Source organism: Anomaloglossus baeobatrachus, chromosome 6, assembly GCF_048569485.1.
Source record: "Anomaloglossus baeobatrachus isolate aAnoBae1 chromosome 6, aAnoBae1.hap1, whole genome shotgun sequence".
Lineage (NCBI taxonomy): Eukaryota > Metazoa > Chordata > Amphibia > Anura > Aromobatidae > Anomaloglossus > Anomaloglossus baeobatrachus.
In genome coordinates, this window is record NC_134358.1 from 50,489,486 (window position 1) to 50,777,843 (window position 288,358).

General features: G+C 47.0%; 2 protein-coding genes across 3 annotated transcripts in view; both read left to right on the forward strand.

Moving 5' to 3' along the window:
• The first annotated feature begins 85,030 nt into the window (after positions 1-85,030).
• COLEC10 (collectin subfamily member 10) lies at positions 85,031-205,120 on the forward strand. 2 transcript variants are annotated; one of them, XM_075316207.1, is made up of 7 exons: positions 85,031-85,100; positions 108,881-109,049; positions 133,652-133,723; positions 143,627-143,698; positions 186,189-186,242; positions 191,380-191,475; positions 204,638-205,120. In XM_075316207.1, exons 2-7 carry the CDS (start codon positions 108,917-108,919, stop codon positions 205,027-205,029), a joined length of 819 nt encoding a protein of 272 aa, XP_075172322.1. In that variant the 5' UTR covers positions 85,031-85,100; positions 108,881-108,916; the 3' UTR covers positions 205,030-205,120. The 2 variants fall into 2 exon arrangements, with proteins under 2 accessions (XP_075172322.1, XP_075172321.1); XM_075316206.1 differs by lacking the exon at positions 85,031-85,100 and adding an exon at positions 100,983-101,062.
• A 42,695-nt stretch (positions 205,121-247,815) lies between these two features.
• The window catches only part of MAL2 (mal, T cell differentiation protein 2), a 112,739-nt gene continuing 72,196 nt past the window's right edge, over positions 247,816-288,358 (forward strand). The window contains exon 1 of the mRNA XM_075352914.1: positions 247,816-247,999. Coding sequence (XP_075209029.1) covers positions 247,871-247,999 — 129 coding nt within the window. The 5' untranslated portion in view covers positions 247,816-247,870. The remainder of the gene's footprint in view (positions 248,000-288,358) is intronic.

Below are 288,358 nucleotides of genomic sequence, written 5' to 3' on the forward strand. Positions count from 1 at the left end.
TGGATCCGCAGCCATAGACTTTGACTCTTTATTACCAATACTGCTGCTCCGAGCCGCCATTACTACTCGCCTCATCATCCTCCCCAGGGCCCGCTCCACCTGTGGACAGCGATACCACCCATAGCTGCTACCACCACCTGCCCCGGAGGACACCGACAGCTGCGGGGGCCCATTCCCTGGCCGCATACCACAGGTAGCGTCACGACAAACACCTCACTACTACCCCCAACATCTCTCCCCTGCCATCTTCTGTACGCCTCGGGGGAACGGAGCCGGGCTAGGCTGCCCGTGACTACGACAGATGATGACCCTGCGATGAGTTGGTTAATACACTTGCCCCGTGGGGCGCTACATATTTACTTTCATTGATGAGAACATTGAATTCTAAACCTAAATTTTAAGAGCCTGAAATCATGGTCTCTATCTGAGTGCGCTATAATACAGTCTATGGAAGCCAATTCCAAAAGTAAAATATATCTTTGTACCGTGTTAGCCAGTAGAGATAAAAAAATTGCTTAACCCCTTCAGCCCCCGGGCACTTTCCGTTTTTGCGTTTTTGTTTTTTGCTCCCCTTCTTCCAAGAGCCGTAACTTTTTTTTTTTTCCGTCAATCTTGCCATATGAGGGCTTGTTTTTTGCGGGACGAGTTGTACTTTTAAATGAAACCATAGGTTTTACCATATATTGTACTGGAAAACAGCAAAAAAATTCCAAGTGTGGAAAAACTGCAAAAAAAGTGTGATCGCACAATAGTTTTTGGGATGTTTTATTCACCGTGTTCACTATATGATAAAACTGATGTATCTATGTGATGCCTCAGGTCGGTGCGAGTTTGTAGACACCAAACATGTATAGGTTTACTTATAAGGGGTTAAAAAAAATTCACACGTTTGTCCAATAAAAGTGGCGCACGTTTTGCGCCATTTTCCAAAACACGTAGCGTTCTTATTTTTTGGGATCTATGGCTCAGTGATGGCTTATTTTTTGCGTCTCGATCTGACGTTTATAATGGTACAATTTTTGCGCAGATGCTACTTTTTGATCGCCTGTTATTGCATTTTGCGTAAAACTTGCGACGACCAAAAAACGTAATTTTGGCGTTTGGAATTTTTTTGCCACTACGCCGTTTACCAATCAGATTAATTGATTTTATATTTTGATAGATCGGGCATTTCTGAACGCGGAAATACCAAATATGTGTATATTTATTTATTTTTTAACCCTTTAATTTTCAATGGGGGGAAAGGGGGGTGATTTGAACTTTTAGGTTTTTGTTTTTTTTTTATTTTTTAAAACTTTTTTTTTACTTTTTTTTATTTTACTAGTCCCCCTAGGGGGCTATAGCGATCAGCAATCCGATCGCTATTATCTATCTGCTGATCAGAGCAATACAGCTGTAAAAAGCAGATTCAGTCACTTTGTTTTTCCCTCTGCTCTCGGCCGAGGGAAAACGAAAGTGAAACATCATAGCAGCAGGCGTCATCACATGACCCTGTGCTATGATGGCAACCACCGATAGTCACGTGATAACACACGTGACTTGCGGTGGGGGCGGCGGTAAGTAAAAAACATGGCCGCGCGCATTTAAATCTTGCTGCCAGACTTTGGCAGCAAGATTTAAGGGGTTAATGGCAGCGGGTGGAAGCGATTCCACCCGCGGCTAGCAGGCACACATGTCAGCTGTTGAAAACAGCTGATATATGTGCCGATCCACGCCGCCTGCCCGCGGCAGGGGGCGGGGCTTAACGGGACACGATCCTGGACGGATAGATCCGTCCAAGGTCGTGAAGGGGTTAAAAGAACTGAAGTCCTCAGTGGTTGATACCTTTTAATGGCTAACTGAAAAGATGGTAATAATAGCAGCTTTCGAGACTACTCAGGTCTCTTCATCAGGCATGGTATAACACAAAATCTGAAGAGTCACATATTTATACACAACAGGACTTAGAATAGTGCAGTAAAAAAAAAAACAAACAAGGTGTTGCAAACAAATGTTGAAAACCCTGCAGACTCCATTTGGGTTTTCAATACCGATTTTAATCATTCCGTGTCATATCTTGTGTCCGACAAAAGAAGATTCGGTGAATAAGTATTGCCAGATAGCCTCGCCGCTAATCTGCTAATAGACGTAGTAGCAGTATTCCCGGAGCTTCACTCTACCTATCATGGAAGAAAGGACAATTATAAGGGCTAGCTTGAATTCAAATACTGTAGTTATTTTCATCCATGCAGTCTATGAAAAAGGGGGTCACAAAACGTCAAGGCCTCTATCGTGTCAAATCAGTGGATTACTAAGAGGCATTGCTCATATGGGCGATGTACATAGAGGTAGTAAAGATTCTCCTGGAGTTAACAAGGTGCCTTTTATAATCATTGTGAGTTTTTGTCCGTTTCAAGGAATGGACACATTTGTTTTGTTGTTCTGCTAGAATTGTATTCAATTAAATAAATGAAATATATCTTCTGTTCTAAGTAAAGAAAAATCTGTTGCACAGTTAAAAAAAAAAAAAAAAAAAAAAATTTCTTTTTTTTTTTTACTGCACTATTCTATGTCCTGTTGTGTATAAATATGTGACCCTTCAGAATTTGTGTTATACCATGCCTGATGAAGAGACCTGTGTAGTCTTGAAAGCTGCTATTATTACCATCTTTTCAGTTAGCCATTAAAAGGTATCAACCACTGAGGACTTCAGTTCTTTTAAACAACTCCAAAAGTGACACCAATAATCCTTTCCTTACCCCAATATAATGTGTTGCGGGGTAGTAGTGGGTGAGGTCTGCTTCTCTGGCTCCAAGGCACATTACACGATAGAAGAGGTCCTGGGTGGGTGTGTGGACTTGGACTATGGAAAGCGGTATGATTTTGCAGGCCGCATGATACTGATGACTTGAGCGGGCAATGACCAAATGTTCAATGAAAGAGGCCACCATTTCCTATTTCATTGTACAACCTGATGATGTATGTGATTGAGAAAAATCATCTATACACGAATGTATAACGAATTACGTGAGTATTTGGTGAGTTTTGCACATCAGTATTTGTAAACAAAAGGAGTGGGTGCGAAATACAGAAGGGGTTTCTATTATACTGTTCCACTCCTGATTTTGGCTACAAATCCCGAAGTCAAATACTGACCTAGAGGTGTAACCCCTTTGTTTTCTGCAGAATTTCCACAAGTTTTTTTGTTTCTATTATTGTAGCATACTGGACAATTGGTGGTCAATGAGGAAATTTTTAGTTATATACAATAAGAATAATTATCTTTAAAGTTTTGCTAAAAAAAAAATTAGGGACCTTTCGAAACTTTGTTACCTTTCTTTGAAATATTAGACAATGGTAATATTAGAAGGCACTATAGCAGAAGCTGGGGAATTAAGGGTTTAACATTTCAAGTAATTATGGTGCAAGAGATGAGAAAGTCTTGGATTGGATTGGAACAGTACATGTAGTGCAGGTATCAATCAGTAATAGTACACGTAGTGCAGGTAGCAATCAGTAATAGTACATATAGCACAGGCAGATAGTGGAATACATGTAGTAGGGAGCAGTGATGAGCGAGCACTAAAAAGCTCCAGTGCTCGGTACTCAAATCGAGTAGTCAGAAGCTTGGACAAGCTCAACTCGTTTCGAAGCGTAATGGAAGTCATTGGGAAATTCAAGCTTTTTTCTGGTAGACCCTAACAGGAGGTCTCGAGGGGCATGAAAATCGGTGAAATGGATGGAAACAGAGCTCAAATGGAATGAGAACAGCATGGTGAAGACACCTGCACACATCTCTGACCCCCAGGTCGCTGCTGGGAATAATATTGTCAGAGTATTGGGATATGTACCTACGTTGAGTTTTTCGATGCAGAAATTTCTGCACTATTTCTGCACCTCTAGGCGGAAAAAACGCAGTGGCACAAATGCACTTTTTGCCGCATTTTTGCAGGCATTTTTTTTTAGCTTTTTAGGACACAAATGATTGTTATAGACATAATAGATAGAAATAGATAGATAGGAAAAGACAGATATAGATATACAGACATATAGACAGTCAGACAGACAGACATATAGACATAATTGCACAACCGCCTGACCTATAATAAAATTGCACCCTGTGGAGCTTATCAGAGAGCTTTTTATGAATAAATTCATGAAAAAAATGACTTGGGATTGCCCCTATTTTTCATACCCAGCAAAGGTAAAGCAGACAGCTGTAGGCTGATATTATCAGGCTGGGAAGGTCCATGGTTATTGGGTTCTTCCCAGACTAAATGTACCAGCCCACAGCCACCCCAAAGTGGTTCATCACATTAGATGCTCCAGTTCTGGCACTTTGTCCTGGCTCATCCCGAATGTCCTGGTGTGGTGGCAATCGGCGTAATGGCTTATGATGTTGATGTCAGCTGTGTAGTGTCAGCTGGGTATTTTTTAATCTATGTACTCTAATAAAGGATGATTTTATGGAGATGCTGTTTCCTGGATACCTCCCTGCTTTCAATTTACTCTCCTGATTGCACCTTCAGAATCCACTGTAATGGATCTTCACGGAAATGTGATGAGCTGCCACAATCTTACTTTTAGAAAAAGGAATGAGGTCTACTAAAAAAAGAAAAGAACACTATACCTACAGTCACATATGGTGGAAGCTGAGAAATGTTTGAGGGTTGTATTTCTGCCTCTGACATCGTGAAATCTGAAGATTATCAAATGATTTTGGGTGGCAATGAAGTGCCCAGTGTCAGAAAGCTGGGTTTGCGTCATAGGTCATTGGTCTTCCAGCAGGTCAATGACCCCAATTATGCTTCAAGAAGCCTCAAAAATGGATGGAAACAAAGAGATGGAGAATTCTAAAGTGTCCAGAAATGAATCCAGATCTAAAGGCCCTGTCACACACAGAGATAAATCTGTGGCAGATCTGTGGCAGATCTGTGGCAGATCTGTGGCAGATCTGTGGCAGATCTGTGGTTGCAGTGAAATTGTGGACAATCAGTGCCAGGTTTGTGGCTGTGTAGAAATGGAACAATATGTCCATAATTTCACTGCAACCACAGATCTGCCAAAGATTTACCTCTGTGTGTGACGGGGCCTTAAATCCTATTGACACCTGTGGAGAGATCTCAAACTTGCTCTTGAAAGAAGATGCCTTCAAATATGAGAGACCTGGAGCAGTTTGCAAAAGTAATACAAGTAATACAAGCAGAAAAGCCATCAGGAAAAAGGAAAGACTGATGGGATGGATCTCTTAAATACGGTGTTCTCATAGCCTTTCAATACTGCTACATGAAATGCTCAGGAAAGTAAGAAAATAAAGAAACTAAATATGTTTATTCCTGTGGTTATTTATTTGAGTCCACTTTATATTTTCTATGACTGCACTAGGACTCGTTGCTCTCCTTTTATGTGGGTTTTCTTAATGGGTCCATTCACTATAAGATCCTTTAATATTTTTGTAAACATTACAGAAAATATATAAATACCGATCAAAGAATACAAAAATCTTTCAAGCAGAATTCCTGTATTTTTTCTATATATTTTTTTAGCTGCCCACTTAACCCTAAACTCCCTTTAATTTCTTGTGAATTTCTTGTTTTCACTTTTCCTGTATGGTTGATAATGTTTTCTAAACACATCAGTTGGAAATTCCAGCGTGACGATCCGTGCTGGATTGTACTAATGTATGTTTTCCTCTCTATGTCATGACCTAAGATTGTACATCCGTTTTCCCCATTACTAGTGAAACTGAAAATTCCTTATCTGACTTTCAATAAAAGCAACATCAGCTAAAGGCATAACAGTAATAAAAATAGTCAGGTTTAATTTAATGAATCAATAAAATAATAAAATGTTGCAAAATACCGTATTTTTCGCTTTATAAGACGCACCGGATTATAAGACGCTTCCCAAATTTAGAGATAAAAAAAGGTAAAAAAAAATAAAAATGGCATCCGTCTTATACTCCAGTGTTGTCTTACCACCCCTCATTTTCCTCCCAAATTTTTTGGGAGGAAAAGTGCATCTTAAAATCCGAAAAATACAGTAAGCGGTAACGACATGAAAGAGCACCCAAAACAATCCAGAAACCACTCATAGCAACCTTAAAATATTAGATACCAGCACTGCGTATACAGATATTATGGCAAAGAAGTTTTCTAACTCAACAATCCGACGGGTGTACACACTATTTTTACAGTTCCTTCAATTCATTAGTAGTACGACCTTGGTTGATCCAATCCATTTTGCTTTTAGGTGGATGAAGCTTCCCAAACGAACTACAGAAATTCGACCACAGGTCATTGCAACATCAATCTCTTTTTATTGGGATTCCCATTTAGAGTTTTGCCAAAAGGCCCCATACTTTTTTATTTGCGCCTTTGTGAACTTTCCATATATATCTTTGGATACTTTTGTCATGATGTGAATGATGGTTTCATGCCTGTCATAGGAGGTCACTCGGTGAGCGGCACAACACAGCAGCAACACCAGGCTAAGAGTCACGCTGGGGAAGGGGAAGACCCCCGGTGAGTGACGCAACACATAGGGTACACCAGGAAAACAATACAACAGTGGGCTATCATGCTAGGGAGAGGGGGGTGGGGTGATCTTCTAGCACTCACCTGCACTCCCTAACATCCCTAGATGGTTTCTTCCACTTGTGTGCCAATCATGTGCCTAGGCTCTTTCTGACTCTAAACTTACCTTGGCAAGTGTAAGCTAGCAAGACGCTAGTCTTGCCATTACAATAACACAACATGAGGTAGGTAGCACAAATGGGTGGGGAACAATACAATAAAAGTACTTCTAGGTTTCTGCAGTAGGGTGCTTCGCAGCTGCAATAGAATCGACACCACAGCTATCTCCAGAGACTGGCTCCTTCAACATGGTCAGCATAAGTATGAGGTATAGCCGACATAGGGAGGATTAAGGAGCGGATGTTTAAAGCAGAAGATAGTGGCTGCAGCTGAGGTTACAACTACCTTTTAGGTCACTGAAGAATAGAAATTAACCTTAACCCCTTCGGTGCCGAATGGAATGAAATATGCTTCAACGCTTGGTAAATGGCGAGGGGGCACTAAAGCAGATATGCAGTCCACAATGCGTTGTGACGCTCTGATCCCAGATCCCCCTGAAATCATATCAGGCCATGACCCACTCATGATACTTTAGTTCAAAATGATAGTGATTAATGGACAATACTGAAAAAAGTTGGCAGAATTGTTATCTTTGTTCTGAATTTCCCAAGTATTTAACCAAGTAACTTGTTTGTATCCTAAAATTATGCCATTAAACTGTGCAGGGAATAAAAAAAGTTCTGGACCGTAAGGCCAAGATTCACCACAAACTTGACGAACATGTTTTTTAAACATCAAGTCTTTCCAGAACTGCTGCCACAAAGTTGGAAAACCCAAAATTCTCCAGAACTTCTTTGTAATAAAATGAAGACGATTAATAGCTGAGTTTCAAAACCCAAACCATGAAAAACAACCCCAAACCATTTATCTGCCGCAAGACGAGGTGGACTACACAGGTCTTCAATCGTCTGCCAAACCCATGTACATTTTTTTTAAAGCAAACTCACAAATAACATCAATGTGTAAATTCACATTTATAATCTATAATAAAAAATACTGTTATCTAGAATTTTTTAAAACAAAAATGTCCACAAAGCAGAGAATAAGATCAAATAATAAAAAAAACCTATAATTTACCTGTGAAATGCCCCATCCCTATCACCCTAGCGCCACCGATATGTTGGTACCGCTGTCCCACTGTAATGATGTCCCTACAATTGCTGTAGGCAGTCACAGCCCTCAGATTGGTTTAAAGGGAACCTGTCAACAGGATATTCCCTGATGAGCTGTGGGTACCACCAGTGAGCCCTTTTATATAGCATTCCAGAATACTGTATATAAAAGCCCAGGCCGCTTTGTTTAACATAAAAAACAACTTTATAATACCTAGATGGGTGTCGCTGCTTTCAGTCAGCGCCTCCTCCATCTTGTGCAATCACCATCCTTATGCCCAGCCCCGTGTGCACGATGCGTCCTGCCTCATTCACACAGAGGCCTCCATTGCGCTCCTGCGCATGCACACTTTGATCTGCCCGGCTGAGGGCAAAATAAAGTATTGTATTGTGCACATGCGCAGGTGGTCTTTGTTCTTTTCTCACGCATGCACATTACAGTACTTTGCTTTGCCCTCATCTGGGCAGATCAAAGTGCGCATGCGCAGGAGCATGCGCGAGGGAAGCCTCTGTGTGAATGACTCAGGACATGTCATGCAGTCGGGGCTGGGAAGGAGGATGGAGGAGGCGCTGGACCAAGAGCAGCAACACCCATCAGACCAGACTGCCCTTTAGGTGAGTATTATCAAGGTGTTTTTTATGTTCTACAGAGTGGGCTTGACTCTTTTATACAGTATCCTGGAATGTTGTATATAGAAGCTCACTGGTGGTGACCACAGCTCATAAGAGAAGAACCTGGTGACAGGTTCCCTTTAATCAGTTTGTCGATACATCTTTACTGCGGGACACTGGAGAGACCAACAAAGCTGTGGTGTTAAAGTGGTGGCAGATTTTTCAGGTAGGTATTAGTGAATGGTTATTTTATCTCACTCCTTGCTTCATAGCCATTTTATTAAATCTCAGGACACCCCCTTTAAGTAACAGGTGTCCAACCCTATAAGAAAGAGAGAGTATGTAGCATTGGGACTGATTACAGTAGGCAGTCCCTCCTCCCCTGTTCTGTCTCTCTCTTTCTGCAGTTGAGTGTGCCATAGGGAGGAGAAAATGTAATGTGAGCTCCCAGGGTTGTAGAAAAAGTGACCAGAGCCAGTTAGCAGTGGTCATGCATCTGGTTTCGAATCCTTGAGTCTGTCCTCTGTGGTCGGCTTCTCTGTCCACCCAGCCACAGCAGATACACCTTTTCTTCTAGCGTTTAGTTTCTGTTATCTGTGCTTTAGTTCTGTTAGGTTAACAGTTGTATTTATTTACTTGTTTGTCTGCCCAGTCACCTTTTGGGTGTCACTTTACTTAATTTCACTTTGCTGGTATTTCCTGCTGGTGATATTCTCATTTTGATGTCCAGCATGCCATTTGTTTCTGCCAGTCAGTGGAAGACCAGCTAGGGATCATCTCTCTGTTATTTATGTTCTTTACTCTGCACTTACCCCTTGTTTGTTGTTAGACAGTGGGCTGCATATTCTTTAAGCAGTATATACCTTATCTTGTATTTTGTTGTTTGTTTTACTCACTCTGGGATCACTATCTATCTCAGCACACCTCTTCTTTAGGTAAGTTGCCCTCTGCTCTGCTCTATGGTTCTTTAGGAGGAACATGAAGTGCTCAATGGCTGATCAGGCAGAATAGGTCTGAGCTGCCATCAATTACTCTGTTATCAGAGCTATCCCAGCTCCCGCTGGAACCATTAGGGACTGTGGAAGCAGAATCTCTAGTCTGTTCAGGAATCAGCAGAGCCGGTTGCAGTTTTTGGTGTGTTACCTATATCCCTTGTGAGTTGTTATGTGACCATAAACAGCAGCTCCACTGTGTCTGGAACATGACAGACAGCAAGAACAACTTCTTTTAAAACTACATTCACACATCTGTGTCAATTTTTACATCCCTTAGAAACTAAAAGTTTTTCACACGTGCGGAATCCATTTGTTTCTCGTGCTTTTTTAAAAAAAAAAAACCAAAACATGAAACACTTAACAATGGATCAGTGAAAAGTGAAAGAAAATTGGGCACATCTTTAAAGTGCTCAATCCTTCAAGGGTATGTTCCCACATTGCAGATTTTCTGCACCAAAAACTGCATCTCTTGGCAGGAAAAACGATGGTTTGGTACAGTTTTTTTTTCAGCCCCAAAATCTGCAAGGAAAAAGTATGCAACGTGTGCATAGCACTTCAGGATTCTTATAGACTTGGGATTATTATTATTATTATTATTTATTATTATAGCGTCATTTATTCCATGGCGCTTTACAAGTGAAAGAGGGTATACGTACAACAATCATTAACAGTACAAAACAGACTGGTATAGGAGGAGAGAGGACCCTGCCCGCGAGGGATCACAGTCTACAGGGAATGGGTGATGGTACAATAGGTGGGGACAGAGCTGGTTGCACAGTGGTCTACTGGACTGAGGGCTATTGTAGGTTGTTGGCTTGTTGGAAGAGGTGGGTCTTGAGGTTCCTCTTGAAGCTTTCCACGGTAGGGGAGAGTCTGATGTGCTGAGGTAGAGCGTTCCAGATTAAAATCTGCAAGAAAAAAATGCAAAAAAAATGCAGCATGTGCACACAGCCTAATTGATAGAGAGAGACTGCAGCACTGGGACTGATTAAAGGTGGCAGTCTCTCCTCCTCTCCTACTCTCTCTCTCTGTCTCCAGTGTGAGTGTGCCAGAGGAAGGTGAAGGTGTAATTGCAGATTGGTAGACAAAGTGACCGGGACTAGTCTGCACCTACACTGTGTCTGTAACATGGCGGACAGCAATAACAACTTATGATAAGTGATAAGGCTACATTCACATGCCGCGCCCCGGGGCAGCCGGGCTGCTCTGATCCAGGCAGTCCGTGGCTCAAGGAGTCCCGGACCCGGGGGCACCGTCAACTAGTTTTAAATAAAAGGAAAAATAATAAAAATGGTCTGACTACGCCACTCGCGGTGCGCGTCCAGGGGTGGTATGGCCGCCGCTGCCGGTCATCTCTGGGGATGATGGATGGGGCAGCGTGGATGGTGAAGCCCTCCGCGAGTAGGGCTTTTCCCCAGGGGTAGGTGAGGGTTAACGTGGAGGCGCAGGGAAATAACTCAGTCCAGACAGGGGAGTGCAGTTTGGTCGCTTTACTTACAGCTGGGTTCACACCCTGGAGACATGCTGGATCCCAGGTGCGTCGAGTCCTGTGACCCTGTGCCAGCTGACCTGGGGTCACTCGCCCACCGATGCACTCTAGTGTATGTGGGTCTTCCCTGGCGTGGATGTGGCGCCCCTGACCTGGTCAGGCACCACTGAGTACTGCACCCATGCTGGGGACAGTACAATACAGGTAATCCAGAAGGCTGACCGAGGTGTGACTACACAGGCGCATAGTGATCAGGTCTCACACATGTACCTTTGAGAGGACCCCTGGGGATCCCAGGAGGGGGCAAAGCCTTCACCTCCACTGGAATAGTGGAGGGGGTAAAACGCCTCCATCTCCACTCAAGGGGTGTGGTGGAGAGCCTGGTTGCTAGGTGGCGTAGGCAAGAACAGGAGAGGAGGAGCAGTGAGCCGGTTGAGGGCAGAGTCCAGGGAGCTCCGAGAGGAGCTGACCCCTACCCCTGGGGCTGTTGCAGTCTGACAGCGCCCGCGCAGTGGCTACCGACGGGGGAGAACGGTCACCTAGGAGTGCTACCCGAAACCCGTCTCCAGCTAAAGAGAGAGCACAGAGTGGGAAGTAAGGAGACTGCTAGGGAGTACCAGGCCCAAACGGGCGGCAGATCCCGGAGCGGGGATAGATCCACCTTTCCTTGCTAAACCTGCCGGTGTGGGGCCCTCAAAGCCCACACCACAACACCCAAAAGCCGCAGCCACGTAGCCACAGTTAGGGCCCATAGTTCACAGGAGGCAAGCAGCTGGAGTGATCTGGTCCAGGCAACAAGCAAACGGCAAACGAAGGGGAGAGAGGCTTCAGCAACTTCCCTGGGTGACCCCCATAGGGACTAAAAGTCGGGGTTACCCCAAACCACCAAGGGCTAAGGAAGGCGAGTTGGTAGTCACCATCAGAAGTCAGCCTGAAGGATACCTGGTTCCAGCCTGGTTCATCCCAGCTACGCCCGGGTTACTCACCCTGCCATCAACTGTGAGTAAAACCCCTGAAAGACATCCTGCTTGTGTGGAGTTATTCTGCGCCTTGTGGTTCTACACACCTATACAGGGCCCTGGGGCTTGCCTCACTCTCAGGAGGCTATCCCAACTGACTGCACACACCATCAGCCCCAGGCGACCCTCAACCTGCAGTGGCGGTCACCACTGACCGCAATTCTGAGAGTGGCGTCACGACAAATAGAAGATTTCCTACCTGTGACAGGATTCAGCAGAGTGGAGTTCCTGAAGGTAATGCACCGACACAGCGTTCTCGGGGCTTCACATCTGGCGTCACGAACAGGATAAGGACTAGACCTGTTCAGACAGGTGACCATGTGCCTGGGCGGTCCGCTTGAAAAATTGGAAGCGCCGCCATATTGCCACCATGAAGAGCGCGCTGAAAAACAACAGCAGCCCGCGCTGGGAGAAGTTACCGCCCACGAAGAGGTGTGGCTACCCAGAGATCCCCTGCAGAGCTCTGACCTCGCTTGTGAAGAGAGCGGAAGCGTCCAGAGACGGCGGAACGGAAAAGAAGCCAGCAGCTTGTTGTTAGAGAAAATGGCGTCTGAATGCAGAGACCCAGAGCCAGGCTCCGCTGCCTGGTGGTGTCGGGAGCTCGCCGAGTTCTGCGATCAACTGGAGGCCAGGGTCGGAAGGCTGATCAGAGAGGGACGTGCGGAGTTCCTGGGAATGACCGCGGCGGTTCAGGCCTACGAAGAGAGAGCCGCGCGCCGAGTGCCAGACCGGGCGGTGACGACTCAGACCCCGATGCTGCCACCGATGGGTGAGTCCAGTGATGCCCCTGCCAGCGCGAGTGCCCCGACCCCTGCTGCCACGTCCGCGGTCCCTGAAGAGGCGTCCGGCGCGGCGACGCTGAAGCAGGCCGCAGCCACGCCAGGTGCAGCCCGCCAAGCTCAGGCCGCCGCAGCGATGCCCTGCTCGGCCCACCAAGACCCGGTCCCTGCAGCGACGCCCAGTCTGGCCCGCAGAGACCCTACCGCAGCCGCAACGCTCGTCCGCGCCGCAAGTGAGGTGCTGAACCAGGCCGCAGCCCCGTCAGGTGCGGCCCGCCAAGCCCAGATCGCTGCAGCGACGCCCAGCCCAGCCTGCAAAGCCCCCATCGCAGCTGCGACGCCGATCCAAGCTGCGCCAGAAACGCCCATCCAGGCCGCCGCCATGCCAGGCGCGGCCCGCCAAGACCAGGCCGCCGCCATATCGGGCGCGGCCCGCCAAGAAAAGACAGACGTACCGTTGTTTACCCCGGCCTGCAAGGCCAGAGCAGACACCGCTCCCCAGTCTAAGGAAGTCCCTGCTAGGAAGTCCCTGGTAGGTGAGGACCCCGCATACTGGCAGCTGAAGGCTGACCTGGAGGCCAAGTTCCCACAGGAGATGGTGGACCGGTACATGCTCCCTCCGCATACCCCCAAGGCGACTTCTGCAGCAACCATGCCAAAGAGATCCCCGCCTGGGCCGGCTGAAGAGCACCCATCCCCAGCACTGCCACCACCGGAGTGCTCAGAAGAACTAAGGGGGAGGGGAGGCCAGGAAGCTGAGGAGCTGACTCAGGAGCCACCAGCAGTGGATCCATGCCCAGAGCCGGAGATGTTGCCATATTCCCGCTGGGATGAGGAAGACCTAACACCGTCTGCTGAAGAAGATCTGCCCAAAAGCCTCACCTGGGAGCTTGTAAGCTGTACCTCGCAGAATCCAGCCCGCAAGACACGGCGCCGTAACAGAACCCAGTCTTTCCCTGCACCGCAGTCCCCAGAGCAGAGAGATGACATAACGGCCAGAGACCTAGAGGAGAAACAGTTCCTGAGAAGAGCCAAAGCCCAGGTCAGAGGACCCCTTTGTCGAGGAGTAGTGGAAGATTTTAGCCTAAAATCAGGATACGGCTTCATAGTTGCACCTGGTATGAAAGAAGGCATTTTTGTCAACAGAAGAGACGTTAGAGCTCATTTGCCCAGAGGACATCCTGGAAGGAACCTAAGGATGGGAGACACAGTGCAGTTTACCATGCATCAAGGCGAAAGAGGCTGGTATGCGCTAGATGTTACGCCATGTCCTAAAGAAAAAGAAACAGACACAGAGGAAGAAAGAAAAGACAGAGATAGAGAAAGAACAGACAAAGAACCCACTGATGAGACCACTACGGACGATGAAAGAGATCGAGAAACCAACAGGTGCCGCAGCCCTACAGGCCCAAGCCCTGGTATGGAGGAGTAGAGGAAAGTAAAGTAAGAAGAGAAGTTACTGTTTGACCAGTTTGAAGTTTTGCAACGTTACTGTTTAAGAGATGTGCCCACATAAACTAATGTGAGAAATGAACCTTAAGGCTATGAACTGGCTATAGCCACAAACTCTCGCAGTGTAAATAGTTACACCAGAGGGTACCACCACCAGAGCCAGCCCGTTTATGGGGCTTGGCTCACCTGCAACCAGGGAGCACGTCCGTTTATGGGGCCTTGGCTCGCCTGCAACCAGGGAGCATGCCTGTTTATGGGGCCTGGCTCTCCACCACAAAGAGGGTACCTGGTCAGCACCAACTGTGGAGGCCGCCTCTACATCCTGCCAGAAGAGGCTGAAGGCGCGGCTCCACCAGGCCAGGTATACCCTGAAACCACCAGCCCATGAAAGCCGCCTCTACATCCTGCCAGAAGTGGCTGAAGGCGCGGCCAACGGGAGAGGCAGATTGGAGGAAAGGTCTGGGGAAGTAGATGGCCCAGATCTGGTTACCAAAAGGACCGGTGACCTGCCTCCTGAAAGGGTTTGGGTGGGTTAACGGACTTGTGGGTGGAGGGTGGTGATGTATGGTACCTGGTGGTTTTAAATGTTTTACCATGTTTTACTGTTTTATGCATTTTAAAATGTTGTCTTGCAGCCCGAGGACGTGCTGGTGATAACTAAGGGGGAATGTGGCGCCCCTGACCTGGTCAGGCACCACTGAGTACTGCACCCATGCTGGGGACAGTACAATACAGGTAATCCAGAAGGCTGACCGAGGTGTGACTACACAGGCGCATAGTGATCAGGTCTCACACATGTACCTTTGAGAGGACCCCTGGGGATCCCAGGAGGGGGCAAAGCCTTCACCTCCACTGGAATAGTGGAGGGGGTAAAACGCCTCCATCTCCACTCAAGGGGTGTGGTGGAGAGCCTGGTTGCTAGGTGGCGTAGGCAAGAACAGGAGAGGAGGAGCAGTGAGCCGGTTGAGGGCAGAGTCCAGGGAGCTCCGAGAGGAGCTGACCCCTACCCCTGGGGCTGTTGCAGTCTGACAGCGCCCGCGCAGTGGCTACCGACGGGGGAGAACGGTCACCTAGGAGTGCTACCCGAAACCCGTCTCCAGCTAAAGAGAGAGCACAGAGTGGGAAGTAAGGAGACTGCTAGGGAGTACCAGGCCCAAACGGGCGGCAGATCCCGGAGCGGGGATAGATCCACCTTTCCTTGCTAAACCTGCCGGTGTGGGGCCCTCAAAGCCCACACCACAACACCCAAAAGCCGCAGCCACGTAGCCACAGTTAGGGCCCATAGTTCACAGGAGGCAAGCAGCTGGAGTGATCTGGTCCAGGCAACAAGCAAACGGCAAACGAAGGGGAGAGAGGCTTCAGCAACTTCCCTGGGTGACCCCCATAGGGACTAAAAGTCGGGGTTACCCCAAACCACCAAGGGCTAAGGAAGGCGAGTTGGTAGTCACCATCAGAAGTCAGCCTGAAGGATACCTGGTTCCAGCCTGGTTCATCCCAGCTACGCCCGGGTTACTCACCCTGCCATCAACTGTGAGTAAAACCCCTGAAAGACATCCTGCTTGTGTGGAATTATTCTGCGCCTTGTGGTTCTACACACCTATACAGGGCCCTGGGGCTTGCCTCACTCTCAGGAGGCTATCCCAACTGACTGCACACACCATCAGCCCCAGGCGACCCTCAACCTGCAGTGGCGGTCACCACTGACCGCAATTCTGAGAGTGGCGTCACGACAAATAGAAGATTTCCTACCTGTGACAGGATTCAGCAGAGTGGAGTCCCTGAAGGTAATGCACCGACACAGCGTTCTCGGGGCTTCACATGGACACTTGGAGGTCCGCCTGGTGTCTGGGTCCTGCCGCAGGCAGCTTGGACTATTTAAGGGAATATGTCCCGGTCCTCCCTTTGCTGCTAATGCCTCAGACAATAGTGGTTGTAGGGGAGTCCTGGAAACCCACCCGCCTGGCAGAGTTAACAGATGGTTTGAAGTGCTTGGTGCATGCAAAGTACTGGGAGCCCTGAATTTCTACTCCCACAGGATTCCACTGTCCCTGGAGCTTCATCTCTCACTCTCCAGCTACTTTCTCCTCTGAGTGGCTGATGTTTCTCCTCAGGTCCTGGCGGTGTCTTTACTACTACTCCACCGGCTTTCTTACTCCTCACTTTTCTTTTCAGTTTCCTTCCATTTTCTCTGTGTTTCAAGATTCCTTTGTCTAGCTCTCTCCTTCTTACTACTGCTTATGTGATGCCCTGACAAAATCAGGGCATCACAGATTACCTCACCCCTCTTCTAGGTGCAGGAGTCCCTCCTTCTTGACCCTCCATCACAACCCCCATCTAGGTACACAACACTAGCCATCAAACCCTAGTCACCCCCCATTACAATAGGGACACATGAGTGGGCGGGGCCAAGTGGATGGCGATGCCCACCTAGGGGTTCTGAGGTGTTATGGGAGGGGCCAGTTTCAGTCAGTCAGACAGACAGTCAGAGAGTGGAAAGAGGGAGTTGGAGTTGAGAGGAGAGGTGGTGAACAGGGTAGCCAGGAGTTGGAGCTCCTGGGCTACCAGAGAACTGGACAACTGACTAGGTGGCAGTCGGTAGACAGGGCCACAGGCGACAGAGATCCGATCGCGGGAGACCTTAAGTGGACCGGGGCAGGGTTGTAGCCCACCGGTATCGACATTGGGAATCCGGTCCCGGAGGCCATGCAGAGACAGGGTACCTGGACCCTAGGGCGAGGAGCTGCTTTAAGCCCCTTTCTAATTAACCAGCCGGAGATAGGATTTCAGGTCTTGACCCCCAGGAGGCCCAGATAGAGCGAGATGGAAGCCCAACGAGGGGGATAGGGCTCCGCAATTGCCTGCTAAGATCCCACGGGTCAGTTCTCGCGGGCCACAGCTCCCACGGACAAACACACTGGGAGTGGACTTCCCCGTTTCAAGAGGAGTACACAAAGACACAAACCTAAAATGCAGGAGGAAGGGTCCCTGTTCTGCTGTACCAGGGTGTGGGACCCGAACACACTCCTATGGAGGCTACTGGTTGCCGGCAGTTTGGTTTACCATCTGGACTCTGTGTCAAGTTATTTTAGAACTGTGAGTACACCAACACCACCCAGTCAAACCCTGCAGATTGCACCTTCCCACCTGTATTGGGGACCCAGGACAACACCTTCCCTACCCATGGAGGGGATAACATCCAGCTGCCCCACTCCCATCAGTCCCGGGCATCACCTCCAGCGGCAGCGGCGGTGCCACCAGAATAGCTGCACACCACGGGTGGCGTCACTGACAAACCTCCCCTAATAAATCCTTTTTTTTTTCACTTGCGGGCGACAGACGGGTGCTCAGGCCCGGGTCCGGCTTCCCCTCGAGCCACCGCAACGACCCCGGATCCGAGCATCTCGAGCAGTTCCCCCTGCCTAGGTCTATCCCCTGCCCGCAATTCTTACTTCAATAACTAATGCCCTACTCCTCTCGCCTTTACTTTCACCAATTCCCTTCAGGCTCCTCACTCCTCCCCCCAGGTCTGGTCTCTCCCTCCCCAGTTGGTTGCCTGTTAGCTCACAGTGCCCAGCCCTGTCACCTGGTTCTAAGGGGGTCTCCTACCCTGGTTTTGAGTGTAAGTGTCCTGGTGTGTTGGTGTGTGTACTGACTGGCAGTTATGTAGGACCCGAGCTGTTACAGTGATGTTACCTTGTTTTGTGACACCTGCTTACCGCAAGGGCATCACACACACATCTATTTCATCAAATTTTTCAATCCATGAGAAGCATAGTTTTTCATCCACAAGTAATCCATTTCTTCTCATGTGTTTAAAAAAAAAAGATGATGACATTTAACAATGGATAATTGATAAACAGAGTAAACTTAGATGGAACTTTCAAGTACAAAGTTTGTCCTCTGTCTTAAATACCGTATTTTTCATTTTGTAAGACGCACTGGATTATAAGACGTACCCCAACTTTAGAAAACAAAAAAGGAAAAAAAAAATGGTGTCCATCTTCTATTCTGGTGATGTCTTACTGGGGGGGCTGCATCGGTAGTGGAGCAGGAGTCACAGGAGGCAGGGGCGGTTGTGGAGCAGGATGATGATACAGGCTGTGCGGCAGGTGTCCCAGATGTTCTGCGGCGCTATGAGGCAGAGAAAACATCAGGAACTGTCGGCGGTGCAGGCTTCAAAGAAATGGTGCCCAGGGTCGGCGTGTGTGCTGATTGAGTTATTGGCTCAACGACGAGCCAAAACCTCATCTGTGCACGTACCACCTCTGGGTGCCATTTTCCTTAAGTCCGCTGCTGGGACATCAATGGGCTGTAGGCGGCGCATGTGCAGAGGAGATCTTGAGCCGTGAGCTCCATTTGCGCATGCGCCGACTCCGTGCGCCATTATTAGAAGTCTGCACCACCGATGTCTTCAGGATGGCCCCTGTCTCACCACCTGCAGCACAGAGCAGCGCCGCCCGCAACACAGAGCAGCGCCGCCCACCACACAGCCCCAGCAGCACAGCGGGCACCACACAGCCCCAGCAGCACAGCACCTGCAACAAACAACCTGCAGCATTACCCCTGCCTTCTGTCATTATCCACCAACCCCCGGTAAGGTACATTCGGAATTTAAGAAGCCCCCCTCATTTCCCTCCCACATTTTTGGGAGGAAAAGTGCATCTTATAATTTAAAATGTATGGTACATGTTTAATAGATCCTTATAGACGTTAACGGATGATTCTGATCCACAAAACAGAAGAGAATAGGACTGGCTCTGGGAAACAAGACAGAACACAGATGTCTTCAACTTATGTGTGAATGAAGCCTTAAGGCTACTTTACACACTGCGAAATCGGTCCCGATATCGCTAGTGTGGGTACCCGCCCCCATCTGTTGCGCGACACGGGCATATCGCTGCCCGTGCCGCACAACATCGCCCAGAGCCGTCACACATACTTACCTGTCCGGCGACGTCGCTGTGACGGGCGAACCGCCTCCTTTCTAAGGGGGCGGTCCATGCGGCGTCACAGCGACGTCACTGAAACGTCACTGAACCACCGCCCAATCGCAGCGGAGGGGCGGAGATGAGCGGGACGTAACATCCCGCCCACCTCCTTCCTTCCGCATAGCGGCCGGGAGGCAGGTAGGGAGAGCTTCCTCGCTCCTGCGGCGTCACACGCAGCGATGTGTGCTGCCGCAGGAACGAGGAACAACCTCGTTACTGCTGAAGTAACGATAATTGGGAATGGACCCCCGTGTCGCCGATTAGCGATTTTTCACTGTTTTGCAACGATGCAAAATCGCTAATCGATGTCACATGCAACGGCATCGCTAATGCGGCCGGATGTGCGTCACGAATTCCGTGACCCCAACGACTCCGCATTAGCGATGTCGTAGCGTGTAAAGCCCGCTTTAGTCAAATCAGAAAAACAAAATATCAGGGCCACGAATGTCTGAACTCTAAAGGGAAACTTTTGTTAACTGTATGTGATTATTTCGGGTCTGACCTGTCTGAATTTTTCTACATCTACGCAGCAATGTCATGCAAAACGTTTAAGGAAAGAGGATTACGACATTGACTTAAGGAGAAACCAGATGACTACGGTATTTCCCACCATTGTATGAAACTACAGAGACAAGATCTAGTCAGCATTTAGTCAGATACAAATCTTATGGCATCACTTAGATGGAATAATTAGGAAATCTGCTATTACCGAGAAAAAGCATGTTTTATTCATTATGTATTTGTTAAACATGTGCAGTCAGTTTTACAAAATAAGGAAAGTAACATTTGTTTTTGACTAAATAGACTGGTTGTGAAGAAGCGGATAAGGACATATCGTCAATTGCATTATCTACCTTTGGGAATAGAACTTTTTTTTTTAAACATAAATGCATATATTTGGGGCAAAAAAAAAAATTTGCAATTAGGTTTCATGAAAAATTTTGCAGTTTGTCTTCCAGGCTCTATTTCTCTGCTCAGTCAACTTTGTTGTGGTCTGTGGTCATAAATCAGAGGAGAGTAGGTGAGAAAAAGTCAGATAAAGTTGCAAAGTGCCTGTCAGACCATCGAGGCCGATTGATTCTCAGATTGTAATGCACACGTAGTGATGGGATGATCTGACTGCAGGCCATAAACACAGTATGCCAAACATACTTTGTGCTAGCCGTCACGCCACCTACACCCTTGAGGGCCGAGGTACTTTTCTCCCGCCTTCCGGTACTGGAAGGCAGGCCTTTGGCAGAGCCGTGGCTGGGCACACAGGCCAAAGTCAGATTAAATGCACCAAAACCAGTAAGGAAAGTAGAAACCATTTTCCAGGTATAAGGAGAGCTTGAAGACAAAACCAAAACCAAAAGATCACAGCAGAGAGCAAACTAGTAGCAACACAAACTAACCTTCCTACCCAAGTGTAAAGGGCCGGAGAGGGGCAGTCGTGGGTGAGGGTCATGACGGACATTAACCCACCCCTCCACAGTACAGACACGGGGGGCAGTGGGGAATAGGTGTTATGTGGTGTAGAGTTGGTACCTGCTGACTTCCGTGCTTCCCGTTCACTCCGATGGGCTTCGTGCCTCACACGCTCAGTAAGCAGACGACTACCAGGTAAAATTTGAATGATTTTACTGAACAGATGCTTTCCATTTGCATAGGACAGAGACGTCATCTTCATCATCTCTCATACACATGAACTTCTGTAACCAGCTTTCCTCCGCAGGGACAGCCATAATGGGGTGACTTATCCTTCCGCTTCGGACCCACTCCCCCAGAATGGTGGTGGATCATTCAGCTTGGCTCCCAGACAGATGGACCCACTTGCCCTCCCGCAGCAAGTGCTTTCCCACAGGTACCGGCAGATGCCAGTGACACGCCCGCATCGGGGCTGTGGGGCACTGGTTACCCGGCTAGTTCTGTTCTGGGCTGGATGTCGAAGCGGCCAGGCCCGGTTCTGTGACCCCGGCGGTGTTGTTTATAAATGGGTATGGTGGATTATTTACAGAAGATAATGATAGTTTGTGACGCCACCTGTGGTACTCGGCCAGAGATAGCCGACGCTGCAGGAGGGAGACCGCTGGGGCAGATGGTGACGCAGCTGAGTTGGAATAGCTCTCCACAGATAGAGCTGAGCCCCAGGGCTGTTGGGAGTAGTAGTCTTTCTAATGGTGGGGGTGCAGGGCCGGAGGCGCAGACGAATAACGGAGCGACACAGGGATGCAGTCTCAAAGTTTTTACTCACTGTGACAGGTTCCAGGTTAACACGACTAGTCAGTGACCGCTCAAGGAGTGCTGAGTTCCACAGTGATGGGCCCAAGCTGATCCCGGGGAGTTCGGAGGCCAAGACCAATGCACCAGTCTATGTTCCTTCCCTGGTCATCTTACTGCACTGGCCTCTGCCACCTGTCCCACGCCTACGCACAGAGTGCCCTGAGCCGGTGTCCGCGAACCCTAAAGGGTGGCCTGAAGCTCTGTCCCTTGGCCCTATATGGTCACCTTCCAGCGGATTCATTTGCGGTGTTGGCTTTGGTACTTGCATTATACCTAGCCTCCAGTTTCACTAGTTGAGCACGTTGGTTATCCTCCTCTAGTCTAGGGACCCGGTTCCCGTTGGTGGCCAAGTCCCTCCACTCCGATATGTCATATGTGGAACGAAACCACGGGTGTATGGCACACTTCTCATCGGCTCTAGGACCCCTTCTCATCTTTGCCTGGGCCAAGCTGCACCTGCTCCACTGCAAAGGTGGTCAACTCCTTATTATTAAAAGGGTTATCCATAGGATAGGCAATTAATGCCTAATCGCTGGGGACTTAGAAATGGGTCCCAAGCCCCCTTGTTTTAGACACGTTACAACAGAACAAAGGTCAAATATATGCCTGTGCCATTTTTCAGACTATAAGACACACCAGACCATAAGACTTTCCTAGGTTTTAGAGAAGGAAAATATTTAAAACCATTTTGAAGCAAAAAATGTGGTCATGACTGCTGCTGACACTGTTATGACGGTAATGTCCCCTAATTATGTACTAATATCCCCCATTCTAGGCCCCTTCCAAGTATATATGTCCTCTATTCTGGTATAAATCCATCCAGGTAAACTGCTGGCAACAAAAGTGACTACACCTCAAAGTGATAATGGCCGAATAGTGACCAGTTAGCCATTTTTCATCCCCGGTGTCATGTGACTCATTAGTGTTACAAGATCTCAGGTGTGAATGGGGGGCAGGGGTGTGACATTTGGTGCTATCGCTCACACACTCTCATACTGGTCACTGGAAGCTCAGCATGGCTCCTCATCGCAAAGAATTCTCCGAGGATCTGAAAAAAAGAATTGTTGCGCTACATAAAGATGGCTGAGGCTATAAGAAGATGGCCAACACCCTGGAGTTGCAGCATGGTAGCCAAGACCGTACAGAGGTATAACAAGACAGGATTCAGTCAGAACAGGCCTCGCCATGGTCGACCAAAGAAGCTGCGTGCAAGTGATCAGCGGCATATCCAGAGGTCGTCTTTTCAAATTAGACGTATGAGTCCTGCCAGCATTGCTGCAGAGGTTACAGGGGTGGGGGGTCAGCCTGTCAGTGCTCAGTCCGTACACCGCACACTGCATCACAGTGGTCTTCATGGCTGTTGTACCGCCCCAGGAGCGGTCGAACCGCTTGGACCCAGGATGCCACTGCTCATGGCTCGAGGGTCTTCGGACCTGGGGTCTAAAGGGTCACACCCGAATGAAGAAGGGGGGTATTTACAGGGGAGATATAGATAGTTTGTGATGCCACCCGTGGTGTGCGGTAATAGGGAGTACCGCCGCTGGGAGAACCCGGGGTGATGGAGTGGGGCAGCTAGATGACGTTACCCTCCACGGGTAGGGAAAGGCCCCGGGACCCCGGATGATGAGATGAGGGTGCAGGGGGAGCGCAGGCTTGCTGGAAGCAGGGGTTAATCAGGTACTTAATCAGCAAGAAAGCAGACGCTGACAACGTAGTAAACCAAGTCTCTGGGTGCCGCTGCCCTCTTGGGGAGCTCGTCCAGGTCCTGTCCCCTGCAGTACTGTCTGGTGGTCTGTGGCCTAACTCCTGGCACCGTATTTTAGCGTGTCCTTTGCAGCCCATCAGCTTGGAGCTTTCTGGGCCCCGCTCTCTGCTGTGGCTAGAAAGAGGAGCTTGCTCTCAGGAGCTCACGCTTGGGATTTCAGTGGGCTGCTTTGTTTGGAAAGCCCTATCTTCTCATTGCCCTAGTGCCCCTGATCCCTGAGCTTGGTAGGAACAGTCCATATAGGCCCTGTCCTCCGCAGGTTAATTGCCGGGTTGTTTGACGCCTCTCCCCGACCTAGGGTCCGTGTACCCGACGTGCCTTCGGTCCCAGCCCGGCTGTTGAACTGTGGCTGCTGGCTATCCTTTGAGATTAGACCAGCACCCAGTCACAACCTCCCGCGACCGGGTCTCCGACTCCTCCGGGTCCAGACCACTGTCTGCGACCTAGTCTCCCTCCCCCTGGGAGCTCCAACTCCCAGCTTCCTCGAGCTCCTCACTGTTCGAGGGCTACCACAGACTGACTTGTCACCTCCCTGCCTGACCCTTAGGTGGGCGGCCCTATTCCACCTTAAGCAGCCCACTGGTGTGCCTGACAGGGTGTGGTGCAAAGTGTCACTAGGATTTGTGAATGCTGGTGTAGGCAGTACTGCAAGATGGGTACCCAGAACTATGGGGTTTTGAGCCCTGCACGGGGAGAGAAAGATTGTGCAGAACCCTGTGACGACCTGACTAGTCCAGGGCGTCATACTGTCGTCCCAGAAGAAAGCGTATTCTAAAAAATTATGTCCAAGACAGCCTGCAGTTTGCTGCCGATTAAGGCCATGGATTACTGGAACCATGTACTGTGGTCTGATGAGACCAAGATAAATTTATTTGGATGATGTCAAACGTGTGTAGTGGCAACCAGGTGAGGAGGACAAAAACAAGTGTATCTTGCCCACATTCGTAATGCCACTCTGGCCAATGGAGTTGTTACAAAATGCCAAAATAACATCAACAAGTCACTTTATCCAGGGTGTTTAGATTTAGGGCTTCAATAGCAAACTAAATCTTTGACTTGGATGCAACTACAACCCTGAAAGAACCCACAAGCCTATTTTACATTTTTAGCATGAAACATTAAAAGAACCAAAAGAGATTAAACTATTGTGCTACGTTCGCTCCAAACAATTTGGTTGTTTTCTGAATCTTCCTTTGTCGTGGAATAGGAAGGGGGATACGGGGAAATAGATTTGATGACTTTGACTCACTTTCCGGCTGCGCCCTAAATCTTCCCACGTTAACAACAAAGTCATTCTTCAGTGATGGGAACCTATAATTGAAGTCTATGGCACAAAGACACAAAGCCAAATCACTTAGCCAAAAAAAAGCTGAAAATCAAACATTACGTAAATCCACCTACTGGAGCTTCTGTGTTAGAACATTTCGCACATCTACGCCTCGCCTTTTTCAGTCTCAGATGTTTTACTCATTACCGGGAATCTGTCATAGGTCCAGTCTTGTACCAAACTGAAATAGCAGGTAGGAAATGAACACCGCGGGCAAGGAGAAAGGGTAAAAATAGCCGATGATGGGCGTATAATTCTTTTAATTAACAGGGAAGGCCACATTAGAGAAGACGCAAAAAGATAATTAAAAGCTAACCTTTCAAACGAAGAGCTGAGTAATGACAACATTAATAAGAGGACCACTTCCTTTTCTAAAAATTAAAAAGATCAAAATTAGTTTTATGATTTTCTTTTTAGTTTACTGGAACCAAACTCTAAAGAATATAATTTCTGCGTCCTGTAAATTCACAGATTTTTGCTTCATTTTTTCAATCTTTTTGCTTCTGTGACTATCAAGCTCATCGCCTCCAAGTCTGCAAAACCTTCTTGATCAGTTGCTGGTGTCCATTTATACTCTTTTTGCAATTCTAGGTAGAGAAACTCCTGCCATCAAGGGTCAATGTATCATCCTTACTATTTAAAGGAGCACAATATACCCCCGTGTATGCTCTTTACAAATAGACAAAGTCGTGAGAGTTAAGCCGTACCCCCAGGACCATTTGATACTGCCCCAGAGGATCCTGGAACATGAATTTTGGGTAAGGTTCCCAAGGCTGTGATCCTTTTTCAGTCTCCATTCTTGAGACAGATTGTTGGAATAGATGTCCATGTTTTCGATTTCTAAATCACTCACAACTGAAAAAATGGTGCCATGGGACACAGTATTATTGAGCATTTTATCCAAAGAAAGCAAATTGAGTGCCCATAGCTCCAAAGCCAATAGAAATTAGTAAATTGATCCATGGAGGATAGTCATATTTCCTGAAATGTGCAGTTTTACGCAAATTTAAACATTCTGAAAGTTGAGTCTCGGTTCCTCCAATAATGCCATGCAGCTCTGACATCTAGCAGAATATCATCCCTTGTACAGTGGTGGTCTGCATCTGGGTCATCTCAGACCAGTGGTTCCCAGTATAGCACAGGTTGTATGGCAGAGGTATTTTCCATAAGACTCTTCTGTACATTACATAAATGCTGTGGCCAGAAAGCGCAATAGGGTCTTACCCAAATAACATGCGAAAAGTAGTAAGGGCTATGTGCTCACCTTGTAGGGTTGTGTGACACACAACCAGTAGTAAAAACGTAACACAGTTGCTGCAGAATCCACAAGCACTAAGGCAGGCGTAATAACAGGAACCAAAATAAAGTTGTGGAACAAGTCTGCGCTGCTGGGAAGAAACGAAGGTCCAAAGAGCTGAGATGTTTAACAAAGGTGATTTAATTCTGCGTTGCTGTGAATATCCTTACTTCTTCCTCTCCGGATGAAGAAGTGAGCGTATACTTCAAAACGAGGAGAATTAAACCACCTTTGTTAAACTACTCAGCTCTTTGGACCTTAGTTTCTTCCCAGCAGCGCAGACTTATTCCACAACTTTATTTTAGTTCCTGTTATTACACCTGTCTTCTGTAAATTGTAAGCTCTTATTATCAGCAAGGTCCTCTCTCTCTCCTGTAGAGTGTAAGCTATTATGGTCCATGGAGTCCTCTCTCTCCAATAGAGTGTAAACTCTTATTGGCAGCGGTCTTGTGGTCAGTGGGGGACTCTCTCCCTTGCAGAGTATAAATTTTTATCATCCGCGGGGTCCTCCCTCTCCTGTAGAGTGTAAGCTATTATAGTCCATGGAGTCCTCTCTATCCTGTAGAGTGTAAACTCTTATTGGCAGCGGTCTTATGGTCAGTGTTGTCCTCTCTCTCTCTCCTGTAGAGTGTAAGCTCTTATGGTCAACTGGGTTCTCTGTCTCCTGTAGAGTGTAAACTCTAATGGCCAGTAGGGTCCTCTCTCGCTTATGTACAGTATGAGCTCCTATGGTTAACAGGGTTCTCTCTCTCTCCTGTAGAGTGTAAGTTCTTATGGTCAGCTGGGTCCTCTCTCTCTGCTGTAGAGTGTAAGCGCTTATGGCCAGTGGGGTCGTCTCACTCTCCCTCTCTCTCTTGTATAGTGTAAACTCTTATGGTCAGCAGGCTCCTCTCTACCATACAGTATGAGCTCTTATGGTCCGTGGGGTCATCTCTCTACTGTAGAGTGTAAGCTCTAATGGCCAGTAGGGTCCTCTCTCTCTCCTGTACAGTATGAGCTCCTATGGTTAACAGGGTTCTCTCTATCTCCTGTAGAGTGTAAGTTCTTATGGTCAGCGGGGTCCTCTCTCTCTCCTGTAGAGTGTAAGCGCGTATGGCCAGTGGGGTCGTCTCCCTCTCCCTCTCTCTCTTGTATAGTGTAAGCTCTTATGGTCAGCAGGGTCCTCTCTACCATACAGTATGAGCTCTTATGGTCAGTGGGGTCCTCTCTCTCTCTTCTGTAGAGTGTAAGCTCTTATGGTTAGCGGGTTCTTTTTTCCCTCTGTGCTGTACAGTATGAGCTCTTATGGTCAGCCAGGTTCTCTCTCTTTTCTCTCCTGTAGAGTGTAAGCTCTTATGGTCAGTAGGGTCTTTGCTCTCTCTTTCTCTCCTGTAGATTGTCAGCTCTTATGGTCAGCCAGGTTCTCTCTTTCTCTTTCTCTCCAGTAAAGTTTAACCAGTTATGGTCAGTGGGGTCCTCTTTCTCTCCTGTAGAGTGTAAGCTCTTATGGTCAGACAGGTTCTCTTTTTCTCTTCCCCAAGTGTATTTTCTGATCAATTTCAAGCTCTCCAGTATTGGTATTTGTGCAAACTTATTACAAATCAACTCTTTTGCGATATTTGTAGAAGTTGGCAAATTTGAAGTTCAAAAGATCCGCTCATCTCTTGCAGCCACTGTAACTTCATGTGCTACCACACAAACCGATTGCTCGGCTACAAAAGTATCATTTTCTATTGGGGGGGTCTCTGCAGTTCGAGCCAAACCAATCTAATTCTTATCCCCTATCCTGAAGTACTTTCTTTAATGATATGTAGTCTTCTAACAATGCAGGATTTGTACACTTTTGTAAGCAACAGTATTTTTGAAACTAAAGGCCCAGTCACACATAACGACTTACCAGCGATCCCGACTACGATACAACCTGATAAGGATCGCTGGTAAGTCACTTGGAGGTCGCTGGTGAGTAGAGATGAGCCGCCCCTTGGCGTTCGAGTTCGGTTCGGTTCGTCGAACGGAGGCCTCGTTCGACGAACGTTCGACGAACCGTTCAACAAACCACTCGAACCCCGTTGAAAACAATGGGAGGCAAACACAAACACATAAAAACACATTATACATGTACACATACAGTTAATAAACATTGCCATAACACTTACAGGTCCCCGCGACGCGTCCTGCACTCTGTCTCCCACCGCTTTTCCTTCCGATAACTGCTGCGTCCTCCCGGTAACCAGCACTGATGATAGGACCTATCGTGATGTCAAAATAGCATGTGACCAGTCATGTGTGTATTATCTCATTGGCTACAGACTGGTCACATGGCTATGACGTCATTGCTAGGTCCTGTCAGTGCATCTCTCCAGTACGCGGTGCTCGTTTGAGTCTTTACAGAGTCAGCCAACATGCAGGGACTAGCTGTCACAGCTGGTAAATAGCGGCACCGGGAATCACGTGATCGGAGCACCATTGCTATGGTAACCTGCCTGTCAGCGGTGACATCACCGCTTACAGCACGCAGCTTCTGCTCACTGACTGAGTGAATAGACTGCACGGGAAGTAGCAGCGTCTTCCTCCCATGCTGTGCTGTCTGATGTAGCAGAGCTGCATTGGTTGAAGGAGAAAGAAGACAAGACCAGGATCGTGGAGGGATGAGAGGGAGTAATAAACATGGAGTCTCTAAGTGTGTCTGTGTATTTATTCCTATTAAAGTATTTTTTCTCTGTGTGGTGTCTTTTTTTTAACCCTTTATTGGAGATTCTTAATGGCCAGGTCAAACTTGCCTGACATTAAGAATCTCTGGCTTAATACTAGCTAATAAAACAAAGCTACCGTAGTATTAACTCATTATTACCAAGCAAGCCACCCGGCTTCAGGGCTGCTGAAAGAGTTGGATACAGCGCCAGTTGATGGCGCTTCTATGAAAGTGCCATTTTCTGGGGCGGCTGCGGACTGGAATTCGCAGCAGAGGGGCCCAGAAAGCTAGGGTTAACCTGTGTTGCGGATTCCAATCCACAGCTGCCTAGTTGTACCTGGCTGACACAAAAATGGTGCGAAGCCCACGTCGTGTTTTTTTTTAATTATTTCATGAAATTCATGAAATAATTAAAAAAAGGGCTTCCCTATATTTTTAGTTCCCAGCCAGGTACAAATAGGCAGCTGGGGGTTGGGGGCAGCCGTACCTGCCTGCTGTACCTAGCTAGCACACAAAAATATGGCAAAGCTCACGTCATTTTTTTTTTTAGTTTTTTGGCAAAAAAAATAAAAAATGCTTCCCTGGATTTTCCGTTGCCAGTGAAGGTAACACCAAGCAGTGGGGGTTAGCAGCCAGTAGCTGCTTGGATTACCCTTAGCTAGCAATACAAAAAATGCAGCGGGAGCCCATATATTTTTTTTAATTATTTATTTAAATAACTAAAAAAAAATGGGCTTCCCTGTATTTTGATTGCCTGACATCACAGTACTGTAAAAATAAATCATTAAAAAAATGACGTAGCGATCCGCGGTATTTTTGATTCTCAGCGCTGATAAAGCAGACAGCTACGGGTTGCCACCCCCATCTGACTGGCGTTACCTTGGCTGTGAATCAAAATACAGGGAAGCCCATTAATCTTTTTTATTTAAAAAAATAGTTTAAAAAAAAAATGACGTGGGTCCCCCCATTTTCGATAGCCAGCTAGGGTAAAGCAGACGGCTGTAGCCTGAAAACCACAGCTGGCAGCTTTACCGTGGTTTGGGATCCAATGTGGAGGTCACCTCAGGCTCTTTTTTTATAATTATTTTGTAAATAATAATAATTAAAAAAAAAAAGTAGGGTCCCCCCCAAATTGGATCACCAGTCAAGGTAAAGCGGATAGCTGTGGTTATGTTATTCTCAGGGTGGTAAGGTCCATAGTTATTGGTCCTTCACAGCCTAAAAATAGCAGACCGCAGGCGCCCCAGAAGTGGCGCATCCACTAGATGCGCCAATCCTGGCGCTTCACCCCAGTTCATCCCGTGCCCTGGTGCAGTGGAAAACGGGGGAAATAAGTGGGGTTGATACTAGCTGTAAGGTCACCTGACATCAAGCCCAGCAGTTTGTGATGTCATGGCGTCTATCAGATACCCAACATCACAAACTGTCAGTACTAACAAAAAAAAATAGACAAAAAAAATTATTTGAAAAAGCACTCCCCAAAACATTCCCTCTTTCACCAATTTATTGTAAGGAAAAAAAAATAAGGGGTCCCACAACGACTCTGGACCGTCTAGAATATTGGAGGACACACTCAGGGAACGTATCCCCAATTTTCTAGGAGTACAGACCCTCCATGTGAGGAGTGTGGGTGCAATGAATCTGCACCCACTCTCCCCGGGTCCACAGCAGCAGAGTCCATGTCGTAACTGTTGCTACCAAAGCTGCAATGCCCTGCTCATGAGGTAAGGGCATGCCTAATCAGGAGAACTATTCTACATTTCCAAATATTGGTATTTGCTGATATTATTGCTATTCCACCTACTTTATAATGGGAAGAGGATCTTGGAGATGGAATACCCCTTTAAGTCCAGTTATCCTGCTGAATGAATACTAAACAACAGAGCTCGCTATTTAGACATGTTTTCTTGTGGCTTATAATGGACTCTCATGTTTTGTAGTCGTTCAGCAGGGAAACTATAAAAGCAAATCCCTCCATTTGGAAATGTAGTATAGCTCTCCTGATCAACTATGTTCCTTACCTCATGAGCAGGGCATTGCAGTAGCTTACAGATGCATGGTTACCGCCACTCACTGTGTCTGAACACAGGAAGCTGAGCTGACAGCCGCTCTGTGCATGCGGCAGCGTCTATTGTGAAAGAGGGGGCCCCGGGGGATCAACGCTGCACAGATACCGTGCGATACCGGGGAACACCGGTGGGGCTATAGGGGGTGACCTGGCAGGGCCTGGGGAGGAGTTTTTTGTCGCATGTGTCATGGCACATGCGACAGAAATCAGAGGAGTAGGGTGAATGCGGCCGGCGCGCTGTTGTGCACGCGGCCATCTTGGATTTCCGGGGGAGGGTTAGGGGGGGGCACTTTGGCGACACCGGGGGACCGGAGGGGATTGGGGAGGAGATTTATCTCCCATCTGACATGTTTGTTCATGCCAGATGGGAGATAAATAATTTTTTAACGGCACTATTATTTACTGTAACGTGATCATCGGTATACGTTGTATACCAGTGATCACGTGAGCGGGGACTGGAAAAACCGGCCTGAATCATGATCTCCAGGGTCTCAGCTACCCCCTGAAACCCCGGAGATTTTCTGACGCTGGGGGGCACTATTCACTTATTTCTGCCTGCTGTTTATAAACGGCAGATCAGAATAAGGCTACATTCACATGACCGATCCGTTTTTGCGGTCCGCAAAAAACGGTCCGTTATTTTAACGGATGCATTCGTGTGAAATCCGTTTCCGTTCCGTAGACGGTCCGTATGTCATCTGTTTGTCATCCGTGTGCCTTTCATTTTTTTGCATAGTGCAAAAAAACTGAAGGAGGGAAAATACATAAATTTACCCAGGATCCATAGCTTCAACCTACATGAGGCGGTCACATGTTCACTCCAGTGCCATTTTCTACTGCTTTTCACAGCGTAGAGCGCTCTGGTGATTTTCTTGTGCTTGTACACTTCATATCAGTCCTTTCTGTCATTATAATGGCAGAAAGACACATAATGTCCCACTCTCCTGCATTTTGTAATTTTGCACCCTTTGGTGCCTTTCATGTGGCACTAAGGGGTGCTTAGCCTTGTATTTAGCCAAAAAATAAATAAATTTAAAAAGAAATGACGTGGAGTTCCCCCTATTTTTGGTAGCCAGCTAGGGTAAAGCAGACGGCTGCAGCCTGCAGACCACAGCTGGCAGCTTCACCTTGGCTGGTAATCCAAAACTGAGGGCACCCCACGCTGTGATTTTAAATTAAATAAGTAATTAAAAAAAAAAAACATGTGGGGAGCCCCCCAAAATTGGATCACCAGCCAAGGTAAAGCGGACAGCTGGGGTCTGATAGTCTCAGACTAGGCAGGTCCATGGTTATTGGACTCTCCCCAGCCTAAAAATAGCAGGCCGCAGCCGCTCCAGAAGTGGCGCATCCATTAGATGCGCCAATCCTGGTGCTTCGCTCCAGCTCACCCCTTTGCCCTGGTGCGGTGGCAAATGGGGTAATATATGGAGTTAATACCAGATGTGTAATGTCACCTGGCATCAAGCCCTGGGGTTCATGATGTCAGGCGTCTATCAGATACCCGACATCACCAACCCAGTCAGTAATAAAAAAAAATAGACGACAAACACATTTTTATTTGAAAAAACACTCCTCAACACATTCCTTCTTTCACCAATTTATTAGAAAGAAAAACAAATCCAGGCCTGGTGTAATCCAAGGGGGTCCCATGACGATCCATACCATAGTCAATGTCCCAGTCAATGAAGAACAGAATGTTCCATATTGGCTGGGAGAGCAATGCAGTGACCTGAGCTAACATCAATAGGTCAGCCCAGGTCACTGCAGGGGATGACGAGTGCTGCTGTCAGGAGGATAGCGAGGTACATTACCTGCGGTGATCACTGCACTCCTGATAGCAGAGCTGTCACTGAGTTCAACGACCACCGCCTTCACAACCAAGTATTGCAGGTGCCTGTGACGTCACCGCTAGTGACAGTCTCGGGTCAGCAGCGAGAGGAGATGGGACAAGTGGCGGCCTTGAAGGGCAGTGACAGCGCTGATGTTGGGAGGGCAGGACTTCACCACCGCAGGTATGGAACTTCACTAAACTCCTTGCGGCAGCACTTGTCATCCCCGCGGCTGCTGTCACTGCAGTGTGGGCAGCTGCGGACACCGTACAGTGCGGGCACCTGTGGACACTGCTGAGCGGGCAGCCGCGGGGCTGGGGCTGGAGCGAGACACAGACTGCAGCGGCATCCGACGGAAGTCACACAGAAGTGCTTCTGTGTGGCTTTCGGGGATTTTTGCACACGTAGCCAGAGTAAACATCGGGTTACTAAGCAAAGCGCTTTGCTTGGATACCCGATATTTACCGTTTACCAGCTTACCGCAGGCTGCCAGAGATGGCTCCCTACACACGTAGCTGTAAAAAGCCACGCTTTTGGTGATCGAACCGTTCTCGAACGTAACTTGAACTGCCGAACTTTTAGCAAATCGTTCGAGTTCGTCGAACGACTCGAAAACCCCCCAAAATCACTCGAACATGAAATTGGCGAACATCGGACTTCGAACATCGCTCATCTCTACTGGTGATATGTCACACAGTCAGACCTTACCAACGACGCAGTAATGATGAGCGACTTATATAAAGATCACGGCGGCGGTGGGACCCTGTTAGGAGGTCGTTGGTAGGCGTCAAACACAGCGATGCGTCCTGCCCAGCAGGACATCACCTTTGAAGAAAATGGACCATTCGGCAACGACTAGCGATCTCAAAGCAGGGGCCTCCTCGCTGGTAGGTGTCACACATAACGAGATCGCTGCTGTGTCACAGAAACTGTGATTCAGCAACAATCTCGTTAGCGATCTCGTTGGGTATAACCGGGCCTTAAGAAAGCAACACAGCTAGACTAGAAGCATGCACCACGCGATGCCAACGAGGAAAGGGAAATCTTTACATAGGAGGAGATCAGTACTTGTGCACAGACAGACCTAGACTATTAAACTTAGTAGTTGGTGGCCCAGTGTTAAAATGGACAATGGTTAAAACTCAGTGAAAGGAAAAAGGAAAAATAGGCAATTATGCAAATATTTGTTTGATGTCCACAGCTCCTATGCATCTCCATAGTAACAGACTACAAACAACCACTGTGTAGTCTGATCTTGCAGTTGTACTCACATCTATCCATCTGTCTTCTACTTGTGGTAAATGTTTCAAATGTATGGTAATAAAAAGTAGTGAACAGATGTGGAGGAGCACAACTGCAGGATCGGATTACCGTATTTTCCGGACCATAAGGCGCACCGGATTATAAGCCGCATTAGCAGTGAGCGCCGGCTAAGGCGCCTAGGTTCATATATAAGGCGCATCGGATTATAAGCCGCGGCGCATTAAAGTGAACCTTTCACCAGTTTTATGGCCCCTAAGCTGCGGCCACCACCAGTGGGCTCTTATATACAGCATTCTAACATGCTGTATATAAGAGCGCAGGCCGCGCTGTACAGCATAAACATCACTTTATAATACGGTACTCACCGAAACCGGTCACTCCAGTGCTGCTTGTCCAGATGGGCGGCGCTGTTCTCCGAGACCGGCGCCTCCTCTTTCGGCCATCTTGCTCCTCTGTCTTCTGAAGCCTGTGTGCATGACGCGTCCACGTCATACACACTCGCCGGCACTGAGGTCCTGCGCAGGCGCAGGACTTCAGTGCCGGCGAGTGTGTATGACGTGGACGCGTCATGCACACAGGCTTCAGAAGACAGAGGAGCAAGATGGCCGAAAGAGGAGGCGCCGGTCTCGGAGAACAGCGCCGCCCATCTGGACAAGCAGCACTGGAGTGACCGGTTTCGGTGAGTACCGTATTATAAAGTGATGTTTATGCTGTACAGCGCGGCCTGCGCTCTTATATACAGCATGTTAGAATGCTGTATATAAGAGCCCACTGGTGGTGGCCGCAGCTTAGGGGCCATAAAACTGGTGAAAGGTTCACTTTACCGTAAATGAAAAAGCTCAGACTGTACTGTAGGTCAAAATTTATTTACGGTAACTCTTTCACAATACGTACGGTAACTCTCAACTTGTTCAGTTGTACAGTAACTGCAAATCAATACATTTTCAGTTCATTCTTCCTCCACAAATCCATCAAATTCTTCATCTTCAGTGTCGGAGTTTAACAGTTGGGCGATTGTATCAAGCATTCTCGGGTCCCCCTCATCATTATCTGAGTCGGTCTCATTGCAGCTGCTTAGCTCTTCAGTGATGATTCCAGCCTTCCTGAAAGCTCGGATTACACTGGAGTCTGATACCTTTTTCCAGGCATCCACGATCCACTGGCACATAGTGGCATAACTTGCCCGGCGTTGCCTCCCTGTGTTGGTGAATGTGTGGTCACCTTCTGTCATCCAATGCTCCCACGCAGCTCGCAATTTAACTTTAAATGACCTGTTGATGCCGATATCTAGTGGCTGGAGCACTTTAGTTAATCCACCCGGAATTACGGCAAACTCTGAATTAGTTTTCTTCACTTGAGCTTTGACATTATCAGTCACATGGGCGCGCATGGAGTCACAAACCAATAGGGATGGGGATTTGTGAAAGAAACCATCCGGTCTCTTGACGTAGACCTCCCTCAGCCACTCAATCATCTTCTCCTCGTCCATCCAGCCCTTTGGGTTAGCTTTGATGATGACACCAGCAGGAAACTTTTCTTTGGGTAAAGTCTTTCTCTTGAAAATGACCATGGGTGGTAGTTTCTGGCCATTAGCCTGACAGGCGAGAACTACAGTGAAAGAGGACTTCTCGTTTCCTGTGGTGCGTATAGATACCGTACTGGTCCCTGTTTTCTCAACAGTACGATTTACGGGGATATCGAAAGTGAGGGGGACCTCATCCATGTTAGTGATGTGTTCTGGCTTGATGTTCTTTTCATTTATCTTGGTTGTGCAGTAGGTGCGGAAAATGGCCAGCTTCTCTTCATAATCCTTTGGCAGTTGTTGACAGACAGTAGTTCTGGTGCGGATGGAGAGATTACGTCTTTTCATAAAACGAAAGCACCATGAAGGACCTCCTCGAAATTCTGTGATCTCCATGTCGCGTGCTAACGCTGTGGCTTTCAGTCGAATAGAGACAGTGGAGACGCTTCTACCAGCGGTTCTCTGTTTGATAACCCACTGTTCTATTTTGTCCTCCAACTGTGGCCATCTTGCTTTGTTACCTCGGAAACTCAGTTTGGTCTTCTTTACCTGGCGCAGTGCATCTTCTTGTTTCCTCCAATTACGCACCATAGATTCATTTATGTTAAATTCTCTTGCAGCTGCTCTATTTCCATGCTCTACTGCATGATTTATAGCTTTAATCTTAAAATCTGCAGCATAAGCATGTCGCTTAACAGGAGGCATTTTTGGGGCACAGATAACCCGCGCTGCTCCCGCGCACAGATTTGTACATATCACCGCACTCAGTGAGGCTCCTGACTACGGTGGCCGTAATGCTCAATCCATGTACTGTACTGTATCCATATATAAAGCGCACCGGGTTATAAGCCGCACTATCGATTTCTGAGAAAATCATAGGCTTTTATGTGCGCCTTATGGTCCGGAAAATACGGTACACATCGAGATTTTTATAGTTTTTTATTTTACCTTATTTGACACATTGTTCTGAATGGGAGCTGCAGATACAAAATGAAAGGATAGATGCACTGGAACAGTAAAATACAAATTAGGCTGCAATAGTGGATAGAACCTACACATTTGTACCTACACAATAATGCATGAAAAACAACACATAAATAATGCAATTAAATAATGCTTAAAATGCAATAATAAACTAATAATGCATACAAAATAACAAATAAATAATGCAATTAAATAGTGCTTAAAATACAATAATAAACTAATAATGCATAAAAAAACAAATAAATAATGCAGTTAAATAATGCTTAAAATACAATAATAATTGAAAATGCATAAAAAATTCAAATAAATAATGCAATTAAATAATGTTTAAAATACAAAAATAAACTAATAATACATAAAAAAAACAAATAAGTAATGCAATTAAATAATTATTACAATGCAATCATAAACCAATAGTGCATAAAAATAACAAATAAATAATGCAATTAATGCTTAAACTACAATAATAAACTAATAATGAATACAAAATAACAAATAAATAATGTTTAAAATACAATAATAAACTAATAATGCATAAACAATAACAAATAAATAATGGTTAAAATACAATAATAAACTAATAATGAATAAAACAATAATAAATAATGCAATATAATAATGCTTAAAATGCAAGAATAAACTAATAATGCATAAAAATAAATAAATAATGCTTAAAATACAATAATAAACTAATACCGAATAAAAAATAACAAATAAATAATGTTTAAAATACATTAATAAACTTATAATGCATAAAAAATAATAAATAATGCAATATAATAATGATTAAAATTCAATAATAAACTAATAATGCATAAAAATAACAAACAAATAATACAATTAAATAATACTTAAAATACAAATAATAAACTAATAATGCATAAAAAATAACAAATAAATAAATAATACAATTAAATAATGCTTAACATGCAATAACAAACTAATATTGCATAAAAAATAACAAATAATGCAATTAAATAATGCTTAAAATACAAAATAAACTAATAATGCATAAAAAATAATTAATAATGCAATAGAATCATGCTTAAAATGCAATAATAAACTAATAATGCATAAAAAATAGCAAATAAATAATACAATTAAATAATGCTTAAAATGCAATAATAAACTAATAATGCATAAAAAATAGCAAACACATAATACAATTAAATAATGCAACAAATATATAATGCAATAAAATAATGTTTATAATGCAATAATAAACTAATAATGCAATAAAATAATAAATAAATAATTCCTATAATGCAATAATAAACTAATAATGCAATCAAAAAATAAATAAATAATGCAATTAAATAATGCTTGCAATGCAATAATAAACTAATAATGTATAAAAAAATAACAAATAAATAATGCAATTAAATTACGTTAACATACAATAATAAACTAATAATGAATATAAAATAACCAATAATGAAATTTAATAATGCATAAAAATGAAACAATGCAGAAAAACAACATATCAATACAATTTATAACATCACCAAAACAGAAAAAAATAACTCATAGTTTCTTATACTTTGCTTATTTAGCTAAAGAGCAGTTTCCGCTTTTCTAATAAACATAAACCACTTCACCTCATTTCGTCAGCCCTGATATTTTACCATATCACAGATGAGGGTGATCAGTGGAAGGTGACATTGCAATTTTTGCCCTACGTAACTGGAAACATATAGCAGTCATTTTACTAGTAGTTTAGAACATGGCGAGGATGGTTTCCCGTACTCTGCACTCATCAAACAACAGTCTAAACCACAGGGTTCTTGGAATGAGAAATAACACAGTTTTAATTCATAACTAAAAGTAGAAGATGTTATATTGAGTCATTTCGAGGTCCGTCTATAAATTGTGTATCACAGTGAACGGTCAGTCTACAGGTGGATGCAATGATTCATATTCGGAAAAACCCAAAGTGATTTCTCCATAAATGACATATTGTATATGTACACTACAAAACCACCTAGAATAACAGATATACAACTAGAATGGTATGATAATTATCTGCCTCTTAGAGATAAGGTGCAGGCATGTATGCAACAACGTTATTGAAGGTGCTCTCCGCTTTGGACAATATCTTATTGGTAAAAGAGTCCTATGACAAAAGACAGATCATAATTTGTTCCCAAGCCGAGACCCCTAGTGATCATCTGATCTTGCTGACCCCCAGCGATCCCATAATTGGATCTTTAGAACCTCGCACAGTCCTATCCTGAATTGCGCGAAGGTGCGCATACGTAGTATCTGCTCCACCCAATGTCTGTGGGACTGTTAGAGAAAGCCGAGGGCTGCACTCATCAATCCCATAGACAATAAGTGGCGCGAAGGTGTGCATGTGTAGTCTCCGCTCCACCTATTATTTGTGGGACTATTAAAGAAAGTCCCAAATACAATAAATGGCACATAGGCGGCAGATGCACAACTCCACACCATTCGGATCGGGGTTGCACTGCTGTTCACCATTATATATGGGTCTCTGTATGTCCAGTACAGCATTTTCTCTATGATGGTTTCCTTATGGTCTCTCTTCTCCCAGGTATTGTCTCAGTGGGACTCCTATAGAGCCTTGAATATGACTGTTTTGTACTGATGTTTGAAACCATTCCTAACTTCAGTTAAATTGTATGTTATATCTTACACTTTAACCATTGGAAACTACTTGCTGCTATTATTTTGATCCAGGACATAGGAGACTTACGTGGCACATATGAAATGGTTATTTGATATGAACTATATACCGTAGTTTACTTTCTCACTATTTTTGATTGAATATTGCACTTGTGTGTAATCTTGAGGATTATTAGATACTAGAAGGTGGCCCGATTCTACGCATCAGGTATTCTAGAATTTACGTATTGTGTAGTTAATGTATGATTTTTGTTATATATATATATATATATATATATATATAGATGTTGTTGTGTGTAGTTACCAAGTGTTTGTGTAGGGCGCTGTACATGCTCTGGGTGTTGTCTGGGTGTGGCGGGGGTGTGAGCGGTGTTGTTTGTGTGTTGCGTTGTGTGTGTTGCATTGTTTGTGGAGCACTGTGTGTCTGTAGCGTTGTGTGTGTGTGTGTTGCGCGGTTTGTGTGGGTGTGGGGTGTGTGTGTTTTGGTGGGAGGTATGTTTTGTGCAATGTGTGTGTTGTGCGGTATGTGCGTATATTTGTGTGTGCCGCGGTGTTTGTGTGTTCGGCGTTGTCTGTGTGTGTGGGTGTCTGTGTAGGGCGGTGTTTGTGGTTCCCAGTGTGTGTGTGGTGTGTTGTGCAGTGCGTGTGTGGCGGTGTGTGTGTTTTGGGGGGAGGTGTGCACCCCCCATCGTGCTCCATCCCCCTGCTGCGCACCCCCCATCGTGCTCCATCCCCCATGCTGCGCACCCCCCATCGTGCTCCATCCCCCATGCTGCGCACCCCCCATCGTGCTCCATCCCCCATGCTGCGCACCCCCCATCGTGCTCCATCCCCCTGCTGCGCACCCCCCATCGTGCTCCATCCCCCATGCTGCGCACCCCCCATCGTGCTCCATCCCCCATGCTGCGCACCCCCCATCGTGCTACATCCCCCATGCTGCGCACCCCCCATCGTGCTACATCACCCATGCTGCACACCCCCCATCGTGCTCCATCCCCCATGCTGCACACTCCTCATCATGCTCCATCCCCCATGCTGCGCACTCCCCATCGTGCTCCATCCCCCATGCTGCGCACTCCCCATCGTGCTCCATCCCCCATGCTGCGCACCCCCCATCATGCTCCATCCCCCATGCTGCGCACCCCCCATCGTGCTCCATCCCCATGCTGCGCACTCCCCATCGTGCCCCATCCCCCATGCTGCGCACTCCCCATCGTGCACCATCCCCCATGCTGTGCATTCCCCATCGTGCTCCATCCCCCATGCTGCGCACTCCCCATCGTGCTCCATCCCCCATGCTGCGCACTCATCGATAAGAAGGGGGGAGGGCACCACCTGACGGATCTTAATGATCCATTAATAGAAACAAACAGGGATCACCTTAACACACCCAAATTAGACATGGAGCTAAAAGAATGGAAGATGGAGCACGATGGGGAGTGCACAGCATGGGGGATGGAGCACGATGGGGAGTGCACAGCATGGGGGATGGAGCACGATGGGGGGTGCGCAGCATGGGGGATGGAGCATGATGGGGGGTACGCAGCATGGGGGATGGAGCACGATGGGGTGTGTGCAGCATGAGGGATGGAGCACGATGGGGTGTGCGCAGCATGGGGGATGGAGCACGATGGGGAGTGCGCAGCATGGGGGATGGAGCACGATGGGGAGTGCGCAGCATGGAGCTAAGAGAAAAGACGGTGTGCAAAAAGCCAGGGATACACCTGTATAATTGTGCAAAAGGTCTTTATTTATAAAGCAAACATTATGTGGACACAAACATGTTAAAACCACTTAAAAAGGCATATGGAGCCTATATAAACCGTGTTTATCCCCTGTAAGGGATAAAACATCCCCCTGGCACAATAAAAGGTCACAAGGTTAACCTAGTAGGGCTGCATGCAATACATAAGAGATCCTAGTGGTAAAGCATTATAGTTGATATAAGCATATTGGATTAAATAACAAATACATTTGCACAAGGTAGAACAGCCGCCAGATCAACATGAACCATAGTATCAGTATAAAGTATCAGCATAGGTAGCAGCCAAAGTAATACAAGGGACCCTAGGATCACCAATTTACCAGCCCATACTGGAGACACCAAGAATCAGAGTCCAAATAATATCCAGGGTGGGGTAGGAAAGTCCCCATGCGTATCGCTGTCACCTGGGACAGCTTCGTCAGGGGTAGGATGTGCCCACATAGAGGGCTGGGGTTTAAATAACCCAACAAATTATCGTGACAGCTGTTTGAAAGCCCACCTGATAGTTGAAAACGCCGCGTTCAGCATGTCCCCGGCGTCCCGGAAGTCACATGCACGCCAGCGTCCAATCAGGAAGAGGGAAGGGATTATTGGGTGTTTTCGGGTACCGCGCATGCGCGGGACTCCGAAAACATGGCGGCCGCCATGTAAGGAGACAGAAGAGCTTATAGGCTCCGTTTTTTGGAGAAGAGGATGTTTTGTATCAGAAATACATAGTGAGTAGGTCCCCTTTCAAAATATCAGATATGTGTAGAGTAAAGTCACCACAAAATACATGAAACAAGAAATACAGATAATTTTGAATGGTGTCTATATCGTTCCCATTTACAATTCTCTCTAATCTGGGCCCATGTAATCCAGAATGTATAAGAAATTGCCAGAAAGATCTATCTATATATATAGTGGGATCACCAGGGAAAGGTGAACACCCCTAGTTGGTGGGATAGGGACCCCCCCACATATAGTTTACATGCAAAAATACATTCTTTTTCTTTTTCTTTTCTTTTCTTTTCAAGGCCCAGACCAAAGGAATATCCGGAATATGACTAACTATGGAAGACACGTTTACAGGTGGTTTAGATATCTGGATGATGTCTTGATGCTGTGGACTGGGTCGTGGGGGGATTGTGAGGAGTTTATTACGGAACTGAACAATAACTCACTTAATATTTTTCTCACATCCCATCTATCACTTATCACAGTTGATTTTCTGGATTTGAAAATTTCCTCGCTGAATTCAAGAATTGTAATGGATCTTTTCCGGAAACCGACCTCAACAAATAGTCTTTTGCACTATTCAAGTTTTCACCCAGTGCACCAACGTAAAGGAATCCCGAAGGGCCAATTCCTTCGTCTCCGAAGGAATTGCAGCAGGGAGGAAGATTTCTACACACAATCCCAAGATTTGACTAAAAGATTTTTGGCAAGAGGATATCCCAAAAAGGTAATTTCTCAGGCCTTTCAACACTCTGCCTCTAGGGAAAGGAGAGATGTACTGGCTAAACAAGATCAAAATAGAGCAGAATATAAGACTAGTATCATTACTGTCTATAATAATCAGTGGTCAGAGCTACGCCGTATATTGCAGAAAAATTGGGGGATCTTGCAAAGTGAACAAGCCCTAACTAAACATATCTCTGATGTGCCGGGCATGGTGGCTAGGAGAACACCAATAGTTAGAGGACAAAATCCATACCACATAAGATTCATGAATATAGGGATACGTATAAAGTCAATACTAGAACATAATCAAAATGTGGGGATATAGGATCAAATAGGACCATTCGGATTAATATATATTATTATTAAACCAAAAAAGAAAAACCGAACTACAAGGTCTTAGAATAAATTAAATCTTTATTAACATGATTAAAAATGTACATAAAACACACACACACACGGCTGTTAACTGGAAAAGGCGTCAAACAGACCTGCATAGTATATAGGGTAAATAGCAATCGGAATGCAATAGTACAGCAATTGGGATAGTGTGTGGGATTCAGGGACGAAATTGATAAAATACTACCAAATGCTTGCAGGCACTAAAAAGGTGTAGCTAGAAATAGTGCCACATGGATAGAAATATAGTTAGCAAAAAATACAGCTGGTGGCAGGAAAAATAAATTGTTCCTGAATACCACAAACTCTAATCCGACAGCCTCAGAGAAGCAGGTTAGGTATAGAGGAAGAGACACTCAGCTCAAGAAATTTTGAACCAGTGGAGGAAAAGTCATAGTTGTAAATGATCTATGGGAGTTGTCAGAATCGGCACACTCCAATCACCAAATAGTGATATATTCACCTGGAATTATAGAGCACAGCCTCCTCACAGTATACAGCGCCTGCCCCAGGCACCACCAAAAACCTTCAGGCACTATAGGGGTGGCTAGATTAGTGCCACATTAATAGATACAGCAGATGGCAGACAATATAAATAAGTAAGTGAGTAAATATCATTCCTGAATACCACTAGTACTAAACCGACAGCCTCAAAAAAGCAGGTAGAATGTAGAGAGAGAGTGTGAGACTGGCTCAAAAGGATTTTTGACCAGTGAGGGAAAAGACATAGATGTAAATAATCATAATCTTAAAGAGGTGTCAGAATCGGCACACTCCAATCACTAAATAGTGATATATTCACCTGAGGTTATAGAGCACAGCCTCCTCTCAGTGTACGGCGCCTGCCCCGACGCGCGCACGTTTCGTAGCGACTTCTTCAGGGGGGTGGAGTCATTAGGGATTGCCTCAGATTAAATGTAGACTAACGACCAATCAGCACAAGGAAATGAACGCATGCGCTGTTAAGCGCTTATGTCATTAATCACGTGATAGCGCTGTTGAGCGCACACGTCACAAGTCACGTGATAGCAGTGTCATACCGCATCATAAGTGAATCAGGCAAATGGACGTAAGAATGGAACATGACAGCAAATCAGCACAAAGACTGTGCGCATGTCAACTGACGATCCATCAGCCCATAATATGAGCGCACGCGTAGTCAAACCTTATACGTAGTAAATCACATGACAAGAGTGTCACACCGCGTCACAGATAAATCAAGAAGATGGACGTAAATTTAAGATATAACGACAAATAAGCACAGGGTCAGTGTGCATGCGTTATTGATCGTATACATAGGGAATCACATGGGGAAAGTATCAAAAACTGTCATAAACAAATCGCTAGATCACTGCACAAAGCAGGAAAATAAATATAGAGATAGGGTATAGAATAACAATTTCACATACTGTTGCATGGAAACATACTAAATCTAATATACATCGGAGAGAAATCAATTAGGGTAATACCGAGGGGAAACGAATAAACAAGTGACATAGGACCAAATGACCAATCCAGTAAAAGAAATATATAAATTTCTACCGGACAATAACCAGATGGATTACTAAGTAGGTGGGAAGGAATTACTTAATACTGTGTAATGAAAGTGTTATATCTCCATATAAGGAGGGAAATTAGAAAAATAAATTAAATAAATGTGCGGTTAAATAGTGTATAGCCAATCATATAATATAAAATAAAATAAATATAATATAAAATATTAAAGGATGATTATAAAATATATATATATATTGAATAAAAAATTATGAAAATATGAAAAATATTATTAAACTGTCTATTCGTTATGTTGTGGGGGGGGGGGGAGAAGGAGGGGGGGGAAAGAGGAGGGGAAGGGGAAGGGGGGGAGAGGGTCTTTAAAATAGTAATTGCAAAATCACTGTGAAGAACATGATATACATATACATACATATAAGTCATATACAAATCACCATCAATATAACATTAAAATACCAACACTTTAATCATAAATTCATATATTCATATGTGGTGCCCTCCCCTTAAGACCATGGAACAATCACGCCCAACCATATGGGGTAATGTGAGACAGTGAGGAAGGGAAGTGACAACCTGAGGAAGTGAAGAAGGGCGTATATTAAACCATGGCCAAAGACAGGACCGCACCAGACATGAAAGTACAGAGTGTAATTGATTTAGGCAAAATTTCATAAATACACATGCATATACACAATTAAATTATACAAATTTATATATGTGCCTGCATGTTCAATATCACGCAGACACATAAGTACAAATATGAGTTACACAAAACCATGCAGGATTACAAAAGAGAGAGATCCCAGTATGTATATAGAGAGAGACAAATGTCATGAATATATATAAAGTAACTGGATATATTATATTTAGTTCATTCCAGAGATGGTTCAAACACAGCATTATGATTCAATCCAAAATTTCCCCAAGGATGTATATATGTATGTAGCAATCCACGATATTTTCCATCATATATAGTCAATCAAACTAAAAGGGAAAAATATAAAATAAAAGCATGATTAAAAACATGAATTAAAATGAATAAAAACAATATAATATGATATGATGGAAAATCAATATTATATGACTCACAAGTGGTCACAAAAAGGGAACAAAGCTGAGATTCTCATTCAGTCCCAAAGGGGACACCGTATTCAGAGTCCATATCCACTTAGCCTCAAGTCTTGCTAACTGTTTCTTGATATTTCCACCTCGTATATGAGGGCGGATATGATCAATCCCTCTCACCAAAAACAGTGAAGCATCACAGTTATGGTGAAGTTTGAAGTGTTTTGGGATGGTCTTCAAAATAGACATATCAGTGATGTCCTTAGCAGCCACAATCCCATTGACATGTTCACGTGTCCTAACTTTAAGCTGTCGGGAAGTGAGGCCGACGTATATCAAACCACAAGGGCAAGTGGCGTAATATACAACAGCCTTAGTGGTACAGGTAATAGGGTGTGTAATATTGAAAATCCTACTAGCTTTAGAGTCCGTAAATGTCTTTGTTTTAATAATGTTAGAACATGCCACGCAATTACCACATGGGGAACAACCCCAGGGTTGGCGATGCTGATCAAGAAAGGTAGTAGGTTTGTTACTATAGTGGCTTTGGACTAATCTGTCGCGTAGGTTTGTCGACCTCCTAAACGTGATACTCGGTCTATTATTGAGGTATTTGGAAAATACTGGATCAGCAGTTAGTATTGGCCAAAATCTCTCAAGGCAAGAATACATAAAAGAGTGCTGTGAGTTGAATTTCGTAATAAACCTCACCTGATTGGTTTTGATCTTACATCGTTCAGAATTGTATAAAAGATTCTGTCTTGAAGTAGATTTGGCTCTATTCAATGCCCTTTTGATCAATCTACGGCTGTAGCCCCTTTCATGAAACCTTTCACTAAGCTCAACAGCTCGTCTATTAAAGTCTATATCACTCGAACAAATCCTGCGCAAGCGCAAGAATTGTCCGGCGGGAATGGCCTTAATCAGGGCTGGGGGGTGTGAAGAACTAGCGTGTAGTAAAGAGTTAGTTGCAGTTTTTTTACGAAAAAGATCTGTATGAAGATAGTTAGACTTGTCACGCTTCACAATGACATCAAGGAATTCAACAGAATTTCGATCAGCTTGGTAGGTAAGATGTATATTACAATCATTTTTATTTAAAGCTCTCATGAAAAGATTCAGTTCCTCCTCAGTGTCCTGCCAGATCATAAAGACATCATCAATGTACCGCGTCCAAAAGAGGACGCGGTCCATTGAGAGTTCCTGATCTGACAGGAAGAGGTCCCGTTCCCACAGACCCAGGAACAGATTTGAATATGAGGGCGCAAAAGCCGCCCCCATAGCTGTTCCCTGGGTCTGTAGGAAGAAGGACCCCTTAAATGTGAAAAAATTATGTGATAACGTAAATTCCAAAAGTTGCGAAATAGATTTCTGCATAACTGGTGAGATTGAGGAAGAACTCATAAAAAAACGAGTAGCTTTAATTCCATCAGTGTGTTTTATATTCGTATAAAGGGACTCCACATCGCATGTGACCAAAAGTGATTGGTCATCAATATGGAGTCCCTCAATTTTCTTTAGGAAGTCACTGGTATCTCGAGTATGGGAGGGGAGACATTCCACCAAAGGTTGAAGCTTGGCGTCAATAAATTTATTGACGTGATCAAGATAATTGTTATTACCAGAAATAATCGGACGACCTGGGGGAACCTTGCTATTTTTGTGTATTTTCGGTAATAAATAGAATGTTGGTATTGTAGGTTCACTTACCTGTAATGCCAAAAATAAATCCTTGGTAATAATATTCTCCTCCCTTGCCAATTTCAAAATGACGAACAACTCAACCTGAAATTTAATTAAGGGATTGAAGGTCATTTTTTTGTAACAGACTGGGTTGTTCAACTGCTTAAATGCTTCAGTCTCATACATGGCCTTAGGCCAGATCACAACGTTTCCACCTTTGTCAGCAGGTTTAATTACTACATCAGATAATTTTTCAAGTTTTTGTATACTTTTAGTCTCTATTTGGTTGAGGTTGTTATTCTTAATATAGCCGGGAATTCTGTCAAATTCAAGACTGACGGCTTTTACAAAAAGGTCAAGATTCGGATATGCTGACAAAGGTGGAAACTTCGTTGATCTGGCCCTAATGCTACTCGGGATCTTACCTCCCTCTGTTGTATTATGTTCATGAGCCAGTTCCTCCAGTACACCTAACGCCGCCTGTTCTGTCTCTGTAGGAAAAAGAATTGACGTAGAGTCATTATGGAAATGTTTTTTGAACATCAAGGACCTAGCAAAAATATGCAGGTCCTTGATGGCCGTAAATTTATCAAACCTTTCTGAGGGACAAAAAGAAAGACCTCTACTAAGTATGGAAAAATCAGAACTGGACAGAACATGTGAGCTTAAATTAATTACCTTATGAAAGTTTCTTTTATATTCCGGTGAATGTCCAAACATTCTCTTAGGTGAATAGGTAGAGTTGGATCTGTTAGTATTATACCTATTATCACGTTTCCTCTTAGGTGTTAGAGTGTTAGACATAGGAGGTGCCTGATTGGAGATTTCTGAAACAGCACTCGTAGATGTACTTGATGTAATTGATACAACAGAGGGAGTACGTTCCTTATTGATGTTGCGAACTAAAGGTTTTCTCCACATGTAGACATTATTATTAGCAAAATCACGTGTATCCCTTGCGTATTTATTGGCATGGTTGGATCTAATATCTTTAACCCAGGAATCCAAATATTTATCCATTTGATCATTGAGCGTAGAATATTGCTCAGGAGATAGTTCAGTCTGTGCAGTAGTATATATTTCGTTTAACATTTTATCAATGTCAGCAAGCTTCTTAGTATTTAAGCTGATCAATAATTCCATGAATTTCCGAGATGTATCTGAGCAAATGCTTTCCCAAGTTTTTTTGAAGACCTCATCATTCACCTCGAAGGATGGTATGACTCTGACACGGAGCCCCCTTGGGATAATTTGTTTGAGTATATAATTCTCAAGGAATGCTTTGTTCCACCAAATTTTGGTCTTTTTTAAAAGAAGATCTTTAAGATCATGTGCAATAGTGTCGACCTGTGTACCACTAGATCCAGCAACAGCAGTGTCATTAAAAACTTGATTGATCTGATTAAGCCAGCTGGTCTCCCTGGCTTTAAGATCCATTTCCTCAACGGAACCTGTGCAAAACACAGCATAAATGAGAACACCAATAGTTAGAGGACAAAATCCATACCACATAAGATTCATGAATATAGGGATACGTATAAAGTCAATACTAGAACATAATCAAAATGTGGGGATATAGGATCAAATAGGACCATTCGGATTAATATATATTATTATTAAACCAAAAAAGAAAAACCGAACTACAAGGTCTTAGAATAAATTAAATCTTTATTAACATGATTAAAAATGTACATAAAACACACACACACACGGCTGTTAACTGGAAAAGGCGTCAAACAGACCTGCATAGTATATAGGGTAAATAGCAATCGGAATGCAATAGTACAGCAATTGGGATAGTGTGTGGGATTCAGGGACGAAATTGATAAAATACTACCAAATGCTTGCAGGCACTAAAAAGGTGTAGCTAGAAATAGTGCCACATGGATAGAAATATAGTTAGCAAAAAATACAGCTGGTGGCAGGAAAAATAAATTGTTCCTGAATACCACAAACTCTAATCCGACAGCCTCAGAGAAGCAGGTTAGGTATAGAGGAAGAGACACTCAGCTCAAGAAATTTTGAACCAGTGGAGGAAAAGTCATAGTTGTAAATGATCTATGGGAGTTGTCAGAATCGGCACACTCCAATCACCAAATAGTGATATATTCACCTGGAATTATAGAGCACAGCCTCCTCACAGTATACAGCGCCTGCCCCAGGCACCACCAAAAACCTTCAGGCACTATAGGGGTGGCTAGATTAGTGCCACATTAATAGATACAGCAGATGGCAGACAATATAAATAAGTAAGTGAGTAAATATCATTCCTGAATACCACTAGTACTAAACCGACAGCCTCAAAAAAGCAGGTAGAATGTAGAGAGAGAGTGTGAGACTGGCTCAAAAGGATTTTTGACCAGTGAGGGAAAAGACATAGATGTAAATAATCATAATCTTAAAGAGGTGTCAGAATCGGCACACTCCAATCACTAAATAGTGATATATTCACCTGAGGTTATAGAGCACAGCCTCCTCTCAGTGTACGGCGCCTGCCCCGACGCGCGCACGTTTCGTAGCGACTTCTTCAGGGGGGTGGAGTCATTAGGGATTGCCTCAGATTAAATGTAGACTAACGACCAATCAGCACAAGGAAATGAACGCATGCGCTGTTAAGCGCTTATGTCATTAATCACGTGATAGCGCTGTTGAGCGCACACGTCACAAGTCACGTGATAGCAGTGTCATACCGCATCATAAGTGAATCAGGCAAATGGACGTAAGAATGGAACATGACAGCAAATCAGCACAAAGACTGTGCGCATGTCAACTGACGATCCATCAGCCCATAATATGAGCGCACGCGTAGTCAAACCTTATACGTAGTAAATCACATGACAAGAGTGTCACACCGCGTCACAGATAAATCAAGAAGATGGACGTAAATTTAAGATATAACGACAAATAAGCACAGGGTCAGTGTGCATGCGTTATTGATCGTATACATAGGGAATCACATGGGGAAAGTATCAAAAACCGTCATAAACAAATCGCTAGATCACTGCACAAAGCAGGAAAATAAATATAGAGATAGGGTATAGAATAACAATTTCACATACTGTTGCATGGAAACATACTAAATCTAATATACATCGGAGAGAAATCAATTAGGTTAATACCGAGGGGAAACGAATAAACAAGTGACATAGGACCAAATCATCCTTTAATATTTTATATTATATTTATTTTATTTTATATTATATGATTGGCTATACACTATTTAACCGCACATTTATTTAATTTATTTTTCTAATTTCCCTCCTTATATGGAGATATAACACTTTCATTACACAGTATTAAGTAATTCCTTCCCACCTGCTTAGTAATCCATCTGGTTATTGTCCGGTAGAAATTTATATATTTCTTTTACTGGATTGGTCATTTGGTCCTATGTCACTTGTTTATTCGTTTCCCCTCGGTATTACCCTAATTGATTTCTGCGCTCATATTATGGGCTGATGGATCGTCAGTTGACATGCGCACAGTCTTTGTGCTGATTTGCTGTCATGTTCCATTCTTACGTCCATTTGCCTGATTCACTTATGATGCGGTATGACACTGCTATCACGTGACTTGTGACGTGTGCGCTCAACAGCGCTATCACGTGATTAATGACATAAGTGCTTAACAGCGCATGCGTTCATTTCCTTGTGCTGATTGGTCGTTAGTCTACATTTAATCTGAGGCAATCCCTAATGACTCCACCCCCCTGAAGAAGTCGCTACGAAACGTGCGCGCGTCGGGGCAGGCGCCGTACACTGAGAGGAGGCTGTGCTCTATAACCTCAGGTGAATATATCACTATTTAGTGATTGGAGTGTGCCGATTCTGACACCTCTTTAAGATTATGATTATTTACATCTATGTCTTTTCCCTCACTGGTCAAAAATCCTTTTGAGCCAGTCTCACACTCTCTCTCTACATTCTACCTGCTTTTTTGAGGCTGTCGGTTTAGTACTAGTGGTATTCAGGAATGATATTTACTCACTTACTTATTTATATTGTCTGCCATCTGCTGTATCTATTAATGTGGCACTAATCTAGCCACCCCTATAGTGCCTGAAGGTTTTTGGTGGTGCCTGGGGCAGGCGCTGTATACTGTGAGGAGGCTGTGCTCTATAATTCCAGGTGAATATATCACTATTTGGTGATTGGAGTGTGCCGATTCTGACAACTCCCATAGATCATTTACAACTATGACTTTTCCTCCACTGGTTCAAAATTTCTTGAGCTGAGTGTCTCTTCCTCTATACCTAACCTGCTTCTCTGAGGCTGTCGGATTAGAGTTTGTGGTATTCAGGAACAATTTATTTTTCCTGCCACCAGCTGTATTTTTTGCTAACTATATTTCTATCCATGTGGCACTATTTCTAGCTACACCTTTTTAGTGCCTGCAAGCTTTTGGTAGTATTTTATCAATTTCGTCCCTGAATCCCACACACTATCCCAATTGCTGTACTATTGCATTCCGATTGCTATTTACCCTATATACTATGCAGGTCTGTTTGACGCCTTTTCCAGTTAACAGCCGTGTGTGTGTGTGTTTTATGTACATTTTTAATCATGTTAAAGATTTAATTTATTCTAAGACCTTGTAGTTCGGTTTTTCTTTTTTGGTTTAATAATGGTGGCTAGGAGGGCTAGAAATCTTAAGGACTGCCTTACAGCTAGTCATTTTTGCAGACCCACAAAAAGAACGGATGGGGGTTTTTCTGTTGAAGGTTCCTATCCATGCGGAAATTGCAGTATTTGCCCCCTCATGCTAGCTAGAGATCTAATTTTTTGTACCATGTTTCCATCCTTACAGAGACCTCGGGGCTTTTTCAATTGTAGGACAAGGAATTTGGTCTATGGACTGATTTGCGGATGTCCCAAAATATATGTCGGACAAACGGGACAAGAGCTCCGAAAACGGGCACAGCAGCATCTATCTACTATTGGAACAGCAAAAACGGATCTGGAAAAAGGAAAAACGATATCATCAGTGGCTATGCATTTTCTAAAGGAACATGGCGGGCGGACATCTAATATAAGGATCCTTGGACTGGAAAAAATTAAAATCAACATCAGAGGTGGTAATACCACCTTGGATCTTCTTAGACGCGAATCGGCCTGGATTTTTCAACTGAATTGTCTTGCCCTACATGGTATTAATGAGGACCTTCTTTTTACGGGGTTCTATAAACAGAGGTGATGTTGTTCCCTCTCCTCAGGACTCTGGGTGACCTCAGATGGTGTTGGGAATATTGATAAATTCCACAAATGTCTCTATTTTACAGTTATAACTTCCTTTGGTCTGGACCTTGAAAAGAAAAGAAAAAGAAAAAGAATGTATTTTTGCATGTAAACTATATGTGGGGGGGTCCCTATCCCACCAACTAGGGGTGTTCACCTTTCCCTGGTGATCCCACTATATATATATATAGATAGATCTTTCTGGCAATTTCTTATACATTCTGGATTACATGGGCCCAGATTGGAGAGAATTGTAAATGGGAAAGATATAGACACCATTCAAAATTATCTGTATTTCTTGTTTCATGTATTTTGTGGTGACTTTACTCTACACATATCTGATATTTTGAAAGGGGACCTACTCACTATGTATTTCTGATACAAAACATCCTCTTCTCCAAAAAACGGAACCTATAAGCTCTTCTGTCTCCTTACATGGCGGCCGCCATATTTTCGGAGTCCCGCGCATGCGCGGTACCCGAAAACACCCAATAATCCCTTCCCTCTTCCTGATTGGACGCTGGCGTGCATGTGACTTCCGGGACGCCGGGGACATGCTCAACGCGGCGTTTTCAACTATCAGGTGGGCTTTCAAACAGCTGTCACGATAATTTGTTGGGTTATTTAAACCCCAGCCCTCTATGTGGGCACATCCTACCCCTGACGAAGCTGTCCCAGGTGACAGCGATACGCGTGAGGACTTTCCTACCCCACCCTGGCTATTATTTGGACTCTGATTCTTGGTGTCTCCAGTATGGGCTGGTAAATTGGTGATCCTAGGGTCCCTTGTATTACTTTGGCTGCTACCTATGCTGATACTTTGTACTGATACTATGGTTCATGTTGATCTGGCGGCTGTTCTACCTTGTGCAAATGTATTTGTTATTTAATCCAATATGCTTATATCAACTATAATGCTTTACCACTAGGATCTCTTATGTATTGCATGCAGCCCTACTAGGTTAACCTTGTGACCTTTTATTGTGCCAGGGGGATGTTTTATCCCTTACAGGGGATAAACACGGTTTATATAGGCTCCATATGCCTTTTTAAGTGGTTTTAACATGTTTGTGTCCACATAATGTTTGCTTTATAAATAAAGACCTTTTGCACAATTATACAGGTGTATCCCTGGCTTTTTGCACACCGTCTTTTCTCTTAGCTCCATGCTGCGCACTCCCCATCGTGCTCCATCCCCCATGCTGCGCACTCCCCATCGTGCTCCATCCCCCATGCTGCGCACACCCCATCGTGCTCCATCCCCCATGCTGCGCACACCCCATCGTACTCCATCCCCCATGCTGCGCACCCCCCCATCATGCTCCATCCCCCATGCTGCGCACCCCCCCATCGTGCTCCATGCCCCATGCTGTGCACTCCCCATCGTGCTCCATCCCCCATGCTGCGCACTCCCCATCGTGCTCCATCCCCCATGCTGCGCATTCCCCATCGTGCTCCATCCCCCATGCTGCGCACTCCCAAACGTGCTCCATCCCCTTTGCTGCGCACTCCCCATCGTGCTCCATCCCCCATGCTGCGCACTCCCAAACGTGCTCCATCCCTTATGCTGTGCACTCCCCATCGTGCTCCATCCCCCATGCTGCGCACCCCCCATCGTGCTCCATCCCCCATGCTGCGTACTCCCCATCGTGCTCCATCCCCCATGCTGCGCACCCCCATCGTGCTCCATCCCCCATGCTGCGCACTCCCCATCATGCTCCATCCCCCATGCTGTGCAGCCCCCATCGTGCTCCACAGTCACACATCAGACAGTATACACGCACACAACTGATCGCATACACTCACATACACACCCCACTTCTCCCTGTGCCCACCGGTGGGCGGTCTCAGCAGCTGTGCTGCACGCCGTGCTCCTCTGCCGACACTCACAGATCCGATCGCATACACTCACACACACACACACTCACACATCAGAACACACTCACACACATCCGATCGCATACACTCACACACACACACACTGACGATATCGCACATACGCGCTCACACAATCACAACATCCGGAGATACCACATGCTTCCGGCCATGTGATCCTCCGGCAGGTCCAGGAAGGTCACCGAGAAGCAAGCGATATCACGGGATGTTGTGAGTGTGTGGATGCGATCTGATGTGTGTGTGAGGTGTGTGTGAGAGTGAGTGTGATCTGATGTGTGTGTGTCTGTTGTTATGTGTGTGCGTGTGTGTGTGTTCCGCCGCTGCAGGACGTGGATGCGATCTGATGTGTGTGTGAGGTGTGTGTGAGAGTGAGTGTGATCTGATGTGTGTGTGTGTGTGTCTGTTGTTATGTGTGTGCGTGTGTGTTCCGCTGCTGCAGGACCTTGATGCGCTCACCTGGCCAATCCGGTGTTTGGGGCGAGCGTCCAATGCGTGAGGGGGCGGGTCCATGCCGAGCGGCAAATCCGTGTGGGGGGACAGGGCCATGCCGAGCCCAGCGGCCAATACGCTGTTTGGGGCGAGCGTCCAATGCGTGAGGGGGCGGGTCCATGCCGAGCGGCTAATCCGTGTGTGGGGGCGGGGCCATGCCGAGCCCAGCGGCCAATCCGCTGTTTGGGGCGAGCGTCCAATGCGTGAGGGGGTGGGTCCAGGCCGAGCGGCCAATCCGTGTGGGGGGGCGGGGCCATGGCGAGCCCAGCGGCCAATCCTCTGTTTGTCACCGTAAGGACACAATTTTTGAGCAAGACAGACAGACAGACAGAATAAGGCAATTATATATATAGATGATTGTGTCATGAAACCATGTTCTATATTTGATGTGATAGTGTTGTCTTTTGGTTTTAACGGTTTTTAGTGGCTAAAAATCAATAAAATTTGTATTTTTATATATACCTTGTGAGTTGAGTGCTTATCTGGTCCATGCTTGTTCTACCTCCTTAAATACAATAAATGGCACACTAGCGGCACATGCACAACTCCACACCATTCGGATCGGGGCTGCACTGCCGAGTTCTCAGATTTATAAAGCCCCACTCTTGGCATTGTTGGAGTTCCAACAGTTGGAACAGCAGCGATCAGCAAATTGGCTGGTTATCAAAAATGGGGGTTACTCCATGCTTTTTTTTGTTATTTAATTTCTTATTTGCCAGCAGCAACCTGAGAATCAGGGATGCGCCCAGGCTTCTTCCAATTAATTTTTCAAACCTCCCCAGCCCTTTTATGGGATCTGCTGGAAAATTACTCCAGTTCCTCGTAGACTTCCATTATACTCGTTACTCAAATTAATCGGGTCTGAGTGTCGGACCTGCTTGATTCAAGTAATGAGCACTCATCACCACCTATGAACCCCAGAAGCCCACTAGAACATTAGCATTCCGGCTGTTTATTACCCAATACTATCTAGGATGTTACCATTAAAGGGGTTGTCTATCGTCTAAAAGAAAACATTACATTTCAGGAAATATTGTAATAAATAGTGATGAGCGAGTACTAAAAAGCTCGGGTGCTCGAAGCTCGGGCCGAGCATCCCAAGATACTCGTGTACTCGGGCCGAGCAACGAGCCCAATGTTATCCTATGGGAGACCCGAGTATTTTTGTGAAATGACCCCCCGGCAGCATGGAGAAACCCTGAAAATGTCACAAAAGTCTCAGAAGAGTGCTCAAATGACATGGCAACAGCATGGGGAAGACCCCTTGAAGCATTTATCACTCAAAAGTCACAGCTGTGAACAATTTTGTCCGCGTTTCACGCCATTTTTACGGACTCACCAGAAAACCTTCCAAAATGACCCCAAAATGATTTTTCATGGCAGAAATGTTAAGGGCACATACCCAATAGTGAGATAGAGCTGGTGTATGTTACTTTTTGAGATTAATACATGAAAGATTTTACGTGAAAACATTGTGTGGCACTCCGATGTCCCTGAGAAGAGACGTACATGAAGGCCTCTTGAGTCTAATGTGCCCATTTTGAGGAAGTGAGTCTTTGTAGTATTTTCCTTTGCCAGGGCAGTCCAAAATTGTGAGGTTCACCAATGCCCCTGCATAGAGACGTGCATGAGGGCCTGTAAACCTGAAGTGCCCATTGTAAGGAAGTGGGTGTATTATAGTATAGCCCTTTGGCAGGGCAGCCAAAAATTGAGAGGCTCCACATTGTCCCTGGATAGAGACGTGCATGAGGGCCTGTAAACTTGAAGTGCCCATTGTAAGGAAGTGGGTCTATTGTAGTATAGCCCTTTGGCAGGGCAGGCAAAAATTGAGAGGCTCCACATTGTCCCTGGATAGAGACGTGCATGAGGGCCTGTAAACTTGAAGTGCCCATTGTAAGGAAGTGGGTCTATTGTAGTATAGCCCTTTGGCAGGGCAGCCAAAAATTGAGAGGCTCCACATTGTCCCTGGATAGAGACGTGCATGAGGGCCTGTAAACTTGAAGTGCCCATTGTAAGGAAGTGGGTGTATTATAGTATAGCCCTTTGGCAGGGCAGCCAAAAATTGGGAGGCTCCACGTTGTCCCTGGGTAGAGACGTGCATGAGGGCCTGTAAACTTGAAGTGCCCATTGTAAGGAAGTGGGTCTATTGTAGTATAGCCCTTTGGCAGGGCAGGCAAAAATTGGGAGGCTCCACGTTGTCCCTGGATAGAGACGTGCATGAGGGCCTGGAAACCTGAAGTGCCCATTGTAAGGAAGTGGGTCTATTGTAGTATAGCCCTTTGGCAGGGCAGCCAAAAATTGGGAGGCTCCACGTTGTCCCTGGATAGAGACGTGCATGAGGGCCTGGAAACCTGAAGTGCCCATTGTAAGGAAGTGGGTCTATTGTAGTCTAGCCCTTAGGCAGGGCAGCCAAAAATTGGGAGGCTCCACGTTGTCCCTGGATAGAGACGTGCATGAGGGCCTGTAAACCTGAAGTGCCCATTGGAAGGAAGTGGGTCTATTGTAGTATAGCCCTTTGGCAGGGCAGCCAAAAATTGGGAGGCTCCACATTGTCCCTGGATAGAGACGTGCATGAGGGCCTGTAAACCTGAAGTGCCCATTGTAAGGAAGTGGGTCTATTGTAGTATAGCCCTTAGGCAGGGCAGCCAAAAATTGGGAGGCTCCACGTTGTCCCTGGATAGAGACGTGCATGAGGGCCTGTAAACCTGAAGTGCCCATTGGAAGGAAGTGGGTCTATTGTAGTATAGCCCTTTGGCAGGGCAGCCAAAAATTGGGAGGCTCCACGTTGTCCCTGGATAGAGACGTGCATGAGGGCCTGTAAACCTGAAGTGCCCATTGTAAGGAAGTGGGTCTATTGTAGTATAGCCCTTAGGCAGGGCAGCCAAAAATTGGGAGGCTCCACGTTGTCCCTGGATAGAGACGTGCATGAGGGCCTGTAAACCTGAAGTGCCCATTGGAAGGAAGTGGGTCTATTGTAGTATAGCCCTTTGGCAGGGCAGCCAAAAATTGGGAGGCTCCACGTTGTCCCTGGATAGAGACGTGCATGAGGGCCTGTAAACCTGAAGTGCCCATTGTAAGGAAGTGGGTCTATTGTAGTATAGCCCTTAGGCAGGGCAGCCAAAAATTGGGAGGCTCCATGTTGTCCCTGGATAGAGACCTGTTAGGTTCTTAGTGCCTCCGTGCTTGCATTTAAAAACCGCACGTGTGTGCCTGTTGGTGGCAGCTTTCCGCTGCACTTGTGTGCATTTTGCAAAAACTTGGATATAACGCACAAGTCTAGTGAATACACATCAGCACAGCATTGCAAAATGCGCAAGGGCGTTGTCAACGAACAAGGAAGTGGACGTGATGGTGGTGCAGGCAGAGACCGAGGTCGTGTGCAAGCTCTAATTTCGCCACAACAAAGGGCCACATCTACTCGCTCGCACGTCCTGTCCCAAATTCTTGGGGACCGCAGCAGTACACCGCTCTTGAACCAAGACCAGTGTTAACAGGTTGTTAGTTGGATAGCGGATAATGCTTCCAGTCAGATTGGCACCACCACAAACACTCTGTCTTCCACACGGTCAAGTGTCAGTAGCCGTGATACTGCACCGCACATTTTGAAACCTGATCCTCCTTCCTACCACCAGGCCGAGTACATGTCCACGGACATTACTGATCCCACACTTGGACACTCGGAAGAGCTGTTCGTTCACGTTTCCATTCACACATTCTGGCCTCTCGCCAGCTCCTGTTGAAGTGGGTCATGAGGAGATCGTATGTACAGATGCCCAAATATTTCAGCAGCCATTTTCTCACGAAGTTGGCAACGTGTCTCAACAACGGGTGGACGATGATGAGACACAATTGTCAGGAAGTCAGGAGGAGCAGGGTGCGGAAGACGAAGACGACGTGGTGGCTGATCCAGTAACTGACCCAACCTGGCAGGAGGATATGCAGAGCGAGGACAGCAGTGCACAGGGGGAGGGAGGCGTAGCATCCCAACAGGCAGTAAGAAGCAGGGTGGTGGCCCCAGGCAGACGTCAGGCAACTGTTCCCCGGAACAACACGACACAAGGTGCCTGTACAAATGTTAGGTCTTCCCGAGTCTGGCAGTTTTTAAGTTGGCTCCAGATGATTCTAAAAAGGCCATTTGCAACACCTGCCGTGCCAGCATCAGCAGGGGTACCAAAACTAGCAGCCTGACCACCACCAGAATGATCAGGCACATGTCAGCCAAGCACCCGACTTTGTGGGATGTACAACAGAGTCGAGGAGCAGTGCTTGCTGATGTCACTGCTACATCTTCGCTTGTTGTGCATGCGAGCCAATCCCCTGTCCATGCTGCCCGCGAACAAGCCTCCTCCGGCCCTGCACCTCTGCGTTGCCCACGCAGAAATAACACCATCATCAAGCACGTCCTTGTCCCAGCGCAGCGTTCAGTTATTCATTCAGCAAACCTTTGAACGCAGGCGCAAATACACTGACAACGCCCCACATGCCACACTTCTAAATGCTAACATTTCGCGACTGCTTGCGCTGGAAATGTTGCCTTTTAGGCTGGTTGAGACAGAAGCATTCCGCGACCTGATGGTGGCAGCTGTCCCACGTTACTCGGTCCCCAGCCGCCACTATTTCTCCCGGTGTGCCGTCCCCGCATTGCATAACCACGTGTCACAAAACATCACACGTGCCCTGAACAACGCTGTTTCACCCAAAGTCCACTTAACCACAGGCACGTGGACAAGTGCATGTGGGCAAGGCCGCTACATCTCGTTGACGTCACACTGGGTTAATATTGTGGAAGCTGGGACCCAGTCTGAGCGAGGGACGTAACACGTCCTTCCCACACCAAGGTTTGCAGGCCCTACCTCAGTCAGTGTTTCACCCACACTCTACAGCTCCGGAATGTCATGCTCCTCAGCCTCCTCCTCCTCCTGCGCATCCTCATCCACTTTACCCTCCACACCAGTCCCAAGCTGGAAGTGTCGCGGGCGGAGGAGGGGACGCTGCGCTCTCCCACTGCTCGGGTCCGGCTGCCGCTGCTCTATGGCTGCTGCTGCTCGGTGGCTCGAGCGATGGCCGGATCCCGGAGGCTCGAGCGGCGCTCCTCGCCCGTGAGTGAAAAGGGGTGGTTTGGGTTTTGGGGATATTGTCCGTGACGCCACCCACGGTTGTGGTGATTGTGTGGACACCACCGCTGCTCTGGACGGGTATCGCGGGAGCCTGTGACAGGGAGCAGCTTTGTTGTTATTTCTCCCCTCCGTGAGTAGGGGGGTTGGTTGTCCCGGGGCCCGGTGATGGGGTAGAGATGGATGACAGGCGGGTAGCGGGGCCTGATGAGGTGCAGGGTCACAGGGGCAGCGCTGTGCCGCACGGCACGGAGGTACTCACTCAGCCCAATGATGATGACACAGTTCACGGTAAAACAAGTGGCTGGATGGACGGGTCCCTCGGACGGCTGCGGTTGTTCCTCCCTGCAGGTTAGTGATGACTGTCTCTCCCTGCACCTAAGTTCAGTGTTGGTAGTGATGGTTTCCCACCGGTAACCCGCTCCCCGACCTGGATATGGGCCGGAGGAGACCCTTTTGCCCACAGGCGCTGGCCCTGGGAGACGGTTGCCCTTGGCGGTGGCGGTGTCTCCCCTTCACGGTTGGACGGTTGCCTTCTATCGTGACTTGGCTGTTTGGAAACCCTGAGGTCCCCTTCACTAACGGATTTGGCAAATTCACGGCGACACCAAGCCTTGCCGGGATCCGAAAGGCCCCTGCCAATGGTGCTGGCTTCTCTTTGTATACCGGTCCGGTACGGCCGGGTCACCACCCGTCCACGGTCCTTACGGCAGACTCCAATCGGCCTCCACTGCAGACGGTCACCACATCCTGCCAACCTTGCTGTCCTGTCCGGGCCACACACCCGGACCAACTTCAGGCTCTTTGCTGTCACTTTTCTCCTCTCTACTACTTTCCTCCTTCCACTTCCTTAGCTTAACTCTCACTGCCTGTGTTTTCCCTCCTCCTTGGTGAGTGGAGACCAACCGCCTGGCTCCACCCCCTGGTGTGGACAACAGCCCCTGGGGAAGGCAACAAGGATTTTGTGTTTTGACTATGATATGCCTGCAGGGAGTGTGGGGTGTGTAAGTGTTGTGCTCTGTGGCCCCTGGCTTGTCCAGGGCGACACAGAAGCACTGCAGCACTGCCTCGGCGAAGCGGCAACAGGCTGTGCTGAAGCTAATCTGCATAGGTGACAAACCCCACAATGCAGAAGAGGTGTGTACAGCTCTGAAACAGCAGGCAGATCACTGGCTCACACCTCTGAACCTAAAGCCAGGAAAGGTTGTGTGTGACAATGGCCGGAACCTGGTGGCGGCTTTGAGGCGAGGCCAGCTGACACATGTTCCATGCGTGGCCCATGTGCTCAACCTCGTGGTTCAGCGGTTTCTAAAGTCATACCCAGAGCTGTCTGATCTGCTGGTAAAAGTTCGCCGCCTGTCTGTACATTTTCGAAAGTCACCTACTGCTTCAGCCGGCCTTGCCGGCTTTCAGCGCCTTTTGCATCTTCCGGCTCACAGACTGGTGTGTGATGTCCCCACGCGTTGGAATTCAACTCTGCACATGTTGGTCAGGATATGTGAGCAGAAGAGGGCAGTTGTTGAGTACCTGCATCACCTAAGCCGTAGGGAAATGGGTCAAACTCCACACATAACACCTGATTAGTGGAGATGGATGTCCGACCTATGTACCATCCGCCAAAACTTTGAGGACTCCACCAAGATGGTGAGCGGCGATGACGACATTATTAGCGTCACCATACCGCTCCTCTGCCTTCTAAAATGGTCTCTGCTCAAAAAACAACCATGATGCATTTCAGGCGGAGCGCGATGAGTTTGAGCAAGAAACAGTAGTGGGTGTGGGTGATAACACACAGTCCAGCCTCGTCTCATCACAACGTGCAGTGGAGGACTATGACGAGGAGGAGGATGAAGACATGGAGCAACTCTCTGGCCAAATTGAGGATATGACATGCAGTCATATCCTCGGTTCAGCGTGGCTGGCCAGAGGACAGGGTAGATGAGGAGGAGGAGGAGGAGGAGGAGGAGGAGGAGGACAGCATGTTCAGTCATCGTGTTGGTCAGGATACTGAAGTGATGGCTGTTAAGAGTCTGGCACACATGGCTGACTTTATGGTAAGCTGCCTGTCTCGTGACCCTCGCGTTAAGAACATCTTTGCCGACAATCATTACTGGTTGGTAACACTGTTACACCCACGCTACAAGGAGAACTTTATGTCTCTTATTCCCGAGGCGAAGAGGTCAGGCAAAATGCAGCAGTTCCAGAAGGCCATAGTCACGGAACTAGGCAAAGCATTCCCCTCACAAAACGCTAGCGGCATAGGTCAGGAATCAGTGGACAACCAAGGCGTACAGCCGAGAGGGGCACAAGTCCAATACGCCAGAGGTAGGGGAACAGTCTTTAAGATGTGGGACAGTTTTCTCAGGCCCTCACATACCACAGCCCCTGAGGTGCGGGGTAGTGCCACAAAAAATCCTAAGTTTGCCCAGATGCTCAAGGAGTACCTTGCAGATCAAACAACTGTACTCCGACATTCCTCTGTGCCTTACAATTAATGGGTATCCAAGCTGGACACGTGGCATGAATTGGCTCTCTACGCCTTCGAAGTCCTGGCCTGCCCTGCTGCTAGCGTTTTGTCAGAGCGTGTTTTTAGTGCCGCAGGTGGAATCATTACAGATAAACGCACCTGCCTGTCAACTGTAAATGTTGACAGGCTGACTCTGATCAAGATGAACATGGGTTGGATTGGGCCAGACTTCACCACACCACCAGCAAATGAGAGCGGAATTTAAAGTTTGCCATGTACCTCCACTCACCCATGGGTACACACTTCTGGACTTTGGCTAATCGCTGGACTGCTCCTCCTTCTCCTCATGCGCCATCATGATGACCGTTACAATAGTTAGGCCGTTGTTTCAGGTATACCCCCAGTGGTAAATTTTTTCGACCATTCTTTCAGAATGGACATTACAACGACAGGCGACCCGCTCCTTTGCAATGGGAACAATGTTTTGAGGCCCTTATGCACATCTCTATCCAGGGACAATGTGGAGCCTGACGCTGCCACCGACTGCAACACACACGTGCGGTTTTTAAATGCAAGCACGGACGCAATAAGAACCTAACAGGTTTTTAGGAGCGACAATTACTGAGAAGTCTAACACTATCAGCCACTGCTGACTGACGTGTATTATACACTAGACTTGTGCGTTATATAATAGTTTGTGCAAAACGTGCACCTGTACGCTGCCACCGACAGACACACACGTGCTGTTTTTAAATGCAAGCACGGACGCAATAAGAACCTAACTGGTTTTTAGGAGCGACAATTACTGAGAAGTCTGACACTATCAGCCACTGCTGACTGACGTGTATTATTCACTAGACTTGTGCGTTATATAATAGTTTGTGAAAAATGCACACAAGTGCACCTGTACGCTGCCACCGACAGACACACACGTGCTGTTTTTAAATGCAAGCACGGACGCAATAAGAACCTAACTGGTTTTTAGGAGCGACAATTACTGAGAAGTCTGACACTATCAGCCACTGCTGACTGACGTGTATTATACACTAGACTTGTGCGTTATATAATAGTTTGTGCAAAACGTGCACCTGTACGCTGCCACCGACAGACACACACGTGCTGTTTTTAAATGCAAGCACGGACGCAATAAGAACCTAACTGGTTTTTAGGAGCGACAATTACTGAGAAGTCTGACACTATCTGGACTGTTTTAGACTGTGTACACCAGCCCCAGATATGATGAAGGCTGGTATACGGTCACCACTAGGAATGGCTATATACCCTGCCTGCCTGCCTGCCTGTATACTGCTACAATAGTCCTGACAAGGACTCTTCTGGTCACTAGCCTGTATTCCGACCTGGCTATACCCTGCCTGTATATAGCAACAATAGTCCTGAGAAGGACTCTGCTACTGTACTCCGACCTGGCTATACCCTGCCTGCCTGTATACAACTAGAATAGTCCTGAGAAGGACTTTTGGTCACACTGTTTGCAGCCCTGCAACTGAAAAAGCTATAAAGGGCCGCAAAGCTTTCCCTGAATCAGCGACACTCTCCCTGCACTGACTGTCTGGATGGCTGTAAGCAGAGCACAGCGCGCCGGCCGGTATAAAGGCTCGGTCACGCTGTGCAGGCCGGCCAATCACTGCAATTCCACAACTAACAGGGCTGTGGCATTGCAGTGGTCTGCCAGCCAATCCCTGCATGAGGGCTGGCTCTCAAAAGAGCGCCAACATGCAGGGATGAAGACCACGAGTACAGCACGAGTATCGCGAGATTACTCGGTCCCCGCCGAGCAGCCCGAGTACAGCGATACTCGTGCGAGTACCGAGTAGTTACAAGCATGCTCGCTCATCACTAGTAATAAACCAAGATATATTCACCTGCTCTTACCCCTATGGGCCCAGCACTGGCTACTAAACCCCTTTAAAACACATGGACTATCAACATTGATTATATAAACCCCACCCAGACCAGTAGAGATTTTGCTTCTAAAGGCCGCTTTACACGCTACGACATCGCTAAAGCGATGTCGGTGGGGTCACGGATTTTGTGACGCACATCCGGCCGCGTTAGCGATGTTGCGTGTGACAGCTATTAGCGATTTTGAATCGTTGCAAAAACAGTCAAAATCGCTAATCGTTTACATGCCCCCCTATTCTCAATTATCGTTGCTGCTGCAGCAGCGATGTAGTTTGTCGTTCCTGCGGCAGCACACATCGCTGTGTGTGACACCGCAGGAACGAGGAACCTCACCTTACCTGCGTCCCACCAGCAATGCGGAAGGAAGTTGGTGGGAAAGATGTTTGTCCCGCTCATCTCCGCCCCTCCGCTTTGATTGGGCGGCCGCTTAGTGACGTCACTATGACGCCGAACGCACCGCCCCCTTAGAAAGGAGGCGGTACGCCGGTCACAGCAACGTCGCTATGCAGGTAAGTATGTGTGACGGGTCCGCACGATTTTGTGCGCCATGGGCAGCGATATGCCCGTGTCGCACAAACGAGGGGGACGGGTACGCACGCTAGCGATATCGGTACCGATATTGCAGCGTGTAAATCGGCCTTTACACCAGGATTATTACTTTTTTCTCTTTTTACTACCCTTATTAACCTCTGCACCAATCTATTATTTTTAAACCTTCAGGTATAAAAAAAATAAGTAGATAAAAGGGATTTTTGTACATTTGGAATTGTACTCATGGTATTCAGAAATATCAGTGGAGGAGGGAAGTCCCAAAACTGGACCAACACTAATGTACTAATTTGCCTCCTCTGGTGTGACCTGCTGTGCTGACATGATAAAACTCAAAATGGAAATTACCTTTAAGACCAAGTAATAAAAAATAAAGAAAAAATTCCATTTTGCTCTAACAGCAATTTGCTGATTCTTTTTTTATGAATCATGGGTGCGCTGTTTTGTAGTTTTACATAATAGTGAAGCGTAATAATGAGTTTTGCAATTATAGGATCTGATAAAAAGTGTATATATATATAAAATCTTTTTTTTTTTTTTTAATTTTTTTTTTTTTTTTATCTAATGTCTGTTTGTGTAACCAAAAAGTTTGTCACAGAGACATATATGAAAGATGTAAGGATTCAGCATTTTTTGGAAAAAGAAATTGATCAAACAAATGCGTGTTATTCCCTAATAGGACTAATACGTTTTGAAAAAATGTAGGTGGAAAAAATATTCAACTAACCAAAATACAAATGTAGCACCCCAGGGGGTCGGGGGAAAATACTCGTCACCAGGCCGGTGAGGATCAGGGGAGGTCACGAGTGGTCCTACCCGGTTTCGTGACCCCGAGGTGTACATGAAGGGAGAGAGAGAATAAGGATGATGGTGGAGGTTGATTTTGTGACACCACCTGCGGTACGTGGCCAGGGAATTAGCCGCTGCTGCTTTTGCTGTCCTCCGGGGTGGATGGTAGTAGCAGCTAAGGTGTTTCTGCTCCACACAGGTGCAGCGGGCCCCCGGGAAGGATGAAGAGGGGAGTAGTGATGGCGGGCGCCGAGGCAGACACAGTCTTTGTGGGTTCCAGGTGTTTTACTCATACAGTCATATGAAAAAGTTTGGGCACCCCTATTAATGATAACCTTTTTTCTTTATAACAATTTGGGTTTTTGCAGCAGCTATTTCAGTTTCATATATCTAATAACTGATGGACTGAGTAATATTTTTGGATTGAAATAATGTTTATTGTACTAACAGAAAATGTACAATCCGCATTTAAACAAAATTTGACCGGTGCAAAAGTATGGGCACCTTAACATAAAAGTGACATTAATATTTTGTAGATCCTCCTTTTGCAAAAATCACAGCCTCTAGTCGCTTTCTGTAGCTTTTAATGAGTTCCTGGATCCTGGATGAAGGTATATTTGACCATTCCTGTTTACAAAACAATTCCAGTTCAGTTAAGTTTGATGGTCGCCGAGCATGGACAGCACACTTCACATCATCCCACAGATTTTCAATGATATTCAGGTCTGGGGACTGGGATGGCCATTTCAGAACATTGTAATTGTTCCTCTGCATGAATGCCTGAGTAGATTTGGAGCGGTGTTTTGGATCATTGTCTTGCTGAAAAATCCATCCCCTGCGTAACTTCAACTTCGTCACTGATTCTTGTACATTATTATCAAGAATCTGCTGATACTGAGTTGAATCCATGCAACCCTCAACTTTAACAAGATTCCCGGTGTCGGCATTGGCCACACAGCCCCAAAGCATCATGGAACCTCCACCAAATTTTACTGTGGGTAGCAAGTGCTTTTCTTGGAATGCCATGTTTTTTTGCCTCCATGCATAACGCCTTTTTGTATGACCAAACAACTCAATCTTTGTTTCATCAGTCCACAGGACCTTCTTCCAAAATGTAACTGGCTTGTCCAAATGTGCTTTTGCATACCTCAGGCGACTCTGTTTGTGGTGTGCTTGCAGAAACGGCTTCTTTCGCATCACACTCCCATACAGCTTCTCCTTGTGCAACGTGCGCTGTACTGTTGACCGATGCACATTGACACCATCTGCAGCAAGATGAAGCTGCAGGTCTTTGGAGATGGTCTGTGGATTGTCCTTGACTGTTCTCACCATTCTTCTTCTCTGCCTTTCTGATATTTTTCTTGGCCTGCCACTTCTGGGCTTAACAAGAACTGTACCTGTGTTCTTCCATTTCCTTAGGCTATGTGCGCACGTTGCGTACTAGCCCTGCAGAAATTTCTGCAGCGATCTGAAGAGCACACGTGCGCTTCAAATCGCTGCAGAAAATGTCCGTAGAGAAAAAAAAAAGCCGATTCCATGCGCTCTGCCTGCAGCTCCTGCCATAGACAGAGCAGGAGCTGCCGGCAAAGCGCACGGAAGAAGTGACATGTCACTTCTTAGAACGCAGCGCTTCGGGCAGCAGCCGAAGCGCTGCGCTCTAAGACGCCACGTGCGCACAGCCCCTGCACAATCTCCATAGACTGTGCAGGGGACGCAGGACGCATGCAGTTACGCTGCGCTACAAAGCGCAGCGTAACTGCATGTATTTACGCAACGTGCGCACATAGCCTTACTATGTTCCTCACAGTGCTAACTGACAGTTTAAATCTCTGAGACAACTTTTTGTATCCTTCCCCAGAACAACTATGTTGGAAAATCTTTGTTTTCAGATCATTTGAGAGTTGTTTTGAGGAGCCCATGATGCCACTCTTCATAGGAGATTCAAATAGGAGAACAACTTGCAAGTGGCCACCTTAAATACCTTTTCTCATGATTGGATACACCTGCCTATGAAGTTCAAAGCTCAATGAGGTTACAAAACCAATTTAGTGCTTTAGTAAGTCAGTAAAAAGTAGTTAGGAGTGTTCAAATCAAGAAATTGATAAGGGTGGCCATACTTTTGCACAGGTCAAATTTTGTTTAAATGCGGATTGCACATTTTCTGTTAGTACAATAAACCTCATTTCAATCCAGAAATATTACTGAGTCCATCAGTTATTAGATATATGAAACTGAAATAGCTGTTACAAAAACCCAAATTGTTATAAAGAAAAAAGGTTAACATTAATAGGGGTGCCCAAACTTTTTCATATGACTGTAGTTCTTTTAAGTAACCCGTTTGTCGATTCCGAAGCACTGGCCACCACTGTGATGGGCCCAGCCGATCCCGAGCAATTAAAGGTCACTGCCGGTGTTCCCACTGTGAGTCCTTTCTGGTCAGGGTCCCTACAATCCCGGTGTATGTGGAATATGAAACAAGTCGCTGGTGTTTCCTGCACTCACCGCAGACCCTGCAATCCCGTGTAGCTATAGAGAAGCTGGGCTGAGCTGGATGCTCCAAGCCACGGGTCCTATGGCTCTCTAAGAAGTGTGAGGTAGAGGAGATTGGACCGAGGTCCCAGTGTGCGTCTCATCCCACGCTGTGACCGGGGCTAACTGACTATGTGTGAAGATGCTCCTTCCCTTTTCCCCAAGTGGTGCCCGCCCCCCAGGTGGCTGGCTCAGTGACCGGGAAAGTCCCATACTTCGTGATGGCCACCCCCCTATCTACCCCAGGCCATTCCCCCAGTGGGAAAGCATCTAATTGTTTGTGGTGTGAATGTGAGAATCACCAGCCATTAACGTCTCCTTACCCGGGATGAGTACTACATCTCAAAAGAGATGCTGTACCCTGTGGCGACTGAAGCCTCAGGGGCGCCACACAAACATGTATAATCTTAACAATACCTACAATTATAACTACCGTGTTTCCCCGAAAATAAGACAAAAAAATGAGCTAGGGCTTATTTTCAGAGTAGGGCTTATTTTTGGACTAGGCCTTATTTTTGGGCTAGGGCTTATTTTTGGCTAGGGCTTATTTTCGGGCTAAGGCTTATTTTCAGAGTAGGGCTTATTTTTGGACTAGGCCTTATTTTTGGGCTAGGGCTTATTTTTGGCTAGGGCTTATTTTCGGGCTCTGGCTTATTTTCAGAGTAGGGATTATTTTTTGTGTAGGGCTTATTTTTTGTGTAGGGCTTAGTTTCACAGTAGGGCTTATTTTGGGCTAGGGCTTATTTTCAGAGTGAGGCTTATTTTTGGACTAGGGCTTTTTTGGGCTAGGGCTTATTTTCGGGCTAGGGCTTATTTTCAGAGAAGGGCTTATTTTCACAGTAGAGCTTACTTTCAGGCTAGGGCTTATTTTTAGAGTAGGGCTTATTTTTGGACTAGGCCTTATTTTTGGGCTAGGGCTTATTTTTGGCTAGGGCTTATTTTCGGGCTCTGGCTTATTTTCAGAGTAGGGATTATTTTTTGTGTAGGGCTTATTTTTTGTGTAGGGCTTAGTTTCACAGTAAGGCTTATTTTGGGATAGGGCTTATTTTCAGAGTGAGGCTTATTTTTGGACTAGGGCTTTTTTGGGCTAGGGCTTATTTTCAGGCTAGGGCTTATTTTCAGAGTAGGGCTTATTTTCACAGTAGAGCTTACTTTCAGGCTAGGGCTTATTTTCAGAGTACAGCTTATTTTTAGGCTAGGGCATATTTTTGGGCTAAGGCTTGTTTTCAGAGTAGGGTTTTTTTGGGCTAGGGCTTATTTTCAGAGTAGGGCTTATTTTCAGGCTAGAGCTTATTTTCAGAGTAGGGCTTATTTTGGGCTAGGGCTTATTTTCAGAGTAGGGCTTATTTTTGGGCTAGGGCTTATTTTCAGAGTAGGGTTTACTTTCGGGAAAACACGTTACTTCTTACCCTTCTTCTGCGCTGCATTCTGCCTGGCTGCAGACTGTAGGGGATATACAAAATGGGACCTTTATGGTAAAGGTGAGTTCACGTTTATTCTGTTTTTAATGGTACAGATAGGTAATGGAAGAAATGTAATGGGGGCACTAGTGTTGTAGGGGGGCACAAATGAGAGACATTACCATGTGGGTGCAATATGATTAATATATGGGGACACAAATGGTGGACAGTACTGTGTGGAGCGTAATATTGTGGGGCTCAAAGAGGATTTCTTATCACTGTGTGGGCACCATTACATTACATGGGAGTAACAGAAGGTACTCTTTTACTGTTTGGGAGCACTATTACTGTAGGGGAGGATACTGTTACTGGGAGATTTTTCTTTAATCAGAGATTGATCCCTGTGTTATCTGTAGTGTTACATGGGACTGCAGGTGACGTCTACTACATTATCAGTACTCAGGGAGTTATCACTGTGTTATCCATGGTGTTACATAGGATTGCAGGTAACATCTACTACATTATCTCTACTCAGAGATTGATCACCCTGTTATCTATGTGTTACATAGGACTGCAGGTGACATCCACTACATTATCTGTCCTCAAATATATCACTGTGCTGTTATCTGTGGTGTTACATAGGACTATCTGAGACATCTACTACATTATCAGGACTCCGAGAGATATCACTGTTATCTGTGGGGTTACATAGGACTGCAGATGACATCTACTATATTATCTGCACTCAGAGAGTTATCACTGGGTTGTTTGTGATCTTACATAAGACTACAGGGGACATCTACTACATTATTTGTACTCAGATATTGGTCACTGCATTATCTGTGGTGTTACATAGGACTGCAAGAGACATCTACTATATTATCAGGACTCCGAGAGATATCACTGTTATCTATGGGGTTACATAGGACTGCATGTGACATCTACTATATTACCTGCACTAAGAGAGTTATCACTGTTATGTGTGATCTTACATAGGACTGCAGGTGACATCTACTACATTATTTGTATTCAGATATTGGTCACTGTGTTATCTGTGGTGTTACATAGGACTGCAAGAGACATCTACTATATTACCTGCACTCAGAGAGATATCACTGTTATCTATGGGGTTACATAGGACTGCAGGTGACATCTACTATATTACCTGCACTCAGAGAGTTATCACTGTGTTGTTTGTGATCTTACATAGGACTGCAGCTGACATCTACTACATTATTTGTACTCAGAGATTGATCACTGTGTTATCTGTGGTGCTACAGAGGACTCCAGGCAACATCTACTATATTATATGTACTCAGTGAGTTATCTATGTCTGTTATCTGTGGTGTTACACAGGACTGCAAGTAATATCTATTCCATTGTGTGTACTGAAAGTGTTCTGAAGTTTGGCTGGAATGTTGAATCTCCCTGCAAGCAGTTTCCAAAGTTAGCAAGAATGTGTTTGTGTAACTCTGAATGAATGAATAAATAAATGTAATCTTATAGCTTAGAAAAATTCATTGCTTTACTTTTCCTGTCCTGATCTTCAGTATTAACAAGATATAATACGTAGGATGATAAACCTACACTCCCTGACAAAGGTTCTGTTGCTTATCCATGTTATGTAAATAAAAGCTTAGAACCTGACTTTAAATTCATCCATTGGTTTTATAAATTACTCTTTTGAAAGCTGAAACCCTCACAATTTGGTTTAGGTTATGAAAATAAAATTGCTGCAAAGCTGAAATATTGATCATTTAATGAACACAGAAAGATCAGATTTTGGCAAGACAAAAGTTTTGTCTCCCACAGAAAGTAATGTGAAATTAAAACAAATAATTAACTTCTAATACAAATATATGTTGCATAACATTGGTAAATGAAGTTGTGGTGCTATTAGAGCCATATTTAATATTTTGTGTGACTTCCATGAGCTTGAAGGACTGCATCCATGCGGTTCAACAATGAGTCATACAATTTATTGATGAAGTCATCAGGAATAGCAAAGAATGCAGTCTTACATGCCTCCCAGAGTTCATCTAGATTCTTTGGTTTTGTCTTCCAAGCTTCCTCTTTCATCCTACCCCAAACATGCTCAATGATGTTCATGTCTGGTGACTGGGCTGGCCAGTCCTTGAGCACCTTGATCTTCTTTGCCAGGAGGAACTTTGTTGTAGAGATGGATGTATGAGATGGAGCACCATCCTGCTGCAGAATTTGACCCCTTTTATGATTGGGAATGTAAGAGGTAGCTAATACTTCTTGATATTTTAGGCTATTGATATTTCCATCCACCTTGCAAATGTTTTGCACACCTCCATACTGAATGTAACCCCAGACCATGATCTTTCCACCACCAAACTTAACTGCTTTCTGGATCCATATGGGTTCCAGTATGTCTCCTGTAGTATTTGCGGCGGCTGTGGTGTAATTCAACTGAAGATTCATCCGAGAAATCCACCTTCTGCCACTTTTCCAGCGTCCATCTGTTTAGCAGGCTGTGGGACTTGGCTAATGCCACACCATTTTTTAATTGCCTGTTGTTTAGTGCTGGCTTCTGGGCACTGATTCGACAATGGAGGACATTTCGAGACAGAATCCTACAAACTGTTCTAGTTGACACAGGGACTTGAGGTGACCAGGCCCTTTGGAGCTCTGCTGCAGTGGAAGAGGGTCTGGCTTTGGATTTTCTAACCAACAAACATTCCTCCTGAGCAGTTTTCTTGCAGGGTCTGCCGGACCTGGGCTTGTCAAAAACATCTCCAGTCTCTTCAAATCTTTTTTTTTATTCTTTTTACTTGACACTGAGACACATTAAAGGTGCCAGCCACCTCTGCAGTGGATCTGTTCTTCAGCCTCTTGAGAATCAAGGCTTTGGTCGCAGGGTAGATTTTTGGCATGTTGTCAGAGGTCAAGTTGCAGTTCAAGTGAAGGTCTGGGGTGCTGGGTTTCTTTTTATACACACCCACTAATTAACCAATCATTTAGTGAGCACAGGTGAGGATGTAAACTAGGATTGGGTGCATTATATGACAAGGCGACAAAACTTTTGTCTTGCCAAAATTTCACCTTTCTGTGTTCATTAAATGATCAATATTTCAGCTTTGCAGCAACTTTATTTTCATAACCTAAACCAAATTTGGGAGGGTTTCAGCTTTCAAAAGAGTAATTTATGAAACCAATGGATGATTTTAAAGTCAGGTTATAAGCTTTTATTTATATAACATGGATAAGCGACAGAACTTTTGTCATGGACTGTATGTCCAGTATGCAGGGGCATAACTAAAGGTGGGCATGCTGGGACATTTGAGTTGGGAAAGCTACCAGCGGGCGCCGTTGGGCTGCCGAGCATGCAGGTTTCAGGTGTCTCCTAACTAATGCCCTGACATCATTCCTGCACCACAAAGGAGGAGGTAGTCGATAAGGAAAGTGGAAGTAAACAGTATGGAGAGGAAAACTGTTAATCAAACAATTTGGGTGAGAAAAATGTAAGGGTACATTATGGGGTAAAATGTGTGAACAGATAGTATAGGTGGAAAAAAGTATGAAGGGGAGAAAAGTGTGAAGGAACAATAGGTGGGGGAGAAAACTGTGGGGGCACAGTATGGGGGGAGTGTAAGAGGACAGTAGGGGGAGAAAAATGTAAAATGACAGTATAGTGTGAACAGACATTATGGAGAGGAAAAGTGTAAGGGAACATTATGGGAGGAAAGTGTGAGGGGACAGTATGCAGTAAGTGTGGAGATGCAGCTTGGAGGGGAATATTGTGAGGAGACAATATGGTGGTATGAACAGTATCGTGAGGTGTAAGGGTACAGTATGGGGGAGAAAACAGTGAGGGAATGGGGTAGAATGGGGACAATTTGAGGGGATAGCACTGAGGGAGAAAAATGTGAGGGGACAGTTTGGAGAGGATAAAGTGGTAGGGCATAGTATTGGAAAAGTCTGAAGGGACATTACGGGGTCAAAAGTGTGAAGGGATCTTAAGAGGGGAACGTGTGAGGGGACAATATGGGGAGAAAAATGTGAAAGAACAGTATGTGGGGAAAGTATGAGCGGACAGTATTACACCATTACCGTTATACTTATAGAGTCTCCCACAACGCTGTTACACTGCTTCCGGGTTCGCTCATTAACCCTAATACATATTCACTGCTTCCTACGACCACTGCTAGTCCTGGCATCTTTGATTGGTTGCAGTTAGACTATGGTTGGAATCACATACGCTGTCTGCGTCCATATAGTGGTTTTAAAATAAATTAATAAATTGATGTAGAGTCTCCTCATATTGTGATACCCAGCGCAAATAACGCATATGACTACAGACTGCAGCCCCTAGCTGTGTTCTTACTTGGCTGTGTATCAAAACAAGAGATACACCATGCACCTTTTTTAAAACTGATTTGAATAAATAACTGAAAAAAACGGCCATGATAAAGCTGACAGCTGGGGGCTGCTATTCTCAGGCCATGGAGACCCATGGTTATTGGGCCCCCCAGCCTAAAAATAGCAGCCTGCAGCCTCCCAGAATTGTTGCATTCATTAGATGTAACAATTCCAGTACTTTACCTGGCTCATCGCAATTGCTCTGGTGAGGTGGCAATTAGTGTAATATAAGGTGTTAATGACAGTTCACAGCTGCCACTAAGCCCTAGATTACTAATACTGTAAGTGAAAAGAAATAAACAAAAATACCGCACACCGTTTTTTAAAAATGATTTGTTAAAATCATTCTTAAAAATCTGCATGCGGTTCCTCTTATTTTGATACACAGCCAAGATAAGTGCACAGCTGTGGGCTCATCATACTAGATGGTGGTTATCATACTTTGTGAGGGGCATCATACTTGTGTGGGGAGCTGAGCATCATCATACTGTGTGGCACTGCATATGTGCTGCAACATTATAGGACCATCTCTGTTGTAAGGTATGCCCTTCTGTGGATGCGCCTATGCATCGTGATCCCGCTTACGCTACTAATTTTGCTTTTGATACGGGGCCCCTTGATTTTTATGTACACCCCTGACCATGGTGGTACATTTATCCCTCTATATGAATGAGACCCTCTTTCCGTCTAAAAACACTTACAATCTGGGATTTTAATGCCACCTTATGGTATAAAAGTAAACTGCAAAGGATCTTTGCAAGAGGATTAAAAATGACTGTCCTTCACCCCTCTTAAAAGATATTGAGAGGTCACATTGAGATTGTCGGATCGTCACACTAATGGGGTTTTCTGTTTGTCTTTTCTGTGTTAGTTCTGTTAGGCATATCACCCAGTAATAGCACTCATTGTATATGTGATGCTTTTGGCAAAACTCCACTGTGGAGATGGATAGATTGACAGGTAAGCATGGATAGCGCCAAGCCATCTGGCTCCGGTATTTCTAAGTGGGTATTGATTGTTGTTGTGGGTGGTGTCCAAATGGTGCGAAAAATGTCAAGTAGATTGGAGTTGTAAGTATTGGAGAAAGTGACTCAAAGGGTGGGGATAGACTTGCAGATAAACATCTTCCAGTATGACCAAGTACATAAACTGTTTTGTTTCCTGTCACCCACAGTCATTCGCGGATGTTTGAGCAGTGGATGAGTGCCCCACAACAAAAACCAGCCTCCATCTTGTAAATGGGGTACAAGTAGTAACAATGTGGTCCTCATTCTACATCACTGGACGGATGGTTGCCTTAATGAGTGTCCCAGAGGTTGAAGACCACCATTAGAATAACTGGGAGTGTTCGTTTAACTAATGTTACAGAAAAGTGTTTGTCAGCAGCGCCAATTGAGCAGGCTCGATTGATTGCAAGACCAGAAGAGAGGCTGTTGTCAGAGAGACTGCTGTGTGAACAGGTGTGAGAGGAACTCTTGAGGTTGTAAAGAGTTGAAGGTGTGGTTTTGACCAGGCCCATGATAAAGCAGGTCCAATGGAGTGTATCAAGTGGGAGATATGTGAGTGAATCCAGTGAGACCTGGCGAGGTCTTAGTAAAAGACTGAGAGGGCCGTGTCAGAAGACGGGATGACACCAGCCCAAGCGCAACCAGGAGTGTAAAAGAGAGCGTGAAGAGTAAAAAGTACTGCTAACAACTTGTATAAAATTGATGTAACATTCGAAGATCGTACCTCTATTCTAGCCAAAACTGTGTTTCCTGTGTTGTGACTTCTGGTCAGTGCACCTATTTAGCTAACTGCCTATAAAATTACAAAAAAAAGAGACAGTTTGCACTCTGAAATTTAAACCCAGAGAGAGGCTTCAATATAGTGTAGGTTCCCAGTATACAAGATATGCCATGACGTGGTGACTGGGCACATATAGAAATGGCCATTTTTGGATGCTAAATATCTCCTTTTTCTTTGATTTTCAGTAGTAATAATCCATGTCTATATTCTTACATTCATGGTTTTCATGCTTTTGCATTTCAGAGTGTTTATAAACTGTCTCTTCTTTTTTGTAATTTTATGTCGTGTTCAGTTATGCACTTGTTCACATTGCAGTTTGGTGAGTGCCGTCAGTCTTATTGTCTAGATTAATGGGGGGGGGGTCATACCTTCTGACTGTGCACTCCTCCCCCACTATCCACAGGTGATTTTATTATATATATCAAGTTTCTACTTGCCCAGACAAATGAAGGTTTTTAAATTCAATATAGAGTAGGTACCCAGTTTCGAGATATGCCGTGATGTGGCAACTGGGAAGATATAAACATGGCCATTTTTGTATAAAAAAACTGCCTCATCCACACAAAGGTGTTATAGATGTCACGCTAGGTACGGGGAAGTACCAAGCAAATGGTGTGGTCAGGGCACACTGTTTCCTCCTTCCCTAGACAAAGGGTTTCCCTTCCCTTTTGTCGATTGCTTGGTACTTCCCCATACCTAGCGTAACATTATCACCAGCCAAATGCTGGGACCTTCTATTGCCAGAAACCACTTGACAGTCTGTCACCCGTGACAATAGATCATCACCGTTTTATGAGAGAATCATAAGGGCAGCTTATACACAGAGTTCATATTGATAGGTTATATAGACTCCTATTCTGTAGGCCCCATTTAGAACTTTAGTTAGTCTGCATCTCCTCATACTTAACCGACCGAACTTTCAGCATCTCCCACTCTCACACCACTTCCTCATCTCGCTCCCTTTCTGTCGGGGTCCCCCAAGGTTCAGTTCTAGGACCCCTGCTGTTCTCAATGTACACCTTCGGCCTGGGACAACTCATAGAGTCCCATGGCTTTCAATATCACCTTTATGCTGATGATACACAGATCTACCTCTCTGGACCTGACATCACCTCCCTACTAACCAATATCCCACAATATCTGTCTGCTATTTCATCTTTTTTCTCTGCTCGATTCCTAAAATTGAACATGGACAAAACAGAATTCATTGTCTTTCCTCCTCCTCACTCAACCCCTCCCACCTGACATATCCATCTATGTCAATGGCTGCTCACTTTCCCCAGTGCCACGTGCTCGCTGCCTGGGAGTAACCCTAGACTCTGATCTCTCTTTCAAGCCACACATCCAAGCCCACTCCACCTTCCGCCACCTCCCACTCAAAAATATTTCCCGGATCTGTGCATTCCTTTCCCAAGAAGCTGCAAAAACCTAGTGCATGCCCTTATTATCTCCCACCTGGATTATTGCAGCCTCCTGCTTTGCGGCCTCTCTTCTAACAGTCTCGCATCCCTACAATCTATTCTAAACTATGCTACCCGACTAATCCACCTGTCCCCCCGCTATTTCCAGACCTCTCCTCTCTGCCAATCCCTTCACTGGCTTCCTATTGCCCAATGAATCCAGTTCAAAACCCTAACCATGAGCTACAAAGCCATCCACAACCTGTCTCCTCCCTACATCTGTGACTTAGTCTCCCGGTACTTACCTGCACGTAACCTTCGATCCTCACAAGATCTCCTTTTCTACTCCCCTCTCATCTCCTCTTCCCACAATCGCATACAAGATTTCTCGTGTGCCTCCCCATACTCTGGAATGCTCTGCCACAGCAAATCATACTCTCTCCTACCGTGAAAAGCTTCAAGAGGAACCTGAAGACCCACCTCTTCCGACAAGCCTAAAACCTGCTGTAACCCTCAGTCTGATACAGCGCCACATGACCATCTCTACCCTCACCTACTGTATCTTCACCCATCCCTTGTAGACTGTGAGACCTCGCGGGCAGGGTCTTCTCCTCCTCTACCTGTCTATGCCTTGTATTGTTTATGATTATTGTACTTGTCCCTATTATGTATACCCCTTTCACATGTAAAGCACCATAGAATAAATGGCGCTATAATATTAAATAATAATAATAATATTCAAATATAAAAATTATTTCCAATGACATATGGTGCCCATGCAGTGAATATATATATACTGTATACATTATTTATTTGTCACTGAGATTTATGTAGTTTTAATTGAATTAAAATAAATTGGCCAAATTTTTGCAAATTTTTCTCATTAGGCCCATCTTTTTAGAGCAATAGAAATGTTGCGCAAGAGGTAGAGGTGAACCACATCTAAAGGACCGAAATTTCCCCTTTAAAATAGAATTTCTTTATACATATTTTAAAAAACTTTGAGAAATTTCCTAGGTCAGTAATTTTATTTAAAAAACTTGAGGATGCTAATTTTGGGACTTGAAACAGCAGAAAATCAATTACAAAGTCTGCCAAATAGGTTTATAAACACAAATTACACGCACAGAATTACATCGCTGTCACATAAAATTATTATGGTGCTGTTATTTCTTCAGGGTCCAGATTTTTTGGCAGCCAAAACATCCATCACTTTGCAATTTTTTTTCACATTGCTGTTTCACAAGAAGTATGTGTAACGAATTGCAGCATGGTTTATATCAGGAGACGATGCCAAGCGTGACCACTAAATTCCTTACTAGAAAGCATATAGGAGTGAAGAAAACCTGTCGGATCTTATTCCTCTTTTCTCTATACTAAAGGATCCATCATGATTGCTTCTTAATTGGCCTCCCTGTCTTGTCAAGACCTTGATGGAGAATCTTATAAAAAAACTTTTACCACTACTTTGTTGTCTCATTTTTTGAACTATTGCTTGAGTATTTTTGTATAATCGTGTGGTACTGCAGGTCAACTCCTTTTCTTTTCAATAGTAGAGTTGCAGCAGCCACTAAATAGTGAAAGGCGCTGAGGTGTTCCTCTACATATTACATCCCAACGCCGCCCAGAAGTTATATTTTCCATTGATGATCTTCTAAGTATTATGATCTCAATAAGCTGGAGCATTGTCATCCGTGAAGATGTAATTAGGCCGGTGTTGTTCCTGCAGAGGCACAATGACTTGATTAGTGATGATATTTCAGTAGTAGGGGCTGTCACTGCACCATTCACACAGTGTAGGGCAGCTCTGCATTGACTAAACACATACTGTAAAGGGGGCTTTACACGCTACGATATCGTTAATGTTTTGTCGTCGGGGTCAAGTTGTTAGTGATGCACATCCGGCGTCATTAACGATATTGCAGCGTGTGACACTGACCAGCGACCTTAAGCGACCTCAAAAATGGTGAAAATCGTTCACCATGGAGAGGTCGTCCCAAACTCAAAAATCGGTAAGGGTTGTTTATCCAGGTGGTTCATCGCTCATGCGGCAGCACATATCGCTATGTGTGACACCGCAGGAGCGAGGAACGTCTCCTTACCTGCCGCCGGCCACAATGCGGAAGGAAGGAGGTGGGCGGGATGTTACGTCCTGCTCATCTCCGCCCCTCCGCTTTGATTGGCCGGCCACTTAGTGACGTTGCGGTGACGTCGCTGTGATGCCGAACGTCCCTCCCCCTTGAAGGAGGGATTGTTCGGCAGTCACAGCGACGACGCCGACCAGGTAAGTATGTGTGACGCTGCCGTAGCGATAATGTTCGCTACGGCAGCGATCACAAACAATCGCATGCGCGACGGGGGCGGGTACTTACACGCTCGCTATCGCTACAAATTGCTAGCGATATCGCTACCGTGTAAAGCCCCCTTAACACCTTCTCATCTGGTGACACCATTGGCTGATGCATAGCGCTCTTCTTGCCGTCTTCAACATGGTTGGCGGCCATCATTTCTATTCAGCGTGATTCGACTTTCATCTGTGAACACCACTGAGCCCACTTGCCCCTATTCCAACGTAAATGATGCCTGCAGTTGGTGGTGTAGGCTAGTACCCTTGCAGGTTGTCTAGCATGCAGACCACGCTGAGGTAAACTGTTTGAAATGGTCTGACATGACACTTGGAGGCCTCTCACCTCCCTTACATGTGCCTGGAGTGGAGTGACATTCATCCTCTAGTTCCATAGGGCATTGTTCACAATGAAGTGGTCATCAGTGTGGGATGTGGCCACAGGATGTCCACTTCTCCACCATTCTGTGACTCTTCCAGTCTCTCCGTCTCTCTGCTGCAACCTGTTGGTGACACTTTAAGCACAGGGGCCATTTTCATCTGAAAACATCCTGCTCAAAGCCTCACAATGGAGCTGTACTGCTGATCAATTGTTAGGTGTCACCTTAGTCTCATGATGTCAAAATATGAACAGCACGATGAGGAAGATGGTTTAACACCAATTCTAATTTAACCCAGAAATTTTCTGGGTGATTCATGGAGCAAACACCTGATGTAAATGTTGCTATTAAGCTCCTTGTTAGAGAACAACAGGTTGTGCAAAAAGTCCTGAAACATTGAACAATTGGACGTGAGCATCCAAAAGATTAGAGAAGGTCACATTAATTTCACTTGAAAAAATTAGAGTTCATTATAAGATCATCCCGAAATTTCACCCAAAAGGCAAATTTGTTTATCTTTTTGTGAGTAGTATAGTGTATGTTTTAAAAAATATCTTGAAAGAAAATTTTCAGCAAAAATGACGTCAATTTATTTTCTTGTCATTTTTACGACAATAATAAAATGCCATAAAAATGTAAATACCATACAGCCATGACTTATGTTAGATCTTTCCTTTTAGCAATAGGAGCTGTCATTTCTTTAGGTGCCAGTTTGACTTCTGCATAAATAAGTTTTATCTTTTTATTAGTAGATGCAAAAAATGCAAATTAGGAAAGAATAAAAAAGTGCTAACAAAAAAGTAAAATAGAATGAGCATACGCACAAAAATATCAAAATCACCTCCGGTACATACAGTCCATTTTTTGTAACATCTTTCAACTGTTTCAGGCTTCAAAACCCATAAAGCGGCTTAAAGAATTGACCGTTCCTTTTCTCTGACGTTTTCCGCTATGTTAGTAATGGAATTTAAAAAAATGGTGGCAAAAGACAGAAAAAAAGACAGAAAAAAATCTTCAGGGCATACTTTGTTGGTGTCTTTGCTACATGGTGTCTGATGTAAGACTATGTAACCATAAAGATCATTGCCTTCTGTAAGACTGTTGAAAATATAAGGGCTTGGTGCTTCATGTAGGACTGTACAACAATCACGCTTTTTGCCTTCTGCAAAACTGTTGAAACCATCAAGTTCGGTTCCTTGTGTAAACTTGTGTAACTATCAAGCTCATTGCTTTCTGTAAGACTATTGATCCCAACAAGCTTGGTGCTTCATATAAGACTGTGTAACCATCATGCTCATTGCCTTCTGCAAAACTATTGAAACCATCAAGCTTGGTATCTTATATATGACTGTGTAACCATCAAGCTCATTGCCTTCTGTAAGATTGTAGAAACTATAAGGCTTAGTGTTTAATGTATGATTTTGCAGAAAACATGCTCTTTTCCTTCTGCAAGGCTCTTGTTGAAACCATCAAGCTTGGTGCTTTGTTTTAAAATTATGTACCATCAAGCTCACTACCTACTGTAAAACCATGAAGCTTGGTGTCTCATGTAAGACTGTGTAACCATCAAGCTCAATAGCTTCTGTAAGACTATTAAAATGACAAGGCTTGGTGCCTTATGTATGACTGTGCAACAATCATGCTCTTTGCCTTCTGTAAGACTATTGAAACCATCAAGCTTGGTGCATCTTGTAAGACTGCTTAACCATCATGCTCTTTGCCTTCTGTAAAACTTTTTAAACCATCAATTTTGGTACCTCCTAGTAAGTAAACTTCTTTAACTGACAATGTACAGTAGAGACCAAACGTTTGGACACACCTTCTCATTCAAAGAGTTTTCTTTATTTTCATGACTCTGAAAATTGTAGATTCACATTGAAGACATCAAAACTATGAATTAACACATGTGGAATGAAATACTTAAGAAAAAAGTGTGAAACAACTGAAAATATGTCTTATATTCTAGGTTCTTCAAAGTAGCCACCTTTTGCTTTGATTACTGCTTTGCACACTCTTGGCATTCTCTTGATGAGCTTCAAGAGGTAGTCACCGGAAATGGTCTTCCAACAGTCTTGAAGGAGTTCTCAGAGATGCTTAGCACTTGTTGGCCCTTTTGCCTTCACTCTGTGGTCCAGCTCACCCCAAACCATCTCGATTGGGTTCAGGTCTGGTGACTGTGGAGGCCAGGTCATCTGGCATAGCACCCCATCACTCTCCTTCTTAGTCAAATAGTCCTTACACAGCCTGGAGGTGTGTTTGGGGTCATTGTCCTGTTGAAAAATAAATGATAGTCCAACTAAACGCAAACCGGATGTAATAGCATGCCGCTGCAAGATGCTGTGGTAGCCATGCTGGTTCAGTATGCCTTCAATTTTGAATAAATACCCAACAGTGTCATCAGTAAAGCACCCCCACACCATCACACCTCCTCCTCCATGCTTCACGGTGGGAACCAGGCATGTAGAGTCCATCCGTTCACCTTTTCTGCGTCGTACAAAAGACACGGTGGTTGGATCCAAAGATCTCAAATTTGGACTCATCAGAGCAAAGCACAGATTTCCACTGGTCTAATATCCATTTCTTGTGTTCTTTAGCCCAAACAAGTCTCTTCTGCTTGTTGCCTGTCCTTAGCAGTGGTTTCCTAGCAGCTATTTTACCATGAAGGCCTGCTGCACAAAGTCTCCTCTTAACAGTTGTTCTTGAGATTTGTCTGCTGCTAGAACTCTGTGTGGCATTGTCCTGGTCTCTAATCTGAGCTGCTGTTAACCTGCGATTTCTGAAGCTGGTGACTTGGATAAACTTATCCTCCACAGCAAACGTGACTCTTGGTCTTCCTTTCCAGGGGCAGTCCTCATGTGAGCCAGTTTCTTTGTAGCATTTGATGGTTTTTGCCACTGCACTTGGGGACACTTTCAAAGTTTTACCAATTTTTTGTACTGACTGACCTTCATTTCTTAAAGTAATGCTGGCCACTTGTTTTTCTTTACTTAGCTGCTTTTTTCTTGCCATAATACAAATTCTAACAGTCTATTCAGTAGGACTATCAGCTGTGTATCCACCAGACTTCTGCACAACACAACTGATGGTCCCAACCCCATTTATAAGGCAAGAAATCCCACTTATTAAACCTGACAGGGCACACCTGTGAAGTGAAAACCATTTCCGGTGACTACCTCTTGAAGCTCATCAAGAGAATGCCAAGAGTGTGCAAAGCAGTAATCAAAGCAAAAGGTGGCTACTTTGAAGAACCTAGAATATAAGACATATTTTCAGTTGTTTCACACTTTTTTGTTAAGTATTTAATTCCCATTGTGCTAATGCATGCCTTCAATGTGAATCTACAATTTTCAGAGTCATGAAAATAAAGAAAACTCTTTGAATGAGAAGGTGTGTCCAAACTTTTGATCAGTACTGTATATTTGCATTACCTTCACCATGCATCCAAAAGGGAGGTATGTCACATACAGTACACAGCAGGGACACATTTGTAAGATTATCTCAGCACAGGAACATTTTTTTTAATACATTCAATTGTAGAACTTATTTTTATTCTAAGATGTACTACCGTATATACTCAAGTATAAACCAAGTTTTTCAGCCCTTTTTTTATGCTGAAAACTCCTCCTCGGCTTATACTTGAGTGAAACTCGAAGAAAAAAAAAGTTTTCACCCGTTCTCCGTTCCCGCAGTGATCTACTTGCTCCTTGCAGACCGCAAGGCACATAGACCCTCAGTGATCCCATCCAATGCATGGAGCAGCTGCTGCAGGCTGCCATCATGGCCTTACTGCAGTTGAATGCTTTACATCGCCGCAAAGCATTTAACTGCAGTAAAGCACTGACAGCAAGGATGGCTCTGTGCAGTGAGATCATCAAGGGGTCTATGAGCCTGCGGCCCGCAAGAAGCACCTCTCGATGATTGTGGGGTGTACGTGGCTGCCGCTGCTGTCATGACTTTACTACTGTACAGTTAAATGCTTTGCGGCGCTGTAAAGCATTCAACTGCAGTAAAGCCATGACGTCAGGCTGCAGCAGTGGTTCTGTGAACCGGACGAGATCATGGAGGGGTCTATGAACCTGCGGACTGGTAAGGTAAGGGCACTGCAGGAATGGAGGACAGGTGAGAATATTTTTTGTGTGTGTAAACAACAGCATAATAGGGGACTGGACTGAGGAGATTACTAAAGGATGAGGCATGTTGATACACGGCACAAGGATTGGGCATGTTTCTACACGACACAAGGATGGGGCACATTGCTACACAGCACAAGGATGGGGCACATTGCTACACAGCACAAGGATGGGGCACATTGCTACACAGCACAAGGATGGGGCACATTGCTACACGGCACAAGGATGGAGCACATTGCTATACAGTACAAGGATGGGGCACATTGCTACACGGCACAAGGATGGGCCATGTTGCTACATGGCACAAGGATGGGGCACATTGCTACACGGCACAAAGATGGGGCACGTTGCTACACGGCACAAGGATGGGGCACGTTGCTACACGGCACAAAGATGGGGCACATTGCTACACAGCACAAGGATGGGGCACATTGCTACACGGCACAAAGATGGGGCACATTGCTACACAGCACAAAGATGGGGCACATTGCTACACAGCACAAGGATGGGGCACATTGCTACATGGCACAAGGATGGAGCACATTGCTATACAGCACAAGGATGGGGCACATTGCTACACGGCACAAGGATGGGCCATGTTGCTACATGGCACAAGGATGGGGCACATTGCTACACAGCACAAGGATGGGGCACATTGCTACACGGCACAAAGATTGGGCACGTTGCTACACAGCACAAGGATGGGGCACGTTGCTACACGGCACAAGGACGGGCCATGTTGCTACATGGCACAAGGATGGGGCACATTCCTACACGGCACAAATATGGGGCACGTTGCTACACGGCACAAGGATGGGCCATGTTGCTACATGGCACAAGGATGGGGCACATTGCTACATGGCACAAGGATGGAGCACATTGCTATACAGCACAAGGATGGGGCACATTGCTACACGGCACAAGGATGGGCCATGTTGCTACATGGCACAAGGATGGGGCACATTGCTACACAGCACAAGGATGGGGCACATTGCTACACGGCACAAAGATTGGGCACGTTGCTACACAGCACAAGGATGGGGCACGTTGCTACACGGCACAAGGACGGGCCATGTTGCTACATGGCACAAGGATGGGGCACATTCCTACACGGCACAAATATGGGGCACGTTGCTACACGGCACAAGGATGGGCCATGTTGCTACATGGCACAAGGATGGGGCACGTTGCTACATGGCACAAGGATGGGGCACATTGCTACACGGCACAAGGATGGAGCATGTTGTACATGGCACAAGGATGGGGCACATTGCTACACGGCACAAGGATGGAGCATGTTGTACATGGCACAAGGATGGGGCACATTGCTACATGGCACAAGGATGAGGCACGTTGCTACACAGCTAAGTTTTCACAGTTTTTTGTGGTTAAGTTAGGGGCATCGGCTTATACTCGAGTATGTACAGTAATTAAAAATGAATTTGTTTGTGGGAAACCCTTTTAAATAAAAATGTCTGCTTTGTTATATCTGGGAAATATAGCCTCACACATAAAGATGCTAACATTTTAGGAAAAATGGCTGAACATATTTTTCCCCAGAAGAATAAATCACTGCCAGACAATTTCTGCTTGTTTAACAAATAACTGTTCTGAGAAATGAAAGGAGTTCTTTTCCGACGTCTGGCAAGGAGAAAGGTGTCAACATTGCAGGGAGCAAGAAGCTGAACTTCACGGCTGGGGCTGACAGCGCACGTCTTAATGTAAGTCTTGTAGAACGTCTCGGAATTTTGCAGAATATGTAAGTATCGCATCACCTGTGTTATATAGGAGCTGCTCTGCTATAAAGCCTTAGACCATTTACATGCAAAAAAATCCAAAACTGCAGAATAAAACTGTCAGGACGGAAGGAAATAATAAGAACATTATTTTATTGTGAAGGAAGAATATTGAGAAATGTAAGAAAGACCCTATTTTCCTTTAGTTGCCCGACCATTCCAAGCCAAAACCATTCGGCAGAGTTAACAGTGTTTTTCAACTTCACAAAAATCCCTATCCCCCTGCTGGAGTTGGTTATAAAACTACTAATCGTGCATTACTCCACTACCCCGGTATTGGCATATGGTCTTCGGCGCTTCTCCTAGGGTCTGTCATTGTCTGCACCACTCATGTCATGCAAACAGCACTGCAGCCAATCAGTGGATTCAGCAGCTTGCGCTGTCTGCTCGGGCACAGCAGCTAAGCTCAGTTAGTGTCTGCAGCGCTGTTGTTGTAACTCTAGTACTGCAATTACAGTGGTGGAGCTGCATGAGAAAAAAGGCCTTTTTAATGTTTTTTTATAATTAAAAAGTCAATAAACAATTAAAGACAAATATATAATTTATGTCTGATCCCCTCTCGGGTGGTGAACTGAGAGGTTACTCATTCTGCTGCCAGCAATAGACAGGGCAACACAGCGGCAAAAGTTGGCAATGGGCGAAAAGTATTTGATGAAACCAAAATCCAAAAATGATTTTTAGCCACATGTACATTCATTTAGAAAAAATTAAAAACTGCCCCAAAGGTGTTCACTTAATTTCCTTTAAGGGTAGATTCTCAGATGGAAAATTTTGGCAAGATAATTCTCCAGCAAAAGTCATGAGTTACTGTATATACTGTATATTAAAGGACTGAATGTGACCACAGTAGACAGTGGTAGCGTGAATATACTGCCCAATTACTGAAACCAATGATTGACTGCAGCGGTCCCATTTGATCAATTTCTTGCTGTTTTCAAAATGTTTCAAAATTTCTCATTATTATTATTTATTATTATAGTGCCATTAATTCCATTGCGCTTTACAAGTGAAAAAGGGCAGACATGAAAACTAGTACAACAATCATTAACAGTACAAAACAGACTGGTACAGGAGAGAGGACCCTGCCTGCAAGGGCTCACAGTCTACAGGGAATGGGTGATGGTACAATAGGTGAGGACAGAGCTGGTTGCGCAATGGTGTACTGGACTGAGGGTTATTGTAGGTTGTAGGCTTGTTGGAAGAGGTGGGTCTTCAGGTTCCTCTTGAAGCTTTTCACGGTAGGAGAAAGTCTAATTTGCTGGGATAGAGCGTTTCAGAGTATAAGGGACGCATGGGAGAAAGCTTGTACGCGATTGTGGGAAGAGGAGATAAGAGAGGAGTGGAGAAGTAGATCTAGTGAGGATCTGAGGTTGCGTGCAGGTAGGTACCGGGAGATAAGGTCACAGATGTAAGGAGGAGACAGGTTGTGAATGGCTTTGTAGGTCATGGGTAATGTTTTGAACTAAAGTCTTTGGGCAATGGGAAGCCAGTGAAGGGATTGGCAGAGTGGTGAGGCTGGAGAATCACTTTGGGCAAGGGCTCGAGCCAAAGATTGCAGTATTAAAATTCTAGATTGCAAAACATTGGAAGCGAATGTGCCATAACTGTAACGTGCAAGTCAACAAAAATCCAGCAGGTGACTTGAGTGTTAAGGCCACTTTACAAGCTGCGATATCGGTACCGATATCGCTAGCGTGGGTACCCGGCCCCATCTGTTGTGCAACACGGGCAAATAGCTGCCCGTGGCGCACAACATCGCCCAGACCCGTCACACGTACTTACCTGCCTGGCGACGTCGCTGTGACCGGCGAACCGCCTCCTTTCTAAGGTGGCGGTTCGTTCAGCGTCACAGCGACGTCACAGCAGCATCACTCAACTGCCGCCCAATAGAAGCGGAGGGGCGGAGATGAGCAGGACGTAACATCCCGCCCACCTCCTTCCTTCCTCATAGCGGCCCGGAGGCAGGTAAGGTGAGCTTCCTCGTTCCTGCGGCGTCACATGGAGCGATGTGTGCTGCCGCAGGAACGAGGAACAACTTCGTTACTGCTGCAGTAACGATAATTGAGAATGGACCCCCATGTCACCGATGAGCGATTTTGCATGTTTTTGCGATGATGCAAAATTGCTCATCGGTGTCACACACAACAACATCGCTAATGCGGCCGGATGAGCGTCACAAATTCCGTGACCCCAACGACTCCGCATTAGCGATGTCGTAGCGTGTAAAGCCCCCTTTACTCTTTCCCAACTTCTTGGTCTCATATTATTATGATCTTTGACCAATTGATTAGATGTAAAGCCATTATTGCCAAGTAACTCAAGTGTAAATATGAACTGTAGAAAGGTGTAAATTCAGATCTAGCCCTACTGAAAGTTACAGGCAGAAAGAAATTATCATGTCACTCTATTAGTGAGTGGAGGGAGGTGGAAAACTTGATGGTCCCTATGAGAATAACAGCGTTCCAGCTACTATAAAAATATTGTAATGACCTATGCACAAATCGCTCCTTTTTGTAGGTCTCAAGGGACCCTTGACCTTCACCCTCCCTTTAACCCCTAAACAAAGATTTGAACTGACACAAGGCCCCATGGGCTCTGTCCAAGGAGTAGTTCCTGGCCGGCAAAGTGAGCTAGCATAGCATAGTGGTGATGCTGGTCAGTGCCAGGAGGTCAAGATTAGGGACAGAATCGTAAGACAGTCTGGTAGTCAGAATAATAAGCCAAGGTCAGGAACTAAAAAACAGAAAGTACAAGAGGAAGAAGTGTACCGCCCCTGCAGCAGTCGGACTGCTTGGATCCGGGGGATGCGGTGGCTCGAGCGTCTCCGGACCCGGGGGCTCATGGCCACTCGAAAATAAAAGGGGGAATCTATTTACAGGGGATTAGTGTTCGTGATGCCACCCGTGGTTCGTGGTAAGGAGAGTACCGCCGCTGCCGATGGGTGTAACCGGGGGAGATGAAGTGGGGCAGCCAGATGACGTTCCCTCCATGGGTAGGGTAGGCCCCGGGACTCTGGATGGTGATGGCACAGGGAAGCATGGTGCAAACCATGCAGCAGGCAGGACGCAGGGGGGAAACAGCGTACTCACTCAGGCCGTGTGGATGTTGGTGCGACCAGTAGACTCTGACACATAAGTAAACCAAGTCTCTGGGTTCCGCTGCCTCTCTGGGGAGCTCGTCTGGGAATCCGTTCCCGTTGGTATTGTTGATGGTCCTGCCCTGCCTCCATGCACTGTGTTTAAACATTTCTGAGTGACCCCTCGGCCTGAAGCTGTCAGGGTCCCGCACCCTATACTTAAATAGAGGAGCTGTGCTCTCGATGGCTGACACTTGGGATTTCAGTGGGCCGCATGGGTTGGAAAGCCCTATCCCCCTCGTTGTGTTGGTGCCTTCGATCTCTGAGCTCTTGGGGAAAGTTCATAAAGAGACTATCCTCCACAGGTTAATTATCAGGTGGGTGAAGCTACTCCCTGATCTAGGGTCCAGTAACCCGCCGTGCTCGGTACCGGTCAGGTTACTAGATATTCCGGTGCCGACCATTCTCCAAAACTAAGTCTGGCTCCTCTCCAATACCCTGAGACCGGGTCTCTGGCTCCCCCGGTCCCAGACCACCGTCTGCGACCTAGGCAAAGTCTCCCAGGGAGTTACAACTCCCCTAGCTCCTCATTCTGACTAAGGTGACTAGGATTTGAATGCTGATGACAGCAATACCAATTATTAGGATCCCAGAACCATGGAGGGTGGGTTCTGCACCATAAGAAAAAGGAGTGAAGTTCCCTGTGACATCCTGACTAGTCCAGTGGCGTCACAGAAGCCAAGCTAAGCAATAGACCAGGGTAAGTAAAACAAATAACTGGCAGCTTTTTTGCATGCTGCTGGGGGTTTAAATGAGATGTGGTTGTGCCGCCCCCACGTCAGCAGCCAGGCTGCTCGAATTCGGATCTGGGGTGGCTTGAGGGATCTCCGGACCCGTTGGGGTTGCGCGGCCACTCGGAATAAAGGGGGATGTATTTACAGGGGATGATGTGGAAAGTTCATGACGCCACCCGTGGTGTGTGGTAAGGTGGAGTACCACCGCTGCAGTTGGGAGTACCCGGTGGCGATGGTGTGGGCAGCTAGGCGTTTAACCCCTCCACGGGTAGGGGGAATGCTCCAGAACTCGGTGATGGCGACGGGGAGGTGCCGTAGGGACGGTAAGGGCACTTGTGTACTCACTCAGTCCAATAATGCTGACATCGACAACTGTTGTAAACCAATGTTCTTGATACCGCTGCTGCTGGGAGGGAGCACGCCTGGATCCCGTGCCCATTGGTGTTGCCTGTTAGTCTATGACCTTTGCCTTGGCACCTTGTCTTTTAGTTGGTCCCTTTAGTGTGGAACTAATAGGGTCCTGCTCACCAATATGGCTAACTGGGTGAGCTTGCTTTCAGGGTTCACACTTGGGATTTTCTGGACCGTATAGTGGGAAAAGTCCTATCTCCCTCGTTGCGCTAGTACCCCAATTTTGGAGTGGGTGGAGAATGGATCTTGAAGGCTCTGTCCTTGTTGGGTAAATTGCCAGGATGCCTGAAGCTACTTCCGGGCCCAGGATCCACGTATCCCATTGTGCCCTGGCCCGTGCCCGGTGATGGCACAAGGCCGCCGGCTGTCCTCCTCGGCAGTCCATGCCCTTTGTCATGATCCCCTGCGACCAGGTCCTACCAGGCCCAGACCAACGTCTGCCACCTAGTAGTCTCAAGGAGCCCAGCTCCTGACCTCTCCTCTCGAGAGTCACCACTCAACTGTTTGTCTCCTAACACTCCTGACCTCCCCTTAACCAACCCCCCAAGTGGGCGACCCTATTCCCTCCCGGTTAGCCACTGGTGTATCTGGTGGGTGTGGTGCAGAGTGTTCCTAGGATTTTGATTAGCTTGATCTTGGCAACACCAAAGGTCAGGGACCCGTAACCAAGGAGAAGTTGGATACTGTACAGAAGGGCAGATTACTCAATACCCTGTGACGACCTGATAAGCCAGGGCGTCACATTCCCCCTTGGTTACATGTAGCTCGTCCCCGAACTACAGGACATCAGAGGTTTATTTATTTTTTTTCAAACTGTAGAAAAAAGGTAAGAAAAGATTAACATTTTTATTCACACTTTCATCCCATATCAGGGAGGCTTGTCACTTAAACGTTACTAACATTTTAAGAGTTCAGCTCAACGGTGGGTCGCTACCGGTTTCAGTGGTAGCGGAGACTGAACCTGCTCCATTGCAGCCTCTACACACGACAGTCCAGTCCCAATGTTCCGGATCCCGTTAACCCGCCACCCAAACAACCTGACCCGCTGCATACCTATAGTGAGTCCGTGACCAGGTTAAGGTCCGGGTGTTGTGTTGGACGACTCTGGTGGGCACAGGAGGCACAACTATATACAAAACACAAGTTTGTGTTGGTCACGCCAGTCCCGTGACCGTGGTCCATTTTCACTATATATAAAAACCTAACAGAGTTCATGTACCGGGTGTACACATTTTAGCAATCTTCGCGCAAATCTGGTAACTTTTACTCTTTTCATTAAAACCGGTTGATTAGACACTTATTTGCTAACATTTTCTACATGAAAAATAGCAAACTGTGAAAAACAATAAACGAAAGCACCGATACCTAACAGTTCTATGGCATCGTTAAACCACTGGTATTTTCAACATTTTTCAACACTCTTTAAATTACCGGGTCCCGTAGCCACGCTTCCTTGCAACTATGTACTACTGACGCCGACACAAACTCTTCCTCAGGCATCGCATGCTTGGTCACCTCCAGGGCATACCAGCCCCGCTCTTCGGGGCCTAGCCAAGGATCCAAGCAGAGAACTGATTAAAACTGATAACCAGCCCTCTGCAGTCAATCATAATTCCCTAGCTAGGTGGCACCACAAGTCCAAGCCACACTAATGTCAAACAGGACTGTAATTTCATCCCCCTAGTGCCATCCATGGAGGCAGAAGTCATAGGAGAGGTTCAGATATTTTGATTAAGGAACACAGTGGAAAGTTCTCCTTTAACCCTGCTATAGGGGGGCACTGCTTTATGTGGTCTGCTGAAATAACTCTGTTCATTAGGGGTTTATGATGGCACTGCTACATGTAATCTGCTGGTAATGTTTATGGAGGATGCCCTCTGGTACTATGTATGTATTTATTTGGGGAGCACTTTATAAGGGTAACCCTCTTGTGTTGTGCCATTTTTTATCTGTTGCACTCTGATAATTAGGTTATTGGGGCACTCTGATGTCACTGCTATCAGGGGTAAACTTTTGGTGAAGACCGACCACTCTTCTGGCACTTTTTGTGTTGTGCGCTTTGCTGTTTCTGTTTAGCTTGGGACTCTATTGTTGGCGCTGCTATTAACTAGGCATAATCTGTTTGCAACGTACAGTTGAAACCAGAAGTTTACATACACTATTTAGAAAGACACATCTGCAGATTTTTCCAACTATCTGACATGAAATTAGATTAAACCTCTCCCGTTTTAGGTCAATTAGGAGCCAAAATTATTTCTATTTGTCAAATGCCAGAATAATGAGAGAGACAGAGAATGTTTTAAGGCATTTTTATTACTTTCTGCAGTCAAAAGTTTGCATACACTAAGAGTACTATGCCTTTAAACAATATGGGACAGCCCATATGATGATGTCATGTCTTTGGAGGCTTCTGATAGGTTTAGTGGCAACATCTGTGTTAATTAGAGACACACCTGTGGATGTATTTTAATGCACACCTGAAACACACGGCTTCTTTGTGTAGCATCATGAGAAAGTCAAAAGAAATCATCCAGGATGCCAAGAAGAGAATTGTGGACTTGAACAAGTCTGGTTCATTTTTTAGTACAATTTCCAGATATCTGAAGGTGCCTCGTTCATCTGTACAAACACGTACACAAGTACAAACAAGATGGGAATGTCCAGCCATCATACCTCTCAGGAAGGAGACAGGATCTGTGTACCAGAGATGAACGTGCTTTGGTCAGACATGTGCATATATCAACCCAAGAACAAAAGGAAAAGACCTTGTGAAGATACTGGCGGAAGCTGGTAAGATTATGTCATTAACCACAGTGAAACGAGCACTGTATCAACATGGACTGAAAGGACACTCTGCCAGAAAAAAGCCATTACTCCAAAAGAAATATATATAGCCAGATTATTATTTGCACACAGGAACAAATACCTTAATTTTTGGAGTCATGTCCTGAGGTCTGACGAAACTAAAATTGAACTGTTTGGCCATAATGACCATTGTTACTTTTGGAGGAAAAAGGGAGAAGCTCTGTAGTCTAAGAACACCATCCCAACTGTGAAACACGGTGATGGCAGCGTCATGTTGTGGGGTTGTTTTGCTGCAGGAGAGACTGGTGCACTTCACAAAATAAATGGCATCATGATGAAAGATGATTATGTGTCAATACTGAAGCAACATCTCAAGACATCAGCCAAGAACTTAAAGCTTGGGTAGAAATGGGTCTTCCAAAATGACAATGATCTGAAGCATACTGCCAAACTGGCTACAAAGTGGCTTAAGGATAACAAGTCAATGATTTGGAGTGGCTATCTCAAAGCCCTGATCTCAATCCTATTGAAAATTGATGGGCAAAGCTGAAAAGACCGATGCGAGCGGCAACCTACAAACAAGGCTCAGTTACACCAGTTCTGTCAGGAGGGATGGGACCAAATTCCTACCAACTATTGTGAGAAGCTTTTGGCGAAAATCCAGAACGTTTCATATAAGTCATACAGTGTAAGGGCAATGGTGCCAAATACTAATGAAATAAAGGGAAACTTTTGATTTTGCAGAAAGTAATAAAAATACCTTAAAACATTCTCTCTCTCATTATTCTGGCATTTGGCAAATATAAATAATTTTGGTTCCTAATTGACCTAAAACAGGAAAAAGAGGAGGAAAAACCTGCAGATGTGTCTTTATTGAGTTGGTTTCAACTGTATATGGGGACACTCGTCTGGCACTGCAGTGCACTTTGACAGTTCTGTTTCCGATGGCACTGATAAAGGGGCCACAATGATAATGCTAATGGGGCCACAATGATAATGATAATGGAGCCACCATGACAGTACTATTATTGAAGGCAGTTTGGCTATCATTATAGGGTCAATACTTCAGGGGAACAGTTTACCAAATAAATTGGGATACATTCCCGGCAATTCTCCTTTGTCATTTTGAGCGATTTCAGATGCAAGGAAACAAATCCTTGGTTTTGGATATATTCCCCACATGGTAAGAATTGTACTCAAAGTCTGGAAATCGTAAACACTGCAGTGAACACCCTGCACTTTCATCTTTATTTAGTAAGGCCAGCAGGGAGTTCCCTCCGGTGGTCACCAGCAAATTGTTTTGGTGTCATGCAGCCAAAACTCACAAGCCAGGATTATTACAAAAGCTTGTAACTAAAAGAAAGCATTTAACTTTAACGAAGCATAAAAGAATGACTTTATATAAAGTACAAAGGCTTCTCTTCTGCATGTGCCCACATGAAAAACACTTCTATTTCCAATTGTGCATCACATCATCTTTTTTCCTACCGAGGTGAAGGTTTTAGTGTCTGTAATAATGAAACTACAGCTACAGTATTTAGTCATCAAACCGCAGCTTCGATTTGTGTGAAATCCACATTCAGAAGCGCACGTAGAGGTCCCGGTTCAGAAAAGGCAAATGTTTGCATAGTGCAAAGAAGGTGCAGATCTATAGGGCCAAAACACTATATGGGATAAAGTATTGAGATGCCTACACATTACACCTACAGGAGATTGTATGACCTCCTCTTCTACATCCATAGACAATAATATGGAGTAAGACGTCACTTTGCAACTATAACAATGTCCAGTTTTTGTCAAAAAGTTTTATACAAGATTTTGGAGGTATGTATATGTACCGCCCCGGGGCTCGGCCGGCTGCCAAGCCGCTCGGATCCGTGCTCGTTGGTGGGTGGCTCGAGCACCTCACGGACCCGGGGGTTACGACGCTCTGAAAGGAGTTTGGCGCTACATGTAGGGACTTCGGTGGGGAGGTCCATGGCCAGAGCCGCGGTTGTTTGTAGGGGATTTGAGTGTGTGACGCCACCCACGGATTGTGGTGAATGGATGGACCCCACCGCTGCCGTTGACTAGGCTCCCGGGGACGGTGTTGCGCAGCTTGGTGTTGACCCCTCCGTGGGTAGGGGGAATGATGGTCCCGGGGGCCCGAGGGAGGGTGCTGAGGCGGGGAAATGGATGAGTGCTGGGGTGTCGGTGTGGTGCGGCCTGGAGGCACTGTTGTACTCGCTATTACAAACACGCTGGAGTCTCTGGTAAACCAAACAAGATGGTGAACGGTGCCCGCAGCCGGCTGCAGTCTTCCCCTTAACAGGTTTGTGGTTTCCGCCTTTCTCCTGCACCTTACTTATGTTGAAAACGTCGACTCCTATGCCTGAGCAATGGTAGTCCACTCCCCGGCTTGGTATGTGCCGGGAGAGCCCTCTTTGCCCGCAGACGCTGGCCTCTCGGGTCTCTATGCCTGGGCGGAGGCATTACCCTAATGGTTAAGCTGTTGTCTTCAGTCGGGTCTTAGGTGGGATAGGTCCTAAAGTCCAGTCCACAATCAGTTGATTTAATTCAGCCCGGTTGTTTCTGGGCCTCGTAGTGGGTCTGAGTACCCCTCCTGGTGCTCCGTTTTCCAATCGGTTCCCCGGTTCGGTACCGGCGGGCCACCGCCTGTCCCCGGTCTCCACGGTTCCACCGGCTGTAATCCCAGCTTCTGCAGGCGGCCACCACCGTCTGCCTCCTTGCCAGAGGTGACTGGGCTCCAACCCAGACACCTGTGTAGACTATGGCAGACCTAGGCACAGGTCTGCCCTTGAACTTCACTCCACTCCACTTCACTGTCAAGACTAGACTAGACTAGACTACTGTTTTTCCCGCCTCAGGGTCTGTGAAGTCCTTGGTGGGTGGAGCCAACCACCTGGCTCCGCCCCCCTGGTGTGAACCTCAAACCCATAGGGAGGTGATAAAGGTTTTGTAGTTTGGCTGCTGTCACCTTACTAAGGGGGGGGGGGGGCGTGTGTGTGTATGGGACTACGTGTGACAACCTGGCTAGTCCAGGGTGTCACATATACATGTTTGACCACTTGTCCAAAAGAGCATTATGTGAGGTCTGATGTCAGAGGAGAAGCCGGGCTCATAATCTCCATTATATTCCATTCTAAGGTGTTGGATGTGGACAGTCATGTTCTTGTACACCAATCTCCCCCAACCATGCCTTTATGGTCCACGCTTTGTACATTGGGCACAATCATGGGGAACAGAACAAGACCTTCAACCAACAGTTGTCACAAAGTTGTAAGCTACAATTGACTAAAATGGTTTGTTTTGAAGTTAAGATTTCCCTTCACTATAAATAAGGAGTGGAAGTCGACCCCTGAAAAACAAGTACATAGCATGATCCCTCCTCCACCAATCTATATAGCAGGCACAATGCAGTCAGGCAGGTAACCTGCTCCTGACATTCACCAAACCCAGACGCCAGATAGAGAAGTGTGATCGGTTATCGAACATGTTTCCTACAGAGTCTAGTAGTGGTGGCTTTACACCACTTCAGATAGTGTTAGGCATTGTGCTTGGTGATCTATGGCTGCATGTAGCCATGAATGTTAATACCAGGGAAGGTCTGGACTCTGAAGTTATGCATTGGTGACTTTTCTGCCCTTAGCCCCTCAGAACTAAGCCCCCCGCTGTGTAACATTATGGGGTCTTAACTTTGTGGCTGAGTTGCTGCTGGTCCTTCTTCTACACAGCAATATCACTCACAGATAATGAAGGAAGATTCATGAGGGAAAAAATGTCATGAATGTGTGAGGGTAGCCTGGAGCAGTACCCATGGTTGAAGCTCAATCCTGTCCACCCCTACAAGGTGGCGGATATTGTGTTTGGTGCTCAAGATTAACTTACAGACCAGTCTTTCTCCATTCTGGATACGGAGGAGCAACCTCATGATTTTTTTGGGGCCCCCCAAGCTCCATGTCCTTCTCACCCTGCTCATCTTCCCAAATAAGGTGTTCTGACTTCGTCACACTCTCCTACATTGGCCATGTAGCCATGTTGCTTAGCAGCCGTAATTTCTCCATGCAAGTTAGCACTGTTCCATTGACCTCAAGGCATTAAATGTTGCAGTTCCGCCCTTAACAAGGCGTGGTCTCTTCTGACTATCTCTTTGCTTTGGAGTCTCCACCTGTTCTCTGCTGTCAGGCTTCAATGGTCAGGCTTTCTTACTCCAATGTATCTTGGGAAGGGGGGGCAGGCATGGACTCCCCTCCGAATGGCAAAACCTTTCATGGGCCAGACAGGTTTTTGCACCATTGTGTTACTCCAATGCCCATGAAGGGCGAAACGTCTTTCACCATTCCTCTGCCCATGTGCTTTGACTCTTTAGATTCGAGCCTCCCTCCCCTCTTGCTGTTTCTCTTGAAGCAAGGCTTGATCTTCTGACTGTGAGGGTGGCTCGGGGCGGTAGCCGTGGTTGGATATTGTGTTTGGTGGCGGTGTGGACCTGACTGGGTGTGAGGGTCTGTGTCATGCAGATCATAGCTCTTGAGCGGCTGCATGTCGCCGATGACTTGGGCAACCCACGTCTTTCCCAGTAAAAACAGAAAATGAGGCACAAAGTTCTTTGTTAACATTTGTTTTAGTTTAACACCAAACAAATGTACAAGTGTGACAGCGGGCACATATCTTTAGTACAGCTTCTTCATTGTACATCAACAGATAGATAACCATAAAGTTTCTCAATAACATTCTTTATCCATTGGACTACCTTCGCTTCCATTTTCTTCAGAGGATGTCCAAGGGTTATTTGAACTATGGCATGAGCCGCAGACTCTCCATAATGAGGTTTTTTCATCTCCGGAAGAAACAAGGGCTAGGGGAATGCCATAGTTTCGGCAAAGAGCCTTTAGCTCACAATTGGTGCTGAAGGATCCAGACACAAAGGTGGATCCCTGCCACATTGGATTTGGTGCTTACCTCTGCCAGGAAGGGTCAGAGGCTCGGCTTGCAGTACATCCAGGAGCACAGTCTCTAGATTTGGGGCCATTCATCCGTTTCTAGCCCTCACATATCTTGTCAGTAGTTGCTGTATCTCGGAGAACTTCACACTGCCTCACCATCGTTCTGCTGCTTCAGAGTTTACGTAGTCACCCACTAGCTGCAGCCTGTTAGCATAACTCAGCAGCGTGGGGATGCCAGTTCTCATTACGACTGTTTCTACTCCCTACTCTACCCACAGCCTTTGTGGCTGTGACCGCTCAAAACTCAGGCAGAGGTTGAATTGGCCAGCTGATTGCCAGTGCTATGTAGTCCACCTGTTAACATACATCATGTCCGTGTTCAACAATATAAAATTTCTTTTGTAGTATGTTACCTATGATTAAGGACCCTGTCCGAAACGCATCAGGTGTCATCCCATTTTAACTGCACTATGTTTTAATCCTACCTAATAAAGACGAGAGTTTTCAATTAAGCTTGATGCCGGATTTTGCCTTCTTATATCCCTTATGGTCAGTCAAGCACTGTTGTGATCCAGTGTATAACATATCTGGCCGATTTTTATAACATGAGTTATGGAGCCAGGAATTACTGTATATTAAGGAATAACGTTTGGAACTCCATTCTATGTCTGAACTGGGTGCAAAAAACCTAAAAAACATCACTATGGGGAGATAAGGTATGCACACCAGTGACTATGGAAGGGGAATACATGTAATAGCAGAAACTGCTGTGTGAATACTGACATGAAAAATTCAATAGCTATATGGAAGAATGAAATGTGAAAAATGGAACCTGCATTACTGCCATGAACATATGAATCAAGAGAAATTTAGCTACTGAATTGATCAATGCAATAGAGCCCCAACACTACGCCAAAGTATTTATCTACGTTGGGGTCCCTAGCTTGTGTGTGTCCTCTCATGCAGTTAAAAAACTTACCGTTTATGGGAAGCTGAGACCCAGGCTATATATACGATGTGGATTGGCAATAGGTGTGTATGGGGAGGGTTCACAAACGAAAAACTACTAACATTAAGGAATAACGTTTGGAACTCCATTCTATGTCTGAACTGGGTGCAAAAAACCTAAAAAACATCACTATGGGGAGATAAGGTATGCACACCAGTGACTATGGAAGGGGAATACATGTAATAGCAGAAACTGCTGTGTGAATACTGACATGAAAAATTCAATAGCTATATGGAAGAATGAAATGTGAAAAATGGAACCTGCATTACTGCCATGAATATATGAATAAAGAGAAATTTAGCTACTGAATTGATAGCTATTGAATTTTTCATGTCAGTATTCACACAGCAGTTTCTGCTATTACATGTATTCCCCTTCCATAGTCACTGGTGTGCATACCTTATCTCCCCATAGTGATGTTTTTTAGGTTTTTTGCACCCAGTTCAGACATAGAATGGAGTTCCAAACGTTATTCCTTAATGTTAGTAGTTTTTCGTTTGTGAACCCTCCCCATACACACCTATTGCCAATCCACATCGTATATATAGCCTGGGTCTCAGCTTCCCATACACGGTAAGTTTATTAACTGCATGAGAGGACACACACAAGCTAGGGACCCCAACGTAGAGAAATACTTTGGCGTAGTGTTGGGGCTCTATTGCATTGATCAATTCAGTAGCTACATTTATCTTGATTCATATATTCATGGCAGTAATGCAGATTCCATTTTTCACATTTCATTCTTCCATATAGCTATTGAATTTTTCATGTCAGTATTCACACAGCAGTTTCTGCTATTACATGTATTCCCCTTCCATAGTCACTGGTGTGCATACCTTATCTCCCCATAGGAATTACTGTATAAACCGAGCCTAGGAGGAACTTCAAGCTCTGTAGCTCCTCATTAAAGGTACTTTGACCACTCTGGTATGATATTTAGGTTGACGCAAGGAGTAGACCTTTATACCTAAGCAGGAGGTTTGAGGCTATATTAAAGGAGAAACACACGCTGCAAGTAAACCAAATTCTCTGTGTGCCACTGTGGGAAGCCCGTCCAAGTACCCGGCCCCACCGGTGTAACATAGTAATCCAGAACCTGCCTCCGTGCACAGTTTCGTGTCCATGTGGGCCCCTTTAGCTTGAAATTATAAGGTCTCGCTCTTCAGTTTTTAAGTGAGGATTTGCTCCCAAGGGCTGGCACTTGGGACTTTAATCTGTTGCTTTCTGTGGAAAACCCTGTCCACCGCGGTGTGCTGATGCTCTCAGTCTCTGAGCTCTCTGGGAAGGTCCCTGAAGGTCCCCTTCCTCTGCAGGTCAATTGTCAGGCTATTGAATCGGCTTCTGACCTAGGGTCCTGTACCCCGTCGTGCTCGGTACCGGTCAGTTCTTTTGGGCTTTCTGGTGCCAATGGTCCTCCAAGACTATGTCCGTCGCACCCTTATCCAATGTCACTGCTACCGGTCACCGACTCCTCTGGTTCCTGACCACTGTCTGCGACCCAACCTCGGTCTAGCTCCTAGGGAACTAACCCTCCAGCTCCTCACACTTTGAGGGCTCTCACTACTCTGTTCTTCCTCCTTCCCACCAGTCTGCCTGACCCCAAGGTGGGTGGCCCTTTTCTAGCTGGACCAACCCACTGGTGTGTCTGACAGGTCATGATGTGAGGTGTTGATTGGGATTTGTGGTGCTGATGGAGGTGACACTGGTTTCTGGGAACTTGGAACCATGGGGGTTAGGACCTGGATCCTGAGGGAACAGGATGCAGTTCCCTGTAGCGCCCTGATGTATTCACGGGCGCTACAAATGTAGCGTTGGAGAATGCTCCAGGAAAGCTCGCCGAACATGCAAACATCTGTATTTGTAGAGCCCTAGAGATCTCACCAAGATCATGTCAGATGTGTCCATTCCGCATCCATCATGCAAGTCAGTGTTGCAGCATCCTCTGCCCTTGCATCAAACTGTCAGCAGTTAAGTACCTCTACTAGTGCCCACCTTGCACAATAATTTCACCTATGTGCGGAAAATTAGTCTACTCTTCCAGGTGGTCTCCTATTTTAACTGGAGATGGACAGATATTTTTTTTTTAAAGTAGTCAACACTGACAGGTGACTGAATCAGTGGGCAAAGAACGAACAGTCTACACAACAGCCTACATGCATCCTGGGAGTTACGTAAAGATGAGTAATGCCAACATTTATAGCAATTGTTAGAGAAGTATAAATTAGTCGTGGATATGTGGACACATCGTGGTTGTTTTCTTCTGAGGAGCTTTTATTTTGATTTTTATAGAAAATATAAAAAAAGACTTTACTTGAATAAATAGAATTTTGGGAACTAATGTGAATCATCAACTTCTTAAAACAATCCTCACTACCTGCCCTGCTCCGCCACGCGCTCGCTTACATAAATCATACCGCTCTCTGCGTCTGCACTGGACTCTGTATATAGATGTTGGAGCGTGAGTCATGACGGACTTGGATGAAGATCACGCAACGAGTGGGAGTTACTAAGACTTTGATCTCGTTTCTTGTGAATTAAATGCTTTCTAGTTAGAGGGACTGGAAAGACGTAATGCGAAAGTTATTTAAGATCCATTAAATTATACAAGATTCACTTCACATCATGAAAACAAGTGAGGAAGAATTTGTGTAACTAATACTTGTATGACCATTATTTCGCAAGTCATTAATTGGCACGTAATTATGGTTTCTCTTTTGTGGAGGTTTCTTAAAGGGTTTTTCCAGCCTATAGAGTTTTTCTTTTATCCAGTGGAGGTGCTTTTGCTAGATTGGTGGGGATCCAACCAAGGGGACATCATGAGTACTCAACTCAGCCTTCTCTGGTACCAGGTGAGGAACCTTTCTTTCCCACTTGTGTAGAGTCATCATCGAGCTTCAATATCCCACCTATTAGGCCCAGGATTGTAACTATTGTGGGTGCAAATCTAGAAGGTGGGCTTGTCCTGTACTGGTTATGTCATGTACTCTGTGTGCTATATTTAGTACCGATTGGATATGTCGCGGGCGGGGAAGGACGCCGCTGCGCTGCGCTCGCTAACGCTCGGGTCTGGCGCTGATGCGATGGCTGCTCGGTGGCTCGAGCGGTGGGCCGGATCCAGGGACTCGAGCGGCGCTCCTCACCTGTGAGTGAAAGGGGGTAGTTTGGTTTGGGGATTTGGTCCGTGACGCCACCCACGGGTTGTGGTGAGGTTGGGCACCACAGCTGCTGGTGACGGGGATCCCGGGAGCGATGGCAGGGAGCAGCTGGGATGTTGTTTTCCCCCTCCGTGGGTAGGGGTTGGTGGTCCCGGTGAGATGACGGGGAGGCAGGGTTGGATGGGTGCAGGGTCGCTTGGACTGCGCAGCGCGGTGCCAGACGGCACGGTAGTACTCACTCAGCCACAAAGGTACGCACAGTCTCTGGTAAACCAAACGGCTGGATGGACGGGTCCCGCAGCCGGCTGCTGTAGCTTCTCCTGGACGGTTAGTGGTGGCTGCCTTTCCCTGCACCTTTGTGTATGTTCGGTACCGATGGATTCCCACCGGTAACCCGCTCCCCAGCGTATATATGTGCCGGAGGAGCCCTTTTGCCCGCAGGCTCTGGCCCTTGGAACTCTAGCTGTGGCGGTAGCCAGGGTGCACTGGCCCCCTTAAGAAAAGGGGTATGGCTATGCCCACACCCTAAGGGCATTCCCAGGAGGTCTGTGTGGTGTGTGGGAGATGGCAGCATGAATTGAGGATGAGACAGCCACCACAGGATGGCTGGGAAGGTGAGAGAACCATGGGGGCAGGATAGCATGGGGATGCCGGTATGGGCATTACATCTTGCATGACATAGTGCATAGGCATCAACAACACAGCTCTAAAAAGAAGCAACTCAGGCTTTTTCTCGGAGAATGCTAACTTTCAGACCTCCGACCTCCAGCTGACAGTAAAATAGAACAAAATTTTCATTTCTAGGGTCTTCTTCAGGATGAACTAGGCACAGTGCCTCTCTATGGTTGTCTATGACAGATGGAAAACATGGATGTGCCATAAATTTCACTCATCAGAAAACATTTTTGCAAGTATTTTTGTTATTTGTTTATTTTTCTAATTTAAGTATTCCTTTACGATTTTTCAATGTGCTATAATTCCACAGTGTCTTGACTTTTTCTTAGACGCCCGACCAGATGTGCACGTTTTATTCATTCTACTAATGGATTCATGATATTTAATATTAATAATTTGGTATTTTTAATTGTAGTTTCTCTTCCAATCTGACAAAGGATTAATTCAATAAAGTGTTTCATGGAAAAATATTTTATAAAAGTATTGCAATACATTTTTTTTTTCATTACCGTACTTCTTATTGTGAAACCGGTAGTTGGGAATTATTCATTATTACGGAATAATGAAAGCCTCACAAGAAGAGGAAAAGAAACAACATTTCTGAGATAAGTAATATAAACAGCCGCGGCGGAGGAATGTATTCGTGTTCTGAAATAAAAACATGTACGAATCCTCGTTGAGCTGACGGAGGTTTTACCGTACAAACCGATGAGTTGTTTGAGCCTCCGCAATGTGCTAATTGTCGGATATTTCATATCAGATGCATTGGAGGATAGGAAAACAAGCATTGTGTATATACCTGGAATGGATGTTAAAAAAAAGTATTTAAGAATATTTTTGGCCACAAAAAAATATTTTTTTATAATATTTTGTCTTTATTTTACAGTCACGCACCCATATACGTTTTTTACACCGATCAAAAACAGTCAAACAGTCCCCCCCCCACACATGTCGTGCCTTTTACATCCGTTTATTTCTGATCTGTAAAAAACCATTGAAGTTTTTTCTTATTCCATTGACACTTTGTAATCTATAATTTTTCCAATTTTTCACCTGATTTTGACAAACCCTCTTAGGGCACTTTCACGGGTCCATGCAATTCGGCCCGATGTCGGATGAGCAATGCATGGACTGGCCTTTGCTCTCCGTGACACAGTCATGTGGGTTCTGGCAATAGAAGGTCACAGTGTTTGGCTGCGCAAAATGCTCCCTTTCTATTGTTCCTACTGTCAGTATTCATTGTAATAGGTAGGTTTCCTGCTGGATTTTCATCTCTTCCCTTTTTGGATCGTGCAGGAGCTCAACTTTCACTCAGCTGTTGATTATCAGTAATCTCTTGGCACTTAAATACTCCGTTCTTCCCTGAACTGGGGTATTATTCATACCTTGCTGGTGATATTATTCAGTTCACTTTAGCTCTGGTTGCAAGCAGGTGGCTTTCTCTCATTTGTAGTATTGATGCTGACGCTTTGCTGAAATCCTGCCTCAGTCATCTGTGGACTGTCATGACTGTTCATGCTTTTCCCCCCATGAGTCCTCCCTGTGTCTTACTTTAGCATTTAGTGGGTTTGACAAAGAGGTCAAACTACCCGTTCCCTAATTAGGGCCCAGCTGTAGGGATACCCAGGGTCAGGTATCCAGCTCGGCGCATAGGTGCAAAACCTATCTAGGGTGGTGAGGGACCCCAGGGACCAGCGGTAGGTTTGGTCAGGGGTCACAATATCCCCCTTCCCTAGACACAGGGGTCTCCTTACCTTCCCTTTTGTTGGTCGCTTGGTACTACCCGTGCCTAGCATGACAGAAGAGCCATGACGAGTCTGGGCATTGTGATCCAACATCAGGCTGAATTGCATGGACGTGAAATAGAGCCCTTAGACTTGAATAGTCCAATTTATTTTGGAAATATGGATGAGAATAGGACTTGGACTGAGTACATGGTTCCATAAAAAAAAAAGGGTAGGGTCTACTCACACCCCTTTCCTTTTGAATTCTGACTTTGCATGATTGTTGGAACTGTTGACAATTATGCATCATTGTGATATTTAGTTTTTTGTAAAGTAAATAGAGGGAGGGGCCTGTTTGATAAGTCATGGAGACAGTTGACCATTCTCAGTACACTTTATGTTAGCTGAGATGACACCAAAAGAAGTATAATGGTTGGTAGAAATGATCACCAATCAACAGGATAGGATAAAAAAAATCTAGATTAATGGAGGTCGAAGCATTGGACCCTCACCAATCAGCAGAATGGGGCTCTCTCATCCCCGTTTGGTTGGAGCACCAATGCACATGCTCAACCACCGCTCCATTCATTCTCTATGTGGAGGAAGATTAGTATGGCTCTTTACCAGTCCCATAGAAAATGAATGGAGCAGCTGTTATTTTGATGATTGATGGGGTCCCTGTGGTCGGACCCCCACTGATATACAAGTTATCACCAATCCTGGAGAGCAGAACTAACCGTCTACATGCATGTAGCTTACACTTAAGCTGGTGTCACACATAACGACGACGACAACGACGTCGCTGCTACGTCACCATTTTCTGTGACGTTGCAGCGACGTCCCGTCGCTGTCGCTGTGTGTGACATCCAGCAACGACCTGGCCCCTGCTGTGAGGTCGCCGGTCGTTGCTGAATGTCCAGCTTCATTTTTTGGTCGTCACTCTCCCGCTGTGACACACACATCGCTGTGTGTGACAGCGAGAGAGCGACGAAATGAAGCGATCAGGAGCCGGCACTGGCAGCTGCGGTAAGCTGTAACCAGCGTAAACATCGGGTAACCAAGGGAAGACCTTTCCCTGGTTACCCGATGTTTACGCTGGTTACCAGCCTCCGCTCTTGCTGCCAGTGCCGGCTCCTGCACTGTGACATGTGGCTGCAGTACACATCGGGTAATTAACCCGATGTATACTGTAGCAAAGAGAGCAAGGAGCCAGCGCTAAGCAGTGCGCGCGGCTCCCTGCTCTCTGCACTGACATGTAGCTGCAGCACACATCGGGTTAATTAAGCCGATGTGTGCTGCAGGAGAGCAAGGAGCCAGCGCTAAGCGCGGCTCCCTGCTCTCTGAACTGTGACATGTAGCTGCAGCACACATCGGGTTAATTAACCCGATGTGTGCTGCAGGAGAGCAAGGAGCCAGCGCTAAGCGCGGCTCCCTGCTCTCTGAACATGTAGCACAGCGACCTTATGATCGCTGCTTCTGCTGTGTTTGACAGCTAAGCAGCGATCATAACAGCGACTTACAAGGTCGCTGTTACGTCACCGAAAATGGTGACGTAACAGCGACGTCGTTGTCGCTGTCGTTTAGTGTGACACCAGCTTTAGGTCCAGAAATATTTGCACAGTGACTGAGTTTCAGCTCCGTAGGCCAGTAATATTTACTTATACTGAAACAACTGAGATGCAATTGAAGTGGAGACTTTCAGAATTAATTAAAGGGGTTGAAAAAAATATCCTGTGATATCCTGTTATAGGAATTGTAACCATTTTTCTACAAAGCCTCTTCATTTCAGGGGTCAAAAGTAATGGGACAAATGTACTTTTCCATAAATAAAATGTTCACTTGTAACACTCTGTAGTGAATACTTTACAGGCAATGACTGCCTGAAGTCTCAAAGCCGGAGACGTGTCACTAAGTGCTGCGTTTCCTCCTTTGTGATAGTTTGCTGGCCTTTACTGTGGTGACTTCTGTTGTTTCTTATTTGTGGGTCTTCCTTCCTTAAGTTATGTCTTCAGCATGTGAAATACAGCTCAGTGGGGTTGAGATCTGGTGATGACTCGGCCATTGCAGAATGTTCCATATTTTTGCCTTAAAAAACTCCTAGGTTGGTTTTGCAGTATCGTTTTGGGTCATCGTCCATCTGTTCTATGAAGCGCCGTCCAATCAACTTTTCTACATTTGGTGGAATCGCAGCAGAAAGTCTCACCCTGTGCACTTCAGAATTCATCCAGCTGCTTCAGTCTTCAGTCACATCATCAATTAACACAAGTGACCCAGGTACATTGGAAGCCATGCATGCCCGGCCATCGCACCAACTCCACCATGTTTACAGAGGATGTGGTGGACACGGGACCATGAGCCATTCCAAGCCTTCTCCAAACTTTCTTCTTCCTATCATTCTGGAAGAGGTTGACCTCAGTTTCATTTGTCCACAGAATGCTTTCTAAAACTGGGCATCTTCTTTAGATTATTTTGCAATTTCTAATCTGATTTTTAAGGCTGATTAATGATGTCCACCTTGTAGTGACCCCTCTGTATTTGCACCTTGTGGTGGCTCCTCTGTATTTGCACCTTGTGGTGACTCCTCTGTATTTGCACCTTGTGGTGACCCCTCTGTATTTGCACCTTGTGGTGACCCCTCTGTATTTGCACCTTGTGGTGACCCCTCTGTATTTGCACCTTGTGGTGACCCTTCTGTATTTGCTCTCATGAAGTCTTCTCTTTATGGTAGACAACTGAAACTCTTACTTCCTGGAGAGTGTTCATCACTTGGGTGCATATTGTGAAGGGTCTTTTCTTCACCATGGAAAGGATTCTGCGCTTATCGACGAATGTTGTCTTCCATGGATGTCCAGGCCTTTTTGAGCTCACAAGCGCACTCCTTTTTTGCAAAATATACCAAATTGTTGATTTGGCCGCTCTTAACATTTTTGCTATCTATCTGATGGATTTCTTTTTTATCAGCCTAATGATGATCTGTTTCTCTTCCATTGAGAGCTCCTTTGACTGCAAGTTGTGTGCTCACAGCAATAACTTCGAAATGCAAATGCCGCACCTGGAATCAGCTCCACACCTTTTATCTGCTTAACTGATGTATTAATGAGGGAATTTCCCATGCATTCCATTAAAGAAATTTTGAGAAAATTTTCCAATTACTTTTGGTCTCTTGAAAAAGAGTCAGCTCCATACTTATGATCTGTAATTCCTAAACCTTTACTCCAATTAGGATGTGAATACCCTCAAATTAAAGCTGGTCATATGCACTATACAGTGCCTACAAGTAGTATTCAACCCCCTGCAGATTTAGCAGGTTTACACATTCGGAATTAACTTGGCATTATGACATTTGGACTGTAGATCAGCCTGGAAGTGTGAAATGCACTGCAGCAAAAAAAAAAAACATGGGAAAGACAAAGGAGCATTCCAAGGCCATCAGAGACAAGATCGTGGAGGGTCACAAGGCTGGCAAGGGGTACAAAACCCTTTCCAAGGAGTTGGGCCTACCTGTCTCCACTGTTGGGAGCATCATCCGGAAGTGGAAGGCTTATGGAACTACTGTTAGCCTTCCACGGCCTGGACAGCCTTTGAAAGTTTCCACCCGTGCCGAGGCCAGGCTTGTCCGAAGAGTCAAGGCTAACCCAAGGACAACAAGGAAGGAGCTCCGGGAAGATCTCATGGCAGTGGGGACATTGGTTTCAGTCAATACCATAAGTAACGTACTCCACCGCAATGGTCTCCGTTCCAGACAAGCCCGTAAGGTACCTTTACTTTCAAACCGTCATGTCAAGGCTCATCTACAGTTTGCTCATGATCACTTGGAGGACTCTGAGACAGACTGGTTCAAGGTTCTCTGGTCTGATGAGACCAAGATCGAGATCTTTGGTGCCAACCACACACGTGACGTTTGGAGACTGGATGGCACTGCATACGACCCCAAGAATACCATCCCTACAGTCAAGCATGGTGGTGGCAGCATCATGCTGTGGGGCTGTTTCTCAGCCAAGGGGCCTGGCCATCTGGTCCGCATCCATGGGAAGATGGATAGCACGGCCTACCTGGAGATTTTGGCCAAGAACCTCTGCTCCTCCATCAAGGATCTTAAGATGGGTCGTCATTTCATCTTCCAACAAGACAACGACCCAAAGCACACAGCCAAGAAAACCAAGGCCTGGTTCAAGAGGGAAAAAATCAAGGTGTTGCAGTGGCCTAGTCAGTCTCCTGACCTTAACCCAATTGAAAACTTGTGGAAGAAGCTCAAGATTAAAGTCCACATGAGACACCCAAAGAACCTAGATAACTTGGAGAAGATCTGCGTGGAGGAGTGGGCCAAGATAACTCCAGAGACCTGTGCCGGCCTAATCAGGTCTTATAAAAGATGATTATTAGCTGTAATTGCAAACAAGGGTTATTCCACAAAATATTAAACCTAGGGGTTGACTAATAATTGACCCACACTTTTATGTTGAAAATTTATTAAAATTTAACTGAGCAACATAACTTGTTGGTTTGTAAGATTTATGCATCTGTTAATAAATCCTGCTCTTGTTTGAAGTTTGCAGGCTCTAACTTATTTGCATCTTATCAAACCTGCTAAATCTGCAGGGGGTTGAATACTACTTGTAGGCACTGTAGGTCCATATTGATTATGAAACTGTAAATTGGATATGTTGTGGTAAACATCTAAAATGTCAAAACTTGTGTTTCTATACAAATATTTCTGGACTTAACTCAATACTTTACAGCAGTGAACCTAACATTTTACGTTGGGCTCGGTTAGCCTCCATTAAACAACTCTACTCTCTTCAAAACACAAACAATTTATCTAACTCAGCCCAAAGCTAAAACAAAGTACTTTGTTTCCAAATTAACTTTTTTTACTTTAAGATTTACAGACCTTCTTACAAATGAGACATTTCATTACAAATCGGGAGAGTGGTAATTAGTAAGCTTTCCCACGTCTTTGTGTCCTTAGCATCGAATGCTCCATCATGTGCAGATGAATGAATATAAACATCTGTCAGGCTGAGATAACTACTCCTGACACTGAGCAGACACATAGAAGATAATGTGTCAGCCATAATTGGTTATACTAATTACTTGTCTTCCTTACAAACAGCCATTCGGAAAGTCTACATCTCAGAAGTGTCTCAACATGTTGTATCGAGTGACTCTATGCGTTGTTACTTTGCTCGTCTTCCTCCCGAGGGACATCTGCTCTTCTGAGGCCGAGAACCGATCTGCATCAGACGTCTGCTCAACCCACACAATTCTACCTGGACCCAAAGGTGAGATGTCGACTTTTATATTTGACTGGTGCCTACTGTATATGTGATTAGTGACACTAAAGGGAATCTGTCTGCAGCATTTCCCATCACAAACTATTTATACACCCTATAGCTCTTGAAAAACCAAGTCCAGTCTTACCTTTAGCTAGACAGTCTGTTTCTTCGTTACAGAGAAAACTCAGTTTGAATCAAAATGCAAATGAGGCTGAAGTGCTTTCGGCACATATTAGCTCTTCACATGCCTCTGTCACTCCGGCTCTACTCCTGGCCCACAACCGCCTCTTTCTCCTTAACTGACAGCTCCATTACTTGAAGTTATCCAGCAAAGGAGATGGCAGCTCAGCAAAAGAAGGCAGTGCTGGTGGGAATTAGTGGCGGAGAAGCATTGGAAGTGCTCCTAAGTGTCGAGAGCACTTCAACTTCATTTGCATATCTTTTCAAACACATATTCCTCAGTAATGGAGGAACAGACTGTCTAGGCAAAGGTATGGCTGAACGTTTCAAGAGCTATATGTGCATATAAATAGGGTTTTTTTTGGAAAGGCGAGGGTGGGTGAAATCCTACTAAAAAAATTCCCTTTATAGGTGTAAATGTAACACTGTACCTAAGGCCAGCGTTAAAGGGAACCTATCAGGTGCAATATGCACCCAGCGCCACGAGCAGTTCTGGGTGCATATTACTAATCCCTGCCTAAGGCCGGGGCCATATGGGGGACTAGTGCGATCCTCGCCTGACACTCGGCTCACGCTAGCAGCACAGAGGGAGCCGAGTGTAATGCAAGTGTCATCGCGACTGAGGTCCGATCATGCAATCGGACCTTAGCTGCGGGGGCGAGCCGGCACTGAGGAGGAGCGGGCCGGCACTGAGGAGGAGTGAGCCGGCACTGAGGAGGAGCGAGCCGGCACTGAGGAGGAGCGAGCCGGCACTGAGGAGGAGCGGGCCGGCGCTGAGGAGAGGAGATCTGGCGCTGCGGTGTACCGCGAGTGCAGTGCGATTTTTCTCTCGCCCCATAGACTTGAATGGGTGAGAGAGAAACCAGGAACGCATTACAGTCACAGTATGCTACGATTGTTTTCTCGGTCCGATTAGGGCTGAGAAAATAATCGCTCATGGGTGCTGACACACAGTAGCCTGTCCGAGTGGGATGCGATGTTTTATCGCACTCCACTCGCACCGATTTTCATGCCGTGTGTCTAAAGGGGGCTTTACATGCAATGACATCGCTAACGAGATGTCGTTGGGGTCACCGAATTCTTGACGCACATCTGGCCTCGTTAGCGATGTCATTGCGTGTGAAACGTACGAACGACCATTAACGATCAAAATTACTCACCTAATCGTTGATTGTTGACACATCGTTCTAATCTCAAATGTCGTTTCTGTTGCAGGACGCAGGTTGTTCGTCGTTCCTGCGGCAGCGCACATCGCTATGTGTGACACCGCAGGAACAAGGAACATCACCGTACCTGCGGCTGCCCACAATGAGAAAGGAAGGAGGTGGGCGGGATGTTCGGCCCGCTCATCTCCGGCCCTCCGCTTCAATTGGACGGCTGCCGTGTGACGTCTATGTGATGCCGCACGAACCGCCCCCTTAGAAAGGAGGCGGTTTGCTGGCCACAGCGACGTTGAAGGGAAGGTATGCATACAGCACCAAAAATATTATGAAAAGGAGCACGTGTCAATGATCAACGTGTTTTGACGTTTTTGTGCTCGTGGATCGTCGCTCCTTGGTGTCACACGCTGCGATGTCGCTAACGATGCCGGATGTGCGTCACAAACATCGTGACCCCGACGATATATCGTTAGCAATGTTGCAGAGTGTAAAGCACCCTTTAATCTGTAGATTGACACCATATCTGCAGGTTAATAAAGTTGTTTTACATGACAGGTTCCCTTTAATGGGTAGCTGTCTTTAGAACGTAGCTCTTATGAGATTTTTACTTCTTTCGTTTTGCATACTTTTCTTCAACAGAACATTACCACTTATACAGACAAACCCTGATAAGGGGCACGTACCTCAAACTGCGCTCTGTAAATGGTTGTCTGGCTTGGCTATCATATATTAATTTATAGGATATCTACTTCAACTAAGTGGCACGAGATTGTCTCTTTTTTTCATACATCTGTTTCTGATTTTATCTCACTGAAGCAGCCAAATTCTTGTCTACACTGATGAGGGGCAAAAACCCAGAAACAACTGTCTCTAGATGGATGTCTGTATTAGCTTTTAGCTATCCTTAGTGATGTTCTATATTTTTTTAAAGGTTTGGACATTGATTTTTAGCATTGCCCCTCAGACAGCCACATTTTGCTCTACACTGATGATGTCACTACCATCTCTCTGTATCTTGAGACTAGTGAAAGGATCACTAGAGTCTCTCATTGTCATCTGAAACTCTAAATATCAAACGTGTTTTATTTCTTTGGGGGTGGCAAGAGTTAATGTCAGTTTTCCTACCCAGCAGCTTCTGACTCTTGGTCAGGTGTTTCTGGTTTGGGAGTATGGGACTACTCCCAGTCCCTTTATATACCCTCTGCTTCCAGTAGAGGGTGCTGGTTATTCTCTCTGCCATTTGGATTCTGGGCCTGGAGGTGGAAGGAGTTGCTGGAGTCCTTGCTGTTGGTAGCGGTTTAGTCTGCAGTACTGGTGTTTTACTGCAGCCTAGTTGTTGGAGTTAGTCTGTTAGTATTTTTCCCCCTGTCTGTCTTATCTTCCCTTGATGTGTTGTTGTAGTGCAGTAGTGGGACTAGTAATCTTTACCTTCCTACTCACTAGCCAGGGCTTACCGCAGAATCTCTCAGGGTTTCAGGTTCCTGCGCGGCAACAGGTGAGAAACCTATATAGGGACTGGCAAGGAGTGCAGGATACAGCGGCAGGTAAGTGAAGGAGGTGTCCATCTTCTCTCTCACTTGCATCAGGGCCCACCATTGTTAAGGTGTACTCAGTGTACCCCTTGTTTGTCATGGTAAAACCACTATTTGTTGTGTGTTTTACCTCATGCCAGACCTTCCCTAAGTCCATGGTGTGACAGATGAGGGGTAAGTACCTCAAACAGTTTTCTGTGGATTATAATCTAAATTGGCTATCCCTGGTCATGGTCTTAGGACCTGTAAGGGGATGGACATTTTCACTAGGTGACACTCAAAATATTTTATTTCATTTTGCACCATTTTATCTGACAAAGGACTGGCACTCAGAAAGCTAAACTCTACTGTGCACTGATAAGATGTACTACCTTGCTAGAAGCTATGCCTAGACATTGTAACTTATAGGGAAGCTGCCCCTTCTAGGGGGCACTTGCAAAATATTATTTTTCTGACCCTGAATGAGAACAAATTGTCATATTTTTTTCGTCCCCATGAAGCATTGAAAAAAATGACACCCTACTAAGTTGTCTCTGAAGGAGAACCAATCCATCCCAAAGCTATAAAAAAGGAAGTCTCAGCCAAGTAATCTCTGCTCTACACTGATGAGGGGCAACCAGAGTGAAACAAATGTCTGTGTAAGAGTGATTGACTTGGCTAGTAGCCCTTGTCATGTTTCAAGCCTGGTTATAGGGTTGAAAATAGGCTTAAGGGGTAGTTACTTCTATTATTTGGTACTTATCATTTTTCTTTTGTTCTGTAAGGTGGTTTCCATGCATTCCTCTCCTCTGGAATGATGATGTCCCCTGTGGAGACCATAATACATTGAGCCACCCCACTGTGGAGACCATAATACATTGAACCACCAATGCTTTTACGTAGAAAAATAACGCTGTGAAGATATTTATGGAAATAAATGGGATGTTTTATATAAAGTGGACCCAGCACATAACTGCACAAATTCTAGTGCCAATTTCTCCCACTCACATACCAACCGATGCCCTGCCGGACTTCCTCAGGACCAATTGGAAATCCAGAAAGGCAGGTTCCCTGGGTGTCTGAATTGTTTTCTTAGTTTTATAATGAGGACATTGCTTTGTTATTTTAGGTTTTAGGTTTCCCATGTTGTTTTATAAGTGGTTGGACTGGCACTCAGTATTTCATTTCCGAGGAAGAACAATACTTCAGAAGTTGTCCCGTATTTTCATTATGGGTGTTCAGACCGATATATTCGCTTAGCTTATATAATGTTTCCAATTCTACAAAAAAAACAAAAAGGTAGTAAATATAGAAATTTACGGTAAAATGATACTTACTAAAATGTACGAAGGATAAGGAAAAAAAATCACCATTTTAACTGTGACGCCATGGGGACTTTTGGTTGTGCGGTGATCATGGTAAAACTAAAAATGATCTGATTGTTTTTCTGTGGGGGTAAAAGTGGCTCTCAAATACTGTCTGCTCCATGGACAAACTTTGAGGTGGGCTTAATTGACACTTAAAGGGGTTGTCCACTACTTGGACAACCTCTTCTCATTTTCCATGTGCACCCCCATAAAAATAACAAAGTACATAGTCACCTCCAGTGGCGGCGTGGTTCGAGCAATGTTGGAACTCATGTTACTGAGCGAGCCCCATGACCAATCAATGGCGCCGTCCTTCTGCCCGCCTTCGAGCAGTTAAGTAATTAACAGGAAGGGAGCTCTGCAGCTGACAAACACTTCCTGTTAATTACTTAGGCATGGGTATCATAGACACCAGGATGCAGGACATATATCTTAAAATAGGGAACATACATACCAGGATGGGGAACATATATACCAGGATGGAGTATATATATACCAGGATGGGTCACATATTTACCAGGATTAGAAAACAGGATGGGACGCATGGAAACCCCTTATACATCATTAGTTTGCATATGGTTGCTCCCTATATACAATATAGAAAACTGAGAAAGAGAAGGGAGTAGCAACCAGAGTCATGTGTTTGAGAGATAAATTTCAAACAAGATTAACTCTTATAATACGTTTTACATATCTTTATTATATACAAAAGATAAACATGTTATAAATTACATAGAGAGTGATCTAAGATTACAAAGTGAGTCATAAATAGGTAGTAGATAAAAATCTAGAGCAAAGCAATTAGGTGTGGTGGGTCACCATGGGGGGTGAAGACAGAGTTAAGCTGGTGTCACACTAAACGACAGCGACAACGACGTCGCTGTTACGTCACCATTTTCGGTGACGTAACAGTGACCTTGTAAGTCGCTGTTATGATCGCTGCTTAGCTGTCAAACACAGCAGAAGCAGCGATCATAAGGTCGCTGTGCTACATGTGCAGAGAGCAGGGAGCCGCGCTTAGTGCTGGCTCCTTGCTCTCCTGCAGCACACATCGGGTTAATTAACCCGATGTGTGCTGCAGCTACATGTCACAGTGCAGAGAGCAGGGAGCCGCGCACACTGCTTAGCGCTGGCTCCTTGCTCTCCTTGCTACAGTATACATCGGGTTAATTACCCGATGCATACTGCAGCCACATGTCACAGTGCAGGAGCCGGCACTGGCAGCAAGAGCGGAGGCTGGTAACCAGCGTAAACATCGGGTAACCAGGGAAAGGTCTTCCCTTGGTTACCCGATGTTTACGCTGGTTACAGCTGCCAGTGCCGGCTCCTGATCGCTTCATTTCGTCGCTCTCTCGCTGTCACACACAGCGATGTGTGTGTCACAGCGGGAGAGTGACGACCAAAAAATGAAGCTGGACATTCAGCAACGACCGGCGACCTCACAGCAGGGGCCAGGTCGTTGCTGGATGTCACACACAGCGACAGCGACGGGACGTCGCTGCAACGTCACAGAAAATGGTGACGTAGCAGCGACGTCGTTGTCGTCGTCGTTATGTGTGACACCAGCTTTAGAGCAGACAGATGCCAGTTACATCATAGTGATAGTGCACGTCATCATTATAATAAACATTCCAGCTTACCCATGGTGAATCCTATGCAGACCAACAGCCACCGCATCCCAACGCGTTTCGTGGTCTTCCTCAGGGGACTGCGACATGGTGTGCTACAAGAGGGGGCTTTTTATCAGTGCCCAATTATCAAAAAGACGCCGACCGTCCATTCAGGCCACATGGGGGGCGGGATCCCGTCCCGAGCGTCAGTCATCGGGCCGTTCCCGGAAGCGACGCGGGTACCAATAGTGTCGTCACATTGTGCCCGCCCCATCCCGTTAAGGAAGCCGTCATTCAAAGACGCTCGGGAGGAGACCACACTGCGCATGCGCGCCGCGAGCATGGCCATTTTAGAAAAAGGCACAGAGAAGGGCAAACTATACAAAGAGCATGGAAATGGAAAGAGGCTTTAAATATAGCACGGACAGTATCAGGGAAGACCAGGGGGGATTTCAATGTGTGGTTCAACACCAAATATAGATAATTAGTGATGAAACAAAAGGTTTTTGGGTTCCCACAAATGCATTCATCTCACCATTAATTTTACCAATGCACAGCATGTGTACACTATCATCACAATAAGAAAGTCGCTATAAAGTAGAATTGGTAAAATTGATATTATATACTGATGTATCTAATACCAAAAAAAGGGGGGAAGAGATGCAGATGGGTTCACCCATGGTTCACATCATGTCAAATTCCTGATCTGTTTTCCCTTTCTACCTTTTAGATATTTTTAGTTGAAGATATAATATATGGTAGTTTAATGGGTGAACCCATCTGCATCTCTTCCCCCCTTTGTTTGGTATTAGATACATCAGTATATAATATCAATTTTACCAATTCTACTTTATAGCGACTTTCTTATTGTGATGATAGTGTGCACATGTTGTCCATTGGTAAATTTAATGGTGAGATGAATGCATTTGTGGGAACCCAAAAACCTTTTGTTTCATCACTAATTATCTATATTTGGTGTTGAACCACACATTGGGATCCCCCCTGGTCTTCTCTGATACTGTCCCTGCTATATTGAAAGCCTCTTTTCGTTTCCATGCTCTTTGTATAGTTTGCCCTTCTCTGTGCCCTTTTCTAAAATGGTTGAGCCCGCAGCGCGCATGCGCAGTGTGATCACCTCCCGAGTGTCTTTGAATGACGGCTTCCTTAACGGGATGGGGCGGGCACAGTGTGATGACAATATTGGTGCCCGCGTCACTTCCGGGAACGGCCCAATGACTGACGCTCGGGACGGGATCCCGCCCCCCATGCGGCATGAATGGAAGGTTGGCGTCTTTTTGATAATTGGGCACAGATAAAAAGCCCCCTCTTGTAGCACACCATGTCGCAGTCCCCTGAGGAAGACGACGAAACGTGTTGGGGTGCGGTGGCTGTTGGTCTGCATAGGATTCACCATGGGTAAGCTGGAATGTTTATTATAATGATGACGTGCACTATCACTATGATGTAACTGGCACGTGTCTGCTCTAACTCTGTCTTCACCCCGCATGGTGACCCACCACACCTAATTGCTTTGCTCTGGATTTTTATCTACTACCTATTTATGACTCACTTTGTAATCTTAGATCACTCTCTATGTAATTTATAACATGTTTATCTTTTGTATATAATAAAGATATGTAAAAATTATTATAAGAGTTGATCTTGTTTGAAATTTATCTCTCAAACACATGACTTTGGTCGCTACTCCCTTCTCGGTCTCAGTTTCCTATATTTACCAGGATGTGGGACATATGTATCAGGATGGGGGGCATATATACCAGGATGAGGACATATATACTAGGATGGTGATCATATATACCAGGATATGAGGCATATATAGCAGAATGGGGGACATATATACCAAGATGGGGGACATATGTATCAGGATGGGGGAATATATACCAGGATGGGTACATATATAACAGGATGGGTGACATTTATACCAGGTTGGGGATCATATATACTAGGATGGGAGGCACATATACCAGAATGGGGGACATATATACCAGGATGGGGGACATATGTATCAGGATGGGGGAAATATATTCCAGGATGGGGAAATATATTGTATACCAGGTAGGGGACATATATACCAGGATAGGTGACATATATACCAGGATAGTGGACATATGAATCAGGATGAGGATCATATATACCAGGATGATGGGCATATATACAGAATGGTGGACATACAGTATATACCAGGATGGGGGACATATACACCAGGATGTGGGACATATATACCAGGATGGAGGACATACATTTGAAACCAGACGTTTAATCTACTATCTAAAGACACATACATATGTTTTTCTCGCTATCTGACATGAAATCAGAATAAACCTTTCCTGTTTTAGGTCAATTAGGCACCAAAATGATTTATGTTTGCCAAATATCCAAATAATGAAGCCAATGTTTCCAGTCCTCTACTCGAATAACGTCATTGATATACCAGTCAATAATTTCATATTTGGGATTAATTAAAGAATGAGATCAGATTCTATTTTGGCCTGGGGTGAGAAACATTGTTCCACCCTGCTTTATATCATGTCCTGTCCCTCTTTAAAACACAAGATTATCACTCCTCAGCCTTCGGGACGCAGTGAGCAAACATCCCATAGTGTGCGAGGCAGAACGTGCCAGCAAGCCCACACTTCCTGGACAATATGTGATTCTCTTTCCCACATCCCGCAGAATTGTCAACCAACGTTCCTGTTCTGTGTCCTCTTTTTTTTCTTTCATCTGAGGAAAACCTATAATTTATTGAATTTGTTTTTGAATGTCCAGAATCACCGAACCCGCCAATTAACTCATTACTTCTCCTACCTCATAATATTTCCAGTAAACCTTCAGATATCTGTTTTGGGATCATAACGTAGGAGATATAATGGATGCAGATTACACCAGCCAAGAGAGGGACAAAAAAGGACAATTTTGGGAAACCCAGAATAACACATACATTAGTGATAGGATCATTTTACATCAATTTTCGTCTCCATTGATGGTTGGAATTGATGGACATACAGTATGGGGTTTTTCTACCATTCTTCTAGCTACTTAATAAATGACTAAGTTCTGTTAATTCTGTATTTTAAAATCATAGAAAAATATCAATCTAAGAATTAAAATCAACCTAAAAATCACGGGTATGTGGTAATCAAAGAGAATCTGTCAGCAGCATGAGGTAGGGGCTGAGAGCCTGATTACAGGTATGTGTCACTTATTAGGCTGTGTGCTGGTTTTTCTATACAATGTTTTATCAGCAGGAGATTATCACTGCCAGACTAGGTTCCTGCTTGCATCCTTGTCCAACCATGCCCCCAGCACTGATTAGGAGATCACAGTCATTATACATTGGACATAGAAAGCTGTTAATCAAGGGTGTGTGCAGCGACAGCTTTCAACTTTGATTGTGTAACAACTGCAACCAGCAAACTAAGTAACACATCAATTGAATCAGGATTTCTGCCTCTACGTACATTATGCTCCTCTCAGAAAAGGTAGCAAAACCTGGAGACAGATTCTCTTTAACGCCTCTATTACATTTGACATACCCATACATCTTAGTTGGGAATGGGTTCCTGTCCATTGATATATAGGTACATCATGACAATTGTGTGGGTACAGAAGTTGTGCCAACATGATTGCCGCCGGGAGTTTGGTGTAAGTGATAGCTGAGCTATCACAGCCACGGTCGGTGCCCGCACCACTCCTCCCTGTTTAACCCCTTAAATGCTGCAATCAATAGCAATCATAGCATTAAGGAATCTGGGAGAGAGAGTGCTTTCTGTCTATGTGACGCCCCTGGACTATCAGGTCGTTACAGTGTATTGCACAATCTACCCTCCCATGCAGTATCCACCTCCCTCTTGGTTATGGGTCCCTAACCAAATAGTGTTGCCTACATCAGCTAATCAAATCCTAGATACACCCTGCACCACACCCACCAGACACACCAGTGGACGGCTTGAGTGGAATAGAGTCGCCCACCTGGGAGGTCAGGAAGGGAAGGTGAGGAGTGTAGTCAGTGAGTTGGAGAGTGAGTTAGTGAGTGGTGGTGAGAGAGTAGCTCTCAAGCTGTGAGGTCGGGGGCGGGGACTCCCATAGAGTAACTGTCTAGGTTGCAGACGGTGGTCTGGGCCTAGAGGAGTTGGACCCCCGGTCGCAGGGGATCGTGGCAAGGGGCTCGGATCTGTCGAGCAGGACAGCCGGCGACATTGCACCATCAGTGGGCTGGGACCAAGGCATGACGGGGTACGTGGACCCTTGGTCGGTGAGTAGCTGCATGCAACCCAATAATTTACCCGTGGAGAACGGAGCCTTCAAGATTTGTTCCCAACCGCTCCAAAATCGGGGCACTAGCGCAACTAGGGGGATAGGACTTTCCATCCAAAATGGTCCAGAAAATCCCAAGCGTGAGCCCTGAGAGCAAGCTCCCACACTTAGCCACAGTGGGGAGCGGGACCCGGCAAGTTTCACACTACCGGGACCACCAGAGAAGTAAAATTAAGGCCGCTTTACACACTGCGACATCGCTAGCATCGGCTAGCGATGTCGCGTGCGATAACACCCACCCCCGTCGGTGGCACGATATGTGGTGAACATTATCGCTACGGCAGCGTCAAACGCACATACCTGCTCTGCGACGTCGCTGTGACCAGCAAACTGCCTCCTTTCTAAGGGGGCGGTTCGTTCAGCGTCACAGCGACGTCACAGCAGCGTCACTGAACCGCCGCCCAATAGAAAAGGAGGGGCGGAGATGAGCGGCCGGAACATGCCGCTCACCTCCTTCCTTCCTCCTTTTCCGGTGGACGCAGGTAAGGAGATGTTTGTCGTTCCAGCGGCGTCACACATAGCGATGTGTGCTGCCACAGGAACGACAAATAACATGTTTACTGCAGCAGCAACGATAATTGGGAAGAGGGGGGCATGTCACCGATGAGCGATTTTGAACGTTTTTGCGACGATTCAAAATTGCTCATAGGTGCCACACACGACATCGCTAAAGCGGCCGGATGTGCGTCACAAATTCCGTGACCCCAACGAGATTGCTGTAGTCAGGAGGCAGTTCACAGATCACCAGGCAGCACCATTGGGGTCGGGACCTGAACTAGCTCCCCTCAGCGGCAGCGGTGTCCTTAAACTTGGTTTACCCAGTTATCGGTGTCTGCTTAATGGACTGAGTGAGTACAAGAGTGACCCCCTTGCATCCCATAGCCTTATCCTCACACCGAGTCCCGGGGCATTCCCCCTACCCATGGAGGGTTCTAACACCTTGCTGCCCCGTTCTATCATCCCCGGGTACTCCCAACTGCAGCGGTGGTACTCCTAATTACCACACACCACGTTTGGCATCACAAACTCTATAATCCCTTGTAAATACCCCCTTTATTTGAGTGGCCGCACGACCCCCGGGTCCGGAGACCCTCGAGCCACTGAGAACTCGGATGAGAGCAGCTTGGCTGCTGCCACGGGGGCAGCACACCTCAAATTCCTGGCATCACGAACAGGATTCGAGCAGGGCCACTTACCTGTGTGACGTGCGCCTTAGATATTGAAACCGTGAGTCAAAAATCCCGATTCTCGCCATCGAACCGCCATCTTTTGGTGCCAAAACACTGTCTTCTGCACCAAAGCGCGCGAAGCAGAAGCCCTGCCCCTCATCCTGAGAGTGAGCCCGGAACTGGAAGTTCCCAGAGGGCCACAGCATCGAAGTGAGTGCTGGGCGAAAACCGAGGGGGCGTGATGGCATGTAGCAGTGGAAGAGAAGAAGGGACGCCAGGACTCTGCCATAACGTTCCTGGACCATGCAGAGGAAAGATGGCAGCTGAGCGAAGCTGGTCACCGGAGCGTGCTGTTCACGGGACCGCGACTTGGATCGAGGTGGAGACGGAGCAGCTCAGCAGGAGGATGCGGACGCAATTCCTTTTCATATTAGACCACTGGAGGGAAGAGATGAGGAGCCTGGCTTTGGCGGTGCAAGCCCGTGAAATCAAAATCCCACGTGACGAGCGAGTAAGCGGTTACCCAGTCCCAGTTGATTACCCTAATTCGGCCGATGCAGCTGTGGGATCCGGTCCGCCCCCGCTCCCGGCAAGCACCTCGCCACCACTAACCCCATCCTTGGCGGACGTCCAGATGCCTATCCCCACCATGGCAGCGGAACCTTCAGCCCCAGTCTATGAAAAGCCAGCTTCGGAGCTCCTGGTCCCGTCACCCGACCAAGTCACGACAGCGGTCACCCCGACACTGGCCCGACCAGACTCGGCCGCATCACCGGGCCCGTCCTTGGAGGTGCAGCACCTGGACTCTGCAACCCTGGCTGCGGAACAGTTGGTATGTCTACTTGAGGAAGCGGAGGTGCGCGGCATTCCAACGACTAGTTAAGTGTTTCAGTGAACACCATACAAAAAAATGTGGCAGAAAACTATGCTTTTTCATCGTACTGCTAAAAAAAGTGGAATAAAATGCAATCAAAAAGTTGCATATAAATAAAAATGCCATGCAGCTCAGTCAGTGAAAATTAAAAAGCTATAGCTCTCAGGATATAGTAATGCAAATGCAATTATTTTTTTCTATAAAATTGTATAAAGCTATATAAAATTATATAAATGTGGTATCACTGTAATTGTACTGACCCGAAGAATAAAGATGTCTTATCAATTTTAGCACACGGTGAACGGCATAAGAAAAAAATAAAAATAATTTCTGAATTGCTGATTTTGTTCATTCTGCCTTTCAAAAATTTTAAATAAAAAGCGATCAAAAAATATAATGGGCCCGAAAATGATACCAATAAAAACGTTAACTCATCTCGCAAAAAAACAAGCCCTCACATAACTCTTTCAGCAGAAAACTAAAAAAAAGCTGTAGCTCTCAGAATAGAGAAACAATAAATTGTTTTTATTCTGTGGAAGCAGCAAAACAAAAAAAAACTACAGTACATAAATGTGGTATCGCTGTATTCATACTGACCCAAACAATAAAGCCTTCATGGCACTTATACTGCACAAGGAATGACATAAAAAATAAAATCAATTCTTGATCTGCTGTTGATTTGTTTATTCTGCCTCTCAAATAATGCACCAAGGCTCAGCTCACATTTATCCTGCGCTCTACATTGAGCACTTACATGGTGGTTTCCATGTAAATCTGTGATTCAGAAAGAACCCTCAATGGAACATTCCCTATAGTAAGGTTTGGACTCGGTTTGTGTTATGATCCGGCGGTGTCCGCCTTTTTAAGTGTGCATAAAACCACTTTTGACTATAGTTTTGTGCACTTCTTAAAAGATGGACACCGTTGATCAGAGGCCAGACAGAGTCCAGAGTAATTTTGCTGCCTCATTACAGTGAATGGATCTCTTGGGGGTTTCATTAGATTCATGTCATATGGAAATTGAGAGTTTTACTTTTTTTCTGGTGTGAACATGTAAAATCTGGGACTAAAACAATATTTTGGTGGTAAAAATTTAATTTTTCTTTCTTCACCGCCCAATGGTATTAAATTCTTTGACAAACCTGTGGTGTCAATATGCTCACTGCAGCCCTAGATGAATTACTTGAAGAATGTAGTTTTTAATGTGGGGTCACTTATGGGGAGTTCTGCTGTTGTGGAATTTCAGGGGATCTGCCAATGTGACATGGCCCTCGCAAACCATTCTAGCAAAATCTGCTCTCCAATATGACACTTCTTCCCTTCTGACCTCTGTACTGTGCCTCAAAAGCAGTTATCCATCACATATGAGGTATCATTGTACTCAAAAAAAAAAGCGCAACAAATTGTCAGTTTTCTCCTGTTACCCTTGTGAAAATGAAAAGTTTGAGGCTAAAGTAACATTTATGTGGGAAAAATGATTCATTATCTTCACGGTTCAACATTATAAAATTTTGAGAAGCACCTGGGGATTCAAGGTACTCACCACACATCTAGATACATTTCTTGAGGAATGTAGTTTTCAAAATGGGGTCACTTGTGGGGGGGTTTCCACTGTTTAGGCACATGAGGTGCTCTGCAACTGCGACATGGTGTTTGCTATTTATTCCAGCCAATTTTGCGCTCCAAAAGTGAAATTGATTCTCCTTCCAACCGTGCACCCAAACAGTAGTACATGGGTTATCGGTGTACTAAGGTGAAATTGCACAACAAATTGTATGTTTATTTTGTCCTGTTACCCTTGTGAAAATGAAAAGTTTGAGGCTAAAGTAACATTTATGTGGGAAAAATTATTCATTATCTTCACGGTTCAACATTATAAAATTTTGAGAAGCACCTGGGGATTCAAGGTACTCACCACACATCTAGATAAATTTCTTGAGGAATGTAGTTTTCAAAATGGGGTCACTTGTGGGGGGGGTTTCCACTGTTTAGGCACATGAGGTGCGCTGCAACTGCGACATTGTGTTTGCTATTTATTCCAGCCAATTTTGTGCTCCAAAAGTGAAATTGATTCTCCTTCCCACCGTGCACCCAAACAGTAGTACATGGGGTATCGGTGTACTAAGGTGAAATTGCACAACAAATTGTATGTTTATTTTGTCCTGTTATCCTTGTGAAAATGAAACATTTGTGTCAGAAGCAACATTTTTGTGTGAAAAAGTAAAATGTTTTTCCTTCTACGTTGCATTAATTTCTGTAAAACACTGAAAGAGCTGTAGGACAGATGGGAAGGACAGCGTTAAACCCTAGCTCTGCAGGGTTTGATTAGATGCACCTGGCTAGCTTTTTTGTAGAACCAGGAAATGGGTTTATTGGGTGTTCTGTGTGCTGGGGGATAGAGCAATGTGAGGATTCTGATGGGAGCTGCAGATACCATTTGTTGCTGACCGAACTGGGCTAGGAGAAGGGCCTGGATTACTGTATGGGTGATATACCAGAGAGACCATGGGATGTTTGGGGGAAGGAGAAAGGACCTCTAGCGTTGGCAGCCTCAGCCAGAAGCTGAGAGGGAAAAGACTGTAATCTGAAGGGGTGAGCCTGCCCTGGTGTGACTGTGACTGGACTCAGTAAGTTTGGAGACCGTAGAATGGGCCACACTTTCGCATGTGCTAGTCCCTGGAGAAGGGGTAGGAGTAAGGTGTATCCATGGCAAAACTAAGAAGTATCTCCCATGTTTCATATACACAACACAGACTGTGGTTCCATGTCCCATGAAGTATGAGTAGTCAAGCACTTGTTGCATGCTATTGTTATCGGACATGATGTTCCATTGTTCTGGGACTTATGGGCTAAAGCTGTAGCACCAAGTAGTCCGGTATGCTGCCAGAAGCCTGCTATGGTAACAAGGTCATGTGATGTAAATGGTGAATTTCCTTTCACTGACTGCCTAGAAAGTAGGATGTGGAAATATCCCCTAAACCCAATGCCTCTGATCTGGGGAGTCCTAGGACAACTTTGGGACTGCCCAGCTCAATGGTAAAAGGTACCCTGGAAAAGATAAATGTGTTAAATGATGTTCACCAAAACTCGATAGTCGTTGCTTGCAAATCTAGTGTGTTGAGGGACCAAACTAAGGGGCCACTTGAAAAAGCCCTATCTCAAGGCACAAGGGGCAAAATTCAGGATGGTTGACTTGACTAACACATCTTAAACCTGGTGATTGTGTACTTGTATTAGTGCCCACAGGAGAGAACAGGTTCCTTACAGTGGCAGGGACCTTGTAAGGTAGTGGAAAAGGTGGGAGATGTCAACTACAAAGTCCACCAACCAGCGAAATGGAAGCCCTTTCCCATAGATTATGGCAACGTGTTAAAACCCTTGAATTATAGAAACCCACTAGAATCCCCTTGCTTATTGGCCCAGTCAGAATCCAACATTCTGGATGTTAAAGGAGCAGGGAGTTTTTCACCTTATGAAAGACAGCACTGCAAGAAACACTACTCAAAAATAGGAGCATGTTCTTGGGGTTACTAGGCCACCCTTGTGTCATCAAGCATAAACCTCCCTCTCGGATAAATTTAAAGCACTGTAGAATTCTTGAGGCTCCCCTGGAGGTGGTCTCAGTGAAAGCAATACAAAACTCGCTACGCCCCCTCACAAAATCAGTTTTGGAAAAGTGGCCCCTTGTTGGCACTATGGGTTGGCAGATGGTGCCCAAGGCTTTTGGCAAAATGTAAGTGGTATGTAGGAAAGCTGGCAAGGGTTAAATATTAGCTCAGCAGGATTTGATTAGATGCACTTGGTTAGCTTTTTACTAGAGCCAGAAAATTGGTTCACTGGGTGTTCAGTGTGCTGGGGGAACATAGTAATGTGTGGATTCTGCTGTGAGCTGTATGCAATGTTTGTTGCTGACCGAACTGGGCTAGGAGAAGGGCCTGGATTGCTGCACAGGTGAGAGACCGTGATCTGCGTGTGAGAGCAAGAAAGGACCTCTAGTGAATATTTTTTATGTCCTCACCTCAGTATGTCCAAAAAAGTGGACATACTGAGGTGAGGATATAATATTCAGAATCAATCTTTTAGTAGTCAATAATTGGTTCAATATATGCAACAGATGAATTTATGTTCATGTATTAAAATTCCATGTTCAAAAGTATACTTGAGTACATCAAACAAAATTACATTGACATGTTCACAAAACAAATAAATATTACAGAATTACTCTTAAGAACCCCTAGAATGACCGCACCCCGACGTGCATTTCGCTTGTTTTTTCCTCAGGGATCCTACAATCTTGACATGGCGATTTTCTATTTGTTCCACTTTCATTTTTTCTTCCCCTTCTTACAAGAGCCATAACTTTTTTATTATTCTGTCAAGAAAACGCTACGAGAATTTGTTTTTGTGTGAGGTGAGTTGTACGTTTGAATAACACCATTAATTTTATCATGTAATGTACTGGAAAAAAGGAAAAAAAAATCCCAAGTGCAGCAAAATTGTGAAAAATGCATAACTTCGCAATTGTTTTCTCTGTTTTTTTTTCAATGTTCATAAATATGGTAAAAATGACTTGGCAATATGATTCTACAGTTCAGTAAAATGCTACACATACAAAGTCCTTTTTTTAGTGATAAAAAGAAATTGAAATTTGTAAAAAAAAATAAACCAAAAATAAATCACCATTTTCTGAGACCCATACAGTTTTCATTTTTAAGCCAATGGAGTTGTGTGAGAGCTTTGTGCCCTGTGTTGACTTTTTTATTGATACCATAAGTGATGTTTTGATCGCTTCTTATTGCTTATTTTTGCAGTGTTGTGGGACAAAATAAAGTAAAAATAAACTTAATTCTGGCGGTTTGATTTTTTCTCTTATGTTTATTGGTTGGGTTCATTAATTTTTATATCGTGAGAGCTACCATATGTGTGTTCTTTATTTATTTATTTAATTTTGATGGGGGAAAATTAGGCATTTTTTTTTCAGATTTTTTTTTTTTTTATTTTTACTGTAATTTTTAGTTCCATTAGGGAACAAGAACCTTTGATTGTCTGATTACTTGTACTATATACAGCAATGCCAAAGTATTGCTGTATATAGGAAAAACCATTGTCTCCTAATAATGCCAGCTGCAGGATGGCTTTAACACCTTCACGCGATGGCCATTTTCCGTTTTTTTTTATAGTTTTTTTTTCCCTTCCTTTCTTCCAGGATTAATAACTTTTTTACTTTTTTATCTATATAGCCAAATGAAGACTTATTTTTTATGGGCCGAATTGTACTTTTCAATGCCACAATTCATTCTGCGCCATAGCGTAATGGAAAACAATTCCAAGTGTGTTGAAATTGCAAAAAAAAGTGCAATTTCACAATGATTTTTTTAAATTTTCTATGTTCACTATACGGTTCATCTGACGTGGCGGTATGATTCTCCAGGTCAGCATGAGTATGCACCTACCAAACATGTATAATTTTTTTTTTTATTTACTGTAAGTGGTGAAAACAAAATCAGAAATTTATATTGAATTTTTTTTGTCTCCATTTTCTGATTCCCAGCCATAACGTTTTCATTTTTCGGGGTATCAACCTCAGATTAATTTATTTTGTATTTTGTTAGATCAGATTTTTATTGGCATAGGGTCCTTCTATATTATGATACCGAGCACAGATAACGCATACGGCTACAAGCTGCAGCCCCCAGCCGTGTGCTTATCTTGGCTGTGTATCAAAATAAGAGGGACCACATGCGGCTTTTTTTTATTTAAATAAATAATTTTTAAAAAATGGTGTTTGGTCCCCCCCAATTTGGATACCGAGCTATGATAAAACCCGACAGCTGGGTGCTGGTATTCTCAGGCTGGGGGGGCCCATGCTTATTGGGCCCCCCTCAGCCTAAAAATAGCAAACTGCATGTTCCCAGGATTGTCGCATTCACCCATCACTAGTTGCAATGACAGTATCAGTTATACCAACCAGACCAGGAGAGCCTGTGCAGATTAGCATTGCCTTTTTTTTTTCCAGGAGACGGCTTTGTGGTAATTATGATGACTCATGCCGTCTTCTCAGGACACGGCGGATGCACAATGCAAGAAAATACCTCCTGGAATAACATATTTACCAGAAACACATTCTTCAAATTTCTATCAGATATACTTAAACTTTTTTCTTTATACTTTTTTTTTTTCCATCATCAGGAAAACCATTGTGTTCTATCTTGTGAATAAAGGTTTTGGAAAAAAAATCCCCAAATGTTTAGATTACTTCACCCATGAGTCGATCGTAAAAATAGAACATTTCAGGTGCTTTCCTTCTAAAATAACAACATCTCTGATTGAAGTCACAAAGGAGAAGAGCGGAATGATTCACAGCGTAGCATTGTGTCTAGACTACGGCCCCGTCTGGGATGCCAGGGCGGGAGATCTGAAGGCACAAGGTGCTGCTCCAGCCTTAAAGTGAAGGTGCCGCCTTTTATCTAAACAGCTTTATAATGTTGTATATCTTAACATATCTTTATAGCTCCAAATCCCCTGCATAAAAATAGACTTATGGTTACCCTAGGTTCCTTTCTGTCCTCGCAGACAATTCTATGCTTTTGCTGTTGACATGAATTTTTTTAAGATGGTTTTGTAAGCTTCTCCATCTTGATGTGAGCATCAACAACTCTTCTTTTGAGATTCTCAGAAATCTTTTTTGCTCCTGCCATGATACACTTCCACAAACATGTAATGTGAAGGTCAGACTTTATTACATCCCTGTTCTTTTAAGAAAGCCTGTCAACACCATTTTGTAATGTAAAGTACAGACATGGCCGTTATTATGCTGTAATACCGATTACATTGATACTATTGGTGAAGAAATTGGCTTTGTAGTTTTTCTTTAATCACCGTTTGAAGTTTTCTCCTAATAAGATTTTGGTGTACAGGGGCTGCACTTTACACTGGGTCTACTCCTCCCTGTCTGTGATTCCCTTGCTCCTTTGCTTACCTGCAGACTGTGAATGATCGGGCTCCCCTGTTTGAAATCTCAACAGTGACCTGTCGTTCAAGGAGCGGAGGCAGATGAAGGGGCCGGTGAATCACCAGACAGGAAGAAGACCAAGTGTGCAGTGGAGCCTCTGAACACCGAAATCTAATGAGCAGAAAATTTCAAATAGTGATTAAAGAACAACTACAAAGCCGATTTCTTCACCAAATATATCAATTTAATCAGTATTACAGCACCATCCATCATAGCCATGTATTTACTTTATATAACAAAACCATGTTGACAGGATTTCATTAAATAAAATAGGTCGCCTACTCACACCTGATTGTTATCCCATTAATTGAAAGCACCAGACTCTAATATCATCTTTAACTTATCTATTGATCCTAAATGCTCACATACTTTTGCCTCTCACAGACATGATATTGGATCATTTTCTTAAAAAAAAATACTAATTTTTTTTCACTAATTTATTTTTTTGGTTATATATCTACAAGCTGGTTATAAAATAACCTAAAATGTTTGGAGCCATGTGTAGACTGACCCAGTGGCCAGAATTGGCTGAAAATTGGTATGTATGCTATTCAAGGCATGGGGAAACTGAGGGCATCTTAAAAAAATGATACCAAACTCCCCACCAGGTGAAAAAGTGGCGCTGTACAGTGAGCGTGCCTTGCAACTCAGACTGCAAGATGCCTGTCTCTTTGCCGGATCGTGCGCTGTTAGTGCGGTTGTTTTATGAGAATGCCAGGAATGCTACAGCTGCACTGAGACCCTTTCGTTGTTTGAGAGACCTTCACACACGTAGTGGTCCATTGGCTGTCAATTCGCCGAGACAGATGATGACACATTTTGAGGCAACAGGGTTACTGAGTGTTCAGCCAGGGTGCGGGCAACAAAACGACCGGTAAGCAGAAAGGTTGTGGAGGACATTGCCACTGCCATTGTGGAAGAGGGCACGAACAACCCTGCCATGAACAGGAGTGTACGCAGTGTTTCCAGGTTATTGGGGCTCCCGTACAGCACAGTGTGGAAAGTTCCCTGAAAGGTCTTGCGGGCATACGTATAAATTTAGCAATCATCAACAACTTGTTCCTCGCGACAATGATACCCGCATGACATTTGCATTTATGTTTCTGGCGAGAGTAGAAGTGGATGGCAATTGGCCATGGAATGTTCTGCGGTAGGAAGAATGGAACGGTGAACACACAAAACTGTCGCATATGGGCTACCGAAAATTCGTATGCGGTCGAGGGGGTTCCGCTGCATTTGCCAACGGTAACTGTTTGGTGTGGCTACACCTCATTATTCATCCTCGAACCGTTCTTTTACAAAGAAATGAGGCCAACTGAGGTTGCTACCTGTTCCGTGACAGCAGCAAGGTACCAGACAATGCTGGAAACAGTGGTCGTTCCGCAACCCCAACAGCGGCAGTGTCTTCAGACATCACCTTCATGCATGATGGAGCACCTCCTCACATCGCAAATTGTGTGAAGAACGTTCTGGTGCACATTTTTCCGATGACAGGATTGTGAGCCGCTCCTTCCCTAACACATGGGCACAGCATTTGCCCGATCTTATTCCTTGTGACTTCTGGTTGTGAGGACACTTGAAAAAGCGTGTTTATCGGGGAAATGTCGACACCCTGGTTGACCTCAAAGACCACATCATTTTGGAAGTGCGTAGCCTCCCACCAGACATGTTACACGCAAGCGTTGAGCATGTTCTGCATAGGATGAACAATGATCACCATTCATGATGGTGGCCATATTGAACAGTTATGGAGCAACTGTGACATCTCTAATTATCGGCACAGTTTTTGGGCTGCTTGCTCACTGTACAACGCCACTTTTTCACCTGGTGGGGAGTTTTGGTATATACATTTTTTTAAAATGCCTTCCGTTTCCTCATGCCTTGAATAGCATACATACCAATTTTCAGTCAATTCTGTCCACTGGGTCAGTGTGCACATGGCTCCAAACACCTTAAGGTATTTTATCGCCACCATGTATATATACAGTATATAAATCACAGTGGAAAGGTGGAAATAGTAAAATAAATTGTAACCTTTAATAATAATCTGAAGAAAAACGGTTGTTTGGTATCTTTATTGAATACCCCCGATTGCTCCTTTCCTTATTCCTTATCTACTTTTGCAGTCTACAAACTTTCAAGCACAATTGTACCTACAAAAAAAGTTAACGACCTACAATTGCCATTAGATGGAAGGTTTGGCGTTAACTTTACACACTGAGGTCAATAACACTATAGTAAGGACCCTACTTTCATATAATGGTGGCTGTAGGTAGCACGCTTTCTATATTTTTAACCCCTTAACAACTACCAATATGTCTTTTTATGTCTAGGTACAATTTTTAGTTTTTGCGCATTACATTTTCTTCTCTTTTTAAGAGTTATAACGTTTTACATTTTTTTAGCTGTATTGGGCTTGTTTTTAGATAAGATGCACTATTTTGGGATTCATATGATGATTTAATCGCTTTTTAATGTATTTTTGGGGTAAGATACAGTGACTAAAATATGACAATTTTGGCATTTCACTGTTTGTTTGTTTTTTGCTTTGTGATGTTTGATAGATCTTTTACAGATATGGTATACGGAGTATAATGTTTTTCTATAGATTTTAACAACATTTTCTGCTACATTTTTTTGTCCCCCATCGAGAGAATTGAACCTGTGATCATTGATCGCTTGTTCTGTTTACTGTGAAAACTCAGTATTGCAGTATATAAGCAAAATAATGGTTCGCTAAGAAGTGGCTGGGCTTCACGGTAGTACCAAGATGGCAGCCATGCCACCCCATCAGCACTTTGCAATTGCATTGTAGGCTCCATTGCCTTAAATGCCGCTGTCAAAAATTGACTCTGGAAGTGGATGAACACAAATATGTCACAGCCACAGGTTACATCTTGTGTTGGAGTGGATTTACTTTCATTTGATGCTGAAAGGGTTAAGGACTCTTTCATTTTTGGCTGAGATTACTCATAGCCCTAATCACAGCTGCAGCATCTTGTCATCACACCCTTCTTCTATATTTATCCACCCCTGGCTTTACTCTATACTGGTGATAAATCTGCTATACTGACCACTTTGAAGGAAGCTGAGGTGTTCTTTCAGTTGCAGCTGTGAAGTTTCCTGCTGAGGAAACCAAGGAGTACTATTTGTTGTATCTTTCCTCACCTGTTTGTCTTACCTTCCTTGTGTTGTTTTATTGTAGTAGGGGGACTAGTGTCTTGCTGACCTACTCACTAGTCAGGCTGAGTTCAGGGTCAGTGAGGGCCTAGGCAATGTGATGGGTCACGGGAAAGGGACCTGTCTAGGGATGTTAGGGAGCAGGTGAATGTGAGGTGGTGACCCTTCTCCACTCTGCCCATCACCAGGGCCTTCCTTTATATTTTCCCTGGTTTTCGCGCTGTTTTATGCTGCACGCTGGGCGTTCCGTGGCACCAGCATGACACTAGCTGAGATCGCTGCTGTGCAACACAGTCAGCATCTGCCAAGTATGGTATAGATAATGACATTATTCCATTTAAAAATGTTGCACAGTTTGTTTTCTATAACCTCTGTGTTGCATTGTCTATTACTGGCTGCACAACAACGTCACTGAGAATCTGTCAGTGAGCTTACTTTGACGATCCAATACAAGAGTTTCCCTTTTATCTGGTTTTTTTTTCCTTTCTTTCAAGCTCCCTTAAGCTGAATTATGACCACAAACCACATCAAAGTGGAAAAAAGCCTGTAAAAGCTAAAGAGTACAATATTTTTAATTCAACCAAATTAAAAAAAAACAAAACAAGCTATTAGCCAAGACTTGGGTGCACCGCACTGAGGTTCCCTTATTTATATGTCTAACAAACAGATTTTATATAAAATGTATGCAGATAAGTAAAATATTTTAGGCCAAGAAATGGTTTCATTCAGTTTTTTGGGGTGACTGTGCTGTTCCACCATGTTTAATGTTTATATCCACTGTTATTTTATAGGGAACCTGTCACCACTTTTTTGGCGTATAAGCTGCGGCCACCACCACCGGGTTCTTATATACAGCATTTTTACATGCTGTATATAAGAGCCCAGGCCGCTATGAGAACATAAAAAACACTTTATAATACTTATGTAACGGTCGCGCGGTGGGCCTAATGGGCGTCTCCCTTCTCCGATGCCGGCGCCGCCTCTTTTGGCCATCTTTGTCCTCTTTATGAAGCCTGGGTGCATGAAGCGTCCTACGTCATACACACTCGCCGATTCTGCGCAGGTGCACTACAATACTTTGGTCTGCCCTGCTCAGGACCTGAATGCCGGCGAGTGTGGATAACGTCGGACACATCATGCACCACGGCTAGAGAAGAAGGAGAACAAAGATGGCCAAAAGAGGAGGCGCCGGCACCGGAGACGCCCATATGGCTCACAGCGCGACCGTTAGGTAAGTATTATAAAGTGTTTTTTATGTTCTCATAGCGGCCTGGGCTCTTATATATAGAATGTTAGAATACTGTATATAAGAGCCCAGTGGTGATGGTCGCAGCTTATACGCCAAAAAAGTGGTGACAGGTTCCCTTTAATATGTTATTTATGCTGCTCATGCTTGTCCTCTGCTGCCACCTACTGGTCAGGCCCTCCTCTTCCCCTGTTTCTTTCTAGTCCAGCTTTTGGAGGGTCTCAGTCCTGTGTGACCTCACTTCCTGGCACCCATTTTAGTTCTCTGCCAGTGCTTGTGAGAGTCACAGCTCCCTTATTTGGGCTGCAGATAGGCAAAGTCTTTTGACCGTAGTGGCTCCAGAGACAAGCATGACAAGACAACCACAGGCTAGGTACTCGGACCACTGTACTTCTGCATGTCTTTAGCTTATGGAGGAAAATAAACAACTGTTGTTTCATCTTAGGCAGGTCTCACACATCCGGCTTTTCGCCGGTTTGCATGTTTCGGCGCACTCGAATACAGTGTATACAGTACAGTGGCAGCGCGACAAGCTCCAGTCACATGCTGTCATGTGACCGGATCATGGGACCCGGAAGTTACAGCGCTGCCACTGTACTGTATACACTGTACTGGTGCGCGTCGGAACCGGCAAACCGGCGAAAAGCCGGAGGTGTGAAACTGGCCTCAGCGTGTGCACGTTTAAATCCATCAACTCTGGAGCGCTCTGGTCCTGTCTGTTCCACTAATTGGATACGAAGGTCAGATTTCTCACAGCACTGACTAATTACACACCTTCAATCGCCCTTAAGTGGAAACAGAACAGTGACAGTTTTCAGTTTTAGGGGTGACAAGCGCCCATTAGCTTTGCATTTAGGAAGCAAAGGAACGATAAATTAAAACTCTGCACAAAAGTATATAGATATCCTTTAAAGGTCTTGGTTCCCAATGTTAAAACTTTACAACTTATATCCCCATGTTATAGGTGACTTTGGAGAAAAAGGTGACACAGGTGTAATTGGAAAACTAGGAAAGGAAGGTCCCAAGGGTTTGAGAGGTAAGTGTTTTATTCTACTCCATCAGATTTTATATACAGTGTGCCCACCCATATCCCGTCCACCGCCATTAACTTGAGAATGGCAGCAGCTATAGGCATAGAAGTGGTGTCTAGGTATAGTAAAGTAGCCATGCAATGAAACCACCTATAACGCCACCTGGTGGAAAACAACGGAGTTAGCATTTTTATCTCGAAAACGGAACGAGATAAAGAAAAAAAGTGAATTAAAAATTTGTAGGGCATCATCAATTCAATACGAATCGACACTTTGCATACAGAAATGCTATGATATGAAACCCATGACACCCCCCCAAAAAACATTGAATGCTGCTCACGCATATGGCGCTCATTTAACTTTGATGCTCAAAGTGGCCACCATCAGCTGCAATGCACATCTGGACTCTGGACAGTGTACTGTATCTTGCTGCACACTGGTAGGTGGTAGGTGACACGTATGCACAAGCATCTGTGATACGTTGTTGTAGGTCCTGCAATGTTGGTGGAGGGGTCGCATACACCTGCTGTTTGATGTGACCTCACAGAAAAAGTCCAATGGGGTCAGGTCAGGTGAGCGTGGAGGCCACTCCACGCAGTTGTCGCGGGCGGCGGGGTGCTGCGCTCGCTAACGCTCGGGTCCGGTGCGGCTGCTGCTGCTCGGTGGCTCGAGCGGTGGGCCGGATCCGGGGACTCGAGCGGCGCTCCTCGCCCGTGAGTGAAAAGAGGATGGTTTGGTTTGGGGATTTTGTCTGTGACGCTACCCACGGTTGTGGTGAGGTTGGGACACCACCGCTGCTCTGGACGGGGATCCCGGGAGCGATGACAGGGAGCAGCCGAGATGTTTTTCTCTCCCCTCCGTGGGTAGGGGGATTTGGTGGTCCCGGGGCCCGATGATGGTGACTGAAAGGTGGATGGTGGGGTTTGGCGAGGTGCAGGGTCGCAGGGGCGGCAGCGCAGTGCCAGGCGTCACGATGGTACTCACTCAGCAAATGACGTAGACGGAGTCTCTGGTAAAACAAACGGCTGGATGGACGGGTCCCGCAGCCGGCTGCGATGGTCACTCCCAGTAGGTTGGCGGTGACTGTCTCTCCCTGCACCTGTGATGTGTTGTCGGCTCCGATGGCCTCCCACCGGTAACCCGCTCCCCAGCGGTGCATTTGCCAGAGGAGCCCCTCTATGCCCGCAGGCTCTGTCCCTCGGAACTCTAGCTGTGGCGGTAGCTGTATTTCCCTTAACGGTTGAGCGGTTGCCTTCAGTCGGGTCTTTGCTGCTGGGAAACCTCGGAGGTTCCCGTCGCTGATGGATTTGACCGGCTTAACGGCAACTCCAAGCCTGGTCGGGGTCCGTAGGCCCTGCCGAATGGTGCTGGCTTCTCTTCGCTCCCCGGTCCAGTACCGGCGGGCCACTGCCCGTCCCCGGTCCTTACGGTTGTGCGTCGATCGGCCTCGCCTGGTTTAACGGCAACTCCAAGCCTGGTCGGGGTCCGTAGGCCCTGTCGAATGGTGCTGGCTTCTCTTCGCTCCCCGGTCCAGTACCGGCGGGCCACCGCCCGTCCCCGGTCCTTACAGTTGTGCGTCGATCGGCCTCGCCTGCAGACGGTCACCACCGTCTGCCAACCTTGCTGTTTGTGCCCGGGCCACGTACCCGGACACGGTCAGTCTGCTCCACTACCACTTCACTCCTTCTACTTCACTCTCCCTAACTCAACTCCAGCTCTGCCCGAGCTTAACTGACTTCCTTTCCCGCCTCCAGGACTGTGAACTCTTCAGTGGGTGGGGCCAACCCATTGGCTCCACCCCACCTGGTGTGGACATCAGCCCCTGGACGAAGGCAACAAGGATTGTGTGTGACTGATGTGCCTAACCGGGGTGTGGGGCGTGTTGTTGTAGTACCTGTGACGTCCTGGCTTGTCCAGGGCACCACACAGTCACCATACCCAATGACTTGTAGGAAGGTCTCCATGAGGTATCGCTTCACATCCGCAGCCTTGTGAGTTTTACACGTTCTAATCATAGCATTTCTGTATGCAAGGTATTGATTCGTATTGAATTGATGATGCCCTACAACTTTGCAATTCACTTTTTTTCTCTATCTCGTTCCGTTTTCGAGATAAAAATGCTAACTCCGTTGTTTTCCACCAGGTGGCACTATAGGTGGTTTCATTGCGTAGCGCATGGCTACTTTACTATACCTAGACACCACTTCTATGCCTATAGCTGCCGCCGTTCTCAAGTTAATGGCGGTAGACAGGATAGGGGTGAACACACAGTATTTATGGTAACTTATTTTGATGTATATTTCCTACAGTAAGTATGTACTGTGTGTGAGTGAGGGATCAGAGAAAGGAATTGATACAGCAGCAGGGGACAAGTGTGTTGGCCTTGAAGCCGCCAGTGACCTGTCCTCTCCGATATACCCTACCTACCCTATCTTTTCTTTATTGCTCATCCTAACATCACTGAGAGAAGGACAAAAACCTACCTGCATAGCTGCCAAGCGCATATTCCAAAAATCCTGCCCTCCCCATACATCTGTCTTCCATGGTCCAGATATGACAAAAGTAACTGGAAATTCCTCCTGTGCAAGCTTGATAGTCAAGATCTTCTTAGTCCCTCAAGACTTTGTCATACAAAACATGGCTGTCCATGATTGCCGATAGTAATGCACATGTGCAATCACATAAATGTGCATTGCAATTGTGGCGCTCCTGGGGCTCAGTCACCACAGGGTATTGCATCTGACTTAAAATGCAGTGCTCATCCTGGGTAAGAAGAGGTTAAGCACTGGTGTTTTCTAGCTTACACAACACAATGAGTCAGCAGTTATACAACATCCTGTGCTCATAGCTTAAGGTACCGTCACACATAACAAGATCGCTAGCGAGATCGCAGCTGAGTCACAGTTTCTGTGACGCAGTAGCGATCACGTTAGCGATCTCGTTATGTGTGACATCTACCAGCGATCAGGCCCCTGCTGTGAGATTTCTAGTTGTTGCAGAATGGTCCAGGCCATTTTCTTCAAAGGCGATGTCCTGCTGGGCAGAACACATCGCTGTGTTTGACACTGTGTGACAGGGTCTCAGTGACTGCTGAGATCGTTATACAGGTCGCTACTGCGATCTGTATTGTTCCTGCATCGCTGGTAAGATCTGACTGTGTGACATCTCACCTGCGACCTCCTGCGATCTCTATCAGGTCGCATCGTTTTCGGGATCGCTGGTAAGTCGTTGTGTGTGACTGGGCCTTTACACAACAAAGCCAGCCTAGGAAATTCCCGGATGCTAAAATAACCATTAGTGAGTCATCAGAAAGGTGGGGGCTGCACTGAGAAATTAAGGAGCACACAAACAGTTTCACTTTAGTTCAGTCTGTGACACAGAAGTGAGAACAGCTTCAGAGCAAGGCCTCTGGGGGCATATCGAACGGCTCCCCCCAAAGGTGCCGACTGGGTATTGGGCAGACAGAAAGAAGCAGGAGACTACCACTTGGAGCTGTGAGACAGAGGAGCAACACGGTAGTCGGAGGGTGATCCCCAACAGCCCCTTCGGGATCGGCACCACACAGGGTGCAGAAGCCCCTGGAAAGAACATACTCCACGTTGAACTACCAGAATCTGCAGGGAAGGGGTATTTCACGTCCCATTGCCCACCACCAAATGTGCATCAGGAGGATATAGAGTCAGGAGCCACGGTCGGGTCCATAACAAGTTTCGCTCTGCCTGCGTACGGGACGGCAACTAAAGCCAAGGACACTGGGGTGCCCAAGTAGCTTCTCGCTACGGGGATCCACACTACAAGGCGCAAGGAGGAAGGTATCACATGCTTCACAACACCGGTGGTGACCTCTGATTCATCCGGGATCGGCTGGGGCCCATCACAGTGATAAACGGCACTCTGAGTGTGCAGCATATGAATTGTGGATAAAACGCCTGGAACCGCAGCCCCTGTGTGAGACTCTGATTTGTTGTTGCCCCTCGCTTCGGCGCCAACGGATCTTCCCCCATCGCCACCGTCCTCCCTGGGGCTCGCTCCACCTATGGGGAGCTAGATTATCTGAGCTGCGGTAACATCAGCCTCGGAGGAGAGTGACATCTCGCAGTGGTGGCTGATCCCTGGCTGCGCATCACGGGTGGCGCTGCAAAGCAAACCCCCATCCCCCCTTGCACCCTCTTTTCATGTAGCCGACAGGGCCACGGAGTTGGGTCAGGACAGTCGCAGCAACCCCGAAATACCACTGGCCCAGTGACGGGTAGCCCTGCAGGTCCCGTGGGGCGCTACACAAACACATAAATGCGCATGTGCAATCACATAAATGTGCATGTGCAATCAAATAAATGCGCATGTGCAATCACATACTGTAATTGCGCATGTGAAATCACATAAATGCGCATGTGCAATCACATAAATGCGCATGTGCAGATGGAATGGGAACAAAGTCCGGCACGCTGCATACGCAAGTATTTGTCTGTCCATTCCTGTGATTACGTTAATGGATATATTTCGGGCGCAAGCGTCAAAACAGTGTGAAGAATGGGGCACCATGTAGCTTATCAGACTACAAGAATAATGACAGCAGCAGGGGAGGAGTGTGTTGTTGTTGTGGCAGGCAGTGACCTATAGTGGTTAATCTGTTAATAAACAGTATATATTAATTACATGTGACAAGGTTATTGTCACAAAGGAGAATGGTGATAGAACACAATATAGCCTGTTGGGTCTAGTTGATTATAATAGCGGCAGGGGAGGAGTGTACTTACTTTGTTGTAAACAGTGACCTATATTTGGAATTTTTTAATGTAAACAGTGATTACATGTCAGAAGTATATTGTCATATGGACGATACCGATAGAACAACATATAGATTATAGGATAGGGTCAAATATGGAGGCTCTATATACGTCTGTTACAGGAAAAGGTGCAATGTCATGAAGTAAGGTAGACAGAATATCCAGCAGCTTATCAGATCTGGGAAGTAATGGTGGCAGCATAGGATGAGTGATCTGATATTGCAGAAGGCAGAGACCTGTCAATTCTTGTAAATAATTAATGCAGATGTTGGTTACATATCACAGGAGGTATTGTGATAGGACACAACACAACCTGGAAAATAAGCTCAGTTATGTCAGCAGCAGAGGAGGAGTGTGCTGAGTTTGTAGGAGGCAGTGACCAAAGCTCTTATATTAGTGTGGACAGGACGGCATGTGAAAAGCACATAGATGGTGAAGCGAGGCACATACCATCGTAAAGCAGACAAAAACATTTCCTCTCTGGAAAATCATTTTAGGATTCCGTCTGAAACCTGCGTTTGATCCCTACTTTATGAATGAAGCAATTCACTCGTTGTGGAGCCTTGTGTGAATGGTTGGAAGGAGTCCACGGCTGTGACCCGGCCCACATTATCACACACACTGCAGTTATTTAGCTCCCATTACAGATCTTATACCAATGCTGTTTAGATTTATGCTGCTGCAGTGTGGAGAAGAGACCACGGTTTCGAGTCTGCAAAATACGAAGCAGCAAAGGTTAAGTGGGAAACTTCTTCCAGACCACCAACACATTGCCTCTGTGCCTGAATCACCACCATATCACCACTAGGGGGAGCTCACTGTACTCAGATTCATTCTTTGGAGTCAGCTTTGTAAAGCACTCCCTCTAGTGGTGGCTGCAGGAGAAAACACATTTGTTTAAAGAAAATGTCAGTGCAATGGTAAAAATACATAAAAGCAAAGTGTCACGATCGTCTCCCTGCATGTAGAGACCAGTAACAGCGTTTGGACTGGAACCTCTCTTCTGGTTCTTTTCATTTAAATGGGTTTCATTTCTCTTGGCACTGAAGTGGTTACATGCCAGTTTTTGCTACTGCAGCATTTCCAGAGCAGTTCCTTGCTGAGCAATCAGCTGCACTTACTAATTAGTCATGCCCTTCAGCTTTATATAGTGGTGTATCCCAGGATTCCCTGCTGAAGATACAAAGCCATTTGTGTCCAGGCCGCCTTTGAGGAAGGTTCTGCTAGTCAAGCTCCTGCACTCAGGCTATATTCTTTTGGTTGTTATTTTTCCCCCTGTTTCTCTTTGTTTCCCTGTGTGTTGTTAGTGCAACGGTGAGGTCTAGTGAACCCCACCTGCCCCTCACTAGTCAGGGTTACTATAGGGCCTTTATAGGGTCCCGGATTCCTGTTTGGTGACAATTGCGGAGACTGTATAGGGACTGGTGAGGAGAGAAGGGACCATTGCAGGTGAGGTTAGGAGGTGCCCACCTACCCTTCTCACTAGTTCCTGGGCCTCCTGTTTGTGTGTCCCCAGTGCCCCCCTTTTCTGGTGTTTTTGTTGTGCTTCAGATGCACATAGGTCTAAATGCACCTCACCACACTTGCTACACCCAGCAAGCATGACACAAAGCAAGTTGAAGGGATTGGTGCAACAAGAATAACTTATTATCCTACCTTTACAGTTACAATCTCTATATAGCCAAATATGCTAATAAGGTGCTCATAGTGTCGCGGGCGGCGGGGCACTGCGCTCGCTAACGCTCGGGTCCGGCACTGCTGCTGCTGCTGCTCGGTGGCTCGAGCGGTGGGCCAGATCCGGTGGTCCCAGGGCCCGGTGGTGTGATGGGGAGGCAGGGTCGGTGAGGTGCAGGGTTGCAGGGACAGCGCGGCGTGGTGCCGGATGGCACTGGTGTACTCACTCAGCAATGAATGCACAAAGTCTCCGGTAAACCAAATGGCTGGATGGACGGGTCCCGCAGCCGGCTGCAGTGTCTCTCCCCGGACAGGTGATGGCGGCTGTCTTTCCCTGCACCTTTGTGTACTGTTTGACTATGATGGATCCCCAACAGTAGTCCGCTCCCCGGTGTATGGATGCCGGAGGAGCCCGTTTGCCCGCAGGCGCTGGCCCTTGGGTCTCTAGCCTTAGGCGGTAGCTGTATACCCTCACGGTGCGGACGGTTGCCTTCTAATGGGTCTTTGGTTGTTAGGAAACCCCTGGGGTTCCTGTCACACTCGGATTTGACTGTTGACGGCGACTCCAAGCCTAGTCGGGGTCCGATGGTCCTGCCTGTGTGTGCTGGCTTCACTTCACTCCCCGGTCGGTACCGGCGGGCCATCGCCCGACCCCGGTCCTACGGTTCCGCGTCGATCCACCACTCCTGCAGACGGCCACCACTGTCTGCCAACCTTGTTGTCAGTGCCTGGGCCACAAACCCAGACACTCGCCACTTTACTCCTCTCACTTCAACCTCCAAGACTCATCTGTCTGGCTCAACTGTCACTTTTCCCGCCTCCAGGACTGTGAACTCCTCGGTGGGCGGGGCCAACCACTTGGCTCCTCCCCACCTGGTGTGGACATCAGACCCTGGAGGGAGGCAACAAGGGTTTTGTGTTTGGCTAATGTAACTGTCTGGTGGGGGTGGGGCTGTGTGTGTGTTACCTGTGACAACCTGGCTAGTCCAGGGCGCCACAATAGCACCCTAGGTGTGGCTGAGCAGTTGGGTGCACCTTGTTTATGACTTGTTTTCCAGCTAATTGCATTACTGATTTTTACCACTGACTTCGCTGAAATTTCTCACATGTGCTGATCACCAGAGTTCTAGCGCATGCACAAAACAGGAAAAAAGACTGATCTGCACATGTGCCAGTACTGTGATGATTGTGTCACGTTCGGCTGAGATCATTGCATTATCTGCAATTAAAAAGTGACGGTGATTTGCAGATTGCAGGTTCTCTTCACCATGAGTGGATTTAACTTAATTAGGAGCTGAAGGGGTTAAGGGTTCCTTGTTGATCCTACTGAGATTCCATTTAGCTCTAATCTCAGTGTCACACAACAGGAGTGTAGAGCGCGTTCAGACCAAAAAGAAGTCTGGCGCACAACGACAAAACAACACCAACACCGGGGGACATAATTCAACGGTGGTCCCTGCCGCTGCGGTGAGGGGGCACCTCATGATCTCACCTCAAGCTGACTCCTGAGCTCCCTAGCTTCACTATACAGGTTCTTTCAAGCTGTCAGTGAGCAGGAGACCTTGAGCCCTCAGCTGGCCCTAAACTCGCCCTGCCTAGTGTGTAGGCCGACGAGATCACTAGACTCACCACTACAATATGGAAACACAAGGGAAGGAAAACAAACAGAGGAAATACCACAACACAAAAGGATGAAGTCCGGCTTCTGGAATGTGTCAACTTTGGTCCTTTCACCAAGGGGACCAGTATACAAATGAGTTTGTATCTTCAGCAGGGATTGCTGGGTAACACCTTTATTTAAACCTGACAGGCGTGACTACAAAGCTACTGCAGCTAAGCACTCAGCTAGAGACTGCTAGACAAGCTGCCAACACTAAAACTGACATTAACCATTTAGGTTCTAAAGGAAACAAAACCACATTTAAATTTGGATAACCTAATAAATATGAGAGGCTGCAGACTGGAAGCTGTCACTAGACTCCAAAAACATGGAGACGACTGTGACACTCAGCTTGTTGCCACTTCCCTTCATTATGTAAACTCACTCCTGATTCTCCCATATGCCAGTGATAGTTCATTCTATACTGACCTGTAAAGAAGTTGTCTCTGGAGAAAACTATTGTTATCTTTCTATTGGTTGTGGTGGAGTCCCTCTCTGGTGAAAATTTGGAGTGCATTATTGTATCTGTCTCACTTGTTAGTCTCCATTCCCTCATGTTGTCTTTACATTAGTAGTAAGACTAGTACTTGCTTTCTTCTCACTAGTCATGGCTAGCCCAGGATCAGCCAGTGCCTAGGGTAGGAATCGCGCATGGGGGGAAGGACCATTCTAGGGACATTAGGGAGCATAAGGATCAGCCACATGTGAGCTAAGTGGTGACCCCTTTCCCTTCTCCTTATCACCAAGGCCTTCTGTCACGAGTGACAGACAGTCCTGTGGTGTCTGGCTATGGAAGGTCATTGCATTTAGCAATACAAACTGCTCCCTGACCTGTTATTTCTGCTTGGTTTTCTTCCCTTTCCCTTTAGGACCTTGTGGATTTCCTCAGCCTGTCCACTGCTGTTCATCAGCACTTACCTTGTCTTTATATACCTTCACTTCCTATTACTCAGTGCTGCAGATATTTGATACATCTTTATCAAGTTTTCAGTGCAATCAGTTTGAATACATATGGAGAGTCTTGTTGCAGTTTCTCTCAGCTGGAGATGTTGTTTGTTGTTTTACTTTGTTTGTTGTCCCTGTGTGTCCTTTAGTGCCTAGTGGTTTTACCAAAGAGCTCATCCCATCTGCTCCCTACGTAGGACCTAGATCTGGGTCAGCCAGGTTCAAGTATCCAGGTCAGCGAATAGGTGCAGAACCTATCTAGGGTGGTGAGGGACCCCAGGACCCAGTAGTAGGTTTGGTCAGGGGGTCACCATCTACCTCTTCCCTATAAACAGGGTTTCCCTTCCCTTTCACTGTTTGCTTGGTACTTCCCCGTACCTAGCTTGACACCTTCCTTTGCATCTACCCTGGTGTACCCCTTTTGTTGTTCCACACGCCGGACATTCCCTCACCCCGTCATGACAGATTGGTGCATGCACAAGATTTTATGGAGTTTATGCAACGCCGCCCAAAGTATATGTTTTTGCAGTGGTCTTGGGAAAATAAGTCCGACCCATGGAGGCCGCATCTCACAGTTTAAAGGCCTCAAAGATTTGCCATTGATGACCTGTATAAGATACCACTGGACACCTTTAATATTGATGTAGTCACATTACTCAGTTTACATTTCATAGTGACAAAGCTGAACAGTAAAGAATCCTTCCCTAATTAGCAGATTACGGTCATTCATAGTGATCACGGTAACTTCCAATGTTTCAATGTGTGGCCTGCAGCACAAATTATTCTCTGCTGTGAGACCGTTCCTATAAGCGCATGGACTCATATTGTTTCTTTACTTTCAGGTGATAAGGGAGTAACTGGAAATGAGGGTGATCACGGATTTATCGGCAAAATTGGTCCGATTGGAAGCAAAGGTATAGTACATGGTGACTTTTTTCTGTCTAAAACTAATTGTAAACCAAGTGATTATAGAAAAAGTTATTAAAATGTCAGTGGTAGCCACCTGGCACTATATATGTCCCTCGTGGGATGGGTCCATTTTTTGCATGAGTTCCTTCCACGTCTGCATTCTTTTAACAGAGCTGAAAAATTGAATTTCAATTGGCAGTGTGAATCTAACCTTGTTCTGCTCTGTTTTTTATTCCCACATCAGAATGAGAAGTACTTTGCCTGATAACGTTATACGAGCCCACACACCCAGGACTACCATCAGAGCATTACTGTCAGTAATGGTGTACGGGGCCTTGTGGTACCGGAGGCCCTCCCACCTTACTGCCTACTTCAGCAGAATGTGTGTCTGAGGGTGCACATCCAGCTGAAATACATTGCAGCACAGAGACATGTCAGGTCCCTGTGTAGCGCCCCTGAGCCATCAGGAGCTACAAGGAACTGCATCCTGTCAAAGATGCAGGGCCTACCCCCATGGACCCAGAAGACCAGTGTTGGTAACACCAAAACATTCATTTTAATCCCTGTCTCCCCCCCCAGAAACTGGTGATGGGCTAGAGTTGGATCCAGCAGATGGCCACTTAGTGGTGGAACCGAACCAGTCCACTAGACGACAACCAGGGAGGAGGGGTCAGACAGTCAGTAAGTGAAGGTGAAAGGAGACTGACGTAACGCTACTGACGGGAGAGTGTAACAGTCACCTGCCACGCAGAGGTGTGTGGTTGCTGACGGAGTACGGTGGAGTACTTTTGGAACCATAGCACCGACGGGGTACAGAGCCCTGGGTCAGGAAAACGCTCCAGGCATACCTGATAAAATCTGTACGGTGAGGGGACCATCCAGGACCTCATTGACTGACAAGTCCAGGACACAGTAACGACGGGAGAACAGGGGAAAGAGAACAGAGACCAGCCCCCACAGGGTTCAAGTTACCTGCCATACGGACTAAGACTGAAAGACAACCAGGAGGGGACTCCAAGCCACGGGGACCCACCAACCAGAGACTGGTGCAGGGGAAAAAAGCCACCAGGTCACCACACCGACACTGGAACTAAGGGGACCAGTAGTGAGGACCAGTCTCCATCAAGTTGCAAGCAACAGCTCAGTGAGTAAAGAACCAGTTACACTGCAATCCTTTGTGTGGCCTGCCTTCTTTACGCGTTCTAGCATTACCAACAACCACCATCATCTATCCCCTGAGGCCTAGCCCTACGTACGGAGGGCTGCAACATCCAGGCTGCCATTAACATCAGCCCCAGTAGTGAAAGACTGTGCAGTGGCGGCTCCACCACCACTATAGCCGCAACTCGACACGACAAAACTTTATTAAACATCCCCTGTAAATATCCCCCTTTTAAAAGCGACCCCCAGGGCCACAGAACCGGGCGCCGGCCATCACACCCATGACACATTCCCAGTTAAACCAGGCCCGAGACCGAGTACCTCATAGCCCTGGGGTGCGACACCTGCACTGCAATACATGTGGCCAGCCAAACAGTGGTTGGCAGCTGATGTCGGTCCGCCTGTGACCATGATGTCATGTCATAATGCACACCTGCATGTCAACTGTCAAGCATTTCACACTGGCTATAAAGCAGGACACCACATGGCGTGGGAGTGTAGGGATAGAATGTTTATGTTTTGCATGCATTAGAGACAGATTGTATACACTTGGAAGGGGCCCAGAGTAAGGACATATATACGAGGATGGGAACAGGATGGGGACATATTACTAGGAAGGGCCCAGGATGGGGACATATATACCAGGATGATGATTTATATAGCATGATGAGCCTTGCATGGGGACATATATACAAGGATGATGACATATATACCAAGATGGGGATGTATATACCAGGATGGGAGACATATATACCAGAAAGAGGCCTAGAATTAGGACATATATACCAGGATGGGCCCAGGATGAGTTTATATATACCAGGATGGGCCCAGGATTAGGATATATACCAAAATGGGGGACATATATACCATTATTGGCCCAAGATCTGGGACTTATACCAGGATAGAGGACATATCTACCAGGATGGGGGACATATATACCAGGATGGGAAACATATATACTAGGATGAGGGCTATATATACCAGGAAGGGGCCGAGGACAAGGACATATATACCAGGATGGGTCCAGAATGAGGCAATATATACCAGTATGAGGGCATATGTACCAGAATGGGGGATATATACCATGATGGGTCAAGGATGAGGATAGATATACCAAGATGGGCCCAAGATGAGGACATATATACTAGAATGGGGGACATATATACCCAGATAGGGCCCAGGATAAAGACATATATACCTGGATGGGGACATATACAGTCATATGAAAAAGTTTGGGCACCCCTATTAATGTTAACCTTTTTTCTTTATAACAATTTGGGTTTTTTAAACAGCTATTTCAGTTTTAAATATCTAATAACTGATGGACTGAGTAATATTTCTAGATTGAAATGAGGTTTATTGTACTAACAGAAAATGTGCAATCCGCATTTAAACAAAATTTGCCCGGTGCAAAAGTATGGGCACCCTTATCAATTTCTTGATTTGAACACTCCTAACTAATTTTTACTGACTTACTAAAGCGCTAAATTGGTTTTGTAACCTCATTGAGCTTTGAACTTCATAGGCAGGTGTATCCAATCATGAGAAAATGTATATAAGGTGGCCACTTGCAAGTTGTTCTCCTATTTGAATCTCCTATGAAGAGTGGCATCATGGGCTCCTCAAAACAACTCTCAAATGATCTGAAAACAAAAATTATTCAACATAGTTGTTCAGGAGAAAGATACAAAAAGTTGTCTCAGAGCTTTAAACTGTCAGTTTCCACTGTGAGGAACATAGCAAGGAAATGGAAGAACACAGGTACAGTTCTTGTTAAGCCCAGAAGTGGCAGGCCAAGAAAAATATCAGAAAGGCAGAGAAGAAGAAGGGTGAGAACAGTTAAGGACAATCCACAGACCACCTCCAAAGACCTGCAGCATCATCTTGCTGCAGATGGTGTCACTGTGCATCGGTCAACAATACAGCGCACGTTGCACAAGGAGAAGCTGTATGGGAGAGTGATGCGAAAGAAGCCGTTTCTGCAAGCACGCCACAAACAGAGTCGCCTGAGGTATGCAAAAGCACATTTGGACAAGCCAGTTACATTTTGGAAGAAGGTCCTGTGGACTGATGAAACAAAGATTGAGTTGTTTGGTCATACAAAAAGGCGTTATGCATGGAGGCAAAAAAACACGGCATTCCAAGAAAAGCACTTGCTACCCACAGTAAAATTTGGTGGAGGTTCCATCATGCTTTGGGGCTGTGTGGCCAATGCCGGCATCGGGAGTCTTGTTAAAGTTGAGGGTCGCATGGATTCAACTCAGTATCAGCAGATTCTTGACAATAATGTGCAAGATTCAGTGACGAAGTTGAAGTTGCGCAGGGGATGGATATTTCAGCAAGACAATGATCCAAAACACCGCTCCAAATCTACTCAGGCATTCATGCAGAGGAACAATTACAATGTTCTGGAATGGCCATCCCAGTCCCCAGACCTGAATATCATTGAACATCTGTGGGATGATTTGAAGCGGACTGTCCATGCTCGGCGACCATCAAACTTAACTGAACTGGAATTGTTTTGTAAACAGGAATGGTCAAAAATACCTTCATCCAGGATCCAGGAACTCATTAAAAGCTACAGGAAGCGACTAGAGGCTGTGATTTTTGCAAAAGGAGGATCTACAAAATATTAATGTCACTTTTATGTTGAGGTACCCATACTTTTGCACCGGTCAAATTTTGTTTAAATGCGGATTGCACATTTTCTGTTAGTACAATAAACCTCATTTCAATCCAGAAATATTACTCAGTCCATCAGTTATTAGATATATGAAACTGAAATAGCTGTTTCAAAAACCCAAATTGTTATAAAGAAAAAAGGTTAACATTAATAGGGGTGCCCAAACTTTTTGCATATGACTGTATACCAGGATGGGGACCAAGTTGTGTCAATATATACCAGAATGAGGACATACAGTTAGGTCCAGAAATATTTGGACAGTGACACAATTTTCGCGAGTTGGGCTCTGCATGCCACCACATTGGATTTGAAATGAAACCTCTACAACAGAATTCAAGTGCAGATTGTAACGTTTAATTTGAAGGTTTGAACAAAAATATCTGATAGAAATTGTAGGAATTATACACATTTCTTTACAAACATTTCACATTTTAGGAGGTCAAAAGTAATTGGACAAATAAACCAAACCCAAACAAAATATTTTTATTTTCAATATTTTGTTGCGAATCCTTTGGAGGCAATCACTGCCTTAAGTCTGGAACCCATGGACATCACCAAACGCTGGCTTTCCTCCTTCTTAATGCTTTGCCAGGCCTTTACAGCCGCAGCCTTCAGGTCTTGCTTGTTTGTGGGTCTTTCCGTCTTAAGTCTGGATTTGAGCAAGTGAAATGCATGCTCAATTGGGTTAAGATCTGGTGATTGACTTGGCCATTCCAGAATGTTCCACTTTTTTGCACTCATGAACTCCTGGGTAGCTTTGGCTGTATGCTTGGGTCATTGTCCATCTGTACTATGAAGCGCCGTCCGATCAACTTTGCGGCATTTGGCTGAATCTGGGCTGAAAGTATATCCCGGTACACTTCAGAATTCATCCGGCTACTCTTGTCTGCTGTTATGTCATCAATAAACACAAGTGACCCAGTGCCATTGAAAGCCATGCATGCCCATGCCATCACGTTGCCTCCACCATGTTTTACAGAGGATGTGGTGTGCCTTGGATCATGTGCCGTTCCCTTCCTTCTCCAAACTTTTTTCTTCCCATCATTCTGGTACAGGTTGATCTTTGTCTCATCTGTCCATAGAATACTTTTCCAGAACTGAGCTGGCTTCATGAGGTGTTTTTCAGCAAATTTAACTCTGGCCTGTCTATTTTTGGAATTGATGAATGGTTTGCATCTAGATGGGAACCCTTTGTATTTACTTTCATGGAGTCTTCTCTTTACTGTTGACTTAGAGACAGATACACCTACTTCACTGAGAGTGTTCTGGACTTCAGTTGATGTTGTGAATGGGTTCTTCTTCACCAAAGAAAGTATGCGGCGATCATCCACCACTGTTGTCATCCGTGGACGCCCAGGCCTTTTTGAGTTCCCAAGCTCACCAGTCAAATCCTTTTTTCTCAGAATGTACCCGACTGTTGATTTTGCTACTCCAAGCATGTCTGCTATCTCTCTGATGGATTTTTTCTTTTTTTTCAGCTTCAGGATGTTCTGCTTCACCTCAATTGAGAGTTCCTTAGACCACATGTTGTCTGGTCACAGCAACAGCTTCCAAATGCAAAACCACACACCTGTAATCAACCCCAGACCTTTTAACTACTTCATTGATTACAGGTTAACGAGGGAGATGCCTTCAGAGTTAATTGCAGCCCTTAGAGTCCCTTGTCCAATTACTTTTGGTCCCTTGAAAAAGAGGAGGCTATGCATTATAGAGCTATGATTCCTAAACCCTTTCTCCGATTTGGATGTGAAAACTCTCATATTGCAGCTGGGAGTGTGCACTTTCAGCCCATATTATATATATAATTGTATTTCTGAACATGTTTTTGTAAACAGCTAAAATAACAAAACTTGTGGCACTGTCCAAATATTTCTGGACCTAACTGTATATACCAGGATAAGAGATATTTACCATGATGGGTCAAGGATGAGGACATATATAACAGGATGGGCCCAGGATGGGGACATATATACCAGGATGGGAGACATATATAGCAGGATGGGCCTAGGATGGAGATATATATACCAAGATGGGGTACATATATACCAGAATGGGTACATATATACCAGGGTGAGGAGCATATATAAGCCATGAAAGGGTCCAGGATTTGGATATATATACCAGGGTGGAATATGCCACTGGCCCTAGTCTCACTTGCAGCTACTTACATTGAATGGCTGCAGCAGAGAGGCTGGCTACCTCTGACATCAGTGACGTCAGATGTTGCTGGCCTGCCCTCTGTTCCTAAGCTGCCAATGCCCTCTGAGCCTTTGTGGCACATTATATGCAGGAGTTGAGGGTTTAAAAGTGATGAGGTGAGTGCGCCCACCCACTCACCCGTCCACTCACAGTAGTAGGTAGTGTTACAGCTCACCTCTACACCCTTACTGCACAATGATATCTGTAGGTCATTAAATATGAGAACATAGAAAATAGTGATGAGCGAGCATGCTTGTTACTACTCGGTACTCGCACGAGTATCACTGTACTCGGTCTACTCGGCGGGGACCGAGTAATCTCGCGATACTCGTGCTGTACTCGTGGTCTTCATTTCTGCATGTTGGCGCTCTATTGAGAGCCAGCCCTCATGCAGGGATTGGCTGGCAGACCACTGCAATGCCACAGCCCTGTTAGTTGTGGAATTGCAGTGATTGGCCGGCCTGGACAGCGTGACCGAGCCTTTATACCGGCGGGCGCGCTGTGCTCTGCTCACAGCTATCCAGACAGTGAGTGCAGGGAGAGTGTCGCTGATTCAGGGAAAGCTTTGCGGCCCTTTATAGCTTTTTCAGTTGCAGGGCTGCAAACAGTGTGACCAAAAGTCCTTCTCAGGACTATTCTAGTTGTATACAGGCAGGCAGGGTATAGCCAGGTCAGGGTACAGTAGCAGAGTCCTTCTCAGGACTATTGTTGCTGTATACAGGCAGGGTATAGCCAGGTTGGAATACAGGCTAGTGACCAAAAGAGTCCTTGTCAGGACTATTGTAGCAGTATACAGGCAGGCAGGCAGGCAGGCAGGGTATATAGCCATTCCTAGTGGTGACCGTATACCAGCCTTCATCATATCTGGGGCTGGTGTATACAGTCTAAAACAGTCCAGATAGTGTCAGACTTCTCAGTAATTGTCGCTCCTAAAAACCTGTTAGGTTCTTATTGCGTCCGTGCTTGCATTTAAAAACCGCACGTGTGTGTCTGTCGGTGGCAGCGTACAGGTGCACTTGTGTGCATTTTTCACAAACTATTATATAACGCACAAGTCTAGTGAATAATACACGTCAGTCAGCAGTGGCTGATAGTGTCAGACTTCTCAGTAATTGTCGCTCCTAAAAACCTGTTAGGTTCTTATTGCGTCCGTGCTTGCATTTAAAAACCGCATGTGTGTGCCTGTCGGTGGCAGCGTCAGGCTCCATATTGTCCCTGGATAGAGATGTGCATGAGGGCCTCAAAACATTGTTCCCATTGCAAAGGACCGGGTCCCCTGTCGCTGTAATGCCCATTCTGAAAGAATGGGCGAAAAAATTTACCACTGGGGGTATACCTGAAACAAAGGCCTAACTCTTGTAACGGTCATCATGATGGCGCATGATGAGAAGGAGGAGCAGTCCAGCGATTAGCCAAAGTCCAGAAGTGTGTTACCATGGGTGAGTGGAGGTACATGGCAAAATCCCGTTACAAACTTTAAATTCCGCTGTCATTTGCTGGTGGTGTGGTGAAGTCTGGCCCAATCCAACCCTTGTTCATCTTGATTAGAGTCAGCCTGTCAGCATTTACAGTTGACAGGCAGGTGCGTTTATCTGTAATGATTCCACCTGCGGCACTAAAAACACGCTCTGACAAAACGCTAGCGGCAGGGCAGGCCAGGACTTCCAAGGCGTAGAGAGCCAATTCATGCCACGTGTCCAGCTTGGATACCCATTAATTGTAAGGCACAGAGGAATGTCAGAGTACAGTTGTTTGATCTGCAAGGTACTCCTTGAGCATCTGGGCAAACTTAGGATTTCTTGTGGCACTACCCCGCACCTCAGGGGCTGTGGTATGTGAGGGGCTGAGAAAACTGTCCCACATCTTAAAGACTGTTCCCCTACCTCTGGCGGATTGGACTTGTGCCCCTCTCGGCTGTACGCCTTGGTTGTCCACTGATTCCTGACCTATGCCGCTAGCGTTTTGTGAGGGGAATGCTTTGCCTACTTCCGTGACTATGGCCTTCTGGAACTGCTGCATTTTTCCTGACCTCTCCGCCTCGGGAATAAGAGACATAAAGTTCTCCTTGTAGCGTGGGTCTAACAGTGTTACCAACCAGTAATGATTGTCGGCCAAGATGTTCTTAACGCGAGGGTCACGAGACAGGCAGCTTACCATAAAGTCAGCCATGTGTGCCAGACTCTTAACAGCCATCACTTCAGTATCCTGACCAACACGATGACTGAACATGCTGTCCTCCTCCTCCTCCTCCTCCTCATCATCATCTACCCTGTCCTCTGGCCAGCCACGCTGAACCGAGGATATGACTGCATGTCATATCCTCAATTTGGCCAGAGAGTTGCTCCATGTCTTCATCCTCCTCCTCGTCATAGTCCTCCACTGCACGTTGTGATGAGACGAGGCTGGGCTGTGTGTTATCACCCACACCCACTACTGTTTCTTGCTCAAACTCATCGCGCTCCGCCTGCAATGCATCATGGTTGTTTTTTGAGCAGAGACCATTTTAGAAGGCAGAGAAGCGGTATGGTGACGCTAATAATGTCGTCATCGCCGCTCACCATCTTGGTGGAGTCCTCAAAGTTTTGGCGTATGGTACATAGGTCGGACATCCATCTCCACTCCTCAGGTGTTATGTGTGGAGTTTGACCCATTTCCCTACGGCTTAGGTGATGCAGGTACTCAACAACTGCCCTCTTCTGCTCACATATCCTGACCAACATGTGCAGAGTTGAATTCCAACGCGTGGGGACATCACACACCAGTCTGTGAGCCGGAAGATGCAAATGGCGCTGAAAGCCAGCAAGGCCGGCTGAAGCAGTAGGTGACTTTCGAAAATGTGCAGACAGGCGGCGAACTTTTACCAGCAGATCAGACAGCTCTGGGTATGACTTTAGAAACCGCTGAACCACGAGGTTGAGCACATGGGCCACGCATGGAACATGTGTCAGCTGGCCTCGCCTCAAAGCCGCCACCAGGTTCCGGCCATTGTCACACACAACCTTTCCTGGCTTTAGGTTCAGAGGTGTGAGCCAGTGATCTGCCTGCTGTTTCAGAGCTGTCCACACCTCTTCTGCATTGTGGGGTTTGTCACCTATGCAGATTAGCTTCAGCACAGCCTGTTGCCGCTTCGCCGAGGCAGTGCTGCAGTGCTTCTGTGTCGCCCTGGACAAGCCAGGGGCCACAGAGCACAACACTTACACACCCCACACTCCCTGCAGGCATATCATAGTCAAAACACAAAATCCTTGTTGCCTTCCCCAGGGGCTGTTGTCCACACCAGGGGGTGGAGCCAGGCGGTTGGTCTCCACCCACCAAGGAGGAGGGAAAACACAGGCAGTGAGAGTTAAGCTAAGGAAGTTGAAGGAGGAAAGTAGTAGAGAGGAGAAAAGTGACAGCAAAGAGCCTGAAGTTGGTCCGGGTGTGTGGCCCGGACAGGACAGCAAGGTTGGCAGGATGTGGTGACCGTCTGCAGTGGAGGCCGATTGGAGTCTGCCGTAAGGACCGTGGACGGGTGGTGACCCGGCCGTACCGGACCGGTATACAAAGAGAAGCCAGCACCATTGGCAGGGGCCTTTCGGATCCCGGCAAGGCTTGGTGTCGCCGTGAATTTGCCAAATCCGTTAGTGAAGGGGACCTCAGGGTTTCCAAACAGCCAAGTCACGATAGAAGGCAACCGTCCAACCGTGAAGGGGAGACACCGCCACCGCCAAGGGCAACCGTCTCCCAGGGCCAGCGCCTGTGGGCAAAAGGGGCTCCTCCGGCCCATATCCAGGTCGGGGAGCGGGTTACCGGTGGGAAACCATCACTACCAACACTGAACTTAGGTGCAGGGAGAGACAGTCATCACTAACCTGCAGGGAGGAACAACCGCAGCCGTCCGAGGGACCCGTCCATCCAGCCACTTGTTTTACCGTGAACTGTGTCATCATCATTGGGCTGAGTGAGTACCTCCGTGCCGTGCGGCACAGTGCTGCCCCTGCGACCTTGCACCTCATCAGGCCCCGCAACCCGCCTGTCATCCATCTCTACCTCATCACCGGGCCCTGGGACAACCAACCCCCCTACCCACGGCGTGGAGAAATAACAACAAAGCTGCTCCCTGTCACAGGCTCCCGGGATCCCCGTCCAGAGCAGCGGTGGTGTCCACACAATCACCACAACCGTGGATGGCGTCACGGACAATATCCCCAAAACCCAAACGACCCCTTTTCACTCACGGGCGATGAGCGCCGCTCGAGTCCCCGGGATCCGGCCATCGCTCGAGCCACCGAGCAGCAGCAGCCGTAGAGCAGCGGCAGCCGGACCCGAGCAGTGGGAGAGCGCAGCGTCCCCTCCTCCGCCCGCAACACTTCCAGCTTGGGACTGGTGTGTAGGGTAAAGTGGATGAGGATGCGCAGGAGGAGGAGGAGGCTGAGGAGCATGACATTCCGGAGCTGTAGAGTGTGGGTGAAACCCTGACTGAGGTAGGGCCTGCAAAACTTGGTGTGTGAAGGACGTGTTCCGTCCCTCGCTCAGACTGGGTCCCAGCTTCCACAATATTAACCCAGTGTGACGTCAACGAGATGTAGCGGCCTTGCCCACATGCACTTGTCCACGTGTCTGTGGTTAGGTGGACTTTGGCTGAAACAGCGTTGTTCAGGGCACGTGTGGTGTTTTGTGACACGTGGTTATGCAATGCGGGGACGGCACACCGGGAGAAATAGTGGCGGCTGGGGACCGAGTAATGTGGGACAGCTGCCACCATCAGGTCGCGGAATGCTTCTGTCTCAACCAGCCTAAAAGGCAACATTTCCAGCGCAAGCAGTCGCGAAATGTTAGCATTTAGAAGTGTGGCATGTGGGTCGTTGGCAGTGTATTTGCGCCTGCGTTCAAAGGTTTGCTGAATGGATAACTGAACGCTGCGCTGGGACAAGGACGTGCTTGATGATGGTGTTATTTCTGCGTGGGCAACTGCAGGTGCAGGGCCGGAGGAGGCTTGTTCTTGGGCAGCATGGACAGGGGATTGGCTCGCATGCACAACAAGCGAAGACGAAGCAGTGACATCAACAAGCACTGCTCCTCGACTCTGTTGTACATCCCACAAAGTCGGGTGCTTGGCTGACATGTGCCTGATCATGCTGGTGGTGGTCAGGCTGCTAGTTTTGGTACCCCTGCTGATGCTGGCACGGCAGGTGTTGCAAATGGCCTTTTTAGAATCATCTGGAGCCAACTTAAAAAACTGCCAGACTCGGGAAGACCTAACATTTGTACAGGCACCTTGTGTCGTGTTGTTCCGGGGAACAGTTGCCTGACGTCTGCCTGGGGCCACCACCCTGCTTCTTACTGCCTGTTGGGATGCTACGCCTCCCTCCCCCTGTGCACTGCTGTCCTCGCTCTGCATATCCTCCTGCCAGGTTGGGTCAGTTACTGGATCATCCACCACGTCGTCTTCCTCTTCCGCACCCTGCTCCTCCTCCTGACTTCCTGACAATTGTGTCTCATCATCGTCCACCCCTTGTTGAGACACGTTGCCAACTTCGTGAGAACGTGGCTGCTCAAATATTTGGGCATCTGTACATACGATCTCCTCATGACCCACTTCAACATGAGCTGGCGAGAGGCCAGAATGTGCGAATTGAAACGTGAACAGCTCTTCCGAGTGTCCAAGTGTGGGATCATTAATGTCCGAGGACGTGTACTCAGCCTTGTGGTAGGAAGGAGGATCAGGTTCTGAAATGTGTGGTGCAGTATCACGGCTACTGACACTTGACCGTGTGGAAGACAGAGTGTTTGTGGTGGTGCCAATCTGACTGGAAACATTATCCGCTATCCAACTAACAACCTGTTGACACTGGTCTTGGTTCAAGAGCAGTGTACTGCTGCGGTCCCCAAGAATTTGGGACAGGACGTGCGAGCGAGTAGATGTGGCCCTTTGTTGTGGTGAAATTAGAGCTTGCACACGACCTCGGTCTCTGCCTGCACCACCATCACGTCCACTTCCTTGTTCGTTGACAACGCCCTTGCGCATTTTGCAATGCTGTGCTGATGTGTATTCACTAGACTTGTGCGTTATATCCAAGTTTTTGCAAAACGCACACAAGTGCAGCGGAAAGCTGCCACCAACAGGCACACACGTGCGGTTTTTAAATGCAAGCACGGAGGCACTAAGAACCTAACAGGTCTCTATCCAGGGACAACGTGGAGCCTCTCAATTTTTGGCTGCCCTGCCTAAGGGCTATACTACAATAGACCCACTTCCTTCCAATGGGCACTTCAGGTTTACAGGCCCTCATGCACGTCTCTATCCAGGGACAACGTGGAGCCTCCCAATTTTTGGCTGCCCTGCCTAAGGGCTATACTACAATAGACCCACTTCCTTCCAATGGGCACTTCAGGTTTACAGGCCCTCATGCACGTCTCTATCCAGGGACAACGTGGAGCCTCCCAATTTTTGGCTGCCCTGCCTAAGGGCTATACTACAATAGACCCACTTCCTTCCAATGGGCACTTCAGGTTTACAGGCCCTCATGCACGTCTCTATCCAGGGACAACGTGGAGCCTCCCAATTTTTGGCTGCCCTGCCTAAGGGCTATACTACAATAGACCCACTTCCTTCCAATGGGCACTTCAGGTTTACAGGCCATCATGCACGTCTGTATGCAGGGGCATTGGTGAACCTCACAATTTTGGACTGCCCTGGCAAAGGAAAATACTACAAAGACTCACTTCCTCAAAATGGGCACATTAGACTCAGAGGCCTTTATGTACGTCTCTTCTCAGGGACATCGGAGTGCCACACAATGTTTTACGTAAAATCTTTCATGTAGTAATCTCAAAAAGTAACATACATTAGCTCTATCTCACTATTGGTTATGTGCCCTTAACATTTCCGCCATGAAAAATCATTTTGGTGTCATTTTGGAAGGTTTTCTGGTGAGTCCGTAAAAATGGCGTAAAACGCAGACTAAATTGTTCACAGCTGTGACTTTTGAGTGATAAATGCTTCAAGGGGTCTTCCCCATGCTGTTGCCATGTCATTTGAGCACTCTTCGGAGACTTTTGTGCCATTTTTAGGGTTTCTACATGCTGCCGGTGGTCATTTCACAAAAATACTCGGGTCTCCCATAGGATAACATTGGGCTCGTTGCTCGGGCCGAGTACACGAGTATCTTGTGAGGCTCGGCCCGAGCTTCGAGCACCCGAGCTTTTTAGTACTCGCTCATCACTAATAGAAAACTCTCCCAAGGAAGTATAGTCTCCTATAATGTCTTTGATATATACATGCATATGTCCACTGTTCATATCTCCATACAGGTAAGAGAGCAGATTATATAAATGTACAGAGAATATAATAATCTGTAATGAAAAATACAGATTCTAAAAAAATTATCACAATCTGATTTCAATTAGTTAAAAAAAATGTAAAAATATATGTGACACATTCCATTAAAGAAAAAGAAATAAAAATATATTTAAAAAAGTATTGTATATTTTAACACTTGTTTAATAGGTTAGAGTAGAGTCTACCTTGTCATGGTGGCTGGCGGAAAAAAATGTTTTGGCAAAAATAAAAGCTGCTGGTTATGTATGTGATAACAGTGTTTGATGGAAACTGTTAATGTGTGATTGGTGAAGACGTGGTGCAGAAGTGGAGTTTTTTCCAAGAGGCGGTGGTACTGTGGAAGGTTTGAACCTCAAAAAAAAATCGAAAGATTGAGAAGAACATACCGTAATTTATAATCCTAATATTAGCTAACTAGCGCCACCTTGTGGCTATTTTTGGTATTTTCTCATGATTTATTCTATCTATCTTTCCCTCTATCTATCTAGCTATCTATCCCTCTATCTACCTATCTATCTATCTATCTATCTATCTATCTATCTATCTAGCTATCTATCCCTCTTATCTATCTATCTATCTATCTAGCTATCTATCCCTCTATCTATCTATCTATCTATCCCTCTATCTATCTATCTATCTATCTATCTATCTATCCCTCTATCTATCCCTCTATCTATCTATCCCTCTATCTATCTATCCCTCTATCTATCCCTCTATCTATCTATCTATCTATCCCTCTATCTATCCCTCTATCTATCTATCTATCCCTCTATCTATCTATCTATCTATCTATCTATCCCTCTATCTATCTATCTATCTATCTATCTATCTATCTATCTATCTATCTATCTATCCCTCTATCTATCCCTCTATCTATCTATCTATCTATCTATCTATCTATCTATCTATCCCTCTATCTATCTATCCCTCTATCTATCTATCCCTCTATCTATCTATCTATCTATCTATCTATCTATCCCTCTATCTATCTATCTATCTATCTATCCCTCTATCTATCTATCTATCTATCTATCTATCCCTCTATCTATCTATCTATCTATCTATCTATCTATCCCTCTATCTATCTATCCCTCTATCTACCTATCTATCTATCCCTCTATCTATCTATCCCTCTATCTATCTATCCCTCTATCTATCTATCCCTCTATCTATCTATCTATCTATCTATCTATCCCTCTATCTATCCCTCTATCCCTCTATCTATCTATCCCTCTATCTATCTATCTATCTATCTATCTATCTATCCCTCTATCTATCTATCTATCCCTCTATCTATCTATCTATCTATCTATCTATCTATCTATCTATCTATCTATCTATCCCTCTATCCCTCTATCTATCCCTCTATCCCTTTATCTATCTATCTATCTATCTATCTATCTATCTATCTATCTATCTATCTATCTATCTATCTATCTATCTATCTATCCCTCTATCCTTCTATCCCTCTATCTATCCCTCTATCTATATATTTATCTATCTATCTATCTATCCCTCTATCTATCCCTCTATCTATCTATCCCTCTATCAAATCAAATCACATCAAATAAGCTTTATTGGCAGGACCAAATACAAATTAGTTTTGCCAAAGCAAGTGTACATTAGGGACTGGGGCTGTGGGGATGGTGGGTGGGGACTGTAGGAAGGATGGATGGGGCACATCCAGGGTGGGGACTGTGGGGGCACTTCTAGGATGGGGGCTATGGAAGTCCATGGCTTATGATGGGGCATATCCAGGGTGGGGACTGTAGTAACGGTGGATGGGGCACATCCATGGTGGGGATTGGGGGGCCACATCTGGGATGGGGGGCTATGGAAGTCCATGACTTATCATAGTTCTCTTTCTCGAAGTCTATGACATTCGCTCACATACCGCGCTGCTATCTCCACTGCGCTCTCTTCTTCTCCCAGCAGGATATATATTTTCTCTTCCTCCTTCATGGAGCTGAAATCCGGGAAGAGATGGGAGAGTCTCCTGAAGTGAGTGTCCCTCACTGCTGAGTACTTGGTGCAGTGTAGCAGGAAGTGGGTTTCATCCTCCAGGGCCTCCAGGTCACAGTGTTGGCACAGCCTGTCCTCCCTGGACTTGTAGCTCTGCTTGTGTCGGCCGGATTCGATGGCTAGGCTGTGGGCACTGAGTCTATATCGGCTCAGGGTCCTGCGGTCTCTGGGATCCGGGAGTTTTTCCAGATATGGGGCCAGTCTGTAGTCTCTCTGTAGTCTCTGGTACGTGGTCAGTTTCTGTGAGGTGTTGATGTCGGTCCTCCAGTCACTGACATACCTCTCCTGGCCCTCGTCTACCATCTTCCTGATTCTGGTTCTTGTCAGGCTGCTGTGATTGGTTATTTTGTCCAGTTGGGTTTGGGAGGGCTGTGCCAGGGGTCCTGGTTCATCTGGACCACGTATATATATCAGAGCTTTGTGGTGATGGGAGCTTGGATTGCTACTCTGTAGGTAAGCCTCTATCTATCTATCCCTCTATCTATCTATCTATCTATCTATCTATCTATCCCTCTATCTATCTATCCCTCTATCTATCTATCCCTCTATCTATCCCTCTATCTATCTATCCCTCTATCTATCCCTCTATCTATCTATCCCTCTATCTATCTATCTATCTATCTATCCCTCTATCTATCTATCCCTCTATCTATCTATCCCTCTATCTATCTATCCCTCTATCTATCTATCTATCAATCAATCCCTCTATCTATCCCTCTATCTATCCATCTATCATTGAGTTTCCTGTGTGGCCTGAGTGCGGTTGTTTATCCAGCTGATCTCATCACATTGATTAGGTCCAATTCTATTATTCATAAAGGTTCCAGGAAGGATCGGCTGTGTTGGTAAAATATATAAAACTAAAACGACTTTCATATCTTTGCACAAATCTAGGCTAGCAGAGCACAAGTGTACTGGAGCCATGTAATATGTTATTAGTAATAATAACATGAAAAACCACAGTACTGCATATTACGGTAGCTGTAAAACCAGCATTTCTGAGACTCTAAGCTAGAGATACAGTAAATGAATATACATAGATAGAGAGAGGGATAGATAGATAGATAGAGGGATAGATAGATAGATAGATAGAGAGAGGGATAGAGGGATAGATAGATAGATAGATAGATAGATAGATAGATAGAGGGATAGATAGATAGATGTATAGATAGATAGATAGATAGATAGATAGATAGAGGGATAGATAGAGGGATAGATAGAGGGATAGATAGATAGATACATAGAGGGATAGATAGAGAGATAGATAGATAGATAGAGGGATAGATAGAGGGATAGATAGATAGGGGGATAGATAGAGGGATAGATAGATAGAGGGATAGATAGATAGAGGGATAGATAGATAGAGGGATAGATAGATAGAGGGATAGATACATAGAGGGATAGATAGAGGGATAGATAGATAGATAGATAGATAGAGGGATAGATGGAGGGATAGATAGAGGGATAGATAGATAGATAGATAGATAGATAGATAGATAGATAGATAGAGGGATAGATAGATAGATAGATAGATAGATAGATGGATAGATAGATAGAGGGATAGATACATAGAGGGATAGATAGAGGGATAAATAGATAGAGGGATAGATAGATAGAGGGATAGATAGATAGATAGATAGATAGAGGGATAGATAGATCGATAGATAGAGGGATAGATAGATAGATAGAGGGATAGATAGATAGATAGATAGATAGATAGATAGATAGATAGAGGGATAGATAGATAGATAGAGGGATAGATAGAGGGATAGATAGATAGATAGATAGATAGATAGATAGATAGAGGGATAGATAGATAATAGATAGAGGGATAGATACATAGTGGGATAGATAGAGGGATAGATAGATAGAGGGATAGATACATAGAGGGATAGATAGAGGGATAGATACATAGAGGGATAGATAGAGGGATAGATACATAGAGGGATAGATAGAGGGATAGATAGATAGATAGATAGATAGATAGATAGATAATAGATAAAGGGATAGATACATAGAGGGATAGATAGAGGGATAGATAGATAGAGAGATAGATAAATAGAGGGATAGATAGAGGGATAGATAGAGGGATAGATAGATAGATGGAGGGATAGATAGATAGAGGGATAGATAGATAGAGGGATAGATAGATAGAGGGATAGATAGACAGAGGGATAGATAGAGCGAGATAGATAGAGGGATAGATAGATAGATAGAGGGATAGATAGATAGATAGAGGGATAGATAGATAGATAGAGGGATAGATAGATAGTGGGCGGCACGGTGGCTTAGTGGTTAGCACTGCAGTCTTGCAGCGCTGGGGTCCTGGGTTCAAATCCCACCAAGGACACCATCTGCAAGGAGTTTGTATGTTCTCCCCGTGTTTGCGTGGGTTTCCTCCGGGTTCTCCGGTTTCCTCCCACACTCCAAAAGACATACAGATAGGGACTTTAGATTGTGAGCCCCAATGGGGACAGCGTTCCTGATGTATGTAAAGCGCTGCGGAATATGTTAGCGCTATATAAAAATAAAGATTTGATTTTTTTTTGATAGAGGGATAGATAGAGCGAGATAGATAGATAGAGGGATAGATAGAGCGAGATAGATAGATAGATAGAGGGATAGATAGAGCGAGATAGATAGATAGATAGAGGGATAGATAGAGGGATAGATAGATAGAGGGATAGATAGATAGATAGATAGATACCCAGTAGATGAGGGCTGTGCTACACACAGTGATTTCTGCTATGATCCACTAAAGTACCACTATCAATCTCTGACACTGGCAGCTAAGGTGCGCATGCCATCTGGGGGTGAGGCGTTACAGGCAACTATCGGCTCACAAATTGCTAGATTCTGGGGGCCTGCCATGACAACTGGATGTGTGCTTACTGAAAATTGACACCCTTGTCATGACTTTATTCCTGTGAAGGCCAGCCAAAGACTGAGCCTCATAGGAGACCATTAGTAACGAACGAGCACTAAAATGCTCGAGTGCTCATTACTCAAATCAAGCAGGTTGGATGCTTGGATGTCAATGGAAACTTGAGCATCTTTCTGGCAGACCCCCTTACGAGGTCTGGGGAGGCAGGAAAATCGCTGAAATGGAATGGGAACAGCATGAGGAAGACACCTTAATGCATCTCTGACTTCCAGGTCGCTGCTAGGAACAATGTTGTCAGAGCATTAGGCTATGCGGCATCTTTTTTATCAGTGCATCTTGAGTGCATCTTAAAATGCACCAATAGTGCACTGCGGCAAAAATGCAATGCATTTTGCCGTGTTTTTACCGCGTTTTGCAGTGTGGACAGCAAAATAGAAATCTCATAGACTTTGCTGGGGGAAGGAAATGCATGCATTTTGGTGCATCTTTGTGACCTCAAAAACGCACCAAAAATACAGCAAAAGATGCCCTGTGTGAACTTAGCCTACATCACTTTTTTGGAGTGACAATAAAACATAGAAAACCGAAGATAAAATGTAGCTAGCCTTACACTAATTCCAGCTAAAAGCGGTATTATTAGAGAATAGAACAGATTTTTACGTTGTAGCAGCAAGGACTGTAAGGCTCAAATCGCTCGAATACACTATCCATTCTCCAGCAGCTCTCCCTTCGCCATTTCCAGGATGCAGTGTGCAGAGTATGGCATCACCAGGAGTGGCGGATACAAATGGCGATCGCCCACTGGACTCCTCCCATCAGTTCCTGGATCACTTTGCCACCTGACTTTCACACTTTTTATCCTGTGACATTCTCATTCTCATCATGGGGGACTTTAACACCCCATTGATGACCCGCTCTCCCCATCTGCCACTCACTTTCTTTCTCTAACCTCCTCTTTCGGCTCTTCACAGTTTACTAAAGGCCCCGTCACACGCTACGATATATCTAACGATATGTCGTCAGGGTCACGGTATACGAGACACACATCCGGCATCGTTAGAGATGTCGTAGCGTGTGACACCGCCGAACGACTGTGAACGAGCAAAAATACTCACCTTATCGTTGCTCGTTGACACGTCGTTCATTTTCATAATGTTGTTCCTCCTTCTGCGCGCCAGTTGTTTGTCGTTCCTGAGGCAGCACACATTGCTATGTGTGACACCCCGGGAACGACGAACATAGCTTACCTGAGTCCTGCCGGCAATGAGGAAGGAAGGAGAGATGTTACGTCCCGCTCATCTCCGCCCCTCCGCTTCTATTGGCCGGTGGCTGTGTGACGTCGCTGTGATGCCGAACGTTCCTCCCCCTTTAGGAAGAGGATGTTCGCTGCCCAGAGTGACGTCGTGAGGGAGGTAAGTACGTGTGACGGGGGTTAATGACATTGTGCGCCATGGGCAACGAATTGCCCGTGATGCACAAACGACGGGGGCGGGTGCAATCGCTCATGCGATCGCACAATATATCGAAGCGTTGACGGGGCCTTTACGCTCCTATACATGAAGATGGGAATACGCTGAACCTGGTCTTCTCTCAGCTCGGCTCAGTGCTTGATTTTACTAACTCCCCTCAGGATACTTCCACTTATCATAAATTCAGAAATCTACGTGTCATCAATTCCCAGCAGCTTATGAACAATCTACAATCGTTTTAACGTCTGATCTCCTCTCTCTCCTATGTAGATTCACCATAGCCACCTTATAATAATACATTGCAGAGTGCCCTGTATGAAGCAGCACCTGCTACACGCAGAGTGACCCGTCAACCCTGGCACACGCTGCAAACACGTTTTCTCCAGGTCTTCTCGAGGTGTACCATGCGTCTGTGGAGAAAATCACTTTTAGCAGAAGACTTCATTCACTATAAGTCCATGCTCAAACTCATAACTCTGCTGTCCATCTGGCCAAACAAGTGTACATCACTACTAGAGATGAGCGAACCGGTCCCGGTTCGGCTCGAGGCCGGTTCGCCGAACGGGGGTCCCGTTCGAGTTCGGTTCGTCGAACGTTCGACGAACCGAACTCGAACGTATAGGCTATAATGGGAGGCAATCACAAACACATAAAAATGCATTATAAATGTACACAAACAGTTAATAAACATTGCCATAACACTTACCGGTCCTCGCGATCCCTTCTGCACTCTGTCTCCTGCCGCTATTCCATCCGATGATCGCTGAATCCTCCCGGTGACCTGCACTGCCAGCAGAGAAGCAGGACCTATCGTGACGTCAAAATAGCCATGTGACCAGTCACGTGGCTATTATCTCATTGGCTACAGACTGGTCACATGACTATGACACGTCATGTAGGACCTGCGAGTGCATCTCTCCGGTACACGGTGCACATATGTGTATCGCCGTGTACCGGCGACATGCTCTAGCACACGGTCGACTCCCCGTTCCGTTAGGGACCGGCTGACACAGCCGGTCATTAACGGAGATCACCGTTGCCATAGCAACGCAGTTAGCGGTGACGTCACCGCTAACCGCGGCTCCGGGAGCACCGTTGCTATGGTAACGCGTCTGTCAGCGTTACCGCTAGCAGCCAGCAGTGATCACTCACGGAGTGAAGGCTGCACGCTGCTTCCCGATTGTAGTGAGCATTGTAGTTAGGATGGAGGTTCCCCAGCCCCAAGTGATGCCCCTCACTACAATCGTCACTACTACTACACTAGAAAGAAAGAAGACAGAAGAGCAGGATCGTGGAGGGCTGACAGGGGTAATAAAGATGGAGTCTCTAATGTGTCTGTGTATTTATTTCTATTAAAGTATTTTTTCTCTGTGTGGTGTCTTTTTTTAACCCTTTATTGGAGATTCTTAATGGCCGGGTCAAACGTGCCTGACATTAAGAATCTCTGGCTTAATACTGGCTGGTAAAACAAAGCCAGTATTAACTCATGATTACCCAACAAGCCACCCGGCTCCAGGGCTGTTGGAAGAGTTGGATACAGCGCCAGATGATGGCGCTTCTATGAGAGCGCCATTTTCTGGGACGGCTGCGGACTGAAATCCGCAGCAGAGGCGCCCACAAACCTCGGGCTAACCTGTGCTGCGGATTCCAATCCCCAGCTGCCTAGTTGTACCCGGCTGGACACAAAAATAGGGCGAAGCCCACGTCATTTGTTTTTTAATTATTTCATGAAATAAGTGAAATAATTAAAAAAAACGGGCTTCCCTATATTTTTGGTTCCCAGCCGGGTACAAATAGGCAACTGGGGGTTGGAGGCAGCCCGTGGCTGCCAGCTGTACCTGGCTAGCATACAAAAATATGGCGAAGCCCACGTCATTTTTTTGGTGGGCAAAAAACTTCTGCATACAGTCCTGGATGGAGTATGCTGAGCCTTGTAGTTCTGCAGCTGCTGTCTGCTCTTCTCCATACAGACAGACAGCAGCTGCAGAACTACAAGGCTCAGCATACTCCATCCAGGACTGTATGCAGAAGTTTTTTGCCCCCTGAAAAAATTATGTGGCTTCGCCATATTTTTGTATGCTAGCCAGGTACAGCAGGCAGGTACGGCTGCCCCCAACCCCCAGTTGCCTATTTGTACCCGGCTGGGAACCAAAAATAAAGGGAAGCCCTTTTTTTATTATTTCATGAATTTCATGAAATAATTAGAAAACAAATGACGTAGGCTTTGCCCCATTTTTGTGTCCAGCCAGGTACAACTAGGCAGCTGGGATTGGAATCCGCACCACCGGTTGGCCTGAGCTTTCTGGGCCCCACTGCTGCGAATTGCAGTCTGCAGCCACCTCAGAAAATGGCATTTTCATAGAAGCGCCATCTTCTGGCGCTGTATCCAACTCTTCCAGCACCTGCCTGCTATACCTGGCTAGCATACAAAAATATGGCGAAGCTCACGTCCTTTTTTTGTAGCTTTTTGGCAAAAAAAAAAAAAATGCTTCCCTGGATTTTCCATTGCCAGTGAAGGTAACACCAAGCAGTGGGGGTTAGCAGCCAGTAGCTGCTTGGATTACCCTTAGCTAGCAATACAAAAAATGCAGTGGGAGCTAACATATATTTTTTTTAATTATTTATTTAAATAACTAAAAATAAAATGGGCTTCCCTGTATTTTGATTGCTGGACATCACAGTGCTGTAAAAATAAATCTTTAAAAAAATGACGTAGCGCTCCGCGGTATTTTTGATTCTCAGCGCAGATAAAGCAGACAGCTATGGGTTGCCACCCCCATCTGCCTGCCGTTACCTTGGTTGGCAATCAAAATACAGGGAAGCCCATTAATTTTTTCTATTTAAAAAATAGTTAAAAAAAAAAAATTACGTTGGGTCCCCCCATTTTTGATAGCCAGCTAGGGTAAAGCAGACGGCTGTAGCCTGAAAACCACAGCTGGCAGCTTTACCGTGGTTGGGGATCCAATGTGGAGGTCCCCTCAGGCTCTTTTTTATAATTATTTTATAAATATTAATAATTACACAATAAAAGTAGGGGACCCCCCAAATTGGATCACCAGCCAAGGTAAAGCGGACAGCTGTGGTCTGGTATTCTCAGGGTGGGAAGGTCCATAGTTATTGGGCCTTCACAGCCTAAAAATAGCAGGCCGCAGGCACCCCAGACGTGGCGCATCCACTAGATGCGCCAATCCTGGCGCTTCACCCCAGCTCATCCCGTGCCCTGGTGCAGTGGCAAACGGGGTAATAAATCGGGTTGATACTAGCTGTAAAGTCACCTGAGATCAAGCCCAGCAGTTTGTGATGTCATGGCGTCTATTAGATACCCAACATCATAAACTGTCAGTACTAACAAAAACAAAAAATCGACAAAAGAAATTTATTTGAAAAAACAGTCCCCAAAACATTTCCTCTTTCACCAATTTATTGTAAGAAAAAAAATAAAGGGGTCCCACGACGACTCTGGACCGTCTAGAATATGGGGCGGAGACACTCAGGGAACGTATCCCCCATTTTCTAGGAGTGCGGACCCTTCATGTGAGGAGTGTGGGTGCAATGAATCTGCACTCACTCTCCCCGGGTCCACAGCAGCAGAGTCCATGTCGTAATGGTTGCTACCAAAGCTGCAATGCCCTGCTCATGAGGTAAGGGCATGCCTAATCAGGAGAACTACTGTAGAGGAAGCTCTGCTCACTGGTATATAGGTGCTCAGAGGTAATAATAGATAAAATTAGTGAGTAACCTCGGCACTCTATATCTCCCAGACTAAGTCAGTAAGTCACAACGGATAGTAATGCAAAATCACTCTTTATTGGTCCGTATTAAGAAAATTTTTTTTTCATAAGCATATATGTTTTTGTCCAAAACAAGTTACAAATGACGTTTCGGCCTGAGCCTTCGTCAGATTGGACTTATCTGCATGTAATCATGAAAAATGACAATAATCAGTATCACATAAAAGTGAGAGAACAATAACATAAACTCGAACAATGTAGAGGTACAATTGGGATGCAGCAAAAAAATTGCAACACAGCAAGAAATGAAACACATGATACAAATGTCATAATACAGTACAAGGACAATATAGTAATGACAAATATGGGGTCAGAGTAGACTTAGACAGCTCTGGTACGAAAGAGATGTCAATCATAAAGTAACATGTGCAGTAGGTGTAGAGCTACACTATGCATGGCAGAGCTAATGGGTAGACCGACCATAGAAAAAGTAGAGAAAAAGTGGAGAAAAAGTGGAGAATAAGTGGAACATAAGAGGAGAAAAAGTGGAGAAAAAGTGGAGAAAAAAGTGGAGAAAAAGTGGAGAAAAAGTGGAGAAAAAGTGGAGAAAAAGTGGAGATTAAGAGGAGAAAAAGTGGAGAAAAAAGTGGAGAAAAAGTGGAGAAAAAGTGGAGCATAAGTGGAGAAAAAGTGGAGAAAAAGTGGAGAAAAAGTGGAGCATAAGAGGAGAAAAAGTGGAGAAAAAAGTGGAGAAAAAGTGGAGAAAAAGTGGAGCATAAGAGGAGAAAAAGTGGAGAAAAAGTGGAGAAAAAGTGGAGCATAAGAGGAGAAAAAGTGGAGAAAAAGTGGAGAAAAAGTGGAGCATAAGAGGAGAAAAAGTGGAGATTAAGAGGAGAAAAAGTGGAGAAAAAGTGGAGCATAAGAGGAGAAAAAGTGGAGAAAAAGTGGAGAAAAAGTGGAGAAAAAGTGGAGCATAAGAGGAGAAAAAGTGGAGATTAAGAGGAGAAAAAGTGGAGAAAAAGTGGAGAAAAAGTGGAGAAAAAGTGGAGAAAAAGTGGAGCATAAGAGGAGAAAAAGTGGAGAAAAAAAGTGGAGAAAAAGTGGAGAAAAAGTGGAGATTAAGAGGAGAAAAAGTGGAGCATAAGAGGAGAAAAAGTGGAGAAAAAAGTGGAGAAAAAGTGGAGAAAAAAATGGAGAAAAAGTGGAGAAAAAGTGGAGAAAAAGTGGAGAATAAGAGGAGAAAAAGTGGAGAAAAAGTGGAGAAAAAGTGGAGAATAAGAGGAGAAAAAGTGGAGAATAAGTGGAGAAAAAAATGGAGAAAAAGTGGAGAAAAAGAGGAGAAAAAGTGGAGAAAAAGTGGAGATTAAGAGGAGAAAAAGTGGAGAAAAAGTGGAGAAAAAGTGGAGCATAAGAGGAGAAAAAGTGGAGAAAAAAGTGGAGAAAACGTGGAGAAAACGTGGAGAAAAAGTGGAGAAAAAGTGGAGAAAAAGTGGAGAAAAAGTGGAGCATAAGAGGAGAAAAAGTGGAGAAAAAAGTGGAGAAAACGTGGAGAAAAAGTGGAGAAAAAGTGGAGAAAAAGTGGAGCATAAGAGGAGAAAAAGTGGAGATTAAGAGGAGAAAAAGTGGAGAAAAAGTGGAGAAAAAGTGGAGAAAAAGTGGAGAAAAAGTGGAGCATAAGAGGAGAAAAAGTGGAGAAAAAAGTGGAGAAAAAGTGGAGAAAAAGTGGAGAAAAAGTGGAGATTAAGAGGAGAAAAAGTGGAGAAAAAGTGGAGCATGAGAGGAGAAAAAGTGGAGAAAAAAGTGGAGAAAACGTGGAGAAAACGTGGAGAAAAAGTGGAGAAAAAGTGGAGAAAAAGTGGAGCATAAGAGGAGAAAAAGTGGAGAAAAAGTGGAGAAAAAAGTGGAGAAAAAGTGGAGAAAAAGTGGAGATTAAGAGGAGAAAAAGTGGAGAAAAAGTGGAGAAAAAGTGGAGCATAAGAGGAGAAAAAGTGGAGAAAAAAGTGGAGAAAACGTGGAGAAAACGTGGAGAAAAAGTGGAGAAAAAGTGGAGAAAAAGTGGAGAAAAAGTGGAGCATAAGAGGAGAAAAAGTGGAGAAAAAAGTGGAGAAAACGTGGAGAAAAAGTGGAGAAAAAGTGGAGAAAAAGTGGAGCATAAGAGGAGAAAAAGTGGAGATTAAGAGGAGAAAAAGTGGAGAAAAAGTGGAGAAAAAGTGGAGAAAAAGTGGAGAAAAAGTGGAGCATAAGAGGAGAAAAAGTGGAGATTAAGAGGAGAAAAAGTAGAGAAAAAGTGGAGCATAAGAGGAGAAAAAGTGGAGAAAAAGTGGAGAAAAAGTGGAGAAAAAGTGGAGCATAAGAGGAGAAAAAGTGGAGATTAAGAGGAGAAAAAGTGGAGAAAAAGTGGAGAAAAAGTGGAGAAAAAGTGGAGAAAAAGTGGAGCATAAGAGGAGAAAAAGTGGAGAAAAAAAGTGGAGAAAAAGTGGAGAAAAAGTGGAGATTAAGAGGAGAAAAAGTGGAGCATAAGAGGAGAAAAAGTGGAGAAAAAAGTGGAGAAAAAGTGGAGAAAAAAATGGAGAAAAAGTGGAGAAAAAGTGGAGAAAAAGTGGAGAATAAGAGGAGAAAAAGTGGAGAAAAAGTGGAGAAAAAGTGGAGAATAAGAGGAGAAAAAGTGGAGAATAAGTGGAGAAAAAAATGGAGAAAAAGTGGAGAAAAAGAGGAGAAAAAGTGGAGAAAAAGTGGAGAAAAAGTGGAGATTAAGAGGAGAAAAAGTGGAGAAAAAGTGGAGAAAAAGTGGAGCATAAGAGGAGAAAAAGTGGAGAAAAAAGTGGAGAAAACGTGGAGAAAACGTGGAGAAAAAGTGGAGAAAAAGTGGAGAAAAAGTGGAGAAAAAGTGGAGCATAAGAGGAGAAAAAGTGGAGAAAAAAGTGGAGAAAACGTGGAGAAAAAGTGGAGAAAAAGTGGAGAAAAAGTGGAGCATAAGAGGAGAAAAAGTGGAGATTAAGAGGAGAAAAAGTGGAGAAAAAGTGGAGAAAAAGTGGAGAAAAAGTGGAGAAAAAGTGGAGCATAAGAGGAGAAAAAGTGGAGAAAAAAGTGGAGAAAAAGTGGAGAAAAAGTGGAGAAAAAGTGGAGATTAAGAGGAGAAAAAGTGGAGAAAAAGTGGAGCATGAGAGGAGAAAAAGTGGAGAAAAAAGTGGAGAAAACGTGGAGAAAACGTGGAGAAAAAGTGGAGAAAAAGTGGAGAAAAAGTGGAGCATAAGAGGAGAAAAAGTGGAGAAAAAGTGGAGAAAAAAGTGGAGAAAAAGTGGAGAAAAAGTGGAGATTAAGAGGAGAAAAAGTGGAGAAAAAGTGGAGAAAAAGTGGAGCATAAGAGGAGAAAAAGTGGAGAAAAAAGTGGAGAAAACGTGGAGAAAACGTGGAGAAAAAGTGGAGAAAAAGTGGAGAAAAAGTGGAGAAAAAGTGGAGCATAAGAGGAGAAAAAGTGGAGAAAAAAGTGGAGAAAACGTGGAGAAAAAGTGGAGAAAAAGTGGAGAAAAAGTGGAGCATAAGAGGAGAAAAAGTGGAGATTAAGAGGAGAAAAAGTGGAGAAAAAGTGGAGAAAAAGTGGAGAAAAAGTGGAGAAAAAGTGGAGCATAAGAGGAGAAAAAGTGGAGAAAAAAGTGGAGAAAAAGTGGAGAAAAAGTGGAGAAAAAGTGGAGATTAAGAGGAGAAAAAGTGGAGCATAAGAGGAGAAAAAGTGGAGAAAAAAGTGGAGAAAAAGTGGAGAAAGTGGAGAAAAAAATGGAGAAAAAGTGGAGAAAAAGTGGAGAATAAGAGGAGAAAAAGTGGAGAAAAAGTGGAGAATAAGAGGAGAAAAAGTGGAGAATAAGTGGAGAAAAAAATGGAGAAAAAGTGGAGAAAAAGTGGAGAAAAAGTGGAGCATAAGAGGAGAAAAAGTGGAGAAAAAGTTTAGAAAAAGTGGAGAAAAAGTGGAGCATAAGAGGAGAAAAAGTGGAGAAAAAAGTGGAGAAAAAGTGGAGAAAAAGTGGAGCATAAGAGGAGAAAAAGTGGAGAAAAAGTGGAGAAAAAGTGGAGCATAAGAGGAGAAAAAGTGGAGAAAAAGTGGAGAAAAAGTGGAGAAAAAGTGGAGCATAAGAGGAGAAAAAGTGGAGAAAAAGTGGAGAAAAAAGTGGAGAAAAAGTGGAGAAAAAGTGGAGAAAAAGTGGAGAAAAAGTAGAGAAAAAGTGGAGATTAAGAGGAGAAAAAGTGGAGAAAAAGTGGAGAAAAAGTGGAGCATAAGAGGAGAAAAAGTGGAGAAAAAAGTGGAGAAAACGTGGAGAAAACGTGGAGAAAAAGTGGAGAAAAAGTGGAGAAAAAGTGGAGAAAAAGTGGAGCATAAGAGGAGAAAAAGTGGAGAAAAAAGTGGAGAAAACGTGGAGAAAAAGTGGAGAAAAAGTGGAGAAAAAGTGGAGCATAAGAGGAGAAAAAGTGGAGATTAAGAGGAGAAAAAGTGGAGAAAAAGTGGAGAAAAAGTGGAGAAAAAGTGGAGAAAAAGTGGAGCATAAGAGGAGAAAAAGTGGAGAAAAAAGTGGAGAAAAAGTGGAGAAAAAGTGGAGAAAAAGTGGAGATTAAGAGGAGAAAAAGTGGAGCATAAGAGGAGAAAAAGTGGAGAAAAAAGTGGAGAAAAAGTGGAGAAAGTGGAGAAAAAAATGGAGAAAAAGTGGAGAAAAAGTGGAGAATAAGAGGAGAAAAAGTGGAGAAAAAGTGGAGAAAAAGTGGAGAATAAGAGGAGAAAAAGTGGAGAATAAGTGGAGAAAAAAATGGAGAAAAGTGGAGAAAAAGTGGAGAGAAAGTGGAGAAAAAAATGGAGAAAAAGTGGAACACCCTTTGGTACCTTTCATGTGGCACTAAGGGGTGCTTAGCTTTGTATTTAGCCAAAAAAATGAAAAAAAAAATGACATAGGGTTCCCCCTAGTTTTGTAGCCAGCTAGGGTAAAGCAGACGGCTGCATCCTGCAGACCACAGCTGGCAACCTCACCTTGGCTGGTAATCCAAAACTGAGGGCACCCCACGCTGTTATTTTAAATTAAATAAATAATTAAAAAAAAAACCACGTAGGGGTCCCCCAAAATTGGATCACCAGCCAAGGTAAAGCAGACAGCTGGGGCCTGATATTCTCAGACTAGGGAGGTCCATGGTTATTGGAATCTCCCCAGCCTAAAAATAGCAGGCCGCAGCCGCCCCAGAAGTGGCGCATCCATTAGATGCGCCAATCCTGGTGCTTCGCCCCAGCTCATCCCGCGCCCTGGTGCGGTGGCAAACGGGGTAATATTTGGGGTTAATACCAGATGTGTAATGTCACCTGGCATCAAGCCCTGGGGTTGGTGAGGTCAGGCGTCTATCAGATACCCGACATCACCAACCCAGTCAGTAATAAAAAAAAAATAGACGACAAACACATTTTTATTTGAAAAAACACTCCCCAAAACATTCCCTCTTTAACCAATTTATTAGATTGAAAAACAAATCCAGGTCTGGTGTAATCCAAGGGGTTGCCATGACGATGCACACTGTCCCAGTCAATGAAGAGCAGGATGTTCCCCATTGGCTGGGAGAGCAGTGCAGTGACCTGAGCTAACATCAATGGGTCAGCCCAGGTCACTGCAGGGGGGTGACAAGTGCTGCTGTCAGTGAGGTACATTACCTGCGCTGATCTCCAGCACACTGACAGCCCCTGTCACTGAGGTCAATGACCGGCGCCTTCACATCAAGTATCGCGAGAGGTCCGTGACGTCACCGCCAGTGTCAGTCTCGGGTCGGAAGCGATAGGTGATGTGACAAGCGGCGGCCATGGAGGACAGTGACAGCGCTGAGGTCGGGATGGCGGGACTTCATCACCGCAGGTAAGCCGAGCGAGCGAGCGAGCGGGCGGGCGGGCGGGCGGGGGGGGGGGGGGGGGGGTGGATGTCTGTGTGTGTGTGTGTTTGTGTATGTGTATGTATGTGTACATGCCGCGGGCAGGAGGGGGTGGAGCGAGCTGAGCGGGAAAGTGTGGGCTTCCTGCACGTAACTAAGATAAACATCGGGTTACTAACCAAAGCGCTTTGCTTGGATACCCGATGTTTATCTTGGTTACCAGCTTGTGGCAGGCTGCCAGCGATGGCTCCTGCTCACTGTAGCTGTAAAAAGCCCTGCTTTTTGCTGCTAGAACCGTTCTCGAACGTATCTAGAACTATCGAGCTTTTAGCAAAAAGCTCGAGTTCTAGTTCGATCTCGAACAGCCCAAAAATCACTCGAGCCTAGAACTGGAGAACCACGAACCACGAACCGTGCTCAACTCTAATCACTACCATCATTACATTCCTAGCTAATAATCCAAAACGACTCTTCAAAACTTTCCACCCACTTCTGAACCCTAAAGTACAGGTCCCAGTCGCCAAACTCAGCGCTGAAAATCTGGCCACTTCTTTCCAAGAAAATAATCACCCATACCCATCAGAGCCAGGATCCCCTTCCCCCTGCACCTCAAGCTCACTTTCCACCTTCGAGCCGGTCAAAGAAAAAGAAGTTGCTTAGCTCCTCGCTTCTACTCGACATACAATCTGAACCAGTGACTTTATTCCCATACACCTCCTCCAATCTTTACCAAAAAAATCCCCCATCCCTCAACCAGAACTGCACTGCTAACTACAGACTGATCTCTAATTTTCCCATTATTTCTAAACTTCTGGAACGCTTGGTCCAGTCCCGTCTAATCCACTTTCTCTCAAATAATTCTCTTCTTGACCCTTTACAATCCGGTTTCCGCTCCTTATACTCTACTGAAACTGCCTTCGCTAAAGTCTCTAATGATCTACTAAAACCTAAATCGGTCTCTACTCTCTCCTGATTCTCCTAGATCTCTCTGCTGCATTTAATTCTTTGGATCACCAGCTCCTTATCACTATGCTCCGCTCTATCGGCCTTAAGGACATCGCTCTCTCTTGGTTCTCCTTCTACCTCTCTGACTGCTCCTTCATTGTATGTTTTGTTGGCTCCTCTTCCTCTCCTCTTCCCCTTAATATCAAGGTTCTTCAAGGCTCAGTCCTAGGCCTCCTCTTCTTCTCCTTACACACAGCCCCTATTAAACATACCATCAGCAGATTTGGTTTCCAGTACCATCACTATGCTGATGACACCTAATTATACACTTCTGCTCCTGATCCTGACATCACCCCTGCATTACTACAAACTACGGCTGTCTGCCAATCCTGTGACAGCGAGTTTTACAAAATCCCAGAGATTGGCAGCACATGTTATCTGACAGTTCCCTGTTTTCTGCAGGTGCATACTCTAGGACTCTAGGAAACTGAGAGTTTTTTCTCTCAGTTACCAGCCTCTGACTTCCTTTATAAACTTCACCCTGGGAGGATTTGGGTGCTGGTTATAATTTTTTCCTGACTGAGCTGTAGAGAAGTCGCCTTCTACTGCTCCAGACTTCTGTGGTTTCTGCAGCTCAGATAAGTATTGTGTTTTGCTATCTACCAGGGCTCTGGTGATTGCAGTTGTGTTTCCTGTGTTCCCTTGTGTCTTCCTTTAGTGATAGTGGTGTTGATGAAGAGCTCATACCTTCCATCCTTAATTAGGGACCATTTGTCAGTGTAAAATAGGGCCACAGATATTCCTGCTCAGCGACAGGTACAGACCCTATATAGGGGCGGTGAGGCCAGTGAGGGTGAGCTGCAGGTTGTTGTCAGGGCTCACCACTTCACCCTTTCCCTAGCTATAGGGCATTCCTTCCACCTTTCTGTGTGTTGTCTTTATATGGCTGGCATAGCCTCTCACTCCCTCTGAAACTGAATCTCCCCAAAACTGACCTTATCTTGCTTCCTCTCTCTACTGGCTGAACTATACCCAATATTGCAATTTTCTTGGATGGTTCAACCATAACTCCCAACCAGCATGCTTGCTGCCTTGAGGTCATAATTGATGTATACATTTTCTTTATTCCCTATATCCAATCTCTCACTCCCTCATGTTACTTCTATATTAAATCCATCTTCAGAATCTGACCTTTTCTCATCTTTGAAGTTGCAAACATTCTTACTGTTGTTCTTATTCACTCTCATCTAGACTACTGATTGTTCTCCCTCTTACCAAACTTTACATCTCCAATCTGTCCTGAATGCGGCATTTCTCTCGATGCCTCCACCTTGTGCCAGCCATTGCACTGGTTAACCAATCGCTACAGAATACAATTTTAACTTATCTCCCTCACCAACAAATCTCTTCACAATTCTGCACCATCGTACATCTCCTTCCATGTTTCTGTTTACCACAATACCCATGCCTCCGTTCTGCAACTGATCTTAGACTGACATTCTCTATCATCTAAATCTTGCACCTCCGTCTTCAAGACTTCTCTTGTGTTGCAGCAGTTTTCTGGAATGCGCAACCTGGGACATTCAAATTATTACCTAACCACTACGTTTTCCAGTGTGCTCTAAAAACACATCTTTATAGTGGCTTATCATCTCAACTCACTAACCTAACTCTCCGCGGTTTCCGCTTTCTAAATTTTAATCAAAATCTGCTCCTTCCTATCATTTGTCAATATATCATCTATGCACCCATTGGCACTTGGTAACTGTACTCGGACAGATTCTGGCTGACAACTGGATCATGCAGCTTTTTATGACAACTCCCAGCTCACAAGAGAAAAAAAATCCCAAGCGTTCACAAAGCTCAATCCATAGAAAAAAGGGGTATTTTGATCACATGATACTTTTTATACATGTTGTCCTACTCCAAGCTGTATAGGCTGAGAGCCAACTACCAATTAAGTAAATCAGGTGATGTGCATCTCTGTAATGGGGAGGGGTGTGGTGTAATGACATCAACACCCTATATGAGGTGTGCTTAATTATTAGGCAACTTCCTTTCCTTTGTCAAAATGGGTCAGAAGAGAGATTTGATGGGCTCTGAAAAGTCCAAAATTGTGAGATGTCTTGCAGAGGGATGCAGCAGCCTTGAAATTGCCAAACTTTTGAAGAGTGATCACCGAACAATCAAGCGTTTCATGGCAAATAGCCAACAGGGTCGCAAGAAGCATGTTGGGCAAAAAAGGCGCAAAATAACTGACCATGAATTGAGAAAAATCAAGTGTGAAGCTGCCAAGATGACATTTGCCACCAGTTTGGCCATATTTCAGCGCCGCAACGTTACTGGAGTATCAAAAAGCACAAGGTGTGCCATGCTCAGGGACATGGCCAAGGTAAGGAAGGCTGAAAAACCACCACCTCTGAACAAGAAACATAAGATAAAACGTCAAGACTGGGCCAAGAAATATTTTAAGACTGATTTTTCAAAGGTTTTATGGACTGATGAATTGAGAGTGACTCTTGATGGGCCAGATGGATGGGCAGAGGCTGGATCAGTAAAGGGCAGAGACCTCCACTCTGACTCAGACGCCAGCAAGGTGGAGGTGGGGACTGGTATGGGCTGATATCATCAAAGATGAACTTGTGGGATCTTTTCGGGTTGAGGATGGAGTGAAGCTCAACTCCCAGACCTACTGCCAGTTTCTGGAAAACAACTTCTTCAAGCAGTGGTACAGGAAGAAGTCGGTATTGTTCAAGACAAACATGGTTTTCATGCAGGACAATGCTCCATCACATGCATCCAACTACTCCACAGCGTGGCTGGCCAGTAAAGTCTTAAAAGATGAAAAAATAATGACATGGCCCCCTTGTTCACCTGATCTGAACCCCATAGAGAACCTGTAGTCCCTCATAAAATGTGAGATCTACAGGGAGGGAAAACAGTACACCTCTCGGAACAGTGTCTGGAGGCTGTGGTGGCTGCTGCATGCAATGTTGATCGTAAACAGATCAAGCAACTGACAGAATCTATGGGTGGTCGGCTGCTGAGTGTCATCATAAAGAAACTTTCCCTGACGAAGCCGCCTGCGTGCGGCGATAGGCGTGGGGCTGCAGCACACCTCGTGACCGCCCCTGATATCTCCATCACAGCCTTTTATCTCTCTCAGGTTTCCTGCTCTGGGCATGGAGCACCCATCTTGGCCTCATTTTGCCTTATATCCATGTTGAGCCTTCTGACATTGGCTCTTCTCTGGTGTAACCCTTTCACAGGGTCCTGTCTCTACACCTTTCCTTCTCCAGCTCTATTGGTGATCACTAGTGGTTGTTTGCATGCTATTGTGCATGTACCATACATTGCCATGATTGTATCTAGGATCACTTTTATACACCTCTCATAGAGTTTTCTGTTAAAGGAATTGTTCCTGGTGAGTGTCTCTATTAGAGATGAGCGAACCGGACGCGGTTCGGCTCGAGGTCGGTTCGCCGAACGGAGCTCCCGTTCGAGTTCGACGAACCGAACTCGAACCAATAGGTTATAATGGGAGGCAATCACAAACACATAAAAATGCATTATAAATGTACACATATAGTTAATAAACATTGCCATAACACTTACCGGTCCCCGCGATCCCTCCTGCACTCTGTCTCCTGCCGCTATTCCATCCAATGATCACTGAATCCTCCCGGTGACCGGCACTGCCAGCATAGATGCAGGACCTATCGTGACGTCAAAATAGCCATGTGACCAGTCACGTGGCTATTATCTCATTGGCTACAGACTGGTCACATGACTATGACGCGTCATGTAGGACCTGCGAGTGCATCTCTCCGGTACACGGTGCACATTTGTGTATCGCCGTGTACCGGGGACATGCTGTAGCACACGGTCGACTCCCCGTTCCGTTAGGGACCGGCTTACACAGCCGGTCATTAACGGAGATCACCGTTGCCATAGTAACACAGTTAGCGGTGACGTCACCGCTAGCCGCGGCTCCGGGAATCACATGATCGGAGCCCTGTTGCTATGGTAACGCGTCTGTCACCGCCAGCAGCACTGATCTCTCACTCCGTGAAGGCTGCACGCTGCTTTCCGTGCAGTTTTCACGGAGTGATTTCTGCACGGGAAGCAGCGTCTTCCCCCATGCAGCAGTGATGGAGCAGAGCTGCATTTGTTGAACGAGAAAGACAGAAGACCATGGATCGTGGAGGGCTGACAGGGAGTAATAAAGATGGAGTCTCTAATGTGTCTGTGTATTTATTTCTATTAAAGTATTTTTTCTCTGTGTGGTGTCTTTTTTTAACCCTTTATTGGAGATTCTTAATGGCCGGGTCAAACGTGCCTGACATTAAGAATCTCTGGCTTAATACTAGCTAGTAAAACAAAGCCAGTATTAACTCATAATTACCCAACAAGCCACCCGGCTCCAGGGCTGTTGGAAGAGTTGGATACAGCGCCAGATGATGGCGCTTCTATGAAAGCGCCATTTTCTGGGGCGGCTGCGGACTGCAATTCGCAGCAGAGGCGCCCAGAAACCTCGGGCTAACCTGTGCTGCGGATTCCAATCCCCAGCTGCCTAGTTGTACCCGGCTGGACACAAAAATGGGGCGAAGCTCACGTCGTTTTTTTTTTTAATTATTTCATGAAATAAGTGAAATAATTAAAAAAAAGGGCTTCCCTATATTTTTGGTTCCTAGCCGGGTACAAATAGGCAACTGGGGGTTGGAGGCAGCCCGTGGCTGCCTGCTGTACCTGGCTAGCATACAAAAATATGGCGAAGCCCACGTCATTTTTTTGGTGGGCAAAAAACTTCTGCATACAGTCCTGGATGGAGTATGCTGAGCCTTGTAGTTCTGCAGCTGCTGTCTGCTCTTCTCCATACAGACAGACAGCAGCTGCAAAATTACAAGGCTCAGCATACTCCATCCAGGACTGTATGCAGAAGTTTTTTGCCCCCTGAAAAAATTATGTGGGCTTCGCCATATTTTTGTATGCTAGCCAGGTACAGCAGGCAGGTACGGCTGCCCCCAACCCCCAGTTGCCTATTTGTACCCGGCTGGGAACCAAAAATATAGGGAAGCCCTTTTTTTATTATTTCATGAATTTCATGAAATAATTAGAAAACAAATGACGTAGGCTTCGCCCCATTTTTGTGTCCAGCCAGGTACAACTAGGCAGCTGGGGATTGGAATCTGCAGCACAGGTTGGCCTGAGCTTTCTGGGCCCCACTGCTGCGAATTGCAGTCTGCAGCCACCTCAGAAAATGGCACTTTCATAGAAGCGCCATCTTCTGGCGCTGTATCCAACTCTTCCAGCACCTGCCTGCTATACCTGGCTAGCATACAAAAATATGGCGAAGCTCACGTCCTTTTTTTGTAGTTTTTTGGCAAAAAAAATAAAAAATGCTTCCCTGGATTTTACATTGCCAGTGAAGGTAACACCAAGCAGTGGGGGTTAGCAGCCAGTAGCTGCTTGGATTACCCTTAGCTAGCAATACAAAAAAATGCAGCGGGAGCCCATATATATTTTTTTTAATTATTTATTTAAATAACTAAAAACAAAATGGGCTTCCCTGTATTTTGATTGCTGGACATCACAGTGCTGTAAAAATAAATCTTTAAAAAAAATGACGTAGCGCTCCGCGGTATTTTTGATTCTCAGCGCAGATAAAGCAGACAGCTATGGGTTGCCACCCCCATCTGCCTGCCGTTACCTTGGTTGGCAATCAAAATACAGGGAAGCCCATTCATTTTTTCTATTTAAAAAATAGTTAAAAAAAAAATGACGTTGGGTCCCCCCATTTTTGATAGCCAGCTAGGGTAAAGCAGACGGCTGTAGCCTGAAAACCACAGCTGGCAGCTTTACCGTGGTTGGGGATCCAATGTGGAGGTCCCCCCAGGCTCTTTTTTTTATAATTATTTTATAAATATTAATAATTACACAAAAAAAGTAGGGTCCCCCCCAAATTGGATCACCAGCCAAGGTAAAGCGGACAGCTGTGGTCTGGTATTCTCAGGGTGGGAAGGTCCATAGTTATTGGGCCTTCACAGCTTAAAAATAGCAGGCCGCAGGCACCCCAGACGTGGCGCATCCACTAGATGCGCCAATCCTGGCGCTTCACCCCAGCTCATCCCATGCCCTGGTGCAGTGGCAAACGGGGTAATAAATCGGGTTGATACTAGCTGTAAGGTCACCTGACATCAAGCCCAGCAGTTTGTGATGTCATGGCGTCTATTAGATACCCAACATCATAAACTGTCAGTACTAACAAAAAAAAATCGACAAAAGAAATTTATTTGAAAAAACAGTCCCCAAAACATTCCCTCTTTCACCAATTTATTGTAAGAAAAAAAATAAAGGGGTCCCACGACGACTCTGGACCGTCTAGAATATGGGGGGGAGACACTCAGGGAATGTATCCCCCATTTTCTAGGAGTGCAGACCCTTCATGTGAGGAGTGTGGGTGCAATGAATCTGCACTCACTCTCCCCGGGTCCACAGCAGCAGAGTCCATGTCGTAATGGTTGCTACCAAAGCTGCAATGCCCTGCTCATGAGGTAAGGGCATGCCTAATTAGGAGAACTATTCTACATTTCCAAATATTGGTATTTGCTGATATTATTGCTATTCCACCTACTATATATTGGGGATAGGATCTTGGAGATGGAATACCCCTTTAAGTCCAGTTATCCAGCTGAATGAATACTTAACAACAGAGCTCGCTATTTAGATGTGTTTTCTTGTGGTGTATAACGGACTCTCATGTTTGGTAGTGATTCAGCAGGGCAACTATAAAAGCAAATCCCTCCATTTGGAAATGTAGTTTATAGCTCTCCTGATCAATTATGTTCCTTACCTCATGAGCAGGGCATTGCAGTAATAATAATAATTTATTCATTTATATAGCGTTATTAATTCCATAGCGCTGTATGTCTTTGGAGTGTGGGAGGAAACCGGAGTACCCGGAGGAAACCCACGCAAACACGGGGAGAACATACAAACTCCTTGCAGATGGTGTCCTTGGTGAGAATTGAACCCAGGACCTCAGCGCTGCAAGACTGCAGTGCTAACCACTGAGCCACCGTGCCGCCCATTTAGCTTACAGATGCATAACCACAACTCACTGTGTCTGAACACAGGAAGCTGAGCTGACAGCCGCTCTGTGCATGCGGCAGCGTCTATTGTGAAGGAGAGGGCCGCGGGGGATCAATGCTGCACAGGTACCATGGGAAACCGGGGAACACCGGTGGGGTTATAGGGGGTGACCTGGCAGGGCCTGGGGAGGAGTTTTCTGTCGCATGTGTCATGGCACATGCGACAGAAATCAGAGGAGTAGGGTGAATGCGGCCGGCACGCTGCTGTGCGCGCGGACATCTTGGATTTCTGGGAGGGCATCAGTGGGGGCACTTTGGCGACACCGGGGGACCGGAGGGGACCGGGGAGGAGATTTATCATGTTTGTTCATGCCAGATGGGAGATAAATAATTTTTTACCGGCGCTGTCATTTACTGTAACGTGATCATCGGTGTACGGTGTATACCTGTGATCACGTGAGCGGGGACCGGAAAAACCGTCCTGAATCATGATCTCCAGGGTCTCAGCTAGCCCTGAAACCCCGAAGATTTTCTGATGCTGGGGGGCGCTATTCACTTATTTCTGCCTGCTGTTTATAAACGGCAGATCAGAATAAGGCTACATTAACACGACCGATCCATTTTTGCGGTCTGCAAAAAAACAGTCCGTTTTTTTTCACGGGTGCATCCGTGTGGCATCCCTTTCCATTCCGTAGACGGTCCGTATGTCATCTGTTTGTCATCCGTGTGCCTTCCGTTTTTTTTGTGTACTGCAAAAAAACTGAAGGAGGGTAAATGCATAAATTTACCCAGGATCCATAGCTTCATCCTACATGAGGCGGTCACATGTTCACTCCAGTGCCATTTTCCAACTGCTTTTCACAGCGTAGAGCGCTCTGGTGATTTTCTTGTGCTTGTGCACTTCATATCAGTCTTTTCTGTCATTATAATGGCAGAAAGACACATAATGTCCCACTCTCCTGCATTTTGTAATTTTGCACCCTTTGGTGCCTTTCATGTGGCACTAAGGGGTGCTTAGCTTTGTATTTAGCCAAAAAAAATGAAAAAAAAAATGACGTAGGGTTCCCCCTAGTTTTGTAGCCAGCTAGGGTAAAGCAGACGGCTGCAGCCTGCAGACCACAGCTGGCAACCTCACCTTGGCTGGTAATCCAAAACTGAGGGCACCCCACGCTGTTATTTTAAATTAAATAAATAATTTAAAAAAAAAAACACGTAGGGGTCCCCCCAAAATTGGATCACCAGCCAAAGTAAAGCAGACAGCTGGGGTCTGATATTCTCAGACTAGGGAGGTCCATGGTTATTGGACTCTCCCCAGCCTAAAAATAGCAGGCCGCAGCCGCCCCAGAAGTGGCGCATCCATTAGATGCGCCAATCCTGGTGCTTCGCCCCAGCTCATCCCGCGCCCTGGTGCGGTGGCAAACGGGGTACTATATGGGGTTAATACCAGATGTGTAATGTCACCTGGCATCAAGCCCTGGGGTTGGTGAGGTCAGGCGTCTATCAGATACCCGACATCACCAACCCAGTCAGTAATAAAAAAAAATAGACGACAAACACATTTTTATTTGAAAAAACACTCCCCAAAACATTCCCTCTTTAACCAATTTATTAGAAAGAAAAACAAATCCAGGTCTGGTGTAATCCAAGGGGTTGCCATGACGATCCACACTGTCCCAGTCAATGAAGAGCAGAATGTTCCCCATTGGCTGGGAGAGCAATGCAGTGACCTGAGCTAACATCAATGGGTCAGCCCAGGTCACTGCAGGGCATGACAAGTGCTGCTGTCAGCGAGGTACATTACCTGCGCTGATCTCCTGCACTGCCGACAGCACCTGTCACTGAGTTCAATGACCGCCGCCTTCACAGCCAAGTATCGCGAGAGGCCCGTGACGTCACCGCTAGTCAGTCTCGGGTCGGAAGCGAGAGAAGGTGATGTGACAAGCGGCGGCCATGGACGACAGTGACAGCGCTGAGGTCGGGATGTCGGGACTTCATCACCGCAGGTAAGCCAAGCGGGACTATGTGTGCAGAGTGCAGTGTGCAGAGTGTGTGTGTGTGTGTGTGTGTGTGTGTGTGAGTGTGTATGTGTGAGTGTGTGTGTGTGTGTACACGTACATGCCGCGTGCAGGAGGGGGCGGAGTGAGCTGAGCGGGGAAGTGTGGGCTTCCTGCACGTAACTAGGATAAACATCGGGTTACTAACCAAAGCGCTTTGGTTGGATACCCGATGTTTATCTTGGTTACCAGCTTCTGGCAGGCTGCCAATGTGGCACCCCAGGGTTGCCACAGTAACAACACAAAGGGTTAACTCCCCACACACAACACCAAGACCTCCTGGCCAGAAGGGGGAGACCAAGATGCTTCCCTGTACATTCTGCTGGGGGGGAGGAAATGGTCAGGAGTAGTTTCAGTTTGGAAGTTCAGTGCAGAGCACTGAGGAGACAGGATCTCTGCAGGTTGGAAGCTGGCTTTAGCTCACCTCAGGATCCACTGACCAATTCCAGGCCTAGCTGAGGGTCTGAGGAAAGGAGAAAGAGTACACAGAGGAACATTCCTGGGAGACAGAGCATTGCAGAGCTCATCCCCAGTGGAGCACACAGAACGGATGCTGGATCCGAGACTGCAGGTTACATACTGCACAGTGAACACCAGAGAAGTGAGGATTCCACATTCTCTATCTGTACCACAGACACAAGCAACAAGCGCAGAGTTCAGGAACATTCTAGTAAGGACTCGAGTTGCCTGTCAGGTTGGTACCGAGGAGCACAGAGCCAGCTGCATAGTTCACGCAGCAGCAGGGCCACAGACACACAGTGCAGGCAAGGAAGCCAAAACGGCCCGGCTGGGTGGGAGAAGCCCTGAACCCCTCACAGACTCCGTGGACAGTACTCTGCTGAATAACATCATCAGTAAAAGACAAAGAAACTGCAAAACCGTGAGTCTGCCTGTTTATTGTGCTCGTGTCCTGCACTCCCCCCATAGACTTACACACTGCCCCGGGGAAAAGGCTCTACCCGTGGGGAGCCGTCCCATCTCAAGCTGCCTTCCATCACCCCGGAGGTTCTGCAGCAGCGGTGGTCATCTCTGATCACATTCCACGGGTGGCGTCACGAACATAACCCCCCTTTTTATTGTGGAACCAGGGAGCACAGACCGGGTCACGACACCGTGATCCCCTTTCCAGAAGCGACCCCTTGGCCCGGTTCTGGGTATCCCCTTAACCCCTGGCGACACACCAGCGATGGCTCCTGCACACTGTAGCTTAACAAAGAACGCAGGCAGCGTTCGAAACGCGTAGCCTTACGCCGCATATGGGCTCCCTATTTTTGTCATCGCATTAATTTTTACGTCCTCTAATAAAATTGCATCAGTTTTACTACTACTCCGGAAGCTGGATTTTTCTTTCTTCAGCTGTAAAAAGCCCTGCTTTTTGCTGCTAGAACCGTTCTCGAACGTATCTAGAACTATCGAATTTTAGAAAAAAATCTCGAGTTCTAGTTCGATCTAGAACACCCCCCAAAATCACTCGAACCGCGAACTGGAGAACCGCAAACCGCGCTCAACTCTAGTCTCTATTGCTCTTGCTATTTTTACAAGAATATACTATTGTGTTTATTGTCTTGTACATATATTTGTGCAGGGGACTTAGGTGCTGTAATTATTGGCTGTATTTATGTAATTTTGTGTTATTATAACATGGGGTCATTGCACATTTCTGGTCACTAGCTGTGCAGCTCTGTTTTTTAATTGTTTTTAATCATTGTTCAATAAAGGTTTGCTATTTCTTCATATTTGGGTTGTGCTCATTTATGTGCAACATCTTTCCTCCCTGCTCTACATTGTTTTTCGTGTTGCACTTATAGCACCCCTTCTGGTATTATTTTTTCATTGTGGTGCGCTCCCCATTTCTATTACATCATAAAGAAAGGTGGCTATATTGGTCACTCATTTTTTTTTTGTTTTGTTTTTGCATGTCACAAATGTTTATTTCTACATTTTGTGCAGTTATATTGGTTTACCTGGTGAAAATAAACAAGTGAGATGGGAATAGATTTGGTTTTTATTAAGTTGCCTAATAATTCTGCACAGTAATAGTTACCTGCACAAATAGATATCCTCCTAAGATAGCCAAATCTAAAAAAAAACCACTCCAACTTCCAAAAATATTAAGCTTTGATATTTATGAGTCTTTTGGGTTGATTGAGAACATAGTTACATCCTCTAAAATGCAACTTGCCTAATAATTCTGCACACGGTGTATGATGAAAGCCAAACCAAAAAGATAATATCTGAATTGCATTTTTTATTTTGCCTTTTCACTGCACTTGGAATTTTTGCTCTTTAGTTTCTACTACATTATATGGGAAAGTGAATGGTGTCATTTAAAACTACAGCTCTTCCCACAAAAATAAGAACTCTGAGCTGAAAAAGCTGAAAAATAAAAAAGTGATGGAGGAAAAAAAAGAGCAAAAAATCAAAACAGTGCCAAAGGATACTATATAAATAATGTATGAACATACAATAACCAAATATTACTAAAAAAAACTCCTATTGCTGCAATTTCAAAAACGCACCACTAGATGGCAGAGGATACATAGCGTCTATTTAATGACCATTTATATGAAGGCATATAGTGACCGGCGGCAGAAATTCCATCAGCTTTGGTTTTGTATTATTTAGTCTTCATCTTCCAGATTTAATGATATGTCAATTTTTTTATGGCAGGGCACTACTATTACATTTTTCATGTTTTAATGCTTTTAAAAAATAAAAGAAAAACTTTTTTTATCACTTTATTTTCGGCTTTGTTTTATGTTTTCATATTTTAAAATTTTTCAAAAATGTGCTTGCACCATTTTTGGAAAATACAGCATTTATGTTATACAGAAGGTAATTACTGCAATTGGAGCTCACTCCCATCATTACAGGTTAGATGCTGCTGTCAGGTGTGACCGCAGCATTTAGGCGGTTAGGAGCAGGGTCGGCAGGGTCCCCATCCACCACCTATAAGTGATTGCGGATCCCCTTACAGTCTTCCATATTATTACACCTTGCTTATAATTAAATTAACTATTAATAATGCTTTGGACATGTATTTCAGGTGACAAGGGATATAAAGGGTTACCTGGATTACCTGGAGGAAAGGGGAAACCAGGTACAGTATCTCTATTATATATACATTACAGATGAACTAGAATTTAGTGCACAATGTCAGTCTGGCTACACTGGCAGCGCTGGAACGGCATCCTTCTACCACCTGGTATTGATTATTGGCTATGGGATGGGGGGGGGTAAGATCTTCAGCCAGAGGTTTCAGACTTGTACTCTGTAAGGCTTTGCGCTCACTGTGCCTTTTTCAGGATTACACCCCCCAAAAGTGCCCTATAAAATGAACATAGTCAAAACGACATTGCTGTGCACGTGTCCCATCATACGTCACTTCATTTAGCGTTCAGCAACCGTGAATCAGATAAAAGAGGTGAAGACAAAACCACCGGTGATGCCCCCTCAGGAATATGATTGCTGGCATTTCTTACAGTAGCTTTGCCTTAGAAAACATATTGTCTCTTCCCTAAAAGACGTGTAAAGGGGGGGTCAAGGCCCCTGGAGAAGTGACCGACATGTATGGACCTTTAATAAGTGTATTTTTCATGATGGTATATTTTGGTGAGTGGCCAAAAGGTGGCAGCATGGTTCAGTGACTGCTTTCTTGACACCCCATTGGGTTAGAAGGGGTTAAATACAAGGAGGAGAATAGAGTATAAAAGGGACAAGATACTGTAGAAGAGGAGGAGAATCCTCAGTGAGGAGAAGGAGACAAGAAGCCCAAATTCTGATTAGAAAAGATTCTAAGGGTCAACCTTTGACACCGGACACGCAGGGTCCTGCCTGCTAGAGGACTGGTGATAACTGCGTCCCTGTAAAATGGTTGAGTCCGGATGGTTGGGGTGGTGTCCGTTTTCCTGGAAGGAATACCCAAGGAATCCCCATGCGAGAAAAGGTGAAGAGTAGGTCCTGGCCAGAAGCATGGGCGGAGGAGTATTGTCGGAATAAGCCACTTCAATAGCAGAAGCTTAATCCCTGTGGGTGGGACGGAATGGGCTGAAGGGACTTTTTGAATCCGCCAGTGAGGTATGAGGTCACACAAGAGTATGAGGGGCCTAGAAGCATTCAAAGACGCTCAGGTGCCAGGTCGGCTGGTAAATTGAATTGTGAAGCGAACCCTGTCGGGGTCAAAAACGGCACCCGGGTAATGCGACTTGAAGATATATTTTTTTTGGTTGCAAGTAAAGTTCCACTAGTTAAAAGAAGCACATCAGTGTCGGATTTATTGTCTTAGTGGATGAATGAACTGTTGCGAAAGCATCCCTGCGATAGAGTGATGACCGGGACGCGTGGGGCTATCGACCGGCTGCGCTGCAGCCTGGAAGCCCCTGTATGCATGACGACTAGTGCCTCCCCTAGCTGCTCTACAGACATTCTATGATTATAAGCTAAGGGTGTGTGCTCACTGAGGCCCAGATTTATCAAACCCTTTCCACCAGAATTCGGGCATAAAAAGCTTTACAAAGGAGCAAAATGTTGACGCAACGTGAGGCTGCTCTATAATTTTGCAACTTTTGTTTTTTCACACCATTTTTGCCAAGCTCCGACACAATGGGTAGTGTGGGAGGCACGGGCAGGCCGTATTAGTCATGCTTGCAGGGGTCGTAAGGCCGCAGCGCATCCGATCGCCAATATTATGCCTCCCCGTTGCCACACCACATACAGGATCACTCCCAACTTGTCCACTCCACACTTCAGTCATTTTCAGAGAACATAAATGAGACACCATAGCATTTAATTTCAACAACTTGTCTTTATTTCCTTTCTTTGTTTCAGTTACAGTTCCTTTAATCTTCCCTCCACTTCTTTCCATAACAACGTCTGTTAACGTCTGGGCTACACGGTCACCGTATTCAGACCCACGGGGGTTCCTTCCAGACTCCATCTCGTAAATAAATTTAGTGGCTGACCGTCTTCCTGGCACCTGGGTTCTGTAAAATACCACTAGGCCCTCAGTTCCCCCTTTAACGTCACTCTGGCGTTGACCGGATCTTATAGTCTCATAAGCTTTCCATTTCCACCCACAGGGATGCTTGCGCTATGAATAGCTTTTAGCGTTTTAACTCCTCGATCGCTGCCTAGGTCAATAACAAACGTATCCTTCTCCTTGAAGGCGCTACTGACCTTCGGTCTTGCTGGGGACTTCGTAGGGAAATACGCTTTCAGGAAGACAGCTTCCGCCCCAACCACCGGACTATACCCCAAGCACAGGGAACGTGAATAGACTTTCCTACAACTTGCCGGACTCTTACGTATCCGTGATCCAGGGAAGACTCTTAGAGTCAGAAATCAGTCTCTAGGTTGGTTTTGTCTATTTTCCTTCTCCTCTGGTACTCTCCTTCCTCTTTCTTTCTAACTGCCCTTTTTATATTGTTCTGTCCTCCTCCTCCAATAACCCTCTCACTGCCAACCCAGGTGCCAACAATATGATACCTGGGCCAGACTGCCACTTGGTGGCAACCCACACACAGTACTATGCATATAATATACTCAACCCCTCAGTGTGCCATAGTTGTGCAGGGGTGGGCTATCCCCAACCCCCCCCCCCCGTCCACACTGGACTGGAGTAAGAGTGTAATGCCTGCCTGGATCCACAGACTCAGACGGGCTGTAATGGACAGGCTAGAGGGAAGCCACTCACCAGGCAGGACCCCCAGAACCCTGAAACCCTTTAACCCCTATACAGGGATTTGGAATTACACAGGGCCCTGGAGATCACTACCTGTGGAAGGCTGCAGTCTGAGAGAGTAGTCGTCAGGCAGGGTCAAACCAGGAATTGCGGAACAGGGACAGAATCGGCAGGCAAGGACGTAATAAGAAACAAGCAGAGGTCAAAACTGGATCGGGCAGCAAAGTACAAAAACAGCAGGCAGGAGACGTAGTCAGGAAACAAGCGGTAATCAGCACAAAAAATCACAGGACGGGACGAAACAGGAGCCATAATTCTCAGAACTAGCAGACAGGAGGGGCATTAAAAAGGGTGTGGTGTCCTCCCATAGGCTGTAGCTGAATGATGGTACTTCAGCTGGGATACACCCGCCACCTACAATCAACCAGTGGCACTGCAGATCCCCAGGAAACACAGACCAGTGGATGATCGGAGCCTGCGCCCACCGGTGCCGCTGGCATCGACTCCTCTCCCACCACTAGCACTATCCACGGCAGGAACACGGTGTCGGAGTAAAAGTCGATGGAGTGGACTCCGGTGGTGACGTAACAAAGAGTTCTTCAAGGAGCACATGGAGGACATGCCGGTTTCATTCATCCTAATGAATCAGGAGCATCCTCCACGCTGCCTCTTCATCAAAACCGGAATGGAAATCACCAGTCAAGATGAATCGGGGCCCATTTCTTTTTGCTGAGATCTTTTTTTCGCTCAAAAATTCAGCAAAAGATTCAAGTCCCAATTCATCAGGACTGGTGTTTTTCATGCCGGTCTTGATAAGATGGCGAGAAGGAGTGTGTGGAGCCTAATTTATTAAGAGGTGCAATGAATTAGGAGCATCTGACATAAGGCATGTGCCGCTGTACACACAATTTAACGAGCGGTTGTCACCACATCCCTGTCCCACCCTAACTCTGCCCATTTTTTCATAGTCAGGTGAAAGTGGTGTGAAATCACCAAAAGTTACCAAATTTTTCCAACTTTTCAAACCTCTTTAAATATGCTTAATGGCCCAAGAGCTGAGATGAATCAGGGCTTCAGTGTGGTTAGAAACGTTTAAAAATTCATCCATGAGTATATCACACGTACAGAAAACATGGGTGGGTGAGATATACTGTATACAAAGATATATATGTATATATATATATATTGTGGTAGAGCCACTCTCTCAGCAGTAGGGAATGTATGCCGGAACACCTCACGTGTCGATTTTCAGCCATTGACAAAAAGACAGCACTACTTCCTTCAGCACAGGAAAATATAGAGCCAAACAGAAGACCCTGAGTGTGTCCAGAGGCCTGGCTTTTACCTCTGGGACCACACCCCAAGGTGGAGATATGGTGAACAGCCATCCCACCCATCTCTTTAGCTGTTCACAACAAACCCGGCCCAGGTAATACAAATTAACCCTCTCAGCACGTAATGTGCTGGAGTACTACATCCGGGTTCACATCACTGATTGCAGCAGTCGCAGCAACACATATCTCCCCTCGTGCACATCACCAGTGATCACATCACAATATATATATATATATATATATATATATATATATATATATATATATATATATAAAAATATATATATATATACATACACACACACATTTGTGTTATAATCAGAAAAGTCAATGCGTAATACACGAAGATCACAGACGGATACATAAAGATGCGATAGGGAATACTACCCAGAAATATAAAGACAATGGCCCAGATATATGTCCTCCTCTGCACCTCCACAGCCGCTCATGCGCTCGTCTACCTCTCTCTCTCTGCCCAGGACCTGTGCTTGCGGGACAGGCACCCCAGGAACGCGCCAATGTGCTATTTCCAGGAATTGCCTCTCAATCTATGGCTGAGAGGCACTATGTGTTTAAAGCACCCTCCCACTAGGGGAGGTTCCTGCGCAACGTCTTTAGTTAGTTTGGTTACCAGTCTCCTAGCTAGTTGTCTGGTCCCGAGCCCCTGTCCCTTTATTTCTGTGTCTGTCGCCTGTACCTGTCTTCCCATACCAATCTGTCCCTGCCATGCTCACCACACCTATCTCTACCCACCTGCCTGTCGGACTCCATCTTGCCTGTACCTGAGTCCATCTCCTGTCTTGGGGATCAGCTGCCGCAGTCCTGGTCACTGCCGTAGGAGTGCTACATGGCGTCCGCCTCGCGGTAGTCGCTTAGTTAAGCCCTTCCCACTACAGGGTAAGCCCGGGTCTCCTCTGTGGTCCAGTGAGCCCACTACCCCGCTCATTGTCTCTACACCAGCCATGAGCATTACAGGAATTAATGTGATCACCCACCCTGAGTAATGCTTCATCTGCCCAGTGTTTCTGGGTATTGGTTCCTAAGGTGTCTTGAGGTATACATCTGTGGACTTACTGCATTACGCATTGACTTTTCTTATCAACTCAACAGATTCACAGATGTGGCTCATAACACATCCCACATAAGTATATATTGTACCGACCTTTACAAAGATATAATTTTATTATTCATCTCATGCATATTTTATGTGCTGATTTTTTTAGGCACCTTCTGTGATTGCGGACGATATCGTAGAGCTGTTGGGCAGCTGGATGTAAAAGTCACTCAGCTGAAGTCCTCTTTACAATTTGTGAAAAATGGTGAGTAGCATCGCTGAATATTCATTGTATTGGAGGTGAGCGGATCGAGCCGCGGAGGATCGAATTTGAGTCGAACTACTGGTTTTGCACAAATTGGTACTTTTGAGATTGGATTCGCAGTTTGCAAGATCAAAAAAAATGTTGACCATTTTCCACAGTGCTGAAGCTTCGAAAGCGGCAAATAGATCAATTGAGACAGGGTTTCCGAATTGTAGAACATCTTCAACTTTATGACCTACCAAGAGATTCTCATCCAGCAGCCGACAATGTGTAAGAAAACAAAAAGCCAAAACGGTCAACAATTTTAGTAAAACTCAACTGCAAAAAACTCAATTTTTAACCCAAAATACTTTCAGCTGAGTATATTTAAGTCAGAAGGGCAGTGAGCCCCATAGGGGTGAATAGGCCCCATGACGATCGGGAGGGTTCAGGGTAGGAAAGGGTTAAGGTATATGGCTAGAAGGTTGTATATGGGGCTTTTGGATTGGTGGGAGAAATGGCAAAGGGGATTGGGGGATAGACTGGAAGGGGTGGGGTGTTGCAGGGGGTATAAAAGGGGACGTGCATAGGTCACTGCCTCTTTGTCCTACAACCAATGTGTCCCACCCGCCCGCCCTGCAATAATGTAAAAAAAAAACAAAAAAAAACAAAACCCTAAGTTATACGGGGGTGGAAGTATCATAAAAAAAAAAAAAAAAAAAAAAAAGAAAATAAAGAGTTTTTGTTGTCACAGCGGGGTGATAGGTCCGTTCAGAGAGGTTGGAAGTACCGACAGTCGGTTTGTTGGTATGAAGCCACTCAGGGGGAGTGGCTTCGGTTTGGATGGGAACTTGTGGGCGGAGGTCCTGCAGGTTCTGGGGAGGGGTAATTAACGATGGAACGTTATTACCCCACATCTCGGGTCGGTTGGTCACGGCCGAGGTGGTCCTCTGGGCCGGTTGGAGGTTACGGCCGGGGGATAGGAATGATGGTTTGGCCTCTCGGACGGATCTATCAGGTGTGTTTTGTGGAGAATAAGTATATATGTACAGGTTATGTGTTATTAATGGGTGGCATGTGGAGCCACGAGTTTGGGTACATATATACTGTTAAATAAAGCTGTGGCCATTCGTGCAATAAAGTCGTAGTCTGTGTCATTATTTTAGGTACGGTTGGTAAGGGCAAGTTTTACATTGGAGACCCGCTTATCCCTATAGATACGTCATGAAACGCTTTGGTGTTTCAGAGAGTAGCAAAATTTAAAAACCACCAGGGATTAAGCTGTTGGTCCCCAGAGGCTTTTTTACACTCGCTGCCAGTGAGTGACAGGTCTCTTCCTATACGCGCCAAAGCAAAACACTTCCGGGGGTGTGTGGGCGGTGTTTCGTTTTGTTTTTTTATTCTCTGTGAACAATACATCTGAGAACGCTGAATGTAAGTCTAACTTGACCCAATCAAACACTAACACAATGCAGGGAATCACTGAGATACCAGCACAGCGCTATACTTACCATGGTGATTTTCACGCCATTTTCCGAGCCTGAACACCAAGCCTCGAGCCTAAGGTTCACTCATCTCTACTCAGCACCCAATGGTATAAAATTCTGTCACAACTGTGGTCTCAGTATGATCATTGCACCCCTAGATGAATTAATTGAGAGATGTATTTTGCAAAATGGGGTGACTTATGGAGGGTTCTAGCACCTTAGGAGTTCGGCCAATGTGACATGGCATCTGCAAAGCATAAGAGCAAAATCTGCACCATGGTGCTCCTTCTCTTCTGAGCTTTCCCGATGTACCTGAAATGTTGTTCCCGGTTGCATGTAGGGGACTAACGCAGTCAGGAGAAACTGCACAAGAAACTGTTTAGTACATTTTTTTCCTATTATAAATTTATAATATTATGCCATTATAAAATTAAAAACATTTTAATGGTAAAAATGAAATTATTTTTCACAACCCAATAGTATAAAATTCTGTGAGGCACATGTGGTGTCAACATGCACACTGCAATGAATGCAATGAGAAATGTAATTTATAAAGTGGGGTCACTTGTGGGGGATTTTTGCTTTTCTAGCACCTCAAGGGGCTTTGCCAATGTGACATGGCTCTCTAAAACCATTTCAGCAAATTCTACTCTCCAATATGGCGCTTCTTCTCCTCTGAGCTTTGTACTGTGCCTCAAAAGTGGTTTTCCACCATATATGGGTTATCATCATACACAGGAGAAATTGTACAACAAATTGTATGGTCAATTTTCACCTGCTACTTTTATGAAAATATCAAATGTAAGCTAAGTCATTATTTTTGTAGATCCACGTTGCTTTATTTCCTGTGAAACACCTAAAGGGTTCTCTGCTTTAAGGCCATAAAGTTTAAAAGTTTAAAAATAGCGACATTTTCAAATTTGTGCAAAAATTCCGATATTTAAAAAAAAAAAAGTAAAATATATCAACCTATATTTACCACTAATATGAAGTACAATGTATTACAAAAAATACAATCTCAGAATCACCGGGATCCGTTGACGTGTTCCAGAGTTATAACCTCATAAACTGACACTGGTCAGAATTGTAAAATTTGGCCTGGCCAATAAGGTGAAAACAGGTTTCGGCGGTGAGGGAGGCAATATATTAATATTGAGCAGAATTAATTTCAACCTGTTGGTTCAGCCTCCACAATAGTCACGGTCTCTATTGTGGCCCTCATTTCCCACCCCTGCTCTATTATGCATTACGCTACAGTTAGTTAAAACGTGACATATCACATGATCTATCAAAAGAGGAACATGTGACATTACATGATACATCAGTAATAGGCTGCCGTCGTGTTCCAAACTGTCAGTAACCCTGGCTACTCTTAAGGGTGCTTTACACGCTGCGACATTGCTAGCGATGTTGCGAGCGATAGCACCCGCCGCCGTCGTTTGTGCGACATTTGGTGATCGCTGCCGTAGCGAACAATATCGCTATGGCAGCGTCACACGCACATACCTGGTCATCGACGTTGCTGTGAACGCCGAACAATCCCTCCTTCAAGTGGGGAGGTGCGTTCGGCGTCACAGCGATGTCACAAAATAGCCGCCCAATAGAAGAGGAGGGGCGGAGATGAGCGGCCGGAACATGCCGTCCACCTTCTTCCTTCCTCATTGCTGGTGGACGCAGGTAAGGAGATGTTCGTCATTCCTGCGGTGTCACACACAGCGATGTGTGATGCTGCAGGAATGACGAACAACCAGCGGCATGCACCACCAACGATATTATGAAAAGGAGCGACGTGTCAACGATCAACGATTTTTGACGTTTTAGCGATCGTTGATCGTCGCTCCTAGCTGTCATACGCTGCAATGTCGCTAACGACGCCGGATGTGCGTCACAAACACCGTGACCCCGACGATATATCGTTAGCGATATCTTAGCGTGTAAAGCACCCTTTAATCCACCCATGGAATCAGCTATGAGGTTCACTTTAAAAATGTAGATCTATAAAGAGTCCAACAGTAGGTTTGACCTCTTAAAACTACAGTAAGGGTTAAGACAGGTTATAAAGAGGTGGACAGGTTGTCACATTCCCACTTGAAGACCCGAAGAGTATTGATGTAATGTGAAATATATTGTGTTTCTGTATAATGTATGTGTTATTTGGCTATGGCATAAAGCACAACAATGTCGGTAAGGTATTATAATGTTTGCATAGAACTAGGTGAAAGGTTAAGTCTGCCCAGCAACAGACTGCAGGGTCAGAGACAGTTGGTATTAGCCTATAATGGTAGGGGATAAAGTAAAGAGAAAGAGAATGTTTTTCCAGTTAGTGTTGTTGTACAGACCTTTTATTGAGCAGATAAGTACAAGGAAGCAAGATCAGCACCAAGTGGTGAGAGAGATCCAACACACACACACACACACACACACACACACACACACAGGCAATTGGGTGATACCTGTTAGACAGATGTGAAGCCCCGCTAGTATGTGTCGGTGCAGTACCTTCAGGGACTCCACGTGGATGGAACAGTCTGGTCACAGGTAGGGAACCTTCTTTTAGGATTGTCGTGACGCCACTCTCAGTATTGCGGTCAGCGGGGACCGCCACTGCAGATTAAGGGATGCCTGGGGCTGATGGTGGGTGCAGTCAGTATATTAGCCCCCTGAGAGTGAGGCAAGCCCCAGGCCCCGGTGTATGTGTGTGGGACCACAGGTCGCAGAATGACTCAAACACAGTCCAAGAAGTCTTTCAACATGTTTACTCACTGTTTGGAGGTCACGGTGAGATGCCCGGGCGACACTGTGATAACCAGGTTGAACCAGGAATTCCAGGAGGCCGTTCTGAGGGTAGCTGTCCACTCGCCTTCCTTGCACTCTTTCTGTTTTAGGAGGATCCTTTGCTTGAAGCGTGGTAGGACCCCTCCAGGGAAGCTGTTACCACCCTGCTCCCCTCTCTCTGGCTCGTCTGCCGGCAGCGTGGCCTTGGTGGGATGGCTTCTGGCCCTGTCCCCTTATGGGCCTGGTGATTGCTGCTTGGCTCAAGCTCTGTGTAGTCGTGGTGAGGGCATGAAGTACCCCCCCCACCTGTAGGTTAAGCAGCTCTGGATGATCTGCTGCCTGTACTGGGGACCTAGTTCCCCTTGTGTGCTCGGATACCGGGATCTCCGTACTCAGCCACCCTTCTCTCTGGATGATTTTCAGGCCGACCCACGGTACCCTTTCTCCCCCGCTTTCAGCTACTGCACTCCTCAGGACCTGTCTGACACGAGAGCTCCTCTGCTCCCTTCCACACACTTCAACTTCTTCCTCTAGACTCCCCTCTTCCTCTCTCTCTCTGCCCTGCTTCCTAGCAACCAGCCCCTGAACACACCCCCAGCTGGGAATTGAAAGTTAACCCCTACTGGCTACCCAAGGGTCCCCTCTAGTGATGTGGGAGACCTGGTCACTATGTGTTTGTGTGTGCACCTCATCCTGGCCTTTGGAAATTACCTGGAAGCATTGTCCCCGCATGGGTGCAATACTCTGTGGTGCCTGACCAAGTCAGGGGCGCCACATTCCCCCTTAGTTATCATCAGCACGTCCTCGGGCTGCAAAGACAAGAGAAAAAGGTAAATACAAACTTTTCCCACGCAGGGGCAATTATTTACATTTAAACATACCAGGTACCATTCCACCACCAACCACCCACATGTCCGAACCCCACCCAAAAACCTCCAGGAGGTAGGTCGCCGGTCCTTTTGGTGACCAGAGCTGGGCCATCACATTCCCCAGACCTTTCCTCCAATCTTCCTCTCCTGAGGAGAGTGGTGTAAGGTAGGCCCCATAAACAGGCGTACCCGCTTCCGAGTGTTGGAGGGCAGGCCCCATAAACAGGCGTGCCCCCTTGTTGGTGCAGAGCCATGCCCCTCAACAGGCAGACTCAGTGGTTGATACCAAGGAGGTAACTTTTTACAATGCAAAAGTTTGTGGTTAAATCCAGTTCATAACCAGTGGTCTAACATTTTAAGGAGGTCTCACAATAGTCCTTGTGGGCACATTTCGCTTAAACGTTACCTAACTGTAAACAGGTTAAACATTACATTTCATACCGTCACTTTGAACTAAACTGTACTTTCTCTATAGCGTAATGGGAGCTGACCAAAGTTGCTGCGGGTTGATCTACGCAGTACTATACTGTCATCTGTCTGAGGTTGTGTCCTCCCACCCGATGTATGTGTCTCAATGTGAATAATAGGTGTACTAGGTATTGATACCAGTGCGTGGTCTTCTGCTTCAGCTACATTTGGCTCTTCCAGGTTCTGAACAGGTTCTTCTGGGTCTCTTACTTCTCCAGATTGAGGGAATGTAATAACCGGAATAACTACTGCTCCATTGTATTGAGGCCAACTTGCTGGAAAATCTCCAAGTACAGTATGGATCATCTTTTCTTTTGGTTCTTGAACTGGCAAAGGGTTGGGACTTTCTTCAGGGGTTCTTAGTTGTTCAGGACATTTCTTTAGGCGATCTCTAGAAACGACAGCTGTTGTTTTTCCTCCATCTTTGCTGATAAGGCATGTCTTTTCATTGCTAAGCGTCGATGGTAACACAGTATAGGGTTCTTCTTCCCAGTGATTGTCAAGTTTATGACGTCTTCTCTTTCTTTTGAGAACTATATCTCCTGGCATCAAAGGAACAGCAGGTGCTTTTCGATTGTAGGCTTTTTCTTGTTTCTCACGCTGCTGAGTCAGGCTTCGCTCCACACACTCTTGTACTTTCTTGTATTGGGCTTGGCGGTTGGAATCCCAATCAGCACCTTGTAGATGGTCTTCAGGGGTCTCAACTCCCATTTCCAGATCTACTGGCAATCTCCCTGGTCTGGCCCTCATCAGATATGCCGGTGTGCAGTTCGTGGAACTCACAGGGATGTTGTTATACATGTCCACTAGATCGGGCAGTTTTTCCGGCCACTGACTTCGTTCTTCTAGTGGGAGCGTCTTCAGAAGGTCGAGAATGATGTGGTTAATCTTCTCACACATGCCATTGGTCTGAGGATGGTAAGGCGTAGTACGGATCTTCTGGCAGCCGTATAGGTTACAAAACTCCTTAAACACTTCAGCTTCAAAGGCTGGTCCTTGGTCAGTGAGCACTTGATCTGGATAGCCATGTGGTCGACAGAAGTGTGTCTGGAAAGCTTTGGCTGCAGTTTGACCTGTCAAGTCCTTGACTGGTACTACCACCAGGAATCTGGAGTAGTGGTCAACCATAGTGAGAGCGTAGTTGTAGCCTTGTCTGCTGGGTGCCAACTTTACATGGTCCAGGGCCACGATCTCCAGGGGCCGTTTAGTTTGGATTGGCTGGAGTGGTGCTCTCTGGCTGTGCTGGTCTTTTCTTCTAAGATTGCAGGGCCCGCAGTTTCGACACCACTTCTCTAGGGCAGATCTCATGCCCACCCAGTAGAATCTTACTTTAAGTAGGGCCTCCAGTTTCTTCCAACCAAAGTGGCCTGCACCATTGTGATAGGCTTCTAGCACCATCCTCGTATCCTTCTGTGGTACAATCACTTGCCACACCTTCTCATGCGTCCTCGGGTCAATGATGCTCCTGTAAAGTTTGTCTTGATAGATGAATAATCGACCCCTCTCCTTCCATAGGTACTGTGCCTCAGGTGGGGCTCCTTTGTCAAGGCTGGCGCCCGGCTGGCTGATCAGTTTCTTTACCAAGCCTACCGCTGGATCATTTTCCTGGGTCTCCTTCCAGTTGTAGTGAGGTAGTGGGTTCAGGGTCACCTCTTGGCGGTTGGCACGCGACTGCCGACACTGTTTTGCTCCATGGCGATGGAACGCTGGCAGCTCAATCTCTTCAAGATCATCTTCATCTTCACCCTCGTCTGCTAGGTGAGGCATCCTGGACAGAGCATCTGCGTTGCCGTTCTTGCGGCCAGCTCGATACTTGACAGTAAAGTCATAATTCGCCAGTCGGGCTACCCAACGCTGCTCCATGGCACCCAATTTAGCAGTATCCAAGTGGGTCAGGGGGTTGTTGTCCGTGAAGACAGTGAATTTGGTGGCTGCCAGGTAGTGCTTGAACCGCTCTGTGATAGCCCATACCATGGCCAGGAACTCTAGCTTAAATGAGCTATAATTCTCTGGGTTTCTTTCAGTAGGCCTGAGCTTCCTGCTGGCGTAAGCAATCACACGCTCTTTGCCTCCCTGCACCTGTGAAAGCACTGCTCCCAGTCCCACATTACTGGCATCTGTATACAGTACAAATGGTAGACTGTAGTCAGGGTAGGCTAGGATCTCTTCACCCGTCAAGGCCCCTTTCATTTGTCTGAAGGAGTGTTCTTCTGCTTCTCCCCAGTGAAATGGCGGGCCGGAGGTCTTTCCTTTCTTCTTTGGGTGGCCTACCAGGAGCTCTTGCAAAGGCGCTGCCATTTTCGTGTAGCCCTTGATGAACCTTCTGTAGTAGCCTACCAAGCCAAGGAACTGACGTACCTCCCGGACGGTAGTAGGTGTGGGCCATTCCTGGATGACTGTGACCTTCTCTGGGTCCGGTGCTACTCCTTCTGCACTGACCACGTGACCTAGGTACTGGACCTTTGGCTTCAGTAAATGGCACTTGGATGGTTTCAGCTTCATTCCATATCGGGATAGCGCTTCAAAGACTTCAGCCAGGTGTTTCAGGTGGTCCTCGTAGGTCTTGGAGTACACGATGACATCATCCAGGTATAGCAGGACGGTTTCAAAGTTGAGGTGCCCTAGGCAGCATTCCATAAGCCTCTGGAAGGTCCCGGGGGCATTGCAGAGTCCAAATGGCATGCTGTTGAACTCACAGAGGCCCATTGGGGTGGTGAAGGCCGTCTTCTCCCGATCTTCTTCTGCTACAGATACTTGCCATTAGCCACTAGTAAGATCTAGGGTAGAAAAGTAGTTAGAGGTTTTCAAGGCAGCGAGGGATTCCTCTATCCTTGGCAAAGGGTAGGCATCCTTGTGTGTTATCTGATTTATCCGTCTGTAATCCACACACATCCTCATTGTGCCATCCTTCTTCCTCACCAGGACCAGGGGAGCTGCCCAGGGGCTGCAACTGTCCCTTATGACGCCTGCCTCCTTCATGTCCTTCAGCATGTCCTTTGTGCGCTGGTAATGGGCTGGTGGAATAGGCCTATGTCTTTCCTTAATGGGAGGATGACTGCCTGTGGGTATGTGATGTTGCACCCCTTTGATCCTACCAAAGTCTAGTGGGTTCTTACTAAAGACCTGCTCGTATTCCTGCACGACCCTGTAAACCCCATGTTTCTGGTAGTCGGGTGTAGAGTCAGTCCCCACGTGTAGTTTCTGGCACCAATCCTCTAACTGCTTTTGGGAGGTCTCGCCCTCTTTTGAGTCAGCTTGTGTCAGGGGACCTACAGGTGTTATGGCATCATCTGAGCATGTAAACAGTTTGGCTATGGTAGCGTACCTTGGTAGTCTGGCTTCCTCCTCCCCACAGTTCAACACTCGTACAGGCACTCGTCCCTTGTGTACATCAACTACCCCCCTGGCTGTCAGAATCGTGGGCCAGTGGTCTGAATGAGTGGGCTCTAGTACAGCCTGGTAATCTTGTCCTCTGAGACCTACCGCTGCTCTACACCACATCATCATTTCACTCCGTGGGGGTATCACAATGGGGTTTGCATCCATCACCCGTACACTACCAATCTCACCGCCAGTCTGTTTTACCTGTTGCTTCCTCAGAATGATTCGGATCTCCTTTTGCAAGGCTCTTTGCGACCTGCCCTCAGCACCTTCAACAATCTGGTGAAGCAACAACAACACTTCCCCTAGGCAATTTTCTATGACATTAGTGCCTAAAATCATTTGCGGGTTCCTTTCTCTAATATCAGTGTCCACAACAATCAGTCCTTGTCCCTTCATTTCCTGCCTTCCCACCTTTATGGTTACCTCTTTGACCCCGATCTGGTCTATAGGTTGTCCGTTGGCAGCATAGATGGTGAGGGAGGGGTCCGGTGGTCGGAGATCGTCGTCCGACCAAAACCTCCGATAAAGGACATACGGGATCGTGGTGACCTGAGAGCCGGTGTCCAATAACGCCGGGGTAGGGATCCCGTCCAGGACGATGGACAGGACAGGACGTCCACCCACGTACTGATCACAGCAGCGACTTGGGCCTGATCTTCTTAATCCTGAGGACTGGCCCCCGGCCCCAGGTTTGGCTCGTTTAAAGGACAGGCCCTTGCATAGTGTCCTGCCTCCTGGCAACGACGACAGATGGGTTGTCCAGATGAGTCATAGCGATCACTGCTCCTGCCTCGGGTTGGGGGACCTCTTCTCCTCCGCATCCAAGGGACGTCCTCTGGGCTGTCAGCTAGCAGGATCCGATGAGGGACTTTGGTCTCTGAGGGCAACTGCATTGCTTTCAGGATTTGTGCGACGTCCTTAGTGAGCTGTTGCACCTGGGAGGATAGCGTACTTATGGTCTCTGCTGGCGCGTTGAGTCCTTTTGTAGTTATCAGGGTCTGCGAGGAGGATTCCGCTCCTGCAGCCGTGGAACTGGCAGGCCATGCTGGTGCGATGGGGTCTGTGTCCACAGGAGGTTGGAGTGCTTTCACTGCCCTGTCTTTCAGAATGGCAAAGTCCACGTCAGGGTGTTCCAGGGACCACAGCTTCATCTGCTTCCCATCCTCAGGAGAGCGCAGGCCCCGCAAGAATTGTTCCTTCATCATCCGGTTTCCTTCCTGATCACTGACAGGGTCCACCAGCTTGAGAGCCCGTAGTGCAGCCTGCAGCCTGAGGGCATAGGCTCTTATGCTATCTTGGGGCTTCTGCCGGCAGTTATAGAAGTCCGTCCTCAGCTCTCCCTCGGTGCGGTGTTCAAAAGCAGCTGCTAGTTTGGCAAAGATGGTCTCAACAGAGCTCCGGTCATCATTGGTCCAGGACTCAGCTTCCAATTCTGCTGCCTCAGTCAATTGTCCCAGCACCACAGTGGCCCTCTGCTTACCAGTCATCGCGTGCATGTCTAGCAGGGTGTTGATCTTCTTCTTAAACCCGGTCAGCGTGTCTATTTTACCGGCGTATTGGGGCAGCCATTGCGCTCCTGGGACATACAGTAAGGAAACTGGCATTATGGGGGAGATTTCGGCCGGCGCGGCTGCGACCGCGGCACCGGCACCGGGCGCTGCTGCGTCCAGCGCGACGGGGGCTGGCATCGCTTGGGCTGCATCGCCCTGACCAGGGGCATTACCTCCTGCAGCGTCCATTTTTCTTCAAAAATCTCCGCGCTCCCTTTTCACTTCCTGGGTCAGTACGCTCTCCGAATTGTGGGGATTCTGGGGCGGCCACACCTCTTCGTGGGTGGTGCTCTTCTCCCTCGCGCGGGCTGCAGCGTGCGCTTTTGAAGATGGCAATATGGCGGCGGTTCAATTTTTGCGGTCGGACCTCTGAGGCACACGGTCACCTGTCTGAACAGGTCTAGTCCTTATCCTGTTCGTGACGCCAGAAGTTGTGAAGCCCCGCTAGTATGTGTCGGTGCAGTACCTTCAGGGACTCCACGTGGATGGAACAGTCTGGTCACAGGTAGGGAACCTTCTTTTAGGATTGTCGTGACGCCACTCTCAGTATTGCGGTCAGCGGGGACCGCCACTGCAGATTAAGGGATGCCTGGGGCTGATGGTGGGTGCAGTCAGTATATTAGCCCCCTGAGAGTGAGGCAAGCCCCAGGCCCCGGTGTATGTGTGTGGGACCACAGGTCGCAGAATGACTCAAACACAGTCCAAGAAGTCTTTCAACGTGTTTACTCACTGTTTGGAGGTCACGGTGAGATGCCCGGGCGACACTGTGATAACCAGGTTGAACCAGGAATTCCAGGAGGCCGTTCTGAGGGTAGCTGTCCACTCGCCTTCCTTGCACTCTTTCTGTTTTAGGAGGATCCTTTGCTTGAAGCGTGGTAGGACCCCTCCAGGGAAGCTGTTACCACCCTGCTCCCCTCTCTCTGGCTCGTCTGCCGGCAGCGTGGCCTTGGTGGGATGGCTTCTGGCCCTGTCCCCTTATGGGCCTGGTGATTGCTGCTTGGCTCAAGCTCTGTGTAGTCGTGGTGAGGGCATGAAGTACCCCCCCCACCTGTAGGTTAAGCAGCTCTGGATGATCTGCTGCCTGTACTGGGGACCTAGTTCCCCTTGTGTGCTCGGATACCGGGATCTCCGTACTCAGCCACCCTTCTCTCTGGATGATTTTCAGGCCGACCCACGGTACCCTTTCTCCCCCGCTTTCAGCTACTGCACTCCTCAGGACCTGTCTGACACGAGAGCTCCTCTGCTCCCTTCCACACACTTCAACTTCTTCCTCTAGACTCCCCTCTTCCTCTCTCTCTCTGCCCTGCTTCCTAGCAACCAGCCCCTGAACACACCCCCAGCTGGGAATTGAAAGTTAACCCCTACTGGCTACCCAAGGGTCCCCTCTAGTGATGTGGGAGACCTGGTCACTATGTGTTTGTGTGTGCACCTCATCCTGGCCTTTGGAAATTACCTGGAAGCATTGTCCCCGCATGGGTGCAATACTCTGTGGTGCCTGACCAAGTCAGGGGCGCCACACAGAGACTTGGAAGGGAAATGAGTCCAGTGTCGGCCAGATGTGGAGGACCTTAGAGAGAAAAAGGATCTGCCCAGCTATGGACACATGAAGAGGGTAGCGGCCCCAGGAGCGGCTCTGGTCAGGGATCATAGTCAGAAGACTGGGTGCAGGGTTCACAGCATAACACATTGACCAGATGGAGGTTCACCAGATCTTTTTAGCCTGTATATCATTCACAAGTAAAATGCCATTACCTAAAACCGTGATGGACGTGCCTCTGTATTATACAGAAGTGTATTTGAAGTACAACGCCTGCTGCCCTGTTTACCCGAGTTTATATTCATGTAATAAAAACTCTGTTTTTACCGACTTGTCTGATTTCCTAAATCTGGGGACAAAAGGGTTGGATGCCAGACAGCGCAAGGCAGGCAAAAAGGAGACGGTGTCCACCATAACATCAACATCACACACACGCCTAGGAGCTCCTTATTTTTATAGCATGCCAGGGTGAAGAAACCAAGTTCCTCACCCATGGCTACCACCCTGTGGCATGTTTCAAGGTGAAGAGTGAAGCTGTCTATCTATCCAGGTGTATGGTCATGAAAACACGTTTTAGACACACTCACGCCATGATCCCAAGTGTCTGGTGGGTGGGCGCTTCTAGTGAAGTGTCATGTGGACCCTGCACTGATGGCTCCTCAATCCCTCCCCACTGTATTTGAGTGACCATTCTAATATCAATTTGGAAAGCATTTTATGCAGAACGCCCAAGACAATTCACAAGAAGGGAACGCCCTTCGCACACTTGTGATCGCACCTTTTTAGCAGTTTTGAAGGGTCTTTCATCCACCGTTAGACCAATGTGACCTGAATCTACATGTATTTCAAGACTAGGGCTGTGCCTCTCCCTGTCCAGAATGAAGAGGTGGTCTTGGATGCGCAGCATCATTATCAATTGAAATGACGTTCCAAAGATAGATGGTCCTCCACAGTGACCTGTCCACTCATGCTGGTGCAGTGGGTGGTCCTGGTCTCGAGATAGATGCTGGTCACAGAGGTCTATACGACATTTATAGCACACACTATGGATATTCCATAAAGGCTTATTCTTGTATAAATCCTCTAAAATTGATTATTTTCTTTTATCTCTAGTCATTGCTGGCATCCGGGAGACAGATGAGAAGTTCTATTACATTGTGAAAGAAGAAAGCAGTTATAGGGATGCAATGACGCAGTGCCGGATCAGAGGTGGCACGCTGGCAATGCCCAAGGACCAAACAACCAACTCACTGATTGCCGATTACATCTCCAGCCTGGGATTATTAAGGATCTTCATTGGAATCAATGACATTGACAGAGAGAAGCAGTTCATGTATGTGGACGGCATGACGGTGCAGAACTACAGCAGCTGGAAGACCGGGGAACCCAATGACGGCTCAGGGTATGAGGACTGTGTGGAGATGCTGAGCAGCGGTGCCTGGAATGACGTCGACTGTAACCTGACCATTTACTTTGTCTGTGAGTTTCTTAAAAAGGCCAAATAATTATCATATGTTCCTGGAATGGCCTAACCTGTACATGGATACTGCTTACCGGCACTATTGTAATGTCATACACAAGTAAAACCAATAAAGCCTTGCAATAATCTTCATCACCTTGGCTTTGATGCAGCTTATACATATCCACACATACATATTTCAGATGTGTCAGTGGAGACATTCAGTGTGAACACACCCTAAAAGATCCTGTTACAGTACCACACAGTTTCAGACAATGTTTATTACACGTGCTGGTTACAGAGCCCATGAAAGAGCTTGCTAGAGCGAAACAGAGTGATTGAGAAGAGTGCCACCCACAGTTCTCTATATTAGTGCACATTTTACAAAATGAGGCATATAATACTAGCTATATTACTGTACAATAGAACCATATTATATCAATTATATTCTTGTACATAGGGGACATATTATAATAGTTATATTCTTCTACATAGGGGCAGTATTATAGTAGTTATATTCTTCTACATAAGGGCAGTATTATAGTAGTTATATTATTGTATATAGAGGGCAGTATTATAGTAGTTACATTCTTGTACATAGGGGCAGTATTATAGTAGTTATATTCTTGTACATAGGGGGCAGTATTATAGTAGTTATATTCTTGTACATAGAAGCAGTATTATAGTAATTATATACTTGTACATAGGGGCAGTATAATAGTAGTTACCGTATATTATTGTATATAGTGGGCAGTATTATAGTAGTTATATTCTTGTACATAGGGGCAGTATTATAGTAGTTATATTATTGTATATAGAGGGCAGTATTATAGTAGCTATATTCTTGTACATAGGGGCAGTATTATAATAGTTCTAGTCTTGAACATAGGGGCAGTATTATAGTAGTTATATTCTTGTACATAGGGGCAGTATTATAGTAGTTATATTCTTGTACATAGGAGCAGTATTATAGTAGTTATATTCTTGTACATAGGGGCAGTATTATAGTAGTTATATTATTGTATATAGAGGGCAGTATTATAGTAGCTATATTCTTGTACATAGGGGCAGTATTATAGTAGTTATATTCTTGTACATAGGAGCAGTATTATAGTAGTTATATTCTTGTATATAGGGAGCAGTATTATAGTAGTCATATTCCTTTATATAGGGCAGTATTATAGTAGTTATATTCTTGTGCATAGGGGGCAGTATTATAGTAGTTATATTCTTGCACATAGGGGACAGTATTATAGTATATTCCTCTACATAGAGGCAGTATTATAGTAGTTATATTCTTGTACATTGGGGGCAGTATTATAGTAGTTGTATTTTAGTACATAGGGGCAGTATTATAGTAGTTATATTTTTGTACATAGGAGCAGTATTATAGTAGTTATATTCTTGTACATAGACGCAGTATTATAGTAGTTATATTCTTGTACATAGGGGTAGTATTATAGTAGTTATATTCTTGTACATAGGGGCAGTATTATAGTAGTTATACTCTTGTACATAGGGGCAGTATTTTAGTAGTCCTATTCTTGTATATCGGGGCAGTATTATAGTAGTCATATTCTTGCACATAGGGGACAGTATTATAGTATATTCCTCTATATAAAGGCAGTATTATAGTAGTTATATTCTTGTACATAGGGGGCAGTATTATAGTAGTTGTATTTTAGTACTTATATTCTTGTCTATGTACAGTATGGCAATAATATACAATCTGGAGATTCTCCCACAGACACAAGCTTTGCTTCCTGAAAGTCTGAACGTAGTGAAGCCAGATAAGAGTAATATAAGACTATGTTCACACAATACTTTTTGACTGCATTTTTTCTGTAGCTAACATCTGGTTTCTTGGCACTAAAAAGCAAGTTTTGTTGCGTTTTTACCGCCCTTTTGGTGTAGATTATATGTGTCACTTGTCTACAATACATATACAGTATCATTAAGTTATTTTCACCAAAAAAAAGCATAAAAATGCAGCGGTTGTACTTTTGGAATTTCTCATTACTGTCTATGGTGAAAAACTCTGCAAAAACACTCAAAATGATGTGCTGCTGCTATAAAAAAAGCTGCAATTTTCCAGTTCAGTCACTAAAAAAAAAAAAGTCAATCATGTGCATGAGATATCTGCAATCTGATAGCCTTTGCTGGTACAGGAGGGACAGAGCATTGCCCCCCCTCCCCCCGGGGCATTTGCGGAGGGCCTCATGACACTTGATTGGTGGGGAGGTCAAGGTGTCATGGGGAGAGCGAGCCCGTTTTTGAAATAAAGCAATGACCAGGGGGGAGGAGCAGCACATTTCCTGCTCTTGGGGACAGAAGTGAGAGTCCCTGTACCCTGTTACCTGACGATGGAATCGGTGGATCAGCTCCTGGAGCGGCTTAGAGCGGCGGCCGGCGATCATCCCCCTGGGTGGCTGCAGGATACCATGGCAGGAATCATCGGCGAGAGGCTGGAGGCGGCAGGGTCTTCACCCCTACAGGAGCGGCGCTCCCGTAGGTCTAAACCGCCGCAGCGGTTTTCTCCTGACCTGCCTCCCCGGGCCCAGCGTCGCTGCAGAAGCCCCTCCAGGGACCCTCCAGGCCGGGCACCGAGAGCAAAGAAGTCCAGTGCACCCCGGCCTGGGAGGAATTCTACTGTGCGGCTGGGCCCAGCGGCGGTTAGCAGGCCTCTGCTGGAGCTGGAGGCGGGGTCTGCTACCGCCCGGTCAGCGGTGGATGTCGGCGCTGCGGCGGGGTGCGGGGGCGATGTGCCTGCCCAGCGCCCTGAGCCTTGTCAGCAGGACAGACTGGAGGAGCGGAGGGGGCGGAGCGCGAATGCTGGGATCTGTGGTGCACCGGGCCTGGAGTGCAGGGCCTACAGCAGCAGAGGCCCGGATTGAAGACAGGGCCCCCTGGAGGAGCACTGGGGAGCTGCACTGGCAGGGTGTGGAGGAACGCAGGCAGCTCTCTGGGGCAGACGGCTGGCAGGACAGACGTCAGGCCCAAATTACAGGGTCGGAGGTGTTTTCCGGCCTTGAGGCGGCAAGGGCTAACAGCGAGGAGTCCAGTGGGAGGAGCCAAGAAGCTGCGGATCATGTGGATGGACGTCAGGAGTCAGGCGGTCCGGCTGGCGGGGCCTCTTCCCTAGTGCAGCCCGGTGAGTATGCTTCTGTCGTGTCTGTCTCCTCAGTTTAACCGGGATCAGAACGAAAGGGGAGGGGTAGGTCAGACGGGGTTAAGTCCAGGGGTACCGTTCGGTGTTGGAGGGTATGCGTCGGGGGGTGGGGAGCTGGGAGAGCTGTTAGGTTGCGTTTGTTTGTTGCTGGAGCGAATTGGGGGGCCAAGGGAACCCCCGGCGCCTGTGGGGGCTTGGGTTAATCCGCCCATTCTGGGGGTTAGTGAGTCCGTGGTTGCAGGTATTTCTTCCCCGGTTTCGGTGTCAGTTTAGACGGAAAAGAATAAGGAGGACAGGATTCATTTAGATGATAGGGCGCGTGGGGAGGTTTATGTATGCTTTGAGGGCCCCTTAGGTTCTCACCTTAAGAAGGAGGTGAGGAAAAAGATCTGGAAGGACGAATATGTCGAGATCTTTTCCCTCCTTCCTTTGGCAAAATTTAATTTGGATAAAAGGAAAAAGGATGATAGTAAGAAAGCGGATGAGGAAAAGCGGCGGTGGCGCTTGATCCCTCAGACGTTTAATAATTGGTTGCAAGCCTTCGCTATTTTGGCAAGTGTGATTAGCGAAAAGGCGCCGGAGAATTGTTCTCATCTATTTTGTTATATGGATTCGATAAGTGAGGCCTACAGGGTGTACGGGGGGCAGACCTGGCTTCGGTATGACGAACAATTTCGTCAGAGGAAGGCCGTACGCCCATCTATACGATGGGATCAAAAAGATATAGGGTTGTGGTTGCGGGTCATGGCACCGGCTAGGTATGGCCAGCCCTTTCAAGGCGGGGCCGTGACTTCCAGCCAGTCGGGAAATCAAGGGACCAGTGGTCAGCAGGGTAAGGCGGGATCGCAGAAGCCAGGTATATGCTGGCAATTCAACGACGGGCAGTGTAAGTTTGGGGCCACGTGCCGTTTTAAGCACCTATGCACCCATTGTAACGGGACATCCCACGGAGCGTCTAAATGCTTCAGGAAGGGGAAACCCAAGCCCGGCGGCTCTCATACCCAAAGGTCTGACGCCAGTGAAGTTAGTCGTGATGCTTCCGTACCTAAATAGGTACCCGGATCGGGAAAAGGCGGAAGTGTTGTGGTTGGGTTTTGGGGAGGGTTTCAGGATTCTTGCCCCCGTTTTTGAGGTTTCGGGGGCAACCAGGAATCTCGTTTCTGCATACCAGCATGCGGCGGTTGTGGCGGAAAAATTAAGGAAGGAGGTGGCGTTGGGGAGAATGGCGGGCCCGTTCCGGGCCCTTCCTTTTCCCGATTTGGTGGTGTCGCCGCTGGGGGTGGTGCCGAAAAAGGAACCAGGGAAATTCCGGCTGATTCACCATTTGTCTTATCCAAGAGGCAGGTCGGTGAATGATGGTATACCAGCTGAGCTGTGCTCAGTGGTATATACGTCATTCGATGAGGCTACAAAGTGGGTAAAAAGATGTGGGAGGGGGGCGCTGATGGCTAAGACGGATATTGAATCAGCTTTTCGGCTCTTGCCGGTGCATCCGGATTGTGTTAGGCTGCTGGGTTGTTGTTGGGAGGGTGGCTATTTTGTAGACCGTTGTTTGCCCATGGGGTGTTCGATTTCGTGCGCATTTTTCGAGACTTTTAGTTCTTTTTTGGAATGGGTTGTTCGGGACGTTTCGGGTTTGTCATCAGTGGTACATTACCTAGATGACTTTTTGTGTGTAGGTCCTGCTGACTCGGCGCAGTGTGCCAGGATCTTAGCGGCAATGGAGTGGGTTTAGGCTTATTTTGGGGTGCCTTTAGCACCTGAGAAAACAACGGGGCCGACGACTTGCATAAGTTTTCTTGGTATTGTGATCGATTCCGTGGCTTGGGAAGTTCGGCTTCCTCAGGAAAAGGTCAACAGGCTGAAAGACGAAGTGGCAAGGGCACGGCGTGTGAAGAAATTGCAATTAAGGGAGGTTCAGTCTTTATTGGGAAAGCTTAACTTTGCGTGTCGGGTAATGCCAATGGGGCGAATTTTTTCACGCCGACTTGCTGGTGCCACGGCGGGGGTGCTTGCTCCACACCATTACGTTCGTTTATCGGCGGAACACAGAACGGACTTAGCAGTTTGGGGACAGTTTTTGGAGCATTATAACGGTCGTTCGCTGCTGATGGAGGACGTAAGGGACAATTTTGATTTGTAGCTGTTTACTGATGCAGCGGGCAGCTCAGGTTTTGGGGCTTTCTTTCAGGGTCAGTGGTGTGCGAAACGGTGGCCTGATAGGTAGGTTGATGAAGGCTTGACGAGGAATGTGGCGCTATTGGAAATTTTTCCGATATTGGTGGCGCTTCATCTGTGGAGGGAACAATTGGCGAACAAGAAAATTCGTTTTAATTGTGACAATATGGGGGTGGTGCTGGTCATTAACAAGTTTTCGGCGTCCTCTCCTCCAGTTGTTCGGGTGTTACGGGAGCTGGTGCTGGTTTGCTTACAAATCAATGCGTACGTTACAGCAGCTCATGTGCTAGGTGTTCAGAACCTAATAGCTGATTCCCTTTCTCGTTTTCAGTGGGATCGGTTCCGGATTTGCGCGCCAGAGGCAGATGCCAGCGGCTTGGAGTGTCCGGTACAGCTTTGGAACGTGGTCTTCAGGCAGCAGTACCACTGATTCGGGCGTTCTTGTCGGGTAACACATGGACGGCGTATCAGGCAGCGTGGAGTCTTTGGGAGCAGTGGTTGCAGGGTTGTGGGTCTGCTGAGGGAGATCAGTTGGGAGTACTGTTGGAAAAGTTGGGGGAGGCAGCGGTTTCAGGATGGTCATTTGCGAAGGTGAATCGCTTTATGGCGGGATTAGCATTTGGTTTTCGATTGCGGGGTTTACAGGATTTGACTAAGAGTTTTTGGGTGGTTCAGGCTTTGAAGGGATTTCGGAAACGATGCAAGCCGCGGGATGGTAGACGGCCGGTGTCATTTACCTTATTGGAGCAGTTGGGTAGGGCATTGCAGGGGGTTTATATATCGCAGTTTGAGGTGAGTTTGTTCCGGTTAGCGTTTTCCTTGGCGTTTTTTGGGGCGTTGCGGATTGGGGAATTAGTATCGCCCAGTAAGACTTCTCCCGGGGGCCTGGGTCGTGGTGATATTATCACCGTGGAAGGCGGAATCGAATTCTGGATTCGGAAATCGAAGACAGATCAAAGAGGTGCGGGTAGGCGAGTTTGCTTGGTTGTGGTTATGGCATCTGAGATGTGCCCGCTCAAGTGTTTCGGGAACTTTGGAAGGATTCGCCCGCAGGTCGATGGCCCCTTGTTGTGTCATGAGGATGGGTCTTTTTTATCTAGATACCAATTTGTAAGTGTTTTTAGGGCATGTTTGAAGTCTTTGGGGTTAGATCCGAGGTCGTTAGCGTCGCATTCTTTTCACATTGGGGCAGCAACAGAGGCCGCTATGTGTGGTTTGCCGGAAGAGACTGTGAAGTGGATTGGTAGGTGGAAGTCGCAGCGTTTTAAGTTGTATGTCCGTCCACAGGTGGTCGTCGGCAACTGAGCAGGGGGCGCTGCGGCTGCGAGGGGGGGGTGGACTGGGTGTTTTCAAGTTGGGTAATAATGAAACTGAATGGTTGTTTGTTTGTACATTTTGTATTACAGAAACACCCCCCCCCATATCTGGTTTGGATCCTGGGCCATTCTTATGTGTACTGGGCAGCCCAGAGAGTGGATGCGAGAAGAAACGGGAGACAACTAGGTTTTGAAAGGGATATGGCTCTTGTATGTTGGCTGGGGGTTAGGGGTTTGGGGTGGAACATGGTATTGCAAGAGGTGAATAGGTATGCACGTTTAGACAGGCCTCCTGACGTTTTGGTTTTACGCCCGGGGAAATGATCTGGTGGTGCGTCCTTTTCGAATTTTGATAAAAGACATCAAGCATGATTTATTGCGGTTATGGGTGTCATTTCCACGGCTAACTATAGTTTGGTCCGAGATGGTGGCGAGAAGGTGTTGGCGAAAAGCGCGGTCGGTCGACAGGTTGAACAAGGCGCGTGCAAAAGTGAATAGGGCGATTTCAAAGTTTGTTATTTTAAATGGGGGAGTTGCGATAAGGCAAGTTGAGTTGGAAAGGACGGATGAGGAATTCTGGTTGGCAGACGGGGTGCACTTGAATGCGGTGGGGATTGATTTATGGGCCCTCGGCCTGCAAGAAGGTATTGAGAGGGCTCTGCGGTTGCGGGGGGTCTCAGGCACATGAAGGGTATCAAGGTGCCCTCGTTGTGGCGGTTTTTATTGGTGGGTCCTTGAATTTGGTTGAAAATTGGTTTGGGGAATCCATCTGGGTATGGATCCCCTCATTGGCAGAATGGCTGGTCACCTGGTGATTTTGGGGGGATTCCCGACGGGGTACAGTTAGGTCCAGAAATATTTGGACAGTGACACAATTTTCGCGAGTTGGGCTCTGCATGCCACCACATTGGATTTGAAATGAAACCTCTACAACAGAATTCAAGTGCAGATTGTAACGTTTAATTTGAAGGTTTGAACAAAAATATCTGATAGAAATTGTAGGAATTGTACACATTTCTTTACAAACACTCCACATTTTAGGAGGTCAAAAGTAATTGGACAAATAAACCAAACCCAAACAAAATATTTTTATTTTCAATATTTTGTTGCGAATCCTTTGGAGGCAATCACTGCCTTAAGTCTGGAACCCATGCACATCACCAAACGCTGGGTTTCCTCCTTCTTAATACTTTTCCAGGCCTTTACAGCCGCAGCCTTCAGGTCTTGCTTGTTTGTGGTTCTTTCCGTCTTAAGTCTGGATTTGAGCAAGTGAAATGCATGCTCAATTGGGTTAAGATCTGGTGATTGACTTGGCCATTGCAGAATGTTCCACTTTTTTGCACTCATGAACTCCTGGGTAGCTTTGGCTGTATGCTTGGGGTCATTGTCCATCTGTACTATGAAGCGCCGTCCGATCAACTTTGCGGCATTTGGCTGAATCTGGGCTGAAAGTATATCCCGGTACACTTCAGAATTCATCCGGCTACTCTTGTCTGCTGTTATGTCATCAATAAACACAAGTGACCCAGTGCCATTGAAAGCCATGCATGCCCATGCCATCACGTTGCCTCCACCATCTTTTACAGAGGATGTGGTGTGCCTTGGATCATGTGCCGTTCCCTTTCTTCTCCAAACTTTTTTCTTCCCATCATTCTGGTACAGGTTGATCTTTGTCTCATCTGTCCATAGAATACGTTTCCAGAACTGAGCTGGCTTCATGAGGTGTTTTTCAGCAAATTTAACTCTGGCCTGTCTATTTTTGGAATTGATGAATGGTTTGCATCTAGATGTGAACCCTTTGTATTTACTTTCATGGAGTCTTCTCTTTACTGTTGACTTAGAGACAGATACACCTACTTCACTGAGAGTGTTCTGGACTTCAGTTGATGTTGTGAACGGGTTCTTCTTCACCAAAGAAAGTATGCGGCGATCATCCACCACTGTTGTCATCCGTGGACGCCCAGGCCTTTTTGAGTTCCCAAGCTCACCAGTCAATTCCTTTTTTCTCAGAATGTACCCGACTGTTTATTTTGCTACTCCAAGCATGTCTGCTATCTCTCTGATGGATTTTTTCTTTTTTTTCAGCCTCAGGATGTTCTGCTTCACCTCAATTGAGAGTTCCTTAGACCGCATGTTGTCTGGTCACAGCAACAGCTTCCAAATGCAAAACCACACACCTGTAATCAACCCCAGACCTTTTAACTACTTCATTGATTACAGGTTAACGAGGGAGATGCCTTCAGAGTTAATTGCAGCCCTTAGAGTCCCTTGTCCAATTACTTTTGGTCCCTTGAAAAAGAGGAGGCTATGCATTACAGAGCTATGATTCCTAAACCCTTTCTCCGATTTGGATGTGAAAACTCTCATATTGCAGCTGGGAGTGTGCACTTTCAGCCCATATTATATATATAATTGTATTTCTGAACATGTTTTTGTAAACAGCTAAAATAACAAAACTTGTGTCACTGTCCAAATATTTCTGGACCTAACTGTATGTCAGGGCCCCTGTGGGTGGTTGGGGTTAACGGAGGATTAACCCTTACCGGTTGGTGCTCCTGAGCCAGTGTGGGTAACGGCTGGGGGCAAGTTGGTGTTTATGGTTCGGTTGGTAGGAATCACCAGGGTTTGTAGCTTCAAGGACCTTACCATATTGCAATGTTTTTTATTTGTTATGTATGTTGTTTAATAAATGGCTGCTATGGCCAAAATTATCCAAAGAAAAATTGGTGTCTGTGCAGTCATTTTAGATAAGAAATGGGAAAGGGGGGGGGGTGGAGTATGGAAAGACCGGAGTCAACAATTCCAGGGTCATGTAAAAACAGCTTTAAATTTGCCTAAAAAAAGCAAACAATTTGCATACATTTGCAAATTTGCATAAACAAAGCAAACAAAATGCTGCAAAAAACGCAATTTGTGAACATTAGCAAACACCTATACAGTCATGGCCAAAAGTTTTGAGAATGACACTAAAATTATATTTTCACATGATCTGTTGCCCTCTGGTTTTTATTTGTGTTTGTCTGATGTTTACATCACATACAGAAATATAATTGCAATCATATTATGAGTACCAAAAGGTTATATTGACAGTTAGAATGAGTTAATGCAGCAAGTCAATATTTGCAGTGTTGACCCTTCTTCTTCAGGACCTCTGCAATTCTCCCTGGCATGCTCTCAATCAATCTGGATTAATTCTGGATCAAATCCTGACTGATAGCTGTCCATTCTTGCATAAGCAATGCTTGCATTTTGCCAGAATTTGTTGGTTTTTGTTTGTCCACCCGTCTCTTGATGATTGTCCACAAGTTCTCAATGTGATTAAGATCTGGGGAGTTTCCAGGCCATGGACCCAAAATCTCTATGTTTTGTTCCATGAGCCATTTAGTGATCACCTTTGCTTTATGGCAAGGTGCTCCATCATGCTGGAAAAGGCATTGTTGGGCGCCAAACTGCTCTTGGACAGTTGGGAGAAGTTGCTCTTGGAGGACATTCTGGTACCATTCTTTATTCATGGCTGTGTTTTTAGGCAAGACTGTGAGTGAGCCGATTCCCTTGGCTGAGAAGCAACCCCACACATGAATCATTTCAGGATGCTTAACAGTTGGCATGAGACAAGACTGGTGGTAGCGCTCACCTCTTCTCCTAATAAGCTGTTTTCCAGATGTTCCAAACAATCGAAAAGGGGATTCATCTGAGAAAATGACTTTACCCCAGTCCTCAGCAGTCCACTCCCTGTACCTTTTGCAGAATATCAGTCGGTCCCTGATGTTTTTTCTGGAGAGAAGTGGCTTCTTTGCTGCCCTCCTTGAAACCAGGCCTTGCTCAAGCAGTCTCCGCCTCACAGTGCGTGCAGAAGCACTCACACCAGCCTGCTGCCATTGCTGAGCTAGCTCGGCACTGCTGGTAGTCCGATCCCGCAGCTGAAACAGTTTTAAGATACGGTCCTGGCGTTTGCTGGTCCTTCTTGGGCGCCCTGGAGCCTTTTTGGCAACAATGGAAGCTCTCTCCTTGAAGTTCTTGATGATGCGATAGATTGTTGACTGAGGTGCAATCTTTGTAGCTGCGATACTCTTCCCGGTTAGGCCATTTTTGTGCAGAGCAATGATGGCTGCATGTGTTTCTTTAGAGATAACCATGGTTAACTGAAGAGAAACAATTATACCAAGCACCAGTCTCCTTTTAAAGTGTCCAGTGGTGTCATTCTTACTTAATCATGACTGATTGATCGCCAGCCCTGTCCTCATCAACACCCACACCTGTGTTAATGGAACAATCACTAAAACAATGTTAGCTGCTCCTTTTAAGGCAGGAATGCAATGATGTTGAAATGTGTTTTGGGGGTTAAAGTTCATTTTCTTAGCCATTATTGACTTTGCAAGTAATTGCTGTTAAGCTGTTCACTCTTTATGACATTCTGGAGTATATGCAAATTGCCATTAGAAAAACTTAAGCAGTAGACTTTGTAAAAATTAATATTTGTAGCATTCTTAAAACTTTTGGCCATGACTGTAGACAATTTCTATCACAAATACAGATACAATATTATTCAATTATATATATATATAATAATAATATAATCATGATTAAGGGTGATTGTTTCACCTGGAACGCGTAGTACTGTGTTGGTCATGTCATCCCTTGTCTGCATGCTGAAATAAAGACCATGGCTTTCCTCGCCTGAAGAGCTGGATGTTCCTTCTTTCTTCTATTTGCAATATCAGGCCGTGGCAGTGCCTGTCCGTGCTCCAGGGAGAGGCCAGGAATGAGCGTGTACACGGTGAGCGGATATACATAAATTGGATATATATATATATATATATATATATATATATATGTTATGTTTTAGTGTATAGTAGAACACATTGAGTGTACGCCACATTATATCATGTCTGCCCCATCCAGTTTGAGTCTGAAAGAAAATGTCATTTGTTAATGATTTATCACCAGGACGGTTCTGCATTTGTATACGCATTTTTATAAGGTGTTATCTAAGGATACTTGATTACATTTCAGGTGAGCAGAGCCTGGGGGGGGATTCAGGGATCTGATTAGTTTTTTTTATTTATTTACAACAGCAATCAGGAAATATAACATTCTGTCTATATTAAAAATGTCCGAGGTAAACAGGCAACCCCTTCAGGATCACTCAGGACAGGACCGGTATCTCATGCCTGCAGGGTCAGGTTCTCCGTCATATGAGACACAACCCAAAACAGTGGTCCTCCTGCCAAGGTGCCTTATAGCCAAGGGTCACATGACAAAATTCTAAACAGGCTGATCAGCTTTGGGGACAATTTTTTCTTTATTACTTTAATACATGTATTTCTGGTTTAAAAAAAAAATAAAAAAAAATCATATTTGTGATTGGGTTTTATTAACAAGTAGCTGTATACCTGGCGTTACCCGGGATAGTTACTAAGTGTCTCTCTCACTCTCTCTGTCTCTTTTTCTCTGCCTGTCTCTATTTCCCCCTCTGTCTCTCTCTCTCCCTGTCTGCCTATCTCTCTCTGCCTGGCTCTGTCTCTCTCTGTATCTCTGTCTGTCTCTGTCTGACTCTCTCTGTCTCTGTCTTTCTCTTTGTCTGTCTCTCTCCATCTGTCTCTCTTTCTCTCTGTCTCTCTGCCTGTGTCTCTGTTTCTATCCATCTGTGTCTCTCTCTGTCTCTAGCTGTCTCTCTGTCTGTCTCTCTCTAGCTGTCTTTGTCTCTCTCCATCTGTCTCTGTCTGTCTCTGTCTCTCTATATCTGTCTGTGTCTGCCTGTCTCTCTGTCTCTCACTGTCTGTGTCTCTGCCTGTCTCTGTCTCTCTCTGTCTCTGCCTGTCTCTCTCTATTCTTCTGTGTCTCTGCCTGTCTCTCTCTATCCATCTGTGTCTCTGCCTGTCTCTCTCTGTCTATGTCTCTGCCTGTCTCTGTCTCTCGCTATCTGTCTGTGTCTCTGCCTGTCTCTCTGTCTCTCTCTATTCTTCTGTGTCTCTGCCTGTCTCTGTATTTCTCTATTCTTATGTGTCTCTGCCTGTCTCTCTGTTTCTATCCATCTGTGTGTCTCTCTCTCAGTCTGTCTCTTTCGCTCTCTGGCTGTCTCCTGTCTGTTTCTCTCCATCTGTCTCTCTCTATGTCTTCTCTACCTGTCTCTGTCTCTGCCTGTCCCTCTGTCTCTTTCTATCTGTCTGTCTCTGCCTGTCTCTCGCTATCCGTTTGTGTGTCTGCCTGTCTCTCTGTTTCTATCCATCTGTGTCTCTCTCTGTCTCTTTCTCTCTCTGGCTGTCTCTCTGTCTATGTCTCTGCCTGTCTCTCTCTATCCGTCTGTGTCTCTGCCTGTCTCTGTCTCTCTCTATTCTTCTATGTCTCTGCCTGTCTCTCTCTATCCGTCTGTGTCTCTGCCTCTCTCTCTCTATCCGTCTGTGTCTCTGCCTGTCTCTCTCTATCCGTCTGTGTCTCTGCCTGTCTCTCTGTTTCTATCCATCTGTGTCTCTCTGTCTCTGTCTGTCTCTGTCTCTCTCTGGCTGTCTTCTGTCTGTCTCTCTCCATCTGTCTCTCTCTCTGTCTCTCTCTGTCTATGTCTCTGCCTGTCTCTCTCTATGTCTCTGCCTGTCTCTCTGTCTCTATCCATCTGTGTCTCTGTCTCTTTCTCTCTCTCTCTCTCTCTCTGTTTGACTCTCTGTCTCTATCAGTCTGTCTCTCTCTCTTTGTCTCTCCCTGTCTGTCTCTCTCCGTCTGTCTCTCTCTATCCGTCTGTGTCTCTGCTTATTTCTCTGTCTGTCTGTCTCTGTCTTTCTCTATCCGTCTGTCTGTCTCTCTTTCTCTCTGTCTCTCTCTCTCTCTCTCTCTCTATCCGTCTCTCTCTATCCGTCTGTGTCTCTCTCTGTCTGTCTGTGTCTTTATCCGTCTCTCTGTCTGTCTCTCTCCCTGTGTCTCTGTCTCTCTCTATTACAGAATACAGTTTAAAAAAATACTAATGAAAACACAGTTAAAAAATATACAACAGTTTGTACATGAATTGAAAAGCATAACGCATAAATATAATCAATATTAATAATGGAACGTGATCTCATTTTTAAGATTTAATCCTGTAGGAGCTTGAGTTCCCAGGGCAAAAATCCAAAATGCCTTACTGTTTCTCAGAGTTTGTTCCCGGGCTCCACCACAGTTATGTTTATTTATGGATTCAATAGTGTAAATTTGAAAGCTACTAACACTGTGATTATGATACTGTATGTTTCGGATGAGAAGACGCACGGTACTGTTTGGGAACACTAATGGGCTTCACTAGGAGCAGTGTTTATTTGTTGGTGCATATAAAGAATTTGACAAGGTAGGGTACTGACTTAGCATAACACAAAAATGGTCCTCTTTCTTGCCTTTTGAAGTTAGGATGTATAGTTACATTGCCAATCTCTCCATACACTTTGCCCATTTAGCTTTGCCGTTGTAACACGGTGTCTGGCTCAAAACTCGCCGAGTGTCAGGACTACTTCTGACCGCAGAGTCAGACACGCCACACAATGCTGCATTTGAGGTGCACAAGCAAGCTCGGGCGTCGACCAACTGTGCTCTTGTTAGTGACCAGGCTTGCAGGAGTTAATTTCTGCTAGCCTGTGTATTGCTGCTTCAGTCAGGTTTCCTGCAACATATATCACAGTGTCGCCTCCACCCTTTTTAAGATGGTGGAGCCAGGTGTCCCATGCCGATGATAGTGTGGAGCCCAGGTCTGCATTACCTTCAGGGACGCCACGTGGAAGGACAGTCTGGTCACAGGTAGGTTGTCTTCTTTAGGATTCGTGGCGCCACTCTCGATATTGCGGTCAGGGTGACCACCACTGCATATTAGGGGGCGCCTGGGGATGATTTTGGCTGCAGCTGGATGTAGTGGCCTCCCGAGAGTGAGGCTAGCCCCAGGGCCCGGTGTGGAAGTGTGGAACCACAGGTCGCAGAATGACTCGCACAATGTCTTTCAGGGTTTTTACTCAAGTCGGATGGCAGGGGGTGAGTAACACGGACAAAGCTGTGATAACAGGTGGAACCAGGAATTCCTTGAGGCTGACTTGTGAGGGTGGCTACTGACTCGCCTTCTTAGCCCTTGTATTTTTGTGGTGACCCCGACTTGAAGTCCCTACGGGGGTCACCCAGGGAAGTTGCTTCTGCCAGTTCTCCCCTCTTTCGGCCCGTTTGCTTGTAGCCTGGACCAGGTCACTCCGGCTGCTTGCCTCTTGTGAGCTTTGGGCCCTCTTGTTGCTACGTGGCTTCGGACTCTGTGGTGTTATGGTGGAGGGTATGAAGCACCCCCACATGCAGGTTGAGCAGGCAAACTGAATGGGCCCCTGCTCTGGGAACCTGTAACCCGTGTGGGCCTGGTACCTCCCTGGCAGTCCCCGTACTCAGCCACCGCTCTGCACTCTAGCCTTGGGTGGTTTTTGGGCGGCACTACTAGGTGACCGTTCTCCTCCATCAGTAACTACTGTACGTGCGTTGTCAGGATCGTGACAGCCTGCAGGGTCTGCTTCTTGCGACTGCTCTCCCTGAGCTGCACTAACTGACTGGCTCACTACTTCCTCCCCTCTGTGCCTGCCTACGCAACCTAGCAACCAGGCTCTCTATCACACCCCTTGAGTGGAGATGGAGGCCTCGCCCCCTCCTATATTCCCCAGGGGTCCCTTCAAAGGTCCATGTGGGAGACCTGATTACTATGCGCCTGTGGAACCACACCTCGGTCAGCCTTCTGGATTACCTGTGTTGTACTGCCCCCAGCATGGGTGCAGTACTCAGTGGTGCCTGACCAGGTCAGGGGCGCCTCAATAGCATCATGAGATCCCGTTTTTTGTGCTTTGATATCTAGTTGCTTATGTACAACTGTGTATTGTGGAAATACTGTTTGATTATTTCCTCCCTTAATTTAGTGTCCTGCTGATCATGTATTGTGAGAGATTGCTGTGAATTAGAGTTTTAATTTTTCCCCCATTTGTGTGGGATTAATTACTCCTAGGCGAAGGGAGGGGCTTATTCAGAAGCTAGAGTTAGGAAGGCGGCCCAAACATCGTCACCTTCAGACGTATCTTTGGAATCAAGGTCAGCCATCGTTCCCCTAGCCTGAGGGCCTGTTTAGACTCCCTTGTTCACAGTGATCCCGTTACACCCCATGACAGCTGTTCCACACAATGACAATCAAATTGTACTTAATATCAAGTGGCAGTGTGGCGCCCCTGAGGCTTCCGTCGCCACAGGTCATTGCACCCCATCAGCGGTGTGATGCCCCATTCTGGGAGAGGAAGAGAGTGAACTCCGGTCCCCTGGTAAATCCACACTACACCCATTGTTAGGTACATACTGGGACCAGGGAAAGTGGCAGGCAACCCTCCCATGCTGCATGCTGAGAGGGGCTGTAAGACCCATCCCTGCTCCCATAGGGAGGTAGCTTAGCAACTGGGGAGGTGGGAGGAGCCACCAGAGAGCAGATAGAGAAAGGAAGGTCAAGTTAGTTTCAGTTTACCTCATTGAGTGAGAGAAGCAGCATGTAGTTGGAGGAGAAGAGCGAGAGAAAGGAGGGAGGAGGAGGCCTGCTGGAGGCAGGCAAGGAGGAGAAAGAAGAGAAGGAAAGAAAGGGTCGCAGGGCCGCGGGTAGTCCTGTAGGTACCACGAGCAGTCCTTGTTGGGTACCGAAGCCGAGGGCCCAGAGGCGCTACGAGTAGCTGCAGGCTGCGGTGGCCTGGTCCACATTGACATCGGTGGAGTGATTAAGCTGCGACAGGGGACGGTCCCTAGAGACTGGAGGAGTGCAAAGACAATCTCCAAACAGTAAAAACCGAGGCCCAGGGACGTTGCAAGCTCCCAGGGCCAGAACCCATAGCAGACCTTCAGAAAAGGGGTAATCAGCCGACAGGTGACCCCCCAGCCTGGAGGCTGTAGTGGAGGCCAAGCCAGGGTCATCCAAACTCGGGCAAGGCTAGTGAAGACAGCAGAGAAGGAGACACGAAGAGAGAGGGTACCGGCTTTCACACTCTGAATCACCCAGAAGACGGAGGTCCCTGACAGCGGTCCCAGCAGTCCAAGGGTCCTGCCTGCCCTGACAAGAACTGTGAGTAAAGAACTTGAACTGCACCTCTGAAGTTGCCTCAGTTATTTCATCTGCATAGACATTCACAAGCACCAACTGTGCCCCGGGCAGTGCTCCACCTGTGGGGAGCAGTACCACCATTGCTGCCATAACATCATCCCGGAGGCCTCACACAGCAGCGGCGGCTTATTAGCTGCATACCACAGGTGGCGTCACGAACACAACCATTAACAAGCAAGCCACATATTCTACTGACACCCACCAGGGCCACGGAGCCGGGCCCAGCCACCACTGACTATCACCGGACTAGTCCAGCCCGGCACCGGGTGTCCCATAGCCCTGGGGTGGGCGAGTCAACTTTTGGCGTCACGAACAGGATTTCGTGCCCGGTCTAACCGGGTACTGTGCGCCTGAAGAACCGTGTGACAGACTGTGTACTTTACTGAGAAACCGCCGCCATTAGCGCTGCTGAGAGCGGGAAGAAGGGGGGCGTGTAAGAAGAAAGGGCGCGAAGAGAAGCCCCGCCCCCTTGTCCGAGAAAAGCGCGCAAAGCGGTGCCCGCCATAGAAAGTGGAAGAAAAAGAAGTGGTGACCAAATAAGCTGGCCGGCTGGCAGACAGAGTTTAAAAAGCCAGACCAGCAGACAACGAAAATGTACCTTATCGCAAGCGGAGTGTTGCCGGCCATGATGGGCTGGGCGCCAGTCTGGCGCCAGCTACTCGTACAGCCCCCGGCCCCGCCTCCAAGAAGGGAAAGGGTGAAGCCGAGTGGCGTGGTCGAGCACCCGAGCAGTGATCCAGCAAGCGTTCCCCAGGTCGGCGGCATGGCAGAGAGGCTGCAGGAGTGTACACCTGGGATCGGGAAGATGGATCCCGAGCTGGACCTGCTCCGGGAGGAAATGCGAATCCTGGCTCGGAGACTGCGTAACCTGCAAGCAGAGGTGGACCGGCGGAGTGAAACACCGATGGTGCCGGAGAGTGTGGGCCACAGGATGGAGGCTGCAGAGCAGCGACTGGGTGAGCAATGTGAAGCCCCGACCCGTCCGGACCCACTGACCCGCCAAGCGCCACCGCCCTGTCCCTCTACTGTCCCGCAGGCCTTCCCCGCCAGCCCCGCTGATGCCCGGTGGGGCACCGGAGACCTGCCCGAAACCCCCGCAGACGGAGCCTGGGGAGGGGTGGACCCCGACCAGCTAGTGGGCCCCCTACCGAGTCCCCCTGTGAGTCTCCTGGGAGCGACATCCCCGGGAGTGCACTGGGACGCAGCGCCCATAGAGAGTAGAGGACTGCAAAAGCCCCTGCGCCCCAAGGAAACCGCACTGCCAAACGAGCTGACCTGCCGGAGATTGGTGCAGGAGTACCAGCAGGAGCGGGAGGCCCGGGAGGAGACGGCCTCAGAAGGACCGGAGTGGCGCCGCACTATGCCAGCGTGCAGCGTCTCTCCTGTCAGCAGCAGCCGCAGCACTACCTCAAGGCAGACCCAGGTCACAGAACTGAGCAGAGGTCCTGCGACAGCCACGCAAGAAACGCAGACCAAGATCTCCATGGCCTACATGCTGCCCAGGGCCCTGCCAAAGAAGGACCCCTGCAATGAAGAGTAAAGGTGAAGAGATGCTGAACTGTATATAGCCCCTGTTTGCCCCTCATTCTTTTCGAAGATGACACCCTGTCTTGCTGTACTGCCCCTAATGCTTTTTGAAGACATCACCCCCCATGTTATGTGTTACCGGGCCACTGAACTGGAATGTGGGCCCCGGTGGAAGTGTATGTGTCATGTCCTACCAGGCCACTGGACTTAGTGGCTGGTATGTTGTTTATGTGTCCTATGTAACCAGGCCATTGGACTTAATGGCTGGTTGATTTTGTCCCATTATTGTTTGATTGAAAGAAACGAACTGCCGGGCTACTGGACTTGTTGTAGCCGAAAATGTATATAGTTGCACCCGTTGTGCCCCCTACCAGAATTATGGGGGAAGTGCCCAAACTGTGCAATGAACTGAAAGTGCACACATAGTTTCTTTATAAGAAGTTCGCAACGTTTACTGATATGTGCCTCCCATAAAGGGAAGAAATGTTTTATTGTTTTATGTTTTGCATACCAAAAATGTTTTGCAGTTCTTCCACATGTTTTTGTTGTTTTTCAGCCCGAGGACGTGCTGGGATTTGCTGTGGGGGAGTGTGGCGCCCCTGAGGCTTCCGTCGCCACAGGTCATTGCACCCCATCAGCGGTGTGATGCCCCATTCTGGGAGAGGAAGAGAGTGAACTCCGGTCCCCTGGTAAATCCACACTACACCCATTGTTAGGTACATACTGGGACCAGGGAAAGTGGCAGGCAACCCTCCCATGCTGTATGCTGAGAGGGGCTGTAAGACCCATCCCTGCTCCCATAGGGAGGTAGCTTAGCAACTGGGGAGGTGGGAGGAGCCACCAGAGAGCAGATAGAGAAAGGAAGGTCAAGTTAGTTTCAGTTTACCTCAGGGAGTGAGAGAAGCAGCATGTAGTTGGAGGAGAAGAGCGAGAGAAAGGAGGGAGGAGGAGGCCTGCTGGAGGCAGGCAAGGAGGAGAAAGATGAGAAGGAAAGAAAGGGTCGCAGGGCCGCGGGTAGTCCTATAGGTACCACGAGCAGTCCTTGTTGGGTACCGAAGCCGAGGGCCCAGAGGCGCTACGAGTAGCTGCAGGCTGCGGTGGCCTGGTCCACATTGACATCGGTGGAGTGATTAAGCTGCGACAGGGGACGGTCCCTAGAGACTGGAGGAGTGCAAAGACAATCTCCAAACAGTAAAAACCGAGGCCCAGGGACGTTGCAAGCTCCCAGGGCCAGAACCCATAGCAGACCTTCAGAAAAGGGGTAATCAGCCGACAGGTGACCCCCCAGCCTGGAGGCTGTAGTGGAGGCCAAGCCAGGGTCATCCAAACTCGGGCAAGGCTAGTGAAGACAGCAGAGAAGGAGACACGAAGAGAGAGGGTACCGGCTTTCACACTCTGAATCACCCAGAAGACGGAGGTCCCTGACAGCGGTCCCAGCAGTCCAAGGGTCCTGCCTGCCCTGACAAGAACTGTGAGTAAAGAACTTGAACTGCACCTCTGAAGTTGCCTCAGTTATTTCATCTGCATAGACATTCACAAGCACCAACTGTGCCCCGGGCAGTGCTCCACCTGTGGGGAGCAGTACCACCATTGCTGCCATAACATCATCCCAGAGGCCTCACACAGCAGCGGTGGCTTATTAGCCGCATACCACAGGTGGCGTCACGAACACAACCATTAACAAGCAAGCCACATATTCTACTGACACCCACCAGGGCCACGGAGCCGGGCCCAGCCACCACTGACTATCACCGGACTAGTCCGGCCCGGCACCGGGTGTCCCATAGCCCTGGGGTGGGCGAGTCAGCAGACAAAGTGTGCACCTCCCTACAGTGACAGAGCCTTGTCTCCATTTATATTTGCAACCTCAGAACTTCCCAGTATCTCTTGACACATTGCTCCCTTGTGTTCGTCATAATGTGAATACCAACAGTAATTATGTCTACATGTATTGATGTATAGTATATGGACAATATCCACTACAAGTATAATGTAATATTTGCAATATCTGCACATCAGTAAATCAGATTGTACAATGTACATTCCCACAGAGCACAGGCGATCATTACAGAGGGCCCCACACCCATTGCACCTCCCTGCCTGTGTGCTCGGGCAGCTATTACATTGTGCTGTCACACCTGGCAGCCTCTCGGGCACGCTGTGTGCACTCTGCTTTTATCTCGCCACAACCAAGTATTAATGGAAGTATCCAAGCCTATCTCGTGGTGTGTTTGGGAAACACCCGGGACACACAAGAAGCTTCATTGTACAGGAAACCTGTATCTTAAGACTTAATTTAAGTGCTTGTAATAATTATGCCAAACGTAGAAGATTGCTGGCTCGGACGCTCGGCCTCACACAGGGCATATGTCTGGTACTCTAATTTTAATAGAACAAATGAAATATGCCCTTCTTTATAGACAAAATCCAGAAATAATTATCAGATAAATCTGTTGAAAGAAAAACAAATAATAGTAGTTAGGTTCTAAACCACCATTACCTGATTATGTAAGAAGAAACTCGGCAGGGAGGTTGTTCGAAACATCTTGGAGAACTAACCACAGATCTTCTGTAGATATTGATTGTGCAAATCCTTCTGTCTCTTCATGTAATCATAGACAAACGGGATGATGTTGAGATCAGGGCTCAGTGGGGTCGGATCATCACTTCCAATATTCGTTCTTCTTTATGCTGATGATAGTTCCGATTGGCTCAAAAATTATTCTGCAGCACGACAACAAGCCCAAACATACAGCTGTTATGGCAATAGGCCCAAACAGATCTCTTGACCAGTGAATGACATCAATGGAGGGAATAAAAGAAGGCCACCACAGGTATGGTGTTCAAATGATTCCCCTCCATGTACGTCATTCACACGTCATATGGTGTGTTTTGGGCCTATTGCCATAACATTATTTGGTGGAGAATGCGGGCAGCACAAAAGCGCCTGTGACTGCAGGTGCACAGGATGGAGAACAGGACGCAGGACAACTGCGGTAAGTATCCCATTGTGTTACTGGCTACCTCCTGTGTTGTTCTTCTTCTTGCTGTTCTTGTTACATAGGTTGAAAAAAGCCCCCGGTCCATCCAGTTCAACCTTGCTCCACCCATTTTACATTTTGTCATTAAGTCCTTTATAACCGACAATGTTGTGTGTACTGAGGAAATCATCCAGTCCTGATATAAAAGCCGTTATAGCATAGGCCATTAATACCTCTTGTGGTCGGCATTCCACAGTTTGACTGCTCAAACTGTGAAGAACCCTTTCCTATTTAGCTGCCGGAATCGCTTTTCTTCCACTTGCAGTGTATGCCCCCTGGTCCTTAGTACTGTCTTTGGAAGGAATGAGTCATGTGCCAGTCCTTTATATTGACCACACATGTATTTATACATATAAATGACATCTCCTCTGAGATATCTTTTTTCTAAGCTAAACAAATCCAACTTTTCCCACCACTCATCATATGGGAGGCCTTCCATTCCTTAATAATCTAGTTGCCATCTTTGATCTGTCTCCATCTTCTTAATATCCTTTTTAAAATGTGGAGGCCAAAACTGGATCCCATATTCCAGATGTGGCCTTACAAGTGATTTATAGAGGGGTAACAATACGTTTGGATCCCGGAATCTAATCTCTCTTTTCATACACCCTAAAATCTTGTTTGCATTAGCAGCTGCTGCCTGACATTGAGTGCTGCTGCTCAGCTTATTTGTAATGAGAATACCCAAGTCCTTCTCCTGTTCTGTAGTCCCGAGTTTACTTCCATTTAATGTATATGCAGCTATAGGATTACTCCGTCCTAGGTGCATTACTCTACATTTATCAACATTAAATCTCATTTGCCAAGTGTCTGCCCAGTCCGACATCTTATCCATATCATTTTGTAATATTGTACTATCAAGGTCAGTTTTTAATATCCTACATAGTTTGGTGTTGTCAGCATCTGTGATCTGGTGTGTGACAAGATGCTGCCTGCTGCACAGCCAATGTCATTAACCCTAGAACGCATACCTGGGGCCTCGCAGGCCTGCTAGGTTACTTGTTTTCTATGGTAGATTTCTATGGTTGCGCGTTCTAGGGTTAAGAACCATCTTAAAGAAGAACAAGGAGTCCTTGAAGTGATGATCCAATCCCATAGAACCCTGATCTCAACATCTTCCAGTCTGTCTGGGATTACCTGAAGAGACAGAAGGATCTGCTTAAGCTTCATACATAGAAGGCCTGGGTTTAGTTCCCCAAGATGTTTGGAACAACCTCCCTTTCTTTCTGAGAAATTGATTTGATTTAGATTTCTTTTTTGTTCAGTTACATTTTGTTAATACATAAAAATAAACTATAAACACTTCAATTTGTGAAAACATTATTACTCTGCAGCATTCTTCAACACCTGCTCTATTAACACAGGTATACTCACTACATGTCACACAATGAACTTTCACCCCTATAGGTGTTTATTGTTCTATAAATCATTAATGAGTATTACCCCCTTAACCCCTTCAATAAGCATAGGAACAGTGCACCAGTTTATGTAATTATCATGATTGCTAATGAGGGGTGTAGTCATACACAATGCCCGCAGAGCTTTGGTGTACCGCACTTGCTGAAACTTATTACTGTTTGGAAACTACGGCAGAGAACCCTGAACTTTCCAGCATTTACATATCAGGAAATGATTGGCAAATGTTCCGTCTTACGTTTGGCTTCTATTTACTATCTACATGTTTGAAGCTGCTCAATAAACATTTTTTTGCATATATTATTTCCATATCACAGGCATCCAAACAATCTTGAAAGCTGAAATTTCCAAAATTAAATATAATGTGGAACCTTCTTTACAAGGTCAGTTTCACACATTACCTTTTTTTGGTACATTTTGTATCCGTTGCTTGTGGACCCTTCATAATGAATGTGCCTTTCACGTGACCTTAATTTTGCTGATTACCGTATGTTTCGCTTTATAAGACGCACCGGATTATAAGACGCACCCCAAATTTAGACATAAAAAAGGTTAAAAATAAGAAAAATGGGGTCCGTCTTATACTCCGGTGTTCTCTTACCGGAGGGGGGCAGCAGTGGTGGTGAAGCGGGGTCACAGGAGGCACGGCGGGTCAGTGGCAGCAGGGTCCGTGGTTGCAGGTGCCGTGGCGTCCGTGGTTGCAGGCATGGTGGCGTCCGTGGTGGCAGGAACCGTGGGGTCCGTGGTGGCAGGAGCCGTGGGGTCTGTGGTGGCGGCAGCAGTGGCGGCGGGTGAGGCGTGCAGCAGGCCGGTGCAGTGAGTGTCCGCGGTCCCGGTTCAGTGGTGGCAGCGGCGACGACTGCTCAGTGGTGGCAGCGGCGGGGACTGCTCAGTGGTGGTAGTGTGTCCGCGGTCCCATTTCAAGTAATGGCGCCCGGAGCGACGCATGCGCAGATGGAGCTCTCATCCAAGGGTTCCATTTGCGCATGCGCTGACTCCCGGAGCAGCGCGTGCGCAGATGGAGCTTTCATCCAAGAGCTCCACCGGCGCCATCATTTGAAAGTGGGACCGCGGACAACTGGTAACTTGCTGCACAGCCGCCCGCCCCGCACGCACAGAGTGTCAGCCAGCAGGCTGCCCGCTCACCCTGCGTGCAAGCGGCCGGGTACCTGTGCTTGCGTGCGGTGGCAGCCGGGTACCCGTGGCTGTGTGCGGGCGGCAGCCGGGTGCTGTGTGCGGGCGGCACCTGGGTGCCTGTGTGAAGGCAGCAGCCGGGTGCCTGTGTAAGGGCGGCAGACAGCACCCGGCTGCCGCCCGCACACAGCCACGGGTACCCGGCTGCCACCGCACGCAAGCACAGGTACCCGGCCACTTGCATGCAGCCACAGGCACCCGGCCGCCCAATCGCCTCAGACAGGACCCCCCCCAGGTACCGCTATATAAGACGCACCCACCATTTTCCTCCCAAATTTTTGGGAGGAAAAGTGCGTCTTATAAAGCGAAGAATACAGTATATATATATAATGTATTACATATACACACACACAGTATATATAAATACAGTGACGAAAATAAGAATTTAATACACAAGTTTTCCCATGTATAAAGAATGGAGATGTCTGTCATTGTTCTTGTAGGTGCACTACAACTGTGAACAGCAGAATAAAAATTATCACGTTGTATGATTTTTAAATAATTAATTTGCATTTTATTGCATGAAATAAGTATCTGATTACTGACCAACCAGCAAAAATTCTGGCTCTCAAGAATTCTGTGTTATTTTTTCTTTAAAAGCTCCTACACTCATTACCTGTATTAATTGCACTTGAACCCGTTACCTGAATAAAAGACACCTGTTTAGACAATCAATCACACTCCTACCTCTCCACCGTGGCCAAGACCAAAGAGCTGTTTATGGACTCTAAGGACAAAATTAGAACCCTGCTCAAGCTGGGATAAGCTACCGGACAATAGGCAAGCAGCTTGGTGAGAAGACAACAACTGTTGGCTAGGGATGAGCGAGTACCGAAATATTCGTAATCACTTTACTCCTAATGAGTAACCCAAATACTGTACTATCCGTGCGAGTAGTGAATAGTAACGATTACACTCGCTCATCACTACAGTTGGCACAATTGTTAGAGAATGGAAGAAATACAAGATAACTGTGAATCTTACACAGTCTGGGGCTCCATGCAAGATCTCGCCTTGTGGGGTAAGAATGATTCAGAGAAATGTCAGGAATCAACCCAGAACTATACAGGACGACTTGTTCAATGACATGAAGAGACTAGGCTATGCTAAAGTCTTAATTTTGTTTTTTTTAAGCCATTCAGAGGTGGACTTCCTGGTGTGTTTTGAATAACTGTCCTGCTGAATAACGCAAGTGCATTCAGCTTGACGTCACAAACAGATGGCCAGACATTCTCCTCCAGGATTTTTTGGTAGATAGCAGAATTCATCATGTTTCCATTTACCACAGAAAGTCTTCTATGTCTTGAAGCAGCAAAACAGCCCCAGACCATGACACGACCACCACCATATTTACTGTAGGTATGTGTGGAGACACGAAGGTCAGTGGGTGCTCTAGTACTTCAGAAAGACAGTAAAGACCAGGGCTCATCCCACTGAACACCTGCACTCCTTCACCATGGGCAGAACACTACACAGACAGCACAGGGTGAGTAACCACACATTGATAAAACTTTATTGGTTCGTCAACAGGCAAAAATATATTGTACAGTCCTTGACAGTTCTGTCGCTTATCCATGTTATGTAAATAAAAGCTTATAACCTGACTTTAAATTCATCCATTGGTTTCATAAATTACTCTTTTGAAAGCTGAAACCCTCCCAAATTTGGTTTAGGTTATGAAAATAAAGTTGCTGCAAAGCTGAAATATTGATCATTTAATGAGCACAGAAAGGTGAGATTTTGGCAAGACAAAAGCTTTGTCGCCTTGTCATATAATGCACCCAATCCTAGTTTACATCCTCACCTGTACTCACTAAATGATCGGTCAATTAGTGGGTGTGTATGAAAAGAAACCCAGCACCCCAGACCTTCAGTTGAACTGCAACTTGACCTCTGACAACATGCCAAAAATCCACCCCGTGACCAAAGTCTTGATTATCAAGAGGCTGAAGACCAGATCCACTGCAGAGGTGGCTGGCACCTTGAATATGTCTCAGCGTCAAGTACAAAGAATTAAAAAAAGATTTGAAGAGACTGTAGATGTTTTTGACAAGCCCAGGTCCGGCAGACCCAGCAAGACAACTGCTCAGGAGGAATGTTTGTTGGTTAGAAAATCCAAAGGCAGCCCCTCTGCCACTGCAGCAGAGCTCCAAAGGGCCTGGTCACCTCAAGTTCCTGTGTCAACTAGAACAGTTTGTAGGATTCTGTCTCGAAATGGCTTCCATGGTCGAATCAGTGCCCAGAAGCCAGCACTAAACAAAGGCAACTAAAAAAAATGTGTTGCAGTTGCCAAGTCCCACAGCCTGCTAAACAGATGGATGCTGGAAATGTGACAGAAGGTGGATTTCTCTGATGAATCTTCGGTTGAATTATACCACAGCCGCTGCAAATACTGCAGGAAACCTACTGGAGCCCGTATGGATCCAGAAAACCGTAAAGTTTTTGGTGGTGGAAAGATCATTGTCTGAGGTTACATTCAGTATAGGGGTGTGCGAAACATTTGCAAGGTGGATGGAAATATCAATAGCCTAAAAGTATTAGCTACCTCTTACATTCCCAATCATAAAAGGGGTCAAATTCTGCAGCAGGATGGTGCTCCATCTCATACATCCATCTCTACAACAAAGTTCCTCCTGGCAAAGAAGATCAAGGTGCTCAAGGAGCTCAGTCACCAGACATGAACATCATTGAGCATGTTTGGGATAGGATGAACGAGGAAACTTAGAAGACAAAACCAAAGAATCTAGATGAACTCTTGGAGGCGTGTAAGACTGCATTCTTTGCTTTTCCTAATGACGTCATCAATAAATTGTATGAATCATTGTTGAACTGCATGGCTCTGATAGCACCACAACTTCATTCACCAATGTTATGCAACATATCTTTGTATTAGAAGTTAATTGTTTGAATTTCACATTACTTTCTGTGGGCGACAAAACTTTTGTCTTGCCAAAATCTGACCTTTCTGTGTTCATTAAATTATCAATATTTCAGCTTTGCAGCAACTTTATTTTCATAACCTAAACCAAATTTGGGAGAGTTTCAGCTTTCAAAAGAGTAATTTATAAAACCAATGGATGAATTTAAAGTCAGGTTATAAGCTTTTATTTACATAACATGGATAAGCTACAGAACTTCTGTCAGGGACTGTACATTCTCAGCAAAAACACAAGATGGTTCAAGCAACAAAGTCTTACCCTTCTGCTGGCCCTCCATGTATTAGAATCTTTATGACTTCGAGGCTTCCAGGGCCAACTATCCCAGTCCAGATGCACCCCACTTTTGGTGGGCACCCACTGAAAAAAAGAAAGTGGCAAGCTTAGGCAGCTGACCAAGCAAAGCAAGATATGTAGCCAGGCAACCAAGTAGTCCCAACCTGAGTTCTCCAATCAAATTTGTTGGCTCAGTGTTGAGCAGTGAAGCAGTTTTGTAAACCTTCAGTTGGAACCTTGGATCCTAAGCTGAAATTCTGTAAAATATCTTAAGTGAATCAGTTCTATGGTTCCCTAGCTGGAACCAAAGTTTTTTGGCCGAGGTCATGTAGAATCCTTCTCTCTGGTGACAGGAGCGAGACCCATTTTTAACTCTCAGTTCTCAATTCAGGGTATTGTCTCTTACAGTATTGGTTGGAGATGCAGATCAATCAAAAGAAATTGCCGCAGCTACCCACCCCTGTGCATCAGCCGTTTTGCTTATGTAGACAGCAGACGGTAATCCTCCACATACACTGGGCAGGTGGTGCTTACCCAAGCATAATAGTTCCTGGATAGAGTCCAACAATAGAGATAGGGCAGCACTCACCAGCGTTTATTTATTAATGGTGCAAGTAAAAAAGCAGGAGCAGAGTTGACAGCAGGGCACCCTCATGGACGACAGCCGTTTCGCGTGTACTCACGCTTCCTCGGGTCCGTCGGAACCGTTCACCCCTAACACAATAACACAAGTGGCCAAACGCTGATTCATCACAGTATGATGTTCCTTTTCTGAAATGCTGTAAGTTTTACGTCAGATGTAATGGGACATACACCTTCCAAAAAGTTCTACTTTTGTCTCGTAAGTCCACAGAGTATTATCTCAAAAGTCTTTGGAATCTATATGTTTTTTGGCAAAACTGAGACAAACTTTTATGTTCTTTTTGCTCAGCAGTGGTTTTCGGCTTGAAACTCTGCCATGCAGGGCATTTTTGCACAGTATTTTTCTTATGGTGGAGTCATGAACAATAACCTTAACTGAGGCAAGTGAGGCTGGCAGTTCTTTGGATGTTGTTGTGGGATCTTTTGTGATCTCTTTGAGTTGTCTCTGCGCTCTTGAGGTAAGTTTGGTAGGCCAGCTAGTCCTGGGAAGGTTCATCAGTGCTCCATGTTTTTGCCATTTGTGGATAATGGCTCTCAATGTGGTTCACTTGAGTCCAAAAGCTTTAAAAATGGCTTTATAAGCTTTTTCACTCTCAAAGATCTGTTACATTGTCTCTCATTTGTTCCTGAATTTCTTTGGATCGTCGCATGATGTCTAGCTTTTGAGAATCTTTTGGTCTACTTGACTTTGTCAGGCAGGTCTTATTTAAGTGATTTCTTGATGAAGAACAGATGTGGCAGCACAGTTAATTTATGTTTAAGATGGAGGTTTGGATTTATTTTTCCCCTTAATAATAAAGACCTTCATTTATAAACTACATTTTGTGTTTACTTGTGATATCTTTGTCTAATATTTAAATTTGTTTGGTGATCTGAATCATTTAAGTGTGACAAACATGCAAAAGAATAATAATACAGGAAGGGGGCAAACACTTTTTAATACCACTGTTTACTTTGATCTAAACCATCTATTATAGCTCTTATGCTCGGGGTGCGAGCACAGCATTAGTGGACTGAAGGTACCATTCACTTGTCTGGGGGAGCAAACTGAGGTGACCACCAAGTCTTCACTACTGCCGCTGTAGTTGGCAGCAGGTACATACAGTTAGGTCCAGAAATATTTGGACAGTGACACAATTTGCGCGAGTTGGGCTCTGCATGCCACCACATTGGATTTGAAATGAAATCTCTACAACAGAATTCAAGTGCAGATTGTAACGTTTAATTTGAAGGTTTGAACAAAAATATCTGATAGAAATTGTAGGAATTGTACACATTTCTTTACAAATACTCCACATTTTAGGAGGTCAAAAGTAATTGGACAAATAAACCAAACCCAAACAAAATATTTTTATTTTCAATATTTTGTTGCGAATCCTTTGGAGGCAATCACTGCCTTAATTCTGGAACCCATGGACATCACCAAACGCTGGGTTTCCTCCTTCTTAATGCTTTGCCAGGCCTTTACAGCCGCAGCCTTCAGGTTTTGCTTGTTTGTGGGTCTTTCCGTCTTATGTCTGGATTTGAGCAAGTGAAATGCATGCTCAATTGGGTTAAGATCTGGTGATTGACTTGGCCATTGCAGAATGTTCCACTTTTTTGCACTCATGAACTCCTGGGTAGCTTTGGCTGTATGCTTGGGGTCATTGTCCATCTGTACTATGAAGCGCCGTCCGATCAACTTTGCGGCATTTGGCTGAATCTGGGCTCAAAGTATGTCCCGGTACACTTCAGAATTCATCCGGCTACTCTTGTCTGCTGTTATGTCATCAATAAACACAAGTGACCCAGTGCCATTGAAAGCCATGCATGCCCATGCCATCACGTTGCCTCCACCATGTTTTACAGAGGATGTGGTGTGCCTTGGATCATGTGCCGTTCCCTTTCTTCTCCAAACTTTTTTCTTCCCATCATTCTGGTACAGGTTGATCTTTGTCTCATCTGTCCATAGAATACTTTTCGAAAACTGAGCTGGCTTCATGAGGTGTTTTTCAGCAAATTTAACTCTGGCCTGTCTATTTTTGGAATTGATGAATGGTTTGCATCTAGATGTGAACCCTTTGTATTTACTTTCATGGAGTCTTCTCTTTACTGTTGACTTAGAGACAGATACACCTACTTCACTGAGAGTGTTCTGGACTTCAGTTGATGTTGTGAACGGGTTCTTCTTCACCAAAGAAAGTATGCGGCGATCATCCACCACTGTTGTCATCCGTGGACGCCCAGGCCTTTTTGAGTTCCCAAGCTCACCAGTCAATTCCTTTTTTCTCAGAATGTACCCGACTGTTGATTTTGCTACTCCAAGCATGTCTGCTATCTCTCTGATGGATTTTTTCTTTTTTTTCAGTCTCAGGATGTTCTGCTTCACCTCATTTGAGAGTTCCTTAGACCATATGTTGTCTGGTCACAGCAACAGCTTCCAAATGCAAAACCACACACCTGTAATCAACCCCAGACCTTTTAACTACTTCATTGATTACAGGTTAACGAGGGAGACGCCTTCAGAGTTAATTGCAGCCCTTAGAGTCCCTTGTCCAATTACTTTTGGTCCCTTGAAAAAGAGGAGGCTATGCATTACAGAGCTATGATTCCTAAACCCTTTCTCCGATTTGGATGTGAAAACTCTCATATTGCAGCTGGGAGTGTGCACTTTCAGCCCATATTATATATATCATTGTATTTCTGAACATGTTTTTGTAAACAGCTAAAATAACAAAACTTGTGTCACTGTCCAAATATTTCTGGACCTAACTGTATACTGGTAAGCGGCAGGCAGAGTGCAGCCTCAAGAAGATTTGTGGTGCCTCGGCACCTGGCAACACTTATACAGTACAGTCTCTGATTGAAGTGACACCAGCAGCAGGCATCATAGTGGACCCATCCAGTATGGATGAAAGGATATGGCAGCAGCGACCGGCGTGGATATTTGCAGTAGCAAGTATCATGGTATCCGGCCGGCATGGATGATCGTAGTAGCAGCAGCAGCTTAGTAGTGCACTGAAACACAGACACGAATCAGCAGCAGAATGTAGCACAATAACAGCAGCAGCAGTAAGAACCTTGGGGCCCAGGCACCTCCCTTAAGGGGAAGGTGCCTTAATACCTGAAATATATCAGCTGACCTGAGAGACACTTCCAGTCCAGGGCGCGCTGGCCCATAAAGAAAAGCACGTGACCGCCCACACACCCTAGGGCATTCCCAGGAGGTTTGGTCATTACAATAGCTCTGACACTATGTTTAGAGTCATTGTGTTGCTGGAAGTTGAACCTACACCCCAGTCTCAAGTCTTTTGCAACTTCTAAGGGCACCTTGAGTATTTTGTAAGTTTTTTTACCTCAGTATTTATAAGCCAAAACCAAGAATGGAAAATCAGAGGAAAAGTAGTATAGAAACATCTGCATTTTTTGTCCACTTCAACTGAGGTAAAAAAACCTCACCAAATACTCAACGTTTGAATGTGGCCCAACAGGTTTTCCTCCAGGATTTCTCTGTAATTAGCTACATCCATCTTCCCATCAACTCTGACCAGCTTCCCTGCCCCTGCTGAAGAATAGCCTCCCCACTGCATGATGCTGCCACCACCATATGTGATGGTGGGAATGGTGTTTTCAAGGTAATGTACATTGTTCGTTTTCCACCACACACAGTGTTTTGCAATTAGCCTACAATGTTTTACTTTGGTCTCATCTGACCAGAGCACATTCTTCCAAATGTCGCAGAGTCCCTTACATGGCAAGTGGAAGAAGGTGCTGTGGTCAGATCAGCTCTAGTGGAAATTATGAGCACACAATGTCTTTTTCAGTCTGATTCTGTATGAAAAATTAACAATACATAGCAATGTAAAAATGACACTGCGGTGTACATGTTCAGCCTTTTGTTACACATTTTGCATTTTTGATGTGAAAATTATTATGCCCTTAAACCCAATAATTACGTAGCACCCATGGGGCAAGGGATTAACTTTACTTGTCGCCGGGCCGCTGGTGTCAGGTCTGGGGATGTCACGGGTGGCCCTGTCCAGCTTCGTGGTCCCGAGGCATACCATAAAAGGGGGATTGGAATTGGATGATGGAATGGAAGTTTGCCTCGTGACGCCACCTGTGTTACGTGGCCAAGGATTAGCCGTCGCTGCGGGTGCTGTCCTCTGGGGCTGGTGGTATCGCAGCAAGAATGGTTCTGCTCCCGATGGGTGGAGCGGGCCCCAGGGAGAATGATGGGGATGATGGTTGGCCGTTGGCGCCAGAGCGTGGGGTGCCGGTAATGATAGACTGAGGCAGCAGGTGCGGGTCAAGATCAATTTACTCACAGTTCTGGTGCTGCACTCAGGGTACCGATCTACCGGTCTCTGCCGTGATGGGCCTCAGCCAATCCTGGGTAAGTCCAAGGTCAACGCTGATGTTGTGAACTGAGAGACCTTCCTCCTTGTTCTTGGTGTTGGATCAACCTGGCCTGAAGCTACTTGGGGACCCCAGTTCTTGTAACTCAGCTACCGTTCCGTCTGCAGATGATGCTGGTCCGCTGTGGGGCCTGACCGTAATCCCGACCCTGGGCCCTATGTCCCACTGTGCTCCGTGAACTGGTGGTGGCCAGAGAGACATACAATCCCTCTGTCCTGCAGATTCTGGTAGTCCAACATGGAGTATGTTCCACCCTAGGGCTCTGCACCCTGCTCTGCGCCGGTTCCGATGGAGCAATTAATCTCTCTCCTCAGCAACCGTGTTTCTCCTCTGTCTCTCCAGCTCATCCGGTCATCTCCTACCTCTTCCAGTCTGACCGGTCCTAGCTGAAGAAGCTCTTAAGCACTCTCTCCAGCGACCGTGTTGTACTGTGTTCCAGACTATTCTGCAGTGATCTCCTGTGTGTCCTGTAACTTCCCCAGTGCTGCCCCACCTTCCAGGCCATTGCCCTGGTAACCGGGAATTTCCCAGGCTGGCTGACTTCCTGAGTTGTGTAACCTAATGGCTCACTAACTGGGTGTTTGTGTGAATGTTGTATAAGTGCTAAACACCAGCAATTAACCTCTTCATTACCCGGGATAAGTACTGTACCTTAAGTGAGATGCAGTACCCTGTGGGGACTGAAGCCTCAGGGGCACCACAGTTACATCACACAAACTCATTTATAAATAAAATTTGCCACTTGTCTAATTTACATAAGCACCATTGTTTTAAACATATTTTTTCGTTAAAAAGTTAGAAGGGTTAAAACTGTTGTTTAGGCACATTGTGGGCTCAGAAGGGAGGGGAGCATTTGGATTTGAGAGTGCAGATTTTCCTTGGTTTCTTTTTTGGGTGGAGCCATAACATTTTTCCAGAGCCTTTGTGCTACCAGTAAGATGGAAGCCCCTCTATTTTTCCATCAACAGACCTGAATGGGGACTTGTTTTTTTTGTGAATTGAGGTGAACGCTATTGGTAGCAAAATGTGGTACAGAACATTTAGCTCTTAAACTCTTACATTTAAATAATTTCAGTAAGTACAGATCAGTTCACATTTATCCTGTGCTCTACGCTGAGCACTTACATCTAGGTTTCCATGTACATCTTTGAAATATGTGATTCAGGTGAAACCCCCAACTAATGAGGCAGCAGAGTTACTCCGGACTCTATTTGGCCTTTGTTCAACAGTGTACGTTGTACGTCATTTCAAAGGTGGACAAAACTGTTGTTGCCACACTTGTGTACTCCTAAAAAGTTGAGTAAAATGCATGACAACCGAACCAGAGGTAAGAAAGGAGTTCTGATATCTGCCTCTTTATAGTGAATTTTCCATTGGGAATATTGTCTGAATCACATTTTTCAGAGATTTAAACATAAACCCCAATGCAGCATAGAGCACAAAAATAAAATGTGAGCCAAGCTGTGAGGCAAATCCCGGGATATGAAGATGAATTATGACTCCAGTCATAATCCCTCATCACTCCCTGGCCGTGCCCCCTCCCTTCTTGTTCTCAGTGTTCCACTTACACCTCCATGGCCATGTCCTGTGATATGGAGATGAGGTGGTGTGGGAACAATGGACACAGGATGACTCCCTGCCGTCACCCTGTAGTAGGAGCTGCTAGCTAGTTAGCAAGGCTATGGAACTAGCAGACAGAACGACTCCAGTAAAAAATGGTTCATATCTCGCAAGCCATATTTCCGATAAATATGGCAACCATAAAAATGGTGTCTCTGCATGCGGACGATGCCGGCACACCCTTTTTATGGGAGCAGGACATTGGGAAATGCCCCAGGCGTGATATCAGCCAATGGGGAACTGGCAGACAGGTCATGAGTCCCCTCGTTCTGTAGCTAAATTCATAACTGTCACAATGAGAGCATTGGCGTCCGCCTACGACGCTCCCAGGCAAAGTTATGGCCCATATTCCATGTTGGGATATTGTCCATAACTCAAGCCAGGGGTGGAGCAGTGCTCCCTGTGAGGTCACGAAGGTAGGAGGGGACCTGGACTTGCCCAGGTTGATAACCCTACTTCGGCCATTTTCCAGGGTTCTTTCGCTGGGGGTCACGTGTAGGAAACATCTGTGGGAGTTCCTGGAAACCTGGTCTACAGCGCCCCCCTGTGGCCAGACGCACAAGGTAACTGATTGAATTGCATACCTGTTGTAAACCATGCTTTATCTGTAACTGTACTCTGACATATGTATATTCTGTAGATTCCCTATTGTATATATTGTAGTTTCTAGTGTGCTTTAGGCTGATTAAATTATATAATTAATCTTGGGCTGTTCTGTTATCTCGATCTTGAATCCCACGTCTGTGTGTTCGGCTAATAGTTACCGTAAATCGGTTGGTGGCAGCGAATTGTGCCAAGGATTATTGTGGGGAGGCCAGTGAGATCCGGGGAGATTTTATATATTCCGCCCGCGGAGGTCGGGGGAATATATACCCTACTCTCACCGGGGACCCTTCAATAATCGGCATAAGTAGTATAGCGGCCTCCTTGCTTATTGTCGGGCAATTCCATAATTGGCCTGACTATAAGAGGGGCGCTAGAGAGCGCATCACGTGCTCTGTCTGTCGGTCGGGAGGTATAAAGGAGGGGTGACCCCCACTTGTTACCCCCCGATTGTGACGTACTGGTAGCCAGCGCGGGGGATTTCTGAGTGACCCCCCCGGTGGTTTGTGACACAAGCCTTACTGCAATCTTATAAATAATACTGTGATTGTGTTCCGGATATCTTTGTTGCTGATTTATCGTATGTGAAGTACTCTGATTTACCACTGTTACTTGTGTCACATCATTATCTTTCATAATCCTTATGTATAAAGCTCATAAACCGTTGTTGGTCCAGTCACCACTGCCTCCTCAGCTGGTTCAGTCACCACTGCCTACTGAACCTGAAGATCCATCTCTTCCGACAAGTCTACAATCTGCCGTAACCCACTGTCTGATACAGCACCGAACGACAAGCTCTACCCTCACCTTCTGTATCCTCACCCATCCCTTGTAGACTGTGAGCCCTTGCGGGCATGGGTCCTCACCTACTGTATCCTCACACATCCCCTGTAAATTGTGAGCCCTCGTGGGCAGGGTCCTCACCTACTGTATCCTCACGCATCCCCTGTAGACTGTGAGGCCTCGCGGGCAGGGTCCTCACCTACTGTATCTTCACCCATCCCCTGTAGACTGTGAGCCCTTGCCGGCAGGGTCCTCACCTACTGTATCCTCACCCATCCCCTGTAGACTGTGAGCCCTCGCGGGCAGGGACCTCTCTCCTCCTGAACCAGTCTGTGCCTTGTACGGTTTATGATTATTGTACTTGTCCCTATTATTTGTACCCCTTTTACATGTAAAGCGCCATGGAATAAATGGCGCTATAAATAATAATAATAATTGTCTGTGCTGTTGAATCCGATCACCTACTTTACATGTCCATACACTGATGTAAGATTTATCCCACGTGCACACGTTTAGTATCTCATGAGTTTTTTTACCTTAGTATTTGTAACCCAAAACCAGAAGTGGGTAAAAAAAATCCAGAAGTGGTGCCTGTGTTTCTATTATACTTTTCCTCTGATTGTTCCACTCCTGGTTTTGGCTATAAATTCTGAGGTAAAAAAACTCACAAAACATTCAACATGCAAACGTGGTCTTAGGCTGTGTGCGCACGCTGCAGATTAGGTGCAGAAATTTTCTGCAAAAAAAAAAAAAAAAGCGCACCTTGCGGCAGAAAAAAGCACCAAAAAACACATGCATTTTTTATGCGTTTTTGGTGCATTTTTTGTCATTAATTTTTTGTTAAATCAATGCCTGGGAGCGCTAAAAAACATAGGTAAAAAATGCACCAACGATGGACATGCTGCAGATTTTTTCTGCACCCAAAACTGCAAGTAAAAAAGAAGCAACGTGCGCACAGCACTTAAGAATTGTCGTTGACTTTCCTGGCATAAGGTTGCATATTTGGGGAACAAACTGCATGATAAACTGCACCAAATCTGCAACAAAAAACTCAGCATGCGCACACAGCCTAACAGATTCAACATTCACGGTCCAGCCTGTCCGCAGATTTCTATGATCCTGATGAGTTCTGGTCAGCAGACCTGTGGCCAGTGTAGACATTGTGGTGCGTACTTGGACGGTAAGTCGGATGTCATGTGTGAAACTGGCCTAAGGTTATGGTCGTCCACACACAACATAGTGGCAAAATTTGGACCAAATGTGGAACTGTGGAAATGCTGCAAATTTGCGACATATTTCACCCCTTAAACAATGGGCAGACATATTGTCGCGGGCGGGGAGGGCGCTGCGCTCACCACGCTCGGGTCCGGCGCTGCTGCTGCTCGGTGGCTCGAGCGGTGGGCCAGATCCGGGGATTCGAGCGCCGCTCCTCGCCCATGAGTGAAAGGGGATAGTTCGGTTTGGGGATTTGGTCCGTGACGCCACCCACGGGTTGTGGTGAGGTTGGGCACCACCGCTGCTATTAACGGGGATCCCGGCAGCGATGGCAGGGAGCAGCTGGGATGTTTCTCTCCCCTCTGTGGGTAGGGGGGGTTGGTGGTCCCGGGGCCCGGTGAGGTGACGGGGAGGCAGGGTTGGCCAGGTGCAGGGTCGCTTGGACTGCGCAGCGCGGTGCCGGACGGCACGGTAGTACTCACTCAGCCACAAATGGATGCAAAGTCTTTGGTAAAACAAGCGGCTGGATGGACGGGTCCCACAGCCGGCTGCTGTAGTCTCTCCCGGACGGTTAGTGATGGCTGCCTTTCCCTGCACCTTTTGTGTTTCTTCGGTCCCGATGGCTTCCCACCGGTAACCCGCTCCCCAGCGTGTATATGGGCCGGAGGAGCCCTTTTGCTCGCAGGCTCTGGCCCTGGGAACTCTAGCTGTGGCGGTAGCTGTATTTCCCTTGTGCTGGTTGGACGGTTGCCTTCAATCGGGTCTTGGCTATTTGGAAACCCCTGGGGTTCCGGTCACTAACAGATTTGACCTGTTTAATGGCGACTCCAAGCCTGGTCGGGGTCCGCAGGCCCTGCCGGTTTGTGCTGGCTTCACTTCTCTCCCCAGTTCGGTACCAGAGGGCCACCGCCCATCCCCGGTCCTACGGTTCCGCGTTGATCTGCCTCTCCTGCAGACGGCCACCACCGTCTGCCAACCTTGCTCTCGGTGCTCGGGCCATGTACCCGGACACAGTCAGTTTGCTCCTCTACTACCACTTTACTCCTCACTATTCCACTTGCCTAACTGCTCTGACTTCCTTTCCCGCCTCCAGGACTGTGAACTCCTCAGTGGGTGGGGCCAACCGCCTGGCTCCACCCCACCTGGTGTGGACATCAGCCCCTGGAGGGAGGCAACAAGGATTTTGTGTCTGACTAATGTGCCTATCTCGGGGTGGGGGTGTTGTGTTGTAGTCCCTGTGACGACCTGGCTAGTCCAGGGCACCACATTCCCCCTTGGTTAAATGCAGACCGTCCGCGGGCTGCCCGTCCATCACTGGTTTAATTTTCTTTTTTTTTTTTAACTGAAAAAGGTAAAAACATATGAAAACATTTAACAAAGCATATTTATGAATCTTCCCTTAACGGGAGGCACGGTACTTTAACGTTACAAAAACATTTTTATTAATAACGGTCGGCTTCCGCTCTCCCATCCAAACAACCTGGTCCTGATGCTGCCCCTAAGAAATGGGCAGCACCCCTTTACCCCAGTCCAGATCCAGGCTGCCCGAGCGGGAACGGGTACGGTGTCTCGTACCCTATGGTCACTTCAGGAGACCCCACGTCCATGGGGGACCCCTGACCCCCGGAGGATCGCTACCGGTTGCGGTGGTGGCGGGCCTGGGCCATCTCTTTTCTCCAGGCCCATCCTCCAAATCAGCCTCTCCGGAGGCGGCAACGGAATTATGCCCAACATATTTACATTTCCACTAGTTTGTGGGTGCCCTGCAAGTTCTCAGGCATGTCCATAAGCAGTTTCTTATGCAACGGTACAAAGGGTCCCTACGGGGACTACTTGCCGGCAACGGCCGGATCAATCACAGTCGACAATCAGGTAAAACTTCGGTTTGATTACTTTTCATTTAACAGGTTAACGGTACTGGTGGTCCCAACGGGGACAACGGTGCAACGGAGGCACCGCTGCCTTACTTTAGATCCACAACGCAGGCCGGATGAGGGGGCTGAGCCGGTTCTTGGGCCACCTGGCCTCTTCTCAACTTGGCATCCAGGGCAAACCAGCCCCTCTCCACAGTGCCGCGTGTACGTGACTAAGTCGCCTGGGAGCAAGTTGCGGCCCGGGTGGCCCTCTGGCAGATGGGCATTAACGTCCCGGCGGGCCACAAACACTTCGGCATCCAGACCCGGCTCAATTATAAATCCATATCCCCGACGGATATCAAACCTTCTTACTTGCACCTCGTGGATCAGGCCCCGTACCCGGAAGGTGGCTCTGCAGAGGCTCTCCTTTTCCTGTATGGTGCGGGCTATCAGCTCAGCCTTCCGCTTCTCCCCCTCCGCAATCCCTCGGCCCAGCGGGGTCGGTTCCCTGTCCCAGTAAGGGGCTGCTGCTTGCCCCTGCGCGCGGGTCGGGCCCCGCGGGATTTCCACTACACTGCCCACTACTGGCGCCCTCGGTGGAAGATCCCGCGGTGACATGGCCTGGGGCGCTGCCTTGCAGCAACGACCCGGCGCAGCCTTAGCCGAGGCATGGGGGATGGGTACAGGGGTCTGTCGCGGGCGGAGAAGGGGACGCTGCGCTCACCCACTGCTCGGGTCCAGCTACTGCTGCTGCTGCTCGGTGGTGGCTCGAGCGGTGGGCCGGATCCCGGGGACTCGAGAGGCGTTCCTCGCCCGTGAGTTAAAGGGGGGCTGGTGTGTGGTTTGGGGAGATATTGTCCGTGACGCCACCCACGGTTGTGGTGAGATTGGTGACACCACCGCTGCTCTGGACGGGGATCCTGGGAGCGATGACAGGGAGCAGCTTGGATGTTGGTTCTCCCCTCCGTGGGTAGAGGGTTGGTTGTCCCGGGGCCCCGGTGAGGATTTTAGGGATTGCAGGCGGGTTACGGGGCCTGGTGAGGTGCAGGGTCGCGGGTGCAGCGCTGTGCCGCACGGCACGGTGGTACTCACTCAGCCAGTAATTCACACAGAGTCTCTGGTCAAACAAACGGCTGGATGGACGGGTCCCACAGGCGGCTGCGGTTGTTCTGCTCCCGGTAGGTTGATGGTGACTGCCTTTCCCTGCATCTGTGTTGTGTTGCAGTTCCAATGGCTTCCCACCGGCAACCCGCTCCCCAGCTTGGATGGATGCTGAAGGAGCTCCTTTTGCCCGCAGGCTCTGGCCCTGGGAACTGTAGCCTTGGCGGTGACTGTGTTTCCCCTCACGGTGTGAGCTGTTGCATTCAATCGGGTCTTGACTGCTGGGAAACCCCGGAAGTTCCCTTCGCTAACGGATTTGACCAGTTTTACGGCGACTCCTAGCCTGGTCGGGGTCCGTAAGCCCTGCCGGATGGTGCTGGCTTCTCTTTGTTCCCCGATCCGGTACCGTCGGGCCACCGCCCGTCCACGGTCCGTACGGTTCACTCCAATTAGCCTCTCCTGCAGACGGTCACCACCGTCTGCCAACCTTGCTGTACCGTCCGGGCCACACACCCGGACGCCGTCAGACTGCTCCTCTACCACACACTCCTCTCTCCTCAAACTTCAAACTCTATCTGATCTGTTTCCTTTTCCCGCCTCCAGGACTGTGAACGCCTCGGTGGGCGGGACCAACCGCCTGGCCCACCCCCTGGTGTGGACATCAGCCCCTGGAGGAAGGCAACAAGGATTTTGTGTTTGGCTTCGGTGTGCCTAACCGGGGTGTGGGGTGTGTTGGTGTAGTACCTGTGACGACCTGACTTGTCCAGGGCGCCACAGGTCCTCTCCCGCTTGACCTCCGCCTCCTCCTGCACGGGACGGATCACCGGAGCCGGAACGGGACTAGGCACGGTCACTTCTGGGGCCACTGGTACGTCTTCGCCGACAGGTGACGCCTTCGGGAGCTTCCAGGGAAGCGGCTCGGGGCGGCTGCGGGCTTCAGCTGCAGGCTGGTCCGCTTGGGCGGACGGGCAGGGTTCCGCTACCGGTAGTAGGGGTAGCAAGCCTAGTGGCGGGGCGGCAGCAGCCAACACGGGTAGCGGGGGAGGCACCAGGGCGAGCGGGCGCAGACCGGGCCCCTCAGCCGCGACGACCGATCCGGTAGGAACACAGGGACGTGGGTCGCTTACCCGCTCTTCCAAGTCTTCCTCCATCTCGCGTCTCCGTATGGCCACCACCATGTCCACCATGTCGGCCTCCCACTCCTCCAGGAGGAGCTGCATTCGGACCTGCAGGCGCCTGCTCAGCTGAACGGTCCGGATCTCCACCCAAGCTGCGGTACCAGGCGCGGGCGCTGGGACTGCGGTGTTACCGGACGGACGGTGCATACTGGCAGCGGTATCTTCCAGGAATCAAATATGGCCGCAGAGTCCTGGCATCCCTGCTTTTATAGCCGCGGTTTACATGCGGCCGGACGCCATCCGTCCCCCCTTGGTCTTTTCTCAGCACCTCCTCTTCAGGGGCGGGGCTTCGGCTTTCGCACTTCCACTGCTCGAGAAGACGCTCGAGCGAGAAAATCTTCGCACCCAAGATGGCGGATTCAGAAATGTTTCGGCCGGACGCCGCCGGCGGGACACAAGGCGCACCTCTACCAGCCGGTAAAACGGTAAGATCCTGTTCGTGACGCCAAGTTGTCGTCGGCGGGGAGGGCGCTGCGCTCACCACGCTCGGGTCCGGCGCTGCTGCTGCTGCTCGGTGGCTCGAGCGGTGGGCCGGATCCGGGGACTCGAGCAGCGCTCCTCGCCCGTGAGTGAAAGGGGATAGTTCGGTTTGGGGATTTGGTCCGTGACGCCCCCCACGGGTTGTGGTGAGGTTGGGCACCACCGCTGCTATTAATGGGGATCCCGGGAGTGATGGCAGGGAGCAGCTGGGATGTTTCTCTCCCCTCCGTGGGTAGGAGGGTTGGTGGTCCCGGGGCCCGGTGAGGTGACGAAGAGGCAGGGTTGGCCAGGTGCAGGGTCGCCTGGACTGCGCAGCGCGGTGCCGGACGGCACGGTAGTACTCACTCAGCCACAAATGGATGCAAAGTCTCTGGTAAAACTAGCGGCTGGATTGACAGGTCCCGCAGCCGGCTGCTGTAGTCTCTCCCGGACGGTTAGTGATGGCTGCCTTTCCCTGCACCTTTTGTGTTTCTTCGGTCCCGATGGCTTCCTACCGGTAACCCGCTCCCCAGCGTGTATATGGGCCGGAGGAGCCCTTTTGCCCGAAGGCTCTGGCCCTTGGGAACTCTAGCTGTGGCGGTAGCTGTATTTCCCTTGTGCTGGTTGGACGGTTACCTTCAATCGGGTCTTGGCTGTTTGGAAACCCCTGGGGTTCCGGTCACTAACGGATTTGACCTGTTTAACGGCGACTCCAAGCCTGGTCGGGGTCCGCAGGCCCTGCCGGTTTGTGCTGGCTTCACTTCGCTCCCCGGTTCGGTACCGGCGGGCCACCACCCGTCCCTGGTCCTACGGTTCCGCGTTGATCTGCCTCTCCTGCAGATGGCCACCACCGTCTGCCAACCTTGCTCTCGGTGCCCGGGCCACGTACCCGGACACAGTCAGTTTGCTCCTCTACTACCACTTTACTCCTCACTCTTCCACTTGCCTAACTGCTCTGACTTCCTTTCTGGCCTCCAGGACTGTGAACTCCTCAGTGGGTGGGGCCAACCGCCTGGCTCCACCCCACCTGGTGTGGACATCAGCCCCTGGAGGGAGGCAACAAGGATTTTGTGTCTGACTGATGTGCCTATATCGGGGTGGGGGTGTTGTGTTGTAGTCCCTGTGACGACCTGGCTAGTCCAGGGCGCCACAATATCATTGGTGCAACCTGTGTGGCCGCAGGCCACAGGGGCCCAAGGTCAGGAGACACCATTTCCACCTCCAAAGCAGGAGAAATGGTGCATTATAATGAATTATTCCTGCACAGGGACCTCTTCTGCCTGCATCCACCTGTGCTTTCATCCATGGTGCCGGATGTCAGAGTTGCTCAATTTACTCTGCTTTTCTCTGCAGCGTGTGGATGATATTTCCTAAAATCTCATAATCGAGGTTCTCCTGGAAAATCTAAATGAAAAATCTGCTGCGTATCTGACCCGTGTACTCATATATTCATATCTTTATACACATTTATTTATTTTACTCACTTATATAGCACTATTACTTCCACGGCACTAGCATTTAGTATTATATTGTCTTCTACAGACACAGGACTGCATGTTACATCTGTCCTACAATGTAGGAGCCATCAGAGATTTTTACCGTCACCTTTGATGCCATTTGCACCTGTTTCTGCTTCAATTCCTGACATTTTTGTGACCCCCTTGGTCTTTTCTGCACTGGCTGCTTCGTCGCCTCTCCTGCCCGGCCTTCTTTTCCCATGGCTGAAATGTAAGCCAGCATTCAGACTTTCTGGGCAGGGCCGGGGATTGGGCTGTACCTGTTGCTGGTCACATGACGCCCTCAGGTGTACCTGCCTGACAGTGCATTGTGCATGCTGCTACCTGACACACTGTCATACAAACAAAGCAAGCATGGCTGAACAAGGAGTCCCCCCAGTGCCCAGCCCCGCTTCTATGTCCTACCCTGCGGCCACTGTTGGCTTGCCCGTTGGACCTGAAGTGCTGAGGACTTACTCTGGAGCATTTATCTGTCTGGAAATAGTAAGTAAACACTGCAGACTTTTGGGCTCTGATCCTTTGTGAATGCTGTGATCTGCCATGCAGAGGTTGAGAATGAACATTTGCAGGGGTGATTAGTGATTTACACCGGTGTCTGTGTGCAGGCATGGAATGAGAATGATCCTGGGTGATCGTGATCATCGGGGTCCGAGCCTTACCAGACAATATAGTTATATTGTGCACAGCCTGTTCTAGAATTTTATGCATCTGATTGGGGGACCATAGGAGCCTCCTGACCACGGGGCCTCGTACACTACTTAAATATCTTGTATGCCCCTTGTCAGGGGCGGACATATCATTGGTGCAACCTGTGTGGCCACACAGGGGCCCAAGAATTCAGATGGCCACTACTACTTCCAAAGCAGGTGGAATTGTGCATTTTGATGAGCTCTTGAACTGCAAAGGGCCCATATATTGTTCTTGCACAGGGGCCCTCTTCTGTCTGTGTCCGTCAGTGCCCTTGATATAATTAGCACTAATTTGCGCCATGATGGTGAGCATTCTGTATCTGAATATTGCTACCATAAATGCCTTTGCAACTTGTCTGCGAGATGCCGCCATCTGATTTTTATTTTAGAGCTGTGATTTTTTTTTTTTTTTTTTTTTTTTGAGGGCCAAATCATGAATAAATCAGTCAAGTGGGTTGAGTGCAGTTTATGACTAGCGACAGATACTCAGTTATGCGTCAATGTCCACTTTTGTTCTGGAAGTGAGCAGTGCCAGTGAAGTTACGACCCACCGAAACGGGACAGAAGTGAGCAGCTCTGGATGTCGCTGAATAATGCCTTTAAGGCCACTAACACATTACTTGTGGACTGGCTGACTATCTTCTAATGCTTGTGTCGCGGGCGGGGAGGAGGGTGTCAGCACACCGCGCTCACCCCTTCTGCTCGGGTCCGGCAGTTGCTCCTGGTGGCTCGAGCCGTGGGCCGGATCCCGGGGTGTCTCGAGCGACACTCCTCGCCCGTGAGTGAAAAGGGGGTGTTTGTTGGGGTTATAGTTCGTGACGCCACCCACGGTCGTGGTGATTGCACCACCGCTGCTTTGGACGGGGATCCCGGGGATGGTGATGGGAGCAGCCAGGTGTTGTGTTGCCCCTCCGTGGGTAGGGGTTGGTGATCCCGGGGCCCAGTGGGGTGCAGGGGCGCAGGGGCAGCGCTGTGCCTTGCGGCACTGAGGTACTCACTCAGCCAGTAAACACGACACAGTTCTCGGTAAACAAACGGCTGGTTGGACGGGTCCCTCGGACGGTTCACGGTGCTGCGGTTCCCTGCAGTTAGCGGTGACGGTCTCTTCCCTGCACCTTTGAAATGTCTTGTGGTATCGGTGGATTCCCTCCGGTTACCCGCTCCCCGGCTGCAATCTGGGCCGGAGGAGCTCTACACTTTGCCCGCAGGCGCCGGCCCTGGGAAACTGGTGCCTTGGCGGTGGCGGTGTTTCCCCGTTGTGGTTGGACCTTTGCCGTCAATCAGGACTTGCTTGTTGGGAGATCTACGTCCCCTTCACTAACGGATTTAGCAATTTACAGCGACTCCAAGCCTTGCTGGGATCCGAAAGCCCCTGCTCTGGTACTGACTGCCCTTTGTATACTGCTCCAGGCCCTGGATACACACAGCCTCCGCGGCCCTTCCAGCAACCTCCAGACAGTCCCACTGCAGATCTTCACCGCTGTCTGCTGACCTTGCTGTTCTGGCCCTACACAAAGCTGGGCTCTCAGGCTTTCTTTCCTTCTGTCACTTTACTGGCTTCTCTCCTTTACACTTCTCTACTTTCACCACTTTCACTTCTCTGTTTACTCTAGCCCTCTGCTAGACTTCACTCTGTCTTCACTCTTGCCCTCCCTGGGCTCAACTCCTCACTCAAGCTCTCCCTGAGCTCTTCTGCCTCTAGCCCTGCCTGGGCTAATCTGCTGTTCACTCGTTCATGTCCCTGACTGGACTCAACTGCCTGGTTTACTTCCTGCCTCCAGAGTTGTGAGCTCCTTGGTGGGCGGAGCCAACCGCCTGGCCCACCCCCTGGTGTGCATCATCAACCTCTGGAGGAGGGCAACAAGGATTTATGGGTTAGCTGGTGTACCTGCAGGGAATGTGGGGTGCGTGTGTGTTGTTATCTGTGTCCCTTGGCTTGCCCAGGGCGACACACTTGCCAACATATTTAGGGCCTCCAGAAACTCATCTAGAATGCTGTCTTATTGGCTTTTCTCAGGCCTACCTCTTTTGGCGATTGTTTGCCACTATTTCTTGAGTATGAGGGTCTGACAGATGTTGTTGGGGCAAAAGAAAGACCAGACATATTGAATAATTCCTTATCAGAGATGTCCATCATTTATCTACTTCTTTACCCACCTTGGGAAGACACACCCTTGACTGAGCTAGGTGTTCATGTAAATGGAAAGCGAAGGGTAAGAATAGCTGTCAGCTGTCCAAAAAATGGACAGTAGGTTGTCCCACAAGAGACACTTATGGCATATCTATAGGGCTCCTGGGCCTTTCCTCAATTGTGGTCAGAGTGAGTGTAGAGGGCACACTCCGGCTCTCCTCATTCATTGATATCAGAGTTCTGAAAACAGAAGAGTAAATACTCCTGACGGCATTCGAAGCCTACACCCAAACCTCCATGCTCACTGTTGGTTAGATGGAAGAGGTGACACTTGTTCGGGAGTTAGATGCATTGTGCACTAGAAGATTATTTATGGCGCAACCCTGGACCCTCCACCATTAGAGTCCTTTCTAAGTTTAGTAGAATTGCAGATCGCTTTGGGTGTTCAATCTCTGTTTATGAAAGCTCCTTGGCTTTAACGACTAGCAGGGCATGTGGGCTAAATCTATAGAAGACCATAGATTCCAACTTCTCTAGTTTCCAACTTACTGTAAACTTCTAAACCAATGATTTCCCTCTGATCTGTTATATAAAACATAATTCTCGTCCTCAGTCTTCCAAGGCGACAAAGGAAGTCTTATATGAAAGAAAGGAGGAGCACTGTATTTATCTTGGCACAATAATCTGTGTGTTGTAAACTATTTGCATTCAGGACCTTGCTGTACGGTGTCAGGACTCAGGAGTTAGATCTCTTCCTGGAGATCCTGCATGGCATCCATGTACTAACAACAGCTTAGAAGAAAGTTCAATGGCTTCTCCACTCAATGCCAACTTACCAAACACACCTCCGTTCTTGTCCGGACGGTGGTGTACAGTGACCTGTCCTGTGCCTTTCCCTGCAGCTAAGTGTACCGCCCAGCGGACTCGGCTGCGACCGCCGAGCCGCTCGGATCTGTGCTCGTACTGCGGGTGGTGGCTCGAGCCTCTCACGGACCCGGGGGTTACGTGGCTCTGCAAGGAAGTTGGCGCTACACGCGGGGATTTGGGCGAGGTAGTCCATGGCCGGGGGCCGCGGTTGGTTTGAGTTGGGATGTTAGTTCGTGACGCCACCCAAGGGTTGTGGAGATTGAGGACACCACCGCTGCGATGAAGGTATGAGGGCTCCCAGGAGCGGTGTGATGGCGCAGCTAGGTGTTAACCCCTCCGTGGGTAGGGGAGTGTTGGGCCCCAATGGCGAAGGCTGGGGTGCAGGGTGGGGGTTGCGGTGCAGTGCGGTGCGGTGCCTGATGGCACTGTTGTACTCACGATTATAGACCACACAAGAGTCACTGGTAACCAAGTTCGCTGATGATCGGTGCCCACAGCCGGCTGCGTGTTCCCCCAATAAGGTTGGTAGTGTCTGCCTTTCTCCTGCACCTCTGTATTGTAGCTGTGACTCCTATGCGTAAGCAACGGTAGTCCGCTCCCCGACTTCTGTGCGCCAGAGGAGCCTGTTTGCCCGCAGATGCTGGCCCCTTGGATCTCTGGCCCTTGGCGGTGGCACTTATCCAGAATGGTTGGGCTGTTGCCTTCAATCGGGACTTAGGTGGGAAAGGACCCTGAGGTCCAGACCGCAATCAGTTAATTCGACTAAAGCCCAGTAGTTTCTGGACTAGTTCGGGGTCTGAGTACCCTTCCTGGTGCTCCGGTATCCAGTTGGCTCCCCGGTTCGGTTCCGACGGGCCGCTACCCTGTCCCGGTCCCTTACGGTTTTACCGGTTGTCTTCCCGGTCTCCTGCAGGCGGCCACTACCATCTGCCTGCCTGGCCAAAGGGCACCTAGGCTCCTACCTAGACCCCGAACAGATCAGTTACTCCTCTCCGCAACACTGTACCTCCTCTCCTTTCCTCTCCCTCAACATATCTCTACTGTCTGTTCTTCCTGCCTCAGGCCATTCAGACTCCTCGGGGGGCGTTGCCAACCACCTGACACCGCACACCTGGAGTGCCTGTCTGACCCTGAGGGAGGTGATCAGGTCTTTAGTGTGACTGGTTTTACCTTACTGGGGTGGGGTGTGTGGTGTGTGGGACTACCTGTGACCCCTGGGTGGTCCAGGGCGTCACATAAGTATGGGGACACAAGAAGTCCCCACAATCCCTATCATGGACCCAGGGGCTGCTGTGTGGGGCATAAATCCATGAAGAAAATTTGCATTGCTACATGTAAAATTAAAGGTACATGGAGGCAACAGAAGTCAATTTGCAGCATTGAGGCACAATGAGGTATCGCACAGTAGTATCTGTCATTCGAACCTTTTTTCTATTAATAAATGTGAGTATATGAAATTTATTGGGGTACAATAATGCCTGACACTTTAACAAGCCATTTAACATGACCAAAAATATTAACCACATCAGATGCCCATCTAGAAGCAGCTGTGTCAGGGCACTTTTCTTTGAGGCATTTTCAGGCAAGTTGGGTTTGCTTTTTTTAGAGCTGTAAATGGAGCCTTATTCGCATTCGTCCATGGGATCAGTCAATGTCCGACCCTTTACTCCAACACCACAGACATTAACATGTCTGACACCCATCTACGGGCAGGTGTTTCAGGGTACTTTACTTTGAAGCATTTTTGGGTACGTTGAGTGACTCTTATTAGTAGGATGAGCTGTAAATGGAATCTTATTGCCGATGCTCCATGGAATCAGTCAATGTCCGACCCTTTTTTCCAACAATACAGACAGTAACATGTCAGACACCTGTGAGGCAAATCCCGGGATATGAAGATGAATTATGACTCCAGTCATAGTCCCTCATCACTCCCTGGCAGTGCCCCCTCCCTTCTTGTTCTCAGTGTTCCACTTACACCTCCATGGCCATGTCCTGTGATATGGAGATGAGGTGGTGTGGGAACAATGGACACAGGATGACTCCCTGCCGTCACCCTGTAACAAGAGTTGTATCTCATTAGCAAGGCTATGGAACTAGCTAGACAGAACGACTCCAGTAAAAAATGGTTCATATCTCGCAAGCCATATTTCCGATAAATATGGCAACCATAAAAATGGTGTCTCCGCATGCGGACGATGCCGGCACACCCTTTTTATGGGAGCAGGACATTGGGAAATGCCCCAGGCGTGATATCAGCCAATGGGGAACTGGCAGACAGGTCATGAGTCCCCTCGTTTTGTAGCTAAATTCATAGCTGTCACAATGAGAGCGTTGGCGTCCGCCTACGACGCTCCCAGGCAAAGTTATGGCCCATATTCCATGTTGGGATATTGTCCATAACTCAAGCCAGGGGTGGAGCAGTGCTCCCTGTGAGGTCACGAAGGTAGGAGGGGACCTGGACTTGCCCAGGTTGATAACCCTACTTCGGCCATTTTCCAGGGTTCTTTTCGCTGGGGGCACGTGTAGGAAACATCTGTGGGAAGGATCCTAGAAACCTGGGCACAGCGCCCCCCTGTGGCCAGACGCAACAAGGTAACTGCTGGAACTGTGTATGCCTGTTTGTAACCCATGCTTTGATTGTAACTGTACTCTGACATATGTATATTCTGTAGATTCCCTATTGTATATATTGTAGTTTCTAGTGTGCTTTAGGCTGATTAAATTATATAATTAATCTTGGGCTGTTCTGTTATCTCGATCTTGAATCCCACGTCTGTGTGTTCGGCTAATAGTTACCGTAAATCGGTTGGTGGCAGCGAATTGTGCCAAGGATTATTGTGGGGAGGCCAGTGAGATTCGGGGAGATTTTATATATTCCGCCCGCGGAGGTCGGGGGAATATATACCTTACTCTCACCGGGGACCCTTCAATAATCGGCACAAGTAGTATAGCGGCCTCCTTGCTTATTGTCGGGCAATTCCATAATTGGCCTGACTATAAGAGGGGCGCTAGAGAGCGCGTCACGTGCTCTGTCTGTCGGTCGGGAGGTATAAAGGAGGGGTGACCCCACTTGTTACCCCCCGATTGTGACGTACTGGTAGCCAGCGCGGGGGATTTCTGAGTGACCCCCCCGGTGGTTTGTGACATATTGGTGGCATAGCGGTGGGATCGAGATAATAGTGTGTGTGAGTGTGAGACCCATACTCCCAGACACTAAAGACTGCCTGCAGCAGCTGTGGCTGCTGGGGTCTTCAGACTAGCTCAACACTAGAGTGTCAGAGTGCAGATACTGTAAGGTGTGTGGAGGCATCAGGTGTCAGTTCTGTGTCAGTGACCAAAAGTCTGCAAGAATGGCTGATGGCACCAGGAGCAGAGCTATGCAACTGGCCAATGCTAAGGCAGGAGCCGAAGAGAGGGAGGACGGTGCTGTGGACAGCAATGAGGAGGTTGCCCACGAGTCCTCCAGGAGCTCGACGCCAGAAAACCGTTCTGCCGAGGACATTGCACAACCTGGCACTGCTGGACAAGATGAGGAGGAGCTCACCCAAGGTTCCTCAACGAGCCAGATGCCAGCCCTCCGCTCTGCAAGGGACAGTGAATCCCCAGGCTCCGCAGCGGGCCGCAGATCACCACGTGCCATTCCACCGAGCCTGGGAGGCTCGGATAGCCTTCTTCAAATGGCTATGGCCCTTCTCCAGGCTGGAGACCAGGAGGGCTACAAGGGACTCCTGGCAGAGCGCAGGGCAGAGCGGCAAGCAGCGCGTGAGGCTGAGGCTGCGGAGCGGCAGGCAGCGCGTGAAGAGCGCCAGGCAGAGCGTGACTACCAGCTGCAGCTAGCTCAGCTCCGGCCCTCATCAGCCACACGTGACCTTCAAGACACCAAACTTCCAAAGGTCCGTGTTGAGGACTTCCCAGTGCTGGAGAAGGATGGAGACTTGGACTCTTTCTTGACTGCTTTTGAACGGACTTGCTTGCAGCACCATCTGGACAAGGACCAGTGGGCCAAATACCTGACCCCCCGTTTAAGGGGTAAGGCCCTGGATATCCTTGGGGACTTGCCTGCTGAGGCAGATCAGGGCTACGACACCATCAAGCGGGCCCTGATCCAACAGTACAACCTCACTCCAGAGTCCTACCGCAAGAAGTTCCGGAGCCTACAGAAGGGACCAAAGGACTCCTGGGCTGACCACAGGCGGGCACTTGCCCGAGCTGCCGACCACTGGACCCAAGGCCTGCAGCTTTCCACCGGACCAGAGATCCTGGACTTGGTCATCACGGAGCAACTCTTGTGGAACTGCCCTGAGGATCTCCGCCAGTTCATCCGAGACCAGAAGCCAAAGGGGTCCACGGCTACAGCTGCCCTTGCCGATGACTACACCAACAACCGGGCCCCTGAGGCCAGGAGAGCGGCCACCAGCAGCACCTGGAGAGGGGGTAAGATGAATTCTGCGACTGCCCCACCTGCCCCTAGACTGCAGGGGGTGTCCCCCTCAACTCCCCTCTCCAGGCCCGTGGCGGAACCAAGACGGTGCCACCAGTGCAACCTACCTGGACACTTCAAGGCCATGTGCCCTCAGCGTCCCAAGGCCCCGGCTCCGTCCCCGTCCCAAGGGCCGCCCAAGGTGTATTGTGTGGGTGGGGGTGGTGGTAGGTCCCTGGACAGCTTCCAACCTGTCACCGTCGGCCGGTCTGTGACCATAGGACTGCGAGACAGCGCCTCGGAGGTGACTCTGGTGCGGCCTGAGATGGTGTCCCCCCAAGACTTGATCCCTGGAAAAACCCTCGCTGTCTCCGGGATTGGAGGCATTGACCCGGCGCTGCCTGTTGCTGACATTTATGTGGACTGGGGCGCAGGGCGAGGGGTGAGGGAGGTGGGGGTAACTGATCGGATCCCCGCAAACGTGCTATTTGGGACAGATTTGGGGCAGATAACCTCCCAGTTTGGGCCCCAACCAAGGGCTGAACCTTCAGCCCGTACTGACATGCCTCCGGACAATGTTAATGTGTTATCTATGAATGATGTAAGGGAGGAGGGAGTGAACTCTGATATTTCTGCTTGCATAGACACCATAGACACACACTCAGCTGCAGCTGTGACAGGGGAGGGGGTCAGAGAAAGGTGTGACAATGCCTCTACAAGTAACCAGCCTGTGAGCTGGGATCTGTTGCCCTCTGCAGGGATAAGCAGAGAGCAGGGTGCTGCAGGGGGAGGACCAGTGTGTGGGGTGGGGGCTACCACAGCAAATGTGGGGTCCCCAGAGATTTCACAGCGGGGTTCTGTTGCTGCAGGAGGGGAACAGGCAGGTGAGATTGGGGCCGGTCCAGGAGCGGAAGTGCTCCCAGGTAAGATCTCGGTGCATGGTTCCCCCACAACCGGGGTGTCAGGAAGCCAGGTAGGTCTGCCTGAACCGGCGACTTGGTCAGGAACGGAGGAGGAGCAGGCACGACCCACGGTCGCAGCGGCTGTGGCCGCGGTCACCCGCAGTGGGAGTGCTGGAAGCCAAGGGGCCTCCCGGAGGTCCGATAGCTCTTCCCCTTCTGACCAAGTGGCAGCCGAGTCAGGTGGAGGCCAGGACACAGGTCCCGGGGTACTGACTGAAGATGTGACAGTCTCGTCGATTCTGGCCACATCTAGTCAGGGGTTTCAGGCAGCGTTAGAAGCTGACGACAGCCTGAAAGCTCTTAAGGAGCAGGCGGCACAGCCTCCCTCGGACTCGGACCCGGAGCGAGTGGTCTGGGACCAAGGACGGCTGTACCGGGCCACGGTCCAGCAGGGTTCACCGGAGGCGTGGCCCAGGGACCGACAGTTGGTGGTACCCTATCCGTTCCGGACGGAGTTGTTGCGGATCGCACATGAGATTCCGATGGCCGGACACCTAGGGATCGCTAAGACCAAGGCCAGGTTAAACCAGCATTTCTACTGGCCAAAAATGGGGGCCGATGTGGCTGCCTACTGCCGTTCGTGTGAAACCTGTCAGAGAGTGGGGAAGGCGGGGCCACACCCCAAAGCCCCACTAGTATCTCTGCCAATCATCGATGAGCCTTTCAGGAGGGTGGCTGTGGATCTGGTCGGCCCGCTGGCCATCCCCAGCAGCTCCGGGAAACGCTTCATACTGACGGTAGTGGACTATGCCACCCGGTACCCAGAAGCAGTGGCCTTGTCGTCCATTCGGGCTGACAAGGTGGCCACCGCATTGCTGGAGATTTTCTCCCGAGTGGGTTTTCCCCAGGAAATGCTCACTGACCGGGGGACCCAATTCATGTCCCAGCTGATGGAGGCCCTCTGTAAGCAGGTCCAGGTGCGACATCTGGTGGCCAGCCCGTACCATCCACAGACTAATGGCCTGTGCGAGCGGTTCAATGGCACCTTAAAGCAGATGCTTAAGATGTTGGTCGACTCCCATGGGCGTGACTGGGAGCGGTATCTCCCACACCTGTTATTTGCTTACCGGGAGGTTCCACAGGCCTGAACAGGATTCTCACCGTTTGAGCTCCTGTACGGGCGACGTGTGCGGGGCCCCCTGGCTCTGGTGAAAGAGGCTTGGGAAGGGGATTTGGCCACCCCTGGAGTGCCGGTTATCGAGTATGTCATGCGCTTCCGGGACAAAATGCAGGCCTTGACGCAACTGGTACACGACAATATGGCTCAAGCCCAGGCCGATCAGAAGCGTTGGTACGACCAGAACGCTTGTGAGAGGACCTACCAAGTGGGTCAAGAGGTGTGGGTACTGGTCCCCGTACCACAGGACAAGCTTCAGGCAGCCTGGGAAGGCCCATACCTCGTGTACCAGCAGCTCAACCCTGTGACGTACCTGGTCACCCTGGACCCTGCCCGTGGAAGGCGGAAGCCCTTCCATGTGAACATGATGAAGGCACATCATGAGCGGGAGGCATGTGCGCTCCCCGTGTGCAACCTGCCCGAGGAGGGAGAAGCGGAAACCCTCTTGGATATGCTAGCCCAGGTTAGGGCAGGCGGATCCATTGAGGATGTGGAGGTTGGCCACCAGCTCTTGGAGGACCAACGGTCCCAGCTGTGGGCCACCCTACACCCCTTCCGGGGGTTGTTTACCAACCAGCCCGGAAGGACTGACTTGGCTGTCCATCACGTGGACACTGGGGATCATCCCCCGATCCGGCGTTCAGCATATCGGGTCTCCCTGGAGGTGCAGCAACACATGCGCCAGGAGATTGACGAGATGCTGAAGCTGGGGGTGATCCAGGCATCCAACAGCGCTTGGGCCTCGCCTGTAGTCCTCGTCCCTAAGAAGGACCGAACCACTCGGTTCTGCGTGGACTACAGGGGGCTCAATGCGGTCACGGTCGCCGATGCGTACCCAATGCCACGCATCGATGACCTGCTCGATCAGTTGGCCGGGGCTCAGTACCTGACCATCATGGATCTGAGCCGGGGATATTGGCAGATCCCCCTGACTCGCAAGGCCAGGGAACGCTCTGCCTTTATTACCCCATTTGGACTGTACGAGTCCACGGTGATGCCATTCGGGATGAGGAATGCCCCTGCCACTTTCCAGCGGATGGTCAACACCCTGCTCAAGGGACTTGAAGGGTACGCGGCCGCGTACCTGGATGACATTGCCGTCTTCAGTCCCACCTGGGAGGACCACCTAGAGCATCTAGCACAGGTGCTCAGGCGGATCCACCGGGCAGGTTTGACCATCAAGCCGGGAAAGTGTCAGCTGGCCATGAGCGAGGTCCAGTACCTCGGTCACCGGGTAGGTGGGAGAACACTGAAGCCCGAGCCTGAGAAAGTGGAGGCCATCGCATCCTGGCCCACCCCCTGGACCAAGAAGCAGGTGATGTCCTTCTTGGGGACCGCTGGGTACTATAGGAGGTTTGTTCCCTGCTATAGTAGCCTGGCAAAGCCCTTGACGGACCTCACCAAGAAGAAGCTGCCCTCTGCAGTCGATTGGACAATGGACTGCGAGACAGCCTTCCGGGCCCTAAAGGACGCCCTGTCCAGCCCGCCCGTGCTACAGGCAGCCGACTTCACGCGGCCGTTTGTAGTACAGACCGACGCCAGTGACTTCGGCCTCGGTGCGGTGCTCAGCCAGGTGGACTCTGCGAGCCAAGAGCACCCAGTCTTGTACCTGAGCAGGAAGCTGTTACCAAGGGAAGTTGCCTATTCCACGATGGAGAAGGAGTGCCTGGCCATAGTGTGGGCCCTGCAGCGTCTGCAACCCTATCTATACGGGCGCCACTTCATCGTGGAGACGGACCACAATCCCCTCAGCTGGTTGCACACCGTCTCTGGGACGAATGGGCGATTGTTGCGATGGAGCCTTGCGCTCCAGCAATACAACTTCACCATTCGCCACAAAAGGGGCCGTGACCACGGTAACGCAGACGGGCTGTCCCGACAAGGAGAGGTCGCGGACGGGCGCACGGGGGAACACCGGAGTGTGCTGCCCCCTAGCGCCCTCAAAAGGGGGGAGGTGTGAGGCAAATCCCGGGATATGAAGATGAATTATGACTCCAGTCATAGTCCCTCATCACTCCCTGGCAGTGCCCCCTCCCTTCTTGTTCTCAGTGTTCCACTTACACCTCCATGGCCATGTCCTGTGATATGGAGATGAGGTGGTGTGGGAACAATGGACACAGGATGACTCCCTGCCGTCACCCTGTAACAAGAGTTGTATCTCATTAGCAAGGCTATGGAACTAGCTAGACAGAACGACTCCAGTAAAAAATGGTTCATATCTCGCAAGCCATATTTCCGATAAATATGGCAACCATAAAAATGGTGTCTCCGCATGCGGACGATGCCGGCACACCCTTTTTATGGGAGCAGGACATTGGGAAATGCCCCAGGCGTGATATCAGCCAATGGGGAACTGGCAGACAGGTCATGAGTCCCCTCGTTCTGTAGCTAAATTCATAGCTGTCACAATGAGAGCGTTGGCGTCCGCCTACGACGCTCCCAGGCAAAGTTATGGCCCATATTCCATGTTGGGATATTGTCCATAACTCAAGCCAGGGGTGGAGCAGTGCTCCCTGTGAGGTCACGAAGGTAGGAGGGGACCTGGACTTGCCCAGGTTGATAACCCTACTTCGGCCATTTTCCAGGGTTCTTTTCGCTGGGGGCACGTGTAGGAAACATCTGTGGGAAGGATCCTAGAAACCTGGGTACAGCGCCCCCCTGTGGCCAGACGCAACAAGGTAACTGCTGGAACTGTGTATGCCTGTTTGTAACCCATGCTTTGATTGTAACTGTACTCTGACATATGTATATTCTGTAGATTCCCTATTGTATATATTGTAGTTTCTAGTGTGCTTTAGGCTGATTAAATTATATAATTAATCTTGGGCTGTTCTGTTATCTCGATCTTGAATCCCACGTCTGTGTGTTCGGCTAATAGTTACCGTAAATCGGTTGGTGGCAGCGAATTGTGCCAAGGATTATTGTGGGGAGGCCAGTGAGATTCGGGGAGATTTTATATATTCCGCCCGCGGAGGTCGGGGGAATATATACCTTACTCTCACCGGGGACCCTTCAATAATCGGCACAAGTAGTATAGCGGCCTCCTTGCTTATTGTCGGGCAATTCCATAATTGGCCTGACTATAAGAGGGGCGCTAGAGAGCGCGTCACGTGCTCTGTCTGTCGGTCGGGAGGTATAAAGGAGGGGTGACCCCACTTGTTACCCCCCGATTGTGACGTACTGGTAGCCAGCGCGGGGGATTTCTGAGTGACCCCCCCGGTGGTTTGTGACATACCCATCTACAGGCAGCTGCTTTACGGCACTTTCCTTTGAAGCATTTTTGGGTAGGTTGGATGGTTCTTGTTAGTTGAACGAGCTGTAAATGGTGTCTTATTGGCAATGACCCATGGGATAAGTCAATGTTCGACCCTTTATTTCAACACTACAGACAGTAACATGTTAGACATTCATCTACAGACAGCTCTTTCACAGCACTTTCCTTTGAGTCATTTTGGGGCAGGTTGGGTTTGCTTTTCTGCAATGCTCCATGGCATCAATCAATGTCCGACCCTTTATCCAACACTACAGACACCCATCTACATGAAGCTGTTTCAGGACACTTTTCTTTGAAGCATTTTTGGGCAGGTTGGATGGCTCTAGGACCAGCTGTAAATGGACTCTTATTGGCAATGATCGATGAGATATGTCAATGTCTGACCCTTTATTCCAACACTACAGACAGTAACAAGTCAGGCAGCTGTTTCAGGGCACTTTTCCTTTGAGGCATTTTGGGCAAGGTTGGGTTTGCTCTTCTTAGTAGGACACGCTGTAAATGGGGTTTTATTGGCATTCCTCCATGGAATCAGTCAATGCCCAACCTTTTTTCCAACGCTAGACACCCATCTACAGGCAGCTGTTTCTTTGTACTTGTCCTCTGTAGCTGTCGAGAAGAGGGAGTTGTTGCCTTTCAAATACAATTAGTCCCTCACATTTTTTATTTTTTAAAGGAGCTACACTCACCTTCCCCAGGTCCGCCACCAGTGGCTCTGGCGCTGATGTCACTCTGGCATCCAATCGGTGAGCTGAGCATTGCGGTGTGGACAGAACACTCCACACGGGACTGTTGAGCTCACTGATTGTCAGCGCTGCAGCCAATGCCTGACACCAGAAGCATCAGTGTAGACTCGCCAGTGGACCTGGGAAACGTGAGAACAGTGCGTCTTTTTAAATAAGATGCAACGCGGGACAAATCATTTTTAATACTGAACATTGCCTTTAAGGGAAATGGGGAAACAGCTGTGTATAGACTTTTTATTTGGCAATGCTCCCTGAAAATTAACTATTTCTTAAAAGCTTTGGGATATTAGGCAATACTGACACCCAACATAATTGCAGGGTTTGGCTAGCTAAATAACATGCTGGAGAAATAGTTTTATTCTTTCTGACTGAGAGCTAATCTGTATGCTCTTTTCTATGGAGCATTGACATTAGGACGCCATACAGAACCGGTCTCGTTATGGAGTCAATCCCTCATCTAAAGCTCTAGCTAGGGGAGGAGGGAGATGCAGCTGCAGTCGCTTTGGCTCAGTGTTTCTAGCAGGGGTAGTGTTCTTATGGATCTAGTCAGATTCTTTTTGCAGTACTTTTTAAATATCGAGGGTGTTTTTTAAGTGTCATTTGGACCCTTTATTTTACTTGTGGCCCTGCTCTATCTTTAATACAAACTCGGTTACATTTGGTTTCATTTATTCTGCACATTCTACATGTAGTTTGCATGTTATGGTGGTATACTCTATCCAATCTCTCCCCTTTGGTATTCCCTGTTTTACAGGTTTATACATCTGGGCTATTCATGCATATTTCTGCATGTTATGGTGATACACACCTTTTCTTAATATCTCCCCTTTGGTATTCCCTGTCTCATAGGCTTATACATCTGGGCTATTTATGACTCCTCTCCTGGCACCCCCTGTTATATAACGTTTGCCAACTTTTTTGTTGGTATATATTTCATATTTCATATCTTCCCTTTGGTATTCCCTGTTTTCAGGTTTATACATCTGGGCTACACACTATTTTCTTACTCCGTTTAAGGTATCCCCTGTTATATAACTGGTCAAACTGACTTTTCCATAGGTTTTTCCTGTTATTCAAGCCTGTACAATTGGTATATAAATTTACATACCTTATGTGATTTTCCCTGGGTTTCCTTGTTAAATAGGCCATCTGACCTGGATTGTTTATTCCACACGGGATTATTAACACCTTTGGGTATCCCCTATTATACAGGCCTTTTAACTTGAGTAATACACTTTGACCCTGTGTGCCCCTTATTGTCAGAATTTGCTAAACCTATTGCTTCTCAGGGGTTAGTTACGGTATTTCATCCTGTTCTGGCCATTACCCGGCATATAACTGACATTTTATACTTCTTGGTGTTTATACTTTGTTGTTTTTCATGGACCTAATTGACTTTTGATTTCTTTGCTATTCATCTGGATCCATGTTAAACACAATATTATATACTCTATAGTGCTGGTATGGGTATTTTTTATCTCGTGTCATGTCTCCAATTTTTATTGTCTAGCTCTTCCACACCACTGTGACCAATATACCTTATCTTGCTGATTTGTTTCTGACAAATAATTTTTGATATTTCTTACATTGTATTGTATTCCATTTAATAAAAATCATATTTTTTTTGCATATAATTTTGTGCCTTGTTATCCTTGTTTGCAATGCTCTTTTATATGGAGCATTGACATTAGGACGCCATACAGAGCCGGTCTCGTTATGGAGTCAATCCCTCATCTAAAGCTCTAGTTAGGGGAGGAGGGAGATGCAGCTGCAGTCGCTTTGGCTCAGTGTTTCTAGCAGGGGTAGTGTTCTTATGGATCTTGCCAGATTTTTGTGCAGTACTTTTTGAATATTGAGGGTCATTTTTAAGTGTCATTTGGACCCTTTATTTTACTTGTGGTTTTCACTAATTCTTTTTTGCGTCAAATTCGTCAATGTTGCACACGGTTCACGAAAGCCAAAAATTGTACTTTCTCTTTACTCACTTTAACTGGTCTCTCTTGGCAGAAAAACTTGCTTTTGATGCATTTTTTACTTGTTTTTTACATGGGTTTTTGATGCAGATTTATCCCCACTTATTAGTATGGGTGAAATCTGCAGCAAAAAATTCTGAAAACATTGACTGAATCTGCAAGGAGAAAATAATCCGCGTATGCAGGAGATTTCAGGAAACTCATTCACTTTGCTGGCATCAGGAAACCCTTCAGGGCTTGTGACAAAATGGCACAGAAAAAATGTGACAAAAAAAGCATCAAAAGCGCAACGTGTTCATAGGTCTAATCCTAAAACATCTGGAAAAGTAGCTAAACTGCAAGAGAACTTGACAAAAATGCAAAAATTGTTAGGTAAACTTGTGACAAATCAAAAAGTAAAAAATTAGGAGGTATTGGCGCTAAAAAGTTGAGGAAGTGCAATGATGATTCATCTCGTAATGCTCCTCCTTCCCTTCCAGTCCTTCTCGGAGTGTCAGATATGAGACTGCTCGAGGTTGTTTCTCCACCGTGAAGACTTTAGGTATGACAAAAATGTACGTATGCGTCATGAGCGGCTATAAATGCTCTGTGTCATAACTTAGCTTTATTTTCACGTGTTTTTTTTTTTTTTGTATATATATATATATATATATATATATATATATATATATATATATATATATATATATATATACAGTTAGGTCCAGAAATATTTGGACAGTGACACAAGTTTTGTTATTTTAGCTGTTTACAAAAACATGTTCAGAAATACAATTATATATATAATATGGGCTGAAAGTGCACACTCCCAGCTGCAATATGAGAGTTTTCACATCCAAATCGGAGAAAGGGTTTAGGAATCATAGCTCTGTAATGCATAGCCTCCTCTTTTTCAAGGGACCAAAAGTAATTGGACAAGGGACTCTAAGGGCTGCAATTAACTCTGAAGGCGTCTTCCTCGTTAACCTGTAATCAATGAAGTACTTAAAAGGTCTGGGGTTGATTACAGGTGTGTGGTTTTGCATTTGGAAGCTGTTGCTGTGACCAGACAACATGCGGTCTAAGGAACTCTCAATTGAGGTGAAGCAGAACATCCTGAGGCTGAAAAAAAAGAAAAAATCCATCAGAGAGATAGCAGACATGCTTAGAGTAGCAAAATCAACAGTCGGGTACATTCTGAGAAAAAAAGAATTGACTGGTGAGCTTGGGAACTCAAAAAGGCCTGGGCGTCCACGGATGACAACAGTGGTGGATGATCGCCGCATATTTTCTTTGGTGAAGAAGAACCCGTTCACAACATCAACTGAAGTCCAGAAGACTCTCAGTGAAGTAGGTGTATCTGTCTCTAAGTCAACAGTAAAGAGAAGACTCCATGAAAGTAAATACAAAGGGTTCACATCTAGATGCAAACCATTCATCAATTCCAAAAATAGACAGGTCAGAGTTAAATTTGCTGAAAAACACCTCATGAAGCCAGCTCAGTTCTGGAAAAGTATTCTATGGACAGATGAGACAAAAATCAACCTGTACCAGAATGATGGGAAGAAAAAAGTTTGGAGAAGAAAAGGAACGGCACATGATCCAAGGCACACCACATCCTCTGTAAAACATGGTGGAGGCAACGTGATGGCATGGGCATGCATGGCTTTCAATGGCACTGGGTCACTTGTGTTTATTGATGACATAACAGCAGACAAGAGTAGCCGGATGAATTCTGAAGTGTACCTGGATATACTTTCAGCCCAGATTCAGCCAAATGCTGCAAAGTAGATCGGACGGCGCTTCATAGTACAGATGGACAATGACCCAAAGCATACAGCCAAAGCTACCCAGGAGTTCATGAGTGCAAAAAAGTGGAACATTCTGCAATGGCCAAGTCAATCACCAGATCTTAACCCAATTGAGCATGCATTTCACTTGCTCAAATCCAGACTTAAGACGGAAAGACCCACAAACAAGCAAGACTTGAAGGCTGCGGCCTGTAAAGGCCTGGCAAAGCATTAAGAAGGAGGAAACCCAGCGTTTGGTGATGTCCATGGGTTCCAGACTTAAGGCAGTGATTGCCTCCAAAGGATTCGCAACAAAATATTGAAAATAAAAATATTTTGTTTGGGTTTGGTTTATTTGTCCAATTACTTTTGACCTCCTAAAATGTGGAGTGTTTGTAAAGAAATGTGTACAATTCCTACAATTTCTATCAGATATTTTTGTTCAAACCTTCAAATTAAACGTTACAATCTGCACTTGAATTCTGTTGTAGAGGTTTCATTTCAAATCCAATGTGGTGGCATGCAGAGCCCAACTCGCGAAAATTGTGTCACTGTCCAAATATTTCTGGACCTAACTGTATATATATATATATACATATATATATATAATTTTTTTTTTTTTATTTATATGATAAAAATTCCAACCTTGGCTCCCAACTCACATAACAATCTCTGACTGTGACATCTGGGGCTTAGCCAGCATTTTTTAGGGCAGGGCACCCATACACATCCTTCGCTTGTCGGCTAAATCCTGGTTGTTATGGGCAAGTCTGGCAGAGAAAAGAAGTTTAACTAGTTGTAGAGAGTTTTATAGTACGAGGCTGTTTGTGTTAGGGAGTTGTCTCCACTCTGTTCATGTTGTCAGAATGTAGGGGCTGAGATGCTATTGTGTGTGTATCTGGCATGCAGGGCGTGTATACGGCAGCACAATAAGTAGGAGACATGCATTGCCTAGTTGGCCTGGAGCCTGGATTGTACACATGGCTGACCTTTTCTGTTTAAGCACTGAGCTTTCTCTCTTTAGGTGACCACTAGTGATGAGCAAGCACTACCATGCACGGTACTCGTAATGACCAGTCGGATGGGCTCAACTCGTGTACCAAGAATACTGGAAGTCAATGGAGAAAATTAGAAGATCTTCTAGAAAAATTCTAGAGTTCCCCATTGACTTTCATTATACTCTATACACAAGTTGAGTCCATCTGAGCATCCAACTGTTCGTTACAAGTACCAAGCACCAGAGCATAGTAGTGTTCACTCATCACTCATTACACGAGTACCGAGCACCCGAGCATGGTAGTGCCCGCTCATCACTAGTTACGAGTACTGAGCACCCGAGCATGGTAGTGCCCGCTCATCACTAGTTACGAGTACTGAGCACCTGAGCATGGTAGTGCCCGCTCATCACTAGTTACGAGTACTGAGCCCCTGAGCATGGTAGTGTTTACTCATCACTAGTTACGAGTACCGAGCACTCGGGGATGGTAGTGCCTGCGCATCACTAGTTACGAGTACTGAGCACCCGAGCACGGTAGTGCCCGCTCATCACTAGTTACGAGTACTGAGCACCCGAGCATGGTAGTGCCTGCGCATCACTAGTTACGAGTACCGAGCACTCGGGGATGGTAGTGCCTGCGCATCACTAGTTACGAGTACTGAGCACCTGAGCATGGTAGTGCCCGCTCATCACTAGTTACGAGTACTGAGCCCCTGAGCATGGTAGTGTTTACTCATCACTAGTTACGAGTACCGAGCACTCGGGGATGGTAGTGCCTGCGCATCACTAGTTACGAGTACTGAGCACCCGAGCATGGTAGTGCCCGCTCATCACTAGTTACAAGTAGAGCTGATCGAACGCCCAAAAATCCGGGACCGGCGGATCACTGCCAGATTTTAAAAAGAGTCCGATCCTCTCCGGAATCCGGTGCCCATATAAGTCAATGGGGACCGGAATCCGGACATTAAATACGTTTGTGGAGAGGATGGGGGGTAGGAGCGAGTGCGGTGTACTCACCGAGGCGCTGTAATTGCGGCACACTCCTTTCGGGTCACACTTTTACCTTCAGGAGCCGACAATTAAAAATTCATTGTTTTGTCCGCCCACCGCTGCATGTAATTGGTTGCAGCTAGACGCGCCCCCACCCTGAGTGTCAGCTGACTGCAACCAATTACAGGTGCCAGGATGGCTGGGGGGCGGGAAAGCAGTGCAAGTGTCTGCGGGTCATTATCGTGGTAAAAAATAAACAATCGGCAGCACAAATACAGCTCGTGGCTGCAACCCCAGCTGTCGGGCTGTATCTGTGCTGTGTATCCAATCACACGTGCGAGGCTTTGCCGGGTGATGCCATGGCAGACTCGCGCAAGTCCCTCCCATGTGTGATTCCGGTCTAAGAGAAACCGCATGCAGCTTTTTTTGTTATTTAAATAAATAATTGAAAAAAAAATGACGTACGATTTCCCCCTAATTTTCATCCCCAGGCATGATAACGCCGGCTGGGGGCTGGTATTCCAGCCTGCAGCTGCCCGGTTTTGCCGCATCTATTAGATGTGACAATCCCGGTGCGATACCGACCCTTCCCGGTGGCCTGGTGCGGTGCCAATCGGTTAATGAGAGGTTAATAGCAGCGCACAGCTGCTACTAAACCCTAGGTTTGTGATGGCACAGGTGTCTATTAGATACCTGCATCACAAACCTGTAAATAAACAAGACACAGAGAAAAATCCTTAATTTGGAATAAAATACAAACACCCCCTCCTTCACTACTTTATTATCCCCCAACACAGTCCTCCAGGTCCGACGTAATCCACAGGAGGTCCCACGCCGCTTCAGCTCTGCTGCATCTGAATATCACAGAGAGGCCATAGAGCACGACCGCTCTCTGTGAGCTCCAGAGAATGAATGAGTTGCGCAATGAGCGGTGACGTCACTCAGGTCATTTGCGGTCAGAGCTGGTGGTTCCCACGGTCCTTCACCTGTGATCGCAGGTAACCTGACCTCAGGTGGAGGTCACTGAGTTCACAGACCTGCATCTCCTAGCAGAAAAATCGCAGGTTTTTTGGCCAAGAGATGCAGATTTTGTGCTGAAATGTTTACACCATATTCCTGCATCCAATCTACACCATCTGGCTAAAAATGCGGTCTTTTGACGCATTTTTTTTTTTTGCCGCGGTTATTGTTCCTCAATATTTGCCGCGATTTTTTGCCAGAAGGTGTACATTTAGTGTTAAAATCGTCTGCACCAGACTTAAGCACCAAATTTGCAATTTTTTTTTTTACTAGGAGGCGTAGATTGGGTGCCGGAATATGGTGTAAAAATGTAATGATCCCTTGGTCCAAAAATTAAAAAGAAACAAAAAAACGTTTAGACACTGATTTTGTGCCCCAGCCCTGTGCTTATCTTGGCTGTGTATCAAAAGAGGAACCGGTTAAATAATTATAAAAAAACGACGTGCGGTCCCCCCCTAATTTTCATCCCCAGCCATGATAACGCCAACTGGGGCTTTTATATTCTCAGCCCGCAGCCGCCCGGTATTACCGCATTTATTAGATCTGACAATCCCAGTGCATTACCAGCTCTTCCGGGTAACCTGATGCGTTGCCAATCGGGGTAATAGCTGGGGTTAATAGCGGCGCACAGCTGCTTCTAAACCCTAGGTTTGTGATGGCACAGGCGTCTATCAGATACCTGCATCACAACCTGTAAGTGAATGTAAATAAACACAGACACAGAGAAAAATCCTTTATTTGAAATAAAGTACAAAACGCCTCCTCCGTCACCACTTTATTAACCCCCAACACCCTGAAGCTCCGGTGTAATCCACAGAAGGTCCCACGACTTTACATCCAGCTCTGCTACATCTCAGAGCGAGCAGCCATAGAGAAGACTGCCAGCTCTGAGTGTAGTATATTAATGAGCCGCGATAAGCGATGACTGCAGCAGAGATTGTCACAGGCTGGGGGGCGCGTCAGCCTATAACCAATCACGGATGAGAGGACGGCCGTTGGGCGGGGAAAACACGGAAAGCTGTGTATGCGATGGACAGTACAGGAAGTGAATGCGCAACCCGGAAGCAGGGTGCCGCCATGACACAGAGTCTCGGTAAGTATGAAACTCTCATTTATTTCTTGTTTTGTTTATTTTTATTAATTGCTGAATCCGGATCATGCACCCGCAATCCCGCGCCCGGGTCCGGCACACAGCGCTAATACCGCGCGGATCCGGACTTTTGCAGTCCGGATCCGCTCAGCCCTAGTTACGAGTACTGAGCACCTGAGCATGGTAATGCTCACTCATCACTAGTTACAAGTACAGAGCACCCGAGCATGGTAGTGCCCGCTTATCACTAGTTACAAGTACTGAGCACCCGAGCATGGTAGTGCTCCCTCATCACTAGTTAAAAGTATAGAGCACCTGAGCATGGTAGTGCCCGCTCATCACTAGTTAAAAGTACAGAGCATCCGAGCATGTTAATGTGACGCCCTGGGCAAGCCAGGGGTCACAGGTCACAACACCACACGCACCCCACATTCCCTGCAGGAACACCAAGGTCAGAACACAAATCCTTGTTGCCCTCCTCCAGGGGCTGATGTTCACACCAGGGGGTGGGCCAGGCGGTTGGCAACACCCACCGAGGAGTTCACAGTCCTGGAGGCGGGAAAACCAAGCAGTTTAGCTCAGGCAGGGCTAGAGTGAAGAGTCAAGCTAGGGAAGTGAAGGAGTAAATGTGTCGCCCGGGGACCAGGGGGTACTCAGATCCGGGCCACGAGGTCACTTCTGTCGGTATCACGGTGGCGTGACCCGGTCTGTGATCCCAGGCTCCACAGTAAAAGGGGATTTGGGTAAGGGAGATTGTCCGTGACGCCACCCACGGTTGTGGTGAGGTTGTGACACCACCGCTGCTCTGGACGGGGATCCCGGGAGTGACGGTATGGAGCAGCTAGATGTTAGTTCTCCCCTCCGTGGGTAGGGGGTTGGTTGTCCCGGGGCCCGGTGAGGTAGGTGGATGGGTAGCAGGCGGGTTATGGGGCCTGGTGAGGTGCAGGGTCGCAGGGTCAGCACTGTGCCGCACGGCACGGGGTACTCACTCAGCCAGTAATCACGACACAGTCCTTGGTAAAACACTCGGCTGGATGGACGGGTCCCACAGACGGCTGCGGTTGTTGTTTCTCCCCTGACCCAGTTTGGTGGTGTAAGTCCTTTCTTCCACCTCCGTGCACGCTCCTCCTGCGCTCCGTCTTCCAGCTGGCTCCCCGGTTCGGTACCGGTGGGCCACCGCCCAGCCCCGGCTACCTACGGTTCCACCAACTGTCTCCCCGGCTCCCTGCAGATGGCCACTACCGTCTGCCTGACTCTCTGCTGCACGAGGGCCCTAGGCTCCAATCCTAGGCCCCAGTCTGCGTCTGCCTCTCTGCAGACCTCCTCTCTCTTCCTCTCCTAGGACTTGACTGGGCTTGTTTCCTGCCTCAGGCCAGCTAACTCCTGGGTGGGCGTCTCATCTCCTGACTCCGCCCACCTGGTGTGTCAGTCTGAGCCCGAGGCAGAAAGCAGGTCACTTTGGGATGTCTGCTGTGAACTGCTGGGGGTGGGGGTGTGTGTGTGTTGTTACCTGTGGCCCCTGGCTTGTCCAGGGCGCCACATTAACAGTGGAGAGTTGAGTTTGAGAGAGAAGAAAAGTGACAGTTTGAAAGCCTGAAGTTGGTCCGGGTGTGTGCCCCGGACTGAGACAGCAAGGTTGGCAGACGGCGGTGACCGTCTGCAGGAGAGGCTGATCGGAGGTTGCCGAAAGGACCGTGGACGGGTGGTGGCCCGGCGGTACCGGAGCGGTATACAAAGAGAAGCCAGCACCATTGGCAGGGGCCTTTCGGATCCCGGCAAGGCTAGGAGTCGCCGTAATTTGCCAAATCCGTCAGTGAAGCGGACCTCCGGGTCTCCCAGCAGCAAAGTCCCGATTGAAGGCAACAGTCCAACCGTGAAGGGGAGACACCGCCACCGCCAAGGCACCAGTTTCCCAGGGCCAGCGCCTGCGGGCAAGAGAGGGGCTCCTCCGGCTCATATCCAAGTCGGGGAGCGGGTTACCGGTGGGAATCCATCGCTACCAAAGAACCGTACTTGGGTGCAGGGAAGTGACCGTCACCGCTAACTGCAGGGAACATCAGCACCATAGCCGTCCGAGGGACCCGTCCAACCAGCCGTTTGTTTACCGTGAACTGTGTCATCATCCTTGGGCTGAGTGAGTACCTCCGTGCCGTGCGGCACAGTGCTGCCCCTGCGTCCCTGCACCTCCACAGGCCCCATAACCCACCTGTCCATCATCCTGACCTCCCCATCATCGGGCCCCGGGACTACCAAAACCCCTACCCACGGAGGGGCAAACCAACATCTAGCTGCTCCATATCACCACTCCCGGGATCCCCAGACAGAGCAGCGGTGGTGTCCACACAATCACCACAACCGTGGGTGGCGTCACGGACATTAATCAAATCCCCCACCAACAAATCAACCCCCCTTTCACTCATGGGCGAGGAGCGCCGCTTGAGTCCCCGGGATCCGGCCCATCGCTCGAGCCACCGAGCAGCAGCAGTAGCCGCAGAGCAGCGGCGGCCGGACCCGAGCAGTGGGAGAGCGCAGCGTTGACACCCTCCTCCCCGCCCGCGACATTAGTGCCCGCTCATCACTAGTTACAAGTACAGAGCAACTGAGCAGAATTGAGCTCCCTATTTGGCCCAATACCCAAGCACTGCAGGTGACGGTGTGTCGCCCTGGGCAAGCCAGGGGACACAGGTCACACACAACCACACCCCACATCCCAGGTAGGCACATTTAAGCTGAACCAAAAATCCTTGTTGCCTTCCTCCAGAGGCTGATGATTCACACCAGGGGGTGGGCCAGGCGGTTGGCTCCGCCCACCAAGGAGATCACAGCTCTGGAGGCGGGAGAAACCAGGCAGTTAGAGCCCGGGAAGGGATTAGCCCAGGGAGGGCAAGTGTAAACAACTAAGTGAAAGTGAGGAGAAAAAGAGGAGTAAAGGAGGAAAGCAAGAGTGGTGACAGAGAGAGAAAAGCCTGAAGGTCCAGCTGTGTGCAGGACAGGTCAGCAAGGTCAGCAACGGCGGTGACTGTCTGGAGGGGGACCATTTGGAAGTTCCTGGAAGGACCCCGTAGGCTGTGTGCCCGGTGGTCTGGAGCAGTGTTCCGAAGGACAGTCAGCACCAGGGCAGGGGCCTCTCGGACCCCGGCAAGGCTTGGAGTCGCCGTAAATTGCCGAATCCGTCAGTGAAGGGGACGTAGATCCCCCAACAACCAAGACCCGAGTGAAGGCAACAGCCCAACCTGTACAACAGAGACACCGCCACCGCCAGGGCACCAGTTTCTGAGGGCCAGCGCCTGCGGGCAAAGAGTAGAGCTCCTCCGGCCCAGCTTGAAGCCGGGGAGCGGGTTACCGGTGGGGACCCATCGCAACCAACTAGTACACAGGGTGCAAGGAAGAGGGACATCACCGTCACCTACTGGGAGAGCAATTGCAGCCGTCCGTGGGACCGTCTTACCAGCCGTTTGGTTTACCGTACAAACTGTGTCAACGTCTCAGGCTGAGTGAGTACCACAGTGCCGCAAGGCACAGCGCTGCCCCCGCGTCCCTGCGCCCACCAGGCCCTGCACCTCCCAAGCCGTCACCGGGCCCCGGGATCACCAACCCCTACCCACGGAGGGGCAACACAACACCTGGCTGCTCCGCATCACCATCCCCGGGATCCCCGTATTGAGCAGCGGTGGTGAAATCACCACAACCGTGGGTGGCGTCACGGACTATAAACAATCCCCACACCCAACCAACCCCTTTCACTCACGGGCGAGGAGTGCCGCTCGAGAAACCCCCGGGATCCGGCCTACAGCTCGAGCCACCACTGAGCAGCGGCCGCCGGACCCGAGCAGAAGGGGTGAGCGTAGTGTGCTGACACCCTCCTCCCCGCCCGCGACAACGGCATATGACCATGGTGTGCCATCACTTAGTGATGGCCACAAATCCTGAGTAAAAAGGAGCTCCAGCACTGAATCGATCCACTTCAGGTTTTTTTTCATGTACATGGACTTTGCCGGCCTCCCAGATTATGTGCATGGGTCCAGCAGCCAGAAGCTCCACTGCGTAGAGAAAACCCATGCAGGGGATGCAGCACTACATCAGCCCTGCTCCCATCTTCATTCGTGGGATCGTAGAAGACTCTGAGGTCAGGACCTCAATGAATTGTCAGGCCATATCCTAGCATCATTCAGTCATTGTTAGCTGGCATTATTTGTATACTGGTATCTTCATTATATGGCTATGCTATTTACCGTATACACATAACATGATTTAATGACCTGACACAACTGCTGAATAATCAGGTCTGAAAACTGAGCAGTAATGTGGGTGCCCAGTGTACATTTCCGGTGTAAATGCTCCAGTCATGACTTAGGAACGTCTGACTGACGGCCCTAACTTGCCGTTCTGAACCAAACCAGTTATCCACCTTTTACCGCTTTTCACTTAAATAAGACACAGACTGCGTGACATTGGATGTAAAAGGCCACAGCAGCCTCGTTTATTAACACCAAAATAATCAATAACATTTTATTCATAAATATAGTAAATAACTCCATAAACATAACCACCAGCAAAGGAGGGGGGGTAAGTGAAGAGTCCCTTTGTACATGATTGCAACACCAGCTCCACCATGTGCCCTCAGCCGCACCACACCGACTCGAGGACACCCAGCCGAGTGTTGCTCCACCATGTGCCCTCAGCCGCACCACACCGGCTCGAGGACACCCAGCACATTAACATGCCCTGCTGTGACCCAGCACAGCAGGGTCCCACGTTAACATGTCCCGCTGTGACTGAGCACAGTAGGGACCCACCAACCATACCATTGCACCACCAGGGGTAACCCGCTCCTGCACTGGGTTCCCCCCCGCTCTTTGTGCAATCCTCCGACTTCAAATACCCCCTCCTTTCCGCCACAGCGAGCACGTATGACTCCTTGTACGTGCAAGCCCCACCACCAAAAAACCCCGACCCGAGCCGGCTCCTCGGCTCGAGTAACCAATGCTGTGGGACCAATGCCAATCGAGCAAAATAACCCCCTCTAGACCTCACGATGCCAACCCCAAACCACAAGTACAACAAGGTCAGCCGCCCCCAAGACCTGCAACCAGCCGACCACATCGTCCGATCCTATGTACCGCCTGCGCGACCAGTCCCCAACGAGCCACCTGAGCCGCCGCCCCCATCTCCATGAAATAAGGGGCAAGCTCAGCCTCGTTGAGACAGCTACACTGCAGGCGCCTCCAAAAATTACCCATCAACTGATAGTTAAGCAAAGCCAACCATTATTGGTGTACTAGTACAACAAGGGCAGCCACCCCCAAGACCTGTAACCAGCCGACCACATCTTCCGATCCTATGTACCGCCTGCGCGACAAGTCCCCAACGAGCCACCTGAGCCGCCGCCCCCATCTCATGAAATAAGGGGCAAGCTCAGCCTCGTTGAGACAGCTACACTGCAGGCGCCTCTGAAAATTACCCACCAACTGATAGTTAAGCAAAGCCAACCATTATTGGTGTACCAGTACAACAAGGGCAGCCGCACCCAAGACCTGCCACTAGCCGACCACATTATCCGATCCTATGCACCGCCTGCGCGACCAGTCCCCAACGAGCCACCTGAGCTGCCACCCCCATCTCCATGGAACAAGGGGCAAGCTCGGCCTCGTTGAGACAGCTACACAGCAGGCGCCTCCGAAAATACACATCAAATGATAATTAAGCAAAGCCAACCCTTATAATTGGAAACAAAACAACCTCTCCTGTTTCCCCAACCTCTGACAGATTCCTAAAACATGCCCAGTAATAAAACCACTAGGCAGTCATGCCCCTGTGAACAACAACATGAGCACGGCACCCAGGCAGGAAGAAATGGCTCGGGGCAAACAGACCCGATGTCACGAATCAAGCACCCCGGATGCCCCCCAGCGACCACTTCTCCTCCACCCACGTGCAGTACCAAAACGCTGCTGTTCCCGAAAACTGTGTGTGGTCGCACCGATCCTAAAATTCCTACCCAGCCCAATAGTCAAAACCATTCCACCCCGAAGTCACAACAACACGGAACCAAAGACAGTCAAGCCGACCACCGGCCTGAAGAAAAGACCTTAACTATACCAATGTGTAACGATACTCCCACCACCAGACGATTTCCCAAAACTAAGTCAGAATACACCCTTCTGACCACCACATATTGCTCAAAGCCCCGTAAGAGGGGCACATGACCACAGTTAATCATTGGTATCTCAGTGCACGTCGAACCCGAAAGAACAACACTACCGTTGCCACCCTCTCGCCAAAAGCCAACTGTACCCCACGCCCAATCCCTGCTGAACTGCAGACTCAATACTACTCACAAAATGAGAGAGCATCAACTCCCACTCAACCTGTAGTCCGGAAAACTTAGACACCACATTTCTCCGAAGCTTTTAGGCACCATAAGCCAGGGCCAACCGTCAAACGTTGCACCTACAGGTGCCTGGTGCTTGTCCGCCACTCAGCCTTAAAGTGCCGCAAAACACCCCCGACACGGGGCACCACCCCAGACGATTACCAGGTCCTTAAACCATAAGAGTCAGTGCACACCGCACGGACTACCACTGCCATCCAGCCCGACATTGAGGGAGGTAATGTCATAGTTGCGACCTACTCGCACACTACTTCGAATAACTCACCCATATCTGCGCCGCACGACTGCGTACCCGTAATACCTGCCAGTCCCGACAAATACGTAAAACCAAGAAACCACCTGGCAATGTAGTGCCGGGAGGGGCTACACTGCCGCGTGACAGCCGGCGAAACCACAACATGCCCCATGATCTATCCGCATAACCAAAATTGGAACAACACCCGCCATCAGCACTAGCTAGCTGAAAATCACACAAGTCGCCAATCAGAGGCCCCCGACACCAATAATCCACACACTGTATACCCCACCCAAATGTCACTCATTTCTCGCACCTACACATTACCCGAGCCCCCTATCCGGGAGCACCAGAAAGAAACACTCTACGATGAGCAGTATACCCATAAGGCAAAGCAAAGCCAGCTGTCCCCAAAAGAAAACCCCCAAGCCCATCGTAAACGAGAACCACCTACTCATAATAAACTCCTGCGGAGCTACGATCAACTGCCATAACGAATGCAGCCCGATAAGGTCTGTCAACGTTAAGCCGGCAACCCTACTAAGACCGCATACCAATCCGCGCGTATAAAACTTGTTAAAACTGCCCCTGTGCAGACACTGCCAGCAAACTCTCGTAACCTCACCATGAATTCGCAGATCCTGTAAAGGCCCCCCAAACGGCACGTGGATCCCCGTATTGAATAAACCAAACTTGACCACAAAACAGGAGCACGATATACACCGGAACCTGATAATGGCCCGTAACCTGACCTCAGACATAGGGCCCCACCGAGACGAACCAAACACATTGACTTATCAAACACATGCTAACTCTGCAAATACACCCTGGGCATGAAGAAACAGCTTAGCAGTCCCAGGTTGTCCCAGAAACAGAAAATAAGCACTCAGCAATCCCGAACATTGGATAATCCCCCAACTATGGGACCGAACCTGAACCATGGACCACAATAACCAGATATTGAGCAACCATAAAACACCCAGCTCCGCACAATATATCTACGAAAGCAATCGTACACAAACACTGAAACCCGATTACAGGCAAAGGCCATGAAATCGTGCCTTTTTTTTTTTTTTTTATATATTAATCGCCTATCACTCCTGTTAATAGACGGCTAGCCTGGGCACCGCATACAGGTGAATGGTCAATTTCAAGACCCCCAGGGAGGTGTCATCAACCGCCGCAAGGAAGGACAGATCTCCAAAGAACTGCTGTCCCAATCCTCTCGACCTCTCCTTAACATCTGGCCGCAACAAAACATGCCGCGTCCCAGGGAACCTGAAAAAACCCCAGCACTCACACAACCCCTGTTGGGGAACCGGACCTAGACCGATGCCTATAAAATAGAAAACACCCCCTCGTAAAACGCAACCACCTTCCCCTTCACCTCCCACCGGCGATAGCACACCCCATGCAATGCTCAAGAATAAGCCGCCAAATGCAAATGCCCCCGGCAGAATGGGCCATCACGTCAGTGGACTACCATGGAACCCTTACCAAATACTATGAACCGCGATAATCCTCTAGCCAAAAGGCCCCTATGACCATTACCTAAACCATGGAATCGCCCTGAACACGGCTATCCACCACCCCTTTGCAAGTATTCGTATCCCTGCCTCAATCTCCCCACCACCGCCGGCTTACACCTGAATCAGTCGTGAACCACCAGGAAATCACCCAGTCATACAAAATCACCCAGATAATGCAAGCGCAATTACGCCAACCAGAATAAACAATGTCCTCACCTAGAGATAGACATCCTAGCATGAAAACCCCTTAGCATGGCATCCGGGACCACATAGCAACCACTCCCACACAAAATTCAACGCCGTACACAGGGCCCCCAACCTCCTGACGAAACCCACTGACACACAAACTAATGCCCTATTGCACCCAAAATCATACGTATCAACACCCTTACCACCCACCTTATTCCAAGCATTAATACAAGGTTTTAAGTGAGCCTTAAGTTACTAGGCTGACTCCATGGAATCCCACGGAACAGCCGTCACGTGTCCTCCGCGTTGAGCACCGCCATCTTTTCCACGGGTAACGCAGGTTGCAGCCTTCCAGGGCCGCAACGCCACCGGCCGGACTGACCATCCGTCCGGGGACGCTTGTCCCATAGTCACTGGCTCGGAGCCACAACTTGGGGGGGGGGGGGGTGGTGCGCTCCAGCCGCACCTCCGCCAGCTGGAACACGTGCTGCCACCCGACCGCTGGCCTGACCCTACGCGGCTGCGCAGGCCGCACTCCTGGAATATGCAGACGAGCACGCGACAAGTCCAGCTCTGGAACAGCCCTGCCGTTCGCTGACCCCCCGAGCCAGCGCCAGTCGTGCAGCCACTGCCCGCTGGACCCTGCTCAGGCTGTTCCACCGAGATCCCCGGCAGTCGCAGATGACCGTGACGCCAGGGGCATATGATTGTGCCGCCAGACCACGCACCGAGCCCTGGATCACGTGGCCGCGCCACCCATGGTGTCACGCTGACCCCTGCGCCGTAACTGATGGAAAATAGAAGGGGCCAGTGATGGCACTTACCAACCCACTACCGCCCGCACCGCAGCTTGATTGCCGTCCCGGTCCGCAGTTTCTGCGCCGACATCTTCCCATGACAGGTGGAAACCCGCCATGGGCCCTCATCCGCTCCCTTCCTAAAGCTCCTCCGTGACCAGGCCCCGTGAAAACGGGCCGCAGCAGCCCCCTCTGTGCTGACGTAGCCCTGCGCTATCGCGCAGGCCGCACTTCCGGGTTCAGCGCCCGGTCACATGACCGCACCGCCGAGCCATGTGACCGTGACGTCAGGACGCCGGGGGCACGTGACGGCGACGCCGGACCACGTGACCGCGCCCCGGGTCACGTGGCCGCGTCACCCTGGTGACCCCGCGCCGCGGGAAAGGTATTGAGGCCGGTGACGTCACTCACCACCTCGCCGTTGGGCTCCTCGCAGCGTCGCTCCACCGCCGTCCACCGACCGCTGCCTCTGCACCTGGATCCAGCCGCCGTCGCCAGATGGGTCCCGCCAGGCCTCCGGTCCAGAGCGCCATCTGGGGTCGAGGTCCTGTAGAAGCCTGGACCTCCTCCAGCACACGACCGCCATCCACTGCGTCCCTGGAACCAGCTCCGCTCCGCCATAGCCGACTTCACCTGGACAGGGGACAATTCCAAGCGTCTTCCAGGTAGGAATGACCTCCCACCTCCTAATCCGGCCCTATATATACCCCCCTACACTAGCAACCCCCTGACCAATTACATGGCCCCACAGCCCCATAACTCCACCTCCCATTTTTCCCGCACAAACTACCCTGCACCTTAACCCCTTGCTAACCCTCAGGCCTAGCATCCCTCCTCAGTCATGTTGCCCTCCCTTGAGCCCTTTCAGGGCAGGCGTCCGGGCTTTTCTTTCTTTCATTATGACTACCTGTTATTTGCTATAATTATGGTAAGAAAAAGGATGGCACCTCCTGTCAGTGTGTCAAAAAGATATTGGGGTGCACTTTAGGTTCCAAAGCCATACGTGGTGAACAAGGTGTACGTGGGCTGTCAGGCGCAGTATCCACCGCTGCATGGCAGCCCCCATGCAGCGGTGGATACCGCGCCTGACAGCCCACGTACACCTTGTTCACCACGTATGTGCTACTGATGAAGGTCCAAATAGGACCGAAAACGTTATAAAGCACATAAATAAATTTTCATGCAAAGCATTTTGGGAGTGCCTGGTCTACTTTTCATTTGCTATAATTATGTCATTTTATACATGGTGTAAATGGCCCTGTTCTCTTGAATCTGGCAATGTTTTACTTTTGTTCCTGTGCCTCTCCATTCCTAAGCTAAGGCCTCCTCTTCCTTATTTGTAACTCTACTCGTCAGCCAAGGGGGCATGAAGAGTTGATCACCACGCCCACTTGGATAACAAGTTTCGATTAACAAAGATGTAAGAGGGGGCCATATCTTTGGAATAGAGAGGCACCGGAACAAAAGAAAAATGTCTCCAAATTCCGGAGAACAGCGGTATTTACACCAGATAAACATTACAGCTCCTGTTTAAAGTCCATTAGAAATTAGAAAACGATTATGCACTAACCACAGCGTACGTGTGTCACATGCAAATATATACGGTGTATATAGATGTGTGTTTGTATGTGTGTGTATATATAATATATATATAATATATACACTTTTTTTTAAAAAGAACCCTACATAATCATTTATTAATGATAAATGTAGCTAATTAATGATATTATATATATATATATAACTATATTCCAGCTTATCACCACATACCCATGCAGACGATAGGACACACAGTACACGTGTACTGTATATTAGTATTGATTGTGACACAGGGGTGTGAAGCCCCACAGGTGTTGTGTCGGTGCATTACCTTCAGGGACTCCACTCGGCTGGATCTTGTCACAGGTAGGAGATCTTCTATTTGTCGTGACGCCACTCTCAGTATTGCGGTCAGTGGGGACCGCCACTGCAGGTTGAGGGACGCCTGGGGCTGATGGTGAGTGCAGTTAGTTGGAATAGCCTCCTGAGAGTGAGGCAAGCCCCAGGGCCCTGTGTAGGAGCGTGGAACCACAAGGCGCAGAATAACTCCACACACGCAGAATGTCTTTCAGGGGTTTTACTCACTTCAGATGGCAGGGTGAGTAACCCGGGCGTAGCTGGGATGAACCAGGCTGGAACCAGGTATCCTTCAGGCTGACTTCTGATGGTGACTACCAACTCGCCTTCCTTAGCCCTTAGTGGTTTGGGGTGACCCCGACTTTTAGTCCCTATGGGGGTCACCCAGGGAAGTTGCTGAAGCCTCTCTCCCCTTCGTTTGCCGTTTGCTTGTTGCCTGGGCCAGATCACTCCAGCGACTTGCCTCCTGTGAACTATGGGCCCTAACTGTGGCTACGTGGCTGCGGCTTTTAGGTGTTGTGGTGTGGGCTTTGAGGGCCCCACACCGGCAGGTTTAGCAGGGAAAGGTGGATCTATCCCCGCTCCGGGATCTGCCGCCCGTTTGGGCCTGGTTCTCCCTAGCAGTCTCCTTACTTCCCACTCTGTGCTCTCTCTCTAGCTGGAGATGGGTTTCGGGTAGCACTCCTAGGTGACCGTTCTCCCCCGTCGGTAGTCACTGCGCGGACGCTGTCAGACTGCAACAGCCCCAGGGGTAGGGTCTGCTCCCTTCGGAGCTCCCTGGACTCTGCACTGCACTGAACCGGCTCACTGCTCCTCCTCTCCTGTTCTTGCCTACGCCACCTAGCAACCAGGCTCTCTTACCACACCCCTTGAGAGGAGATGGAGGCTTTTGGCCCCCTCCACTATTCCAGTGGAGGTGAAGGCTTTTCCCCCTCCTGGGATCCCCAGGGGTCCTCTCATAGGTACATGTGTGAGACCTGATCACTATGCGCCTGTGTAGTCACACCTCGGTCAGCCTTCTGGATTACCTGTTTGTACTGTCCCCAGCATGGGTGCAGCACTCAGCGGTGCCTGACCAGGCCAGGGGCGCCACAGGGGCACAGGGGCCCAGGAGGTTTGGGAGTCCATTTCTACTTCCAAAGTCGGAATAGTTGTGCATTTTGATGAGTTATTAGACAGAAAAGGGCCCATTTACTTTTTTTGCACAGAGGCCCTTTTCTATCTGTATCCACCAGTGCACTAGTAAAATATGAGAGTAGAGCTGATCATAAAAATTCACCAGGCAATTGAAGCGATGTCCCAGGGACCACCGCTGTGCAGAGTAAGGGGTACTTTACACGCTGCAACATCGCATGCCGATGACAGCGATGCCGAGCGCGATAGTCCCTGCCCCTGTCGCACATGCGATATCTTATGATAGCTGCCGTAGCGAACATTATCGCTACGGCAGCTTCACACGCACTTACCTGCCCTGCAACGTCGCTCTGGCCGGCAACCCGCCTCCTTCCTAAGGGGGGCAGGTCATGCAACGTCACAGCGACGTCACACGGCAGGCGGCCAATAGAAGCAGAGGGGCGGAGATGAGCGGGACGTAAACATCCCGCCCACCTCCTTCCTTCCGCATAGCTGCTGGAGGCAGATAAGAAGTTGTTCCTCGCTCCTGCGGCTTCATACACAGTGATGTGTGCTGCCACAGGAACAAGGAACAACATCGTAAATGTCGCTGCAGCGAAATGATGGAAATGACCGACACTACACAGATCACCGATTTACGACGCTTTTGCGATCGTTTATCAGTGCATCTGGGCTTTACACGTTGCGCCGGATGTGCGTCACTTTCGATTTGACCCCGATATCCCAGTAGCGTTGTCGCAACGTGCTAAGTTACCCTAAGTTATGGCACAAGACAAAACTGCAGCTAAAAAGGGTTTATTTACAGGCAGTTGTCATGGGCGGGGAGGGACGCTGCGCTCACCGCGCTCGGGTCCGGCTCTGGGCTGCTGCTTGCTCGCCGCTGCTCGGTGGCTCGAGCGGTGGGCCGGGTCCGGGGACTCGAGCGGCGCTCCTCGCCCGTGATTGAAAGGGGTGGTTTGGGGTTGGAGGGTATGGTCCGTGACGCCACCCACGGTTTGTGGTGATGTTGGACACCACCGCTGCTAGTGACGGGGATCACGGGAGCGATGGCGGGGAGCAGCTTGGATGTTGTTTTCCCCTCCATGGGCAGGGGTTGGCTGTCCTGGGGCCCGGGGAGGTGACGGGGGAGGCAGGGTTGTTGAGGTGCAGGGTCGCGGGGGCAGCGCGGTGCCAGACGGCACGGTGGTACTCACTCAGCCAATGATGAATACAGAGTCTCCGGAAAAACAAACGGCTGGATGGACGGGTCCCGCAGCCGGCTGCGGTGGTTACTCCCGGACGGGTGGTGGTGGCTGCCTTTCCCTGCACCTGTTGTGTATCTTCGGTCCCGATGGCTTCCCCGCTCCCCAGCTTGGATGTGTGCCGGAGGAGTCCCTTTTGCCCGCAGGCTCTGGCCCTGGGAATTCTAGCTGTGGCGGTAGCTGTATTTCCCTTTCTCGGTTTGGACGGTTGCCTTCAATTGGGTCTTTGCTGCTAGGAAACCCCGGAGGTTCCAGTCGCTAACGGATTTGACCGGTTTTAACGGCGACTCCAAGCCTGGTCGGGTTTGCCGGTTTGTGCTGGCTTCTCTTCGCTCCCCGGTTCGGTACCAGCGGGCCACCGCCCGTCCCGAGCCCTACGGTTCCGCTTCGATCGGCCTCTCCTGCAGACGGCCACCACCGTCTGCCAACCTTGCTCTTGGTGCCCGGGCCACGTACCCGGACACGGTCAGTTTACTCTTTCTCCTCAACTACCACTTCTTGCGCCTTCACTTTCACTCTCCTTAACTACACTGACTTCCTTTTCCGCCTCCAGGACTGTGAACTCCTCGGTGGGTGGGGCCAACCGCCTGGCTCCACCCCACCTGGTGTGGATATCAGCCCCTGGAGGGAGGCAACAAGGATTTGTGTGTGACTGATGTGCCTATCTCTGGGTGTGGGGTGTGTTGTTGCAGTTCCTGTGATGACCTGGCTTCTCCAGGGCGCCACACAATGACACGCAACTGCTGCGAGGCAGCGGGAAGGGGGTATGATGAATTGCAGAGGTAATAAACAAGTAAAATGCATAGCTGCCCAAACTTTTCTCCAGCTCTTTCTCTCTTTTCCACGTTTTTTGGTCTGGATTAGTCCAAGTTTGCAATTTAGTGGGGGAGCTCCGGCTGAACCGGTCAGTCCATAACACAGAGAAAACAGTCGAGCATCATCTCTTAAAGTCATAGCACTCTTAACTGTTTTGTAAGGGCGATAGCCCTACCAAAGTAGAATGCAGAGCTGGCAAAGCCGTAAAGCAGGTTTACCCACCTACACGGTACACCTGTGTGTGACGCCTCTGAACTAGTCAGGGTGTCACAGGTACTGTACTCTTTTATCTTGACTGGTGCAGGACTCAACTCTCATGGTTCTGGGATCCTAACTTTTGGTATTGCTCCATCAGCATGCAAATCCTAGACACACCTCACACCACACCCTTTCAGGCACACCAGTGGGTGGTCTAGCTGGAAAAGGGCCACTCGCCTAGAGGTCAGGCAGACTGGTGGGAGGGAGGAAGTCAGATAGAGGAAGTGGAGAGCAGAGATTAGAAGTATCTCCCAAAGGTTGAGGAGCTGGGACTTGGAGCTCCCTGGGGACTTTTGTCTAGGTCGCAGACGGTGGTCTGGGACTGGAGTAGTCTGAGAGCCGGTCGTAGGGTATTGAAGAAAGGTGCCAGGCTTAGTTTTGGGGAACAGCGGGCACCGGAGTACCTAGTAACTGAACCGGACCGAGCAGGACGGGGTACTGGACCCTAGATCAGGGAGTAGCTTCACACAACCTGATAATTAACCTTAGGAGGATAGTTTCTTTATGGAGAGGAAAAATATCCAGCATCGGATAGACGGTCTTAATCATGGTCCATGATTAAGACCGCAAGGATGAAACGCATAGGATAAGTCCCGTGTTTTTCACTGTGTGTCCCCATGCCCTTTTCGTGTGTTGCATCCTGCTTTTAATGGATTTAATACATTTTTCAGTTTTATCCTAAATTTCTCCGTCTATCTGATGCTGGATATTTTCCCTCTCCATGATTGTGTCTCTCCGCCCGGGCCAGGGCGTTCCGTGCATCAGTGGTGGATCCTAGAGTGAAGACGGGTGAGCTGAATATATTTATTTCTTTATATCATGATAGTTTCCTATCGAGGGGGATAGGGCTTTCCAGCTTATGCGGGCCACGGAAATCCCAAGTGTCAGCCATCGAGAGCACAGTTTCACTACTTATCAGTGGGGAGTGGAACCCTGACAGCTTCAAGCATAGGGGTCACAACAGACACTAAAATACAGTGCATGGAGGCAAGGTACAGACCATCAGCAATACCAAAGGGAGCGGACTCCCGGACGAGCTCCCCTAAAGTGGCAGCGGCACCCAAAGACTTGGTTTACCTTTGTGTCAGTATCTGTTTTGTGGTCGCAGCACTACCAACACTGCCTGAGTGAGTACGCTGTCCTCCCCTGCTTCCAACCTGCACCACGCTCACCACCACCTCCATCATCCAGAGTCCCAGGGCCATCCCTACCCGTGGAGGGAACGTCATCTGGCTGCCCCACTCCATCTCCCCCGGATACTCCCATCGGCAGCGGCGGTACTCCCCTTACCGTGAACCACGGGTGGCGTCACGAACTCTTATCCCCTGTAAGTACCCCCTTTTCATTTGAAGTGGCCATGAGCCCCTGGGTCCGGGAACCCTCAAGCCACAGCAGCAACCCCCGGATCCGAGCGGTTCGACCGCTGCAGGGGCGGCACATGTGCAGGGTTGTTGAGTGTTTCAAAGAGAATTAGTCCACTGCATCGGCGGGGATACCAACCACCTGAATACTCAGCTGGCCCATAAGACCTGAAAATATTGATCAGAGAAATGCCCAAAGTGGGAGCTTAGCTGACTTAGCCAGGGAAGTAACAGCTGTTTGATTAAATCGGAAGACCCACAGTCACTCCAGGATTTATGACCATAACATGGAACGTAACATATGATAATATAGTTACATCCTTAGTCTGAAAAGTATCATCACTTGGTAGAACATTGTGTTAAAAAAGCCTTATCAAGACAACCCCTTTCCATGTACCCATATGGACACTGAATAGGGGCTAATGTGCCCAGAAAAGCCCCTCTATTAGCCAGAATTGAGAGTAGCAGACTTGATCTGTCCATGTATGACATGGTTGTTGGATTTTTTGAATGGATGCTGTGTAATACTCATTTTCTTCCGAAGCATTTGGAGGGTTAGAAAACCCAGACTCATAGCTAATCATCACCAAGGATGCTTCATTCTAAAAAGCTTTTATTTGGTGGGAACAATCCCTTCAGGTATTAGGAGGTCCCATTTGAATCCTAGTCAACCATATAGCATCTAAAGAAAACTGTCTTCAACTTTGGCCTCCAAGTTTATCAATCTTGGGATTGCTATGGTTGCTTCTATCCATCTTGTTGCTGTTTTTCTTCTTCTACTTGCTAACTAAGCAATATTGACTGTATCAAGCTTTCTTATAGTTTGTCCAAAATGGGGTAAAGTTTTAGTCTGGTCATATTTGGGTCAAGTAGAAAAATAGTTAGATTTTACGAATCATCCATAGGATTCTTAAAAGTCGTCTTCACCCAATTCAGAGCTTGAAGATTGCACTCCTTTTCCTGTTTCCGTGTTGCCCGGAGTGCCAAAACAAACCTTTTGAGTGTATTTTATAGATAAACCATGAGCTATGTCCACCTAGTAAACCACGTAACAAGATGTTGTCCAAGTCCGACCGTACAGACTTTGTTTAATACCCTGTGTACATAGTGACCTGGAGCACAGCCAAAATATCTGCTCTTTAGCATGGTGTAAGGTGTATGGAACAAAAGAACAAAACTCATGGAAGCATGATGACCAGGGCGGGATGCTGGCACCAAGAAAGGTTCTCATCCTTCACTTAGGAACATGTAAGCCTGTGGTTTGACCTTGTTTACTATTATCCACTAATATGTAGCTGCTTGTCCATGGTTGTTCCAGTAGATAAGCAGGTTCCATCCGTGAACCATTAATTAAGATATTCGTATACAGTGTAGGCTTCTGGTTTATACACTTTTGTACTGTAACTTACACATCTTTAGTGCAGTAGACTGAGTTCTCTTTCAGTTGTGAACAGAAGTCCATAAAGTAGAAAACCACGGCATACACCATCCAAGATCCAGAATGTGCTTTTATTCCATATAGCATACAGGTAAAATAGCAGGGAAGAGAGAGCCGGGTGCAGGCCCCCCAAGGACGTCGGCCGTTTCACACCTTCTGTGCTTCTACGGGTCTGTTTGGACCCATAGAAGCACACATGGTGCGAAACGGCCGTCGTCCTTGGGGGGCCTGCACCTGGCTCTCTGTTCCCCGCTATTTTACCTGCACGCTATATGGAATAAAAGCACTTTCTGGATCTTGGATGGTGTATGCTGTGGTTTTCTACTTTATGGACTTCTGTTCTGGATATCTCCTCTCCTCGTTCACGTGCACCCATTACCATTTCTTCTAAAAGGAGGACTGAGGCTGTTCCAAGGTATTCGGTGTAAGGTATTACACGGTTCAGTGCGGAACTGCTTCTGTTTATATCTCTTTCAATGGTGGTCTAGTGATAGGATTTCTGAAACCAAGAATTAATGGAATGAATAATTAAAAATAGTAAAATTCCTGATGATGGTATAAAATAATTTTTCATCCTTTATCCAATCATACTTAAAGGGAATCTGTCAGTAGAATCATCCCTCCTAAGTCATCTATATAGGCATGTGGGTCACAGAAAGTGTAATAAAACAATACTTGATATTTGCGATTCGATGTTTTATTCCAGAGAAATCCACATTTTTCTTAATATGTAAATGATCTGTTTAGAACTATTGGCCGGACTTGGATCTTAACAGCTCATTTACATATTGCCACGATCATGTCTCTCTGTAGTAAGAGACTTGACAGGTTCTGGGCCAGAGACTCTTTACCTTATGAAATTCTGCAGGTTAAACATATTCCCTTTCCTTTGAGGAGGAAAGGGTTAACGTCAGTATTCCCTGCCAGCATGTATTCTCTTTACCTTCTCAGGTGTTTCCGGTTTGGACCACTCCCAGTCCCTATATACAGTCATATGAAAAAGTTTGGGCACCCCTATTAATGTTAACTTTTTTTCTTTATAACAATATGGGTTTTTGCAACAGCTATTTCAGTTTCATATATCTAATAACTGATGGACTGAGTAATATTTCTGGATTGAAATGATTTTTATTGTACTAACAGAAAATGTGCAATCCGCATTTAAACAAAATTTGACCGGTGCAAAAGTATGGGCACCTCAACATGAAAGTGACATTAATATTTTGTAGATCCTCCTTTTACAAAAATCACAGCCCCTAGTCGCTTCCTGTAGCTTTTAATGAGTTCCTGGATCCTGGATGAAGGTATATTTGACCATTCCTGTTTACAAAACAATTCCAGTTCAGTTAAGTTTGATGATCGCCGAGCATGGACAGCACGCTTCAAATCATCCCACAGATGTTCAATGATATTCAGGTCTGGGGACTGGGATGGCCATTCCAGAACAATGTAACTGTTCCTCTGCATGAATGCCTGAGTAGATTTGGAGCGGTGTTTTGGATCATTGTCTTG

What these genes read in the sequence shown, in the direction of transcription:
- COLEC10 (XM_075316206.1), top strand. Translation starts at nt 101,030, where the DNA reads ATGAGTACTCAACTCAGCCTTCTCTGGTACCAG. An exon ending in TCAGCCTTCTCTGGTACCAG is followed by an intron (nt 101,063 to 108,880) that starts GTGAGGAACCTT and finishes CCTTACAAACAG; the next exon opens with CCATTCGGAAAGTCTACATC. An exon ending in AGGTCCCAAGGGTTTGAGAG is followed by an intron (nt 133,724 to 143,626) that starts GTAAGTGTTTTA and finishes CTTTACTTTCAG; the next exon opens with GTGATAAGGGAGTAACTGGA.